Source organism: Crocodylus siamensis, chromosome 3, assembly GCF_052110815.1.
Source record: "Crocodylus siamensis isolate JL-2025a chromosome 3, ASM5211081v1, whole genome shotgun sequence".
Taxonomy (NCBI): Eukaryota; Metazoa; Chordata; order Crocodylia; family Crocodylidae; genus Crocodylus; species Crocodylus siamensis.
Genome location: NC_143397.1, coordinates 223876108 through 224164465, shown reverse-complemented (window position 1 = coordinate 224164465; position 288358 = coordinate 223876108). Strand labels below are relative to the sequence as shown.

At 44.2% G+C, this 288358-nt stretch overlaps 3 protein-coding genes across 12 annotated transcripts; 2 read left to right on the top strand and 1 right to left on the bottom strand.

Annotated features, from left to right (window-relative positions):
* Window positions 1-24934: 24934 nt before the first annotated feature.
* ODF1 (outer dense fiber of sperm tails 1) lies at window positions 24935-29569 on the bottom strand. The gene is made up of 2 exons (XM_090037363.1): window positions 29286-29569; window positions 24935-25247 (listed from the first exon to the last, which is right to left on the bottom strand). Exons 1-2 carry the CDS (start codon window positions 29567-29569, stop codon window positions 24935-24937), a joined length of 597 nt encoding a protein of 198 aa, XP_089893489.1.
* A 53246-nt stretch (window positions 29570-82815) lies between these two features.
* Window positions 82816-226644, top strand: UBR5 (ubiquitin protein ligase E3 component n-recognin 5). Of its 10 annotated transcripts, none has more exons than XM_090040455.1 (61): window positions 82816-83134; window positions 93998-94060; window positions 111637-111681; window positions 112167-112248; window positions 112409-112485; window positions 113269-113388; window positions 120061-120250; window positions 127894-128053; window positions 141750-141899; window positions 143892-144085; window positions 152341-152457; window positions 152543-152653; window positions 153399-153553; window positions 154706-154823; window positions 155601-155785; window positions 160198-160307; window positions 163628-163740; window positions 170982-171125; window positions 171225-171336; window positions 171516-171670; window positions 174039-174236; window positions 175781-175991; window positions 176648-176692; window positions 181516-181642; window positions 183097-183248; window positions 183670-183765; window positions 184211-184334; window positions 185457-185554; window positions 186346-186494; window positions 187205-187296; window positions 188573-188719; window positions 188816-188934; window positions 189023-189149; window positions 189253-189382; window positions 189619-189779; window positions 190555-190794; window positions 192053-192176; window positions 193838-193949; window positions 196563-196694; window positions 197501-197758; window positions 199202-199470; window positions 201414-201625; window positions 202028-202258; window positions 203250-203323; window positions 203648-203820; window positions 203919-204032; window positions 204712-204932; window positions 209533-209653; window positions 209743-209841; window positions 210155-210398; window positions 211070-211181; window positions 212515-212659; window positions 214417-214547; window positions 215833-215893; window positions 216290-216465; window positions 219551-219635; window positions 221246-221401; window positions 221795-221908; window positions 223314-223458; window positions 224298-224383; window positions 226034-226644. In XM_090040455.1, the coding sequence occupies exons 1-61, from the start codon at window positions 83073-83075 to the stop codon at window positions 226244-226246; spliced, it is 8487 nt and encodes a 2828-aa protein (XP_089896581.1). In that variant the 5' UTR covers window positions 82816-83072; the 3' UTR covers window positions 226247-226644. The 10 variants fall into 10 exon arrangements, with proteins under 10 accessions (XP_089896581.1, XP_089896580.1, XP_089896579.1 ...); XM_090040454.1 differs by having other exon boundaries at window positions 143874-144085; window positions 189259-189382; XM_090040453.1 differs by having other exon boundaries at window positions 143874-144085.
* Window positions 226645-237270: 10626 nt separating this feature from the next.
* RRM2B (ribonucleotide reductase regulatory TP53 inducible subunit M2B) lies at window positions 237271-277073 on the top strand. Its single transcript, XM_090040452.1, has 9 exons — window positions 237271-237499; window positions 241000-241155; window positions 247466-247582; window positions 248788-248921; window positions 250592-250686; window positions 263265-263398; window positions 270749-270853; window positions 271783-271896; window positions 273658-277073. The coding sequence occupies exons 1-9, from the start codon at window positions 237446-237448 to the stop codon at window positions 273808-273810; spliced, it is 1062 nt and encodes a 353-aa protein (XP_089896578.1). The 5' UTR covers window positions 237271-237445; the 3' UTR covers window positions 273811-277073.
* The last annotated feature ends 11285 nt before the right edge of the window (window positions 277074-288358 follow it).

Here is a 288358-nt window from a genome sequence, read left to right as displayed (position 1 = left end):
GATGACTAAAAGAGTTACCTTACATTGGATTTTGATAAATTAGCATGGATAATTTCAAGATTCAATTAAGTTTGATTACTGACCTTGTGGGATCTCCAGTGGATGTTTCCCAGATTGAGGTCCCCCATAACAACTTAGTTTTTCTTTTTACACTTTAAGGAGTGTTTTAGAAGCAATTCCTCCAGTTCTATGGATTGATTCAGTAACTTGTAACAGCCCTGTCCCCAGCACTCTTTTCTGAGCTTTGCTCATAAGCTGTCTAAAAATAATTACTGCAGAGGGGAATACTAAATTGGTGAACAAATGCATGAAATATGAATTCACTTTCGTGAAAGTTGCAGTATTACCAGGCCTGAAGCTGATGTTCTTTATTGATCCATAGGATACATATATCATGGGCAGCACAGGCTCCTCTACCTTGGGCTGATATTGGCTTTTCTTTTTGTATAATCAACCAAGATGCCCACATTTTATCTTTTGCTTTGTGATTGCCATTTCATCTATGCCATCATGTTGCAGCTTCTGGTTAAGCTGAGAATCTTAACTAACTAAGTTAGTTTTATATCCAGAACACTCCCGCTTGCACTCCCCACTGCAGCCCGCCTGGGCAGCAACCCACGGACCCCTGCCCCACTGCCTGCCCCCAGCGCCATGCTCACTGCTGGCAGTTTTCAGAAAAATACTTTATTATCCTCACAACAAATGGCTCCCCTCTCCCCAGCACCAGAGCCCCTCCACTACCCACCAATAAAACACCCTCTCCCTATGCAAACTATTTACAAGTAGCTGAAACCCACAAAACATTTGTGATTACATTTTTATTGCAAAAGTGTTTCTTTAAATACAGGATTTTTAGTGATCCTTTAACCAACTACTTTAACAGAATCAAAACTTCTCACCCTTGAAAAGGCTACATAAAGCTGTCCATGTATAAACACAGGCTTAGGAATATAAATACATATTTTGTGAAAAGTCTGACCTTGTCATTTGCTTGTAGTCATGGAATAAGAGGGCTCCTGAACACATGACTAAAGGTCCTTGTACATGTGAGGAAATTGACCCTTGCAGTGTTTTAATTGCCCTTTTTAATTATTTAATTGTGTAACGATTTAGGCATGTAACAGTTTAACTAACAACCTAAAAGTTAAGCGGTCTCTAAGCCATGACTAAACTCCTGCACTAGCTGGTTCTCTTCCACTAAATTTGTAATGCCATTCTTGTCTGTCTCCCTCCCTCCCAACCAGACCTCACCTTGCATGTAACATGCATGCATGCACTGGCACTGGGAGTATGCACTGCGGTGTCAGCTGTTCTGGCCTGTAAAAGCACAGCACATCTGAGGGCAATAGGTCTAGGGTCAAGTAGCAAGGGTGAGCTTACTGGGGAGCTGAGTACACAAATGTAAATCAATCCTCTCAGGGTTTTGTGTATTTCAAGAGTTCTAGCTTAACAAGAAGGACACATGGTTGGCAAAAAACAAAATTGCTGCTTGTAAAGTGCCAGGCAGGGAACTTCAGACCCAAACAGATTTCTGGTCAGTACAATCCCCATTCCTCTTTCCTGGAATAACCCAATATCCCTCTACAAAGCTAAACTGAAGGCTTGTCTTCAGGGAACTTAGTGCAGTGTAAGCCAGGGCATGTTTTTGATGAGCACCTGGGGTACCTACACAATTAATTAGTGTGCAGTAGCTAATGTAAATGTAACCAATTTCCCAGTGGAGAGGGTGTCTCTGACTTGACTGAGAATTAAGTATGGCCAGTAGGTGAGAATTACCCTAGTTTTCAGAAGCTCCACTTAGAGCAGTGATTCTCAACCAGGTGCACTGAGATCCTTTCGAGGATGTCATGCAGTATTAGCACTGGTAGGTGTGCAAACAAGATTCGCAAGATAAGCCCAGAGATTTCAAATGGGAATCTATAATGTTAAAAACATTTGGACCTGTTGTGGGCTTTATGAGTTATCTGGAACAGAGGAATTGTTCTATTACTTTTCTGTAGTCAAAAAAGTAAGTGAAAACTAAGAGCTGATATTTTTCAAGGGGTACCCAAACCTAAAAAGGTTGAGAGCCACTGATTTAGAGGCAGTAAAACAGCTGATTATTCCATCTTTTCCCTTACTCTCCCTCTACCCTGGCAGGCTTCAAAAGATCCATAGCAAGATTTTGTCTAATTTCTGAGCCTAGACTGGGACCAGCACTACAGTCAGCTTTGGACACTAGCATAATATATATTTAATACCACTGTTACCCCATCACGCTGTTACCCATATCACACATGGACAGTAATCTGCTGTTTGACTACCTTCATTTTTATTTTCCAGCAGAAGTGAGAGACTTAGACATAAAGAGTTCCAAGAAAGTATCATGTATGTATTGCTCTTTATTTAATAATTTTGCCTCCTTGGTTTAGCACAAAACATTATTCTTTATTCCTATCTAGGAGGCCACCATGCTGTTATTAGGTCAACTGCACCATGTGTTTAAAATAACAGAACAGAAGCACAAGCTGAACCAGAAGGTCCATAGTTTAAGTGGGCAGATCCCCAGGGCTATTTTTAAATATTAGGGTCAGGGTCAGGTTGCACTGCTGCGTTAACATGAGTGTTAACTGTGTGTGTCAGCTCTGGACTTAGACTGACATCCTGGCTCTGAAGGCACAGTCATCTGGCAATGAGAGCCAAGAACCAAGACAAATGGGAGGAACTGAACGGATACTTAAGACACATCCATGAGAAGTTAGGTCTTTTGTTGTTCAGGGCTCATATTGTAAACCTGACAGAAGAGCTTCCATTTAATCTATAGGCACCTCTTTGCAATAGGACACACTTTCTATGCCAGAGTTTCCCAAACTTCTGATACCTGGGGTGCAGTCTTTCTCTGTATTAAAATCGATAGCACACTTCATTCAGTGGTCTGCAGGCCTGATCCTGCTGCATAGGGATGGCACACCCAGGGCCTCATCCAGTCCACTGTGTTGCCAGCATGCTTAGTAAGTGCGTGGTGGCACACCCTTTGGGAATGCTCTTCTATGACTTTCATTCCCTTTGTCCCAGTAACAGGCTGGTCTGTTCTTATAGAGGGAACAGTCAGTTCTGTTGAGAGCCTAGCTGCAGAGCACTTGGGTAGGCAGCGAGTGTCTTGCTAAACTAAGAGCTTTATATAGCATCCAGAAAAGAAAGCAAGAGAGGAGGAAGCAAATTGTGAATGCAACTGGCTGTTACAAGAAGGGGGTCAGGATGCTTTGCTGGTAACCAGAGCCAAAGGATTCCTCCTTGACTGCCTGGGACAAGGCTGAAGGTTTTTGTTTTGTTTGCTTATTTGTTGGCCTGTTTGTTGCCTAAAGACAGTGTTCCTTGAGAGGATTGGCTAAGGAGCTCCTTGGTGAGTAAAGCCTGCCTGCAGAGGCCAGCAGGCTAGGGACCAAGCTTACAGGCCATTCTTGCATTCTGCCCCACCTCCCCTTCACTTAAGAAGTCAGTGCAATGGCATGGATTTCAAAACCACATCTGGATTAGCATAATCTGGATTGCTATACCTAACCCACTGATTCTGCATATACCAGATGCTTATACATCCCTTTCCAGCCTTTGCCATCCTGTATGCAGTTTGCTGTTTACCTTAGATTTGTTTCTGCAATATTGTTTTCTTTCCTGTGTTCTCCTTCTGTGATAGAGGCATATAACTCTCCCAAGTGAAATTGCTCTGCATGTCCAATTAATTGTCCGGTTCTGCAAAGTTCTAAGTGGGTTCAACTCTCAATGAATTTAGGAAGATTTGAGGGTACTGAGCCCTCAGGACTGGTCCCTGCATATCATTTTTATTTGTTTATGCTCATTTCAATATTGTCTGTAGACCTTGTTGAGTTTTACAGTCAATAATACCTCACAAAATCTGAAAAAATATCTTTAGATATGATATTCTGTATCTTCTATATTTTCACGCTTCTGTTTTATTGCAAGGGACCATTCCATAAAAGAGAATCTTGCTTTTAAGCATTTATCTGTATGTGCTCCTTCTTCCCCATCAGCTCTGAAAATCTTTCATCTGTGACATCATCTCTGCTCATCCATCTGATTGTTTTATATTTATATTTAAATACCTTTAACAATCAGTCATGGGTGAAGGGAAACCCTGACGTCCGATACGAAAAACTGTCTCTTTGATAACTGGGGACCAAATTGTGGCCTTTAGCTACTGGCCTAAGTAGGAGCTGTTGAAAAACTGCAATGGCTTATATGAAGGATTCTACATGTGCACATACCGCTGCAGCCTACCTGCTCGAGGCCCAGGGAGATGAGGGTGTGTGGTCATTGTTCTCACTTTTCTTTGTCTTGTCTCACTGTCCTTTGGGGGAGTATAGAGACTTCTTCCCTCAGTATGCCCAAATGCAAGGATCTCAGTCATGCGTGTATGGAGGACAGCTGTACAAAGCAAGGGAAGCTTGCTGTGGGTGGTAACCCACATGACCAAATGAATCAGCAAGTCCAGCAGGCCCCCAGTGCTTGGCACATTGACAGCCTGTGTACTCCCAGTTGATAGTGTGGTTAGTGTTTTGGAAAAGTCCTTCAGTGTTTCTCTTGTCTAATTAATGCAACTTCTGGCCTAATTGCTCCTCCAAATCCTACAGCCTACATTCGATTAAGTCAGATGTTGTGGATGCTGTTTCTTGTGCCCTGGCACAGGAAAGCTTACTCTGATTTTTTTTTTTTTTTAATTCAAAAAAGAAAAGCAGCTGCTAGGACTTGGGTCTGTGATTGTGTAGGCATCTGGGATGGCTAGCTAGTGTGCTTGATTGCTGTGAACTGGCTAATGCAATAGTGACTATGTGTTAAACTTTGGGTAGGCCTGTAATCTACTATGGATGACCTTGACACATTTGTAGATGGTGGCTGAGCAGGCTTTGATAAGTAAGCAATCCAGCCTTTTTTGCATCTTTTTTTTTTTTTTGGATTAATTAATGCCATTTCTGAGAAACTAAGTAACTTCTTAATTTTGGTGGGATGGCATGTGGAGGGTGGGGTGCTTACCTCCTCATGCAGGCTACAGCAGCACTGACACAGATGCTGTTACCTCAGTCCAAGCTCCCTCAGTACAGTCTGCAATAGTAGTACAGGTTCTCTAGGGGTTGCCATTTTGGTGACCCCTGAATCAACACCTAGAGCCAGTACCCTGGTTGCACCCCCCTCCCAAGTTATGCTACTGTTTGTCAGAGATGGCCATGAGTTACAGGAACGCAGCTGGGGCCTAGACTGCTGCAGGGTTAGTACAGCGTTTCCATCCCCATGTGGTCGGTGCAGTCTGCCACCGTTTCCAGCTTTGTTTGGGTAGTGGTGGTGGAGGTGTTCCCTGACTACTTCTTATTCAAGCTTCTGTCTGGAAGTAAGAGCCTGTGGGGACAAATTAGTTTGGTTAGGAGCCTGATAAGACAAGGGTGCACTTTCTAGTTCATTGTTTCCCCAGGCATGGGGCTGGGCCTTTAGGGGGAGAGGGCACAAAGGACTAGCAGAGAAAGAGCAGTGAAGACCATATAAATGAATGTTTTGAGGAGGTGGAGCAGAGTGCTGTATTTTTCATTACTCTGAGATCTAACCCTCTGCTGAAGAAAAAGGTCTTGACCTCAACTGAAGGAAAAGGTCAGGCTGATGGGTCAGAACCCAGGTCACACTGACTGCCGGGAGACTTTGGACGGCTTTGTTCGCTGAGTTGTCTGAGTAGATTTTGAAACTTCCTGTTATATGAGTCTGTGTGCACATGTGGTGTAAATTTAAAAAAAACCCCTGGTATGTTGGCCTGCCACTTATTTAAAATAGCTGAAAGAGCGATACTCTCAAATATTCTAATCACTTTCATTATTCCTGCTGGTAGTCTTGCTTGCTTCCAGATATTTTGGAAAGAATTACAACTATTTGTACTATCTGGCATTCACCAAGGACACGCACTACAGTAGGCTGTATATCATTTGAGGTGGCGTAAGTATGAAGCGTGTCCTCCTACAGTTACCCTGCACCTCACGTAGGTCTTTTCAAAGTGCCACAGACAGTGATCATCAACCCTAGTGATTTGCCTCACACAGTGGCAGAGTTTATGCTGGAATTTAAAGCAGCAAATAGACTATTAAAGAAAGCAGACACGATGCAAACGCACTTTCTGTTTTGGTTGCAGCTATTGTATTTCACAGTGTAAAAGTCATCCCCATTTTTCTGATCCAAAAAGTTAGAATTTTTGTAGATCCAGTATATAAATTGACCTAACTTTATGGATCAGAAATATGGGATCGACTTATGTTAGCCCTCGAACACCCTCACTGCGGGCTGGGCACCCGGGTGGATCAATGCTGCAGTGCTGCTCGCAGGGGACAGGGCTGGACTTGGCAGGAGCACCAGGCCAAAGGGCTTCTCCATGGTGATGGCAAAGCCTGCAGGCTGCACTCGGGCCAGGCCCTGGCCCCGTGGCCTCCAGTGACGGGGACGCCATCTCGTGGTAGGTGAAGAAGGTCAGGTTGGGTCAAGGCCAGGCCAGGGTTTGGCCAGGGCCAGGGCCAGGGCCAGACTGAGGCAGCAGTGAGGTTCAGGTAAAAAATATTGATATGGTGTATAAGTCAAGGTGAAAATTGAAAGGTAAATATTTTGGCTTCAAACCTCGACTTATACACTATGAAATATGGTAGGTGTCATTCTTTGTTATTTGTCCTGCCCTCGTTTGTATCTCTGAACTGAAAGCTCATTGGGAAAAACATTTTGTTCTTTGCCTTCTGGTTTATACAACATTTCCCATGTTATAAAAATGTTGTATGCATTTATGTGGCCAGTAACTATTTTGGCAAATAAATTCTCTCATAAATAAGGACACGGGTTCACAGGGGTACAATAATGGAAACAGACTTATTTTTGTTTGTTTTCTTGATAAGTTAAGGCTCAGTCCAGTTAGGTGCTGAACTAGATGTCGAAGAAATTGGACCAATTCCTTTATCACAATCTATTGTTTGCTATTTTTTTTTTAATATAATGATTTTCACTTGTGGACATTATTGAAAATAAATTGCCTGGTGTTTATGACTGGATGATACCTAAAAGCAACAGGAAATCCAAATGATAACCTTACAGGCTTAGTGCATTTGAGCTAAATCACCAGCTTGTGATCTACATTGTTTGCCCATTACCTGGAGCAACCGGGGAGGAAGGCTAGCTTGAGGATGCTCATTTTACCTGGTCTCCTAGCTGGCCCACAGAGGAAGCAAACTGTGATAGTCTCACTGGGAGCTTGTAGACGTGCTGTGAGGCTGCTCTGACATGCTGTAATTACAGCGTGTTGGAGCATACTCGATTAATTGAGTCTGCATGGGGCACGGTAATTGCTGAACTCCAGCCAGCCTCTGCATCTCATATATCAGTATCCCTGCACTTCAAAATGGTGGTGGGGGCACTTTTACTAAAGCTCATCGAATAAGCTCATTGAACTTCAGTTCAAATGTCCCTGCCACCATTTTGAAGTGCGGGGACACTTACACAAGATGCTGCTGCGCTTTAATTAAAGCAGGTCTTGGAGTCACTCTAAAGTGTGTCCTCCCACCCCCAAAGCATGTGTAAAAGTGCCCCCAGTGCATAATCCCTGACATGCTGGGGTAACTATGCTGTTGGGAGCATTGCCTGGGAATGAAGTCTTTAGTAAGCTTAATTTTAAAATAAACAGGAGAGCTAATTAAATAACCTAAAAGGGAGAGGGGGAAGAAATTTGAAATATTTAGACTGTGTATTGAGGGAAGGTAAGCAATCTACATTTGAGTCACAAGAGCTATTCACATCCCTTGGTATATGAGGCAGGAAGTCAAGAAGGAAATCACTGTAGCTAAACTACCCAGGGCAAGACTTTTAGTCAAGTGAAAACAGAAATTTTTCAAAAAGTAGAAATGCCTCCCACAGGATACCAGGGACCAGAACATGTCATGATCCTCAATACATGAAACTGAAATTAGAAGGATAGAGAGGGAATGTAAAAAGCAAAATGCAAGTGGTACTAAAACAAAGAAGGAATTCTGTACTTACATGTGAAATGGAAGCCAGGCCATGTGTCAAAATCTGCTTTGTTGCTGAAGAGCAAACACTGCAGACAAAGTCATGGAGAACCAGGCCCAAATTCTGGGTTATTGAAGTTGCAATCTGTAATCAGTTGAAAAAGCTTCTGAGAGGATCAATTTACTCACAATATAAATCAGTACAAGATTATTCATGACTGACAAATGTGATCTAGCTTTACAGGATAGTCACAAACCTTAAAAGCTTTTGGTTCAGAATGCCTGAGCCTGCAAGCTACTGTCTCTTAATTAATACTATTTTATCTAGGGGTGATGAAAGCAAGTTTGGCTCTGAAAGTTTGTCTGCCTGAGGACTATGGATCCAAAGGATTACTCAGTACAATAGTTTAAACTCAGCTTGAGTCACAAAATATGTCAGTTAATATTTTCACCTCTTGGCTTGTAGGGAAAATAATCAAAACCTGTTGTTCCTGACTGGTACTCATGTCTCACCTAACAAAATTCTATCAGTGCAAAGCAACACTGAATTCTCATGCTGTGACATCATGTGCCCGACATTGGCTCCTCCATAAAGCTTGAAAAAAATCCCAAGTCCTTTGCTGTCCAGTATCACAGGAAAAGACAGACCTATGAAGAACAGAGTTGGCCAGTGAGCTTTGGAAGGAGCTGTACTGTGTTTTACTGGACACTTGCTCACACATGGAAAAACCCACAGAGTTTTGTGTAACTCTTTAATCTCAGAGACAGGCAGACCCCTGTCCAGAACTGGGGGAATGAGGCCGAGCAATGAGCTGAACTGGAGAGCTGTGTCAGGTAAAACTGCAGACGTGCAGGTGTAATACCAACCTTTCACACCATAAATTCAATTATTTATTAGAAACAAGTGCTATAGCTCTGCAAAGAATCACCCTGCAATAGAAAAAATTCCTAGATATACATACTCAGCAGCCAGGAGTTATCCTAAAGTGGTATCCTTAAATGGCTTTTCATTACATGTACTTTGTACTATATTTATAAACTCTTCTGATAAGGCAGCAGCGCTCTTGTATCAGAGACATCAGAATGCAGTGACCTTTTTTATTAACAGAGTCAAATCACACAAGCAGAAATCCACTAATGTCAAAAGTCAAAGAAAATATTGCCTGCACAAGAACAGCACTGTTTGGCCTGGAGATTAAATATGCTTTCTAAATCAAATGCTAAAGAATGCATTAAAATTGTTTGTAATGTAAAATACTACCCAGATCTCAAACTTCTTACCTGGTAATATTCCCTTTAGCCTGCCCTGACCTTAATGTCTCTGATACAAGAGCACTTATTGCTTTAACAGAAGAGTTATAAATAAAGTACAAAGTACATGCAATGAAAGGTCATTTAAGGATACCACCTCATGGGGGCTCCTAGTTGACAAGTACATATATCTTGATTTTTTTTGTATTACAGGGTAATTCTTTGGAGAATTATGTAACAGTTGCTTCTATAGGATTTATGTATGATTCATTGGCGCTGGAACTACTTGCATTAGTGAAGACTAGTCAGCTGAATAACTGTTGAATGATCAATTCCATTATAACAACAGTTGATCAACTTAATGGGATCCCAGTCAACCAGATGGGCTCCTATACTGTGGTGGTGCTTGTAGTAGTTGCTATTAGAATAATGCATGACATAGTTTTTATTCACTATTACTGTTACACGAGGAAATACATGTTGTAATTTGTTCCCCCCTAACTACAATGTAAATGTCCCTAAGTACCTGATTAAAACCGAACAAAAAACCTGTTCAGGGACAGACTCATTTTATAAAGACATCTGCCACCTAGTGGTCAAATCACGTCTCTTTCGAAGGATATCTGGGTATATAGACACTTAAATGGAAGTCCAGAGGGTTTGCAAGGGTATGTTCATTTAACAAAAAATTAATCAAGAGGATTTTGATGTGCGCGTGCTCTGCTGGACACAGTCGCGGGGCACGCTGGTCCCCGTCTGGCCACTGGGCGGGGGCGGCCCAGAGCAGGGTGGCCCCCTCTCTCCCCGCTGCGACATCCCGGCCCGGCTCCGTGGAGCCGCGCAGCTGTGCCCAGGCCCCCGCCATCCAGCGCCGGGCCCCGTCGACACTGGCCCCGGGGCACCGCCCGACTGTTGCTGGCTCCTCACCCGCCTGTCCGGCCCTGGGGGCACGACCCGGTGGGGACGTGGCCCGGGAGGCGGCGCAGAACTTCCGTCCCGTGCCTGAGGCTTAGGGCAGTAACGGCCCGGCTGCGCCCCGCAGGAAGCTCCGGTGGTGCTACCACCCCGGGGGGAAGGCCCGGGCCGCCTGCCCCGCAGGGCCCAGCGGCAGCTGGCTCCCCGGCCCCAGGAGCAGAAGCGGAGCCGCAGCCGCTTTTCTGCTCCCGAAGTTCCTGCGGCTGCGAGGAGCCCGGGGGCCCTGAGGAAGCTCCTGGCCAGCCCCGGGGGCAGCACGGCACACCTCCTGAGGCTGCCGGGGGTGGCACGACCTGGCAGGGTCTTGGTCCAGGGCACGGGAAGCTCGGGGAGGCCGCAGGAGCTTTCGGAGGAAAAAAGCAGCTGTGGCTCCACTCCGGCTCCTGGCGCAGCCGCCCTCCCGTCCTGGGGCTGTGAGCTGCTGCTGGTCCGCTGAGCCCCTGCGGGGTGGGAGGGGCTGGGCCATGCCCCCGGGTGGTGGCAATCCCCGGGCCGCCCATGGGGTGGGAGGGGGGCAGCCAGGCCTCTGCTGCGCCAAGCCTCGGGCGCCACCTCCTTGGGCTTCCTGCCTCCCAGGCCACGTCCCCAATGACTCGTGCCACCCCCAGTGGCTCCAGGACACCCGTACTGCCCCCCAAGCCTGACAGGCACTTCCCCAGCAGCCCCCAGCCTCCTGGTGGCAGCAGGGGCTGCCAGAGTGCAAATGTGGTCATGAGGCTTCCTACAGCAAGGGCCTGGCTAGCTCCCCCCTTGCAACCCTTCCTGCAAACCCCACAGCCACAGCCTCCTCCACAGACACAATAACACATCCCACACATACACACATTCACAGCTCCCCACAGAACCTCACATCCATACACACACCCATACCCCCCAACACTGCTGCACACCCCACATGCTATACAAGAGTATACAAGACATTTTGAGCTATTATGCAATGACTTCTACATATAAAGCACAAACACAGGTATCAGGACAAAAATATGCTTTTAATTGAACTAAAATATAATATGGATATTTGATTTTAGTACACAATTTGTTTTTTTTTCTGGTTCTAAGATAGCAAACCCTCTTCTCCAAACGAGTACTTCCAGGGGCAAGGGGAGGGACTTATGGTGGTAAGGGTCAGGGGTGGGACTTCCAGTCCCAAGATGATGACTGGGGGGGGAGCACCTGTTAAGGGGCGGGGTTACCCATGCAGCCTTCAACAGCTTGACAAAACTTGCTAAGCAACCCTCTGCCCCAAGTAATTGCTTACCCCTGGGCTAGAGAGCCATCACTAGGAGGGAAGAAGGTGGGCACATTCAATAAAAATTTCTGTTCTGTATTTGAAAAAAGGATATCATTGTATCATATGAAGATGATGAAATATTTTATAGTCCATTACTAAGCAAACAGGATATAAAAACATATCTACAAGGGGTCTACATTTAAATGAACAGGCCCAAAAGTCCTAAAAGGTCTGGCTAAAGAACTCTCTGACCTACTAATCAACTCGATGTGTCGCAATGACCAAATAAACCAGTCAAATGTTGGGCTGCTCATACCATGCTCCTGCCCGCACCCGTCCTGCACCCACCAGTGGTCCCAACCCCAGCCAGCATGCACAGCTTCCCCATAGGGCGGCTTCTGCTGCTGCTCCAGCCTCCCCAGTTCTGCTTGGTTGCCTTTTGCCTCCAGCATCTCCTCTTCCACCTGCCCCTGCTGGCCTACTCTGGGCTGGGGGAAGCTGCAGTCAAGTGGCTCTTGTCCCAGCACGTGGGGCTTCAGCTCCTGCTCCCAGCTGCCTTCCACTCATTCAGCTGCCTGCAGGTGGCTGCTCATCATGCTGGGTGGGTAGAGTGGGTGGAAAGCCGTCGGGACCTGGAGCTGGAGCCCCATGCGCTGGGAGGAGCTGCCTGGCTGCAGCTTCCCACTCAGTTGGAGTGGTGCAAGCAGAGGCAGGTGGAGGAGGAGCCACTGGATGCAGAGGGAGCAAAGCAGCACCTGGGTGGCTGCAGCAGGAGCAACCCCACCCAGAAGCTGTGCACACTGGTTGGTGCCAGGCCTGGGGCTGGGACCAGGGCCAGGGTGGTGTCATCAGCAGGCACGGGGCAGGTGCAGGCAGGAGTGGGGCACAGGCTGCTCAGGCCAGGCTCAGTCCCACGTGGAGTGCCACAGGGGCAGCCATGGGCCAGATACAATCAATTAGTGGGCTGAATCCTGCCTGTGGACTGTATTTTGCCCACCCCTATCTTGATGTATCCAGTTCAATGATCTCACTCCAGTAACCACTTCTGCTACTGTCTGACGTAGGATACTGGGTTGGATGGACCACTGGTCTGACCCAGTATGTCACTCCCTATATTCTTAATATTAACTTAAGATCTGTCTTAGAATATGAGGGAAATCCCATAAGATAAGGAAAGTACCGATATTATAACAATATGCAAAGAGGACAAGAGGAGTGACCCGGGCAACTATAAGTCCTTGACATTAAATCCAGATAAAATAAGGAGAAAGCTGAAATGCAATTAATAATGAATTAAAAGAGAATATGATTAAAGCCTAGCAGCATGTCTTTTATGGAAAAAATGGTCAGGACAAGCAATGTAATTCTTTGGGGAAATTACAAGTTTGGTTGATAAAGGTAATTGTATGGATATAATGTAATAAACGTCAGCAAGACATTTGCACAACAGTCTGATTAAAACCATTAGTACTAGGTGGTATCAATAAATCACAGGTTAAATAGATTAAGAACTGGCTAGCTGACAGTTCTCAAAAAAATAAAAAGTTGTCAATGGAGAATTGTCATCAAATAGAGGCATTTCTTATGAGGTTCCTCGGCAGAAAAACTCAGTCTGAAGTTACTCAACATTTTCATAAATTATTTGGGAGTAGATGTAATATTATTCCTAATAAAATTTGCAGATGACAGAAAGATAGGCAGAGTAAATAAATACTCATAAGGACATTGCAGTCATATGGAATAGTCTGGAGCACTTGCTGGAAACAATGTGTTTTAACAGACTGTTTGTGAAGTTACACATCTAGGAACAAGGAAGGTATATCTTACATACAGAATAGGATTGTAAAACAATGCTTTCAGATTCAGAATAGTTTGAAAAAAGTTTAGGGTTCATAGTGATAAACAACACAACCTGAGTTCCCAATACACTGCTGTCAGAAAGGGCAAATGCTATCACTGGTTGTATAAGAGGAGGATTAGTGAGGTTATTTTGCCTCTGTGTACAGTGTTGGTTTCACAGTTACTTGAGTGCGGTGCCCAGTTCTGATGTCCATGTTTTGATGTCTTCTAATCAGACTGGATGCCTTTCTGAATAATAAATTGCATTTGGTTAGAGCAGTGGGGGCCAACCTTTTTCACACGTGTGTCACAAGCCCCGCCCTGGCCCTGAGTACCACTCAGATTCCTTTCCCTTACTGAATCTGCTGCTCTGTTTCCTGCTGCCTGCCCTGGGCTCCCTGTCTGATCTTCTGCTTTTGCATTCTGCTCCCTCTCCTGCCATTGTGTTACCTGTCCTCTCAGTCTGCATGCCACCTGCAGAGGCTGCCTGTGCAACTTGTGGCACCTTTGCCACACCTTGGCCACCCCCGGGTTAGAGCATATCAGGTTCAATATGGAGCTATGTGGGAAAAATTTAATGAAATGATATCCAGCTAGGTAATCTAATGATTTCTGCTGCCCTGAGATGCTGAATGAAAAACACCTCTGAAAGTGGAGTCACTTGAAGGTAGGGTGTTTAAATATGGGTTTAGGAGCCTAATTTATTAACCCAAATGTGGCAGGCCCCTGACTTACCTCAGTGCAGCAGCCCTGGTGGCCAGATCACAACTAGCACAGCTACTTGCTTCTCTGCCGGGGAGCCAGGCCCTGATTGGACCATGACCCTGTGGCCATATGGTAAAAAGTGGCTCAGAGACTGGGACTGCAGCAGGAAGTGTCTGGGTGCCGGAACTGGAACCAGATGCGCTCCCTGCCTCTGGGAGCACCCTGCTGTCACTGTCTTTGCCAGATGGTGAGCCAAGGGAACTGGTCCCGTCCCCCCTAAGGCTAAACAGGGCCAAAACAGAGGCACAACCAGGCTCCAGACAGAAGACTGCCCTGAGGGAGCTGGGCACAGCTCCAGTAGCCCACCCAAGGCCAGACCCACTTGTTAGGACTGGGTAACCTGTACTGGAGCAGCAGAGCCAGCCAGCCTGTGCAAGACATGAGCCCGCTACAATTAAGGTTATCTGGGAATGGGAGAGGGTGGCCTGGAGGGCACCCAACAAGGGTGAACCCTGGAGGGACAGCCCAGAATGCTTCAGCCTCCTGGCAGTTCAATCGTGCACCTGAAGTGCACCATCGGGGGACACTGACCACTTCTGGCCATGAGCAGGCCCCAGCAGGGAACACCAGGAGTACTTGGGACACCTGGCCAAGAGGCAGGAAGGAAAAGCCTCTGGGAAAAGGGGTCCAGATTGCAAAAAGGGAATGAAGAGTCAAGGCAGATCCTTAAGCCCTGACATTCAGGAATGAGCAGGGGAGCAATGCTCTGGCCACCAGTCAGTGTGAGCCATGTTGAGTTATGTTGGTTTTTTTTTGTGTTAGCATTTTTTCTCTAAGAGTAACAGGTCATGGCAAGCTCCCATGATGCTGGAGCTTCCTTTCAGTGTATCAAATCACCTGCAGTGACATCAAGGCATAGCCTGGGAACTATGATAAGTTAACACCCAAGTGGAAAGGGGTTTAGGGTGTCCCTGAGCCAGTAAGAACCACTGAGCAACATCACAGAGGTATGGATAACACCCAAAGTTGTAGCACGAGAGTAGGCTCAGGGGCAGTCCACCCCCAGGTGGCAGGGTAAAGGCCTTTCACACCAAGTTTGAAGGCACTGGCTTTACTATTAAAAAAAAAGACAAGTAGTGAGGATAAAGAGCTATTCTTATTATCGGTGCAGTAGGAGTACTTTGAACAACCCAAGTCTGTAATTGTGGGAGTCATTGAAACATACTTTTCTCTTGCTCCCACATAAGTAATCCTGTTAACAGAAGTGGTCCTCACAGAATGAGCCAACTATGTCTTAGTGGATTTCCAGCTTTTATACTTTGTGGGCTGCTTTGAGAGGGAGAGATCCTCTCATTAATTCCCACAGGTTCTCCTGTCCCCTCCCAATGTTTCTCAACATAGTTCACTCTGAGGACAATCAGGAAGTGGTAAGCAGGTCACTGGATGGATGCCGATAGATTTTGGCTTAAGAACCACACTACTAGGACAGCTTGTGTCTATCAAGCTTATACAGATGAAAGTTCCTTAGAATCAGTTCGTATTAATATACCAAGGATGCCTAAAATGCATGATAAATAGAAGTCCTACTGACACTACATCATAATGCTTTCCAAGGGTAAAAATTCCTCATCTAGTTCCCGGGAACAACCTTTCAAGACATCAACTCTGACAAGCTGCTTCCTGGAACCTTGTGATTTTGCTAAAGATCCTTCTAGAACAACGAACCCCGGCTATATCCAACAAGTACAAGGCTGGAAGGATAGACACTGTTGTCAGTGTCACTGTCCAAACCACCTCAAATCAGACCCCCAGAATACATCACTTGGGAAGAGAATTACAAGGGAGTCCTTTGCCTCTTATTAGCCCCTTTCCTACTACTGGACGTATGATAAATACGTAGAAGGAGACTGGGTTGCAGGCTTCACAGTGGGCATGGTGTTCTCTAGCTGATGAACTGGTAATTGTTTACTCATTTTCCTGGTAGCCTACGTTCTCTGGAGAAGCCACCTTTGAATGGTGGAAGTGTTGAACCTTGACCTGCTATGGTCAGATTCTGAGAATTAAGGACTTTGGTTTCCGAACGTTAGTGTCTTGGAGGTAGTATTCCAGGAAGCCAGTTGTAACTGGACAAGGATAGGGAGAAAACTTCCAAACTTAAACTAGCAGCATTGCTGAAGAGGCATGTTGCCAAGGCAGCATTCAGACTTGTGCTACAGACATCAATTGTACACTTGCACTGTGACTATAAAGGAAGTCACTCAACCAGGCACATCTTGTGTGACAACTTTGCAAAGGTTATTAAGCAATGTTTTCAACTGGACTCTTAAAACAGCAGTCTGTAGGCAGAGTAACACTGAATTCTCATTTACCGTCCATCTTACCAATTTAGTTAACATTAGAGGGCCATATTCATTCCTGGTTTATGCCTGTATAAACCAGAATGCATGGGGCCTCCCGTTTGAAAAAATCTACTATGTGGGGAGGTTGAAACAGAAAGAGGATGGTACTGCTTGGGGAAAAGGCTTATCCCTGCAGCCAGGAAGTGCAGTAATTGAACACATTCTTTCTGCAGATGCTCTTATGAAGTTCTAAGTTTAAATTAAAACTTCCTTTTCCAGGTATAACTTTGGAGGGAGGGTGGCAGTGGAAACAAGACTGTCCCTAGAAGTGGCTTCTTGGGATGCAAAGGTGTGACTGGGAAGCACAAACACAAATGGAGTCCTGTTAGTTGAGCCACTAAATCCTCCTGATTGTGTTTGGAATGGTTATAAATAGAATCTAACATTTTGCAGTAGTGACACATGACAGTTAAAAAACCCAAGAGCTATGTGGAATCTGAATGTGAAAATCCCTTGCAAGATGCTTGGCAACTGGTCTAAAAAATTTATTAACATTTTCCTGAAAACACGTATTGATGACTTTCTGCTTCTTCCAATATGAAAATGTTTCACCCACATCTCAGGCTCTTGATTCAGTTCTATCCTCAGGCAGGAAATCCTTTCAAATGTTCTTATGCCTGGTAACTGCTATTCAATACTTGCAGGACCTTGTAACTAAAAGCTCTGTTTTTCCATAATGCCCAATAACGCAACTTTTGTCAAAAGTGAGTTAGGGCAAATCAATGACCTAGCCTGTCCTTATTACTTATTTGGTAATGTGTATACATACATGTTGGCTATTTAAGGACCCTCCCAAGTTCCCTGTCCTCCTCTGTCTTGCTGATAGCAAGTACAAGTTTCCCTTGATTTATGTGGGTTCTTTATATGCAAATTTGCTCTTATGTGATGAGCATATTTAGACCCATAATTCGTTATATGCAAGGTAAATTTGCTCTTATGTGATCAGCATAGACACCTCACCGTCCAAGCAGGTAAGTTTGTGCGGGGAGGGGGAAGGACCATGGACCCACTCACCCCAACCCCAGCTGCAGCAGCCCCAGGAGTGGCCAGCTCCAGCTGCCTACAGCCGCTGGTCTGCACCATGCTGCACTTGGGTTCCACTTGTCCCCACTCACCTCTGCTCCTGGGCTGCACTGTGCCCTGGTGCAGGCAGCTGGTGCCGGCTGCTCCTGGGGCCGCTTCAGCATGGGTTGGGGTGAGTGCCGTGCCCTGCCCCGTGCCACCCAGGGCTCTGCTTGTCTGCACTCATCCTAGCCCGTGCATAAGTGGCCCCAGGAGCAGTTGACACCAGCTGCCTGCCCTATGACACAGCACAGCCAAGGAGCAGAGGTGAGTGGGGACAAGTGGAGCCCAGGCACAGAGGGAACAGGTGAAGCATGGTGCAGACCAGCGGCTGCAGGCAGCTGGCACCGGCCGTTCCCTGGGCCACTGCAGCCAGGGCTGGGGTGAGTGCTGATCTTTTCGCTCTGCTTTGCTGCCTTGTGCAGCCCTGGGAGCAGCACCCCTCCCGCCACCCCTTCCCTAGTCCCAGCCTCACTCTCTCCCTCCCTCACCGCCAGGGGAACCTATCCCTATTTGTTACATTGTAAAGTGCGTTTGCTTTATGCAAATTCAATTTATGCGCCGTTCTCCGGGAACGCATGTACAGGATAAGTCGAGGGAAACCTGTAGAGAGTTTAGCCATGTAGCCTCTTAAAGTTGGGGGAAGCTGCTGAGGCACTCATCGCTGAAGAAACTGGGGCAACTCTTGCCGGTGCTGTAAAAAGCCCTCATTCTTTGACACCTGAATATGGAGAGTCATCTCTGTCCCACAAAGAATAGCAGAATAAGGACTACAGATGAATGAGACACATGAGGGCTCAAGCCCATTGGCAAAAAAAACTAGAGAGGAGCAGAGATAGCATGTGGTGAGGGCTGGGAAGTTGGGGGCATGCTGAGGAGACCTAATGCCTCTCCTCCCCAAAGAAGCTTGTAACATGAGATCATGTGGATGTGTTTATGAAGAAAAGACAGTTGGGGTGCATGGGACGAGAGCCATGTGGCCCACCAAGAAAAGGTTGAAGAGAAAGGGAAGCCTCCTTCACTCAGTGATGGCAGAGTGGGAAGTTTAGTGGGCTGATGCAGTGATTGTGAGGTCAGGGGTAGCACAATGCTCCTTTGGGCAGAGAGAGGGCAGTAGCCCATCAGCATTTTCCTGCTCCTGGCTGGAGTCCATTGGCGAATCCCTCCCAGAAGTTTTGTCTGCCTTACAGGGTCTTGTCATGTGTAAACATGGTTGCAAAGGCTTGAGTTAGCTGACCCTAATGGCAGACAGTGTAGACAAGTTGTGTTTGGCAATGTGCCAGCCAGACAGTCATAGATAAAGCCTGTGGAGGACTCTCAGGGCTTTAGATTCACAAGCCCAACAAAATTCTGGTGTTATCCTTCTCTGGTGGAAACCAGGGTGGAAGACCTGGTGGCAGAAAGTTTGCCCAGAGCTGGGAAATTATGGCACAAATTACTTAAAACCTCTCCTTAGTCAAAGGAGTCCTGATCTATCTGCCATGGCCCGGAAAGGGGGTATAGCTGGCCATACAGGGGAATGTGCCTGTCATCTAGAACACGTACCAGGTTAGTGCATCCCTTCTGAGACCACCTGCAAGAGATACCAAATGGTACCACAGTGCTTCAAGGGAGTTTACTGTCCAGTTGCTTTGTGTTCCCATTTTGTTCTACCAGCTGGATTTCTGACTAGACTATAATGCACCATGCTGAGAGAGGTGCATGATGCACCCTTTCCTCTCACCAAGAATGGAGAAAGTAGTGCTTGATGGAACCATTAGTTTGGTCAGGGATCACAGGCTCCAGAAGAAAAGGGCCTAAGGAATTCAAACCACAGCAGTCATGAGGCATCATGTCTGAGGCCAAGACATGAGCCACAGCTAGGGCAAATGACTATACCTCACAACCTGATTGGTTTCCAGAACCAGCAGACCCAGATAAAAGGAAGCAGCCTAGAGGAGACATGTTGGCTGATCAATGCCTGCAGCTGTGCTTAGTTCCTGGCTGTCTTCAAGCCTTGCCTCCCAGCTGCTAGTATGGTTCCTGCATCTACCTAGTTCTCAGCTCTTGTCCTGATGTCTGACTTCTGACTGTGAGTTTTGGATGTTGGCCCCTAGTTTGGTCTGTGTCTTGGACATTCTGGCTCTTGACTACTGGCTTAGATCCTGACTGTAGTCTCTGTTTCTCCTCTGACTTGGGTGCTTACTCTACCTGCCAATCCCCTGGGTCACCTAGACCTCAGTTGATTACACCCTGGCATCATTTTGAATGTATCACTTTTGCTTGCCTTCTGATGAAAACAATTTTGTCAAGCGGTAGTTTATCCCTAGGGACATCAATAATAAGCATAAAGATGGACAGTACACACTAGCAAACTGAATTATATATATCCTTTTATCCATCATACCCTATAAATGTCTAAATGGACTAGATTAGTTTATTAATGTTATTGTATGAATGGAATGAGTTAGTTTATTAACTTCCCCCCCCCTTTTTGTAGCAAAGCTAAAACAGAGATGATTGAGAAATTCTGGGGAACAGAGGACACAGGAGGTAAAGAATGAACATTGTAAAGGTGGTGTTTTTTCTCAGTAAAGTATTAAAGGAAATCATTACAGAAATGCAATGTTCATTTTTGGCGTCAACATTTCAAATGGAAACAGTTCAGAAAAGAGCTATAAAAATAATTTGAAGTCTGGAAAGGCTGCCTGATGGGGAGGAAGCTCAATCTATTTATCCTATGTAAGAGAAAGTTAAAGGACCACATATATAGTGCGGACATCTTGCACAAGACTCTTTACAGCTCAGTACAGCAAATTACCACACAGTAAGTGTTACGGTCTATACATACAGATGCTTACTGAGCAGTAATTTGCTCTAACTGTGAGTTAATTTGCTACTTGTAAATACAAGCAGCAAATTAACTCCTGAGTAGTTACTGTGCAGTAACACACATATAGACACTGGCCAAAAGCAAATTTGCTCCTGGTCAGCCCCACGACCAGGGGGCCACCCTCAGCCTAGCCCCAGGACCATGGGGCTGGGAGCTTCTCCAGTCCCAGGGCTAGGGCAGCTCTTTGCCTGCCCAGTCCTTGGCCCTAAAAAGGATTCATGGTTGCTGGGGCCCTGGGCCACCTGCAGCCAGCCTCTGGCTGCTGCATTTCACAGAAGAGGTTCCAGGCCAGCTGCAGCAGCCTGCCCAAACCCCAGCGGTGGTCCCCCAGGACTCTGTCACCACACAGCTGCCAGACCCACACTCTTGTGCTGTTGGCACCTGCCAGGCCTAGCAGCACCCTGTGCTATCTGCAGCCAGCCTCTGGCCACTGGGTCCCACTCCAACTGGCCTCAGGCCACCTGCAGCAGCCTGCTTGGACCCTGCTGTTGGTGCCTGGCATACCAATGCCACGTGCCTGCCTGTCCTGTGCCATGCCCCTGGGCTGGGCTCTGCAAGCACCATCCCAGGCCCACCAGTACCAGGACTGCCACATGGAGGCCCAGCAAGCCGCCAAGGGAGTCATGTTGGCATCCTCCCTGATGCTACACATCACCTTCTGGGGCTGGAACTGGTCCCAGGAGAAGACCACAGACCTCATCACACTGTGGGGCAAGGTTGAGGTCCTCAGCCAGTTTGTGTGGAGTGGGTGCTCCAGCACACGTATCTGCAAGGGCCTGTCAGGCTGCATGCGGGAACATAGGCAAGACTGGTTGCCATGCTAGTGCGGCATAAGGTCAATGCTTTGCAGGTACAGTGAGTCACTGATACCAACCACTGGTTGGGGCTGGCCACAAGTCCATGCCATTTATGCAGCAACTGAATGACATCCTTATTCCCTGGGACCCTGGCTTGAGCCATGCTGTGTACTTGAGCATGAGGGGCCTGCCTGAGCCACTGCTGCAGCCTGGCACCCGCAGTGACACATCGCTGGGGAAGGGTACCAGGAGCATGTACCAGTGGGCTCCCTGCTGCTGGCCTCATCTAGCAACACCTGCTCTGCCAGCTCTGCGTGTACAGCCCCATCCAAGAAGCCAGGCTGGCCATAGTACTGCCAGTTCTCAGCAGCTCCAGCTCCCCACTAGAGGGGGCCTCTGCCCAGGCAGCCAGATGCCAGGCCCCTGTGCCCTAGGACACTGCCAGGAGCCACATGCCCTCACCACCAGTGGGGACTGACTCAGACACCAGGCATACCTGCCAATCCATCTGGTATGCCCCACACTGGGGAGAAAGACCCTGCCCTTGCCACTGGCCCTCATCCCTCCACCCTCCTCACCCTGCCAAGCCCAGCTGCACTCCCCTGGCCCCACGTTCCACCCCCTACAGCATGCAGGGAAACAGGAGGGAGTGCAAAGCTTTGTTGAGCAGCCTGGTCCCCCACAGCTGGGTGGCCACAGGCCTCTCACATGTTGAGGAATGCATCAATGCCAACAGTGATGTCCTTGCTTGCAGGGGGCAGGTACATGTAGTGCAGCCTACAGGTGACAGAGGAAGTTGTGGGGCAGGGTGAGCTTGTCTTCTCCACCACTGAAGTTCAGGTTCTATGCCAGATTCACAGGTGTGCCTAGGACACCATGGCAATCATCATTAACAGGGATTAGTAGGTTGGACACCCCTGAGTCCATGCAAACAACTCATAGTACGCCTGGGACACTCTCAGTGTGGGTATGCTCAGGGCACAGAGCCAACGCATGGAGGGTGGGCGTTGGCCCCAGGGCACCTCCCTAGAGAGCGCCCCTTGGGAGAAGGTGGGGGTGCCACCAGCTCTACATTCCAGTCAGCTGGGAGCCCCTTGCCCCACAAGCCTGGGCACCCTGGGCTTGGGAGAAGCACAGGAGACAGGCTGGCCTGCAGAAGGAGAAGAGGGGGACAGTGGGTCTGGAGCTACAGTAGCAGGTGCTACCAGGAGCCAGGCCTGTCCCAGCCTGGGGAGGGGGCAGGGGAGGCAGGCTGCCTGCCAGGGCCAGCAAAGCGAGCAGGGATGTGGGGGTTCAGCTGGCAGCTGCCTGTGCCAGGGTCTGCCTAGCTAACTTTCTGTGGTCTGTGGGCACCTGTGCACACACAACACCTGATCTGGGGCCAGGCAGCACACAGACATGTGTTACTGAGCATCTTGTCTCAGAAATGTTGCAAACCTTTACAAACAGCTTGTAGCAGGGACCTGACCGAGCCCCATACTCACCAGGGTGACAACTACCAGTATGCTTCACTGGTGGCAGGCTCACAGCTGTTCCAGCAGTAAAGCAGTGAACTCACAGGACAACCAGGTGATCCACTGCTTCCCTACCCGCAGGGTGAGGTGAGTGGCTGGTGGGAAACAGGGTCACAGCTGGCCTCTTCCCCAAGCCAGAATGAGAGCTGAAAACCAGCCAGCAAAGCAGGCAGGTGGTGAGAACAGGCAACACCACCTAGGGCCTGGGTACCACAGGTACAGTGAGGGTGCACCAGCATCCCTTCAGGCAGCCGAAGGCACACTCCACCAGTGTGCAGGTTCAGCACAGGTACCAGTAGAAGTGTGCCCATTGGAGGTTCAGGTGGCCAGCGTAGGGCCACAAGAGCCAGGGAAGGAGTGGGTAGGTGGGATTCTCAATGAGATGGGGTGGGACCACAACCACACCCCAGCATGAAGTGTCTGCTCTCTATCGGGGTTGGCAGGGGGGAGTTGCAGAACAGGTGGGTTTTGTGAGCATTACCTGCCCAGCCAGTGTTCACATTGATGAAAGCGCCGTGGTGGTCAATGATGGTCTGGAGTATGATGAAGTGGAAAACCCACCAGCTGAAGTAGGGATAATCACTGTGCGGTGAGCAGGTGACAGGGATGTGGGTCCAGGGCTCCAGCACACCCTGGGCTTCCTCCAGTGGAGACCCCCACCAACACCTGCAGGGGGTTGTGCACCCAGAGCACAGTGTGACCCAGGACATCCTGGATGCTGCCACAGACCTCCAGGACAGACTCCCTGGCAGCCACCTTGCCAACACTGAAGGGATGGCTGATGTAGTGGAGGCTGGCAGGTATGGCCAGCTTAGGCAGGGTGATGGCTAGCTGGGTATCTATGGGGAAGGGTGGCCGCATGGTGGTGCTCTGCTGATCCAGGTGTGTGAAGAGCTGGTTGAAGAGCTCCTGGAAGGTGTCCCTGGTCATGCAAAAGGACTCCAGCCACTGCTTCTCATGCCAGGTGGTCTGGATAATGTACAGGCACCAGTCCTCGCTGGCCTGGCAGGCCCACAGGTGGTGGGATAGAGGCCCAGGAGCTCATGGATGGCACCAATGGTGACATCCAGGTGTATGTCATTAGTATCCATGGTGGAGTCCAGGCAGCAGCACAGGGTCTGAGAGGTAGCAGTGTGTTGGGAGGGGGCTTGGAACAGTGCAGTGAGCCAGGCCAGGCAGCCCTGCCATTCAGCAGGGCCACCAGGGCCAACACTGACTTGTGCCAGGTAACAGTCACCACAGTGGGCCAGCACAGCAAGCAGGGTGGCCAGCAGGAACCCATGGCAGTGGACATTACTCCCAGGGACTCAGGGTGGAACAGCCATAAAGTGAGCAGAGAATTTGGTGACAGCCACAGCATGCTGGCACTGCCTTGCAGGTGGCTATGGGGCAGGAAGGCAGGTGGACAGGGAGCAGGGCTAGCTTTAAAGATGGCCGCCAGCCATAGGCAGGTGCAGCCAGAGCCTCCAGCTCCCCCTTGCTGCTGCAGGGGCCCAGTGCAGGATTGAAGGGGAGCAGGAGCAAACTATTGTCATGAGCAGCAAATCTACTCCCAAATGGTCACATGTGTAGATGCCTACCATGGGTGAGTTTACTCCAAAGTAAATTACTCTGGAGTAAACCCATCCAGGAGCATTTGCACATGTAGACATACCCAGTGAAGAAATAACTGATAATGGATGGCTCTTCTGCAGAAAAGGATATAATGAGATTCAGCTGGAGCTCAGAAGATTTGGAGTAGAAATAAAAGTCAAGAATTAGCCAATAGAAATAGTGCAAGTCATACATAAGCATAAGTAGCCATTGGAGCAATTTACCTATAGACATGGCAGTCTCCTTCACTTGAATCTGTTATGTCAAGACTGGATGTTTTTCTAAAAGATATCTGATAGCTTGAAGTGAAATTATGGTTTGATGTAGGAATTGTTTTTATGGATTATCATGTGTTATCCCTTCCCTTAAAATGTATGCAACTATGAAGCAAAGGCCATGACAATGTCTGGAGTTGCATAGGGTCTTTTATTACTTAACAGGGTGCCATAGTCCAGCATTTCTAAACAAGTTTTTATCATTGTGATCATATAACACTCAAAAGAAACCCTCTCAAATGAAGCTAACAGACTGATATTCACACAGTTTTGCAGTTCTATCTTTGTTCCTAAAGTGGTCAAAACAGATGCCACCAAATATTTAGAGGGTGGAGTCAAAACATGAATTGCTTGTACTATATCCAAGTACTGTGTGACTACTGCTGCTCTGAGTCCACTGAGTTATTTGTCACAGACTTAGAAGGCAAGGATAACACCTGCGGGGAGTTTCAATCTTCACAATGCTGTTGGGTCCTACAGTGTACATCACCTCATCTTCATCCACTCCTGGAGGCAAACTGATCTCCTTAGTAATGTTTTTGTAGTTGTATTCCTTTCCTCTTAGGGTCCTATATTCCTCTTCATGTTCAGCTAGTAATTTAACTTTCCCATCTTTCACCTTTACTGTAACTTCCTCTGGGTCAAAACCTTTAACATCCATCAAAGCTAAAAGCTTATGATCATGGCATGAGCTCAACATCCTATTAATTCTTCTTCGCTCACTACAATAAATAAAAAAACATGAATAAGAATATCATCTTTCAGTTCAAGTGCTTAAAAAAGATTAATGGAATAAACAGCAAGAATAGGAACACATTCATCTGAGGGCAAGGAAGGAAATATAAAATAAGAGAATCTATTCTCATATGTATACTGAAGCATACTACTTGTGTCACCATCAATGAGCGTGCTGTTACCTTTGTGCAGTCTTAGAATGAGGAGGCTCTGAAGGGGAAGAGGTTCATGTCACCTTAGCATATCACTCCCCACCATCAAATGGCTATTTAAAGTGAATTGCATTTTCTACTGAGTACTCTTGTTTCAAATGATCTATGTACAGGTTTGGCAGTGAAAGAAAAGTGGCAGTAAAAAAAAAGGGCCTCCTTGCAATGCTCCTGGATGGAGGGTAACTGGGTCGTTACAACTATTTCTTATTGAAATTATTTCTTACAGCAGGACTGTCCAACTTCTAGGCAGCCATAGGATGTTTAACCCTCAGGTTCCACCAAGGTGAGCCATGGTCACCTGGGGCCACCCACCCCATGGATGCCCTGCACCATGGCACTGTACCCATGACTACACTGCACCCACGACTACACTGCACACCTGCACCACTCCCCACTGCTGTACCCTGTGCCATAACCCCCTTTACCACAGGACCTCAACCTCCCCTGCTGTTTCACTGTGTAACCCTTAGCCTCAACATCAGCTCTTCTCACTACCACAGTGCCCCATCCCTGGGGTGGGGGAAGGAAGCGACAGCCGATGAGGGAAGGGGAGCCCAGAGACTCTGGCTTCTAGTGCCTGGGCAATGAGGAAAGAGGCAGCTGGGCAGGAGCCTTGGACCACAACTTAACTCCTTGCAGAACACATGTAGCCTATGAGTTGGGCCACTAGTTAGGCAGCCCTGTTGTACACTATGAAATAAACTCTAAGCATCTAGAAGAATGACTCTTGTTTGAACCATTTTCAAAATGCTCAGTAGAAGAATCCAGCCTCAACTGTAACAGACAGAATGGGACATAAGCTACCATCTTAAAAAGATATTTGTGATTGAGAGAATACATAAATATTACATACATAGACAGGGCCAATAAAATAGTAGTTTACACCAGGGCCCTGGTAGATGTTATATATATTGTGGGCTATATGTGAGTTTCCTACAACAAATCATAACATACCAAATGTTAAAGGAATTTGTCCCAAGATAAAGATGGGCAATCTACCACAAAAAAATGGTCAATACATTACAAAGAAGTTGCTGTTTGAAAGACAAATTTAACATGTGACTAGGTCTTAGACCCCCATGATCCCACATTGCTTTGCTCTCACTCTCTGACTCCCATGAAAGGAGGGAGAGCAGATGATTCCTTGATAGCCCACCCAACAAACTTTGTGGCACTACAAAAATAATGTGTATCAGGGTCTCTAGTCTCTTCCAACTCCAGGACTGTTAAGAGTGCTTTATGCCTCAAAATGTGTCCAACAACTTTCCCAACTATACAGCTGGTCCAACAGAAGATATCTTTTTTTTTTTCAAAAACCAACCCTTGCCTCTTGTACATTTTCTGGAACATTATGGCTACAACAACACTTCAACCATACTATTTTTACTATGCATGGTTAAGATAACTTTTCAAAACTTTGTGCTAAGTTGAATTATCTTTCTTGCTCCATGAGAACTCATGAGTTCTCTGCTTTCGCCTCCTTGGACATTCTTTCAAGTCACTTAGGAATGGTTGATCTTAGATGAATAAAAGTTGGGGAGAAGGACCATGGTGACTGGAAAGTTATAGCATCAATATGATTATTCTAGACTGACAAGCTGAAACCCTTTTTTTGAGTGACTTTAGATCAAAGCAGCATGAGCAGATACATGATGAAAATGAAGCCAATTTAATAAACAGTGTGGCAAGGCTTAACAATAAAGACCTAATACTCTGGAAAAATGTTTCATTGGAACTATTAGATCAGATCCTGAAGTCCCTTCTCTGTGTTTACTTTGGTAAAACTCCTGTTAACTTCATTGGTTCTTGCTTGAGTAAAGACTTCACAATTTGATGTTATGTACCAAATCCTAATTTTAATTATGGTAAAAATCCAGGATAACTTCACTAGTCAGCTCTATGTCACCCTGTCTTATATACAGCCTGGAAAAGGTTGTGTCTGAGTGGCAGCTACCACAATTGGAAAAGCTGTTACCTTTTAATAAGCTGAGAGTGACCCCTAGGCTATTCTGTATTACTGGGGCTGGTATAAAACTAACCCACAGACTGGGAAGCCCAATGCTAGTTTCAGTTTTATCCCTCTCCTCCAGCCTTCTTGCATCCAGTGGAAATTGAGCACAGTAGAGTTTATGGGACAATAATATGTCCTTAGTGGGTGGATCTAAATGACACATTTTACTGTGAAGTAGTGTAGTTTACTGTGCAGTAAGCATGTGTGTCTACACATGTACATGCTTACTGTGCAGTAAACCTCACTAATTGGGAGTGAATTTGCTACCTGATTGGGAGCAAATCTGTTCACAGTCAGCCAGCCACCAGGGGCAGGAGATTGCTCCACCACCAGACCCAAGGTGAAGGCTGTGTCCCCTTTCCCCGCCAGCAGGGAGCTCCAAGCTCCCTGCTTCAATATCACAAGCAGGGAGCAGGAGCTAGGAGATCCTTATCTCTCAGTGCCAGCTCCATAACCATGGTGCTGGTGCTGGGAGATCCTTATCTCCCAGCCCAGGCTCCGTAGTTGCAGGGCTCAGGCTGGGAGACTCATATATTCATAGATGTTAGGGTCGGAAGGGACCTCGATAGATCATTGAGTCTGACCCCCTGCACAGACAGGAAAGAGTCCTGGGATCAGATGACCGCAGCCAGATGCCCATCCTACCTCCTCTTGAAGACCTCCAGGGTAGGGGAGAGCACCACATCCCCTGGGAGCCCGTTCCAGACCTTGGCCACTCTAACTGTGAAGAAGTTCTTCCTAATGTCCAGTCTAAATCTGCTCTCTCCTAGCTTATGGCCATTATTTCTTGTGACTCCCAGGGGCGCCTTGGTGAGTAGAGTCTGGTAGGGCAGGGGGCTGGGACCTGCTTCACCCCTGCCAGCCCCTGAACTAGAACACAGGAGGAGCCTAAAGCTCCCCCTGGTGGCAGCAGGGGCCCATAGCAGGGCCGCAGGAAGCAGGAGCCATTTGCTGCTTTTAGCAACAAATCTACTCCTGCTTCCCTGCATGTGAGGACACCTGCCCAGGAGCATTTACTCACAAGTAGTTTACTCACAAGCAAACTGATCCCAGATCAAATGCATGTGTAGATTCACCCAGTATGTAATGAAAGTATCAAATTTTAATTAGCAAAATTTAGGCTTCAACTGCAGGCCGAATATTTGACAGAAATTAAGCGAACCATATTAAAATAACTTCTTTAATAAACACTATGAAAGAGATTTGCTCTCTTACTAACTATATTCTGCTTTGCTAAGGATTTCTTACTTACTGATTGCTTTTTTATACTTCTGTAAAAGTAAGTTTTTAACATTTATCAGAGATTCAAGGATTCTACTGATACTAGAATAATTCTGAAGCTTCACTACAAACAGCAAAAATAACACTAAGTAAATCCCTCAACACTTAATAGAGTTAACATGGATTATACTGCTATAACCTGTGGTTAAATATGATCTGTGGTTAAATCTGAGAGTCAGTGGATTCTCCCGGAGTTTGAAACAGCCTTTAAGATATTGAATGTGTTGCTTTTGAGAGTTATTGTTATAAAATCCTGTTTCTTCCCCATCTTTCCCAAGTAGTTGGATGTATGATATTTAACTTACAGGTGTTGCTGGGATAATTCTCACCGTACTTTCTAGACCATGTCCTTACACTGGTTTTCCAACTTTACAGTTCCTACTCATTTCTCAGCTGGTCTCTATTATTCTAGTTATTACACTGCTAATGTTATATTTATCCAAATCCATCCTGACTCAGAATTTAGCTGTCAATTTTTTTCCCCACAGTCCTGTTTAAAGGCTACTCAGCAGCTCAGTTACCTGGCCAGTTCTCGCTCTGCCTCTAGTTTTGCTTTAATAGCCCTTCTCTCCCAAACCGTGAGGCATGATGGTCGACAGTTCCATTCACACAGGCTGTGGGGGTATGGAGGTAATTCACAGAGGCAATGCGGATGTAGGTGTACGCTGCACAGGCAGTGAGGATGTACGTAGGTACACAGGTAACGTGAATGCAGATCCATCAGCCTCAGCTGTCTTCTCATTTCTCTGTCTGCCTTCCTCAGATCTCGCCTGGCATCTTCCAAAAAGCGACTGCACAAAGACATCCTAAAACTTTAAACCATATTAGCATACGAGTACAACTTCTGATTGTTTGCACTCGTGGGGAAAAAATTGTCTTGCAAGCGCTCTGGCCAGAAGTTGCTTTAAAAACAAACTGTAGATGCTTTGGCTGAGTTCCAGCAGGCATTTTATGACATCATCTGCCTGCAAATGTGTCACAATTCTGTAGTTGTCATGGGAACTGCAATCAGTGGTGATTTCCCAGAGAGCTATTAAATGCAAAACACCAGACTGATGGAGCATTCTGGCTGGTATTCTGAGCACACACAAGTTAGGAAATTCAAAGTTATGGATAATTTATGGTTTCCCCAGCAACTGTAACTCCCCATTGCCCATGTATGTTATTTTGTGTTCCTGTGTGTGGTGTCTGTATTTACTATATGCTTTCATAATGTGTGTGCAAAATATCAACATTATATAGATATCAAAGAAATATAAATATGGCTTTATTGATTCTTTTAAGATTTCCATCACAATATTGCATTAGTTTAGTTATAGTTCACAAACTTTTTTTTAGCATGTACGGCAGATGGATGAAAGCTGGATGAGCAGATGCAATTGCTCTGTCCTTAGTAAGGCAAAACTGAAATCTTTCCTCTTTTTTGACTCAATATTGACTCAGGCAAAATTCCCTCTGACTTAACTGTCTTCAGAGGAAGCACTGCTTCAGTAATGAGCAGGTTAAAAATATGTTCCTGGCAGACTATTTTAGTGAAAGCAACTTTGCTGACTTGCATTATTCCTCTTAAAAGTTGTTTCATTGAAGTTAACCTGCTTGATATATTTGCAATTACTTACCATACTACAGTCTTAAAAAGGAAAAGATGTAAACTCAAATGAGATGTACTGTCTATGCTGATATAAGACAATGTTATCACCTATGGATACTTTAGCCTAAACAGTAGGTAGTTGAAGGCTAATGGAAATTACAGTGTGCATATCTTCATGTGCCCATCATTACGGTATTTCAGTATCTGGAAACAAGTCTCTGGTCCTAACTGTCAGTCATACTGCAGCCCTCTGTAATCCAGTATAAAGTCAGGTACCTCCAGGCCCTACAGAATATCTCCATGATGGGTGGATTTATTAGGTAGTATAGGGAAGATATAACAGTTCTATGGCTTAAGAATATTAGCTACTTTGGGGCAGGGGAAGAAGGCATCCACTTTGGCTGGAACTGTGCACAGCTAAGTAGAAATGAAAATAGCCCTGAAGCTGCTCTAACTTAGCCCTGGAATTGAGTAGGACCCAACTGACCTAAATATTGAGGTACAGAGGTCAGGGAGCCATTTCTGTTCCTTCCCTCCAGCCCTGTACTAAGTAAATCTAGATCATAACTGAGAAGTGTAACTCAGGCGGTGCTCCAAGAGCCGCACGAACAGAGCGCGCAAACAGGCGCGGTCTGTAAGAGCGCGCCGGCGTTTGCGCCGGCGGGTGAGCAGGCGGGGCCCAGAGGCTGACCCCTGCTCTGCTAGTAAGGGCAGCAACTCCTGCGATGGTGTCGACACGGAGTTCTGCCTGGGCCCCTGCATGGGGGGCGCGGCCTTCCCGGGGCTTGTCCGAGGCCTCCACCCAGACGGAGCCCTTGGGGGGGCTGCCATCCTCCAACCCCCTGGCCTGCGGGAACTGCCCGGCAAGGTCTGAGGGGGCAGGGACTGGGGACTCCTGCACCTGTCCTGTAGGTATCCACCTTAGGACCCTGGAGGAACGGGTGCGGGAGCTCCTGGAGGAGGTTAGCAGGCTGAGGGGAATCCGTGAGGCAGAGGAGGAAATTGATAGGTATTTTCTTTCTCTGCAGGGTGGTATGACAGAGGAGAGGGCAGCCCGGGATGAGCTCTCCACTGCTGAGTGGCAGACGGTCTCCCGCGCCAGGGCTATTAACCATGTTGCGGCACCAGTTCCTCCTGTCCATCTGGAGAACAGATATGAGGTCCTGGCAGCCCTGGAGGAGGAGGGAGCAGTGGAAGATACCAGGGAGGAGACTTTGCGCACACAATGTCCTGTGCGGGCGGCGGGAGTCAAGAGGCCTAAGAGGAGGAAGCGTCGCGTCATCGTGATTGGTGACTCCATCCTGAGAGGTACGGAGGGCCCCATCTGTCACCAGGATCCCTCAGCACGTGAGGTCTACTGCCTGCCCGGAGCGAAGATTCAGGATGTGAAGGGGATGCTCCAGTCCATCATCCAGCCCACCGATTATTACCCCATGGTCCTTGTCCATGTGGGTACTAACGATGCGGCCAGGAGAGTCCCTGATCGCCTGATGGAGGACTACCATGCTCTGGGAGGTGTGCTGAGGGAGATGGGCGCACAGGCGGTCTTCTCTTCCATCCTGCCAGTGAGCGGTCGAGGCAGACGCCACGAGATGTGCATAGCGGAGACCAACTGGAGGCTACAGGAATGGTGCTTCGAGGCGGGCTTTGGCTTCCTCAGCCATGACCGGCACATCGTGATGAGAGACATGCTGGGATGGGATGGGCTCCACCTTTCCCCTAAAGGTAAGCGTGTGTTCTCTTCCAGGTTGGTGAACCTCCTTCGGCGGGCTTTAAACTAGGCTCGTCGGGGGAGGGGGAAGATGAGGGCGGAGGAGACAATGAACTACCAGGCCCAGCAACAGCCAGCGAGCCCAGACCAATGGTCAAAAGGGAGAAACAGGTAAGTGATGGGGGACAGGGCATTGCTGAGACTAGGGGGTCAGTAGGCACAACCGTTGGAGGCCTCAAATGCCTCTACACGAATGCTCGAAGTATGGGGAAGAAGCAGGAGGAACTCGCCCTCCTCCTAGCTGTCACCAGCCCTGACATAGTAGGGATCACAGAAACGTGGTGGGACTCATCGCATGACTGGGCGGTGAGTGTCAAGGGCTATAGGCTATACAGGAGGGACAGGATAGGAAGGAAAGGTGGAGCAGTAGCACTCTACATCAAGGAGGAATATACTTCCTCGTTAATTAGCAAGGGGGTAGAGGGGGGGCACTCTGAGGTGCTCTGGGTTAGAGTAAAAGGCAGTCCAGGGGAGAGAGACTTAACGGTGGGAGTCTACTATAGACCTCCCAACCAGGGAGAAGAGCTCGACCAGGAATTCTTAGGTCAGCTCACAGAGGCAGTGAGGGCTAAGGATGTGGTCATCATGGGGGACCTGAACTTCCCAGACATCTGCTGGGAGGAGCAGTCAGCCAAGTCTGATCGCTCACGTCGGTTCTTAGCCAGAGTGCAGGACCTCCATCTAACCCAGGAGGTGCACAGCCCCACCAGGAGAGACGCCTTGTTGGACCTGGTGCTGGCCACGGGTGATGACCTGGTGAGGGGGCTGCGGGTGATGGGCCACCTGGGAGACAGTGATCATCGCTTGCTGGAATTCACCATCCAGCGTAAGGTGACAAAGGGCTGCAGCAAGGCAACAGCCCTAGACTTTAGGAGGGCTGACTTCAACAAGCTAAGGAGGATCGTTGGGGAAGCGCTGAGGACCCAGAGGGGAAGGGAATCAGATGTCGAAGGTGAGTGGTTGCTCCTTAAGGAGACGATCCTCCATGCCCAAAGGCAGGTAATCCCAACAAGGGTCAAAGGGAGCAGGAGGGCACATAAACCCCCATGGCTCACTAAGACCATCCGGGAATGTCTCCTTGCTAAAAGGGAGGCATACACCCAATGGAGAGATGGGGTCATCACCAAGAAGGACTATGTTACAGTCGCCCAAGGATGTAGGGGGGCAGTCAGGAGGGCCAAGGCAGAGATGGAGATAGGACTAGCTTCCCGGATTAAGGACAATAAGAAGTCCTTCTTCAAATACATAGGGGGTAAAAAGAGGGTCCCGGGTAATGTGGGGCCCCTGCAGGACACGATGGGCAACTTAGTCATCACGCCAGATGACAAAGCTAACATATTTAACGATTTCTTTGCCTCCGTCTTCCTAAGTAGGGACCAGTCCAGCCACCTCCCTGCTGGGCCCCCCTCGGGCCCCGGGAGAGACATGCCTGGGCCAGGGGTTAGCGAGGAGTTAGTTAGGGTACTTCTGGAGAGGATGGACGTGTTCAAGTCCGCTGGTCCGGACGATCTTCACCCTAGGGTTCTACAGGAACTGGCCGAGGTCATTGCGGGACCCCTGGTGCGACTCTATGAGCACTTGTGGTGCTCTGGTGAGGTGCCGGAGGACTGGAAGAGGGCCAATGTGGTCCCTATCTTCAAAAAGGGAAAAAAAGAGGACCCGGGAAATTACAGGCCAGTTAGTCTTACCTCAATCCCGGGTAAGCTCTTTGAAAAAATTATCCTGGCACACATCCAGGAGGGCCTTGCGGGGGAATGCATGCTCAGGGGCAACCAACATGGGTTCATCAGTGGCAGGTCTTGTCAGACCAACCTGGTGGCCTTTTACGATCAGGTCACCAAATCATTAGACGCAGGGGTTGCTGTGGATGTAGTCTTTCTGGACTTCCGGAAGGCTTTCGACACTGTCTCTCACCCTGTCCTCATCAAAAAGCTGGGAGACTGTGGTGTCGATGCCCACACGGTCAAATGGGTCGCCAACTGGTTGGAGGGCCGCACCCAGAGGGTGGTAGTGGATGGGTTCTTCTCGACCTGGAAGGACGTGGGCAGTGGGGTTCCGCAGGGCTCGGTCCTCGGGCCCGCACTGTTCAACATCTTCATCAGTGACTTGGATGACGGGGTAGAAAGCACCCTGTTCAAGTTTGCTGATGACACTAAGATGTGGGGGGATGTGGGTGCACTAGAAGGGTGCAATAGGATACAAGCTGACCTTGACAGGTTGCAACGGTGGGCGGATGAGAATAGGATGGGGTTTAACACTGATAAGTGCAAGGTGTTGCACATGGGGAGGAAGAACCGGCACCACACTTACAGGTTGGGGAACTCCCCTCTTGCCAGCACGGAGACGGAAAAGGATCTTGGAGTCGTCATTGACTCCACGATGAACATGGGCCGGCAGTGTGGGGAGGCAGTCAAGAAGGCCAACCGTACCCTGTCATGCATCCACAGATGCATCTCGAGCAGGTCCAGGGAGGTGATCCTCCCCCTCTATGCGGCACTGGTCAGGCCGCAGCTGGAGTACTGCGTCCAGTTCTGGGCGCCACACTTCAAGAGGGACGTGGACGATATGGAAAGAGTTCAGAGGAGGGCCACTCATATGATCAGGGGTCAGCAGGGCAGGCCTTATGAGGAGAGGCTACGGGACCTGAACCTGTTTAGCCTCCACAAGAGAAGGTTAAGGGGGGACCTTGTGGCCTGCTACAAACTGGTCAGGGGGGATCAGCAGGTATTGGGTGAGTCCCTGTTCCCCCGTGCGCTGCCAGGAGTGACCAGGAATAACGGTCACAAGCTGGCGGAGGGTAAGTTTAGATTAGATATTAGGAGGCGCTACTTCACAGTCAGGGCGGCTAGGGCCTGGAGCCAGCTTCCAGGGGAAGTGGTTTCATAGTTTCATAGTAGCTAGAGTCGGAAGGGACCTAGGTAGATCATCTAGTCCGACCCCCTGCCTTAGCAGGTGCAGGCTCCTAGCCTGGGGATTTTTAAAAGGAAGTTAGATGAGCACCTTGCCTGGGTCATCTGACCCCGGTGCTCTTTCCTGCCAAGGCAGGGGGTCGGACTAGATGATCTACCTAGGTCCCTTCCGACTCTAGCTACTATGAAACTAAGAGGTACCCCCTCTCCAACTGAAGGGATCAGAGCAGGTGCACAAGCGCTGTGGGAGGTGTAGGAACCCTTCTTCCCCTATAGAGCAGAGCCAGACCACCAATGGGGACTTAACCATTTACCTTTTAATGAGAAAACAGTAGTGGGAATATAACATGTACAAACCAGGGGGTACTGGGGACACTACAATGCCCTGAGGGGGCAGGATTCAATAAAGGTTAGGCATTTACATTTGTTCACATATTCATCCAGTTGACAAAAGACAGGTTTAACAAAATATAGAACACAAAAAGCACAGTAAATAATACTGGTTGGCAAAATATAAAATGCACAAAATACAAAAAATCAAATAACAAGAAATATAGGGCCTAGGTACCTGGAGGGGGGAAAGAAGGAAAACACAATGACCCCCTTCCACTGCAACAAGAATTTCTCACTGTAACTTCATTCACTCTGATTTAATTCAGCTGGGATTTAAACTCAACTCTTCCATGAGGAAGGCAAAAACCCTACCACGCAGCCACCAGCGCTGGTACAGCTCTAAGCTGCTGTGGGGGTTGACCTTCTAGGAGTCCCTGCCTCATGTTGAGCTTCCTGGCTTCTTGCTGGGAACCTCTTTGGTCATTGCTCTGCTTCTTGCTGGAGCTGGGGAGCCTCTCCTGCCAGCTGCACACCGTGCTGCTGAGGGTCCCACTGCTGCCTGCAGGTCCCTCTCCTTCAGGTTCTTCTTGCAGGGGCAACTGCTCCAGCCCTGCTGGCCCAGCTCTTTGAAACTCCTTCCTTGTGATCCATCGCTGGTCTCCTCTGAGTCAGCTGTGCTGCCCCTTTTATCCTCCTCCAGGTGACCCAAGGGGCCAATCAGGGGACAGGGAGGGTGAGTCTCTGGGGCCTGATTGGTGAGGAAAGGGAATCCCAAGCCCTCCAATCATCTTTTACCCTTTCAAAACCCCTGGGTCAAATCATTACCAGATAGCCCGTCACAGAAGCATACCCTTTTTGTAAGGAATTTGTTAAAGATTTTTGATTCCTATTATTTGGAGTTCTAGTATTTTCTGGTTTTTTTCCAGTTTAAAAAAAAATCTTCCAACTGGGGCTGATACTGTGAATAGTTTTGCATTGTATATGTTAACCTTTTGGGTAGTATTGTGTAGCAGGGTCCCCTAATCCCTGCTACTTGAAGGATTGGAAGCCAGCACTGACCTGGCTAAAAAGGTAAAAAGGAGGTGTACACCCAATGGAAGGGAGGGGCCATCACCAGGTAGGACTATATCTCCGTTGCTCAGGATTGTAGGGGGGGCTTTTAGGAAGGCCAAGGCAGAGATGGAACTGGGACTATCCACCCAGATCAAGGACAACAAGAAGTTCTTTTTTAAATATATAGGAGGTAAAAAGAAGGTACTGAGTAACGTGGGGCCTCTGCAGGACACGCGTGGAAATCTGGTGGTCTCACCAGACGACAAAGCCAACCTATTTAAGAATTTCTTTGCCTCCATTTTTCTGAGCAGGGACCAGGTCATCCCCCCACTGGGATCCCCAATGGTTCCAGGGAAGACACAGCCAGGCCTAGGGTGAGAGAGGACCTAGTCAGGGAACTTCTGGTGGGACTGGATGTGTTCAAATCAGCAGGTCTAGATGATCTCCACCCCAGAGTGCTGAGGGAATTAGCAGAGGTCATTGCACTTGTGGTGCTCTGGTGTGGTGCCAGAGGACTGAAAGAGGGCCAATGTGGTCCCCATTTTTAAAAAAGGGAGGAAGGAGGATCCAGGAAATGATAGGCCTGTTTGTTAGTCTTACCTCGGTCCTGAGGAAGCTGTTTGAGAAAATTATCCAGGTGCACTTCTGCAAGGGGCAAGCAGGAGAGTGTATGCTTAGGGGCAACCAACATTGGTTCATTAGAGACAGGTCCTGTCAGACCAACCTGGTGGCCTTCTACAACCAGGTCACAAAATCCTTGGACACAGATGTTGCGGTGGATGTAGTCTTTTTGGACTTCAGGAAGGCCTTCGACACTATCTCTCACCCCATTAAAAAATTAGGAGACTGTGGTGTCAATGCCTACAGAGTCAGATGGGTCACCAACTGGCTGGAGGGCCACACCCAGAGGGTGGTGGTGGACGGGTCATTTTCGACCTGGAGGGATGCAGGCTGTGGGGTCCCCCAGGGCTCGGTCCTCAGGCCCGCATTGTTCATCTTCATCAGCGACTTGGACGAGGGGGTGAAAAGCACCCTGTTCAAATTTGCAGATGACACTAAGATGTGGGGAGGAGTGGGAGAAGGAAGGGACAGGCTGCAATTGGATCTGGACAGGTTATGGGGTGGGCGGATGAGACTAGGATGGGATTCAGCACTGACAAGTGCAAGGTGCTGCACCTGGGGAGGAAGAACCAGCACCATACCTACAGGCTGGGGAACTCCCTTCTCGTCAGTGCAGAGGCAGAAAAGGATCTTGGTGTCATCATTGACTCCAAGATGCACACGGGCCACCAATGTGAGGATGCAGTCAGGAAGGCCAACCATACCTTGTCATGCATCCACAGATGCATCTCAAGCAGGTCCAAGGAAGTGATCCTCCCCCTCTATGCGGCACTGGTCAGGCCGCAGCTGGAGTACTGCGTCCAGTTCTGGGCGCCGCACTTCAGGAGGGAAGTGGACAACATGGAGAGGGTCCAGAGGAGGGCCACTCGCATGATCAGGGGACAGCAGGGCAGGCCCCATGAGGAGAGGCTACGGGACCTGAACCTGTTCAGCCTCCTCCATAAGAGAAGGCTGACAAGGGATCTGGTGGCCATCTATAAACTGGCCAAGGGAGACCAGCAGGCAATGGGAGAGTCCCTGTTCCCCCGAGCACTACTGGGAATAACTAGGAATAACGGCCATAAATTGACAGAGAGTAGATACAGACTAGACATCAGGAGGCGCTACTTCACGGTCAGGGCAGCTAGGATCTGGAACCAACTGCCAAGAGAAGTGGTGCTGGCTCCTACCCTGGGGATCTTCAGGAGGAGGCTAGATGAACACCTTGCTGGGGTCGTTTGACCCCAGTACTCTTTCCTGCCATGGCAGGGGGTCGGACTAGATGATCTGCTTAGGTTCCTTACAACCCTACCAACTATTAAACTATGAAACTGAAGGACTGCAAGTAGGTAAGCAGCAGAGCAAAGGCCAGCTGCAGATCAGCAAGCAGCCAAGGAAAACTACAAGATGCTAAAGTGCAGCAGGGACTGCAGCTCAGTGTTTAAGCTGTATTACCTGAAAGCAGGCTGAGTACTGGCCTATTTAGAAACCTCTGGAAAGGTGAAAGCCATGTGATCATAAGGCCTACTAAAAGCATACTAAAAGCCTGGCTGTTAAACCACAGAAGGTAGTCTGGCTCTAATTCCCATTGAGAGCAGAACTCCTGCTAGTCTGTGTGGCAAGAGGGGGAAAACCCAGGCAACACACAGGTACCTTGAAGCTGCGAAGAGCCAGCAGCTTAAGGGTGAGAGTTTGCGCACAGTGAAAGGGAAAGAGTAAAAGTGGCCTAGCCAGGGTCAGGGACCTGGTGGGCTAGAGCATTAGGAGTGTTAGAGGGCCTGGTGTGCAAAATAATAAGAGTAATATCTGTGAGGTATGGGCATAGTGATGATGGTAGCACAAAGCCACAGTTTTATCCCTTAAGGCAATTGGGGCCAGAGGGGTTGGAGCCCCACAGGTGGAGTTGGTGTCTATAGGTGTAAGAGCCCTGGGCGAAGAGACTGTGCAGCACGGTCAGAGCCCCGATTCAAGTGAGCCAGATTGAACCCAAGGTGAAACAGAACTAGGTGGAGCACCCAGAACTCATCAGCTTTTCTACTTCCTTTTTACCATCAAGGCAAGCAAGTCGGGTGAGAGTGGGCAAGGCATCCACCAGGGGGCATCACGGCTTCCCTCAGGGCTTATCCTGCTACAGTCAGTGTGTTTTAGTATATGTGGGAAGAGGGTTCAGGTGGCCAAGAACAGTCAAAGATGGATGCCAACATCTAAATACCTAACACCGTGTTTGCCATTAAAGTATCTATTTTAGGAACTCATATTTGACAATGTTGGCTTTTGAATGTATTGTTGTTTTCTTTCTCATCTATCTTATTATGTCAATAGTGGAGGCAGCATCAGGTGATCCCTTGCTGTTTTTGAGTAGTACTGCTGTTGCATCACAGGTTTTTTCTTACCACGTCACCAATGAGTAACTCCTTGGTAAGAAGATGTCATTGTGATTTTCATCAACAAAAGAAGACTGTCATTGTTCTTACAAAGAACAAAATGCAGCACATATACAACACCTACTTCAGAGAATATAGAAGCACTTATTTGAAAAGAAGTACTGAAAAGGTAGAGCTCAGTACATTAACTAATGTCTAGTTGCTCAATGAACTAGGGTAACATTTAATTGGAGATGTACTAAAATGACAAATATTGGTGAGTCATAAGCTGATGCCTTTTAAGGACTTTTGAAACTATGATTTTTCTTGTCACATTGTTACAGCAGTTGCTGTTGACAATGGCCTGCATGAGTCTCAATGTAGTGACATTTATGGATTTGCCTGACTCACAGGGAGATGGCACTGGGACAGTGAAAAATAATATAATGCAGAAAAGGTTTACTGCAAAACCTGCTGCCTAATTAACAATGGTCCACATGTATTGGAAAATGCCCGCACAGTGGAATTATCTTGCCACTTATAGCTCAGGGAGTGCCGGAGCATAAGACTATCAGACACTAGAAGTGACATTTAAAATTGAACTCATTACCTGTAAAATAGTTATGTTGAACACATTAAACAGGATGGGGAATGCATAAAGTTTTCTTATTCAAGCTTTTCAATTAGCCAGCTGTCCATCAAGGTGTTTGATAGAAAGTACTGTAAGTATTTCTCAAATGTAGGAAATGATTGAAGGTCCAGGTCCTGGCATTCTTTGTAAAGAAATCATTTCAGTCTTTAATTATCTGAAAGGGGTTCCAAAGAGGATGGAGCCAGACTGTTCTCAGTGGTGGCAGATGACAGAACAAGGAGCAATGGTCTCAAGTTGCGGCAAGGGAAATTTAGGTTCAATATTAGGAAGAACTTTCTCACTAGGGGCTATCCAGGGAGGCTGTGGAATTGACATCCTTAAAAACCTCTAAGACTGGGGTAGACAAAGCCTTGGCTGGGATGGTCTTGCTTTGAGCATGGGGTTGGAGTAGATGACCTCCTGAGGTCCCTTCCAAGCCTAATTTTTCCATGATTCTATTTCATTACCTTGATGACCTAACATGCAAGAATAATTAAGGTTTGATTTCCAAAGATTTTGAACACTTGCAGTTCCTGAACTTGGGCTGTAAGTAGTCAGAACTTCTGAAAATCTGAACCCCCACCCTGTTTATAGCAAACTGTGCTATCACAAGGAATTCATATTTTTCTACTGTTAAGTTGATCAAACCTAGCAAACTGATGGGCAGGATACCATTAGACACAAGTCTGAGAGAGAAGATGTACAGGAGAATTGGTTGTACATCAAAGAGACCATATTAAGGACAGAAGAGCAGGCTATCCTGATGTGAATGAAGAAAAGGAAATGTACTCTTATAATGGATGATATAGTGAAGGCTAAAGTATTTAATTATTTTTTTTTAATTCCAGTCTTCATGAATAAGGTCAATTTTTAGTTGATGAATACACTGAGCAGCAATGATAAGGGTGGAGATACTCAGCCTAGAGTAGCAATTATTTAAGGAAGTTGAATGTTTTTTAGGTCAGGAGGGCTGGATTAAGTTCACTGTACAGTACTCAAGGAATTGGCTGGAGTTATTGTAGAGCCACGGAGAGACCTCACAGAGGTTGGGTGATATCCCGAACAACTGGAAGAGTTGTGTCCATCTTTTTAAAAAGGGAACGACAATCTGGGTAATGACAAACCAATGAGTCTAGCCTTGATATCTGGAAAGATTATGGAACTTCAAAGAATCTATTTCTAAGCACCTAGAGAAGAACAAGACAGGCGAGTAGAGAAGAACAAGGTGATCAGAAATGGCTAACAGGGGTTGTTAGGAGCATGCTTAACCAACTGATTTTTTTTCTCTTATAAAAAGGTGAAAGGATCTGTGGATGGGAAAAGAGAAGTGAATGTAATAAGCCTTGAGGTTTAGCAAGGCTTTTGACAGTCTCCCATGATGTTCCCAGTAGTAAACCAAGAACGTATGGTCTAGATTAATCTAATGCAAGGTGGATACATACCTGGTTGGATCATCATGCTGAAAGTGCAGTCACCAATGGCTCCGTTCCTAGTTGGGTGAGGTTTCAAGGGAGTTACCCAGGAATCTGTCCTGGGTCTGCTGCTATTTAGTATCTTCATTAATGATTTAGAGCAGGGGTGGGCAAAATATGGCCGTGGTCTGGATCTGGCCCGCAAGGCCATTCTGTCTAGCCCACGGGGCCCCTAAGAAATTTAGAAAATTAATATTTATCTGCTCTTGGTTCTTGTCAAAAATGACAGGAACCAAGGGCAGTAAGACCCAGGACAAGCCCAGCGGGCTCCCACAACAGCAGGGCTCACCCAGCCCTGCCCCCCCAGCCCGAAGCCCCAGCAGGGGCTTCTGGCCTGGGAGCATGTGGCTGCCCCAAGCTGAAACCTCAGGTAAGGAGTGGGGAGGACCCCAGGCAAGGAAGGAGCCCAGGGAAAAGTGTCCCTGGGAAAAGCTGAGTGTAGGGGGTAGAAAGCGGCCCCTTGCCTGCTTCGTGACTGGCGCCCCATGCTGCAGCCACTCACAGCCTGTGCCTGCTCCGGATAGCCCCACACAGACTGCGAGTGACTGCAGAAGGGAGCACTGGCTATGGGGCGGGGAAGGGGCTGCTTTCCCCACCCCCCCCTCAGCTTTTCCCTGGGCTCCTTCCCTGCTCCTTCCCAGCACGGAGGAAAGCAGCTCTTCCCCACCATGTGGCCAGCACTCCCTGCTGCAGCTGCTCGCAGCCCACTTGGGCTGTTGGGAGTGGGCACAGGCAGCCCCAGGTGGGCTGTGAGTGGCTGCAGCATGGGGCACCGGCCATGGGGCAGGCAAGGGGTCGCTTTTCCCGCCTGATGCTCAGCACCACCTTGTAACCCAGCCCCACTGTCAGCCTGGGCCCTGTGGTGGCTCCGGCCTTGCCCGTTGGGGTTGTGCATGGTGGCAGCAGTTGTGGCCCCCCCCCACTTGCTGCGCCTGGCAGTTTTTGCCACTGCCGCCTCTGGGCTGCCCAGCACTTGAGCTCTGGGTGGGCAGCAGCAGCCAACACTGCCCAGCGTGGCAAGTGGAGGGTCACAGCTGCTGCTGCCAACTGGCAAGAACGGAGCGGGCACGGAGCTCAGGCTGGCAGCGGGGCAGGGTTACAAGCTGGTGGTGAGCGCAGGGAAAAGCGGCCCCTCGCTCGCCCCGTGGCCAGCATCCTGCACTGTAGCTGCTTGCAGCCTATGTGGGGCTGCCTGTGCCTGCTTCAGACAGCTCCATGTGGGCTGCGAGTACTTGCAGCAAGGAGCGCCAGCCCTGGGGCAGGCGAGGGGCTGCTTTTCACTGTGCTCAGCACCAGCTTCTTCCCTGCCAGCGAGCAAGGGGTTGGGGCTGTGTGCTGCCCCTGCCTGTACTGTGGGGCTGGGGGCACTGGGTGTGAGTGGGTACAGGAGCCAGCAGGAGTACGGCGGGGCCTGAGCAAGGTGGCAGGAGCATGGGGTCCCAGCCGGCAGGGGCTCTATGGAGCCAGGCCAGCTCCCCCACTCCCTGCTGGTGCAGCCCAGCCCAGCTCCACAGACCCCTGCCAGCCTGCACCCTGCTCTGGGCCCCACCGGTGCTGGCCCTGGGACACTGGTCCCAAGATGGTGACCAGGGGACGGGGCACCTGTCAAGGGCTGGGGCACCTGTTAAGGGGCAGGGCTACCCATGCAGCCCTCAACAGCCTGCCAAAACTGGGTAAGCAGCCCTCCACCCAAAATAATTGCCTGCTCCTGATTTAGAGGATGGTATTGAGCATGCACAGGTAGTACATATGTAGAGGACACACAAAGCTAGATGGAATTGTAAATGCTTTGGAGAGTAGAATTAGGATTTAGAATAGCCTTGATTTAAACTGGAGAAATGGCCTGAAATTAACAGAATAGAATTCAGTTGGGATGAATAAAAATTCCTAAACTTGGAACAGAAAAATTGCATCCAGAAATACAGATTGTAGAACAACACTCTAGACAGCGGTGTTGCAGAAGAGGACCTGCGGATTATAATGGACCACAAACTAAATATGAGCCAACAGTGTGTTCTCTTCATTTAAAAAAAACAAACCAGAACACAAACCCAGCCCCCCAGCTCCATAGTCTACTGGGTAATACCAATGGGTTTGTCCTCAGCAAGTCAAGGAAACTGACTTTTCCACCCCATTCAGCACTGGTGTGGTCTAAAGTGCTGTGTCCACCGCACTTCAAAAGACAAATTGGGAAGTCCAGTGGGAGGTTGGAAGACCTGGGATTACTTATTCAGGAGAAGAGAAGACTAATGGGGGAACATGATAAATCTTCAAATACCTGGCTGTAACAAGGATGGTGATGTCCTGTCTCTTGTGGCCACAGAAAACAGTCTAAGAAGCAATGGCGTAGTTGCAGCAGAGGCAATTTAGGTCAGGTATTAGAAAGAACTTTCTAACCAACTATGTGCTTATCCATTGAAATAGATGGCCTGGCAAGACTGTGAATCCTCCACCTTTAGAAGTTAAGAATAGGTTAGACTAACACTTGGCTATGATGGTTTAGATAGTAATATTCCTGCCTTGAGGTCCCTTCCAGCCCTATTCATCTATGATTCTGTGAATACCTATTGAAAAGTCATGGACCATATATACCCACTCTGTCAGGTATGTGATAGACTGTCTTCTTATCTGGATGTTATAATGAAGCAGAGCTTTTTTAAACCTAGAAGACTGAAGCTAGATATTTAATCATGAAATATCAGAACACTTCTGAGTAATCAACCACATCCTGGAATGCATTGACCTTGATGAGCATATTTAGAGATGCCATGAATAACAGATGACAGTTTAATAAGAGTCAGAATTGAAAAATGGAATTGGAGACGGGGGCTGATCATCCATTGCCTTGCCATTTGTATTGTCAGTACCAAGTGGGGCCAAATGCTACTCTTGTTTAGGTAGCTTCTGATGTACCTGTTTGCACAGGTGCAGGTGATAGCACAAGGAAGTGGAGAATTAGGCCACAGCAGTATGTCTACACAATCAAAAGACAACACTAGGGAGATCTTCAGTGAAGCACAGCATCCCTGATCCACCCCCCACCCCCCTGCCCTAGATGGGTGTAAGGTTGCTGCTTTGGTACAGCAGTGGGTGCACCCTCATAATCTTGCCCAACAAAGTGCACCACAAGAAAACAACTTCATCAAATCTGGTTTTGGGGTAGCACATCTAGAGCAGGCATGCCAGACTTCACTGAGGCACTCCTTTGCAAGGTCCTCTGACCATGTAAACATGCCCTCAGTAGACACTGCATTTTAAAAGAAAATGAGTTTTTAAATGATGCACGTGGACTCAGAGAAGTTACCACTTCCATGGGCATTCTACCTCAACAGCAGGGAAACAAGTGGCACATACCTTACCAATCACTGGACAAAGTCAGCAAATTGCTGTTGTGCCAGGTGGAGATGAACCCTCCTCCCACAGTGTACATGCACTGAACACGGTGCGTCCACGGGGCCCGTGGCTCCATGGGTCACAGGACAGAGGGGGAAATCCATAGCCATTGTGTTGAGTGAAAGATAGGTGCTAATCTTTAAAGCAGAAGGGCAATAAAGCAAGACAAGTGGAGAAGGGCTATTAAAACCAGGAAAACAAAATCCTTCCAATCAAAGAAAAACTTCTTTCCCCTTCATTTATTTTGGTCCTCTTGATTTCTCTGTCCCACTTTGTTCATCCAGAGAGACCTTCCTTGTGCAGTGCAGTCCCTGTCAGTGCTTCATCTCCCATGATATCAGGGATGGTGTCCTCTGCCTCTCAGGATTTCTGTCCCCTGCTGCCTCAGAGAAGATCAACTTCAAGAGGATCAGTTCTTTTACATGGCAGGCTGAAATTCAAGCAAGCGTCAATGCTTGGACTAGTGATTTATGTGTTGTTACCCAGATTACAAATAACCTGGTGGGTTGGATACTGAGAAAGGAAGCAGGTCTACAACCCAACCCTTTTTTTGCTTGCACTTCAAAACATAAAAACATTTATCCCAAAGTCTATTTGGCTACCTGTGACAGCACAACATAGATTCTCACCTACACTGGCAGAGGAGACTCAGGAGGTGGGAGAAGGGTGGTAGCACTCAGTTAGCAGCAGGTTTTCTTCAGATTGCTGAGTTCTTCGTCCAGCCTGTACCCAGTAGGGCTGATTCTAATAAATGACCTCTGATAGGTTTCATTTAAATTTCTTTTGGAACTGGACTGAACCAGATGTCTTGTGGACTTAGAATCACAGAAAATTTGCGTTGGGAGGGACTTCAGGAAGTCATCTAGCTGTCCAACCCCCTGCTCAAAACAGGACCATCCCCAACTAGATCATTCCAGCCAAGGCTTTGTCTAGATAGGTCTTAAAAACCTCCAAGGATGGAGATTCTACATCCTCTCTGGGTAACCTGTATCAGTGCTTTTTACTACCTTCCTAGCGAGAGAATTCTTCCTAATATTGAACCTAAATTTCCCTTGCTGCAACTTGAGACCATTGCTCCTTGTTCTGTCATCTGTTCTCACTGGTGGCAGTCTGGCTCCATCCTCTTTGGAACTATCCTTCAGGTAGTTAAAAGATGCTATGAAATCCTCCTTCTGTCTTCTATTCTCCGGACTAAATAAGCCCAGTTCCCTCAGTTAGGGGGCATGTTTCCCAGCCCCCTAACCCTTTTTGTTGCCCTCCACTGGACTCCCTCCCAACTTGTCCACATTCTTTTTGTAGTGAAGGAACCAAAACTGGATGCAGTACTCCAGATGTGGCCACACCAGTGCTATATAGAGGGCCTTCAGTCTGCTAGCAAGCAGGCCAGTATGCCGTTAGCCATCTTTGCAACAGGGGTACACTGTTGGCTCATTCAGCTTATTGTCTACTGTAACTTCCAGGTCTTTTTCTGTAGAGCTTCTGCTTAGCCAGTCAGTCCCCTGTCTGTACCAGACTGACTAGCTGACTTTGCTTACAATCATTTTCTAAACCTCATAAAGCTATATTCTCTCTCCACTGATGGGCAGGTTTGCCAGCCAAACTCCTAGGAATTCAGTTCACATATTTATACATGGCCAGCACAATACCCAGTTTTAGAAAACTGCTTTTCTTAACAAAGGGCAACAACCTTCTCTGACTTACGCTGCCTTTGAAATCAGTTCCTTTGAAAAGACAAAGTGAGAAGGATGAACTTGCTCAGAGGGAGAACATTTTACTGCTCCTCAGTGTGGCTATTCTTTTGTGAGTAACAGCCAAAATGGCATCAAACCAGAAAATCTCACAACAGAAAAGTAAACAGAGGTATCTCACTATGTCTGGGGCAATGGATACTGAGCTACTGAAAAACCTCTCTAAATGGGTATGCTATTGGTTTGGCACAGGCCCCTGTCAAGGACAATATTTATATGGTGCAAGTGTTTCTTGTTTGTGATGTTACTGCAAAATTCCTTCTCTCTTCCCCCCCACCCCACTCTTTTGCACCACATGTGTTTGCCAAGATTTAAAGCATGTGATTACTATTATTATTATTAGAGACCATTATAAACTTCTGCAGGCCTTAGCATAGGCATAAAGAAGAATGTGCTCTACCCTAAACAGCTCACAGTCTTAACTTAAAACAAATCAGAATGTACTACCCCTGGCCTTACGCTCTCCTATTTTAGTCCTTGCATTTAGGAGTGTATTACAAAAATGTGGTGAGCAAGGGAAGAAGTGAGATGCAGTACAGAGGGGTAGACCATGCATGTGGATGCACTGAGACCTGCAGGATTTCCTTCAGCACAAGGGTATCGACCATATGGCCCACAGGCCAGATCCAGCCCATGGAGCCCTGCCATCCAGGCTCCAGCACTGCCCCTGGGTCTGAGCAGACCCACATGGGACACAGCACATGCTGGACTAGCCCTGTAGGCGGGGCCAGGGATATATGCCACACACAGCACTTGCACCAGCCACTCTAAGTGGATGTCACATGGGCAGGTGCATGCAACATGAATACTGGCATGGCGTGAATGGGCACCGAATGCAGCTGAGTATGGCTGGGGCGTGTAGCATGGGTCCTGGACTAACTAGAGTGTGTGCCATGTATGGCATACTTCCCAGTTCTGCAGCTCCCATTCTGACCCCTCTGGGATCTATGCCACATGCAGTGCAAGTCTCAGACTGGCTGGAATGGCACTGGATCTGGTAGGCTGGGGGAGGTGGATGGCAGAGAGGATGGGGTCCATAAGCCAAACTTGGCCCGTGGACTGCTTCTCATCCAGCCCACAGGGCCAGATGAGTTTGAAACCCCTGCTTTAGCATATGTTACTCTTGCTTTCTCATTGGTTTGCAGAACTTCAGTACATTTGAATCTATTCACTTTTTTTCTGAATAACTTTCACACACACATATTGTGCATGTATGTATGTGTGTATGAAAATGATCTCTCTAAAATTATTTCATTAGAAATGCTTACAAATTCCTAAAAAAACCCAACTACTATGAAAAAACAGTTTAGGCTTTTCACAAGTAACATTTGCCTAGACCAGTGGTCTCCAACCTTTTTAAGGTGATTGATCACTTTTTGAAGAAAAGGGCAATCCAGAATCTACTGCTCCCCCCTCCTACACTACCTCCTGCCCAGCAAGTCAGTCAGGGGAGGTGAGGGGAGAGACACAGGCCCCCAAGGTGAGGGAGGGAGTGGGGCAAGGGTGAGTGGGGCCCTGGCCGGGCTGACCCAGGGGAGGACTGGAGCCCAGGCAGCTTGTCCAGGCGTGGGGGGTGAGGGGCTCCCGTTGCTGGATGCACCCTGGTGGAGGCCCAGGGGTCACATGTCCCCCACAACCTGTGTGCAGGGTGAGGCAGCTGCTGCTGTATGCTGGGCTTTGCACCCCAAGCCCTGAGCTGCAGCAGGGATTAGGGTGCAATGCCCAGCATACAGATTGGGGAGACACGTTCCCCCCCAGGGCCTCTGCCGGGCTGCATCCAGCGGCGGGAGCCCCCCCTCTGCACACCTGGATGAGCTGCCCAAGCCCTAACCCTGCCCCGGCCCGGCCGGGGCCTTACTCATTCGGTGGCAGGGGGCACAGAGGGGGATTGTCCCACTCACCCAGCCTGGTCCCGGCGGCAGGGAGCCCAGCCACGTGCATCTTGCTGCTCCTACATCCCGCCGCTCCTCATGTATTCCAGCCGCTTCCAATTGTGGAGCCTCGGATGGTCAATCTCAGTCTAGGGTTGACTGATTACCACTGACCTACACAAACCCTTACAGGTGAGGAAACATCCAATTCAGGGAAAAATTCCTTAATGGACCACAGTTCCCCACACTGCACTCACCACCTTCACTGACAAAGTCTGTTCTTTCCTCTGCATGGTCCGTTATCTCACATATGTGCAGTTTTACGAGACATGCACCATATTCTTTAACGTTGCAATATAATACAAAACCCATGGATGTCTGTGTGTCTTAATTATCAAGGCAGTACTAAATTGAATGATGTGTTATTTTCCCAAGGGGAAATATGATGTTGGCTTTGCAAAAAAATCAAGTGTTAACTAATTTTATATTGAATGGTGGTTTTAGCCTGGAATTTTGTTTTACATTTTTGTCCTCATAAAATCTGTACAGAACTTTGCGTTTCAAGATACACCTATTATTTAAAAGCTTCATTCAAAAACAGCTGATGTGTGAGCCATATACTTCCTGTATGACTGCCTGTATAATTTTCTGGCTTGTATATATTTTTCTTTAAAATTCCAGCAACTTTGGCTCTGCTTGACATCCTCTGCCAAGAGTTCTCTCTTGCATGGTAAGAGCCTGAATCATTTATTTCACAGAGGAAGCTTGATTTGCTAAGTCATCTATGAAGAGAAGAGATCTGGAACAGACCACGCAAAAGGAGCTAAGTCTTTCTGACAGGCTGCAGCCAGCACAAGCCCAGCTTAATGAAGTTGAACGCAAAACTTGTTTCAAAATATCATTGCATCTGTGCAAGCAAAGTGACAGTCTTAAAACAAGCTAATTGTCTAGGTACAAGATGGGTCCAGAGCCATTGAACCTGGGGCTGGGAGTTAACCCCATCTTCTTGCAGAAGCATGAGAGTCTGTTGTCCAGGAGGTGCTGATGGCAGATGTTGCCACTGACAACATCCTCTGCCGTCAGGATCCTCCTGAACAAAAGAAGGAGCATCTCTACAGTCAGAACCTCTCTGGAGCTTTATCAATAGCTGCTGAGGGCATGTGCTTAGCCCATACTTACCCCATCCTCTTCTTACCAGCAGTGTACACTGTTTGTGCTATGCAGGTTCCCTCTCTGTCATGCCCTCCACCCCCTCCCCAGGGCACGTAGGGATGGTTTCAGATGCTTTCCATTCTCATAGTCTCCTTTCCTGGCAGATTTTCCAGACCATTTATCTGGACATGCTGAATCTAATTTACCATAAGGCCGTACCACTCCCAGAAGTCAACACTACCTTCCCACAATAGTACTTTACAGCTATGTCCTGTAATAAGGCCTTCTGATATTACACTGCCATAATCTAACCCAATGAGAATAAATTAAGAACATTGGCTAATGCATAAGTAACTTGCTCCTGTGGATTTAAGCCATGAATAACATTTTTATATTTAAAATATGTAATTGAATTTTCTTAACAGAGGAGGAACTTGTTACATCCACTGTACATTGCTGTAACGTGCATATTTAAAATGAGCTAGAATTCCATTAATTCTTGTCTTATGGTCTTATTCAGTCTAATGGAATCTCAGATCTCTCATTAAGTTATGATTTCAGCTGTTCCACTATGAAAAAATACTTCTCTGTGGCATCTCGGCCCCTGCCAAAATAGCCAATCAATACCTTGCTTGAAGGGGAGGCCAGGCTATCAACTGCCAGACTTGTCAACAATACCAAAGCCATTAAGATCATATGATCCCAGTCAATATAAACCCACTTTACAAATAAAGCACTTCTGTTCATGAACAAAGTGCTGCTTTTTCATCCAGACACAGGAAATGAGAAGAAGAAGCAGGAAATAAATGACATTTGTCCAAAGTCTGAGTTGTTGGATAGCATTGGGTAAGAGCCATAAAAGAACTGGCAGACTGAGGGTCATCCCATGGACTGCGCTTTATACTTTGGAAAGCTGAGAACCAGCACTTGCCAACTATAGAACATATTCATTTTTACCCCTGTCAGTTCTTGATACATGATACCCTGAGATTTTGTAACTCTGATTACCCTCTTCCCTCCCTATTCTTTTTAATATAATATTTTGGCAGTTATGCTCACAAACTGCTAAAATTACATATTAACAATGATAGATGGAAGTCCACTCATTGAAGGGGAATGTTATCACTTATCCAGGTCTGGGCTTGGCCCTAATGCTTTGTATTTTTTAAATATGAGGTTCTAAGACATTTTAACATGGTGGAGAACATTGATTGGTTTTATATGTAAATGGCTTCAGAAATGAAGTGGAAGAACAGAAAAAAAACAATTTCACAGTGACGTTCCATTTAAACATCCATCTCTCCAGTCCTGCCATAGAAAGCCAGTGCAAATGGTTTAAGGCAAAATGAACATTTTCAAGCACTGGTCCTGACCTAGGGATCAAAAGAGAGGCTGAAGAAGGAACATAAATGAACCAACCTAGGAAAAGAAGGAAGAGATGAGAAAGAAGGATATGGCAGAAATAACAGCAGTGGTCTAACAGCAAGCAACACAAGTAAAATGCTTGTAGCCCTCTTACTTTTTGCTATGCAGAATACAGGAAACCTGTTAGGAAGCCATGAATGGGGCTATTTGTTATGGTGATGCTCAACCTTTTGGTCACTGGGCCAGATGAGTAGTGCCTGGTTCAGACCAGCACCAGGGGTGGTCATGGCAAAACCCCAACCGAACCCATGGGGGAAGGAGGTTTAATGGAGTCCCAACCTAGCTTCATAGGGGAGGGCATGTGGTCTGGCCCCGAATCAGTGTAGGGAGGGGGCATGGCTTGGCTTTAATCCAGCTGTGTGGGGGGAAGGAGGTGTGGCTCAGCCCTGACCCACTGCTCAAGACATGGTGTTTCGGGATTTAGCAGCAGGAGAGGGTAGCTATATTAATTGTCACTGCTCCCCCATGGCCAAATTACCCAACCCATCGGGAGCCCCACAGGCCAGATACTATGGCTCCACAGGGTGAATTTGGTGCATGGGCCCAAGGTTGAGCATCCCTGATTTATTACATTGATAGGTTGTAATCATTCACTGCAGTATCTTTGTACCTCACTAGGTTTTGGTTGAGACAGTCACATCTCAAGGAGAGATCACACACCGTGCTCCCCAGCAGGTTTGCCACAGCAAATCATCTTGCAGCAAACAGAGCTGAGAGGAAGAGACCACAGCATAGGCCTGTATTTATCTCAGGTAATTTCTGTGGCAAAGAAATAAGATTTGCTTTTGTGTAAAGAGTTGATCCAACCCCTCCAAGATGACAGTCACAGCAGGCACGCTTGGCCTGGGCCAAGAGGTTTCAGTGCCTTCCAGAAGTAGCCATATATGTGTATATGGCCTACTGTCAAAATGTTTTGCTGTCAGAATCTGAAGGATTCGCTACTCCATCCTCAAGTGGCTTTAAACACAGGAGGGAGACCTGCATGTAAAAATAAGTTTGAAAGAGATCTTCACAGAGCTTTACATAGCTCTTGCGTGCTCAGATGACATCTACCCAGTCACCCAAGATCCATTTTTTGCAGTATTCAGAGAAATGCTGCAATATGATTAAATTCACTAATAATTTTCTGTAAAATAAGGTTAGCATAAGGCCTTTATGTTTTCACAGGTATTTTCTAAAGACTTGAACTTAAAACTGCCCTTCTTTTCTGGCAGTAACCATTCCCAAGTCCTCCAAAAGCACCAATTTGATATCTTTATTTGTATTTCCAATCAACCTTTAAAAATATAAGAGATTAGTGGAGTGAGAAAATATGGCTGAATTCACTCTCACAACTGGGTTGTCAATCTTAAATTAAACTGATCACAGAGTTTTGAACAGTAGCCTTGTACTCATTTTAACTACCATCTACTATGCTAGATTTATATGCTGGGACTTTTATCCAATGGCCATATTACTGTTTCCTTCAGAACTTTTGGCCTTTCTTGCTTCAGTCAGTTGCAGTATACCTGCAAGAAATGGATGAGAAGATGGATTAGATGATATAATAAGTATTTTCCTTTTTTTTATGATTTGTCTGTAATGGTATGCACCTTCCCAAATTTGGATCAGAAGTATGTGCCTGTTTTTGCTTTGATAGGTGTATGACTGGTTTACACTTGGTAGAACCCTAACTTATGAAGACTGACATTGAGCCCTAGCATTCACACTGGAACTAAATTACAGTAGCTAAATTTTGTGAGGTAGGACTTAGTCTGAGTTGCTACAAGGCCCTAAACCCTCTAACCCCACAAACTCATTGATGTCATTACCTGTTTTCCTGCATGCACTTTGCCTCCTTTGGAGGAGATGATCTTAGATGTATTCAGGTGGGTGTGTGGCCTGATCCCTCTTCTGAAGCACCATCTTGTCCTGGAGGAAGGGTGTTATGCAAAAGCCTATACTTTAGACTGTTGAAGGGAACAAGAGCCCGACTCAGCCTGTTACATAAAACTGTGTTTAAAAGTCAGCCAAAGCTAAAGATAAAAAACCTGAAGTAGTCCAAACAAAATGGGCAACTGATACCACCCAAGGACTGTGCTAACAGTGGTAAGCAAAGGAAGCATTGCACCAAAAATCAGTGGATCAAAGTTGTGCCAATTTATCCCTAAAAGGGGGACAAATAGTAGGAAGCTGCACTATTTCATCTATCACTTTTCTTGGAAAGTAATATAATTTGACGGTGATGTCTAGGGTTGCCAACCCTCCTGGATTGTCCAGGAGTCTACCGGAATTGACATTGATCTTCCAGTGACTATTGGAAGCAATGCGGGAGAACAGGTTGAACAGTACAATTAATGACTAGAGGTGCCGGTCCCATATCAGATCGGCACTGATATGAGGAAAATTGACAGTATTGGCAATCAGCTTTTTTCGGCTGATAATGTCACTGATAAATGCCCTGTGCATGAGTGCAGCCAGGAGTGCAGCCTGGCAACGTGGAGAGCAGCCAGTCCAGCTGGTCAGTGTGTTGTAAGGGAAGGGATGTGGGGGTGGAGGGGGAGGGACAGATCAAGGCCCCAGCAGTGAGGGAGGCAGTGGGGCTGGGGCTGGGGCGGGTGCTGCACAGCATGGGATGGAGCCTCAAGTGCCTCATCTGTGGGGTATGGGGAGGGGGTGATAGCTCCTGTTGCTGCATGCACCGAAGGGGGGCATGTGTCCTTGGATCTGTGCATGAGGTGAGGGTGGGCTGAGGCCAGGGGTGGCACTGGGCTCTTTCCATTGGGGGTGGGGCTTGGGCTGAAGCTGCATTCGGGGCAGGTGGTCGTGATGTTGGCAGGAGGCTATGGGGGGAGGCTGCAGGCACCCCAAAATTTGCTGTAGACCCCCTCCCAGTGCCACTGCTGCCCACCCCAAGTGTAGCCCTGGCCCAGCCCACCACTGGAAGGAGCTTGGCACTGCCCTGGCCCCAGCCCACAGCAGCAGCCCACCCTTACCCTGCATACAGTTCAGCATGTAACCGCTAGCCTGGGCTCTAGGCAGCTGCTGCTAGCCACGAAGCCTGGGATGCTCCCAGCAGGCGGCTGGGCAGCTGCAAGTCCTGCTCCAAGCAGACCGGGCTCTGTGGGTGGCAGCAGCTACCCAGAACCTGGACCGGTTGCAGCCAGGAGACAGCAAACATCTGTTCCGGGCTCCAGCATTAGTTCCATACCAGCAGGTGGACACACGCCTCAGAACGGATGGTGGGGATAGGGCCTGAGGCAGCACAGCCCTCCTGCTATCCACTCTGAGGTCCACATGCAGTTGCTGCCACCATGGAGCTGATGCCGGGGCTGTGAAGCCTGGTGCAGCTGTTTGTAGCCTGCGTGCTGTCTGCTGCAGCTGCCCAGAGTCCAGGCTGGCTACAAACAGCTGCGCCAGGCTCCAGAGCCCAGTGATCAGCTTTGTGTTATCAGCGTGGGAGAGACCAGGGTTGTGCTGCCTCAGGCCTGCACCCCCATCCGCTCCAAGGTGCATGTGCACTCACTGGTATAGAGCTAATGCTGGAGCCCGGAGCAGATGTTTGCTGTCTCCTGGCTGCAACCAGTCCAGGCTCTGGGTAGCTGTTGCCAACCATGGAGCCCGGTCTGCTTGCAGCAGGGCTTGCAGCCGCCCAGCCACCTGCTGGGAGCAGCTCGGGCTTTGTGGCTGGCAGCAGCTGCCTAAAGCCCAGGCTGGCGGTGGCGTGCCAAGCAAAATGGCCTTGTGTGCCATGCTCAGTACGTGCCAGGGGTTGCTGACCCCTGGAATAGGATGAGATACCATATTGAAGGCCTTGCTAAAGTCCAAGAAAATGACATCCACCTCTGCTCCTGCATCTAAGCATTTTGTGACCCTGTCACAAAATGAAACCAGATTGTGAGGCATGATCTACCTGCTACAAATCCATGCTGGTTTCCCTGCTGCATTATTTTTCCTGCTGGACTCCAACAGATACAATCCTTCATAATCTTTTCAAAGACCTTTCCAAGGATGGAAGTGAGACTGACTGGCCTATAATTGCTCAGATCCTCCTTCCTCCTCTTCTTGAAAACAGGGACCACATTGGTCATTTTCCAGTCCTGTGGGACCTGGCCCAAGTGCCATGAGCTCTCAAACAGCTATGCCAGTGGTTATGCTGTGACGCTGGCCAGTTCCTTCAGTATCCTCGGATGCAGCTTATCCAGGACTGCTGACTTGAACACATCCAGTCCATCCAAGTGACTCTGCACCAAGTCAGCATCGACAGTTGGTAGGCTGGTGTCCTTCTGATGCCCATCTAAGAATCCATTAGGAGACTTATCTTGAGCCCTGTTCAGGAACACCGAGGCAAAAAAATTCATTGAATAGCTCAGCCTTCTCCCCACTCTCTGTCACTAATTGCTCCTCCTTGTTCAGAACGGGTCCTATGCTGCCCTGAGCCTTCCTTTTACTCCCTACATATCTAAAAAAAACCTTTTTGTTGTCTTTGTGTTGCCAACCTCAGAGCTGTAGTTGCTTTGGCCTTTCTAACTGCCTCCCTGCAAGTGCGGGCCAAGTAGGTATACTCCTCCTTGGTAGCTTCCCCCTGCTTCCACTGCCTATATGCCTTCTTTTTTTGCCCTTAGGCTCCCCTGGATTTCCCTGTTTAGCCAAGGAAGTTTTTTGGCTCCTTTCCCCCTTTTCCCTTGTGCTGGGATAGTCTCCGTCTGTGCCCAAAGGATCGCTTCCTTTAGGAACGACCACCCTCCCCGGACTCCCACCTTGCCAATTCTCTTCTCCTGCAGTGTGTCATTGACTAGACTCTTAAGCACACTGAAGTTAGTTTTCCTAAAGTCAGGCACTTCCACCCTACTAGTTATCTTACCCACCCTACACTGTATGGTGAATTCTATTATTTGGTGGTCACCATCCCAAGGTGACCACAAATCTGTGGCTCCCCTACCAGGTTTGTTTTGACTCTGGGCTGCAGACAGAAGTGCAGCTCCTAGCTATAACTTGGAAAGATTTGTGCAAAGTGTTCTGAGTTGCAACATTATGCCAGACCAAACAGAAGTTCACTGTTGGCTCCAGGAGAGAGGGGAACTTAGCTGGGGCTGGGAGCCTGCAGCCAGGTTCCCAAAGTAATGGCCAGGGCTCTCTGCCAACGCTTGCTGTATTCAGAATGGGAGGGGGAAAGGCAGCAGAGGGAGCTCATTCTTGGGGCTCCCCAGCTGGTACTGAAGGCTGGGGTGGGTGAATTGGAGCCCCCCCACCTCAGGAGGGGGTTCAATACACCTGTCCCACCCTCTAGGAGGGGCTGAAAACCTCCCTGGTTAATCTCCTTCTTCTCCCTTTCCCCCCTCACATTCTGAAAAGAGCAACAGCCTGGGAGCTCTGCAGACACAAGTTACAGAAGATGAAACATTTTGTAGCATCTTCATCTGAATCCCTATGCAACAAGGGGTCATATTTTCACTCAATTAGCCATTTTTGAAGTGGTTTGAAGCATACACTTGTGTTTGGTCACAGTCAGTGCCGTAGCAGCGAAGTTGGGTGCCTGGAGCAAAGCCATCAGCGGTAGCCAGCCCTCACCCCACTCACAGATCCAGAGTGCACACATCCCCTAATGCTTGCCCTGGAGTGGATGCAGTGTTGGGAACCACCCTTCCCCTGTCCCTTCCCCCGCCCCCCAAATGAGCAGCTCGCAGGTCTGTCTGGCACTGTGCGCTGGCTGGGCAGCGCCTGTTGGCACCCCTTTGCTTCAGCTACTGGGGCAGTTGCCCTGCTCACCCCACATCCTGTCCTTGCTATGATACTGGTCACAGCTATAAACTGCTTTTTGTGGCCAGATCAGATGAAAATTGTCACTTCTGTGTGCACCTTAGAAGCTTTAGGAGGGCTGAACTATTATATTCAGCTGGAGGATAGGTCACCACAGCTGGAAAAACCAACAGTGGGAGGAGGGCAGAAGTAGGGTCACGCTGGGGTGTGCAGCTGCCCAGGGTAATTGTGGCCATGTTCTCCCTATGTTGGATGGGAAACAGAAGTTATTATTCCTTCAACTAAGCCAGTGGTTCTCAACATCTTTTAGACTTGAGACACCTTTCAATAGACTGGAGGCAGCCCTCAGGAAATGCCAGCTCTTAGTTTTCACATGTTTTTTTGACTACAGAAAAATCATAGAGCAATTCTTCTGTTACAAGTAACTTAGACTGCAACAGATCAACATGTTTTTGATACTAGGGATTCCTATATGAAATCTCTGGGTTTATCTCATGAATCAGGTATGCACACCTCACAGTGCTAACAGTATGCAGCACCCCATGGCACCGGGCTGAGAATTGCTGCAGTAGGCAGAGCTGGATTAGGCAGGCAGTTTAGGACAGGCTGTTCCTTTCCTATGCTTCTCAGGATAGGGAGAGTGTGGAAGGAGCCCTCAATTACAGCTCCCAGCCTGGCCTGCCTGCTGCCATCTGGAGACAGTAATGCAATTGTTCTTGGTGGCATGTGAAATACTGACCAAGGCTAGATTTATAAAGTTAGAGCAAACGTGCTTGAATCTAGTAACATGTGTCCAGAGTTAGGAATCAAAAGGTTGTTTTCTGGGTAGCACTCATATGCTGGAGGCTGCAAGTGAGAGAGGAACAGTGGAAAAAACCCTGTTCATACCCAATTCACTCTCCCTTTCAGCATCCACCCTCTGCCACTGTGACATAGGATACTGGGCAAGATGGACCTATGGTCTGACCCAGTAAATGGCAGCTTTTTTGTCATGTTCACAAGCCCGTCTAGGGCAACTGGCAGGTCTGTCCATGTACTTTTGATTGTGACAGAAATGCCCTCCCCCCATTTGGATATACCTGTTTACTTGTGTTGCCTTTCTGAAACTTACCAGGTTCCGCAGAGGACAATGTAAATAGGTGTGAATATAGAAATGCTACTGTGGAAAAATATTTTAGGTTTCTATGAGGATTCTAACAGCCACATCTTCTGAAGGTGGGCAGAGGTGAAGGGCCTTCTTAATTCTCATATTAAAGGAATATGAAGATAAGGAATGAAAGTACTACACACTTGTCTGGCTTCTGGGTACTCTTTGCATTTATTCTTCCCTGTCCCTGGACAGACTGCAAGACTGCTACTGAAGTGAGACAAAGTTATCTCAAAAGCCACCTGGTTCCTCTGAGCCACTAAGTATAGGTGTTAGCTTATGGTAAGCAAACACTTTAGTTGAACAAGTCTTTCTGAATGTGGTATTCTACATTTCAGGATATTTTGCCTGCTTATTCACATGGAACTTCATGGCTAGGCACAAACATTCAAAAAGCCAGAGGCAGAATTGATCAAACCTTCATAGATTGGATTGGGAGTGAACAGAACACACGTTTGACCCTTTTGGGGGGGGGGGGGGGCAGGGGGCACACAGATGCCCAGACCAGTCAGAACAGCTGGGGAGTGCAATGCAGCAGGGCCTTCTCCCTCTCTGCTGCCTGGCCTGGCTTGCTAGCACAGCTTCTCTCCTCAGCCCTGCCCCCTGGCAGCTGTCACTGGCAGGGGGGTGGGGAAGCAGAGGCCTCTGCTGCATGGTCTCCCCCAGCTGTTTTAGCTGGGTCTGGGGGGCCTGGGTCTATGTGGCGGGAGCCTCTGCTATCTCCCCGTTTCCCTCTGCCGCTTCCAGCTCCCAGGGGTAGGGCTGTGGAGAAAAGCTGTGCTGGTCAGGTGGGCCAAGCAGCAGGGGATTGGGGAAGTCTCTGCCATGCAGCCCCCCCCCAAGCTGTTCTGGCTCGGGGGGTGCATGGTGGGGAGCCTCTGCTCCTCCCCGCACCACTGCTTGGCCTGGCTGATGGCAGAGGCAGGATGCAGGACTTGGGAGCAGAGGCTTTGCTGCCTCAGCTCTGTGACAGCTTGGGGGCAGGGCCAGTCTGGTGCTCTGCTGGAGTAGATGAGTGCGGTCTGAAGCTAGCCCACCTGCCCTGTGAGGGGGCATTTAGTGAGGGCCCACAAAGCATCCTGGGATGCTGGGGGACTGCAACCTAATGTGAATCGGGAGGGGATCTGATACGGAAGTTCAATTGACCAGTCTAACCTAAACTGATTAAATTTGATACTACTTTCATCCAAGTCTATCTTACATTGGGTTCTGACATTTTGAAACTGGTCTATGTGCACTGAAATTTTGGTCTGTTACATGTCTAGACCAGTTTCCGATCACTTATACCAGTTTATGTGAAATGTCCCAGGGGTGTCATTTCTACTGAATTAATGGGGTTCCTCAGCATCTAGGTTTGACCATTCTGGTTAGTTTAGCTTGTGTGTGTGCGTGTGTGTGTGTGTATTGGCAAAGTTACACTCAAAGAATGGTTTATTTCACAACTCAAACAGTAACTGAGCTTTCTAGATTTAATTTCAGACCTACCAGCCTTTAACAGTATACCTATACAAGTACTACCAGTATTTTGTTCTGCAGTTTCATATGAAACTCTACCAGCATGAACTACTAATGACTTGCCTGGACCAATTTAATATATTTTTTAAAACATACTGGCCAATAGATTTGAACTAGAACATTTAAAAACTCTAAATATATTTTAAGAAAATACCTCTCTATCAGACTTCAGGTAAGACCTTAGAAACTGAAAATGAGATTTTTTTTTCTACTCAAGAATACAGTTTGCATACTTGATGACCACAACTGCACATGTCAAGCAGGTTATGACGCACAAGTGGATAATCATGGCTATTTACAGTTGTCTGATAGACACTGAAATTAGCAATGTCATTGTACACTTATTGTGGTATAAAATCGAGACCCCCGTGTGTTTTCCCCAGCATTATGTCCCTAGTCATTGAGAGGGTTTGGAACAGAACCCCAAAGTTGATCTAAATCCCAGCCTCCTATTCTGTTAAGTGACATTGACTTCCAATATTAAACTGTCTAGAACTAAGGCCTGTACACATTATTTCTGGATTCCCGATACTTTCTTTGCTAATGGAAATGAAGTGATCTACTTACACCTTGTTTTTATCAAATTAGTTAACACACTAACTTTGTAGGGAAAAGAGATTAGTATATTATATCAACTAGCTTTGTTTCTTCCCTTAAGGAATTCTTCCTACATTTTAAATTCATGACAGCAGTATAGTTTCCTCAGCTCAAATTTAAATGATTGATTGAATGTTTTACTTTGACTGTGGTTTTCTGCCTGCTTCTCATATGTATCAAAATTTTTCACTTGCTCCACACTGACTCTTCCCTTCTGGCTTTACGTGTGCTGTTCTGATGTGTCTTTGCTTACCTTCATTTGCATTAGTGTTGCTTCCAGCAGTTTGGCTTCTATCTTTTCTTCACCCTTTTTGATATTTCAGCTGTGCCCAAAAGACCCATCTGAGAGCAGTGTCATGTTTTCTTAACACTATATAAAAAAATAAGAGTTTCTGCCCTAAGAGTTCATACTTGTAACTAGGGTTGTCCAGATTTTTGACAGGTGAGAGCTAGATTGTATTATAGCAGTTCACTCAAGGACTAGATGGGAAGTTTCCTATTCTCTCCCTGGTTGTTCCTGGTGCTCAGAGCCACCTGACCCAAAGGTGCAACCAGAGGGGAGGAAGAAAGGGATATTCCCCTTCTGCCTCCACAGAGACAGCCCATTCCTTGCATCCCCACTACTCCTCATATTCCCAGTCCCCACCCACACTGGCACTGCTAGAGGTCTCACTAGTTTGCTTGAGTCTACATTATGGGTGAGTGCTGAGGCCCCTTGTTTCCCCCAGCAGGTTCGGCCCATCTACGCTGAACTCAAGACCCAGGGACTACAGATTAGTCTCAGCTTGACTGCATGTAGAGCCTAGAGAGGAGGAAGGTAGGCTGGGAGGGCCCTGCTTCTGCATAATATTGTCTGTGCACCTCCCACAGCTTCTCTCTATCATGGATGGCCTAAGCCTACAACAATGTGATGGGCTGGCTGGCAGTGACCTAGCCCAGGGGTTTTGAAAGGGCAAAAGATGATTGGAGGACTTGGGATTCCCTTTCCTCACCAATCAGGCCCCAGAGACTCACCCTCCCTGTCCCCTGATTGGCCCCTTGGGTCACCTGGAGGAGGTAAAAGGGGCAGTGTGGCTGACTCTGGGGAGACCAGTGAGGGGCCATAAGGAAGGAGCTTCAAAGAGCTGGCAAGAGCTGAGCCAGCGGGGTGGGAGCAGTTGCCCCAGAAGAGCCTGAAGGAGCCAGACCTGCAGGAAGCAGTTGGGCCCTCAGCAGTGTGGTGTGCGGCCGGCAAGAGAGGTTCCTCACCAGACTCCAGGATTGCCTATAAGAGGCTGCAGCCAGCAGGAGAGGTTCCCCAGCTCCAGCAAGGATCTGAGCAGTGACCTGAAAGGTTCCCAGCTCTGCTTCCAGCTCCTCCAATCAGAGGCTAGGCAGCTCAACATGAGGCAGGGTCTCCTAGGCAGTCAAGACCCCTAGCAGCTTAGAGCAATAATAATACTGGTGGTGGTATGGCAGAGTTTCTGCCCACCATGTGGGATTCAAGTTCAAGTCCCAGCTTTGGTGACTTGTGGTAAGTGAGCTGAGAAGGAGAAATTCTTCTTGCAGTAGAAAGGGGCCACTGTGTTTTCCCCCTTTCTCTCCCTCCAGGTACCTAGGCCCTATATTCCTTGTTATTTGACATTTTGTATTTTGTGCCATTTATATTTCTAGTAATACCAACCAGTATTGTTTGTTCTGCTGTTTGTGTTTTACATTTTGGTTAATCCTGTCCTTTGTCAACTGGATGAATATGTCTATGATTGTAAGTGTTTAACCTTTGTTGAATCCTGCCCTTTTGGGGCATTGTAGTGTCCCTTATACCCCCTGGTTTATACTGGCTATGTTCCCAGTATTGTTCCCTCATTAAAAGGTATATGATTAAGTCCCCATTGGCTGTCTGGCTCTGCCCTACATCTACAGCACTTGTGCACCTGCTTTGATCCCTTCAATTGGAGAGGAGGTACCTCTTGGAGTACCGCCCGAGTTACAACCCTCACGTTCTGCATACCAAAAGGCTTGCAGAAAGACCCCAGCCAGCTCTGCCTGTGTTAATTCTGCGAAGTAGCACTGATCACCTGAGGGGTGCTGACAGACATGCAGGCCCCACTCTAACTCATGGTGCATTACATAAGTACCATGAGTTAGCATGTCCCACAACCGTCCCTGCCCCCTCTCCAACCCAACCCAACCCAACCCAACCCAACCCAACCCAACAGACATTCACTTGTTGGGTTGGGGGAAAGGGAGGTGGGGATCTAGCACCACTTTGGAGCCAATTAAGCCCAAGAAGACTGCCTTTAGCCTCTCTCCCCTAGGCCTCCCCCCCGCCCTGTCCCACTTCTAGCGCTGTTTGCAGGCAGGGAGGGGGAGTGGGTTGCAGGCTAAAATTTGCTGGGCTTGAGCTGGGATTAGGGCCTGGAGGGGGCCTGCAAGTCAGGGCGCTTCCAATCCACCTGGCCTCCTCCAGTTCATCCAGGCAAACCGATCCCACAGCTTGCTCCCTTTCCCTTTTCCCTTCCTGCAGACAGCATTGGAGGCGCATTACATGGAGGGTCAATCTGTTGTTGGAACAGAAGTTCAGAGCGCCTTCATCTGATTCCTCATTTTATAGATAGACGTTAGGGCTTGAAGGGACCTCGAAGATCATCAAGTCCAGCCCCCTGGTCCAGCAGCAGGAAGTCAGCTAGGGTCAAAGGACCCCAGCAAGATAACCATCCAAGTGTTTCTTGAATAAGTCCAGAGTAGGTGCCTGCACCACATGTGGAGGGAGTCTATTCCAGGTCCTGGGGGCTCAGACAGTAAAGACATTTTTAGGCAGCTACCAGGTCCCCCCCTGAGCCTGTGCTTTTCCAGACTGAAGAATCCCATGGCTCTCAGCCTCTCTTTGATGAGGGTTAATTTGTTGCATAATCAGACACTTTTAAAGGACTCTGCAGCCATGCACGTGTGTCACAGCACAGCTGTAGAGTGCTTTCAGGGGGCCAATCATGAGACAAATGTAACGTCTGTCTGTGCCCCAGGAACAGCACTGTGTGAACACCATTTTACAGCCTCTGGAGCTGGTGCATGAACCCATATCTCATAGTCTCAATGCACTGTCTTAATTAAATTCATATTTTTTTAGGACAGGAGGTTCTTACTTGGGCATATTCTTAGTGAGCTCATCATGATTTTTTTCCTTAGCACCAATCCAGAGGTTCTTGTCCTAAGTTGTCTGTGGGCTTTTTCTGCCTTATGAAGAATATACATTCCTTTGAATGTTTAAGAACAACCACCCAGCTTTACAAATATGAAATTTAAGGCCAGCTCCAGACTCATTATATCCGGGAATATACAAATATAGTGTAACCCTGCTTTTGTGTATGTATACATGTGTTCTAATGATAACAACTCTGTTCCACTGTATGTGTGTTAAAATTTACATACTCTGACCTGGTATGCAGATTCAAAAAGTTAGGGGCCTGCTTGTGTCTCCTTCCTGATTTGTATCCCTAAGAAACTAAATATAAGGGGATGAGGCAAAACTGGCATCACTGGGCCTCCCTCCAGATTTTTGCAGTTGGAAAGAACAAATGGGCTGTGGGACAGTTGTGTGGATGTTGCTGGGGGGAGGGAGCAATGCTGAGTGTGACCCCTTTCTAGTAAAATACAGCTGAAGCCATCTTATTAGTAAGTCTAAGAGTTGAAATCCCTGAGGAAATAGCAAACAGCTTGAGATATGAAAGAGTTGAACTACTTGAGCAGCTGTAGGTTGGTCAGGACCTGAAGAGTTCACATCGCTCACCGACCTGACAAAGAGAACTTGACTTAAATAGGCACATCTAGCCAATATGTAGGTCAATCTTGGCTGCAGGCCTTTTCAAGCAAATCAGTTTCATTTCATAGACATTTGGGCTGGAAGGGACCTTGCAAGATCATCAAGTCCAGCCCCCTGCCCCAGGGGCAGGAAGTCAGTAGGGATCAGAGGATCCCAGCAAGATAAACATCTGAATGTCTCTTAAAGGCGTTCAAAGTAGGTGGTTGAACCACCTCCAGCAGCAGTCTATTCCAAACCTTGGGGGCTCGGACAGTAAAAAAATTCTTCCTTATGTCCAACCAGAAATGGTCACAGGGGAGTTTGTGACCATTTGATCTTGTCATCCCTTGGGGCGTTCTGGTGAACAGTTGTTCCCCCAGATCCTGGTGAACACCCCTAATAAACTTATAGGTGGCCACTAGATCACCCCTGAGCCCACGCTTTTCCAGGCTGAAGTTTCCCATGGCTCTCATCCTCTCATCATAAGGTCTGTTATCCTGACCTCTGATCATACGTGTGGCTCTCCTCTGCACTCTCTCAAGCTTCTCCAAATCTTTTTTGAATTGTGGAGCCCAAAACTGGACACAGTACTCCAGCTGCGGCTTCACCAAAGCTGAGTACAAGGGGAGAATGACATCCCGGATTTGCTTGAGAAGCATCTATGGATGCAAGCCAGCATTTTGCTCGCTTTACTAGCTGCAGCATCACATTGAAGGCTCATGTTCATCTTGTAGTCAATCATGTCCCCCAAGTCCCTTTCATCCATAGTGCTAGCCAGTGTAGCACTGCCAAGCCTATAAGCATGCTGTGGGTTTTTCTTCCCAAGGTGGAGAACCTTGCATTTTTTGGTGTTAAACACCATCAGGTTCTCATCTGCCCATTTCCTGAGCCTGTCAAGGTCAGCCTGGATTGCCCTCCTGTCCTTAGGTGTGGACACTTTACCCCAAAGTTTGGTGTTGTTGACGATTCTGGACAGTCCACTTCTGATACCAATGTCCACATCATTAATGAAGATGTAGAATAGAGTTGGCCCATGGACAGAGCCTTGAATGGGCTTGTAGTCTCCAGTCCACAGTTCAAGCTATTTGGTGAGAAAGCTGGTCTGAATAATGTCCTAGCTATGCTGTGAATACAGTAATCTTGGGGTAGCTAATTTTAACATGGTTGCATATCATGCATGTTATGCCAGAGCTTGATTCGTCTTTGTACAATAAGACTGGTGGCACAATCAGATTCAAGAAATGAATACTAAAGGTATGTTCTTTATCAGGAGCACAGCATGGTTAAATCTTGGTTTACTTTTCCAACAAGGGTATTATTTTTTAAATGATAGCCAGTGGAACTAGACAGGAAAAAAGGTTCTTTAAAAATTTAGGCTTGATCTGTTAAAAAATGGCATTAAAAGTGCAAAATATATTATTCTATTTAGTGTTATTTTTCCTATGCTCCTGTTGCTCAGTGCAGAAAAAGTGAAAGAGTGGTTGTCCTCCACTGCAGCTTCCTTCTATTTACTCCTCCCAGCCTTATCCAGTTGGGTGGTAGAAATCCCTCTCCACTTCTGTTTTTATTTCCCTCCCACAACTTCTAAGGAATCCTTATCAAGACATTTCCCCCCAACATTTCAAAAACTCTTTTTGGAAAAAGCACCTAATGTAATGCCTTTCATAAGAAACTCATTGAAATTTCATGTTGTAACATGTTATTCCTGGTTAAAAGTTTGACTGGCAACCATGAGAACCTGTAAACATTGTAGTTGTTCAGGATGACAAACTTTATTAATCGGATTGCTTTGGTTAAGCTCTGTATCATGTGACAGGAATACAGACCTTATTATGAGGTACCTTGTTTGGAGTGAGGCTCAATCTGTATTGAAGACAGTGTGATAGACTTGGCTAGCTTGGGTGCTGGGATATCTTCCTTAGGTTCCTGCATTCTCATGGGTGCTGTGCTAACCTATGTGTTCGTTGTTAGGCCTTCTGGGGGGCATATCCTATGGTTTTTTGTAGTGCTAAGCCCCTCCAATTCTTCACCTGTGGAGAATGTGCCTGTTTCTGGAAGCATGGGTGAGGGTAGTGGGGAGATAGCAGGACACTGGAGTTAGCACCAACATGAAAATGGAACCTGGGTTCCAACCCACAACCCTGGCCAGGGCAGTTAGGTGTGAAGAAGAGGCTCAAAACCTAACAAGAGTCTGGACAAAGCATGTTGTAGAGACATGCCCTTACAACCTGTGTAGATTGTGACTAACAGGAAAGTTAACTACAGGTGTTGATGTGCACAGTGTAAGGAACAAAACCCCCACGTGGATGCTCTTATTCAGTCATGAAGTGGCCATACATCACTGCAATCTAAAGCAAACTTAAAAAGATTACAAATGTAAAAGGATTACCAGAATGTTACTACTCTATACAGTGAGCTATGCCACTTCCTACCCAAGTGAGACCATACAAATGGGGTAATGTGCTTTACCTATGTACCTTGAATTAATATAGGTGTAGTTAGTTCACTATAACAGTGGTTTTCAACCTGTGGTCCACAGATCCCTGGAGGTCTGTAGACTGTGTTAAGTAAAAGATGTAAAAGAGTGTAAAAGATGACTCTGATCAATGAAAAGTATACTCACACTTGCAATTCAAAGGGGTCTGCACCTCCATTCAGAATATTTTAGGGGTCCACAACTGAAAAAGGTTGACAGCCACTGCATTATAATATTCCAGTACAGAAATATTGCTTAAGAATAAAGACAGCAAACTGGATTGATTCCAGTTTGAGTGTTTTATCTTATAGTAAACCCCAGATCTTATAATAAGGGCTTCTACAGACACGCAGGGAACAGATTTCAGCATTCGAGTCTGCTGGGGCATGGAAATAGACACACTCCGGCAGCCTTCCATGTCATGTGTATCAGCATCCCCATGCATCCCTGGGCTGAAAAAATGGTGGTGGAGTGCTTTGAAATGAAATACGTTCAGTGAGGTTTTTAGTTCAAAGCATCCCACCACCATTTTTTCAGTGTGGCAACTCTAATACACATTACGGCGGCTTGCTAATTAAAGTGCCTGGTGCTGCGTCCCAGAGCACATGTAAAAATGCCCTAAGTACCTGTGAATTATCTGAACTAATGCTTTGCCTGAGAATAGTTGGGGCTAATTCAATTTAAGCCTCATGTATAAACAACTGTGTCACATTTGTTTTGATGGGAATCATATCTCAGACTAATTAGTAACACCATTAAACTAGTTGGTTTTTTTTAGCCTAAAAGACTGAAACCAAGAAAGTTAAAATGCTGCTGGGCTTCAGCAGGGCTGTAAATGCATAATAGATTTGGCTTATGGTCCTCCTTTTACTAGGATAAAAAGGGAGCTAGGCATGATCCTGTTTGAATCTGGTTGTCAGCAAGGTTGTAGCATGGCTGCCCTGATGAGGGTGTTTTTTTGATAACCGAATTATAGTTATGTGGCAGGCAGGTGTTAGGAGAAAAGCATGATCAAACCTTGTTTGAGTAAGATTTTCAGTAGTGTGGACAGGACCTTAACTTCTACCCTTCATTTCAGCAGCAGCTCTTAGAATGATTTGTTTCCCTGAAGCAAAATTTCAGTTTTTAAATAGGTTGTGAGGTATTTCTTGACATTTTAAGGGAGTATGTGCTCTAATTCTAATTCTCTAATTTGGCTTAGGGAGATAAAGAAGCTCAGAACTGGATAAGTTCTATTTCACATAGTTCTGCAGTTAATGCATCTATAAAAAATTGCAGTCTGTTTCTTAGCAACTTCCTTTCATGGGTTCTTTATTAGGATCTGTCTTAAAAAGTGCATTATCAGTATCACATAATATTATTTTTGCTGAAATAGTTGTATAATTCTTAGTTGGCCAGGCAAGTGGGGTGGAAGCAATAGTATTTGACTCATATACTTTTCCCTCGAGAACTAACAAAGACAAAATTCTAAGATGATGCGTGTGGTTGAACCATTTCCTTTAACAAGACGATTGCTCTGTTCCTTAAGTTGCTGTGCATTTGGGGAAAAATTTTAAACCTAAAGTGGGCACAGTTTCTTCTATACGTACCCCTCTCACATGACTGCTCAGAGCCTTTTGCATTTTTAAAGGTACAGATATTGCTTATGCAGGGAATAAGATGGCCCCCTAAATGGCTGCTGTACTATCATAATAAGTAACCACAGGAACTCTTCAGGTCATTAACCCAGACCCCAGTATTTCTTGAACAACCAAACTTCCAACTCATGTCCCTTGCAACAAAACCTGTATGTGTACCAGGCAGGGGAAAAAGTCTTGGGGTTGCCGCACTCTCCTCTAGCGCCCCCTACCGTGCCAAGTTTGCGTTAATGTACTCTCATTCTTGCCTGCCAATGTCTTGATCTTATGAAAGTTAAAGGGAGGTTGCCTCTTGTCCTCCTGGTCACGGTTCCTGCTACCCCGATCCTTGCTTATATAATGGGGTTCCGAACACCCCAGCCTTATGGACTATGTGTGGCTCCAACCACCCCTGTACCACACCCCAAGCCTTGCAGATGTACCAGAAATTGTTTGGTCTATCTCACTCTCTGTGTCTTCTCTGGAGCTCGGGCTCTATGCAGCCCTTGTCTTTCAGCCACACCCCACATGCCCTCTGGCTTTCTGCAGCCTTGTCTCGCAATCACGCCCCACAGGTGCTCTGGCTTTGGTGGCGGACAGGTCGATGTCGACCTGGGAGGGTGTGGGCAGTGGAGTCCCCCAGGGCTTGGTCCTTGGGCCAGTGCTGTTCAACATCTTCATTAGCGACCTGGACGAGGGTGTGGAGAGCACCCTGTTCAAGTTCGCTGATGACACCAAGCTGTGGGGTAGTGAATACACTGGCAGGCAGGGACTGCATCCAGGCAGACCTGGATAGGTTAGAGAAGTGCGCAGACCTGAACAGGATGCGGTTCAACAAGGACAAGTGCAGAGTGCTGCACCTGAGGAGAGGGAACCAGCATTATGGTATAGGTTACGGGCTGACCCTCTCGGCAGCACAGAGGCAGAGAGGGATCTTGGAGTCAGGATTGACTCCAGGATGAATATGAGTCACCAATGCGACGAAGCAATAGGCAGAGCCAGCTGCACCCTGTCATACATCAACAGGGGCATCACTAACAGGTCCAGAGAGGTCTTGCTCCCCCTCTATGCAGCACTGGTCAGGCTGCAGCTGGAGTACTGTGTCCAGTTCTGGGCGCCGCACTTCAAGAGGGACGTGGAGAACTGGGAGAGGGTCCAGAGGAGGCCACTCGTATGGTTGAGGGCCTCTGTGGCCAGCCCTATGAGAGGCTGAGGGACCTGAATCTCTTCAGTCTCTGCAACAGGAGACTGAGGAGGGATCTTGTGGGTGCCTACAACCTTATCAGGGGCCACCAGCAGGGACTTGGGGAAAGTCTGTTCACCAGGGCCCCCCTTGGAGTCACTAGGAACAATGGCCACAAGCTGAGGGAGGATAGGTTTAGGTTAGATATTAGGAAGAACTACTTCACTGTAAGGGTGGCCAGAGCCTGGAATAGACTTCCCAGAGAGGTGGTGCTCTCACCTTCCCTGGAGATCTTCAAGAGGAGACTGGATGGGCACCTGGCTGAGGTCTTGTGACCCCTCCCACCCCGAGCTAGGAGCATGGGGAACAAGCAGGATGAACTAGCGCTCCTGGTTGCACTAAATGACTACGACTTAGTGGGGCTGACGGAAACCTGGTGGGAGCCATCCCACGACTGGGCGGTACATATTGAGGGCTATAGATTGTACAGAAAGGACAGAGTGGGGAAAAGGGGGGGAGGGGTTGCGCTCTATGTTAAGGAGCAATATACATCAACCCTCATCAAGACAGAATCAAAGGATGAGGAAGTAGAAGGACTGTGGGTTAGGCTACATGGGGGGCAAGGAGAAAAGGATTTGGTGGTAGGGGTCTGCTACAGACCCCCACATCAAGGGGAAGAAATAGATTTGGGGCTCCTGAGGCAACTCTCAGAGACCATAAAAGCTAAAGAGGCGGTGGTCATCTACCTGGACATCTGCTGGGAGACACAGACAGCAAAGTCCCACCGCTCACGCAGGTTTCTAACCTGTGTACAGGACCTCCACCTGACACAGGAGGTACATGGTCCCACTAGGGGGAATGCCTTACTGGATCTGGTATTGGCAACGGGGGATGACATAGTAGGGGACCTACAGATCGGTAGCCATCTGGGGGACAGTGATCACCTAAAAGTACAATTCAACATAAGGCGTCGAGTGGGTAAGGTAACCAGTAGGGTGAACGTGCTGGACTTTAGGAAAGCTGATTTCAGCGAACTCAGGCGATTAGTGAAGGATGCACTGCAGAGTAGTAGTTTTGAAATGATGGGAGCCCAAGAAGGGTGGCTGTGCCTTAAGGAAGCTATCCTTCGAGCACAAAGCGAGACGATCCCCGTGCGAGGTAAAAGAGGGAAAGGGGCCAGGAGGCTTCCCTGGCTGACCAGAGAAATCCAGGGCAGACTAAGGGCCAAAAGGGGAGCACATAAAAAGTGGAAACAGGGAGAGATCACCAAAGAGGAATATACCTCTTCTGCTCGTGCTTGTAGGGAGGCAGTTAGACAGGCCATAGCTACCATGGAGCTGAGGATGGCAACCCAAGTAAAAGACAATAAGAAATTGTTTTTTAGCTATATAGGGAGTAAAAGGAAGGCCCAGGGAGGAATAGGACCCCTGCTAAATGGGCAGAAACAATTGGTGACGGACAGAGGGGACAAGGCTGAACTCCTCAACGAGTTCTTCGCCTCAGTGTTCCTAAGCGAGAGGCATGACAAGTCTCTCACTGGGAGTGTAGGGAGGCAGCAGCAAGGCACCAGACTTCCATGCGTGGACCCTGAGGTGGTGCAGGGTCACTTGGAGGAACTGGATGCCTTTAAGTCGGCAGGCCCGGATGAGCTCCATCCGAGGGTACTGAAGGCACTGGCCGACATCATTGCAGAGCCACTGGCGGGAATATTTGAACGCTCGTGGCGCACGGGTCAAGTCCCGGAGGACTGGAAAAGGGCCAATGTGGTTCCCATTTTCAAGAAGGGGAGGAAGGAGGACCCGGGTAACTATAGGCCAGTCAGTCTCACCTCCATCCTTGGCAAAATCTTTGAGAAAATCATCACGGCTCACATTTGTGAGAGCCCGGCAGGACAAATTATGCTGAGGGGAAACCAGCACGGGTTCGTGGCAGGTAGATCGTGCCTGACCAATCTAGTCTCTTTTTATGACCAGGTCACAAAACGCCTCGATGCAGGAGGAGGGGTGGATGTCGTATACTTGGACTTCAGGAAGGCCTTTGATACGGTATCCCACCCCATACTGGTGAACAAGTTAAGGGGCTGTGACTTGGATGACTGCACAGTCCGGTGGGTGGAGAATTGGCTGGAGGGTCGCACCCAGAGAGTTGTGGTGGATGGGTCGGTTTCGACCTGGAAGAGTGTGGGCAGTGGGGTCCCGCAGGGCTCGGTGCTTGGACCGATACTCTTTAATGTCTTCATCAGCGACTTGGACGAGGGGGTGAAATGTACTCTGTCCAAGTTTGCAGATGACACTAAGCTATGGGGCGAAGTGGACACGCCGGAGGGCAGGGAACAGCTGCAAGCAGACCTGGACAGGTTAGACAAGTGGGCAGAAAACAACAGAATGCAGTTCAACAAGGAGAAATGCAAAGTGCTGCATCTAGGGAGGAAAAATGTCCAGCACACCTACAGTCTAGGAAATGACCTGCTGGGTGGCACGGAAGTGGAAAGGGATCTTGGAGTCCTAGTGGACTCCAAGATGAACATGAGTCGGCAGTGTGACGAAACCATCAGAAAAGCCAATGGCACTTTATCGTGCATCAGCAGATGCATGACAAATAGGTCCAAGGAGGTGATACTTCCCCTCTATCGGGCGCTGGTCAGACCGCAGCTGGAGTACTGCGTGCAGTTCTGGGCGCCGCACTTCAAGAAGGATGCGGATAACCTGGAGAGGGTCCAGAGAAGGGCCACTCGTATGGTTAAGGGCCTGCAGGCCAAGCCCTACGAGGAGAGATTAGAGAAACTGGACCTTTTCAGCCTCCGCAAGAGAAGGTTGAGAGGCGACCTGGTGGCTGCCTATAAGTTCGTCAGGGGGGCACAGAAGGGAATTGGTGAGTATTTATTCACCAAGGCGCCCCCGGGGGTTACAAGAAATAATGGCCACAAGCTAGAGGGGAGCAGATTTAGACTGGATATTAGGAGGAACTTCTTCACAGTTCGAGTGGCCAAGGTCTGGAACGGGCTCCCAAGGGAGGTGGTGCTCTCCCCTACCCTGGGGGTCTTCAAGAGAAGGTTGGATGTGTATCTAGCTGGGGTAATGTAGGCCCAGCACTCTTTCCTGCTTATGCAGGGGGTCGGACTCGATGATCTATTGAGGTCCCTTCCGACCCTAGCATCTATGAATCTATGAATCTATGAGCTCCTTCCTGCCCATGGCAGGGGGTCGGACTCAATGATCTGTCTAGGTCCCTTCCTACTCAGTGATTCTATGAGCCTTGTCTCGCAATCACGTCCCACAGGTGCTCTGGCTTTCCACAGCCTTGTCTTGCAGTCATGCCCCACAGGCACTATGGCTTCCGCAGCCTTGTCTTGAAAATGTGCCTGACAGGTGCTCTGGCTTTCTACAGCCTTGTCTCGCAATCGTGCCCCACAGGCACTATGGCTTCCACAGCCTTGTCTCAGAATTGCACTCCACAGGTGCTCTGGCTTTCTGCAGCCCCCCTTCTGGGGCTTCTTGTTGCCCCCTCTCTGGGGCTTTTTGCTGCCCCCTCTCCACGCAGCCGTGGCTTCCCTATGAGGCCTCCTCCATCCCCTTATAAGTCTCACCCAGTCCTCTGGTCATAAATCATCAACGCAAATTCAAGCCCTTTGGCTATAACGTAAACCTAAGCCATCTGACCATAATCACCTTCAAGTCTGTCAGCGGGTTTTTTCATCTCTCACCCAAACAACTGCCTTTGCCTCTTCCTTTTTCTCCCTCCAGCAGAGTTCCTACCTCTAGGGCTGCTGGCAGGCAACTGCCTGCCTGGCTTCAGCCTGGGAGTTATATGGGAGCCAGGCCCTGCCCCTTCCGGTCAGCTGACTCCCACCAGTTACCCTGGCAACCCGCAGCTGGGCTCCTCACTTACTGCTCCACAAGTAGCAGGCATCTCAGTGCCCTGCTACAGTATGGTTTAACCAAAATGAATTCGAATCCCAGGTCAGTGGAATCAATGGAACCCCTGTATGAATACACTTACATTTGGTTTAAGACTGCCCATCAGTTTAACATTTGTCTGTCATTTACATGTATATAGTTCAAGTTGAAATAGATTTAAATGTTTAAACAACAGTTTGTAAGACCTGCTAATATCTGTTTATACTTTTAGATAAACTGGTGTCACTTGGTAGAACAGACCTAAAAAAGCTGGACTTAGGAATACACCAAGAATACAGGAACAGGATTCGATTCATCCAAACTCCTCAATCGATGTCGTATCTTTGAGACAAGTTATTTTCTACAGGAATTTGCCATTTGTGGCTCTTCAGACCTCACAGACTGAAAGGACAGGGGAAGAAAAAAAAACAATAAGGTTTTTTCATATACTGAAGTGTTTTCATTGGAACTGGTCTTTGTCCAGTAAGCTTTCACTTGCAGAGCAATCTTGAAGCAACTGAAAGGCCAGAGTTAACAGGAGACCCTGGGATCTTCATATGCTGAATCTGGTCTAGTTCTTTTCTTCAGCAGGGATGATCTGCACCTAGCTGGACAAACAACATACTCCTGGAGTTCATCACCCCGCCTGTGGTTGCTTTCATAACCAAAGCATCCTTCAAACATAATCTGCTCTGAAACCCCCAAGCTAAACCTCCTTTGCTGCCCCTATTACTTTCTCTCAGTATAAGACATTTGTCCCCATTTGGCAACCCTTGCATCCTGTCTAGAGCTGGAATTATCTGGATCACAGCAATTACTTTGCTTCTCTGGTACAGATCATGGTGTTCCTTGCCTAAAGATGGCATTTGTACCAAAGTAGCTGCCACAGTGGCTAACCACATTTGGAATCTGTTCTCAACACTCCTCTCTAGCTGAGAGTTGTTCCCTGTCTCTTTTATACCTTAGTGGAATAATGAGCCATTTGGACCCATAAACTAGTTTGTTAAATAGCCCTCTCCTCAGAAAGTTAAGACTATGTCTTACGTACTACAATCAGTTTAAAGAGGTCTTGAAGCAGAGTTCTAGCTAACAATGTCAATTGATTTAGAAGTGGTACTGCAGCACTTGCATTCTGAGAACAACTGAATATTTCTCTAATGGCAGTCACTTCAACTGGTTTGGAAACAATCTGTATTAAACTGTGACTGGCTACTAGCCATATGTTTTTTCTTTTCTAGGGCATCCCAGCTGAATGTGCATATTACATATTCTGGACAGGAATACAAGTTCAAATTCTTGACAAATACAGTATAACACCAGGTGACCTTAAAGCTAGTATAAACTAGGTATATGCTCAGCGGTTTGCCTGATATAATCTCAGTGTCTGATTTACTAGACTCCATGAGACTGCAAAGAATTCCAAGTAGTGGTTCTTTTACATAGGAATTCCACAATTAGCTGCAATGATAAAGAGTTAATAGTATGCTGAATGCCTACAATATCTGTATAACGCATGTTTGGCAGGTTTTCTGCATCTTTTTAAAAATTACTTCTGTCTTTTAAAGCAAAATCTAAAGCAGCGCTTTAAAAAATAAGTGGATATTAATATTGCATGTAATAGAATGGCTCAGTTAAATATCAATATATTTATCTTGACTGTTCACTTTAGGATTTAATTTTTTATATTAAGAACCTACCTATGTATTTAAGTATCTTAAATACTGATGCTTATTCAAGGTACATTTTTTGAAAGTCCTGTAAAGTTTTTATAAACAGCACTGACATAGCATTACAGCATCAGAAATGTACTCTTCCTGGCTCTACCCTGATGATGCTCAGTCATGATCTGGAAAATTTTCCAGCTCTGAGTCTGGCTACCTGTCTACTCAGCCTAAATGTCTCTTCAAACTGCTGCAAGTCATACTTTTAAAAAGTATGAAATAAAGCTTAAAAAACACACTAAACACATCTGTCATCAATGAGATTCAGCTCCCCCTAGACTGACATTCTGCTCCCTTGCTGTTATCGACTAATTTACTGTAAATTGCTCAGGGTAGTGACCTGTCATTTTGTCTGAAAACTTATTGTGCTTTAAAAGTGTCACATCTAAAAAACATTAAAGAACACTGAATGCCTGACTTTCCAGCCTGAAAAGTTGGGCAATAGCAAAACTTCATCTCTTCACCTTCAGCATTCCAGTGCAGCTGTTCTCCTTTTCCTACATGCTACTTAGGCAGCACAGCAATAACATAGAGAGCACACGAGAGACAGTCTTCATGCTCTCTTAGCCATGAGGAGCTGTTTTTTAGGAAGTGTCTTGATCAACCCTGGGGATCTGATAAAGCATGTTTGGTCCTTTTGGCACATACAGGCAAGTAAATGGAACTTGCCTACCACAGATGAAATCCTTGTCCAAATGCTAATTAGTCAAGCACATGAGGTATAGAGGCCTATAAGTCTGACAGATTTAGGTATATTTTTAGGAAAATAGAATTTGGTAGGAATGTCCTTTTTGCTAAGTTTCCTGCTTCAAAGCATGGTCATATAACAGATTCTGAACAAAGTGGTTAAAATGTCTTAACATAGGGATTTTCTTCCCCTCTTAGAAATAACTTAACTTAAAAAAAATCAAACACCCATGGAAACTGTCAGCCCAAACAATTAGCTTGGTTATAAGCCACTAAAAATATGCTATAATTTTGACTAGTATTGACATTACCTGTACCCCAATACTTTGAAATGAGCTGTAGTTTATTGGCATCCTTAAACAAACATGCTTATTTTCTTATTAATGTACTGAATTAATAGACATTTGTAATACATGGGTAAAACATCAACATTTGTTGTATTGACTGTAACATTTCACAACTGTTTAGCTGTCTCCTTTTCTTAAGTCAATGCTACTTTGCAATGCAAATATTTCAAAACCATTTTTTAAAATTCTGATTCTTGGATTATTTATTTTTTTCCTTTCTTAAAAATTTACTGGTGTGTAAAGGTAAATTAAAAAAATGGTTCTATATTTACATATTGATGTGTATGTTAGCTTATACTGTGGCAGAACTTTTCATTTGTAAGACCTTGTCTATCAGAACTTTTTCCTCAGTTGAGTCCAAAATATACTGTAGTTTTGCAATGTAATCATTTCCACAACACATTATGATGTCCTGGAAGGATTATGATCTCAGCCTGGGAATAGGCCACAAGAGTAGATTTTTTTTAAAGAACAAAGATCCTTTAATTTCTAGTCTAGTCTCCGTGGTAGTATTGTTTGGTATCTTACGTAAAATGACCTTAGTATTCTCATTTGCTTCCCTGATCTTGTAAAGCCTTATCTGTATGCTCAACTGTACATTGAGGATGATGAGCAGTCCAACTAACCTTTTAAGGTTAAACATATGCATGAGGCTTAGCAAGCTTAGAACCAAAGGACATACATAACAATCAGCAGTCTTTGAAGCCAAAAATAGAATGTTTGGAGGATGAATAACAATCCCAACCCTTCAAACTGGATCTAACAACCAGTAGCTGAAGCACTTTGGCAAGTTGCTATTGAGGTAAGCTCCAGATGTTGCCCACAGGGTACCCATGAACACTGAAAATGTCAGTCTTCAGGTTGTCTTGTTTAAATCTCTTTTCACCAAAGTACTGTGTTATTTTGCCATCAAATATAATCACAGCACAAAAAGAGCTCCACAACTATTCAAAATAGAGAATGAAACTAAATCTGTCATAGTTTATTTCTTTAGGAAAAAAAGAAAGGTCCATTGTATATTGAAAGAATGCTCAATATAGTCTGTTTCTTTGAGGAAAAAAAAGGAAGATCCATTCATATTGCTAATTCTCTATAAAGTCGTAACAATTTAAAACTTTGCTGGGAGGCAGCCAGAGGTGCTTTATGAGAGATTTTTTATTCTTATTAAAATAATGTAAATGCAGGAAGCCCCAAGAATGAATGATTTCAGTTTGTGTAATGATTTCTGATTTGAATAACAACAATTGAATTCTTTTGCCTTTGGTTATGCTTGTGCAACTACATTGTCTTCTATATTGTGGGACACTGTATAAATGGGGGTAGACTTTGGCTGACAATCCTGATTATGGGCACAGCTGCTGTCTCTTCCTGTCACCATTGACTTTTAGACCCCAGATGGAATGTGAAAACAGAACAAAACAAAAATTGCATTGAGCACATTTTTTAGAAGTTGTGGGGATGGCTTAAAGTAGAGGTGAAAAGCATTGTAGGGTGAAGGAGTTTTGGCAGGGCTGCCAGAGGTGAGGGCAACTAGTAAATATCTGGGATGACCCAAATAGCTGCAGCTCCATGAAACACTTCATATAGTATTTGGCAAGGACCATTCTGCCTCCCAGTATGACTGGACAGACACCTTATGCAACCTGGCAGAGACAGCCTTCATCTGGCACCAGTAAAGGAAAAGAAGGATGCAAACCCTGTAGAGAACCAAGAACTAATGACCTTATCAGACCTGAGTGGACACAGCAGAGCTGTGAAGAACCTAAAAGGAATAAGAAAGGGAGCTCAGGTAGCTGCATAGTATATTTTTCTTTTGTGGTGTCCAAACATTTCCTTCCTTGCCCTGGACTCAAATGTCATGCTTGTGTTGCTAGAGAATAAAAGAATTGCCTTTTAAAGAAGCCTCTTTGTTTTAATAACTATCTAGTATTTGGGATGACCTGGCACCAGGCACCAGGATAGAATTTCAGCTATCATAAAGGAGAGAGAGATCAAAAGATCAATTGACCATACCCAAAGAAGTCATCCAGGAACTATCCAGGAACACTAAGAGATGCCTGAGCTACTGCCTGTTTAGCAAAAACCAGGAGCTCTGAGAAGTTTAGTATAAATGTTTTACAAGAGTAATGTAAGTGTTGCAGAAAGCAGGGCTGTGCTTTAGACCAGGGGTGGCTAACCTAGAGTGCAAGTTCCATAAGTGACACAGGCCCCCTGTGTGTGTGGCACATGGCAGATGGGGTATGGGACAGGAAGCACAGGGAGCAGATAAGGCAGGGAGCAGAAAGCAAAGCAGCAATCCAAGCAGGGAGCACAGGGGAGAAGGCAGAACTGCAGATTGGGTATAGGAAGGGGATGGGAATGACACTTCGGGAGGTTGCAGGGCTAATTTGTGGCACTAGGTGGTGGGGACAAATCTTTCCTTGTGGAGAATGTGGCTGAGTGTCTACGAGTACCCCTGTGGATACTTTGACAGTATTTTGTACCTTCTCCTTGATATTTGTAGAAATGGTAGCCTTGATTTCTTCTACAGTAATATGACACCCTGCCATACATTCTGCAATGAGCTCTGCTGGCACCATTGCTTTAAACAGCTTGGGAGCAAATGGGGTAGGGTGATTCCACGCTAGCTGGAGCCTTGCTTTTTCTGGGCCTTTTGTACCCTGAGGCATGTTGTATCAGCCATAATCACCACTACCGAACTGTTCCTACACACTGAACCCCTTCTTCTGCCAGTCCCTCATTGCTTTATGGTAGTGAAACAAGTTGTTATGGAACAAGTCTGGGACGTGTGTGTGTGTGCTTGCTTGTTTTAGCATCTGGAAAAAAATTGGAAGTTGAGACTTTGTGCTTTCTTTTGTCAGCTAGCACTATAAATCTAATATTGTTTCTGAACGTACTTCTGATGATGTGTCAACAAAATAACAGGTCCTAGCAAGGCCAAGTCTACACCTAAAACTTCTGCCAGGATTAGCAACTTTGGTTAGCATGATTATTCTTGTAATATACTTGTACCAGTAAAATGCAGATTGGTATAACGGCATTAAATCCTTTGGCTGGTGTAGCAGGTATAGTTGACATAGTCACTGCTTATTTGTTAGTTTTTTGTATAGGTTAGGCCTAAGAGACAATCCACCACTATAATGTTTTGTATATAGGGACAGTGTGGTATTGCAAGCTGTTTCTTGTGTCCTAGTCTACATCAGTGTTTCTCAACCTTTTAAGTAGCAAGTACCCCTTAACTTCTGAAAATTCTAGATTGTGTGCCATATGTTGGAAGAAGGCCTGTGTATATAAGGCCATGATAAAATAGATGTCTGATCTGGTGTGGGTAGGGTTGCCACCTTTTACACCACAGTTGAGGGGTGCGCAACTCAAGTATGTACCTGCGCTAGAAGTGATGTTGGCCAAAGCTAAGAGGGCTGAACCAAATTATTACTGAGGAATTTAAACCACTGCACAATGCACCAAATTTTTTGCCATAGTTTTGAGAGGAGGAAGGGGCGAGAGAGAGAGAGAGTGGGGATACCCGCGCACCCCCTGCCTGTGTCTTACGTACCACAGGTTGAGAAACTATGGTCTACATCACCAGATTTATTGTCAAAACAGCAACACTGCCCATTTTTTAAAAAAACATAATGTTTGTAATCTATATTCAGTAAATAACACTTATTTTAACTAACAGCTAATCTCTCATATTCTACTGATGTCTTCATTAAGATGCAAAAGCCTAGGGGCTAAGTTGTTCCAGCATCAAAACAGCATACTAGGTTTCATTTTTTTCCCTGAGCAAAGTTATTTTTAAGTGCTGTCATCTATATACATCAGTCTTTCAAGAACCACACAAATGAACCAAAAAACACACAAATTACATATCCTGAAATTAAAATCTATTAAAAATAAGATTCAGTCTGGAAAACTCATTAGAACTTAGAGAAATATGAGACATTCACTACTGCTAATTGGAAATTCCCTTTACGTCTATTGTCCTCCAAAACCATTTCAGAATAGTTTGTAAAACTGTTGCTTTCTGAGATGTTAGAGCACTCAGATCTTGAAACTAGTTGCAATTTTGCCATCATTTAATTTAATAACGTTGGTGGAACCCTAAGCATGAACCAATTGCCGAACTTAATTTTAGTAAAAGAAACGATGGCTCTCGTTTGCACTGATGCAGGTAGGCTGATAACTGAATTTGGGCTTTTGCTGGGTTAGCCAGCATCTGTACACTAGATTGATGGGCCCTCAGAAAAGACATGCTCCTGCAGAAGTTTCCTAGCTCTTCTTTTTCTTTTATATTTTGGGTTACATAGTATGCTAACTTCGTGTGTGTGTGTGTGTGTGTGTGTACAGTGACAATTGCTCTTAATAGAAAGCTGCTCCACTTGTCTGTATATCTGGCAACTTAAATGACCTGGACATTCCAGGAGAGCCTGAGATTCCAACTAATGAAGACTAGAATGCTCCAGATCACAATGGTTTATATATAACACACTTCGAAAGGCACATTAAGAGACGCAGACTCATTGCAGAGCTGCCTGAACATAGTACAATGGAGAATACCAAAGTCTGTTACAAAAACAAGTATTTTAGAACGCTGATTAAGTGAATTAGATGTTGAAATAAATTTAATGAAATCTGAGATACTTGGCTTAAGTGAATTATTAGAACACATAAAAGATCTTGCTGATAAAATGACTAACGTCCCTCACCTTCAGAAAACATAGTTGTACTAATTGATGTGAATTAAGAGATTTCACTGGGCTAAAAGACTGATGTAAAGAAGAAAAGTGAAAAAGTGTTGGTATAGAATCTTCAGAGTAGTGTGGCATACAAACAAACCTTCATTTTACACTGCAGAAAAAAAAGTTAATTTAGTACTATATTTAATCTGGGACCGTGGTCATAAGGGTACAGCATCAATGTAAAACTCCCTATCCTGGATTTTAGTAAAAGGGTCTGTACCTTTATTACAGGTGTACTTATCAGTATTCTTGAGATATTTAAAATGCACACAAAACCAATGTTTGCTATATTTTACTTTTTAAGAAGGAAAGACAGGTTCGGCTATAAGCAGCTGTAGTTCCACCAAAATCAAAGCTTGGCATGCTGTAATCTATGGATTTGTTCAGCTGTTAAACCTGGCAATGTCTTTTTGAAGGACAGACAAGCAACTGGTTATCCATGCCAGAACTGGTAATTTTTCGTACAGCTATGGCTCAAACCAGCCAGTTCCCAGATGCATAAATTCAAGCATATGGTGAAAAATGGCAAAACTTTTTGCATTATACCAGAGCGATCTGGTTCACCAAGCACCTCCATTCATTTTTAGGGAAAACTTCTTGAGCAATACAAATTACTGAAGTGGAGGCATCATCTCTCTTTTACCATGGGCTAATCTGACTACAAAGTTACTGGCTGCAGAAGGGCAAAGAAAGGGAAGGGTGGCAATTTACAGACTAACTCATTCAGAAATAAGCTTTCATAGGCAAGAGTGCATTTCATCATTCATGTCCCTTCTTAAGAAACAGCCTGGTTAGTAGAAGGCCAGGAAAATGAAAGGTACTATTTTAATTCTAAGAAATAATCAGTTCCTCTGCACTCTTCTTTCAGAGAATACTGGCAGCATCTTCTCCCCACCTCTGCATAGTTGAACCCATTTATAGGGAAGGATAAAAGGATTAGTCTATAGCAGTAATAAAATTATTTCGCTTGCCGTGAGAAACTATGGAAGGAAAATATGAGAATTCCAGTGGATTACCAAGGATGCTGTTCATGATGTCATGAATGCTTCCTTCTCGTGTCCTTGTGACAAGGTATCTAGCAGAATTCACGGATTCATCTGACAGGACTGCATTGCAAGTGCTTCTGCTATGGCCTCAAACTTGCGACCTAGACTGTACAATTCAGTTATATCTTAACTTCCTTCATCAGACAGGCTTCATGTTTACCTTTAGAGAAGTGCTGACAGAGTGTTCAGGAAGAGATTTCAGGTGTGTTTTTGACATACTTGATTATTGAAGTCAGACAGTAAACTCATTGCAGTTATCATCCATCTCATGTAAAGTGAAGTGTAAAGTCTAAGTAAATTGTAACTTTATATAAAAACTAGTGTAGTTCTTCCTTTGAGAAATCTCAGCAACAATTCATTATATCGTACAGACTAACGCCTCAATACATCCTGATTTTAAACACACCCTCTACATTAGGATTAGAGACATCTTAATCCCTCAACCTAGAACTTTCTTTCCTAAACGAGCACCTTTTGCTAGGACACGCGAAGAGAGACTATGTGTTTGTGGGAAAACAACACCCGAGTTGCAAGGGACGTTGTTAAGGGGATATTAAACCTTGCATGCTGCAAGGCCTGAAGTACCGTAGGAGCTATGTTGTAGCCAAGACCGTCTGGACATGATGCGAGGGGCAAGGATTTCTTAGGGCAATGTCTTCTATAGGGCCAACACTGCGGCTGGACTAGAGTCGGTGCAATAAAAGAGTCCCCCCAAGAAACCCGTGCCTCTCCTCAACTACTCGGCTCCGGCAATGAGAGGCTGGGATACGACCTCTCCCCCTTACGAGGAGGCCCTGGTCGGCTTCAGAGGCAGATCCGGGGCAGAGCCACAGCACCGCTTTCGTGCTTGACGACTGGAAAAATAGAGTACAGGGCCGCTTCCCTAGGGTTTGAGGCAGGTTTCAGCCTCCTCCCTGCTCCGCACCGAGCTCCTAACGACTCCCAGGCGCTCCCCACCCCTAAAGCCCGCACTGCCCCTTACAGACGCCCGCGCTTCCCCCTGCCGGATCCTGCGCCTCGCCCCGCCCGCCGCCTCCGCGGAGGGGAAAGGACCTCCCCAGCGCGAAACCACGTGGCTTTGGCGTAGCGTGCGTCTGACGCCACCGCGCTCGGCGAAGCCGCTGGCCAATCCGCAGTGCCCTTAGAGAAGCGCCGCCGCTCGGCGTCTGCTGGGCCAATGAGTGCGGGGCTTGCAGTGGGGTCGGCGGGCGTCCCGCCCCTGCCGGGCCCGGCGCGGCGCAGGGCGGGGGAGCAGGGAGGGGGAAGGGGAGGCTGGAAGTTAAGATGGCGGCGCGTGTGTGAGTGCGGTGCGGGCCGAGGCTCTCCCTGGCGCTGCCGCCGCGGCCCGCGCCCCACCGCCACCGCGCCCCACCGCGCCGCGCCCCGCCGCTGAGCGCAGCCCCCGCCCGCGGGCCCGAGCGCGGCGCCGCCCCCGGCCGGGCGCCGAGCTCCTCCCGCCCGCCATTGTGTGGCCGGCCCCTGCCTGCCGCCGGCCGGCCGCGCAGCATGACATCCATCCATTTCGTGGTGCACCCGCTGCCGGGCACCGAGGACCAGCTCAACGATCGGTGAGGCCAAGCCCCGAGGCGCCGCGCGGGACGGGCCCAGCCCGGGGCGAGGGGAGGGGCCGGCCCGGCCCATGCGGGCGGCGGGGCCTGCGGGGCGGAGCGCCCGTCCCGCGGCTGCCGGGGGATTCCCCCCTCCCCCCGCCGTCTGCGCGGCCTTGTCCGGAGCGCCCGGCCCTGCGGCGGAGCAGGTGCGGCCCGAGAGCCGCAGAGGCAGTCCTGGGCCGGGGGGGGAGGGTGGGGGCTTGTAATTGTGGACGTGACCTCCAAGGCCTCTGCCTTCGCTTCCTCCCGCGCAGCTTGGGCCGCGATGGAGCGGCGGGGAGCCGAGGCCCGGCATGCGGCAGCGAGCTGAGGGGGGAGGATGGAGACTCGGCAGGGTTTGGGCCGCGGGGGGGAAGGAGCCTGCTCTGAGTGACCGTGTGTGCGTGCTGGGAGGGGGTGACTTGGGGAGCCTTGCTGTCCCTTCCCCTCCTCACCCGTGGGGTTTCTGCTCTTCCTGCATTTCTCCCTTGCAAAGCTGTCGGGATCCAGTAATGGTTTCCTCTTGCAGAGATTCCCTGGTCGGCTGCTTGTGCTGAGTAACAGTAGCTTTACTTACAGGCTGGGAATTGTTCCCATCTAGCTGCTTCTGGATGTGGATCTACAGATCTTTCTCGCAACTTGAGAACGGGTCTGGGTCTGGGCTGCTTCAGTTCGAGTTTTTCTCCCACTAATTAGAACTGGGCAGAGACACGTACCAGTTCATGGCTGAGATGCCGCCATTCAACTGGCACCTGCAATTCAAGGACTGAATGTTTACAGTAAATAAAGTAGGTCACTGTAAAGATCATATTTCATTCAAACTGCTTCATCACTGTCCTTAAAATGGAGATGAAGTTTTATTTGATAATAAAAGAGACTGTGACCAAAAGCTTGGTAGGTGGGTATCATTTTTGGATGACCTGATGTCACATTTCGTAGGGTGGTGGTGTATGCTTCCCAGAAGAGGAGGACTGACTACTGCTAAGATTGGCCTGCTCCACTAATGCCTTTAAACGTGGCATACAGCTGCTTCCTGTTGAATGAGAAAATTGTGAGGAGTAATACAGCACAGACAGCACTTCCATTCCTTCATCAGGCTATTCTGATTAATGAAAGCCCTTGATTTTTGGAGGGGGTGAAGGGCATGTGTGAGTGCACACACACGTGTGAATGTAATGTTAAGAAATCCATTTGAGAATACTTGATACATAATTTTCACACATTGCTCTGATAAAGAAAAATCTAAAGAGATGTTTCAACTTAACTAGTCTTGCTGATTTATCAGTACTGGATGCGTCCCTTCAGTCCTCATGTTTCATTTTTTTTAATCACAACAGTAGCTGTTAAGATTAGCTCTCTAAAATTTAGTAATTAATGTGTGAAAAACTGGAAGTGTTAAGTAGTGACTTCTGTCAAATCAAATGGCACCTTAATCTGTGCTGTAAATCATAAATATGCATTTCACAAACATAATTTTACTAGAAATCTGTAAAAGTATCAGAGCTTGTCGTCATATTATAAATTCAAAGGGGTTGATAAATAGTGTGCATGTACTCTGGATTTCCAGATCAGTTTTATCTAGGAATACCATTTATCATTCTTGTGTATATGTGTATATCAGTACCTAGACAACATTATGACTAGTTTCACATTACATACAGGGATAAGTATTACTGTAGAGAGATGTACAGTATTCTTCTAGGTTGTCTTTTTCTCTCTTTATTGGCTTCTTGCTCTCCTTTTCTTGCCTAGCATGTTCTCCCTGTTCCTGGTATGGTCATCAGGTTAACTTACTTTCCTGCATCCTGCTGCAGCTTCTAATTGCTACTCAGAAATCTGATTTTAGGGAAACAGAATTCTGTTTTGCTTATTAGTGCTTTGTTTAGCACTGTGTGCATAATAATATTAAATTATGCTGCGCTCATGAAATTCTAAATGTACGAAGAACAGATATTTGCATTTAGTGTGTTGGCCTGTTTTGGATCGTGAGAGATTTATGTGTGTAATACCATTGTGAATCAACATATTGGATAGCTTTGGCTATTAAAATAATGCATTTAACCAGTGTAAATCCTATAGGGCAGGAAGTGTAAAGGATAAAAGGCAGTAACTTTAAAAATCAGCTTTCAGAAAATGTCAGCATCATATAAAATATCTGAAATTTAAGGGTGGAGGTTTGACGGCCCTTTGTATATATGGGCTAATTCCACCTATATAATTAGCCTGTTTTAAAGGAGAATGTTCATGTAAAACCATAAAAAATTAGGATGGGGACTTGGAAATCTTTAGTATCTGAAATTACTTTTAGACCATTCCTTGATGGTGACTCTTGTGCTCTCTCATAGAATTGGAAGTAGTATTAATTGTAGCTTGTCCAGGATATTTGTTAGATTGTAGAAGCTGTTTTCTTTGGAGAAACTTAGTACAAGATACTGTTTTATTTTAGGGACTTGTATTAAGATTCATCTTTTGAAATGGATAGTAGACCTGTTCAGCTTCATTTCAGATTAATGGAAGTAACAAAACTTGAAGAGAAATAGCAAGCTTGTATAAATAGTAGTAGGTCACTTGTTTTTTTTTCTAATCAATTTATATTCTGTAAACTATATAGGAAAAATGAAATTCCAGGTGTGTTTTTCTACAGTTTGATTAAGAAACTAAATTTCTGTAGTGTAATTGTAATTTATGGTTTTCATTAAAAAAATTGAAGGGCACTGCTACAGTGTTAGTAGGAACTTCAGTTATTTTGTTAATAATACACTTATGGCAAATTATATCTCATGTTTCAGGGATTCTCCATTATGTGAAAGGCTGAAGCTCGGGCACTACAAGAATTCAGTTCTGCAGGGGCTCCTGCACTGACTGACAGGTTATATGGGGAGAGACAGGAAACTGGCAAATCCATAAATAAGTACTCATTAGTTTTTTCCTTATGTAATGTTGGGGAAATGGGCGTTATCAGAAGAGTGGCTCCACAGACTTACTGAAACCTCAATTCCACTTGCTATTCTGTGGCTTCAGAAGAGTCATTTGCTTACTTTAGCAGACATCACAGTTCTTCATACATGAATGACAAAATCTGTCCTAGGGGCTTGTTTTCAGTAGAAACAAGGTGCACTTTTGCCAGATTAGGCAGCATCTATACACTAGCATGATGAACTTAATGTAGACAAGGTTAGTTGTAGTTAGATGCTTCTTGGATGTCATGTGATAAAAGCACCTTTTTTCTTCTACTGATTAGCTGCTATTGTTAAAATCTACAAAGAATTAAAAAAAATCTTGGAGTGTTTGCAAATAGGGAAATGGGTGCATAATGAAAGTAGCTGCTGAATTATATTCAAATGAAAATATAGGGAATTATTGTTTAGAATGTTAGCAAACACAGGGAAGTTTTACAAAAATAACTCCAGGAGGGTCATACTTTTCAGTTTTAAGCTACATATATATTTCAAAAGCCAATATCTTATTCCATTGCACTTCCATTTGAAGGAAATATCCAGGCATTTTACTCAGTCTAGCACTGACAAAATTCAAAAGGCAAATGTCTCTGTGAAACATAATGTGTTTGCAGATAAGACTTGGAAACGCCCGTTAAGATTTTGATGGGGAAACCATTTTTTGGTGGAAAAGGTGCTGTTACATTTAAAGTCTGTGTGCTCAAATCAGGGTTATAAGTTAATATTGCAAACTGTCACTGGGACACTGGGCATAGTACATTGTTGTTTTTTGTTGGAAAGAGCTTGTAAGTATTGGGCCTGAAATATGATCATTGAAAACTAAATTTCATATGCGTTAATTTATGGTGAGAGATTTTTTAAACTTCCAAACTTTTAAAATGTTGTAAATTTTAGGATTATTTATTTTTAATAGTCAGCATAATTTGTAATCGCATTCCGTTATTTGTATGTTTCTTGCCTTATGTCTTTTCCAACCAAACAAATTTAAAGTAGTGCAAACTCTTGCACTGATATTTCTACTGAGTTAATCTATCTTGGCTTATTTTAAACTGATTCCTAGCTGAGTTGAGCTAAACTGAAGTTAACCTTGTATAAACTGGAATAATTGTCCTCCTCAGGGCTTTAAAGTAGTACAGAGTTGCACCTTCAGTTGAGTCCATATGATTTTTTGAGGGACAGATGCCTAAATAATATTAATGATGATTTGTTTTAATGGTTAAATTTCTTAAATGTGTAGGAAATCTGAATTTAACTTCTGGAAGTATTGGTGGCAGTGAAATGCCTTCCACACTGACACTATAATTTATTTATTAACTTGAGGAAAACATTGGTAGTCCCCTGTCAAAGTCAGGTCTTGGAATAAGCCCTTCATTTACAAAATTAGTAACATTTCAAAGTCATAATGCTGCTTTAAAAACAACACTTAATTTTCACTAACAGCTAACTCTGTGAAACGTAACCAATAAAAACCAAGAAGACAAATAATAACCCTTTTAAAAAAAAAAAAGAGTCTGATAATTCTACTTTGTATATTTTTTATGCGGCAACCAGTTGGGTGGTAGTGGCTCAAACGGATCCAAGTTTGTTTTTAATTGATAACATAAAGATTCTTTTAACACTTAGAAAACTGTTCTTACTTACAAACACTGGTAAAAGGAAAAAAGTTATATAATTAAAATCCCCCCATTTTTTATTGTGAAAATTTTAGCAGCACTAGGTTTTACCACTTTTTTGTAATTACTTTGAAGATGGGATGGGAGTATTGAAACTCTGTAATGGTCTGTAGGAGGAGTGTTTAGATCTGTGTAGCATGACATGCATTTTGATATCAATTTTTATTGACCGTCTCCTCACCCGTTTGTGATTATACATTTTTGTGGCACCTGCAGCAGTTGCTCCTATATAAGATTACTTAGTATACCTGAATGTGTCCCTTAAAGCAGTTAACAGTAGGAGACAGAAAGGTCCAGTTCTCTGTGAATGTGAGCGCTTTCTAAGGCGCTTGTGGTCTGAAAACAAAAGTTTAAGAATCCTTAGACTATAGAGAGAATTATTGTACCTGTGTCCACCAGTGGCTGGTTAATCCCAGGTATTTCAGAGGAAAGCATGGTAATCCTTATACAGTGAAATCATGGAAAAACATGTTGGTAGAAGTTTCATCCTTCTCCAGGTTGTCATTTTTTTTTGCCTTATGGTTTGCTGTATTAGGCTTTGTATTCTTTCTGTGAAATTCTTTATTTTAGGGGGAGTTTTTGGCTAGATCACTGTCATTTTAAGTCTTACCTGTATTCACTATAGTGTGAAGAGCATCCCCTGTTGTTGAAAAGTGCAGTAAAGTGTGTTTGGGATTACAGAATATAATAAAGTCCAAAATGTATTATGGAAAGGACTTCCATTGAAAGTTAGACTATACACATTTTTATGATGTTTTTGTCTGGGGACATCCTAGATTTCTAGTCTGTTTCATAAATAAGAATGTGTGTTTGATAATCTTGTAGATTTAAATATTGTTACATACTTCTCAAATTTTGTTTCCTTATGTACAAACTTCTGATTGGATATTTATGTAAAAATCCTGAATGCATCTTTTGAGCAGCATCTCATACCTGAGGTCAAAAATGGAAAAAATTACTTGTTAAAACCCATAATACTAGGTGATATACATTTCTCTACTTCTATTCCAGAGTCCTCTTTCAGTTTTTCTCAGCTCTTGCATTTAAACTCTACTTCATGGTGAGCATGTATTTAATGGACTGTGCCTACACTTCTGGGATGTAACTGAGAAAAGCCAGACAATGAATTTAACAAAAGAGCAGTTGGAGCACACAAACTACCCATATCCCTCCTGCTCTTAGATTGCCTATAGCAGTGGTTTTCAACCTGTAGTCTGCAGACCCGTGGATATCCACAGATGATGTCTAAGGGGTCCATGAAAGATGACTGTGATCAATTAAAAGTATGTGAATACCTACACTTGCAGTACACAGGGGTCTGCACCTCCATTCAACACTTTAGCGTTCTGAAATGAAAAAATGGTGAAACCACATTGGCCTATAGACTTGCGCTTCACGCGTGCTAATCTTGTGGGATTATTGGCCCCATAGTAGGAGACTATTGGACATACTTTGGGGATGGAAGTCCAAGTCAGACCTGTCACAATTTTTTTCAGCTTTTGATTGTAAAGGTTTATAAGATTTTGCAGTTTAGTATCAATATGTTTTTAACGTGTTAATTTACTGTAAGAGCGAAAAACCTCACGGTTCCACCTTGATCTCTTATTGTGGTCTATTATGATATGCTTTAGTTGCCATTGGGAATGACTGTATAATAATATATATTGCATACCATACCATATAGTCAGAATTTAGCTCTAGAAACAGATTTTAATGGGTGTGAGCATTTGTTTTTAACCTTTTGTGAAAGACTGTTGAGAGGGCTTATATCCATTGCACAAGAAAATATTTTTTTTCACAAAGATAAAATGTATAACCTCAGAGATTCTACTGAAACAGCATACCTAAGGTACTATCAGCTTTTCAGTTGGTTGAAACTATGACTTCGCAGTTCTTGGTTTAAATGAAATTCTTAGACTGTCCTCTATATTATATAAAATCCATGAAAAAGATTAATGTTCCAAAGTAACCAGATGCTGCTCTTATATATATAATATTAGTGGCTCTACTAAGAACCATATATATAAAATATATATTATTAACCACTAAGAACCATCTCCATAATTTTAAGTTGGCAAATCATTTCCCATGATAACCCCCTACTTCTGCCTTCCATACTTGAGAACTGCCTCCTCAAAAGAGATGCAAACATTGTTTTTAAAACAGTGTTGAACATACCACGCAGTCCTGGAGGAAGTAGGTTATTGGATGTGATTTCATGTAGAATGTACTCTGATACCACAATGATGTGCAGCAACATAAAAACCTCAGGGAGAGAAAAAGATGACTGACAGATTGGGCAGGAGGTGAGTTGATGTAAGCTAAGAAGCAACAGTTAGGCAAAGACTTACAGGCTGTCCTTTAAGGTGTGGTTCAAGTTGTGCATATATTGCTAGCATCTGTCCTGGCACCACATGCCTGTCATTTTAAATGAAGATTCTGTGTGGTGACTACACAGTGTTGAAAGAGTGCACTAAAATCATGGTTACTGGCACTGCATACCAAGTCTCAGCTTTCAAACTTCAGATGTTTTTGACATCGTACTTAGGAACATTGTGCTTCTGATTTAAAAAGTCAGCATTTTGAGCTCTTGCTCGCGCGCGTGCTCGCTCTCTCTCTCTCTCTCATTAGGTTTAAAAAGAATGAAACAGGAGAAAAAAATTCTCTCAGGACTTTTGTTCAAATGTTAATGCAAAAAAGACAAAACATGAAAACTTTAGAAAGTTACAAATGTGTGAGAGCTCTTTGTTCTTCAAAAATATTTTAAATTGGCTTCTTGTAAACTTGTGCAAGAATGTAATACATGTATACTTTGTAATGGTACATCGATTTCTGTTGTAAGGATGTTACCTGTAAGAGCAATTTTTCATGGGGCAAAAGGACTCTGGTACTTATCCATATGCCCTGGTAAGTGAAAAGCTAAACTGCAGTTGTTTAGCTGTCTGTGGAAAAGAATTAAGTTAACTTCTAATTTACCGAGTGGTAAGAACATGCATGTGGGCAGTTACCCACTGGAACAGCTGACTTGCAATAAAGTCCTTTGCTCTTTTAAGCTAAAGTAAATGGTTTATGTTTGTATGCCCTTGTATAACTAAGTGACATAAATATAAGAGATGATGTCTTTGTACATGTTTTAAAGTGCTTCTTACATGTAATGACAAAGTAAAAAAGTGAGGATAAAAGATGCAAGTATCATAGGGAAGCTATTCCCAGTTCCAAAACACAATTAGAATCTGTCGGATTGTTTGTGAATTTTGAGCAAATTTTTTAGTTTTACTTTTTGTATTTTAAAATCTCAGGTTGTGCAAGTACTTAAACCACACAGGGTAGAATTATCTTCATGTAAGATGATACCAAATATTTATAATGCACTGTTTGAAAAATATCGCTTAGGGGTTAAATTTAAATGCTGCTCATCTCCTGCCAAGATTTAAAGGTAGCGCACACTAGGAATGTGTTAGGCTGTCAGGGTGCTGCTTCTAAATACTGTAGGCTAGCCCCATCTTGTGTACTAGCCATTTGTAAGCCAAGTTAACATTGTTCTGAAGTTGCAGTTGGATCTACATATGTGCCAAAGACTGCCTATTTAGATATAACCGCAGACTAGGGCTTAGCTGCCAAGTGAGAAAGTAAAGAACGAAACTGTCACAAGTTAGCATTTTATTCTGTTGCTGCAAGTTCCTGTACTAATGAGTGCCTCCTTCCTTTGGAGTCTTATGATACGTTGTACAGCATTACAGGATTCACATTTTTAGGTAAAGTATCTTAAATGCAAATAGGTTGTACATTTATTAGCATCATGAAACAGTTGCATATTTGATTACAACTATGTGTGTGACATAGTTTGCCTGTTACTTTAGTTTAGTTACCAAACAGTCCACCAACATGATGCCATGAAATGGTTCCAAGCATTTCTTTGAAAAATTAAATTTTAAAATTATCATATTCTCTTGCATATAACCTGTACCTTTTCCCCTGAAAACTAGCCAGGGAAAATTGTGGAATGCGTATTATATAAGAGAAAAAAGGATCCATGTAGGTCTGAAAATTTTGTGGGTGGGAGAAGGGCAGGTTGCAGCAGTGGCAGCATTAACTGCTGTGGCTCTGGGAGTGATGGGAAATAACACTGGTACTGCACCTCACCTGCATCCCTACCTCCAGTGGGGAACTGTGTCCCTTTCCACGTGTGGGGTTGGTTCGTGGAAGGACCAGGTCTGATCTGTCACGTGACCTGGGACCCAGTGTGCTAAGTCCAGGACTCTGTGCTAGCTTTGGAGCCATGTGTGCAGCTTGGGACACTAGGTCTGGGACAGAGTGCTGGTTCTTGGGGTGAATGCAGTGTCAGACCTGGCATGTGGTCGCAGTCCTAGCAGTTGGCCCTGGGTGCGGTATGTTCTCAGGCTGAGGTGCCCCAGGCCCACTGCATGGCTCCAGACCTGCTGTACTGGATTCATCTGGGGGCACTATTTCCTTGGTGCATGGGGCTAGCAGCAGGCTTAGCTCCCTAGCTGTTGCTACTCAGATACTTGATCTATGTAATTTTCTTCATGTTATCTTTTAGAAGATGGTGTGTCTTATCTAGGGGAAAGTTATATGCAATAAAATATGGTATTTCTTTTTTCTTTCATTTTTTTCTTTTTAAGTCTAGTTGTTCCAAGTCAGTTTTCTTACAGAACAAAGTTTCACAATGTTTCCTAGCCCTTCCTTATGGGTTTCTGCACTTCATTTTATAAAACCATTCTAAACTAGCAATGTTTTACTCCCAAATCTATTTTTGCCTGAAAAAAATGCAGACTGCATGAGTAATTCAGTGAGGACATATAACTGCTGTTTGTGTTGTAACAAAATAGATAGCTTGGTATAGCATCATAAGACTATGATTTGAAAGAGAATTTTGAGAAAACAGTTTATTGATTGACACCTCTGAGAGTTGACAAAACTGGCCAATAATTACTGTTTTATGGCTGTTGCCAGTAGGATTTTCTGCCAGTTTTTTTTGTGGCAAAGAAGTATAACTCAGACAAATCTGGAGGCTTACAGTTTTAGGAAACATATTGATTCAAAAAAAACCTTTGTACTGGTTGCTTTGAGTAAAGACCACCAAGCACCACTATGAGCTGCAGGCAAGGATGTGGTGGGTAATTCAAGGCTAGTGTTTGAATCCATAACTTTTTTCCTGGTAACCGCAGGAGTCTTCTCAGGGCACCAGACTTTGAATGGAGGAAAAGCAGTAATAGTCAGAAAGATTCTGTATTATCTCCTACCTTCATTCGCTCAATTGGGACTCTTCCATCTTTTTTTTGTGTGTGTGTGGTGTTGTTGGTAGTAGTTCATCTTAACTGTACACAACCTCATTTTTCCTTCCAGTTTGGCTTCATGCCATCTTCTTCCCTTACAAGTGGTCAGATTTTTTTAAAAATTACTGTATCCTTCAAACTTTTTATTCTTTTCCTATTTCAGCACTTCATTCTGATTAGAGCCTCCCAAAATGTGTTTTTAAACTACATGGAAGTACCTACAGCATTGTCATGTGACAATAATGGTAGAAGAAAAGGAAATATATGAGTAAAGCAGTGGGAGCAATGATAGGTCCAAGTCTTGTTTAGTTTGTATAGCTGCAAAACACAAACCTTCCCTCTCATCCACATTTGCTATTGTCTTGCTGGATTGCACCTTCTATGGGGCCCTTAATCAGTTGCTGGAAACGTCTTAATGATCGTGCAAATGCAATAAAAATATGGTGGCAGCAGGGGTTAACTTTTTATGTGCAAATTTTTCTTTGCAGACTCTACAACAGAGAGCCTAAAAGTAAAAATGAGAGAGAGAAATAGGAAATTATTTCCTTGTTTTTCATAATCTAAATACAGGTATTATAGTTTCTTGCTAGATATAACTTTAGACTATTAATTGAAATAAGGCATTGTTTTATCAGTTTATCATTGTTTTACACATTCTTACAATAAGTCTTCCTAACTTAGCACTGCTTTCTTTTATATTTCAGCTGCATTTATATGCCCTCTAGATGGCACACAGTTATTCATGGGTTTTCCAGTCTTGATTAATCCACCATTTTGTTATCTATGATAGATAAATTTATTTATTTTTATTAACTGTGTCCTAGCTAGCACTTGTAATTGTCTTAGATTTCAAAGACTGTACTTCATGGAGATGAATGTAAATAGCCGTTTACATTTCACTTGTCTACACTGCAGCATTAGGAAGACATCACATGATGGCAGTCTCTTTGAAAACTGGAGTTCCAAATTCAGGCAAAGGTATCTAATTAAAATTATGATTTTTAAGTTTCCCATCAGAATTAACTTTGGTAAGGAAAGTGACTTGCTCTTCTCTCATACCGCTTCTAGTGGTTGAATGTATCGCTGCCTTGTTCATCAAATCATACATGTCATAATTGTTTCTTTAATTCTTTAGTGATTTTAATTTTCTTTTGCAGGACATGCCAATGGGAATTGCTTATAATCTGTGCAAATAAGAAAAAGCTTAGACTTTGCTCACAGTTTCTAAACAACAGAAAATTGCCTTAAGCACTGTAAAACAGTTAGACAATATACAACTGTAAAATAGTTAGGCTTTTGCTATGACTGCTTCTGTTTATTAGTATAATCTTTTCTTTTGATCCTTCTGTATGTGTATCTAGTTCCCAACTTCTTAAACTGACATTGTTTTTCAAGACAAGGGCTGTCTCATTTGCACAGTGCCTACCACAAGGGGCAGGGGTTATGAAGGTGCTCTTGCAAAAAAAAAAAAAGATAATTCTAAGGTTTTTTTATTTTAGGATTTGGGAACTTTGCTCATCTAACGATAAGACTGACTTCTGAGCTTATGGTAGTGTCTAAGAGTATTAAAGATACTATTATTAGATTAACTTATGGCTGTGCATTTTACAAGTAAACTTGATTTAGAAGAACATGTTCTTTTCTCTCATTTTAACAATAAATATCTACATTGTTGGCCTGATTCCCCAGCCCAGAACACACTATATCCAGAATGTGTTCTAGCCCTTCAAGGCACTTTTTAATGGTTGAACCCACATCTTTAGCAACCCCCAAAATAACAGTTCAGCATAAATCTAATACCTACCTTTTCCCCTGACCCTGAGGCTTTCTTGCTAAAGTATTTCTGCTTTTGGCAGTGCCTTCCTAGTCCCATAGAGCATTAGTTTGTTCTCTTCCTCAGACTGAGCTCTTTCAGATTTGGTAGGATTCAGGTTAGGTAGCCCAGCTCCTTCCTAACAGATGTGATTGGACTTAGTATCTGGAATAATTATCTTTTCTTAAAAGGGTTCTGCCATAAATCAGAGTTCTCTTTCATTTGGTCCTTAACAGGACAGATAACTCCATTTGCTTCTGTAAAAGCCCATCCAACCAAATGCATCAAAACTGCTACTCTGGCAGGTCAATGCGAGTTATCTCCTAGCTTGCAAGACGTAGTCTACAAATCTACTGCCAACCAGTTAGTTATTTTTTTAAAAATCCAAAAAACTCTACTGTGTAAAGTTACTCTCTGAAGCTACTTATTTTTATTCTTTTTCAAGAAGGATGGAACCCCCTCCTCACCCCCGTGTACACCCCATCCTGTGCATTAGATTTTACGGAGTATTTATGTTATGTTATTGATGTTGTCTTTGTTCTCTTCCTTCAGCCTTTCGTTGTCTTGTCCATCTGCCCCTCCTTCGTATAACTTTTGTAAAGTTTGTAAGCTTCTTTTGGGTAAGGGGAGTGGTCTCTGTCTGAATCAAGGGTCTTAGGATGTCTAAATAATTAACCCATAGAAGGTCTGCAAGATTTGTGTCGGAATTGGAAAATTTGATCTGATACATAATTTCTGCATGCTGGATAATTTTAAAGTCTGTATGAGGACTGATCTTGGGTTTTGTCATCTCCCACAAACGTTCAGCCTGGGTTACAGGACTTCTTGTGTCAGCAAGCGCACTACTTTATCTTTAGACTAGTGACAACAGCCATGGTCAGTTCCTCAATCCTTCACATCTTGTTACCTACATTCTTATACTACATTCTTATTGCTGACAAGTGCAAGTGTCTTCCATGGGAGGAGAATCTTGTAATGCTTTGTCTTAAACTACTGTCAGGAGCACTGTTAAGTGGTTATTAGTATGGCTCGCTGATACCATTCTTGTGAAAGAAAGGATAGTGCTTTATGGAATATACTTGTTTTGATTACACATCCTTAAAGGAGATGGTTTAAGGTGCTGATCCAAATGGTAACTTGACCTGTTTTACTCTTTAGGAACTTTGTGCAGAAAAGAAGGTGGAATCTAAGTGTAGTTTTAAATTTACCAAAGAGTCTACCAAAAATGAAGGAAATCTTGCAATCTTTTTTAAAGAGTAATGTTGGCTGGTAACTATTACTGCGTAATTTTCTTAGGATGGTAGTACCCAGAGGTTCCTGTTAGGATAAGTGAACTTGTGCTGGGCACTGCACAGGTATAGCGAAGAGTCCCTAGGTCAGAAGGCTTTCAGTAGTTCCTGAAACTCAGAAAGGACCTTTGTAGTAATCTAGTCTTACATGATGTATAATGCAGGCCATAGGATTTCTCAGAGTTGATTACTGCTTGAAGCAGAGTACATTTTGGAGGAAAAGATCATTTTGTTTTAAACATTTGTAGTGATGAAGAATCTATTGCAGCCCTTCCTAAGTTGTTCCTGTGGTTAATTATCCTCATTGTTTTTTCCCTTCTTTTTTCATTTTTTGTAAGAGTATATTGTTTTTAGTCCGACTCTTGAAAGTTGAAATTAGGTAGGCCATCCACCAGACAAAAGCTGTTATCTTTGTCTGCTAGATAAACTAAAAGTAGCCTACTAGTGAGGGCACTCCCCTGGCAGGCAGCAGAACTGGGTTCCAGTCCTGTCTTCCAGAATTATTTTTGTTTTTAACCAATGACCTTTTAATGCAGGAGTGTCAAAGGTATGACCTGTGATGATGGGGCTCTGTTCACGGGTCAGACGGACTCTGGCATGCTGCATGCAACAGATCACCACACTAGACTTATGAGCCTGATTCAGGCCATTTCTGGTTTGTGGTTTTCATGCAGCACATGTGGGGCTGGACCAGTGCTGCACATAGCATGCATGGAGCCAATCTGCAGGCTGCTTGGCCTATGGACTGACGCCAGGCTACTCATCTGGCCCCTGGGACTGAGTGTCTTTGACATCCCTTGTTCAATCCAAAGCACACGCATCCTGGCAGCAGTGGTGCTCCCCTTTCTGCAACCCATTTTCTTGGGTTATAATAGCCATGTACAGGCATTTACATTTCTGCTGGGAGAATTGCTGCTGTCCTAGTAGAAATGGCAGGCAAACAAGTGTCCGTTCAATTACTGCCGCAGGAAATATGGAAATATTTTTCCCTTCAGGAGAAAAATCTTCCAGGTTGACACCTGGAAGATCTCCCTTGTGAGAGAAATTCATTGGCAAGAGTGAAGGCTTGTGTGTTCCTCAGTCCAGTCTGGAAGGGGAGTAGTGAGACAACTGTTCCCCAGCTATTCCCCAGACTTGGCTTTACCGGATTTGAGGAAGGGGCTGGGGGTTTTGCCTGGACTAGTCCTGGAGGGAATGAGACCAGCAAGGCAAAGCCCTCTAACCACTATTCAGACCAGGGTTCCTAGTCTGAGGATCAGGCAGGGAGGTTTGACAGGTTGCTTCCTCTGCTCTAGGCAACCAGGAGCAGATCATAGAAGCAGCTGGTCCTTGCTCCCTTCCTTCTCATACCAGGGTCCCCTCATTGCTTACTCCGTGAGTAACATTTATAGTCCACAGAGCCAGAGATTGCTGCGGGGAGAGCTCTCCCCACCCCATTCCTGATCCCACAGGCTTTAAATTACTGTGTGCATTGCCCAGCTGGGCATCAACAGGATGATTTAAAAGCTGGGGGCTGTCTCTTGGCAACGTGCCCCTTTCCCAGGCCAGAGAGAGGACAGGCTATCAAGTAATGTGTTCCCTGTCACCAGTGGCCCTGGGAGCAGCCTCTTACTGCCTTTTTTTGGCTGGAGAGCTGACCTCTAGCCAGGGGCTGGAATGTATGTATGCTTCTGCTCTGAGGCTGTTTTTCTTTTGGTAAGAATTTAAGACATGTTCGATTGGCAGAAATAAATGCCTGTCTGTGGCCATTGTTTTGTACATGGAACCGTTCAGTATTTCACTACTCCTACAATCTTTGAATCGCCTATGAACTCTGTCAGTTATTGTTTTCTTGCACATATTCAGCGTCAAAAAATTTAGAATGCCATAAGCCAAGGATAAGTCCCCATGAGCCCTTTTTAGAATTGTATATCCTTTGGTAGTGATTCCTATTTTTTGCCATCTAATGTATGCTGAATTGATTTTGACTATAGTGGTTTCTTTAGGGAAAAAAAAGTTCTGCAGTATCAAATCAGGTGCCCTTTAGAAGTTTGTTACATTCAATGTTATTGCATTTAACAACCAAATTTATCTAATTAAAATATCAAATTAGTGTGGCAGCGTCCAGCTTCAATACATTTATGTTGATTGGCATCAATGCTTTTAATGTAGTCTTATATTGTGCATGTCATTATTTTACCTGTGATTGTCGGTCTGATAGACCTGTATTTAGCTGGATTGTCCTGTTTAACCTTTTGAAATACTGGCACAAACTTCAGTTGTCTTCCTCGTGTCCCTAATGTTCAGGTTTGTTAAAAATCAACACTAATGGTCCAGGGAACTCCTTGTCTAGTTCTTGAAAATTTTGATGCAAGTTATTGTGGCAGGCCAGTTACCCCAGTGAAAGCAGGTTGGGATGCCTTAACCCCTAGCCCTCACAACCAGATGGATTACTCCTTTGTAGGGTCTGGAAGGTGGACCCCAAAGAGAGTGTGGGGCCATAGATTCACACCTGTCTGTACATCCCCTGACTGGTTGATGCTGGGGCCAGGACCAGAAGGGTAAAAGAGCCAGGGGCCCACCATGAGGAACGCTGAAGGGCTGTGCTCCTGGGGTTCCGACTGGCCTGGAGGTGGGCCAGGGCCAGTAGAGCCGAAGGTCCCGGGGGGACCACGCCCATAAAGGGGAAGCACTTCAAGGAGCTATGCTGCCCAGGATGAAGGCAGAATAGGCCGCCGGAAGAGAAGAATCCAGGTGGGGTTCAAGTAGTAAGATTCTGGGGCCCAGCAAGGGGCCGGTGATTGTGAGAACTATGCATAGCATTTGCAAGGCTTGGCCTGTGGTGTAGGGGAGAAAAGGAGCTGCAGATAGCACCCCAGCATTGGGGCAAGAAATGGGCAACCTCCTGCTTAATTTTCATTAATTAATTACCAACAAGGTATGGAGGGTGAGAAGGTGGGCGGGTCACAGTGAAGTTGGCTTGGAGTAGGCCCCCCTGTTACAGTCATCTTTACTTGCTGATTTAAACATGTCTGGCTTTAATAGCTTCTCTTTTCTATTCCAGCAGTAATTCAGAAGGATGTTAAAGTTTTATAATCATAATTGCATCATCTGGTCTTCTAGAAAGAAAAATTTAGCATAGGCTTGGCAAGGACACGTTGGGTCACTGAAACTCGTTTCCCTGGTGTTGCCTTTTCTGCTGTATTAGTGATATTTTTTTTTTTCTTGGTTCTAGCTACTAACGTGTTGGGATTCTTTTTGTCCTTTTACATATGTGAGTGGAAGTGCTTTAAATAGTGGAGTGGGGAGATGTCTGCCTGCATGAACTGGGACTTTTGGGATCCTCCTTATTTCATCAAGCTTGTATGAGTTTTCATGGGAACAGAATTTTAGGCCTTGCTTCAATGCATAGAAGTTCAAGAGAAGGGATTAGCTACCTTTCAGGCTGGTTTGGGTCAGGGCATGGTGGACAGGCACTGGGACCCAGCAGCCACAGGCTTTCTCGGCCGTTGCCCAGGAAAATGTCTACTGCTCCTGCTTTTCTCCCACAGTGGCAGGAGAGCACCTACTAGGGCTGTGCGAAACGGCTGTGTTTCAGTTTGGTTTCGGATTCGGTGGTTTTGGAGGACAGTGACTTATTTTGGTGTTTCGGATCGCTGTCCCGTTTTGTTTCGGCGATTTGGCTCTGCCAAATCTCCTTCAAATCTCTTTTGAACAGGCTTCAAGCTTCACATGGCTCTACTGCCCTATGGGGCAGGGTTTTCAGCTAGGGGCTGCAGGGCCTCAGTGGGGAGCAGGGAGCAGTGGTGGCGAGGAGACTCCCTGTGCAGATTCCTGCTCCCTGTGGATGCAGGTTGCGTGGCTGGGAAGTGCTGGTCCCTGCCATGCGATCTGGCTCTGCAAGGAGCAGAGGTCCAGGGCTGCGTGGGACAGGTAATGGTGGGGAGGAAACCCCAGCACAGATCTTTGCTTCCTGCGGAGCCAGAGACCAACACTGCCCTGCTCCATGACCTGACTCCACAGGGAGCAGAGATCTGCACTGGGGTCTCCTTGCCGCTGCTGCCTGCCCTGTGCAGCCACAGGTTGCCAGGGCAGGCAGTGACAGTGAGGAGACCCCCAGTGCTGATCTCTGCTTCCTGCAGAGCTGAGTCCTGTGGCAGAGACTAGCAGGCTTGCTTGTCACTCTGTGCTGCTTCCCTGGCCTGCGACCCAGCATGACAGGGATTAGAGATCCGCACGGGGGTCTCCTTGCCTGCGCAGGGGGCAGCGGCCCTCCCCCCAGATGAGCCACCCACAGCCCTGTCCTGCTACATGCTGGGGCCCTGCAGCCCCCGGCCCCAAGCACTGCCTGGCTGGGCAGTAGAGCTGTTTGAAGCTTGCTGCCTGTTCAAAACAGATTTGGAGGAGATTTGGCTGAAACAAAACAGGACGGTGATCTGAAACACCAGAAACAAATTATCATCATCCTCCGAAACAGAAGCGAAACACAGCTGTTTCGCGCAGCCCTGTCAGTTTCCACTCCCTTGCTAAGTCTCTGTGTAACGTCCTCAGGAAATAGTCTTAGGGCTACCATTCCCATACCGAGAGAATGCTCTCCTGACTACACGTAGGGCCCTAAAGCTCTCCTGACTACACATAGGGCCCTAAAAACTCCAATCCACCACTCCAGTACTTTTACACCCAGCATGAAATGGGTGAAACGAGTGAAGTCAGTCTCCTCTCCCATGGTTCATGCAGCTGAGCATAAATTCAGGTTTATGCACTCCCAACAGCATGCCCCTATGTTAATAGGAGATGAACATAAAAATGAAGGGTAAAATAAAGAGTCTAAATAGCTCAGGGTGGCCAGCGGTGAGGAGACCCCCGGCACGGATCTCTGCTCCCTGTGGAGCTGAGTTGCATGGCAGGGCAGCAGTGTATAGCTGTTTCCCTGCAAGTCTGGCTCTGAAACACTGAAATTTTCTGAAACGTTTCCAAAACGATGCTTCATTTCATTTTGGAGATATTTCTGAGCCTTCTGTTTCAATTCGGATTCGGTGTTTCGGGTGCCGAAACAGCCCCAAACACTTCCAAAACGAAACGGCTATTGAAATTTTTTGCATGCCCCTCAGAAGTGGTTGTGAAGTCTGTGTTGAGGGTGGGTGCTGTTTGTGCTATGCTAGGGCATTTGAGGCAGCCCAGGGAGGCTGATTTAACTTGGACATGCCTTCAGTTCAGTATTACAAAAGTGCTTTTTCATGTTCAACACAGCGTTGCAGCAGGATCCAAAAGTGACTGAAGCTGTATTAGCCCTTTCTGCCAATTTCAGGTTCTAATGGTAGCAGAATTACAATAGCCAACTCCCCTGCTCCAGATTGGAGTATGTATGTCTAAACCATCCCATTACTTGCTTAACTTGTTCTTAAAAACTTCCAGTATGAGTTTGCCTCAAGTGTAACCAGATGCGAATCCTTTTATGGAACTTCTGAATGTTACAGCTGGGGCTCCAGCATCACTTGCTGACTGAAACTGCCACCTGATTCCAGTTCTCTGAGCTGTTGAATTTAGTTTAAAATACCTGCACTTAACAATATGCAGTGTTTTACTTCTTTGCTTGGTGTTTCTGTTTCATTTGAGTGAACTTACTATGGGGTCATCAGAAGCTAGATGAGTTGACCCATTTAAATATGTAGGTTTAAAAGCTGCACAAATAAAAAAATTCAAATCTTACTTGAAAAAAAAGTTCTGTTCATGTAAGTTCATAAATTATTAATTCAGCTATATAAAATATGGGTGTTTGTCTTCATAATTTTTCATGCAAGATATATGTAATAGTATTTGCTATTTTCATTATATTCCCATCTGCTGAATATTTCAATTTATTTTTTAGCTCTTCTAGAAATTGTTGATTTTCAGCAACAAATATGTGAACAAGAGGTTTTTGGGAAGAAGGTGGTATATAAATTCTAACTATACTTAAAATAAGTTCTCAGCTGCAGAGCACTTTTTCTCTTTTGTGTGGTTTTTGTTTTTGGTAGTTTTTCGGGGGGGTTTTTGTTTGTGTTTCTCCTCTTGTAAATCGTCTTTTCTAAGCAGGCAAATATAGAATCTGAGAGTGTGAGATTTCTTTGGCTTTTCAGTCTTGGGCTGTTGCACAGAATGTGTAGGAAGACAAGCATGCTGATCCTAATGTCTGAGCTTTATGCTTCACTAAAATGATTAAGCATTTATTTTCTAAAATCTCAGAGCAGTGGGGAATCCATGCTTTTAATGCATTGGAGGGAAACTCAGATTACCTTTCTGGCCAGTTCATTAGATTATGTAGGTTCTGTTTATGATATGATGGTAGTATCTGGATAACATTGAAGAGTATGATTGGAAGGTAGAAAATTCCCTTTGGCAATTCAGCATGTCAAGCAATCATTTGTTGAGATCTGTCAGGTCTTAATTTTTGGATGCTCAAATTAGATCCCTCACATGCCTTTATTCATTCTAATAAGATGAATGAGAACCAGGTATAAAACAGAATGTTACCTTTATGAATTTCAACATGAGGGAGTGTGGTACAAGGTTTTTTTTAGAAGCTTTAAACTATTTTAAAATGGCTTTTTTAGATATTTCTGTAAAGCAAATACTGGTTTTTATTTTGAAATGGAATTGGTAGGGCATCTCTTACTATGTTAACTGTTCAAATGAGTTAAAATTGACACGACATAGGCCTAACTGGTTTTACATCAATAGAGGCACATTCTGCTGATAAATTTCTCTGGAAGTATAAATATGTTCACAGGAATATATTTTTGATTAATTATCATCTATTTGAAATATTTGACTGTCAGTGGTGAGAAAAACATCAATGTATGCACGTTTCCTAATTTATGTAATCTTAAAGTTAGGAAACTCAGACACATGCATGCCTTTTTCCTTTGCCTCAGCCAGATTTTTCCATGCTTTCTCTGGCAAATCACCTGGCCATACAAGTTTCTAATTCTGCTTAGTCTTGGTAAACTTGTGGGTATTCCAACATGGCACTGAGCGCTTTTAATTAGCCCACATGAAGTGTCAGCATAGTTGGACCTTTAAATCCTTCACAAACATCATGGCCACTTGCTGTAAGAGTAAATTAGGGGTCAGCAGCCTATAGCCCACAAACTCACATACCAGCAGCATTTTGGTGACGGGTTGCATGCATGTTGGGGTCATTGTCTATGAAGGTGGGAGAGAAGTGGTGGCAGCGGCGGCTGGGTTAGAATCTCTGATCTGCTTTGGACAGAGCTCCATTATTTTGGTCTCCTGCTCTGAAAAGGTTACTGACCCCTTGTGTAAATGATAGTGGTAAGTTGTCCTTGTCTTCATGGACTGTCAGTAGAGGGAGTTGAGATTCAGACCTTGTTATTTGGCTTTGCGAGTTTACTGACTGCAGAGGACTGATGGAATTGCAGATGCTGCATGCTCTCTTCCTTGAAATGGAACATGAGGCTCTTCTGTCCCTGGAGTTGACCCCCTTCTACTCTGTCCTCTTCAACTTGTCTAGAATCTTCCCAGCACCTGCGTCTTTATTCCAGTCCTAGTCCCATCCTCCTTGCCATCCTAATTTCCTTCTTCATCTGGGCCTGTTTTTTTCCCCCGCCTGTCCTGCTTGCTTGTCTGATCTGCCCTACATCTTCAGTGGCTACTCTTTGCCTAATCAGGCTAATTTTTCCCCACTCTAGCTCCTTGTGGAAGCTCTTTCCTTGTCCCCCATTAATTCCTAGTTAGTTAGTTTCTGGCCAGTCTTAGATTCCCTTTGTCCTCCCACCTAGTTTTTCTGATCTCAGTTTTCCCCCTGCCAGCTGGGTCCTGTTTTCTTCAGTAGCTTCCAGGAAGATTGCCAGATTCTGTGTCCCAGCTCCAGAGCATGGGGTTTCTAGAGCATTCCCAATAAATTTTTTATTTTGTTCATGAGAAAAGCTGTATGCTTTTCCTTATTATTTTGGAAATGGCTGAAACTTTTTGGCTCTAAATTCCTAAAATGTTTAATTGAGGGGAACACCTCTCATGGAAAATGATTAGTTTAGTGGCATTTTATAAGCAACTGAAAAAAGAATCTAATGGGAAGTGTTGGGCAGACTTAATAATAGGTGGCGATGCTTTCTCATTTTTCTTCCCCTTCCCCCCATAATTAAGCTATAATCAATTATGCTTATCTAAAAGCTTGTAAAGAGTTATATTACTTTAAACTGTCCTTATTTTAAATTAAAACATATGTAGTATCTTTTCTTTGAAATGTGTGTGTTATGAGGCTGTGTAAGTAGGTAGAATTCAGGTTATGGACAGAATCCATCCTCTGAATTTTCTACCTTTTCTTCCAATAAAATCTTAGCATTAATGGACATTAATTTCTTGTGTATCACTTAAGATTTTCTTTCTGCTTGAAATCTATTTCCTTGAGAGTTTAGGGTTGAGATGTGGTGGTTCTGGTGTGAATCAGAAGTTCTTGATTAATTATAAAATAAAATAAAACTCATGTGTTTCTTGTTGTGAAGGTATTTTACTTTTGGGAGGAATCTGTGAACTCTCAGTTTAGGAGAGGATTAATTTTAAAGTGTGATGGCATTAAGTTTCTACCAGAAACTTTTCATTAGTGGATAGAATATATGTGCTCATTTCCAATATTTTCCTTATTGTTGTGCTTTGAGCTGATTGGATGCATCTACATGAGACATTTACTGCAGTTGCCTAATTAGCTCTCCAGTAAATGACTTGACGTCTACATGTGCGGCCCTGTTAGACTGCAGGAAACTAAGTCTGCCACAGCTTAGTGCTTCTAAATACAAGTATTACCTAGCTGCAAAGTTTGTCTTTTTGTTGTTGTTTTTTTTCTTTTTGTGCACAACAGCGCGTGTGTAGACTCTGACCTGGCTGGGTGGGGTAAGAGGGTACTTTGGTATGGGGGCTGTTTGCTGTCTAGCCCCTCACTGAAGTACCTGTGTCCCCCAGCCAGCGCCTCTGCAGCACGTTCAAATGCGGCACCTTGGAACAATAAACTCCAACACGATATGTGTCGGAGTTTATTGTTGTGTATTAATATTCATGTATAGATGTGCCCGGTATCTGCTGTTGTGATATTAGAAGAAACATGGCTGATTTTCAAATATTTTGCATTTTCCTTTTTGTTAGTGCTAGTAAAGTGATTTCAACAAGAAACTATCATGATTTTAAATTTTGCAGTATTTGAAAGTTAGCAGTAGTCCTCCCCCCCAGTAATGTCAGTCTGTGTAACCTCTGATGTAAATCTGCATGCTGACTCTTGCTTTGTTACAGACTAGTCATTGGATCCAACTGCAAAGCCTTGGGCTTCTGAGGGTGGAAACTCCTTCATAAGATTTTGCAAGTTCTCTGTAAAGTAGTTTTATGTAAGACCTCTTTTTGTCTGCAGCTTGGAAGTATTTCTTAAACTGAATTAATATTCAATTGCTGTGAATGCAGTATTAAGTAAGATGGGAAACTTTTTAATCTCATTTGACATTATATGCAGCAGTTAAGCAAATGCCACTTTTTTTGTTTTGTTTCTGTGTGACATGAGCAGCACAGCAGTCATTTAAATGTAGGCTTTCCATTCTGTAGGTATTACCGTACTCCCACTTACCAAGAAGAATGTCATTGAAAAGCTTCTTAGGCTTTCTGCAAATTGCATTAATCGGAACATTTCAGAAATGAAACTTTGGGGATATTTAACTTGCAAGATATACAATGTCCTTACATCTGCTTCTCATATGGTCTTAGGTGCTTTATGCTTATTTCACTCAAGGGTTTCATTCAGTATTATGTAACATTGGTTCCTCTGTAGGTGTGTGTCTTCTATGCAAACAGTTTAATTGGTTTGTTTGCTATGCTTTTCTTTTGAAAATTGCCTCTGCAGATTCATCCCGTATGAATATGCATGATGCTGGCCCATGGGGAAGCAGTTATGCCTGGGAAATAGAACTGTATGAATGCTCACTTGCAGATCTAGAAGCTTGGTTCAGCACTTAAGACTGTAGCTCCAACCATTGTTCACTTCCTTTCTTGTAGTTAGTTGTTTTGATTATGTAATTTGAGTCCTTCATGTTCTTGCATTTGACCTGATGCAAAGGTTATTATAAATTAGACAGCTTCTCATATTGAATTATTTTCTCTAGACTTACATCATTCTGTTAGACACAGTCAAGGTGAAGCTGTGGCCTTTTACAGAACTACTCTGTGATCTTGTTCATGTTCAGGATTGCAGTTTGTTTAGTAACTTCAGATTCTCCATTTTTAGATACTGCTCTATTTGTGAAAATTGAGGTGAGCTGGGTAAAAACACCTTGTCTCTAAGAAAACAAAAATGTTGGTGTCTTGAGTATCCCTGATCTCTTGAGGAGAATGTTGCTTGCCAAAACATACCATGTTCCTCCCACACATTTGTTTCATAAAGACATTTACATTTTTAATCTGGTACTATCCTCATAGAGTTAGTCTTCCTTGGCTTTGGCACCAAAAATTCCTGCTAGTTCTAGGAGACGTGTGGAGCCAAATGACATCAACCCCAAGACTTTGGATCCTCTTGGTTTGAAGTTTCTAGCTGCTTAAAGTCAGAGGAGAGTGTTTGTGAGAGGGAGAGAACATGTCTAACTCCTCTCTGAATTCTCCACCTGTGTAAATTGGGGGGGGGGTGCTCAACCTCTGGTCCATGGGTCAGCTGTGGCCCGTGGAGCCTTGTGGTCTATTGGGCTCCCACTGGGTTGGGAAATTTCCTCATGGAGGAGCAAGGGTCATTAATATGGCCACCCTCTCCCACATCAAATTCCCAAATGCCACGCCCCACATGGCTGGTTGTAGCTAGGCTAGTCCCCTTTCCCCTGAGGGGGTTGTGCCCCTTTCCTTTGCTTCTGGATTGAGGCTGGGTCATTCCCCTTCTCCTTTCTGTCATGGTTGGGGCTAAGCCATGCCCTCTTCCTCGTCTCTCCCCCCTGCCCCATGGGTCTTGGTTGGGACCAGATCATACCCCCTCCCTTGTGGGGTTGGGTTGAGGCTGGGCTTTTCCCCACACCTGTTTGCATAGCTGGATGGTACTCTCCATGCCCACCCTGGCTGCTGGATCAGGGCCACTAGTCAGATCCAGTCTGTGGACAAACAGGGCACTGCCCACTGTGGGGAGGGGGGTGGAGAAAGAGGTTGAGTGCCACTGGTCTAAATGGTGATGTAGGTATTAGGGGTGCACCAATAAAGATTTTGGGGGGGCTGATACCAGTGGCTGATTATTAACAAGCCTTATTAGCCGATATCAGCCAATATGCAGCATGGCAGCTTGGAGAGCAGCATGGTTGGTAAGTCTGTTGAGGGATAAGGGGCAGGGGAGGGAAGATGCATGGGGGGCAGATCGAGGTCCACATAGTGAGGGAGGAGAGGGGCTGGGGCTGGTGTTGGTGTTGCCCAGCTGGGCCAGGACATGGTTAAGATTCAAGGGGACCATGGGGAGAGCGATTTGATGGTGGGGGGTCTACTACAGACCCCCCAACCAAGGGGAGGAGCTGGACCGGGAATTTTCAGGCCAGCTTGCAGTGTCACTTACGGCAAGGGATGTAGTTGTCATGGGTGACTTAAATTACCCAGACATCTGCTGGGAGGAACGGTCACCCAGGACGGTTCCAGGAGGTTCCTAACTGAGATACAGGACCTCCACTTAATCCAGGAGGTGCACGGTCCCACCAAAGGAAACACCCTGTTGGACCTGATCCTGGCCACAGGTGATGACCTGGTAAGGGGCCTCCAGGTCCTTGACCACCTGGGTGATAGTGATCATCACTTGCTGGAATTCACCATCCAGCGCAGGGTGTCAGGGGCCTGCAGCAAGACAGTAGCCGTAGACTTTAGGAGGGCCAACTTCAATGAGTTGAGGAGACTAGTGGGTGAGGCGCTGGGGTCCTTGTGGGCAGGGGAACTCAGTGTCCAGGATGAGTGGTCGTTCCTTAAGGAAATGATACTCAGGGCCCAAGGGGAGTCCATCCCAACAAGAAGCAAGGGGGGCAAGGGTGCCCGAAAGCTCCCCTGGCTCACCAAGGTCATCTGGGAATGCCTACTTACCAAGAAGGCGGTGTACACCCAGTGGAAGGGGGGTTCTATCTCCAAAGAGGAGTATAACTCCTCTGCTCGGGCCTGTAGGGGGGCTGTCAGGAAAGCTAAGGCGGACATAGAGCTAGGACTAGCGTCCAAGATCAAGGATAATAAAAAGTCCTTTTTCAAATACATAGGGAGGATGAAGAAGGCACCGGGTAATGTGGGGCCCCTGCAATGTACGCTGGGTAATCTGGTGGTTGCGCCAGAGGAGAAAGTGGAACTCTTCAACCAATTCTTCACCTCTGTTTTCTTGTGCAGGGACTGGAACTTCACTGCTGTGACAGCAGACGGACTTGAGGGGAATGCCTCCAGACCTCGGGCTGGGGAGGACCGGGTTAGAGAGCTTCTGGAGGGGCTGGATGTGTTCAAGTCAGCTGGTTCAGATGCTCTCCACCCCAGGGTGTTGAGGGAGCTAGCTGGGGTTATTGCAGGGCCCTTGGCACGGCTTTACGAGCGCTCGTGGTGCTCGGGCCAGGTGCTGGATGACTGGAAGATAGCTAACATGGTCCCCATCTTCAAAAAAGGGAAGAGAGAGGACCTGGGCAACTATAGGCCTGTCAGTCTTACCTCAATCCTAGGGAAACTCTTTGAGAAGATCCTCAAGGAGCACATTTGCGATGGGCTGGCTTCGGGGATGATGCTCAAGGGCAACCAGCACAGTTTCATTAGGGGCAGGTCATGTCAGACCAACCTGATTTGCCTTTTATGATCAGGTCACAGAGGCAATTGATGCAGGTGTCGCTGTGGATGTAGCCTTTCTGTACTTCAGCAAGGCCTTTGACACCGTCTCCACCCCATCCTCGTTAAAAAACTAAGGTGACTGTGGCATTGATGCCTACACAGTCAAATGGATTGCAGATTAGCTCAAGGGTCATACTCAGAGGGTGGTGGTGGATGGGTCATATTCAACCTGGGGGGAAGTGGGCAGCGGAGTCCCCCAGGGCTCGGTCCTTGGGCCTGTGCTGTTCAATTTCTTTATTGGCGATTTGGACGACGGGGTGAAATGCAACCTGTTTAAATTTGCTGATGGTACCAAAATTTGGGGTGAGGTGAGCACGCTAGTAGGGAGGGAAAAACTGCAGCAAGACTTAGATAGGTTACAGGGGTGGGCTAGCAAAAACAGGATGAGTTTCAATACTGACAAGTGCAGAGTGCTGCACTTAGGCAGTAGAAACCAGCAGCACACTTATAGAATGGGAAACTCCCTTCTTGAGAGCACGGAAGCAGAAAGGGATCTTGGAGTCATTATTGACTCCAAGATGAACATGGGCCGACAATGCGAGGTCACGGTTGGCAGGGCTAACCAGACCTTGTCATGCATCCACAGGCGCATCTCAAGTAGAGCCAGGGAGGTGATCCTCCCCCTCTTTGCGATGCTGGTCAGGCCACAGCTGGAGTACTGCGTCCAGTTCTGTGCGCCCCATTTCAGGAGGGATGAGGACAACATTGAAAGGATCCAGAGGAGGGCCACCCGCGTGATCTGGGGACAACAGGGCAGACCCTACATTGAAAGACTGCGAGACCTAAACCTGTTCAGCCTTCTCAAGAGAAAGCTATGGGGGGACCTGGTGACTGTCTATAAACTCACTAGGGGGGACCAGAAGGGTTTGGGGGAGACACTGTTTCCCCAGCGCCCCCTGGCATGACAAGGAACAATGGACACAAAGTATTAGAGAGTAGATTTAGATTAGACATCTGCAAGAACTACTTCACAGATAGGGCGGCTAGGATCTGGAACCAGCTTCCTGGGGAAGTGGTGCTGGCTCCTACCCTGGGGATCTTTAAGAAGAGGCTTGATGCCTACCTGGCTGGAGTCATTTGAGTCCAGTCTTTTCTCCTGCCCAGGCAGGGGGTCAGACTTGAAGATCTACAAGGTCCCTTCCGACCCGACTTCTTCTATGATTCTATGGGGCAGAGCCATGAGTGGCTTGTCTGGGGGGTGGTGGGCTCCTGCTGCTGTGCCCACCCCCAGGGCAGGCATGGGGGCCATGTGCCCCTTGAATCTGTGCATGGGGTGAGGGTAGACTGCCACTGGAGTTGGAGGTGGTGCCAGGTTCTTCCTGGCTGGGGGACTGGACAAGGGCTGTAATCGGGGTGGATGGTGGCTCTGGGTGTGGGGGCTACTGTAGCTCTGCTTCCAGCACTACCACCCTGAGTATAGCCCTGGCCCCTCTGCCGGGAAGAGCCTGACACCTCCCCTGGCCCCAGCCTGCAGTGGCAGCTTGCCCTCACCCTGTGCACAGATGGGGGAGGCATGTGACCCTCATGCCTCCCCTGGGGGGATGTGCAGCAACAGCAGTCTTCCCCCCTCCCCCCCCCCCCCCCACCTGCCTCCATGATCCTACCCTACCCAGCTCTAGACCTTTCTTCACTGCAGGGACCTTGATCTTCTTTGCTTCCCCCCACCCCAAGCAAGCTTACCAGCTGGATGCTGCTCTCCAGGTTGCCAGGCTGGCTGCACTCATGCTGTGGCTGGGCGCATCCATGTGGCATTTATCTGCAACATCATCAGCCACACCAGCCAAGAAAGCCGATTGCCAATAATGTCAATTTTCCTGTTGTTGCTGATGTGATATGGAGTGATATATCGATACACCTCTAGTAGGGACCTCAGTCTTTGTAGTCTGAAACTAGTCTCTTCAGATGTAGAGGGGATTGAGGTTGTTGTAGTAATCCTTTTGATGACTTTTTGTTCTTAGGCATCATTTTTCTTTCCTTGCTTCCTGTTTGAAAACTTGCATTCTCTTTTTTTTTTTTTCCTTTTCCATGATCCCACACACTTAAACATCCTGAGAAGTGTTAACTCACCCTTCTGTTAAGGGGGCCTGTCTGCAGTTTGATTGTGGGTACATAGCTGTTCTTTATGATAACTACCCATTGCTCTCCTCCATTGCCCTGTATGTGTCAGCTAGGAAAGTTTTGAGAGCAAGATTGGAGGAATGCCCCTTCATTTTAAGCCACCAAAAAAGTGAGAGATGAGAGCATAGATCCTGCTCCTAGATACCATAGCAATAGGTGGCCATATATAAAAACAACTAAAAGTAGTTTTGAGCCTGATTCCTATACAATTGCTGTCTTGACATGTAATATTTGTATCAGTTTTTAATGCATTGTGGTGAGTCATTTTCATAACGAAACTTCATTGCCTACTGATGTAATGTCCTGGCAGTTGAGTAATGCAGTGTTCATCTTGTGCTCTGATACTTAATTTGACTGAAGAACCAGACAACTGTTTACAGTTCACTTTTGCTGTTATATTGAATTCAAATCATTATAAATGATGTTACAGAACAAACACCGCTTAAGTAAACTTTACATATAAGAGAGGATATTTTTCATACAGTAGCTTCTTTTCTTTTCCTTCCCCTTCTTAGGTTAAGGGAAGTTTCAGAGAAGCTGAACAAATACAATTTAAACAGGTAAGACACACTGGACATTGCTGTAAAACCATCCAGAAAAAGAAATGTATTTTTTCTGGCAGTGATGAGGAGCCAGTATATTGCATTGTAGGTATGAATTTTTAATACTAATATTAACTTTCTCAGAAATGAACCTACCTGTGTTTTCCTCGCTTTGAGGCAGGAAGTGCTAGCCACTGTTATTAAGTACCCACTTCATAAAATGTCTTGAATTTGAAGTAGAGGCCCCATTGTTTATTGTTGACTGAAATAAAGTAATATTCCTCTATCACCATCTTAGGCTTTGTTCTGCAGTTTCTGTATTTACTAACTGAAAATACATCTTAGTTGCTTCAACTAATGTACATTTTTAGTTATTCTTGAATATTTTATATCAGTAACCATCATTGCACATTGCTCCTTCCATATGCCACTTGTTTTTTAATTTATTTTTTCAAATTTTAAAAGTTTAAAAAATGTTATACATGCTCATTTTTTGTTTTCAGCCATCCCCCTTTGAATGTATTGGAACAGGCTACTATTAAACAGTGTGTGGTGGGACCAAATCATGCTGCATTTCTTCTTGAGGTAAATTACTCAACAATCTGTTCAGATAATTTTTTTAAACTGTGTGTTTCAAACTTGTTAACATTGATTGATGAACATTCTTCAACTAAAGACCTGACTTTTCTCTAATTTTGTCTTTCATTTCAATTTTGGACACTTGGCTTTCTTGTTTTAAATGTAGGATGGTAGAGTCTGCAGGATTGGTTTTTCAGTTCAGCCAGACAGACTGGAATTGGGTAAACCCGATAATAATGATGGGTAAGATATATTTTTTTTTTCATTTTATATTAAGCATATATTTTAACTGGATAAATCTGGGTTTTTAAAATAGGTTTGTCTCTGAAATCCATCTTCAAAATTGAAAAAAAGACTCCTAGTGAAAGGGTAGGGATTGTTTTAGGTGTTCTTAGTGCTTGTCGTAATGTAGTCAAACAGTTCAATTTATTCTTGTGTTGAAAGAAATTATGATAAAAACGATGTGGAATCTCTTTAACATAACCAAATGAACATCCTGAAAGGAACTGGCTTAAATGCTTAAGCCCCATATTGCATCTACTCTGACAGTGGTCCCAAATGGAAGGACTTAACTTTCTAGATCTTCATAATCTTCAGCCCAGGTAAGTCCTTGTTGATAGGACTACTATCAAAATAGCTCATTTCTGGGCTTAAAACAATTCTGTGTTTAATATAAAAATTGCAAGCTGTTGGCTTAGGTTTACAGGCACTTGACAGTTACAATCTATACATAGACTTGACATTTAGTGCAGAGGCTACCTCAGATGAGTAATTAGAGTAATACATATTTGCAATTATGCAGTTAAAATTGCTGACATGAATAAGATTTGTTAGGTGTGCTTTCCATTTTTCAGCATACATCTTACTATCTTGCAGTTAGATTAGTTTGTAATATTCCCCAAGGGTGTTGCTTAAGCTGGTATGTTACCAGTCTAAGTCCCTGAGAATTTAGACCTGGGATTCCAGGTTTTGTTCTTAACCCATTTGGGATTGTTTTGTGACTGATTTACCATCTTTTACTTTCAGTTCAAAGTTGAGCAGTGGCTCAGGGGCAGGAAGGACATCCAGGCCAGGCAGGACTAGTGACTCCCCATGGTTTCTGTCTGGTTCTGAAACTCTGGGCAGACTGGCAGGCAACACCCTTGGGTAAGTTTTGATAGGACTGAGGCTGCAATCTGTTTGTACCATATTTGAGTATGTGTGCATACACATATATAAATTGTATACAATATGTTTGAAAAACGTATAAATGCAGCAATTTGTTTAGCTAGGGCACAACAAAAAGTATTGGTTGATTAAAGCAATGGATTTACAAGCAACCAACCAGAGCCTAGGATTTGGAGATATTTTGTGTTCATAACTTAACCACTTCAAAGCATAAAAACAAAACATACATGTTTCAGCTGTTTGTCCTTTTAAAAAAAAAATTCCAATTTTGAATTTTGACAAGTACCTTTTTAGAGGGACACTGTCAATTTAAACACCGCTCATTCGCTGGAAAACCAAGGGTTCTAGTATTGAAGTTTAATTTTAAAAGGAAAGAGATTACAGGGTTGTATATTTGGTAGCTTTCTGTGCGTAGTCAGTTTTATTGGTTTATTTCATATAATCCATTGGTAGGTTTTCTGTTAGTCTGATTCTTTTCTTTTATGCAATAAGAAGGAAGAAACATTTAAATTATAGGGAATTGTGTCTGCAAATCCATGGGAATTGGAAAGAGGACTTGGAGGTGTATTACATAAAATGAGTTATAATTTTAGGGGCTGAGGTGGCACGAGTCCAAAGTTGACAGCCCAGAAGCTGCAAGTTTGAGGCCATAACAGAAGTGCTTAGGGTGCAGCCCTGTCGCATTCTAGCAAATCTGCAAATATTGTTAAGTACCTTGTCATAAGGGCATGAAAAAGGAAAGGAAGTTCTAATTCTTTTATAGTTGAACACATTTCAAATTGATGGTGTCCCTTTAACACAAGTTAGATGCATATATCCATGTGCATTAGTCATCACTGTTTAATTGCAGTGGTCTCTGCATTGCATACTTCAGTAAGGCATGTTGAACAGTGCTACATGTTTTTATTGACTATATCAGTGAAGATTATGAAATTCTGTGCTGTTTGAGTGTGGAAATTTGCAGCATGGCTGAACAGAGAAGAGGCATTTGCTTTTATCCAAAGTGTCAAAGTGGTATTTGTCCCTTATGCTGAAGAAAAAACTAATTTGTAGACAATGTTATATGTGATAGTGACAGATTTACATTGCTGTAATTTTTTTTTTCTGGGGTTGGTTTTAAACCAATCTGGGCAAGCATGTAAAAACTTAGTATTGAAACAATTCCCTTCAAGTTTGTCATGCAGGTTCTGGCTCGGATCACAGGAGATCTGGACTCTGTTTTTATATTGTATTTTATTATGCACAGTCAGTGTGCTTGATGCTGTAAAAATTAGAGAAACGTGATGCTCTAAGGCAGGCATTGGAAATGTTTTTGGGCCTAGTGCCAAAAACCCCCACAGCCTGCACTTGGGAAGATGTTGCTGTGCCAGGGGTAGACAGCGGGGGAGCCGTGAGGGATCCACGTTCCCAAGGCAAGGGCTTTTTGTGGCAGCACAGCCCTGGCCACGTTCCTGCTGTGCGCCCGTAGGCATGTGTGTAGCCACTGGCAGCTATGGAGCCAGGCTGGGGCTCTGGACCTCAGTGCAGCTGTCTGTAGCTTGCCCACCACCTGCTGTGAGCAGCCTGGGCTTTGTGGTGATGGCAGCTGCTGCTGCTTCTCTTCCTCTTAGACCATCCCCTTGTTGCCTTGGCCAGGGCTGGCTGGAGTGGGTGTCCGTGGCTCCCCATCAGCCTTTTGCTGACCCACAGCTCTGTTTCATAGTTTCATAGTAGCTAGAGTTGGAAGGGACCTAGGTAGATCATCTAGTCCGACCCCCTGCCTTGGCAGGAAAGAGCACCGGGGTCAGATGACCCCGGCAAGGTGCTCATCTAACTTCCTTTTAAAAATCCCCAGGCTAGGAGCCTGCACCACTTCCCCTGGAAGCCGGTTCCAGGCCCTAGCCGCCCTGACTGTGAAGTAGCGCCTCCTAATATCTAATCTAAACCTACCCTCCGCCAGCTTGTGACCGTTATTCCTGGTCACTCCTGGCAGCGCACGGGGGAACAGGGACTCCCCCAATACCTGCTGATCCCCCCTGACCAGTTTGTAGCAGGCCACAAGGTCCCCCCTTAACCTTCTCTTGTGGAGGCTAAACAGGTTCAGGTCCCGTAGCCTCTCCTCATAAGGCCTGCCCTGCTGACCCCTGATCATACGAGTGGCCCTCCTCTGGACTCTCTCCATATCGTCCACGTCCCTCTTGAAGTGTGGCACCCAGAACTGGACGCAGTACTCCAGCTGCGGCCTGACCAGTGCCGCATAGAGGGGGAGGATCACCTCCCTGGACCTGCTCGAGATGCATCTGTGGATGCATGACAGGGTATGGTTGGCCTTCTTGACTGCCTCCCCACAGCTGCATAACACATCCGCTGCTCTCACCACTTGTTCTGGGCACTCAGCTCTGAGCACACAGCTCCCCTTCATGAGCTAGTGAGGAGGTGGGAGGTTCATTTATCTCAGGTGGTGGCGGGGAGAATAGCCTGTCCCAGGACTGAGTAGGTTGGGATCTGTCTATTCTGGGTCAGCTGAAGATGACTATTAGCCCCTGCCCATCCTCCCTCATCCCTATCTTCCCTCTGCCAGACAGAGGCTCTTGGAAAATCAGAGGTAACTGATTAAAAAGGAATCAGCAAATGATTAATTTGCCATGAGAGGCAGAAAGAGAGCCCATGGCTCCTTAAGAGGGAAGTGCAGCACAGCACTGGAGAGATTCTGGGCTTCTGTGTCTCCAGTAGTTGCTCTCAGGACAGGCTGCTGAAGACTCAGGAAAGGCTGTTGGCAGGCTGGGGTTGTGCTGCCTCAGGCCCCTTTCCCACCATGTGCTCTGAGGTACACGTGCAGCTGCCATTGGCCCCAGAGCTTGGCTGGGGCTCTGGACTCTGCTGCCTGCCACTGAGCCCACGCTACTCTTAGCAGGGCTTGCAGCCTCCCTGCCACCTGCTGCAAGCAACCTGAAGCCCAGGCTGGCTGTGGCTTTCCAAGCAAAATGGCCTTATGTGCCATGCCCTGGCACGTGTGCCAGGGGTTGCTGACACCTGCTCTAAGGATCTTCAAATGGTTTCCTATCTGACTTCAGAACTGAAAAATCGAAGTATACCAAACTAGTATAGTGAGAGTAGATGGTTGCTGCTGTGCTTGAAAGGGCTTAGTTATAGTCTGGTTTTGAAAACTTCTGATTCTGGAGCATCCAAACCAGAAATGCTGTTGCTGTCCCTGTTCCTTCCAAATCCATACCATCCTCATGGCAAACTAATTTACATGGAATATTAGTATATTTTGAGAATTACTGTATTTGTGTTTCACTAGCAATGGGAGAAGCAGGTTAACAATTTGGACGGTATTTGCCTGTTTTTTAAATTCAAGGTAGTCTCTATCTTGGTGTAAAGGCATGCATGCATTTTAAGGTGAAAAACCATTTTGTTTATATAGAATTGTATGGGAAAACTAGAGAAGGTGAATTGTGTAAGGGTGGCTTTTATGTCATGATTTGTTTGAAGTTCATGGTGTTTCACAAAAAACATTTCTAAAGCAGTAAGGACTGATGCTTAGGTATTGCAGGGAAAATGAATATGGCTCATACAAGGAAAGAACATTTTAAATCACTTGTTGGTACACTGGATGACATGCACAAAGAACATTGAGATTCAGTGATTGGAACCTTCCCCAAGTTTGATATGACCTTGGAACTGATTTGGCTTAATATGTAGCTGGTATAGAAATTTTTGTTTCCCCAAGTGTATTTGGTACTATTTAATATTGAAATAAGGTTTATTTAAAACAGCTGAATTCACTGCAGGTAGAAAAAATATATCTAAAGGACAATATGAACACTATATATAAAATGAACATGATTATAAATTAGTTGTAATTAAATTTAGGGTGAAACAGTATGATTCCTAACCAGTAGAGCAGTCTGGTTCTGGAACGGTCTTCCCATGAGATTAGTGGGGGCAAAACACCCAAGTGGTTTTAATATGGAGCTCAGTAAGTTTCTGAAAGGGATTATATGATATGGTGCATGGATTTTATGTCCCAGGAGGTCCCTTCCAATGTTTTTCTTGTAAGAAAAAAAATTACTTAAACCTTTTAGTAATGCCAACAGTTTACGCTATCATCCATAACTGACAATTTTATATGCTTTGATAATAAATGAGTATAAACTTTGTGAAATCTTGAGGCATACAGCTTTTTATTTTTTTTTTAAAAACCTACATCCTTCTTGCCAACAAAGGTAACAGTGCAAATGAACTGAGTACTCTTCTGTATAGAAAAGAGTTGTGGACTGTGATCTTCAGTAGCTTGTGTCCAGTGTGACATCCTTGCCAATAGGCTGATATTCTAATTCAAAATGTCAAAGTTTTATGTTGCCAAGGGGTTTCTTTTGTCTGTTTTGAACACTTCCTTTCCAGGACAAGAATTCTGGTTTCCCAGGCTTAAGAACAGATCTGGGTGAGCAGTATAATGAAGCCATTATTTTGCTGCCCATTATCTCTTCTATGTGGTCCTTGGGCAGGAGTATGAAAATCTAAATCCAAAACATTTCCCTGTGGTAGGGCCCTGACCCAGGCAACTGCTCAAGTGGTTAAGTAATTGTATTGGGCAGTTGCAAAAAAGGTCCAAGCAAAAGAGAAGCAAGTTAGAAATCACCTTGTGCCATAAAGGAGATTTAATTGCATCTGTTTGTTTAATTAGCTTTCATGGCTACAGATGTTAATAATGGTCTTAAGTTTACCCAGTCCTTTTTCAAAAGGTTACATGTTGCTGTTACTACTTCAGACAGCATAAGCGTTTTTTTAACAACCAGAAGTTTGCTCTAAAATTTGCATTATTTTTCTTCTTGAAAAGAAGTTAAGGCTCTGGTTGAGTTTGACCTTGTTTAAGTGCCACTGTTAAATTGTCATTGATGCTATATCTGATATTAAAGCCTGCATCGGGTAATGTGACAGTTTCTGTGTTAGGCAGAAAAGCTCAGTGCCAGAGGAAAAACTACCTCCACTTGACCATCTTATTCTCCAGAGCCTGCTCTTATTGGAGAATACACTACAGAGTTTGATTTCTGGGAGACTTGGAATACCTGGGTTTACTTTAGGATAGACCCATCTGAAATAAAATAATTGATATCTAAGGTGTTAAAATGCTTGCAGATGTTTAAAAAAACCAAAACAGTGAAGCAGCAACATGTTACTTTGAATTGGCTCCGCAGCATCTGTATAGATCGGGCACTTCAGCAGGGCTTTTTGGCTGATTCAATTGGCTGTTAGATAAAAGCACCAAAAAGCCCCACTAAACAACCTAATTTACACAGATATTGGGTGAGCCAGGTCCAACTAATGTGCTGCCTGTTTTGGGCTTGTGCTGGGCTTTGTATGGGTGTGTGCTCAGTTTTTGTTGTTCCTTTTTTTTAACATCTGCAAGTAGCCGTTAAGGCAGGTGGGATGGTGGATTAAGTTTGGGAGACCTGGTTCTGTTCCTCTCTTGATTTCTACTCATTGGGTATGTCACTTTATATTGGTTACCCCCTAAAACGGAGATGCTTACCCTATCATATAAAATGATATATACTGCCCAAAAAAAGTTTAGATGGGGTATAATGCAGCAGTTCTCATGCCTTCTTGAGTCAGGACACCCTTCCCCAGCTTTTGGATTTGACAGCTTCCACTGTTGTGCTGCCTCCTTGTACCTCAGTGGTTCTCGACAGGGTGCCATCTCTGCCAGAACAGGCAAGTAAAACTTCCCCTTATGCCTGGTGCATGGCCAGACCAGGAAGGGCTGCAGCATGTGTGTGCTCTCCTGACTTATTAGGGTTCCGTAATAAGCTTGAAGCAGTCAGGAGAGGTGGCTTGTGTTGCATCCTTTCCCAGTCCGACTCTGCACAGTGACACTATCCTCTACTCCTTTGTTTCTGGTAGGAGTGTTTGTTGGGGTGGTGGGTAATGAGACATACTGGAAAGGGGCTGCAGAACAAGCTGGCTCTTTTGCCTGCTTTAGGCTTATTATAGAACCCTACTGTGGCAGGAGAGCTTGTACATGCTGCAGCACTTCCTGGCTTGGCTGCAAACCAGGATCATGGAGCACTTTTTTACCTTGCTGTCCTGGTGGTGGCACTGCAACACCCCAGTATGTTCTGTTTGAAATACACATTCATATGTGTGGTGGCCTACAAAGAACTACTGGCTGAATATGCCAACCTCTTCTCATGTGTATTTTCTTAGTAAGAATTCACTTGCAGTAATAGATGATCTTTTTTAATCTGTTGGTATTAGTATTACTTTTAGAAACACCAAGAGCTATAACTAGAAAAGTGAATCGGAAAATAAAACTTCCTATCCCAGAATTCTGGTTTAAATTTACTATGCAGTCCAACCATCTGAATTGGGTAGTAGTACCGTTTTGTACATTGCTCATGCTTTATTATAGGAGGCTACTGCTTAGAGAAGTCATCTGAGGATTCAAGTTGACAAGCTTCTCTGTAACACAGGGAGAGTTAAACTTCTGTTCCCCCTCCCCCCCCCTCCCCCCCAACACACAAAACAACAAAAAACCTCAGACTCAGTTGTGCTTGGTAGAGAAAGATACTTGTGGAATGTTTGTTATCCAGGTAATTTATTCAAGAAATTTTAAAATAGCACCTTAAATACTTACATGCTTTTTAAATATTCTTTTGAATCACTTAGAAGCCGTTGGAGTTCAGGGGTTGGTGGAAGTGGAGGAGGATCCTCTGGTAGATCATCAGCTGGAGCGCGAGATTCCCGAAGGCAGACCCGAGTTATTCGCACAGGACGTGATAGAGGATCTGGACTGCTGGGTAGTCAACCGCAACCAGTGATTCCAGCATCGGTCATTCCAGAGGAACTCATTTCACAGGTATGTCAGGTGTGCAACTTCCTTGTTGCCTCATGCCAGGTTTCTGAGACCTAGAACTGCGGCTAGTGAAAGCCATTTTAGCATTGTCAGGAGAATGTACCATTGGCTTCTCCATAACACTTAGAAAACTGGTCCCATCTAGTTGAATTGCTTTTTGATTTTTCTATCATGATGAAATGAATTAAATGAATAAGAGACTTTTGGAATCAGGAGATTTTGTGGGGGGCTGTGGGAGTTGAAGACACATGCCAGGACTGGAGAGGTGGAAATGATGAATGCACATGTAAGTAGTTTTGTGGAGCTGGACTGCAGATATGAGATGTAGCAAGAGGGAATTTACCTTCCATGGCAAACTTTTCTTGATATAAAAAAAAGTCTGATTAAAGATTTGAAGAAGGTTGCTCCATTTCACCACCAGACAAACTTTTTTTAATATTTATTTAAAAGAAGTGATGTATTTATGTTATGCCAAGATTCCAGTTAATTGCCCATAGGATCATAGGGCTGGAAGGAACCTTGAGGTCTAGTTGAGCCCCTTGCTCAAGGCAGGATCATAGGTTTCATAGACATTGGGGCTGGAAGGGATCCTGGAAGATCAAGTCCAGCTCCCTGCCCCAGGGGCAGGAAGTCAGCTGGGATTAAAAGAATCTCAGCAAGATAGACATCCAAATGTTTCTTAAAGGAGTCCAGAGTAGGTGGTTGCACCACCTCTGGAGGGGCAGTCTGTTCCAGGCCTTGGGGGCTCGGACAAGAAAGAAGTTCTTCCTTATGTACAGCCTGAAATGGTCTTGGAGGAGTTTGTGACTGTTGGACCTTGTCATCACTTGGGGCGTTCTGGTGAAGTGGTGTTCCCCCGGATCCTGATGTTATACCCCTTATATACTTATAGGCAGCTACCAGGTCCCCCCTGAGCCTGTGCTTTTCCAGGCTGAAGAGTCCCATGGCACTCAGCCTCTCGTCATAGAGCCTGTTCTGCCCTCTGATCATGCGTGTGGCTCTCCTCTGGACTCTCAAGCTTTTCCACGTCCTTTTTAAATTGTGGAGCCCAGAATTGGACACAGTACTCCAGCTGCAGCCTCACCAAGGCCAAGTACAGTGGGAGGATGACATTCCGGGATTTGCTTGAGAAGCATCTACGGATGTCAGCCAGAGTTTTGCTCGCTTTACCAGCTGCGACATTGCATTGGTGGCTCATCTTGTGGTCAGTCATGATCCCCAGTTCATCTTGTGGTCACTCATTATCCCCAAGTCCCTTTCAGCTGTGGTGCTAGCAAGTGTAGCACTGCTGAGCCTATAAGCATGCTGCGGGGTTTTTTTTCCCCCAAGGTGGAGTACCTTGTATTTTTTGGTGTTGAACACCGTCAGGTTTTTTTCTACCCATTTCCTGAGCCTGTCCAAGTTGGCCTGGATCATCAGCCTATCCGTGGGTGTGGACGCTTTACCTCAAAGTTTTGGTGTCATCAGTGAACTTGGGCAGTCTGCTTCTGATACCAATGTCTACATCATTAATAAAGAAGTTAAAGAGTATAGGCCCAAGGATGGAGCCTTGGGGGGCCCCACTGGTCATGGTGCATAAGTTGACTACAACTTTTGTATGTGGCCTTGGCAGATCAGGGAAGGGGACAGGCAGCACAGTAGCAGATGGGGCTAGGAACAGAAAGCAGAGCAGTAGGTCAGGCAGCTAGTACTGGGTAGGAAGCAGAAAGCAGGGTAGGCAATCACATGGGACAAGGATTCGAATGGCACTTTGGGAGGGTGTAGGGCTAGTTTGTGGCACTCCTGACAAGGTGGTTGGCTCCCACTGTTAGCTGATCCATTTTAAGCCATAGTACAGGCTGGGCAAGCTGTGTTTAACAGAAATAGCCAATGCATTCAGTCATAGCTCCTCCATAGGGTTTACTTTAGACGGGACTAGTAATTAGGTGGTCAGTTTTAAAACTGATTGAAATGTACCTTCAAAAACATTCCATGGTAGTGTGGACAAACTGTTTTCCAAGGGGGATTAGCGCATGGGTCAAATGCTCTCAATTGAAAGTGTCCTGATTTTTTTTTTTTTTTTTGTCCCAGTATTGAAATTTAGGAGCAGTTAAAGTTCCTCAGCAAATAACCACAGTTGATATCTTACAGGAAGCTTTCTGGTATATGTTCAGTTCAACCTGGGTAGAATATTTAATATCTGGTATTAATAAAGAGCAATATTAATGTAAAGTTTCTCAGTGACTTTCAATAGTAACCAGTAGTATTGCCAACAGTACCTTAATTAGGGGATTGGTACTCCCCTGGTATGGGTGCCAGAGCATAGTGTGCAAGGGCATTTTGCTTGTCATGCCACGGCTGGTTTGGGCTCTGGGCTGCTGCTGTCAGCCATTGAGCCCTGGCTGCTTGCAGCAGGCAGCCAGGAAGCTGCAAGCATCCCAGGCTCTGTGGCTGGCAACAGCTTACCAAAGCCTGGGCCAGCTGCAGCCAGGGGATTGCAAACAGCTCACGGGGGTGTGCTGCGTACACCTCCCAGGCAGATGGTGAGGGAGGGCCTGGGGTTGCACTGCCTCACGCCCTTCCCCTGCTGGGAATGGGCTTTGGAGCACTGGTGTCAGCTCTATGCTGGTGGCAACTGCATGAGTGCCTCAGGGTGCTGGGCGGGGAAGGAGCCTGGCAATGCAACCATGGCCCCTCTCCCACCATCCGCCCAGAGGCATGAGTGCAGCCATTGCCAGCAATGAGGATCAGGCCTTCATGGCTCCCCCTGTGGTCTGCCCCTGGCGTGCCAAGTCGAGGCATGGGTCAGGGTTGGGGTGGTTTTGGCGCTGGCCAAAAACATTGTTGACACCTGCCTTAATCCCGTGGGAGCAGTGGGGTGGAGGCATGTGCACAGCTATAGGTAACTGCTCTGGTTCACATTACTGAGAAGCTGTCAGCATCAAATCACAGAAAATTCCATCTGTGGCTCTCTTACCTTCTGACATAAAAGCCTTCATATGTATGTAGGAAGGCTTCGGTGTTGAAAAGTATGATCATACTTCTGTAGTCACAATAATGATCACTGTCCTGACCACACTATGGCTAAGTACAGACAGTCAAAAAGCTTGAGGCAGAATTGATTCAATCTTCCCAGGTTTCTCTAAACAGCATAGATTGAACTGATAAGGACTGAACTGACATCCCGTTTTCAGTTTGGAAAAGCAGGCAGAAGACTGCACAGACCCAGAAGACGGAGTGTGCTGGATTGTACCTCCCAGGCTGCAGGAGAAGCTGAGGCTAGCCCAGCACATGCCCCAAGCCCGCTGCCTTCTCCTTGCAGGGTGGAGAAGTGTCCATGGTCTGGGTCAGGGTTTGCCTCTTTCTCCTGATGGCCTGGATTGGGCCCAAACCCCTCCTCCCTCCCTCTCCAGCACAACCCCATCCCCACTCATTTCCCCCACTGCCTCCTGATTATCTGTGGCTGCTCACACTATCTTGTTCCTAGGAGTAGGCAGGGAAAGGTTAAATTGCCTGCAGGCCTCTGCTGCTGCTGGCTGGTATCTGGGCCAGAAGAGTTAGACCTATTTAACCCATCCTTGCCTGCTTCCTGGGATAAGACAGCACAGGCAGCCACAGGTAATCAGGGGTAAATGAGTGGGTGTTGGGGGAGGGGGACGACAGGCTGTGGGCTCAATCTGGATCAGCAGGAGTTGGGGGTAGGCCTCATCTTAGCACTGGAATGGGGGCTCCTTCCTTTTCCCCTCCCTCTGTGGGTCAGAAACTGCCAGGCAGCGGTGCTTGGCAGCCAGTCCAGTGCTTCCACAGCTGGCCAGACCTGCTGGGGAAGGTAGAGGGGACCTGGGCTGGCATGGGTGAAACTCCTCCATCCCCAAGCATGGGGCTCCCCCACATGGACAGACCCTAACCCAGGTTGTTGGACCCGGGATACGAGGCAGTGCTTCCCCTCCCACCAGCACCTCACTGACTTGTGATGGCTCAGCTACAGGAGGGGGCAACCTCTGCAGATCACTGGGGGGGGTGGGCTGGGGGGACAGGGCTGGAGGTGGGGCTCTGTCCCATCCTGTCCCTTGCCCCTTATGGGCTGATAGTACAGGTAGGAGGCAGGCTGGGGAGTAGAGGTTTTGCTGCCTCAGCTCTGTGATGGTGCGGGGGTGGAGCCAGCCATAGTTGGCTGGAGCAGGCAGCTTGGGGCAAGGCTAGCCCACCTGCCTGGGGAGGGGAGGTGCAAAGCAGCCTGGGATGCTGGTGGACTGAGTTGACTTGAATCTGGAGAGGATGTGGGACAGAAGTATGATAGACTGGTTTAACCTAAAACAGTTAAGCCTGATCCAGGTTTTCCTTAAACAAGTTTTGGCCATTTTGAAACCAGCTCATGCACTGAATAGGTGCACATAAACCTGTTACAGGTTTAAACCAATTACCAATCTCTTATACCGGTTTATGTGTAATTTCTGTCCCTGCTTAAGAAAACAAAAAGGGTAAACTGGAGTGGGGAAATTATGGGCAACAGATTGAAATTGACCTGGGTCTTGTAAATTTTTACTGTTACCTGGAGACTTAAGATGGCCTAACATCTTTTTTTTTTTTTCTGTAGACCAGGGGTCAAGAGCCTTTGTCCAGTGCCAGCTGGAATTTATAAACCCAGGCCTGGCCGTGAGCTGGAAGTCCCCACTCCCCCAAAACTCCTGCACTTGCCCTCCTGTAGACACCTAATCCTTCTGCAATAAGGGAAGCACAGAAAGATTCTAGAGGAAAAGTTCTCAACTTTTTGCCCGTTTCCCCTTTCTCCTCCCTCACCTCCTGCCCTGCCCCCAATTAAAAGATCTTCTACTGACTTCTTTTCTATTTGTATATTTTTTACACCTGAGTTGAAGCAGAGCTTCTAAAACTCAGTAACCAATGATAAATGTTCTCAGCCTGTTATCATCAGCTTCTGCAACATTTAAACTTTCACATAAAAAAAACATACCTGTAGCACAGGGGTCAGTAATCTATGGCCTGTGGGCTGGATGTCCAGTGTGGCACAGGGGATTTGTGGCCTGGTACTCCTCAGCTTCTATTTTTTCCTTTACTGGAGAGGGGTTGGGTTCCCCTACCTTGTCCAGTCTCCTCTTAAAGACCCCCCCCCCCCCACCCCAACAAGTACCTGGCTGGGGTCATCTGACCCAGCACTCTTTCCTGCCTGGGGTAGGGGGTCGGACTTGATGATCTGCTGAGGTCCCTTTTGATCCTAATAGCTATGAATACATGCAGCTGGCTGGTTGGGAATGGAGAATGCTGAGGGAAGTTGGAAGGTAGAGATGGAATGGAGACTTATAGCTCACGGCTGGATCACAAGCTCCAGCCTGCACTAGCAAAAAATTGCCATCTCCTGTTAAAGAATTATAGGGTAGGAAGAGACCGAGGGTCAAGGGTCATGTCCCTCTTAATGCACATGCATGTGTGCAGTGGGTTTTTTTTCCTATACTCCCAGATTTTTTTTTTAAAGTGTTTGTATTTGCCATAGTGAAACCAGTTAACCAGACGGTAGTAAGTAGAGGTGCAGTGATGCATTGGTCCAATCTTGGATTGGTACTGAGATAAAGAAAAATTGTTTATATTGGATACTGACCCGATGGAGCTGATAATTTGGCCGACAAATGCCTGTGCTGCTTGCAGTTGCACCGCAATATAGAGCAGAGCCAGCAGTGTGGATAGCTGCTTCCAGCTGGTAAGTTGGAAGGGGGTGGGGAGGGAAGGGGTATGGGGGGGGTGCAGATCAGTGGTGAGGGAGGGGGTAGGGGCTGGCACTGCCTAACCGTGGCAGGGTGGGCACGGGACGCAGGTGCAGCTTGTGGGGTGGGGGCAGCTGCTTGCACCCCAGGAGGGTGGGGGTGTGTGTACCCCCAGCTGCAGCCTGCCCTGAACCACATGGATCTGGGGGCACGTGGCCCCCCACCCTCCTTGGGTGCAAGCAATGACGGGAGCTGCTCCCATCCCATGAGCCATACCTCGGTCCTGCACCCCCAGCCCTGGCTGGGTAGTGCCTGCCCCTGCCCCCTCCCTCACCACTGGGGGCATTGATTTGCCCCCTCATGCCCCTTCTCTCCCCCCTTGCCTTCCACCACACCTGACTTACCACATAGAGGCAGTTGTATCGGATTGGTATTGGCCGATATGTCTCCTTAAATATTGGGTATCAGTATCAGCCCCCCAAAATCTCTTTTGGTGGACCCCTAATAGTAAGGTGTTAGAGGTGCACTGATGCATTGCTCTATATTGTATCGGCACCGATAAAAGGAAAATTTACATTATTGGCAATTTGCTTTTTATGGACGACGTGGTCAATAATGCTGTTGATAAATGCAGTCTTTGCAGCTGCAGCAATTGCACAGCCAGCCTGGCAGCTTGGAGAACAGTGTTTGGCTAGTAAGTCTGTTGGGGTGAAGGGGTGAGGGATTGGAAGTGGGGAGGGGAGGCAGATTGAGGTCCTCATAGTGAGGGAGGGAGTAGGGCTGGGGCATGGGATGGAACCACAAGTGGCTCATCTGGGGGGCATGGGGAGGGAGGTGGGGGCAGCTCCTGCCACTGCACACCCGCTCTGGCGCAGGGATAGGGGCGTATGTACCCTGGATCTGTGTGTGGTGTGAGAGTAGTCTGCCGCTGTGTGCTGGGGGCTGTGCTGGGCTCTTCCTGGTGGGAACGTTGGGCCAGGGCTGCACTTGTGGTGCATGGTAGCACTAGGACTGTGGCTACAGGGTAGCTCCCCCTCCCAGTGCTGCTGCCACCCGCCCCAAGTGCAACCTCCGGCCCAGCTTCACTCACTGGGAAGAGCCTGGCACTGCCCATGGCCCCAGTCTGCAGCAGCAGCCCACTCTTACCCTGCACGCAGATCCGAGAGGCATAGGGAGCCTGTGCCAGCCCTGGGGGTGTGTGCAGCAGTGGGAGCCATCCTCCCATGTGGATGAGACATTCATGCCTCTGTCCTGTGCGTTGCTCTGGCTGGGCAGCCCCAGGCCCCGTCCTTCCTCACTGTGGGGGCCTCTACCCCCCCAGTACCCCTTCCCCTCCCTTCCCTCTTCCCGCCCAACAGACTTACTAGCTGGATGTTGCTCTCCAAGCTGCTGGGCTTCATATTGGCAGTTGAATCAGGATTTGCCAATATAACTATAGTATCAGCCCAAAAAAATCTTGATCAGTGCACCCCTAGTAATGTATAGCATCTTCCCTTCACCTTCAAAAGGTGATATTTAGAGAGACAAGAAAGCATCTTTTAAAAGGGAAGATATTTGAAGATCTTAACATTGGGCAAGGTATTTGATAACTAAGAATGACATGCATTATTTCTTGGCTCATTGCATAAGAATTTCTTGGAGTTGCATTATTATTTGCTCATTATCTTCATTCTGATTCTGCCTTACTAATGCAAACTGTTATACATAGGTGGTTGGTGTGGCTTCTAACCTCCACAATCTTGCTTTTCATTGTAGGAACTTGATAATCATTCTAGCAATTTGTGAATCAAAAATTTTGCACCTAGCCTTTTTTATATTGTGCTTGCAATTTGAGGAATAGATAATAATAGGTAACTTCAGAAAGCTTTGTTTTTAAAGAAGTACTTCTTGGGAATGATGGTTAATGACCTGGGAATTTTAAGTAGTGAACTGCATTCTTGATTTTTGCAGGCACAAGTTGTTTTACAAGGAAAGTCCAGAAGTATCATTATACGGGAACTCCAGCGGACAAACCTTGATGTAAATCTTGCTGTAAATAATTTGCTGAGCCGTGATGATGAAGATGGAGATGATGGAGATGACACGGCAAGTGAATCATATCTTCCTGGAGGTTTGTATATTCTAATGTCTTTTCCTGTCTTTAAAATGATGTTAGTTCTGTTGCTTCAAAAAGGCAATCTGAAAATGCAGTTATGTTTTCAGTGTTCATTGTTAAAAGTCAATAGCGTACTCCAGGCTGTAAGAGTTCACGGTGAAGACTGTTCTGGCCAGTAAGAACATTAATTGTAAAAGATGGACCAAACAAGATGAATTAAGAAGTCTAGGAGAGAGAATTGCTTAGAAATCTTAAATTAACTATTGATTCGCTGTTTTTGAGTGGCATGGAAGTGAGTCTTCAGGATATTGAGCTTAAGAACATAAGGATTGCCATTTATTGGGTCAGAACATAAGTCCGTTTTGCCAGTACCCTGTGTCTCGATGGCAGAGAGTGGATGCTGAAAGGGAGAGTGAACTGGGTATAACCAGAATTTTTTCTGCTGTTCCTCTCTCGCTTGTAGCTTCCAGCATTTAAGGTCTAGGAAGTTCTGATTTGGATGCTGTATCCCTAACTCCAGTGCTGAATAGGTACTGATGCCCTGTTCCTCTGTGAATTTATCTTGTCCCATTGACATTACAAATTTATGCATCTGTTCAGTGTAGTAACTGGTAGCTGTTTGCCCATAAAAGCTAATTTTAATGAAAAATAGAATTTAACTTTTAAAATCTGTTTTAACACAGTAACATTGTGAATTTTGTAAAGTAAACTATATATAGCTTTCCATTAAGATGGTTCATGTAAGGGCTAAATAAAATAGGAAAAGTGCCCCTCTGCTCCCCCTCCCTTTTAAAGCATCCTGTGTAACTGGATTTACAGATCCTTCAGCCTTTTCTTTCATTAACTAAGTATTTTGGTAATCTGACTCTTCCTTACCAAATAACCATATTTGAAAACATTTGGTTGTCAAGTCTAATATGCTTTTTTTATTTTAGCTAGGTGCATATTATGAAAATAACACTTCTAAACTCTGAATAATTACTAGTTTGTGTATGATAAAATGACATTTTAATATTTTCCTTTTTAAATGGGATTTTCTGCTCATCTGGTTCACCAGGAAGCTCATGGGCTTCCTTCATCTTTATCTTATCAATCATGTAATTAGATCAAGCGCTTTTCTGCACCAAAAGCTTGTTGCTACTTCTGTATTCAATTGCATCTAGTAAACTTCTCTATTCTGCTTTAAAATCAAAGGCCTTTTGGTTGAACTTGTAGGGAGAGAGATGGACAGAAGTGCCTTAGTTTGCACCTTGCTTTTTAGTAATCAGTAGTTGCACAGTCTGTCTACCAGTTTAGCACCTCACTCATGAGATGCGGTTGGGGAAATGAATTAATTATACTCTTGCCAAACTTATTCACAGAAAACTTCTTGTTCTAAGAAGATCGGGATGCTTTACTTCAGAAGCTGCCATTAGCTTAAACGATAAAGTACCCCGGTGTCTGTATAGACCAGAGTTTCATTCAAACCAATCTAACTGCAAGCTTTCTACATATAGTTAGTTATTCTCTTGATTAAATTAATGCTTCTGATCATAGAGACCATCTGGTAATTTATAGCTCATAGCACTTAAGAGCATTTTCAAAGCACATTGTCTTCTGTTCATATTTCTGCCCTGTCTTTTATCAAGACAAGATACAGTTAGTGATAAGTCTCTATATGTTATGTTTTCAGTAAATACCTAGCAATACTGTTTTATCCATAACTGTGTTTTCCCTAAGTTTTTCCCTTTTGCAAAGATCAAACCTTGTTAGATTACAGCCTCCACACGTAAAGCTACAATCTTCCTTATCATCCTTAAATCCTAGTTTCTAGTTCTTGTTCATAATTTTCAAAGTCTTTGTGGAGGAGTAAAAAATGACAGCTGAAATGATATATTTGGTGTTCCTTGACCCCAGTTTGGATAAAGTTTAATCCAGAACTCTTGGATCTCAAAATACACCTTCCCTGAGTCTTTCATAAACTATTTTACAGCCAAAGTAATAACTAAGGATTACCATACTTCAAGGAGTTTAACTACAGCCAAGCTCTATGTGTAGTCAAAACAATGCCAGAAGTTTAATAGTACTTTCCTAGCTCTACTCTTTGCATATTAAATGTTACCTGCAGACTTAGTTTCTCCCAGCTCTTCAAAGTTACTTATCAGGATAGTGTTTAAGAAGCAGCTGATCAGAATATCTTACCTGTACACCTGTATATTGTGGAAAAAGTGATACTATCTCCATTATGAAGCTCTGCAGAATCAGCCTTTGATTCTAATTTTCACTCGCACAGAGCATTTCCTTACTTTAAGGCTTCTGAACCTTCTTTATTTTCTGAAAATGTTCACCTGTTCTCTTGCCTTTGGATGCTCCTCTATACCTACTGCTGTGTAAGCTTAAAAATGTACAAAAAGTCAAAAATTGCTGTCCAGTCTTCACTGCAAGCATGATTTTAAAGGTTATTTTGAAACATTAAAAGAAGGTAATTTGTTGTTGTCCTTTTTATGATGTTTAATGAATGTTAAGAAGTTGGGTGCTTTTCCTGCTTGATTTTGTTTGTTTGTGTTTTTAACCTTAAAAAGCAGGGCTATTAAAGCTGATTTTCATTTGCATCTTTCATGCATGGAAGCTCTTCAATTTCTATTTTAACCAAGTGTTTGAGTTTAAATATTTGTTAAAATATTAAAATAGGTTAAAATTCTTTCCCTCTTACCATAAACAAGGAATTTTATAGATTGCACAGTGTCATTTCACTAATATTCTATCATCAGTCACCATAATCTAAATCAGGAAAGACTGACTTGAATTTCTATTGTAAACCAATAGTAACAAAAAATGCTTGGCATGTCTTTGAGACATTCTTTGCACATCATAAAAGAGAAGCATGTGCCACCTTATCTTTCGCTTGTAGGTCAACTTTAAGTAAAGTTTCTTTTTTTTATTTTAGAAGAACACTTAATACGCTTGACAACTGTACTCCATAAAAATCTATTAGTGTTTGTTTTGGTGACAATTTGGTGAGACTCATGAATTTACTATAATGCAAACAAATAAAGCAAAATGAGGTAAACAAGACTTTACAGAGGAATGTACCAGTTAATGTAGAGATGACTGAAGATATTCCAGTTCAGCCACCAACTACTATCTCATGGCAAATGAGGTAGTTAGGTCAGAAACTTGCCCTTGCTTTCTGTTCCCCTGACAAACTGCCTTGATTCTCCAGAATTTTAAAAGGTTTCAGCTTAGTTCAGATCTATACTTATTTTTATGTGGCCAGCCGTCCATAACATACATACGCGATTCTTACTGATGTGGAATGCCTTGTTTTTGGGGGGAAAAAAATGTGAAGCACAGATGCAGTGACATTACTGATTGCTTCTGAGATTGGTCCCTAAAAGTTCAGAAGGAGTAATTTTGGAATCTTGGTGGTGCAGCTTTGCCATTTATATTTGTATTGCACCATAATGAATATGAACCAGTTGAGCTGAGAGATGGCTACCTGAGTGGAACATCAAAGCTGGCTCTCTAACAACTATCCCACTAAGGGACTACCAGTTGAGTTTTTAAATGAATTTCAGGATGGATTTAGTCCAGATGTAATAACTAAACAGCACTCATTTGTTAGTATTTCTTTCTTTCTTTTTTTTTTTTTTTTATGGTTGTAAATCCTGGGCCACTTACTGTGCTTCCTGGGTTTGTGGCGGGGAAGGGGGGGAAAAAAGCTTCCTGTTAATAGCCATTAGCTTATTGAAGTTGAATAGATGTGAAGCTCAACCCATCTCATTTAGCACTGAGCAATGTGACAGACATACAGTTATGAGCTAACATTGTTTGTTTGAAAGCATCAGTGCTGAAATCGGGTGGGATTCTTGAGAACAATAGCACCATGACAAATGAAGTACTTTTTGTCTTTTCAGGCTGTATCTATTTGTGTGTCCATAAAACCCAAAAGACACAACTTGGTGGTAGTTGAAGGGTAGTGGATTTGGCTCCTTTGTCAAGAAATCGATGCAACTTGTTTATTAAACTAGTAAAGAATTTTTGGGAGAAAAGGAAGTTTTATAGATAAAAAGACATGAACTTTTAAATCCTGTGTAAAATGGAAGAAAGAGAGAATTGATTTTCCCTTTTATCTGAATGAGCCAAAACTTTGTTAGAACGATTGGTTCTGTTGTGTTGACTTGTAACTTCCTAGGTCCAGAAGAGCAAGTTGGGGAGGAATGTTTAAATTCGTGGAATTCATGTGCCACTTCTGTTCAGGACTCTTCCATACTGGATGAAAAAGCTGAGCTGAGAAAGAAAGCTATTAATTGTGAAATGGATGCTGGAGTGTCTTCTTCAAGAGATCTTCTGTATAGATTAGTTGTGCTGAAAAGGGCTGTCATGATGTTTGCTACACCTGTTTGTATTAACAGTGACAGAAGGAGTTTGATTTATCTTGTTTTCTTTATGGAGAGGTGCCAGTACATGCAGTGAGATTAGGCTGCCCTGGGTTTGTATGGAGGGATATACTACATAAGTTGGGGTTATTTTTTATTCAACACCAGGGGTGTCAAAGTTGAATGAGTTGGTGGGCCATATTCCCTGCCAACAGCCATGGGATTGGCCATAGCTAGGGATTTGATTGTTTGGTCTATGAGGCTTCTCATAGGCTAGATATGGGGTTTTCAGCTAGGGGGTACTTGGGATGGCCTCTGGGGATGCTTGGTAGTAGGTGCCAAATACTTCAGGCATCGCCACCGGCACTTCTGCCAATCAACTGCAAGAGACTCTGTACTCCTCCCCCCCCGGTCACCAATCAGTAGCTGGGGGAATACCCCCCCCCCCCCCCCCCCCCCCCCCCCCCCCCCCCCCCCCCCCCCCCCCCCCCCCCCCTGCTTGTTTGGCCACCAGTGGACTCCTGCCTTTTCAACTGGCCGCCGGGGTACACTGACCAAAAAAGTCTGAAAACCCCTGGGCTAGATGATCCACCTCTACATTTGGGCTGCAGGGATTCGTATTGTTGGAGCCTCTCTGATGCAGACAGTACCCGGGAAGTTTATCACCAGGGATCTGGGTTTTTTCTTTGCTGTGGAAGAATGTGGGATGTGGGAAACTATGGGTTTCCCCTTGCGGGCTGGCAGAGTTCCAGCCTTCAAGAGGTTGCTTGGGGCTGGAGGGAGCAGGACACGGGGAGTGCCACGTGCACACATGCACATGGCCAGCGATATGGCCAGGAAGCGGTGGAGGGCAGCTCCCTGCAGGTCAGTCTCTGTGGTGGGGGAGCAGACTAAGGCAGCCATGGTGAGGGAGGGAGTGGGGCAGGGTTGGTGGGTAGGTCTTGGAGCACTGCCAGGGTGGGAATGTGGGGCCTGGCTAAGGGAGTAGAATAGAGCCACAGGAGGCTTGTTTAAGGGCTGGTAGGGGGTTGGTTTCCTGCTGATGCTCTGCTACTCTGCTCTGGCGGCAGCAGCTGCTGGGTCCCATAGCCTTGGAAGATGGGGGCCTCCTCTGTCAGTGCTCAGGGGACAGGGTGCTGTGGGTTGGCAGTGAGGGGCACCAGTGGGTGTGGGGGGCTGTGGGTTGGCAGTGAGGGGCAATGGCATGGACAGGGCACCAGCATATCAAGGCTGTTTAGTGCCATAAAGCAATGGAGGGGAGTGGGGGGGAACAACCACAGCTGGACCCACATCCTGGTGAGTGAAGGGGGAGCTCTGATTTTTCTGTGATTTAAAAAAAACAAAAATGCTAAAATATATAGGTATTTAGAATTTATTTTATTATAACGATTGAGGCACTTGTAGGCTTTCAAATGGCTTTAAAATGTAAATATATCAATAAAACGTGTTCAACTAGCACGTGTACATGCACGCACTTCATTTTAACTGTGGAAAAACATGGATTTGGGTTTTTTTAATATCAGATAGTTTAGGGTTTTTTTTAGAGAATGTGGGATTTTTTTAAAACGGGGAAGGGGGAGGGGACAGGACCCTGGTTATTACTGCTGTCTCTTGCACTTTTACCCCTTTCCCCGCCATTGTCAACTGTTACCACAGATTTCACTCACCAGCCTCAATTAAAAAAACAGTAGTTTGGTGGCAGCTAAGTTATGGTGGAATGGGGGAGGAGGGGTGGCAACGGAGCAGGGGCCAACAGCATTAACCCCCCGGGTGCTGGCTCAGGCTAACACAAGCCCTGCATCCCAGATTCTGGAGTGGGTCATCCAGCCTGTGGGGCTTTATAAACCAAATGACCCACTTCTGGTGGGCTGGATGCAGCCCAATGGCTGTATGTTCAACACCCTTGGTTTATACCATTCCAGGTGTGTAAATTATAGAACACGTCATCTGCCACTATAAACTGATATGTAGGCAGTCCTCGGCTTACAACTTTTTGCGTTACAATGTTTCGCACTTAAGTTTATAAATTGACACCGTGTTTCAACTTCATGACGTCAGTTTTGACTTTGCAACGCTTGATCCGATGCAACGCCATACCAGCAAACAAGTTTGCTGTGTCACTCATCTCCCTGGAGAACATCTGTTCAAACTTCCTTGGATGCTTTCTTTAAGAAAGCAGACAAGACTCCAGAAAACCATGCAGCCAAGACTCCTGAGAAGACTCCAGCCAAGAGCCCTTCAAAAAGTCCAGCAAAGTCACCTCGAAGGAGTCCTTCCAAAACAATATGATTGCTATTTACAATATAAATACATTAATGTAGCTATATTACTCATCTATAATTGAGTACAAAATCTGGCTTATTTTTGGTGAAAATAGGGTATCGGGCCTTGGTTCAGGAATCAATTTCCCATTTATAACATTGTTTCCTATGGAAAAATGATTTCCAAGTTTCAATGTTTCGACTTGAGATGCAATTTTCAGGAACCAATTGTGTTGCAAGACCGAGGACTGCCTGTACACTACTACTGCATTGATGAAAAATGTGGATTAGAGGATAGGTTGGGGAAGGCTTCCATTAGGAGCTAAAAACAACTGCAACCAGCAAGCAGCATCCCTCTGTTTTACCTAGAATGGTGAACAGACTCAAGTTGCTCAGTTCCCATCTGCTTGTGAAGGGAAGCTTTTTAAACTGCATGTACCTTCAGATTGCAACCTAGATTGAAGAATTAAGGGGTGTTCTGTAATAAGCCAATGATGTAACACCTGAATTGTCTCCCTTACTCTGACATGGATAATCTAAGGGTGTGGACTCATGTTCATTTGGAGTGCTACAAAGCTTCTCAACAAAAACTTAGCACAATGTGAACATCTAGGCATCCTAGAGAGGTGCCTTAAAGGGGCGGTTTTCTGGAAGGATGGGGTGGGAGAGTGGTGAATCTGATAGGGAATCTGCCTCCACAGGAGTCGATCAGTGATGCTCTCTGTAGCTGGCAGCACCCATCTTGGTGGCACCCATGATGGCAATGCTGGGAAGTGTCTCTCCTCTGGCCAGAATGCTAGATCTTGCTGGTGTTTTTGAGCTGCGGGAGTGTGGCTCCTCACCACTGTTCTTGGAGCACCTTCTGCCTCTGCCCCTGTCCCTGCATCAAGAATACCAAGCAGGGGACAGCTGAATGACTAGAGCTCTGCTGACTGCCTGGCTGTGATGGAGCCATGTCCTGGCTGGTTCTAATGGACAAAACCAGTCAGAGCTGCCACATGGCTGGCAGAACTCCAGCCTTGCTGGCAACAGGGTGGGTCCCTGCAGGTGTCCTTGACAGCTCGTGACTTTGCAGGCCATCAGGGAGAAAGTTCTTTAGAGGTCTCTAGGACCCCCAGCATCCCAGTCTTCTGCTGTCAACCCCAAGGTGGAGGGAGAAAGGGAGGGGAAGCAGCTGCTGTACAGGCATTAGATGTAGTGCTACCAAACTTATAAGTTCCTCCTTGAAAGTAGTACTCTTAGCCTGTACAATTTTCAGGGTCTGTATGGGGCTACAAATAGCGTGAATGGCTGTGTTTTTTATGGCACTAAATGCATCTCTGTAATGCTACAAATGCAGCTCATGTCCATGGCCTAACAGAAATGTCATTGGTGAATGTAGGTGACCCTTTCTTACACTGCTGAAATAATAGGTCGCATTTGTCAGGGTTGTTGGACTTGTGTCTTCAGAATGGTGCTTATGACTTATGGCCTGAGGGTTCCTCACTGATGTTTTCACCCTGAAGACTTTAAGCATTGGATTGGTGTCTAGATTGGGTGTCAGCAACCTATAGCCTGTGACATAGAGCCTTTATATTAGGGGTGGGCAAAATACGGCCTGCGGGGCTCGTAAAATTAGTATTTATCTGCCCCGGCTCCTGTCAAAGATGAGGCTGGGGCTTCTGGCCTGGGACCCTGAGGATGTTTGTGGCTGCACCAGTGTTGGAAATTCAGGCAAGAAGGTGGAGGAGGCAGGTGAGAACTGTGGGGATCACCTATGGGCTGGGCTAGCTCTTGCTGAGCTCCATGGTACAGTCATGCAGCTGGGAGCTGGCAGAAAAGTGGGAGTGTGGGGGAGTGGAAGCAAGCAGGAATGCAGGGCCTGCGATGGTGTACCATGGTTAGCACCAGTGGGGCCCAGAGCAAGGTGGTGGGAGTGCAGGGTGTGGGATGGCAGGGGTCTGTGGAGCCAGGCTGGGCTGTATCAGCAGGGAGAGGGGGGAGCTGGCCCAGCTACATAGAGCTCCTGCCGGCTGGGACCCCGTGCTCCTGCTGCCCTACTCTGGGCCCCATCAGCACTGGCTCTGGAACACCAGCACAAGCCCTGCGCTGCTGCCCAGCTGCCACTGGCTCCCACATGCCCACTTACTCCCAGTGCCCCGGCCCTGTGGTACAGGCAAGGAACAGCCCTGACCCTGTGCTCGCCCACAGGAAATGAGCTGGTGCTCAGCACGGGTGGGGGGGGAGCGCCCACCCCCCTCCTCCATGGCTGGTGCTTCATGCTGCAGCCGTTTGCAGCCCATGCAGGGCTGTCCTGTCTCTCCATTGCATCGGTGCCACCCCACGGGGCCGTGGTGGCAATGGAGAGCAGGCACAGGCAGCCCTGCGCAGACTTGGAGAGGCTGCAGCACGGGGCGCTGGCCACGGGGAGGGGGGAAGCTTTTCCCTCCACACTGAGCACCAGCATGTTATCCAGAAGCTGCTGCACGGTGCCACCAGATTGCGTTTGCTGCAGCTGCCTGTCCAGGCCAGGTTCGTGCTAGGTTGTAGTGCAGCTACTTCACCACTGCCTCTGTGCTGGCCAGCACGGCAGCCCACTGAGCAGCACAGAGGCACTGGTGAAGTAGCCGCACCACAGACTAGCACGGTGTGGGCTTCAGGCGGGTGGCCAAAGCAAACACTGCCTGGCGGTGTTGAGCAGGGGGTCCACTTTCCTCATAGAATCATAGAAGTAGGGTCGGAAGGGACCTTGTAGATCTTCAGTCCGACCCGACCGACACTCCCCCCCCGGCCCCAGCCTGGGCAGGAGAAAAGACTGGACTCAGGTAGGCATCAAGCCTCTTCTTAAAGATCCCCAGGGTAGGAGCCAGCACCACTTCCCTAGGAAGTTGGTTCCAGCTCCTGGCCGCCCTAACTGTGAAGTAGTTCTTGTGGAAGTCTAATCTAAATCTACTCTCTAATAATTTGTGTCCATTGTTCCTTGTCATGCCAGGGAGTGCTAGGGGAAACATTGTCTCCCCCAAACCCTTCTGGTCCCCCCTAGTGAGTTTATAGACAGTCACCAGGTCCCCCCTCAGCCTTCTCTTGTGAAGGCTGAACAGGTTTAGGTCCTGCAGTCTTTCAGTGTAGGGTCTGCCCTGTAGTCCCCAGATCATGCGGGTGGCCCTCCTCTGGACCCTTTCAATGTTGTCCACATCCCTCCTGAAATGGGGCGCACAGAACTGGACGCAGTACTCCAGCTGTGGCCTGACCAGCGTTGCATAGAGAGGGAGGATCACCTCCCTGGCTCTACTTGAGATGCGCCTGTGGATGCATGACAAGGTCTGGTTAGCCCTGCCAACCGTGACCGCGCGTTGTCGGCCCATGTTCATCTTGGAATCAACAGTGACTCCCAAGATCCCTTTCTGCCTCTGTGCTCTCAAGAAGGGAGTTTCCCATTCTGTAAGTGTGCTGCTGGTTTCTACTGCCTAAGTGCAGCACCCTGCACTTGTCAGTATTGAAACTCATCCTGTTTATGTCAGCCCACTCCTGAGACCTATCCAGGTCTTGCTGCAGTCTTTCCCTCCCTACTAGCGTGCTCACCTCACCCCAAATTTTGGTATCCTCAGCGAATTTAAACAGGTTGCATTTCACCCTGTCGTCCAAATCGCTAATGAAGAAATTGAACAGCACAGGCCCCAGGACTGAGCCCTGGGGGACTCCACAGCCCACTTCCCCCCAGGTTGAATATGACCCATCCACCACCACCCTCTGATTATGACCCTTCAGCCAATCTGCAATCCATCTGACTGTGTAGGCATCAATGCCACAGTCGTCTTGTTTTTTAATAAGGATGGGGTGGGAGATGGTGTCAAAGGCCTTGCTGAAGTCTAGAAAGACTACATCCACGGTGATACCTGCATCCATTGCCTTTGTGACCTGATCATAAAAGGCAATCAGGTTGTTCTGACGTGGCCTGCCCCTAATGAAATCATGCTGGTTGCCCTTGAGCATCATCCCTGAAGCTGGCCCTCCACACTGAGCAGCAGCTTTTGCCAAGATGCTGCTGCTGCAGCTCAGCCCCAATGGACAAGCCTGGAGCTGGCGTGAGGCCCAGGCTAGCAATGATAGTGGGTTATAAGCTGGTGCTCAGCGCGGGGAGAAAAGCGGGTGGTCCCCCCCCCCAACTCCTTGTGGCTGGCACCCTGTGCTGCAGCTGCTCTGAGCCCGCGCAGGGCTTCTTGTGCCTGTTCTCTGGTGACGTGGAGAAGATTCAGGACAGCTCCTGTGGGGCAGCTCAGCACGGGGTGCTGGCTATGGAAAGGAGGGGGCCACTTCCCCCCCATGCTGAGCATCAGCTCATTCTCTGCTAGCGAGCGTGGGGTTGGGGCTGTGCACTATTTCTTGTCTCTACCACAGGGCTGGGGTGGAGGCACTGGGAGTGAGCGGGCAGGTGGGAGCCAGCAGCAGCCAGGTGGGAGTGTGGGGCCCACGCTGGTGTCTAGTCAGCAGGGACTCTGTGGAGCTGTGCCAGCTCCCCCCTCTCCCTGTTGGTGCAGCGCAGCCCAGCTCCACAAATTCCTGTAAGCCCATACCCTGTGCTCCTACCACCCTGCTCTAGGCCCCACTGGCACTGGTCCTGGGACATTGGTGCAGGCCTGCGCTCCTGCTCACTTCCACTCCCCCTGCTGCTTTCTGCACTCCCCTGCCTGCCCACTCTGCACTACATGGCTCCTATACCCACATCCATATCCACGTATTCCCACAAACACCCATATGCAATCACTTCTGCATATATACCACAAATGCCCACAAATCAGGCCGAAATATATATTTTAAAATTAAATTAAAATATATTATTATGGGTGTTTGATTTTTAGTATGGAACTTGATTCCCCCCCTCCCCCCCCCCGATGACAAACCCTCTTCCCCATCAGAAGATGGAGTACTTCCAGGGGCAGGGGGAGGGACTTCCAGTGGCAAAGGTCAGAGGTTAGGGGTGGGACTGCAGGTCTCAAGGTGGTGACCAGGGGGCAGGCTACCCATGTGGCCCTCAACAGCTTGTGAAAACTTAAGTGGCCCTCTGTCGAAGATAATTGCCCACACCTGCTCTACATCTACTCATGTTTGTTAGGCTACGATGGCATTTGTTCAGTACCGAGGGTGATTGTTGGCTGTGGGAGTTCTTGGTGTGCTGCTGCAGAAATGATGGCAGGGTCTTAGCACCCTCCAACATCTCACCTGGGTGGATCATTCCAGAAAAGGTTGCCTACACCTGGTCTTGATAGGGTATCCTGGAGGAGGGACCTAAGCTGCGTAATGGAAATATACTTTAACGTTTGTTTGTATTCACTTAACCAACACTTGGGTTAGAGAAAAAGGGGCAAAGGAAATAAGTGAGAGAATTTCAGAGGTGGGAAGAATTTTAGAAAGTGAGAGGAAGACAGGTCAAAAGAAATAGGCTAAATGCTTCTTACAGTGCATTTAGTGATTTTTTTTTTTTTTTAAATTTATTTTTTTTAATGCTAGTTAGATCTGGTTTAGCTTAAATAGGTTCTATTCTAATAAAAAATCATATGCCTATTTTTATTCCCTGTTAAGAACATTTAAAAAATTTTAGGCCGTATTTAGCAAACTTTTTGGTAGAGCCAGGTTATAGTCTAAAAATCAGGGTTTACCTCAGAATCTTTGCTCTTCAGCTTTGAACTGCTTCTTGGCTGAACAGCTCATCTCCAGATGAGCCAAGATAAAGTGCTCTTTCAAAACTTAACTTTATATCTAGGGAAGAAGTTGTTTGCCCTTATAGGCTGGGTACTTGCTAGGGCTTTAGGATTTAGATTTTAATATTAATTTCTTTCACATTTTTAATAACATAGTTATTGCTTTAGACAAATGTGCATTTTACAGATTTTAATTACTTGCTTGATATGCTTTACTGTTTGGTCACTTATATCTTGTCTGTATTTCATTATTAAATTTATTATTAGAAATATTTTACCTTTAAGTTTTGTATTTAATTTAGGTAGGACTAGCTCTTGAAACCTTTCTCATTTCCTAGAATATATGTGGGGTCAACAGTAGGCTGTCTATTCTGTTTCAGTTTTTGGGCATCTCTCTTGTTTTCCTTCTCTTAATTCCAGAAGTTGGGAAAGGAGAAGTTCAGAGCTTTTTTATTATTATTAGTTCTCTAAGTCTTTTTAGGTCTAGATTTTCTTTTTGTTTGATTAGAGACTATACATTTGATTATAGGAAGGGGTTGTGACCGAAGCAGCTAGGTGCATTATATAAGGTTGTTTGATATATTGCAATACTTCTATTATAGGATGTGGTGTATGAACTTGGGGTAGATTTCATCACAAAACTTTTGTATCAACTTTGCCAGCTTCTTCGTTAGTGAGCGAATATTATCTAGCTCTTATTAGAGAGAACAAAGTATGATACTAGGGGCTAATAAGGGAAATGTAAATGTCTGTAAGGTCATACTGCTGGATGCAAGTGTTTTAGAGTAGTGGCTAAGATACCTATAGTATTTCAGTAAACTTTTTTATTGTTAGTATTCTTCCAGATACCTCTTTAACCATTTTAATATGGAAAGTGATCCTTATGCCAGATAGCTATTAAAGCTCGCTCTGAGGGTTATAGCTTCTATTTTGTGGACTGAAAAATTGTTTGATTCCATGTGCTGGGCAGCCACATGCTAATATGTGTAGGAACTTTGGAGGGGCCAGCTTTTGCCATCAGTTCTGTCCTCTGCTTATCATAGGCAATTCAGGCAGTTCTGCTCTGTGGGTTTTTAACATTTTTATTAGTTCTTTGCTTTTTCCAAGTGTATAGCAAGGTCTGACTTTCTGGGCGTGGAAAACTTTTGTTTTGGGGTAAGACATGTCTGGGAAATCCGGTTAGACAAGTGATAGAGCAGCTCCTGTAGGGAAAATTTGCTCCACATATTGGTCCAATGTGCTTGACTTTCTGTGAGTGCATAGGAGGCACATCAGTTTGCACTGGTGAATCTGAAGAGCAGAAACTTCTTATAGCTAGGTATTTTCTGTTTCGATATTTATTTGGTGATGGTCTTTCTAGCTGATGATTTTAAGTAGCTGATTATTCACTTAAGACCCTTGTCTCCTCTTATAGAGGATCTTATGTCTCTTCTGGATGCTGACATACATTCTGCTCACCCAAGTGTCATTATTGATGCTGATGCTATGTTTTCAGAAGATATTAGTTACTTTGGTTATCCATCCTTTCGGCGTTCATCACTTTCCAGGCTAGGCTCATCCCGAGGTAATTTTGCACCTTTTTTCTTTGTAATAAGTAGTCTGCTTTGCAAAAGGTAGAGATAGTACACCCTGGGGGTTTAGGCTTTAATTTTTATGCACACCAGTAATACTGTATACATTGTGTCTAACGATTATCAAAATTATTAGTTAATGACTTCTGAATGCAAGCAGGTAAGTTCTGTAAAAGCCATAGTAACATCTTTGAAATTTGATATCTTTTATTCATTGATATACAAAGTATTATAGAAATTTTGCATGAAACAATACGTCTCTAAAAAATCACGTAGGAGAAGTATCTGCTAGTTACCTTATAACCAATTGGGAACGTTAATTCTGCTCTGTAATCCTATTTCATATGACATGCAGCATTCTTCAAGCTAGTTTCTTTGGTTTAGGCTATTATGTACATAGTGTTCTTATTTTCTTACATGTCCATTTTGTCATAGAAAAAGTTTGTGCAGTGAGAGTAGACAGTTTAACTGCAGTCAAGGGAGATGGAAGTTAACCTGTGCATTTCCTTTCCTTTCTTTTCTTTTTTTTCTTTTTTTTTGGAAGCCTTTTTAGAGTTGGATTAGGAATATTTGTTTGTAGACAGTAAATGTTTTGAAAAGTATATTGCATTTTAAGATGCTTAATAGAGTATGGTAGCTACTTCCTTGTAGGTTTTTGAAGATCATCCTACTCAATAAATGCCCACTACATTTACAAACTGTTAATCCAACCTCTGTCATAAGTGCTCATTTAGTACAGCTCTGCCCCTTTTCACAAGTCTGTTTTCTAGTATGTTAACTGTTGAACATAATTGCCTGATATAAATTGAGTCAAGGGTCAGTTTGATGTTAGCAGGTACACTGATATATGAACTTGACCTGTAAGACAAGCTGTTATGTTTGGCTTCTATAAAAACTCATCCCCATTTGCCTAGTATAACAAAAGACCAAAGCCTTGCAGTAATTTATTTGAAGGGATGATACATTAGTGTGATCATTTCATACATGTAATTCCAACGGAATTTTGTGAACATAAATGAGGTACTTAATGGGTTAAATTCATTATGTGCATGTACAAATATTTGGCATCTGACATAAACTCCTTCTAAATCCCTCCTTTTTTTTTCCTTTCCTAAGGTTATTCTATGTAAGACGTTACCACGAATTTTATAATCCTTATTTTCCATGCATAGTTGACTCTTGGAAAGTTAGTTTGATTACCTGATTTAAAAAATTTATCTGCATGAGCGAACTGCAGAGTACTGGCTTTAGACAGTTTGTAGGCCAATTGGAGGGGAAGCATTTTGGTAAGGAACATTTTCCTACGAGGATCCTTTTTAAAACTTGTCTGACTCTTGAAAAGTTTTCATTTGAACTACTCAAAACAATTAGACTTTAATTTATTAAATCCAGTCCTATAAAATATTGTTTTAAACAAAAGGGGTTGGATTATCAAATTTTTACAAAAAATACGATTTTTTAAAGATTGTTTTGTTGTTAACCTTTTCAGGTTGTTGTTTTTGGGAGACTTGTTGTGAAACTCTCTAATAAATACTCCTTTTTGGCTTGCTTAAATGTATCTAACAGGCGTTACGAATATAGATTTTTTTTTTTTTTGAGATATTGATAAACCACCATGCAGTAAAACTGTGCATATTGTACCTTAAAACCTCAAATCAGCATGTTAAACATTTTTTGGCATTTTACTGTTGGTGAAAAATGAAACCTTATGCTTTATAATAACACTTGATGGTCAAAACTACCTCACTTATTTCTAGTACATAATTTTTATATTTTATATTGTTTTGGTAATGTTAAGTACATATGCTTGAAAGGGTTTATATTGAATGTTGCATGTCAGGAATTTTTGTATATAAATATTTTAATTAATGATGAGTAGATTTGCCTACTGTTAGTTGCATCCTGAAGGGTCTTTACTAGAGAGTGGCTTACTTTTATCCCACTGGTGTGACCCAATTGCATACCAGTTCTCCTTCTTCCCTTAGAGAGAGACTCTGAGCTGTTGCGTGAACGTGAGTCCGTTTTACGTTTGCGTGAACGAAGGTGGCTTGATGGAGCCTCATTTGATAATGAAAGGGGCTCTACAAGTAAGGAAGGGGAGCCAAACCTGGATAAGAAGAATACTCCTGTCCAAAGCCCTGTCTCATTAGGAGAAGACTTGCAGTGGTGGCCAGACAAGGTACTGAGAATTTTTTGGCTTGTTTATTCACTTTGTATATTATATGCAAATATATATAATTCCTGGTGAATACTGGATTTTGTATGTGTAATTATTGAAGTAAATTTGTTATATTTTCTTATGCATTTATTTAGTTCTGTTTATACTTCTAATGTTCCTGTCTCAGTAATTGAAGGTTTGTTTGTTCTTACTTTGTCCGTCTGGCATCCTTCCTTCCCCCATCATGGAATATAAGGTTTAGTCTCTCTAGCTGCTTACCTGTAGCACTGACCCCATTTTCCTCCAGCTGCTGAAGCTGAGTCGCATAGATACTCGAGAGTCAGGAAGGTAATAGTTTTTTTCCTAAATAAGTGCATCTTGACCTGACCTGTTATCTGAGCTAGTAACTCTGATCTCTTAAATCAGCAAAATCTGTGCTCTTGGTCCTCTTGCTGACCTGGCAGTAGAATGAAGGCTACCAAGCTCAGTTGGACAAAAAGGTCTGTTTTTAATGGAGCAAAGCATGATTAATAGGAGTCAGAACTTGGACTACCAGACTGTCCTTCTGCTGTCTGCTACAATGTACCCATGCTTTCTGTGGAAGTAAAGTGTTCCCTTTCTGATATGGCCACCACCCCCATTAATTTATTCAATTTCTTCCTTGAGCACTATTTTCTGATATTGATTTCATACAGTGGATTGGCTGAGTCTACAATCTCTTCCTGGGACATCTTAGTTTTTATAGTGTCCATTGCCATAATATTTCAAGATTTCTAGTTGAAAACCACAAAAGATTTAACATAGACTTCATGAACTGTTCTGCTCTTCTTAGATTCAGGGTGGCTTCTTTTGACTGATACCTCTCTCTCAGAAATATTTAAACATATATACACACACATTTCAGCTTCCAGTTAAAGCAAGGAAACGTTATCAAAACAGATTTTTCGGTATATTCCAGAGTGGCCAGAATTTAGATTCTTGCCTCTTGGTTCATTTTATAGCTAATCCTTCTTGATTTGAGAATACTTTGTCTCTTCTCCATTATTTTCCCTTGGGATTTGTTAGCCGTATAGTCGAAGAGTATTCTGTTTGAGCATCTAGCTGCTGAACCTGTGTCCCAACCTACTGATAACCTTCAAAATCTAAAAAAAAAGGCCTTGAATTATAAACAAAGCATTGGCATAGCTGGAGCCAGTGGAAGGGTGCATGGGACATAAGTGACTTATTGCATTGATTCATCCTACTGATGAGATCAGCAACTATGTTTTCATGAGATCAGCAAGTATGTTTTCATATTGTTTCCATCTTCAGTCCTAGCAATAATCTGTGGTGTAAACCACAATGACTATGATAAGCATATGGCTTAAAGTGGTTAGGTTGTCAGTTTGAGAGAAACAAGTGATCTCTTGCAGGTCTGCCTGATAACTTAGTGATGAGTCCAGTAGAACCTGGGACTGTACATTACTTTTAAGTTATGTGGTTAGTGATTCTTTTTTTCCAGAGAGTAAGATCAATCATCTAGTTTCTTACTTTGAATTCTTATCCTGTTTGTTCCCAAAAGATTTATATACAGTTATGGGCACAGGGCACATCAATAGCAAATATTTGTCATGGGCCCCAAAACTGTTCTCCAATCCATATTATTGTCTCCATTGCAGGAGAAATCAAGTGGACTGCTTTCAATATTTAGCTTTGAGGAGTTAGGTTTACTTCATGCTACTGAAGTGAAAAAGGGGAGAAATCTTGTCTGAGATTTCTAAGGCAGATTAGGACTACAGTTTTAGTTTGAATGTTGGAAAATATGCCATTTTTGATGCTGGCATTTATCAGCATTGGCTTACACTAATGTTGCTATTGCTGTATAGTCTGTGTTGATGGCAGCCATATCATAGCAAAACAGTTTTCCTGTATTCTGTTACTTTGTGAGCTTGTTACACTATGGACAAGTGATGACAGGAAAACTGTTCAAATGTTCCCTTCCAGTCTCCAGTATTTTGCTATCCCTTATATTTAATAAAAGAGAATGTTGAACTGTTGGTAAGAAGCTTAATTTCCTATGTTCAAAAGCATAAATCCATTCTTGAGCATATGCATTTTAAGATCTGAGCATATATGCTTAAGAAAATTGCACTTTTTCCAGCTGAAAATGTAGGTAACCAAAGGAAAATCCATTAATGAATAGAGAGCATAAAAATATACCAACTTCTCCCAGAGTGTAGTTGATTCTTGTATACCTAGATCTCTTAAGACAATAGACATTCTTTTTTTTTTCACAGTTTGTACCATTGTCTTTGTTCAGAATGGCTTGTTAAATGGATATTTGATATTATTCCATTAGTTAACCATCCAATAAAAGGAGGCAATGTATTGTTTTACAAAATTTGAAAGTCAAATATATTAAACTATTTGTGATAAAAGCTAAAAATGGTGAATGCATCTTATAAACCATGTTCACAATGACTTATTTGTGTTTTTTCTTTCCTTCCTCTTCCTCATCTTGTTGTGGGTTGGAAATGGGTTAGTCCTTCAGCTGTTGCTTTTCATTGTAAACAGCCTAGATGCAGCTAGATTTCATAGACATTAGGGCTGGAAGGGACCCCAGAGGATCATCGAGTCCAGCGCCCCGCCCAAAGGGCAGGAAGTCAGCTGGGGTCATAGGATCCCAGTAAGATAGGCATCCAATTTACTCTTGAAGGTGTTCAATGTAGGTGCTTGAACCACCTCTGGTGGCAGGCTGTTCCAGACCTTGGGGGGTCGGACAGTAAAGAAATTCTTCCTTATGTCCAGCCTGAAATGGTCTTGTAGTAGTTTATAACTGTTCGACCTCATCCATCCCTTGGGGCGCTCTGGTAAACAAACGCTCCCCCAGATACCGGTGGTCACCCCGGTAAACTTACAGGTGGCCATCAGATCACCCCTGAGCCTGCGCTTTTCCAGGTTAAAGAGCCCCATAGCTCTCAGCCTGTCATTGTAAGGTCTGCTTTCCTGACCTCTGATCATGCATGTGGCTCTTCTCTGGATTCTCTCAAGCTTCTCCACATCCTTTTTGAATTGTGGAGCCCAAAACTAGTGTTTTTTACTTTACAGCTTTCCACTAACGAACAGCAAATGTTCAATGAAGCTTTTGTAGTTAACTTTAATTCTTAAATGTTTTCAGTCTATTGGAAAATAAAAAGAAATCAAGAACTCTGAAATTAAAATTGCCATTAGATAGCTGTATTGGTAGCAAAACTGCACCTAGGACCTCTGTGGAATTCAGACTGTAAGAAAACATGGTCTTAACAGCATATCCAAGGTAACTGTCCACCATATAAAATGGTGAAGCCTAATTGCACTAGTTTATAAGATTAATAATTGAAAGATTACACACTAAACTAGCTAAGGTATTTACTTACAAGCTAATTACTACACCAACCAGTATCAGAATTCATTTAGCATGCAGCATCATAACGGTGTATTGCAATAAGATTTAGCACATTGATTTTTAAATCTTCATCTTGCTCAGGTTAAAGTCAATATGACTTAAATAGTGAAAGAGTAGGTAATTGTTGTTGTTCATAAACCACAGGCTTCAGCTTAGTTTCAGAATTATTGAATAATTGTCTTAAGCATTCTTTAGACTTGTATACTTGCATTATGTGCAGTCATTTTAAAAAAACCCAAACATTTAGAGGGAAAATTTTATACTTAAAATAACAAATATTGAAATTCTGAAAATATTAAATTTTAAGTTGCCTTGTATGAATAATACATTTCTTAATTTTAAAAGGCCTCCAAACAGTTCATTATAATAGTATAGAGCATATGTCTGTAATGAGTACATAAACTGTACCGGATACCAAAAAGGCTTTAATACAGGGATGAGAAACCAGGCGTTAAGAAGTTAATGTTGATCCTAAACTCTGCCTCCATTTTATACAACTTAAAAATGGGATTCTGATTCCTAAAAGTAGTAGAGGGGGTCTGGCCATGTCTTCCAGTAAAAAATGAATGGCAAAATGGTCTGCTCTGCCTTGAAAATCTCCATGAGGGTCTTTTACAGTAGTGTAGCAAGGGGTGTTATCAGCAGTGCATTGACACAGGGTGCCCTTGCACAGAACGTTCAAAAGCACATGGAAGTAGTATTACATAGCAGCATATGGGGGGGTGCTCTGCATATGACCTGAGGCACCAAGATGCAAGCTTGGCTACGGCGCTGGTCCTTTAGATATTTGTCAAACAATACAACAGTACTGTAATTTTTTTGTAGTATATTTGAATTATAGTGATGCCTGCAGGCCACAAGCAGATTTGGGGTCTCATTTGCTATGCAGGTTACAAACATAGTACAAGTACTCTTCACTTAATGTCACCCCGGTTAACGTTGTTTCATTATAATGTTAATGATCTATTAGAGAACACGCTCATTTAAAGTCGCGCAGTGTTTGGTTATCGTTGTTTGGCCACTGCCTGCTAGTAGGTAACTACTGTGACGTAATTGGATTAATTTAACGTTGTTTTGCTTAAAGTCACTTTTTTCAAGAACATAACTATGATGTTAAGTGAGGAGTAGCTGTATGACGGTTCCTGTCTCAGAAAGCTGAGTGTGAAAGACTAAGACATGGAAGCATGCTGAAGTAAGGTTTGGGAGGGAGCCAGGGTGGTGAAAGGAAAATACAGGTTAGGCATAATTCCTGTTTAGCCATGGGAGTGGAAAAACCCAGAAAACACCTGTCCCTTTTGGGGGAGGGGAGGAGGGGTGTTGCATGAAATTGAACCATTTTTTGGAGGCAGTTCAACTGCCCAATCTGTCTGATTTAATGCTAACTTGGCAGTCACTTCGATTAGCAGTCTGCCCAACTTATTAGCTCTCCTGCTGGGAAACCTGAAAGCCCACGGTACCCTGGTTCCTTAGGTGGTCAAGTTGCCAGGCTCCCGGGTGCTGTGCAGCACATTAGCTAGGCTCATGCAGACCCTGGAAGCATCCATCTCGGTCTCTGTAGTAGCTGGGGCTTTCCATGCCCAGGGATGCCAGGCCCACAGACTGCCTCAGAATGACAGACATTCACAGAAGAAAAATTGTTGTTGTTGTTTACTAAATTGGGGGGAAAAAATTACAGAACATTGAAATCCTTCCTGGAATGAACTGCTTTCTCTATACATAGTTTCATAGTTTCTAGGGTCGGAAGGGACCTGAGCAGATCATCAAGTCCGACCCCCTGCCATGGCAAGAAAGAGTACTGGGGTCAAACGACCCCAGCAAGGTGTTTGTCTAGCCTCCTCTTAAAGACCCCCAGGGTAGGAGCCAGCACCACTTCTCTTGGAGGTTGGTTCCAGATCCTAGCCGCCCTGACTGTGAAGTAGCGCCTCCTGATATCTAACCTAAACCTACCCTCTGCCACCTTGTGACTGTTATTCCTGGTCACTTCTGGCAGTGCTCGGGGGAACAGGGACTCCCCCAGTGCCTGCTGGTCCCCTCTGACTAGTTTGTAACAGGCCACAAGATCCCCCCTCAGCCTTCTCTTGTGGAGGCTGAACAGGTTCAGGTCGCGTAGCCTCTCCTCGTAGGGCCTGCAAGTACTATTTTAATACAAAAACAGGGCCATGTTTTTTATTCATTTGTGTAAATAAACCTTTGAACCAGTTAAAAACTAAATAAAACTGTCCACTGCTTCCACTTCAGATGCATGTTCTAGCAAATATTTCTCTCAGCTCTATTAAAAAAGTTGCATTCAGCAGAATCACAAACATGAAGCTTATGTACAGTTGGAGGAAACTAATCTTAAATCAACAGACTATGTTGATATTAATATAAAATCATCTTGGAATGGATATTTAAACCCCTGTTTTAAAAGGTCTAAAAAATTATTGCGGTTGGCATTGAGAGAACCAGTAATGTGAGAATTACCTAGTTCTTTAAATTTTTGTTTCGCATGTGGGAAATTTAATGAAAAAAAACAAATGCAGGTATTGGTACATACAATATTTGTTATGTAGTATAAGCTTCTTATTCTACCCTGTACTATATAATGGCTTCTGTGACCAGGATACAAGTGTACATAAATCCCTCATTGAATGTACATTGACTGTCTCTACACCTTTAAATGAGTTAAAATACTGTACTGATTTTCCATTTAATTGAAATCAGGGATTAGAGTGTATAATATAGGGCCAGTCTATAATACTTAACTTTTACTATTTTATGTATTATATAGCTATTTATAACTGTTATAAAGGGAAATAATTTTTAAGACATAATGTCTGACCTACTTATCTTTATTATTGTTTTGATTAGCTATTTTTCATTAAACAACTATTGTTTTGAGAGAGAGGTTTGACCCTTTCAATTTGCAAATTTCTTTCATATGGAGATGTTAGGCTTGATGCTTCCAAAACATTAAGTCACCTCTTAACAGGAGCTATTCTGAAAATCGATTCCCTGGTTGAATGCTTTTGTTTATTAGAAACTTACTTATTTTTTTGCCTTCAAAACAAACATAAAAATGAACTCCTCTCCCCCTCTTCCTCAAACACCTCTCACCTCCAAAATGACCCTATCTTGATCTATAGCTTCCTTTGTAAAATTTTAGTTTTAAGAAAATTAGTCTGTTTTAAAGTTGAAAAAATATCCAGTCCTGTGAAGGCAGAGGACTATCTAACAAAAAAAAAAAAAAAAATCTACTGCACGCTGCATGAAATCTAAGGAATGAAAGCTTGGATCCTGTACTTAGACCTTCACAGGGAGATCTGCTGCAGAAATTTCCTTTCTAAGACTAGTAGACTGTCAGTGCTTGTAGGGTTGAGGCCTGAAACTTTTTTTTAATTGCTGAATTGTTTTCTTTTTATGTACTTTGGAATTTAAATGCACTATTTTAAAAAAAGTGTGAAGAGTTCTAGCTTAAAAATGGAACTTTTAACTTAAAATTTCTAAAAGAATTTCATATCAGTGCTTCTCCTGAATAAAGATGCCCCCCATTACCAAAACAATGCAATTTTCTAACCCAAGACTTTCTCTTACTGACAATCTGCAGACTTTTACTGACAGCCAAACTTTTTTTTACTGACATGTTTTCACTAATGTTTTGCCTAAAGTAAAGGCAACCCTGCTGCTAGGCCCCACTTAGAAGGGTGGGGTTCAAATTTAGGAGTACAACACTAGAATAGTTTATTTAAAAACAAAAAAAAGTTTTCAGTTTGTAGCATAAAAAAAAAAGTTATTGGATTGACACATCTGCTTGACTGCAGCAGTGGTTTTGCACCATACTGCCCCCACCCCAGGAGTTCCTCGCTCACTGCTCTGATGCCACCAACTGTATTTTGCACCATGCTTCCCTCTGTCCCCAACCCTATTGCCTTTGGCTCTGCTCCCCCTGTCTAGCACAGACTCTAAGGAAGCCAACCCAACCAGAGGTGGGGAAGGATCTACAACAGGGGTGGGTAATTTTGCCCATCCCTGGTCTACAAAGTCCTGATGGAAAGCTTCCAGCTAGGGTGCTGCACTTCTGGAGCACCACGTGCCTCTGCTGTGCTCTCTGTGCTTCATTGAAGCTCTGACTTTCCAGCTTCTTTCTGAGAACCTTCACAAGCAGCCAGAGCTTGACTGCTTTTAGAGATGACTCAAATTTATTTACAGACTCTATGGCTAGGCATTTTTAGCCTGAATTTTTACTAGCTCTCCATAAATTTATAGATAGTTGACAACAGTATGATGCACAAAAATGCACAATGTAAATGAGATTATTTCATTGTTACCTCCCCTTTTTAGCTATTGTTAATGGTAATTTCCTAAAACTTACCATAACTATTTATCTTTTGTACAGAAGTTTTATAGAAGATGGATTTTTCCAAATTGAGTGTGCTTTCCAGGCAGAGTTTAGGTTTTTAATATTTTAAATACCTTCTTTTTGTAGTCCTCTTTTTGTTTTAAAAAACAAAATGAGCATTGTTACCTTCAATTTTTTGTAGCTGCTCAGTTGAAATATTTTCTTATTTGGGTGTCAGTAAAAGACAGTGCTGTTATGCAACTTCAGAAAACAACTTTCTGAAGTAAAACAGGACTTGCTTTTGAAGTAATGAGCACCTACAGGCACTTGATCCATTAGATAACTATCATTACTGAATTAAAATTCAATGACACTGAGATGCAGGGCTGGTGAACTGATGCACACTTTCAGTAACTATTATCTGTGAGTTAATTTTTGCCTGCTTGACACTTGTACACTGTTAAAAATGTTTTGTTACTTAAGGATTTATTGTATAATATTGTTGTTTTAAATGTTCATTTCTTGCATTTGTAGGATGGAACAAAGTTTATATCTATTGGAGCTCTGTATTCTGAGCTTGTGGCAGTTAGCAACAAAGGAGAACTTTATCAGTGGAAGTGGAGTGAATCAGAACCTTACAGAAATGCACAGGTATTGTACATCTTTAAATCTGTCTTTAAAATAATTCTTTTTATATGAAACTATAAAATACTAATGCCTTTTTATATATTCAAAGAATCCTTCACTACATCATCCGCGAGCAATGTTTTTGGGATTAACGAATGAAAAGATAGTCCTCCTGTCTGCAAATAGTATCAGAGCAACTGTAGCAACAGAAAATAATAAGGTATGAGATTTTTCCATTACTATTCACATTTATGAATCAACCTTTTGGGTGTTTCACTTTAATTTTGCTCTGAATAGCAGTTATAGTCTGCAGCTGTAGATAAGCTACAGGAATAGATTTCATTATAAAGATAAAGATTGAATAATAGTCTTTGTTTATTGATTTTACTTTTTTCTATAAACATAAAACATACAAATCAATTTTCAAGTCTACAAGCAAGTTTAAAAAAAAAAAAAAGAGTAATGCCACACTAAGGACTTTTATTAACCAGTGGGAGATTGTCCCACTCATTACATTTTGTGAAACTGCTAAACTTCTCCTTTTGGAATCTGAAAGTAGTCTAAAAACTACCATAGTTGAAGACTAGAAAGAAGTCCACCATTCACATACCATTTGGAGCTACTGTAATAATAGTGTGGGTTTTGGAACCCTTCTGTGATAAGATTGGTTAGCCAAAAGAAGTTTGTTTGAATAACAGTGGGTGAATGTGGATAAATATTCAGATCTGTTAAAATGCTCAAACAGTACTTTCAAACTTTTATAGTTCTAGTCCTGGCCAGAAATTTAGAGACAATTGTTTGAATAGATCAAAGCTTAGTTTTATTTCTGAAAATTTTAATACAGATGAGATGAGGTGATATGGTCCCAAACTGATTTTACTGGTTTTGTCATTCTCAAAGTGCAGGTTGTATGTTTATATTCAGGAAGTAATGCATTGCTGCTTTTTCAATCTCCCCTCTCTTAGGTTGCTACCTGGGTGGATGAAACTTTAAGCTCAGTAGCTTCTAAATTAGAACACACTGCCCAGACTTACTCTGAGCTACAAGGAGAACGGATAGTTTCGTTACACTGTTGTGCTCTTTATACATGTGCACAACTAGAAAACAATTTGTACTGGTGGTAAGTGATATAGGGTGCTGGATACATTCTGAATTTATTCCAAGTGCGTTAACTTAATTCCAGAGGGCTGGCTTTCTTACAATGTCCTTCATTTTAACATAATGTGCCTTGTTTTTCTGTTTTGTAAACTAGAATAGGTTGAGGTTTAATTAGTATTCAAATACTGCATTGAGTGCCGTAGAAAAGCCTACAAAGTGATTAAAGATTTAAGCTTGTGTTACTAACAACTTTGTTAAAAACACTTCTGTCCTTCTCCCTACTCGAGCACTATCATAGGAGTTGTGGACCATGGTTCCTTGGGCCATGCTTATGAGAGGAGAGCATGTGTATACACACACACTCTCTCTCCCTTCCTGTCCCCCTCTCCCTCTCATAAAGACAAGGCCTTAAAGTCTGAAAATTTGGGCTGTTCCACAGTATAGATAGCCTCCAATATTTCCAGGACCTGATGCCCTAGGAGAATATTTGCTGATAGACAATTTATCATGGGTACACTGTCCTTGTAGTCAAAGCTGATCTTGGCATTGAGCAGAGTGTTCAGAACCGCATGCATAAATTACATGATACTTAAGTTCTAAAATATGGTCGTTATTACTCAGTCTCTTGAACGGCAGTTCAATTTGCCTTGCTTTTTGCTAGGGTGGTAAGAATGTAGTGTTTAAAACCATTTTAAATGGTTTCTGTTGATTCTTTTGTGGACCTTGGTACAAAATGTCATTATGATCAGATAGATGTCTTGAAATTGCCCCATTGCTATATCATGGCTGAATGGTTCAAGCTAGCTGAAGTTAACGTTGCTAGCTTTGCAAAACAGCAAGTACTAGTCTTTTTCTCAGCGTGTTTAGCAGAACTGTGAATTGAATTTGAGTCTTGGTTCCCTGTTGTTTTCTGCTTCCTATATAGCCCACATTTCCTCAAATATAAGGATGTGTTCTCAGTACTATCAGTCAATATTGAGGAGTAGGGAACAGCAAGTCATCACTTGTACACTGCTGCAGGTTCCTGAGGAAGAGTTGCATTTTTAATCATTATGGCAGTTCTAGTTGTGAAAAGTTTTGTGGGGGGTTTTTTAAGCTCATGAGCATATGCTACCTCTTTTATAGTTCTTTTAAAAACAAACAAACAAAAAACCCATCAATTATTTTCCTCTAGGGGAGTAGTTCCTTTTAGCCAAAGGAAGAAGATGCTGGAAAAGGCCAGAGCAAAAAATAAAAAACCGAAGTCTAGTGCTGGTATTTCATCAATGCCTAATATCACTGTTGGTACCCAGGTAAGTGCAACCCTTATATTGTGAACTAATTGGAGTATTATGGGGGTGGGGAACACGGGTGGCTCCAAAAAAGACTTGATTTTTATGCCATGACCTCATTTATTCATGTAAGTGGTATTGCCTTGTAGATGGATACAACTTCTATAGCTTATTTGTATAAGCTTATAATTTGTGTAAATATAAACAAATAAGCTCTACCAGAATATATCTGAATCCGCAGGATTATCTGAATCTACTTTGTGGGGGAAGTGGGGTGACTTTGAAAAATTAGCATGCAGTGTATTGTGGACTGTGAAACTATATTCTCAGAGTACATTAGTTTAAAAGTCAGTTAGCCTTAATCCTGCAGATGCTATGTTTTCTGTATTGTATAAGAGTAAGCATTTGCTGGCTTGGGTCTAAGAGTAGCATAAGGACTTGGATGTTTTATGTGACTTATTGGTGTTAGGTAGAATAACAAAACAGACAGCTTCCTAGTCCTTAGTGACTAAAAGTTACAGTTGTACTTTTTGTTAGGAATATTTTCTTTTAGCATTCATTTTTGTGACTGCCTCTTTACATTATTGTATTATCAATACTGTACTGTAGCCACTTTGCCACTGGTAGCTGCCTCTTTCTTTCAGTAAAAATACTTGATATAGCATGCTGTGCTCATTTCCCTCAAGTTTCCTTTTCTACTTGCTAAAGAGGAGGCACATTTTCAGGTTGATGTATGTTTTTTTCCTCACTTAATGCTTTATTTGATCTTACATAGAAATAACTAATTTTTGCCTGTAGGTGTGCTTAAGAAACAATCCTCTTTATCATGCTGGAGCAGTTGCTTTTTCAATTAGTGCTGGAATTCCTAAAGTAGGTGTATTAATGGAATCCGTATGGAATATGAATGACAGTTGTCGGTTCCAACTTCGATCACCAGAGAGCTTGAAAAACATGGAAAAAGCTAGTAAAACTACTGAGACAAAGTAAGTGAACTAAAAGGATTTTTATATGCCTAAGAGGATGAATTTAATAGTTTGGAAAAGTGTAGAGTGATGCGAGCTAAAAAGTATCAGTTAACTCATAGGAGTGTCACTCATGAAAGTTTGTGTTGAGGTTCTCATGAAGTAGGAGTTAAACTCTAAAGAAATTAAAGTCTCCCCAGCTGCTGCAGCATGGTGCTATATGAGTTCTTTGCTGACATCCTGGCTAAGGACAGACACTACACACAAACTGGTTTAAGTAGTTAGAAACTGGTTTACACTTGTAACAGAAGTTCAGTGTGCATAAACCAGTTTCAGAATGTCTGAAACTGGTTGAAGATAAACTTGGTTGAATGTAGTATCAGACTTGAGTGATTTGGGTCAAACCAGTTTATACAGTGTCTGTCCCAGACCCCTTCCTGGTTTGAGTTAAACCAGAGTCCCCCAGCATCCCAGATGCTTTGTACCCCTGGACTGTGCTGTCTGCTCCAGTGCAGGGCTGGCCCCGCCCTCTGCTCCCTAGCTAGAGCTCTGGCAGAGACTGCAGGCACAGCAGCATCTGCCTGACCCTTCCCCTGCCCTACCTCCCCTCGCCACTTGCTGCTCAAGCAGGGATCCTCCCCTCCCATCTCCCACAGAACAGACCCTAGGTATGTGCTGTGTTAGCTGTTCAGAGGTATATGTGTCTCCAGTTTCACTGTGACCAGACAAAGGCAAACACTATAGTGTCTGCTTCTGCCTTTTTGAAGGTAATCAACAGGTCAGCTGACAGTGTCCCTCTGTTCCTTCCTTGGAAAAAGCTGTTTAAGAAGAGCTTGAACTAATGAGAGGGGCTTTTGTTTTCTTGATGGGCTGCTAAACGCTGTGTTACTGGTTCTCTGCTGGCTTTTGCCTGTCAGATTTGCTGCTGACAGTATAAAGAAACAGGGAGAGGGAGATTGAAAAGCTCAGTATCCTCAAGAGATATATGCAGTGCACACCCCCTTTGCCTCAGAGTGCAAGCTGAGAGCTGGGTTCTGGCAGCAAGTGGGGAAAAGTCTGGGACTGGAGGAGGGGTGAGGATTTAAACCTCTCCTGAATCAGTGTGTCCTGCCAGGGCCTGGCCGGGCCCCCCCTTCCCCCGCCCAGCTCAGCCAGCACTGTAGAAGGGAAGGGAGGGCTGCTCTACCCCCCCCCAGCTTCTAGTTTGAGTCACTGCGGGCATGTGCCTGTACTTCAGTCCAGAGGGAATGTTTGTGTACTTGCAAATTGGTTTAACCTAGGCAGGTGAAAGTAACCTGCAAAGATTGAATCAATTCAGGCTCTGGCTTTTTGAATGTCTGTCCCTAGCCCCTGGTGGAAATTACCTGGCAAATAAGTAGTAGGTAAAATGGATTATTTTAGAGGTAATAAATGGGTGACATTGAGTTATTGAATTAAATTGATGGTACATAAAATGGATAAGACTCAAAGGCTCTCCAGGTAACCAAATTTAAAGGAGGAGCTACCAACTGTAGAGATTTAGATTAGTCAGGCAGATGGGCTAAAAACTTTAGTATTAAAATTGACTATTGAAAAAACCCTGAAAATATTGTAAACAGGCTTTCATAGGGCAGATTTGGAGATTCCAGTCTTCTCTGGTACACTGTGTGAACTATCCCACTGACCTATGCAAAAGGAATAGGTGTTAACATCCATGCAGTTGTAGTTGAGCTTTCCTCTAGACAAGCCCTATCAAAGTTGGTTGTGGACTATGATTAGGTAGACATCCTTAATGATATAGCAAAGAGTACCGCTTATAGTCTGTGCCCATTTTTAGATAAAATTTGTCTCAATTCCTGGAGAGGAAACGGTAACCCACTTATATTGGTCATTAGACAGTTGTCACACTTCCTCTTCCTTGTTCACTTTGTCAGATGTTTTTAGTGACATGGTATTTGCTTCTGGTACCATACGATTTTTTTAGACTATGCATACCTATGAAGCTGTGCTGTGGCACAGCCTCAGTGCATTTTACAGTAAAATTTTGTATGTGCTAAATTATGAGAAATTGATTTCCTCTTGGTTCCTGCTGGGATTTTTTGAGGAAAGTTGGCATCTAATAGGTAATTGAGTTAAGTTCTGTTAATAAGCCAAGCTTCCGGTTTGGCTAAACAACTTCCTAAAGTAAATTTTTAAAAAGGGCAGTGAATTTGCAGCACTGTTTTTCTTCTTAAAGTATGTACTTTTCATATGACACATTAATCTCTTTCTTCATGATGGTCAGATTTAGTGATAACCATGGATCCTGGTTTTCTCTATTTTAAAAAATCCTAAATTCTCTGATGAACCTCCCTTCCCCCTCATCTATGTTTTTCTGCAATTTTTAAAGTGAAGTACCACTGCATATACATATATTAACTGAACACAGTGTTTTATTGATAAGTTTTTTAAAACAATTTGGAAGCCTACCAGTCTCTCAATCATTATAATGAAATAAATTGTAAATGCCTGCATATTTTGGCATTTGATTCTGTTTTTATTATTGTGAAAAATCAGAGCTTCCCCTGTCTCTTTCACTGACCCAGGATGTGGGTGCAGCTGTGGCTCTCTTTCCTTGATATATCGGTGCCCTGTCACAGCGCCCCCAGCTCTGCAGGTGCCCCTCACTCCTGCCTGGCTGCCCCCCTGCCTTCAGGTCCCTGGTGTGGGGGTGTAGGCACAGGTGTTGCATCCTGGTTGGGGCTGGGGGGGGAGAGGAGGCATGTGCCCCACCCAAATTTCTGCACCCACAACAGGGTGTGGGGCTGCAGCCAGGCTGGACCAGCTCTGGGCAGGAGCTACCTCAACAGCCCAGCAGGTAGGATTCAGCATGGGAAAATTGTCAATATATTTAAGAATATAGTTAATTTAATTTCTCATATAAGAATGACATTGGGGTGGACTGAAATTGCAGCATATCTGCTTATACATTTAACAGATTGATGTATAGTAGGTTTCTGTAACATTGGCTATTCTATAGCAAAGTTATAACACAATTTGAGAGAGAAATGCCCATTTATAACCCTGTTTTGAGAGGCTGTATTGCTGACCTGAGTGTGTTAAATACATCAATTTATAAACCCTGAAAAATCTCGTACATGTCACCATATGTATAGCTACAGTTTCTATTTCACTGTTGGCTGAATATCATGCAGTTAGATTTATTATGTGGATGGTGCAGTAAATGCAGTTCTCTGTATGCCAGATCAAAGATTAGTAATAAGTATTTTTTTACTAAAGCATGCATAGTAGCTACTCTTGCATCTTGTTAATAATTTTACATTATTACACAACAGATAGAGGGAGTAGGAAAACAGTACAAAACAGGCGATTCCAATTACAATAAGCATCTTGTTGCTAAAATTTTATATTCAGACTAAAATAAAGAGAGGAAAAATTAAAATGGCCAAATGTTGCCTGAGTATGTGAGGGGGTGGTGAAATCTTCAATGTTTATTCAATCTGAATTAAATTTACTTTTAAATCCTGTATTGCGAGTATGCCATAGAAGTCCAGAACTATGAAAGTTTAAGCAGTAGAATTAACTGGTTGAAACTGCTATGCCTACTCCATCATTTTGTAGTGATAGTAAAACTATGCTTGGAAGACTTTTTAAAAAAAAATCTTAATAAGCTGGGAATTTCTCCATTTATGGAACTGATTCATTTGAAAGATCTGTTACATAGCTTTTCCATAGAGAGGGTTGCAGCCATTGTCTGTTATCTGAGTTGCAGATCCTTTTGTAAAATGAATTGCACCACCAGCCTCATAAATGCATATTTGGGGATGTGTTAAAAATTCTGAAATGTGATATTCATGCTCTTCACTGAGAAGTTGCTCAACCAGATCTTAAGTAGAAAACATAGTATTATTTGGATATTAGAGCAGTGGTTCTCAACCTCATTAGAGTCGAGGAACTCATCTGAAAATGCCAGGTCTTGGTTTTTATGATTTTTTTTTATTTTTGACACCAGAAAAATAATGTAGCAATTATTCTTCTTTGAAATATCAGACTTTATATCATGAATTGTGTATGTGTTTGCACCTGTAACAGTTCCAATGTTCCACAGCACCCTTAAAAAGGGATCTCATGGTTACCTTGGCTGAGAATCACTTCATGAGTTATCTGGCTGAGAATCACTGCATGAGTTATCTGGTAGTTACGGTTATGGGATGGGTTGAAAAATAAAAGCATAGTGTTGTAATGGTTAAGACTTCTGCTGTTCTACTCTAGGAATCCTTTCTCTAAAGTGTTTGCAGAATAATTGTTTTTTTCAGTTGTGGCATAAATTACAAAATAAGATGTGCCACTTCTAATTTGGTAAAGCAAGTCCAAGGATGCTGTTTAGCTAAACCAATAGGTGTTACATTTTACTGTTTCTTTTTCATAAACATAATTGCATTTTTAAATCTTAGGCCGGAAAGCAAACAGGAGCCAGTGAAAACTGAAATGGGCCCACCACCGTCCCCAGCGTCTACTTGTAGTGATGCATCCTCAATTGCAAGCAGTGCATCAATGCCATATAGTAAGTTACAGAGACTACACAGTTGTTTAAAAATAATTGAATGTTAGATACTGCAGCTACATAAGATGTGTATCCAATATGTGGAAGTGTTATATCTTTCTAGTATTGAAAGTGTTCTTCACAAGTCCATTAAAAACAATAAATGGTGGAAGTAGATGGATGTCTCTTATGAGTAATAATTACAGAAGTCTTGGAAAATTATAACTTTCTGACGAGATTAAATGAATTCTACCTCTTCCATATGAGCTGTGCAGTTTTCTTAACAAATTACAATAATCTTTAATCTGCTAATGGCAAGAGCTGAGCATTTCCAGTGTTAAATGGAAGCTTGGTTCTGGGTATCGCAGTAAATTGTAGCCCCAGTGGATGTTTTAGGTTGATAGAACAAGATGCGTCATGAGCAGGTCTAAGGAGGTCATCCCTCCCCCTCTATGCGGCACTGGTCAGGCTGCAGCTGGAGTACTGCGTCCAGTTCTGGGCACCGCACTTCAGGAGGGATGTGGACAGCATTGAGAAAGTCCAAAGGAGGGCCACTTGCATGATCAGGGGGGCAGCAGGGCAGGCCCTGTGAGGAGAGGCTACAGGACCTGAACCTGTTTAGCCTCCACAAGAGAAGGCTGAGAGGGGATCTGATGGCTGTCTAGAAACTTATCGGGGGGACCAGTGGGGAATGGGAGAGTCTCTGTTCCCCTGAGCACTACTGAGAGTAACTAGGAATAACAGCCACAAGTTGAATGAGAGTAGGTTCAGGCTAGACATCAGGAGGCACTACTTCACAGTCAGGGCAGCTAGGATCTGGAACTAACTTCCAAGGGAAGTGGTGCTCACTCCTACCCTGGGGGACTTTAAAAGGAGGCTGGATAATCACCTAGCTGGAGTCATTTGACCCTGGAATTCTTTCCTGCCCATAGACCCCCTAGCAGGGGGTCGGACTTGATGATCTGCTCAGGTCGCTTCTGACCCTATCAACTATGAAACCATGATAATTAATGTCTTTTTCACAAGATAAGCATTTTGATAGGAATCCTAGAGTTTAAAGCTATGTTGGCATTTTCATTTATAAATTTGGATTCATGGTTAACACATTTTAAAATAATTTAGCTTGATTCTAGCCTTGAGGTGATTTGTATTTTAAAAAAACTGGCTAAACTCCATTCAGCCACTTCTGATTTATGCAGGAGTGTAGAAACATACTTTATGTCAAAATTAACAGAATTGTATGTATTTTGCACATATAGCTGAACTTGAACATGGGCAAACTTCCAGTTAGATTAGCATTTTACTGAGAAACTTCTCCCATGGATATGTGAATGTACACATGTGAATGTATGCAGGTCTAACCATTTAAAAGTTCAGTACTGCGTGTGTATTGGAGAGCTGTTTTTGTGGCCTATGTCAACAGTTAGTAGATGTTTAAGACTTACTGTACTGGATTAAAACTCGGGGGTGGAGATGGAGGTGCCAGTTTTTGCCTGATCAGGTCACAGAAAGCAGCTTGTAGTTGTGACTGAACACAAATACACAACTGGAGACAGCTTCAGAAATGGCCGATCCGGTCAAAATTTGAACCTTCATTGCATGAAGGGTCAGATGAAGACATTTCAAAACAGAATGTCTTCTGTAACTTGTGTTTTTTGCTGCCTCCCAGCCTCGAGCTGTTTTCAGAATGGGAGGTGTGGGGAAAGGGAACAGAGGGAATTTGTTTTTTTGGAGGCAAGTTGGCCCTTGCGGGGTCCCGTCCCCATTCTGATCTCACAGGCCCCGGACCTGAAGGTGGGGGTAGCAAGCAGCTTGACGCGGAGCCACTGCTCCATCCCACTCTGTGGGGGGCCCCCCCAAAGCATGGGGCTCGGGGTGGTCACCCCGATTTGCTGCCGTCTGCCCCCCCTGACAGCCCTGGGCATCCTGTTCAGCCTTTGTTTGCTCCCCTCCTCCACCAGTTAGAGAAATTCTTACTCTGATACTAAAACTATAAATTAGCCTCATTTTTGGCTCCAATGCTTAAATTTGTACATGTACCTACAATTTGAGAACCATTAATTCATATTAACTTGACCATATTAAAGGCCTTTTTCTCTTAATAATGTAGCTAACCACCTGTTTTTAAAAATAAAGATTTCTATGATAATCTTGTTGCTCTTCCAGGAACACTTTACAAGCCCAGGTACAAAATCAGTTTTCCATCTTTGCCATGGTAACATTGTCACCTATCAAAAATATTATTTATCCCAGGCTAGTGAGGAATTTCTTGCAGGGCTGTCATAAAATGGACTACATTTTTAACATAACTGAATGAAAGATCTTGTACTAAAGTCAGAGTTTTAATTACTTTAGCACAATTATATTAATATTACAAGAACAATTTTTTGTACATTAATACTTAGTGTAATGTATGTATTAAACACACGTGGCTAAGTAAGTTGTTGCTTTAATAGATATTTTTCTCTTTAGTCTTTCATAAAGCTCATGTTTATCTAGTTTTGTTGATCATAGAACAGATTTACTAGTTGGTATTTTTAATACCACACCCATCAAGTATAATTGCTGGATAATATTAGTCAACTCTGAATTTAGGTAGTTTTAAAATTACATGGAGTGAACTTTATTTGATATTTAATTTTAGTATTTAGACACATTTACAGAGGCACATAGGGAGGGCACCAGGGGGAGGGGGGAGGGCATGTGCCCCTGGATCTGCATGGGGTGGGGCAGGCTGCCAGTAAGAGCCCTGCACAGCCCTGGCTGTGCAGGGCTCTTCTTGGCAGGGGCTGGGCTTGGAGTGGGTGCCAGTAGTGCTGGGAGGATGGTGCATCCACCCCAAATTTCACTGCCGCTCCACTCAGTGTTGCTGTCTTCAGCTGCTGGGGCTGCTGGCTCAACGCCCTGCCTTCACTTGCGCTGGGAAGAGCTGAGGCTGCAGCTGGCGGTGGCAGCGCTGGGAGCAGAGCAGGGGTGAAATTTAAGGTGGATGCAGTATCCTCCCAGTGCCACTGGCGCCTACTCCGAGCCCAGCCAGTGCTGAGAAGAGCTTCAGGTGCAGCCTGCCCCGCCCTTCTAGGGTGCAAGCAGTGGCAGGAGCTGCCCTCCCACCCCCCAACGAGCCATGGCTCTGGCTCTGTCTCCCCCTCACCCACCTGGGCAGTGCCTGCCCCTGCCCCCTACCTCACTGCCGGGGGGGGTGTTGATCTCCCCTCCCCTTCCACCACACTGGACTTAACAGGTGGAGGCAGCTGTGTCAGAAATCAGATTGGTATCTGCCGATATGCCTCTTTAATTAATTTCAAGCCTTAATTTTCTTGGTACATGCGCCTTTGTTTCAGAACGAAGACGGTCTACTCCTGCTCCAAAAGAAGAGGAGAAAGTGAACGAAGAACAATGGTCTCTTAGGGAAGTTGTGTTTGTAGAAGATGTTAAGAATGTTCCTGTTGGCAAGGTTTGTTTCGTTTTCATTTTTAACCTTTCCTAGATGAGCTGAATTGTGTCCAACTGGAGTTTTTTTTAGTTGTTCCTTCTTGATATAACTGTTAAATAAAAAATAAACCTTGAATCTGAAGGAAATTTTGTGGGGGGACTTGTGTCATGCTTAACAGGAAAGATGCAAAGACTTAGCATTGCTCAAAGTCTTGCAGTGTAAAGAAATGATACTGTCATAGTCAATCCAGTAAAATCATGGTGGACCAGAAACAGCATTTTGTTTTTAAACTAAGGCCTGAACATTTGCTTAGGCAACTCTGTTGCTGAAATGAGATATTGAAAATTAAATTAAAATCAAAATGACAAGCTTCTGAGTCAACTATATGTTTGCTGGTGAATGGTAATAATTTTATGTAATGTTTTAGTAAATAGCTGTTGTCAGCATCAGGGCATTTCATTCTTTAAATAAAGAAACCAGGTCCCAGAGCTCCTGTCTGGTAGACTTTGAGATGGGATCAAGAACTCCAAGAGGAGGAACATTCTTTGTTCTCTACTCCACTTTGCCTCCTTCACTGCTTTGGTTCTGGCTTTATGAAACTGGTCGGGATGGACAAGTCAGCTGGGCAGGACTTTCAAGCTTACAGGGGAAGTAGCACAATTTCCAATAAACTACAGGGAATTGGGCTACTTCCCACTCTATTTAAGGAAAAAAAAACAACTTGTGCCTGCTAGGGAAGGACCCTGTTACCATAGATTCATAGATGCTAGGGTTGGAAGGGACCTCAGCACACAGAGTTCGACCCCCTGCTATGGCAGGAAAGAGTGCTGGGGTCACATGACCCCGGCCAGATGCCTATCCAGCCTTCTCTTAAAGACCCCAAGGTAGGGGAGAGTACCACCTCCCTTGGAAGCCCATTCCAAATTTCGGCCACTCTTACCATGAAGAAGTTTTTCCTGATATCTAGCCTAAATCTGCTCTCTGTCAGTTTGCGACCATTGTTCCTTGTTATCCCAAGAGGTGGCCTGGTGAACAGAGCATCTGCAATCCCTTGCTGCATCCCCATAATGAATTTGTAGGCAGCCACAAGATCACCTCTCAACCATGTCTTGCGGAGGCTGTGGAGAGATCCAGGTCCCTCAGTCTCTCATAGTTTCATAGTAGCTAGAGTCGGAAGGGACCTAGGTAGATCATCTAGTCCGACCCCCTGCCTTGGCAGGAAAGAGCACCGGGGTCAGATGACCCCGGCAAGGTGCTCATCTAACTTCCTTTTAAAAATCCCTAGGCTAGGAGCCTGCACCACTTCCCCTGGAAGCCGGTTCCAGGCCCTAGCCACCCTGACTGTGAAGTAGCGCCTCCTAATATCTAATCTAAACCTACCCTCCGCCAGCTTGTGACCGTTATTCCTGGTCACTCCTGGCAGCGCACGGGGGAACAGGGACTCCCCCAATACCTGCTGATCCCCCCTGACCAGTTTGTAGCAGGCCACAAGGTCCCCCCTTAACCTTCTCTTGTGGAGGCTAAACAGGTTCAGGTCCCGTAGCCTCTCCTCATAAGGCTTGCCCTGCTGACCCCTGATCATACGAGTGGCCCTCCTCTGGACTCTTTCCATATCGTCCACGTCCCTCTTGAAGTGTGGCACCCAGAACTGGATGCAGTACTCCAGCTGCGGCCTGACCAGTGCCGCATACAGTGCCTCGTAGGGCTTGTCCTGTAAGCCCCTAACCATACGAGTAGCCCTCCTCTGGACCCTCTCCAGTTTATCAACATCCTTCTTGAAGTATGGCACCCAAAACTGGACTCAGTACTCCAACTGTGGTGTGGCCAGTGCCACATAGAGGGGAAGTATCACCTCCTTGGATCTATTTGTCGTGCAACTGCTGATGCATGATAAAGTGCGGTTAGCTTTGATGTTGTCACGCTGACGACTCGTTCATCTTGGAGTCCACTATGACTTCAAGATCCCTTTCTTCTTCTTTGCTGCTGAGAGGGTCACTTCCCAGCCAGTAGGTACGCTGGATATTTTTGTGCCCTAGGTGCAGCACTCTGCATTTGTCCTTGTTGTACTGCAGCCTATTGTGTACTGCCCGTTTTCTAACCTGTCCAGGTCTGCCTGCAATCTTTCCCTACCCTCCGGAGTGTGCACTTCACCCCACAATTTAGTATCATCTGCAAACTTGGACAGAGTACACTTCATGCCCACATCCAAGTTACTGATGAAGATATTGAAGAGTACCGGTCTAAGGACCGAACCCTGTGGGACCCCACTACCCACATCCTTCCAGGTCAATATCCACCCATCTACTACCACTTTCTGGGTGTGACTGCTAAGCCAATTTGCTGCTCACTGGACGGTGTGAACATCTGTGTCACAGACTCTTAATTTATTTATGGGAATGGGATGAGATACCAGTTGGAGTTGACTAGGTTTTGGGTATTCACTTGTCTAATACATCTCAAAATCTGGAGACCTGGGAAGTTGGACCCTCCAAGCATCTTTGAAGGAGGAGGATTCAGTGATGAATTTTCACTGTCTTGTCTGCTGCAGAGGAATTTGAGCAGTTTAGAAGGCAACTGTCAATCCTTTGGTTCATGATGTATACATAAGAGGTCTAGTCAGTGCCTGATGAATGTGTTTGTGGCTGACAGGCCCAATTCGAGAGTGACACAGCTTGTTACAAGTTTTACAGATCTATATGTTGTCTGAGTTGGAGTTCATGCTGCTTTTTTTTTTTTCTTGCTTTGCTTCTATCCCCTGGATCAAAGCTGCTTCATGTTGTGCTGTACCCAGTGCCAGTTGTTCCCTCCAGATTAGATAGGATTCTGTGCACTTCTCCCAGGTTTCTACATTGATGTTGAATGACTTCATATAATTTTTGCCCACATTGTGGGCATAGAGGGCAACCCTGCTTTCTAGAGCCACTTTAAACAGCTCTTAAAACCGTTGCAGGGTGCCATTACAGAGTGTCATTACAATCTAGTGAATAGGAAACTGGGCTGCGAGTTGAGAGACGGGTTCTGTTTCTCTCTTTGCACTGACCTACTGTAGCTCTAGGCAAGCCACTTAATCTCTTTTTCATCTTGCTGTCTTTTCTCTTTATATTGTAATGATCAGAACAGGTGCAGTCTCACTGTTTCTGTGATGGTGCTTCAGTTTTGGAGGACACCAGATGTTATTGCACAGGAATCAGAAATGAGGTTTTATTGCATTTTTACAGACATTTTATTGTGTGCATAATTGGACTAGTATAGCCATCTTGTTTTGTCTCAAGTTTTTGAAATGTAAATGTCCACTAGTTGCTATTAGGAAGGGCCCATCTGTCAGGACTACTAGGAGAAAATTTTTGCCAAAAAGTTTTATACCTAAATTGGTCTAAAAAACTATTGGGTGGCATAATAACATGAAGGGTACTTCTAAAAGTAAAACTATAAATAGAATATTTAAAAAAATAAAGGAAAGAACCTTTTGATCACTTAATGCAGGTTTTGGCAACCTACAGCCTGCAGAACTATTGCTTCAGTGGCATTTAGTGACAAGGAGCCTGATATACCGAGGAACTAGTGAGAGAGCGGATTGGAATAGCAGACTTTCACTGTTGTTTTGCTGATTTCAAAAGACCAAGGGCAATAACATTTTTCTCATTTCCTTTAAGAGACCTGTTTACTAATATTAGTCTCTGAGTTTTCTGCTTTGGCTCTTGGAACCAGCTGTTAGATAAAGAGTAGGAAACTTGGGTTGGAGTTGTCTTATGTTCTTTGGCAACTGCAGTTACTTTTGGTCTGAGTTTTTCCATTAGCACAGTCCAAAGCCTCCCCAAATAGCTTCAGTCCACCAGACTTCACTTGGATTGGGTGAGATATTTCTATAGTCTTGGTTTCTAAAACAAAAGTTTCTTCTGGCTTTGTTTTGGGTGAAGACACAAATTAGATTGACTGTGACAAAGCTTGGTCTGCAGGTTGGATTATATTATTTCTGTAGGTGCAATAAATTTTTAGCTTTGCTTGGATTTTGGAGTATTTGCTTAGATAACCGCCTTAAAAAGTACTCTCACTTAACTTGGTCTGCAAAAGGAACATGGCAGATATGCACCTCATAGACTAACTACCTATGTCTGCCTGTAGTGCACAGAATGAAAATTCAGCCTTTTTCATAGTCTTAATTTGTTGTTCTAGGTGTCTTAATTTATTGTTCCTTTATGCTTGATTTTTTTCGTACATATCTACTAGGAGGGTGAAGGGTAAATCCTTATGTTGAGTGATTTGTGCAATAATGATCTGGGCTGAGCTGTCTACTGGTGAGTAGGTTAGAAGGTAAAAAATGCACTTTGGCTTTCGTTAACCTTACTAAGGCCTTTGACACTGTCAGTTGTGAAGCCCCGTGGAAAGAACTGATCACATTTAATTACTCTGAAAAATACATCAAGGTCTGGAAGCTTCTCAAAGACTGGATGACTGAGACATTCTTTGTAGCAGATCAGAGAAATTCATTTATCATCCAAACTGGGGTCAAGCAAGGATGTCATCACCCCAATTCTGTTCTCCCTTTTTTTTTAATGTCATCCTGGTCTTCATTAACGACTGTCTCCTTTCTGGAATTGCCATTGAATACTGAACAGACGAGGGCTCATCAACATGGACATTTTCATTCAGACCAAAGTATTCAAAACAACCATCCTTGATCTTCAATATGCTGATGACTATGCCATCCTTGTGCACACTGAGGAAAACCTCCAGACTACACTGTACTTCCAGACTGCAGAAGCCTACTGAACTTAGAGTCTCTCTCAATATTGAGAAGACTAAAGTCCTCTATCAACCTGCTCCAGGCCACAGATGTGATCCCACTCCTCAAATTACCATTTAAGGAAAGACTCTGGAGGCCTTTGAGCACTTCTCTTTGCTGTCTACATCTCAGAGATGGTAAGAGATCATCTCCGATCTGGTGCACAAGTGCCTCTGGAAAATTGTTTCAACGTGTTTTTATTGATCTCAATCTCTGGAAAGAAGGCTATAAGCAAGAGATCCTAGTTTTCTCTGTTTAAAACATCAAAATTCTCTGATAAAAATTCAAACTTCTGATTTAAAAAAAACCCTAATCTTTTTTTTCTATGATTAAAATGAAACACCACTAATATGTGTGTGGGTAGGTAGGTATCAGTTGAACGAAATGTTTTATTGATATATTTACAAATTTTAAAGCAATTTGGAAGTCTACTAGTGCCTCAGTCATAATAAAATAAATGTTTTGGTGTTTGATTTGGTTTTTTTTTATCGTGGAAAATCAGGGCTGCCAGCCTGTAACCATGTGGCCCTGCTGGTATTCCTCACTTGTGACCTGCTGCCCCCCAGGCCCCAGCCCTCCAGTGTTATGGGGCAGAGGGGTTGTGGACATAGGCAATGGGTTGGGGGGGTATATGGGGACATGTGCCCCCCAACCACCTCAGATTTCTGCATCCACAGTGGGGCATGGGGCTGCAGCCTGGCTGGACCACCACTGGATAGGAGCCCAGCAGGCAGGACCCATTATGGGAGGGAGCTCTGTACTGCCATAGCTGCCAAGGTAAAGGTACCCTCTGCTCACATGGCAGCAGCAGGGAGAGACAACTCTGTCACCACTGGAAGCTCAGCACCAGCCACACCACCATAGTGGCCAAGGTGAGGTAGTGTGGAGTTGTGCCCCCCACCCCCTTGCTGCTGCCAGGCAGGCAGGGGGCACTTCACCTTGGCAGCCATAGTGGTGGAATGCTTGTGGCTATGACAGCACCAAGCTTCCCTGCTCCACTTCACCGTCCTGTACCAGGTCCCACTTCCTGGGCTGTGGAGGTGGCTCCTGCTAAGTGCTAGTCTGGCCAGGCTTCAGCCCTGTGTCCCACTATAGGCACAGAAATCTGGGGACACATGACCTCCCTTCCTGAATTACTAGCAGGTGTTTCATAGAGTGCAAAGCATTCTGGGAATCAGTTTTACAGAGCAGTAGTGGAGCTTGCTCTTGCTTGGGGGGTAGCAGAGGGGGGGTTGGACTGACTATTTTTTGCTGCTGAATTTAGGGTTTTTTTCCCCTTCTGGACATGGGCTTCAGCAGCAAAAAAAAACCAGGTTGAAAGTCCCTGAGCAGCAGCAAACTTCACTGACACTCTAAAGAGCAACATTCCCCTAACAATTTGCACTCCATGGGACTGCCCAGCTCCTTGCAATCTCTAAATCCTGAACCTGTAATCAAGAACCTACGAGAGACGGGGAGGGGAGTGTGTAAGACAGTTGCTCCAGGCTGACTTTTCCTGTGCTGTGCCTCTACCTTACATTGATCACTTTTCTTCTCTGTGAAGGCAAATCCATGGTCACACCCTTGGGACTTTCTGTATATGAGGATCAACACATCCAGAGATACCTGATTCATCATTAGGGGCTCACTCTTACTTTTTGATGTATAACAGCCAATATTGAGCTGTCAATCGCAAAGCTACCTTGGTGATTGTATTTCAGAAGCTTACCTCTCACCCTTTTTCTGTCTCTCAAATGCCTTATTGAGCTTGTATCTTTCCCAGCTTTCCTAAATAAGTTCTAAATGACCAGTTTCTTTTCATGCACATTTTTTTTTATTTTGACACAGGATATTAAAAATAGCTTTATTTAAAGGACCCTGCACTTACTTCTATTTGTGTTTTGACTTACGGAGTGAGTGAAAAGCAATCTACTTTTTTAAAATAGTGACTTAAGCATACAGATTTGCTTTAGGAAAATATGCTGCTCTATTTTATTGTTGAGAGCTTGCCACTGCTTTTTCCTAGAGCACTGAGCAAGCCTTGAAGTAGGGCTGGAAGGGACCACAAAAGGCCATCTTTCTCTAACCCCTTGCTCAATACAAGATTATCCTCATCTCATCCAAGACAAATTTATCTAACCTGTATTTAAATCTCCTGCACTTAATAAGCAGGAGCCTCAGTTTTAAGAGTAATAATTTCAAACCTTTATGCTGTGGTTAATCGAATTGAATCAAAAAGACTTCTGAGTTTCCTCTCAAAACATTATTGACTTCTCTTTTACCATGAAGAACACAACACCAGCAGATTCTCTCTGTGCCTGAAGAAGGGTGTTTGTCCCTGAAAGCTTGCAAAGAAAAATTTTCCCAACTATTTAGTTGGTTTAATACAAGATTGACCTTTGCCCCCAAAACCTCATCTGCCTGTGGCTTTAGACCAACATGGCTACGACTGACAAGTTCTCAGAACTTTGCATTAATAGTCAGTGCTTTCTGCTTACAGGTGCTAAAAGTGGATGGTGCATATGTTGCTGTGAAATTCCCAGGCACATCCAGCAGTACAAACTGTCAGAGCACTTCGGGTTCAGATCCCGATCCTTCTTCTCTTCTCCAGGATTGTAGACTGCTCCGAATAGATGAGCTCCAGGTATGTTGTGTGGAGCAGAAGGGGAGGGAAACCCAGACTCAAATGTTAGTATGTTTTCTTTGCACTATGTGTTTATTGACATCTAACCTATGTTTTTAGGTAGTAAAGACTGGTGGAACTCCAAAAGTTCCTGATTGTTTCCAAAGGACTCCTAAAAAGCTGTGTATTCCTGAAAAAACAGAAATCCTAGCAGTGAATGTAGATTCAAAAGGTAAGTCACTTTCAAAATATTCCTCATTTTCTCTTTAAAAGCATTTTTCTCTCTTTGCAGAATGCATTTAAAAAAAGTGTAATTGTCCACACTAACTGCATTAGAGGTGCAGTAGTTTGGACTTGTTTAAAGTATGCTTGCACCACAAGCTTTAATATTTTCTTTATTTGTCGCTGAAGGAGTTCATGCTGTCCTCAAGACTGGGAACTGGGTCCGCTATTGCATATTTGACCTCGCTACAGGAAAAGCTGAGCAGGAAAATAATTTCCCCACCAGCAGCATTGCTTTCCTGGGTCAGAATGAGAGAAGTGTTGCCATTTTTACTGCTGGACAGGTTTGTATGTATGTTTGTATGTTTTCAGTAATTTAACTTTTTGCATTGTTGTCCTTTCAGGGCTAATACTGCATATCTCTTTAAGGTTTGCTAGAGCTGGATTTTTAAATGGGAGAGTAGGGAATTTTTGAAGATTGCATTGCTAGTTTCACCCTGGACTACTTTGAGTTTAGGGTAGAACTTGCAAAGTTTTCATTTTAGAGGAAACGGTAACTGTTTCAGTGAAAGCTTCAGTGTTCAGTTTTCTTTTGGAGGAAAATAGATTTTTATCTAACCCCATCAGCCTATCCGGGATCCCAGCTTCTGGAGCACATGGGAGCCTTGAAGGGCTCTGGAGGCTGAGAACACATTTTGTGTAATAACTTTCTGATGTATACCTTATTTTATCACTCCGTTAATTGGATTGAACATGTAACCAGGTCGCTACTTAAAACATGATTAACCAGTTAATCGCATCATAAGTGTAACATCTGTCAGGGCCCTTAGTGTTAGGAGTTAAAGACAGTCTATCCATTCTTTCTCAGTGCTGTTTATTATTTAAAGCTAAATAATATAGCAATTTCACATTTTTTTCTGTGGATTTTGCACTGTTTATGATTTGGTGACACCTAGAGGTGCACTGATACATCGGTCCATATTGTATCAGCACAGATAAAAGGAAAATTGACATTAATTGGCAATCAGCTTTTTCTGGCTGATATAGCCTATAATGTCACCAATAAATGTTGTGAGCATGCATGCACACAGCCAGCCTGGCAGCTTAGAGAGCAGAGTCTGTCTGGGGAGGAGCAAAGGGGCAGATCGAGGCCCCCCACAGTAAGGGAGGGAGTGGGGCAGGCAGGCATTGCCCAGCCGGGCTGAGGTGGAGCAGAGAACAGAGCTGCGAGCAGCTCATACAGGGGTGTTTGTGGGGGTGGCTCCCACCACTGCGTGCACTTCCGGGGGAGGCATTGAGGGCACGTGCCCCTGGATCTGTGTGCACAGCAAGGGTAGGATGCTTCTGCAGCGTGGGGCAGAGCCAGAGTCTTCCGGGTGGAGGGGTGGGCCTGGGCTCTGCTTGGGGTATGTGGCGGTGGCAGTACTGGGGGAGCTATGGGGAATTTTGGGGTGGCTTTAGCCTACCCTGCAGCCCTCCCTCCCATCAGCGCTGCCTGCCCCAGCACAGCCCCAACTCTGCCTCCCCACTGTGAAGAGCCCAGTGCTGTTCTAGGTTGCAGCAGCAGCTTGCTCTTGCCCTGCATGCAGATCTGGGGGGTATGTGCTCCCCATGTGTGCAGCAGAAGGAGCCACTTCCTCCCTGGATGAGCCGCTTGCGGCTGTCCCCTGCCCTGCTGCCCCTCCCCCCCCCACCTGGGCAGCACTTACTGGTGATCCAGCCTCCCTCCCTCACCATGGGGTTCTCCATTTGCCCCCCCTGTGCAGACATACTAGCTGGATGCTGCTCTCCAAGATGCAGGGCTGCATATTGGCAGTTGAATTGGTATCAGCTGATATGGCTTGTTAATAATTGGCCATCAATATTGGCCCAGAATTTTTTTCATCAGTGCACCCCTGGTGATGTCTTGTCTGTAGTATAAAGATAAATTAATATTGAGTCTTGCAGCACATCAGAGTTTAGAATAAGATAGCAGAAATATAATTTTCAGTTATCTCTTTTAGACTCACTGTCTGCTTTACTAAAGATACACAATGGGACCTAAAGATGCATGCATTGGCAGAAGTTCTGAAAATGTGGAGATTTGACGTTTGTCAATTCAAGTTTGTTTTCTATGGGTTTTTTTGTTGGGTTTTCTCACGAAGGTGTAGTGGTATTAGGTCCAGATGTCCTATTAAGATCTAGGCAGACAAGGTTCTTCGGGTAAAACTTTCCTATCCGGGAAAAGCATGCACCAACTGCAGATGTTTCCTCAGCCTGATGAAGGGTATTTATACCAGAAAACTTGGAAAGATTTTTTTCCAATTATTTGAGTTGGTCTAATAAAAGATACTAGTTTTACCTGAAGAAACTTGTCTGCCTATGTCCTTAAACCAACACGGATACAGCCTATACCCCTGCTAAGATCTATGCATGTTTTATTTCAACAAGGATTTTTTACTATATCTATATCAATATCAGTATAGATGCTTGGCATGTTCCAGGCATTCAAGAAGAGGGGATGGGGGCAGATGTCCTCTAGAAAATCTATGGTTATAAAGCTAAAAGATAGGGGTGAAGAATAACACATGGTTTCAGATTTTGAGGTTTCGTCTTGGCAGCTTGGTAGAAATAGGCCTTTAGGAGGGAAAGCATATTACATGATGCCTGAAATACATACTTTACAAAATGTGTTTTTAAAATTTAAGTGGGGTTTTTTCATTTTTTTTGTAGGAGTCTCCTATTATTCTTCGAGATGGAAATGGTACCATCTATCCAATGGCAAAAGATTGCATGGGTGGAATAAGAGATCCTGATTGGCTGGACCTTCCACCTATCAGTAGTCTTGGAATGGGTGTTCATTCTTTAACAAATCTTCCTGCTAACTCTACCATCAAAAAGAAAGCTGCTATTATAATTATGGCTGTTGAGGTAATATACTGTTTTGTATTTGCTTCATTACTAAGTGGCATTTTTGGGACCTTTTTAAAATGTTTAAAGTTTAAAGTAGTTTGGGATTTAGCTCTTAAACTCTGGCTATTTTAAAGAAATACATAAACTGCCAACATTTTTACAAATGTGAAAAGTGTAAACAAATATATTTGGTAAATCAGAAGACTCTTTGCCTTTGAAAATGCCTCTAGCCTATGCTTTTTAAATTTAAATGGCTCACAATTCAAGATGATTAGGGATTAGTACCAAAGTCAAAATAGTGTTTGTAGGTTGTATGCTAAGGGAATGATGCATACTAGTAGCCTTTTACTACCTGAAGGGTGGTTGCAAATAGGATGGAGCTAGACTGTTCTCAGCGGTGGCAGAGGACAGAACAAAGAGAAATGGACTCAAATTGCAGCAATGGAGCTTTTGGCTAGATATTAGGAAAAAAACCTTTCTTACAAGGAGAGTGGTGAAGCACTGGAACAGGTTACCTAGAATGGTGGAATTTCTATTCGTGGAGGTTTTTAAGGCCTAGTTCGACAAGTGCTGGCCAGAATGATCAACTTGGGAATGTTTCTGCTTTGAGCAGGGGGTTGAACTAGATGAGGTCCCTTCTATCCTGAATTTTCTGTGTAGGTGGATAGGTGTGGCAAATGTAAATATTGTATTCATTCATGCATTCAGTGTATATGCTTCACTTTTCTTTTGTATTGGGAACATATTTACTTTCTTAAGACAGCATAGCTTTAACGCTTACTGTAAATGCACTACAGTTTGCCTATAATTTAGAGTAGGACAGGAACTGATAAGGGAGAAATTGTAAAAATAATTTCTTATAAATCTCTAACTTTTAAAATCCTTGAAGCAGGGACTTATACCTGTGTCACTCTAAATAATACTTTATACTTTGGCAATGTGCAGTGCTTGCAATGCCAGATAGCTTGTTACATCCTCTTAAATTGTTAGCTTCATAAAGTTAATGTAGAACCTAAATTTGTATGTATTTGCTGTATTTTCCATGCTGTCACCAGGAGGTTTTACAACTAGCCTGGGATTGGATCTCAATTGGAAATTGTAGAGGAGCCAAAGGTCTTTTAGATATAGGGTGAGACTTACAGGCAGCTTCAACCTCCCCTGTCCCCTAGCTGTTGAGAGAGCTCTGTAAAAGTCAATAAATATCTTGCTCTGTCCTTGAATCCTCCTTTTTTGCTGTTATGTAAAATCATGAGATAAAGATGATATCTCTTGGCCATTGCAGTAGTTAACTATGATGCCAAGTATCAAACTCTTGTGGGTTTGATAGATGTGTGATTTTTATTTCAGCATGCCCTTCTTGAATTTTCTTTTATTATTTAGTTAAAATAGATAAATGAGCTCATAACATAAGGCAGTTCTGGTATGTTTGCCCTTGGCATTTCCTGTGTTAGTTATTAATGAACCATTTAGAGTTTTTAACTGCAGTTTCATTTCTGCAATTGCTTGTGTCTGGTATTTTTGTGTCATTTTATTAACACCTGTCTGTATTTTCCTGAGCACAGAAACAAACCCTAATGCAGCATATTCTCCGATGTGACTATGAGGCCTGCAGGCAATACCTGATGAATCTTGAGCAAGCGGTTGTCTTGGATCAGAATCCGCAAATGCTGCAGACATTCCTCAGCCACAGATGTGATGGAAATCGTAACATTCTGCATGCCTGTGTATCTGTGTGCTTCCCAACAAGTAACAAAGAGACTAAAGAGGAAGAGGGTGAGCTCAACAAACAGTATCATGAGAATCATTTTGAGAAATCCTTTTCATGCAGTGTCAAAAGTACTGAGAATACAGATCAAATTCTTGGAACATAGGTGCCTAATCTGCGCCTAAAATTAAGTGGCCTTTACTTATCAGTGGGGCTGAGTAGATGCACTTTCCTTTAGTATCATATAGATGTTTGTGGGAGCTTAGTTTTCATTAATTGTCCAAATACTGTTTTTAGATGCCAAACTTCAGTTACATAACGACATTTTTTTTTTACAAAGGAAAGGAAGTGCATTGGCTCTTACATCACTTCTTTCTTGGTCTTTTTATGCAAACAGCATAATTTACATTTTCTTTTTCAAGGCTATCAAATACCACTGAACATTAGCAAAGTTGCATTTGGTGTCTTTTTTCCATTGAAAAATGTGTTCTTATGTGACTTACTAAAAAATATGAACACAGGGCTTTCTGTTGAGTCAAGACATTAACACACTTTATAGCTGCTTAAATATTACTACATCAAAAATCTGTTAAAAGAATGTAAATCTGTAAAGTCAAGCACTCAAAAGTTAGGAAATGCCAGAATTAAGATAAGCTATGCATTATGCATATGTTTTCATTATAAAACAGACTGTAATTACACAATCATACTATTTTTTCCACAGGACTACCTCATTCAGTGCACAAGATGGACGGTGCTCACCGAATGGGTAGCTATTCAATATTTCTTTTTCTCCTCCTCATTCAGTGTGTGGCCCCATTCCTTATTTACTGCACACCATCCAAACCCTGCACTGAATAAAAGAATTATTAATCCCCTGGAGGGCTTCTCTGTGGTGCTGTCATTATAATCTTTTGATTCTTTAAAATATTAAAAAAAAAATTCATCTCCACAATGACCTTGTGGTGTGAGGGAGCAATATTAATTCCCATTTACACATGGAGATCAGAGAAACAGATTAAATCTTAAAGTGTTGGCTAATTTTAGGTGTTCAAAATGGGAAGCATGGGGCCTGACTTATTTTTTTGGAGTACTTGACAGTTTACCAGACTTTTATGTACAAAACTCAGTTCTCATTAACATTGGTGGTAGCTCTGAGCACTTAGCACTTCTACAAATCAGACCCCCGATGTCTCTAATCAGGGTCTCAGAGAATAACTAATACAGTTGCCACTTATGAAAAATGTGACGTTCAGCTGAACTCTGTTTGCTTCATGTGTGGCAGAAATAGAATCCAGTTTTGGAGCAGCATTCGGTTGTGCTAACTAGAAGACACTTGTCCCCTCCTTCTTCCCCCCCCCCCCCCCCCCCCCCCCATCGTACCATCCCTCCCCCTGCTCCCCCACCCTCCAGGCTCCTTTCTCAGTATACACTTTCCAACTTCTGCAACAACTGAGGTTGTCCTACAAGCAACCCCTTATTTATCATGCTTTAGGAATGAATAAGGATTGTATCGTGTGTCCTGTGCACTGTTTGGGAAACAGGGGTCTTGCTGAAATGCTGTGTTTAAAGATGGCATCCTAATACATACACACAGGGCAGATGAAATAAGGGTGCACAGGCACTCTTAACCTGGCTTTTCCTAATTTGAGTGCTTGTCTTTGCAACCTTGAGGTTCTTTTAATGTAGTTTGTTTGATTAGATGTCATTTTCCAAGGATTTAAAAAATATTTTAAATTGAAAAAACATTGTCCATCGTATGAAATCTTATTGAAACCCACTTGCTTCCTACAGTATAGGTTATAAGTAGGGATTTTTTGAGATCTTTAGATTTATTGAATAGTCTTCCATCCTGGAAGCAACAAGTTGCTGATAACAGCAAAAGGCTATTACCTTACGTGGACCTGCCTCTAGAAGGTGGTGGTGATATTTACTAGACAGTGAAGGAATGACTCCAGAATAATGGGTTCATTTTAGGTATTGGTAGGGGTGTATAGAAGCAGTTACTCCCATCCATTGGCTTCTTTCTGAGTCTTTTTGCTAATCTCCTTTTAGTCTTAATGATTTTAATTTTGAAAAGTTTTTTAATAACCTATTGAAAATTAGTTTTGATAATGACAAGTCAGACATTCTTACATACAAGTCTTCCTACGTGCATAACCTGTAATAAAAGGATAAATAGAACTATATATAGGTGGCATCAATACTTGAATTTCCTCAACCTGAAAACTGAACCAGTATTGGTTAAATGCTGGTACAGAAGTGCTTATGAAATGCATTTAACTTGGAAAATATAAAACCTGTGTCATGGTAGTCTATGCTTTGAATCAAATCTGCTTTAATAATAAACTCATAAATGACTCAACCTTGAATATTTTAGCCTGTATATTAATGTTCTTTCACTGAATCATTCTGATTCATCAAAAAAAAATTCAGTGAGAACTGAACTGAAGCAGTTTCTCCTAATGCTTGTTTTCTGAGCCTTCTAACATAGATTATTTTATAGGAAAGTAGGATTGTTTTAAAAAGCAGTTGAGGAAATATTGTTCCCCATGTCTGGATAGAAATGCCAGAAGTTAACAGGCTCATTTTCTGGGTGTTTAGTTATCTTAATGCTATTGTTTTTAAAATGCAAACCCTTTCTTGGAAATGTTGAAATGCAAACAAAGATTGTCATTGAAAGGATCATTTTTGATAGGAAACGATAAATTGTTAAGTCTTGTTCAAACTTTCCCTAATGCATGAAGAATTTTCTAATGCAGTATGAAAATATCTCTGTTGAAACTGGTGCACCCACGATACTGATGGTAAGCCACCTGTATCATAATCAAGCAATTTGTCATAGAGTTTGGACCTCAAAAGTTTGAGGGGCCACTGTCCAGCTGTTTCTCTTTAGTAAACTGCTTCCTCTTTAGCAGTCTTCCTGACTTTTTATATCTGTATGGCCAGTAGAGAACCACCTTTGGGAAGTTCATACTATCAATAATATTCATTTCATATTGATATAATTAGTACACACATGTAAGGCAAAATAACAGTAATAATCTGGCACTATTTAAAAATGTAAACTTCCTTTTTTTTTCTAGTATGTGGAAAATATACTCTGCAACCATTTGCTATTGAGAGTTGTTTATCTGGTATTGAGACCTACCCTATATTATATTTATTCAAATATAAAATGACCCTGAATATGAGACAACCTCCCAATAATTAGACTCTCTATATGGAAAAAAATATAATTTATTATAATTTTCCAGGTATAGAATCTAATTATTGGAAGCTTGCCTTGAATTTGCTCCCTTCCCACTGCTACAGCATGGAAAATTTAACCTGGGGGGTAAGAGAGCCTCTGGGCCCCCTTGTCACCCCCCCCAACTTCTTCCCCTGCAGTCCCTTTCCCGCTCCTCTCCTTACTATCAGACCCTGCTCTTCCTAAACACAAGGAGCAAATTTGAAAACAATGACTTTGAAATAAATGTATCTAGTAATTTGCATATAGGCAAAATTGTTACAGGTACCTATAGACTTAGTTAAACTGCATCAATTCTGGATGAACTATTTTGAAATTGCTTCAAGTTGTAGCACAGGTATTGCATAAACACCTTTAAATAGCACTTTTGTACCTACTTATCTATAGTACAAACTGTGTAATATTAGTCCAAAGCCAAAAGGCTTATGATTTAGCATATTGTTCATTGGGCTGTGCCCCAGCAGAGCCAACAGTGTTTTCAAGCCATGATGACCCAACAGTTCCATATGTACATGTATTCCAGATACCTGCCCCCCACTAAGGATTCAAGTGCTAATTAGCCTCTCCCACTCATCCCGCTTCTTGTTATGAGTCCTGGGATGCTTTAAAAATGTATATGCAGATGAGACATAGGGCAGACCTGGTCAGGTTCTACCTCGTGGATAGCTGAACCACACTAATCTGAGCCCCGCAGGTTGAGAGAGGGGGAGATGGAGGGATTCTGGGTAAACTGTTTGGGGCCCAATTTGGTGATGTTTGCCATATATTTAAGGCTGGTGAAGAAACAGGAATCATTGGAAATAGAAGAGGTGCAGCTCAGCTGTTTATGTGAAGAGGGGGTTGAACTGTATTCAGCAGTGTTGTAGTTCACCATGACTTGAAAAAGTGTCAACACTAAGGGGATTGCGCACAGTGAGCATTGCTATAGTTCTCGTACAGATGGGCTATGCTAACCTATTCTTGCGGTAGGTTGCATTAAGTATGTTGTTTCCAGTCTGGATCATGTGTTTTTAGCCATTCTCAGTGTTGGCTGTGTTTAATCAATTTTGGTTGCATTAATGCTGTAAGTGCATTCAAAGAAACGGGCATCTCTGCCTATCACAACTACTGTGATTTGAGCATGAATTGATAAATGGTTGTTCGGATAACTGAGTCTTAAAAATGTGTAGTGTGATAGCTTGAAATGCACTTGAAAGAGAGGGCGCAGGTGTAATGTGCTCCTGCTGATCTACAGTTCTGACAGCACTGAAGCTTCAGGGTGACTGTTAAGGCTTGTTGCACTGGTCCATTATGAAAGTGATTGTGGGAAAAGTCTGAGGTACTAACAGAACCTCAAGGTTAAGCAAAGATGAAAGACATATTACTTCTGCTTAATGTTCACTAAGATCCCAAGGATTTGAGCCACTAACTGTTGACCAGCACCCTCAAATTGTAGCTGAAGCCAATTATGTCAGTTCTCAGTGCTAAAACTCTGCTAGTAAATAATTTTGTCCAAATTGGGCTTCACCCAATCACCCCACATCTGGGTATTGCTTTTGTTATCACACGCTGGCAAGACACAAGTGGCAAATGCCATGTTGAAAGAAGAAAGTGGGATGAGTGCTATTCATAGCACATTGTGAAATCTGCCCCCCCCCCAAAAACAAACAAACAAACAAACAAAAAACCTTAAGGTATTTTCAGCTAACTCTTTCAGATTAGGTGAAGAAGCCTGCACTTTGTGATGCCAAGACACTGAATGCTGATTGTTTTGTTCTAATGTCATCCTCAGTCTCAAAAATTGGAATTTTTTCCCCTCAACTACTTAAGTTGATCTAATAAAAGATACCAGATTCACCCAAAGAACCATGTCTGCCTGTGTCCTTAGACCAACAAGGCTACAAACCTACATCCTCAGTCCCTAGTTTTGTATCTTTGGCATACCTTGTTGATTTAAAATCCTGTTTCAGTAATGCTGTTTAGAAATGTATTTCACAGAAAAATGAGCAGATGTATATGCCAAATCACTTAGTTACTGCCCTACTTTTCACCAAGGCCCTTGTTGCTACAGGTCCTACTGTGAAGATTAAGGTCTGCTAGATACTTTTATGATTGTCCTGGAATTGAAATTTCTCTCTTGAATTCCTTCTCCAAATTTGGGTTTTGGTTGAGTCATGGGAGAATTACAGTTCAAACTTTAAAAAAAAGAAAATTTGCATCTAATCTTCCTGGTAGTATCCCTTCAAATGTAGTGAAAAAGAAAATTGTAGTAATCTTTTTGTCTTAGTGAAATTCCCTATTTGTATTCCTTTCTTATAACTCAGATGAAATTTTGGCACCAAATATTTTCTTAATGTTTTCAGAAGCAGAACGCTCTGAAAGGAACACATTTGCTGAAAGGCTCTCTGCTGTTGAGGCTATTGCAAATGCAATTTCAGTAGTATCAAGTAATGGTCCAGGAAATCGGGCAGGATCATCAAGCAGCAGAAGGTAAACTGGTTTAAAGATGCATTACTCTACTTTTTATATGCTTCACTCACTTAGCATTGTGTATTAATGTAACTCAAGTCTTTGCCATTTGCCCAAGATCAAGCCTAAGCTCTGTCATTAGTTTGAGAAGCGATGTCTAGTTGTTAAAGCACAGGCCTGGCAGTCAAGGAGGCTGCTAGTCTTAGAATTCTAACGGTAGTACGGACTTCTGAGTAAGGGCACATCGTCTATCTGTTTGTCCCTCAGCTTCCTCAGTTGCAAACTGGGACTACCTTGTGAGAAGGTTCAAAGCCAGTAGTTGATTTATGTTTGTAAAGTTCTATAAGAGTCCAGGTATAAAGTGTTATAGAACTATAGAAGATTTTGTTTTGATTTATGTTTTGGACAACTTTCCAGGATAGACAGTGGGCATGTTTTCATTTGTGTGTCTTAAATTGCCTAATACCGAGAGTTCTGTTGCTAATAAATCTGTTATAGTGATGCATTCTGAAAGAACTTGGAGTTTTCTTTATCCAAAGCTTATCACTGCTCTTATGGACAAGAAATAAATGATATCAAGATAGTATTCCTGTGATGTAGCACTTTAGAGGATGGTAAAGAAATTGATAAACTTCCAAGATAATCTGATAGCATCAAAATAAGTGCCTCTTTGCCCTTGTATCTGAATTAGTATTGATTTTGATAGATGTAAAGGTAGAAACTTGTTCTGTCCTAGACAATATTGGGTTGTCCTGTGTTTACTGGAAAATTTATACTATTTTAGTATTCTAGCTTGTTGGCCAAAGCAGAAATGAACTTGAAGCTGTTCTTTGTCATCCATGAGCTGCACTTCTCAGTCCAGTCAACTGTTTGATTTAGGAGAAATAAGGATTAAGCCCTCCTCCTACCTCCTCTGGAAAATTCAGCTGGGACTCCTAACAGGGGTTGGGTTCATACCACTTACCCTAGGCACGCACCACACCCCTGTATTATATTCGTCTGTCCCCATAACCTCCTGAGCGTCCAGATTCAGCTGTGTTGATGCAGGTTTTAATAATAACTATTTGAATTCTATTGTCCCATTGTTCAAAAATATCCTGTGGGTTCATGCTTCCTCATACCTTTCTCCCTCATCTTTCATTAGACTCTCCTCATGTCTTTCTAGTGACGTAAAAGGCCTGAGTGTTTAGCCTACTTCCCTGCCTCCCCTCCCAGCAAGCCTTATTTTATAAAGCTGCTCCACTTGCAGGATCAAGACTTCATAAGAAGAGTGCTATACCAAAATATGAAAAGCTAAAATATGTTCTATTACAATAAAATGGTAGGAAGGAATTAAAAATTAGTTTGACTTCATTCTTTGTGCCAAAGAAAATCATAGGAATAAAAAAAAATAGGTTGCCTTTAACTCTAAATGTTTGCGTAAGTGTATTTTTTTTAAATGAACGTGGGATGGAATTTGTTTAATGTTTGTCTAGTTTGAGACTCAGAGAGATGATGAGAAGATCCTTGCGAGCAGCTGGGTTGGGTAGACATGAAGCCGGTGCTTCATCCAGTGATCACCAAGACCCAGTTTCTCCACCCATAGCTCCACCCAGCTGGGTTCCTGATCCTCCTGCAATGGATCCTGGTAAGATTGCTAATGCATTAGTTGATGCCAGTGTAAAACTTCATAGAAAAAAATGAGGGAGAGAAATCAGTGACTTTTACGGCTCAATTTAAATATGTGCAAAATGCATGTATAGTTGGTAAATACTATTGAAGTGTAGCATTAGTAGTCAGAAGTGTTTTTTAATGAGAGCAAAGATTTAGGATTTAAACCCACTTTTATTAATTAGAGTAAAGTAAACAAACATTTTTCTTTTAAAATGCTGTTGCCAAACTTCCTACAAGTATTTGCTGTAATGTTGGCTAAATTGATGGCTGTCTAGTGATATTACCTTTTGCTAGAAGCAAAATGTGTATAATGTAGCTAAGTACTGCAAGAAGAACATGTTGTTAGGGATGTTTTTATATATTGATGTACATCCTGCTGTTCTGTTTACTGAAAGATGGTGACATTGATTTTATCCTGGCCCCCGCTGTGGGATCTCTTACCACAGCAGCGACTGGCACTGGCCAAGGACCTAGCACCTCTACCATACCAGGTGAGAGCATGCTGTTTCTCTGTATATACTTTAGAAGGAAAACAGTCAACACAAACAAAAGCTGGTACGTCTTTTGTATATGAAGATTCCTTTAAATGAAGAGGGGCTTGAAGCTGCATGTTACCAGTTCATTTGAACTATATTTGTGACTTTACATAAAGCAGAGTTGAAGGAAGACTTCATGTAAAATCTTCTGCTTACCTACACATGATGTACAGGTGAAAATGTACTCTAACAGGATAATATCTAAATTAGAGACAGTAATTTCTTGACAGTTTCACATTCTGAAATTTAGTGACATACATAGTATATTATTGAAATTTGGTATATGCATCATAATAAAGTTGCTGTTTAATCATACCAGTGCTCTTTTTGATGAAAGTACTTGCAGTAAATGACCCACTTAGGGGATTCTGTTACTAGTGCTCTGTTTTTCTAATCATAGGTCCTTCTACTGAGCCATCTGTGGTGGAATCTAAGGATCGGAAAGCAAATGCTCATTTTATACTGAAATTGTTATGTGATAGTGTGGTACTACAACCATATCTTCGAGAACTACTGTCAGCCAAGTAAGAATTTTAAAATTAATTGCCATATTTCTTACCTGAAGATGATACGTCAGCTGGAACTTATTCAAAACAGTCCTTATTAAACTGTTTTTAGTATGTAGGCAAATATTTTCATGTACAAATATGAATATATATTTAGTAGATTTCATAGTGAAGTAGACTTACTGAAAAGAACTTATTAGAGCATAACTTGTGTCCCTCCGTGTGTAAGGTAGCAGAACTGGGATAGTAATTACTCAGATATATAATTATGACCAGTGTAGTTGGAAAGCAGTCTGTCTCATGAATATTCATAATATATCAGTGCAGCAGTATGCTCACTTCTTTGTTCAGGCCATGGTTGTCAAGTAATGGATGCAGCCATGGAAGTCTGGTCTTTTAACCTCAAAATATTCCTGATCACCAGTGTTCTGCAGGAAGTATTGGCACGTATGTTGTGATAATACTGTATTGGAGAGGGTGCAGTAGGACAAAGATGCAAGTCCCAGAGACTCATTCTAGAGAAAAGATTAAATGGACATGAATTTATCTTTGCAGAAGACTCTGAAATTAATTACATTTTCCCAGGTAACAGGATTGGTAAATTACACTATGCTCCTATTGATGAACAACTTTAAAAAAAAAACAAAACAAAAACAAAACAAAAAGCAAGCAGGTGTTTTTGTAAACATGAAATTGGGAATGTATTATAGGCACATTACCCTTTGACTAACAGATGTATACATTAATATGCTACACAGCATTTTGAATGGATCAGGTATTTAAATTCTTGCCTGAAAAAAAGAAATAATGAAATCCTAGGATAGAAAAGTCCCACCCTCCAGCTGAGGTAACTATATTCTGACAAAGGTGTGAATATGGTAAATTAGAAAATTATCAGCAGGTACCCAGTCTCAGTTTCTTTGCTATCTCAACGTTATCTATAATTCTTCTAGTGTTGTCTTGTTATTCAAGAACACATTTTTGCTAATAATTCACACCAGTGTTCAGCAGCTGGTTTTTATCCCGATTAATTGCTGTATGTGCAGATTCAAGGCTGGCATATCTTGTAGCTGTCTTTTACTTGTAATGGGGATAAAAAGAGTTCAGCCTTTTAGACGTGCTTGTTAATTTGTTTCCTAGGGATGCAAGAGGCATGACACCATTTATGTCTGCAGTTAGTGGCAGAGCATACCCTGCTGCAATTACCATTCTGGAAACTGCACAGAAAATTGCTAAAGGTAAATTAGCGTACTGTGCTTGCCATAGTAGGTTGTTTTTTTAATTTTGGTTTAGCATGTGTGCATATATAGTAATTGAATTCATAACTAATACATGTTATTTTGTATGAAATTGCATATGTTTGAGTGAATGATAATTTTGAACTCATACTCCCAAAATGCAGTACATATTACTGTAGGCTGTGGAAAGTGTTACTACCTGAGAAGCCCTGCCAGTTTGTGGTATGTTATGACAGTGTTACTATTACACGTTTGGATTGCAGTAGTTTTGACTTCCTTTACAGTCCTACACGTGAGAATCCTGTTATTTTACAGACAGAAATAAATTAATATTAAGAATGCTGTCAAAGTGCTAAATCATTAACGTTCACAGTTCTGCGGTACTTAAGTTGACCTATCCAACTTCTAAGCCCCTGGGGGTGCTACACATCCCATGTGCCCTTATTAGTGTGCTTCCCCTCTTGCCGGTGCAGTGTGCTGGCAGGGGAAATTTAAGCAGGCACATCATAACTATGTGAAATGACAGGTTACATGGAGTTAATTTTGGAACGTTTTCCTTGAAAGATTATTTTGTACGTAGTGGTCGTTTTTTAATCCTTCAAAATAAATTGTCTAGGATGGCATTCTGAAGCTAGAGCCAACTTCTCGTCTTTGCTACAGAAAGACCTCTAGTAAGATTTGGGAGGGGGAAGCCTTCTAAAAGCATTTATGATTTGTATTGTCTCCGTATGGGTTTTACTGTGGCAGAATTTTTAATTAAGATTTTTTTTTTTTAAACACTTAATTTTTAGCTGAAGTAACTTCAAATGAGAAAGAGGACGATGTGTTTATGGGAATGGTTTGTCCATCTGGCACAAATCCAGATGATTCCCCATTGTATGTTCTGTGCTGTAATGATACCTGCAGCTTTACATGGACTGGTGCAGAGCACATTAATCAAGTAAGTTATGTATTTAGAATGCTAAAACACATTCCCATTAACTATCTACCATCTATCTATACTTTGTATGTATTGACATAGAGCACTGCTAACCTTATCTGTGTGTTGATGGGCTCAGTCAGTTGATTCATTTTAACCATTTGAGTTATGCTATTGTCTGTCTTATCCATTTCTTCTCAACAAGTAAAATATAAAGAATAGCTATTCTGATCAAACCTTTTTTGTGAATACAGTTCTGTCATCTTGACCAGTTTGGACAAGGATTTTGTGCGTAGTATTCTTTATTTTTTTGAGAAGTAGTGACTAGTGACAATCTCACATTCTTAAACTGGCATCTTTTTAGGTGGAATGAATAGATCTGACCTGCTAAAACTGATTCAAGGTGTTGCAATTTTTTTTAATGAACAGGCCCACTTGAATTGGCATTGGAAATCTGCTTTTATTATGTTGATCTCACTGACTGTCTTGATGAGGCTTAACTAGTAGCTTTCTTTTCTTATCTTACATATTTTTGAGAATTGTCCCATTCTGTCCTCATTTAGTTTGGCATGTTAGTTGAATAATTTACTTATATGGAAAAAAAAATATAAGGAACTATGATATACTTATTATATTAAAGTGTATACTAAATCATCATTGATAATAAATCTTCACTTGTACCATGCATAATTTTCCTTTAACTCTTCTGTAAACTATATTTTTCATTCTAGGATATTTTTGAATGCCGAACATGTGGTTTACTGGAATCACTTTGCTGTTGCACGGAGTGTGCAAGGGTTTGTCACAAGGGTCACGACTGCAAGTAAGTGCTTGCTTGTAATCAATTTCTTGAAGTAAAACAGGCCTTAATTGGTTCCTCTTTCTGCTTAGTAGTTGTATCTTATAGATTTGTTTATTGCCTTTCAAAATACCCAAATGTTAAAATTTTTCACTAATTTTCAAATACTTAAACTTCCTCTTCCAGTGTGTCTAAAACTTTAAATAGTCTTTCACTATATAAGTAGTCTTGTTTTTTGTCTTTCCATTCTTCTGTGGAGGAGCAGTTGTACATAGGAGATAAATGGTGTGTTTCATGGCTGCTTCATATGTTTGATCTTTGTGCAAATACAAACTATACTCTTAAAATGGTATTTCTCAACAGGCAGGCTATAGAGGTGCCACAGGTGTGCTGTAAGGACAGATAGAGGGGAGAACCCCATCACCGCCCCCCCAGACATTCCTTTTAGTGTCATGCTGAGATGCCATGCTGATCTTTGAATGTGCTGCTTTGCCAATGGGAAACTGCCTTTGCTGAGAGGCAGCATGCACTAACTAGTCGTGGCACACCCCTGCACCCATGTGCCTCTATTGCTTCTGGTTGTGGATGTTGCACACAGAACTAGCTTGGATAATTTTGTATGGTGCTACCTTGCCCTGATACAGTACTACACTAAAGGAACCGTTATGCTGCATTGCGTTAATCTGATTGCATTGCATCCTACAGTGCATTCTTTGCTATAGTTAAAGCTTTGCTTTGCAATTTAAAGGGTAAGGAACATTGATCTCAAGGATCCAAACAGATCTAACATGCTACCTGTTTAAAATAAAAAAATCAGGCCAGAGAAACAGATAACTACTATTAAAAACCAAAGTAGAAATCCAAAAATATTTCTGCTGAAGATTGATATCAGTTAGAAATGAGAGACCAGGTATTCTGTAGCCACATTAAAGGTACATTGATATCATGCGTGTATAAGGATTTTAAAAAAATCAACTTATACCTCCAAAGATGGTCTCTCCATTTTAAGAGTTCTTGTAATTTTATTTCAATAAGGATTTTGAGTTTAAGTTTGTTTGCATGTGTCCTGAGACTCCTTTGCTCTGTTTTTTTAATGTTAAACGTTATATAGTGAAAGTATTTTGCTAAATTAATAGTAGATAAGGAAAGCACTAAAATGAAGTTTAGGTATTGTAGAAATGCTATTTTTTAATTTTGAAATTAGGGTTTTGCTTATCTACTGTCATTAATAAGCCTGTTCAGAAACTTGTTTTTAAAATTTTACTGAACAGAAGATGTGTAACACTTTCATTTGCTTCAGGCTCAAGCGAACATCCCCAACAGCCTACTGTGATTGCTGGGAGAAATGCAAGTGTAAAACATTAATTGCAGGTCAGAAGTCTGCTCGTCTTGATCTGCTTTACCGATTGCTTACCACTACAAACCTTGTCACCATGCCCAATAGCAGGCAAGTTGGTATTTGGAGTGAAGGTGGTGGAGGTCAGTGGAATTTAAAAACCACCCTGCAACATAGTTTTTCTCACTAATCTATTTTTTATTATAGGGGAGAGCACCTTCTGTTGTTTTTAGTACAAACAGTTGCCAGGCAAACTGTAGAACACTGCCAGTACCGACCACCTAGAATCAGGGAAGATCGTAATCGTAAAACTGCAAATCCTGAAGGTGAGAGCCTTTTCGGCAAAAAGAATGCAAACGTTTCTGGATTTCAGTACTTCTTGCACCCATCACTTCTGTCTGCCTCTTTCCTTAGATTCTGATATGCCTGATCATGATTTAGAGCCTCCACGATTTGCCCAGCTTGCACTGGAACGTGTTTTACAAGACTGGAATGCACTGAAATCTATGATCATGTTTGGCTCTCAGGAGAATAAAGACCCGTGTGTATTTGCAAATTTTGTTTTAGTTACATTTTTTTAAGTGATGATTTTTGAGTTATGTGAACTAATATAAAATGTGTTTCCTTCTCTTGTTTTTTCCAAGTCTTAGTGCAAGCAGTAGGATAGGTCATCTTTTGCCTGAAGAACAAGTGTACCTTAATCAGCAAAGTGGTACGATTCGGCTGGATTGTTTTACGCATTGCCTTATTGTTAAATGCACAGCAGACATTTTGGTAAGCACTGTTCCCCTTTTTATTACCAATGATAACTCTTCTCAATATAAACAAGCTTAAACTCTTTTTTTTTGATTCAGCTTGAAGTAAATGTGTTGGATTTTCCCCTGTTTTACTTCAGTGTGCTTTTATTCTTTTCTTGAATCTTTAATGTAGTCATTGAAAACAAAGTTGTTAAGAATTTCCAGAATTTAGTATAACATATTATGCATTATAGTATGTTACTGTTTCCATAGCTTTTAGATACTTTGCTGGGTACTCTGGTAAAGGAACTACAAAATAAATACACTCCAGGACGCAGAGAAGAAGCTATTGCTGTTACAATGAGATTTCTTCGCTCTGTGGCAAGAGTGTTTGTCATTCTAAGTGTGGAAATGGCTTCGTCCAAAAAGAAAAAGTAAGAATTGTTTTTATTCACTACATGAATGAATGTTTGAGAGTGTGTGTTGATCATTAATTGGGAGGAGGGAGAGGGACCCTAACATTTTTTTGCAGGAGTTGATTCAGAGTTGCTGTAAATAGTCTTTCATCTCTAGATTCAGTTTTAAATTACAGTTCAGCTTTACATGATAAATAGCTGATATTCGTCCCTGTTTGCTTAGAAGATAATTGCGTAATTCAACACAATTGGCAGTTTCTTTCAGTTTTTCAGATTAAAGTGTTAAGTGGTAGATGCCAAGATTGAGATGCATTCTTGTGAAAGTTTATGCTGTTGCTTAGAACATCAGAAATGATTCTGCACCAGAACTTCATTAGCCATACAAATTTATAAATTGTGCATGAAATGCACTGTACCCTATAAAAGGAACCTGATATTTAATCTTGGATTTTTGTTTAAAATTTACATCCTTGAAAACTTGATTATTTTTCTATTAACAATAGTGTGCTTTGCTTTATTTATAATTTTGTACTTCTGACTTTCTGTACAAGGAATAGTTAAACTCTTTTTTTGGCCAATTAAAACATTAAAGCATTTGGTTTTCCACTTACAAGCCACTCCATTTATTATATATGAAGTCTCATGAGAAAATTTATCCTTTAGTTGTACTCAGTGTTCTCTAGTTTGTCAAATTAATTAGTCATTTTGGATTTTTATCCCTTTTTTTTTCCTTTTTCTTTTTTAGAAATGACATTTGACCTTTTTTTTTTCTTTCCACCTTTTTTTTTCCTAGCAACTTTATTCCACAGCCAATTGGCAAATGTAAACGTGTATTCCAAGCTTTATTACCCTATGCTGTGGAGGAATTGTGTAATGTAGCGGAATCCCTAATTATCCCAGTCAGAATGGGTATTGCACGTCCTACAGCACCATTTACTCTTGCAAGCACTAGTATAGATGCCATGCAAGGCAGTGAAGAACTCTTCTCTGTGGAGCCCTTGCCACCAAGACCCTCTTCTGATCAATCTAGCAGGTAAAGTTCGCTGCTTGATCTGTTCTCTTATTGCTTGCAAAAATAGGGTTTTGGAGCTTTCTTTATGGAACCCTTATATGAACTCCATAATATATACTGAGACATAGAATTTTAAATGAAATTGTACGGAATACGATTACTTAGTTACTAAGAATACTTGGTTACCAGTTTAGAGCTGGACAAAATGTCGCATCCATGCGAACAAAATCAGCCTATTACTAAAGCATAACTTGAACACCTGGTGCTATCAGTCTGTGAAGTGTAGAATAGGCTATCTTTGGGATGCAAAAAATATCCAAATTGGAGATTCTGAGGGCAGTTGGGTTTCAGTTGTCTAAAAATTCCACAGATGCTGGAAATCCCAGCATGCCAGAAAGGAAATATCTGACCATGTTGGGAAAACAGTTTTGAAGTCAAGGACCAGTTTTGATTCCTGCTTAAGTTAAGCAAGGAGTAGTGATGTTGAAGCTCAGTTACAAAATTACTTGTCTTGGTGCCTCCCATTTAAGCTTAACAAGTAGAAGCCATAGACAAACATATGCTTGGAGCCATTTTGGAAGGGGAGGGGAAGCTGCTGCACAAAAGTATGCAGGAGCTGTTACATTATAACAGTTACATACATGTGAACAAGCCTGGAATGATGCTTCTATGTTAAGTCTGGGTGGAGCAGGGTTAAAGTTGGAGCAGTTCTGCTACATTTGTATGGTTCCTAGCTTGTGTAGGTGTAACAATTGACAACATAGTAGCTGCTGCATGGTCTGGAGCTAGTGTTCTTCCCACTTTTGGACCCTCTACAAATGTATGTTTGTTCACATTCTAAGAAGCATTAATGTCCAGCAAGATTGGAGCAATGCTGATGGGTGGTCAAAGTCCACAACCTGAAGAGCCCATCATTTTCTTCTTCACTTCCTATTACTATCTTTCCTATTACACAGATGTGCGCACTGATTAATTCTTGGGGGGTTTCTTATGCATGCTTTTGTTGAAAGGTGAACATTTTGTTGAGTGAGAACCATGCTGACAATGAGTGTAATTTTTGAAAATAGTTTTCTCACATGAAATGTGGAAGGGTTGGAGGCGCTGGTCCTACATCGATAGTAAATCTTAAAGAACTAATTTTGTTCATGCATCCTTATTCGTCTGCTAAGTTTAGATTAGCTTTATGGTCAAAAAGAGTAAATTACTATGGCTTTGTTAAAATATTTTACTGTGTAAATTTTTGTTTTGGTGTATACTTCAGTTTCTGTTTTCTTTGTAGTTCCAGTCAGTCTCAATCGTCCTATGTTATTAGAAATCCTCAACAGAGACGGATCGGCCAGTCACAGCCGGTTCGCGGCAGAGATGAAGAGCAAGATGATATTGTGTCAGCAGATGTGGAAGAGGTTATTTTCTTATCCTTTTTCAATTTGATGCATAACATGCATTTTGGTGTTAAATGAAATATAGCACCGCATACATCTCTGAGGCAGCATTTAGTGCCCGAGTCTTTTTAAGATGTTGACATGGTACAGTAAAAGCCCTGTTTTCTGGCATGAGTAGGAATGGGGGTGGGGTTCTGGTAATCTAAAAATGTCGGTTACCTGAGGCACAGGGGTTTTCGGCTGGATGCAGAGCATATGGGGGAGGAAAGGGGTGGTGGCCACATGGAATGGTAGCAGTGCAGGGTGCTGGGTAGCAGTGGTGGCCACTGCATGAGGTATCATTATTCTCTTCCGCCTCCCCCCACCCTGTGTTTGGCCAGCCAGCCAGAAATTCTGGTTAATAGAAATGCCAGTTAGTAAAATGCTAGGTGACAAGGCTTTTACTGTAATCCAGTATAAGAATGCTGCATGTGAATTCCATAGGCTGCAAATGTTACATTGTAACAAAACCCTACCTGAAACTCTGGGGAAAAAAACGATCATTTCAGTAACATCTGAAATGGTTACAGTAGAGTTCATCCTGGACGTGTAAATGGAAATGAACTAACATGTTTGTACGCATGCTTATGGCGTGTCTAATGTCTTGCAATTTGCAAAATCTTAACAAGATTCAGAATATTATTAAACAGCCTTCAGTCCGTTGTGTGCTGTGGTACCAAAGTGTTTACATAGAGTGATAAGGTGGTGTAACAGTCTTAGTGGGTGCACCTACACATGAAATGAATGCTCAGCTATAAATTCTGGAGCTGTTTCAGCTGGAGTCAACTGCTTCCAGGCACAGCGTCTACACATGCCCAGAACTTTGAGTTGGTGTGTAGCAGCCCTGCGCTGGCAGCAGGCTCAAGGGAGGGTCAGCCCTGGGCTCTGGCTGGCAGCATCAATGGGCAGAAAGGCTGGGTGGGGCATGAAGATGCTGAAGTGCAGGGGGTGGCAGCAGTCAGCCCCTATACTTTAGCAGCCTCATGTGCCAGCCACCCCCTGCACCATCTACACATGCATTTCAGCAGGCTAAATGACTCTGCGGTAAGATAGTACTGTTGGGATCCCCAACAATACTATCTTATGGCAGAGTTAGCTAATTTAGTATGCCCTAATATCAGTATGTGTGTAGGTGGTGGGTGGTACTTTTACTTCAGAGTTATTTAGTCAACTGTAGTAAAGTATATGTGTAGATGCACCCAATGTGTAGCTTTGCTACTTGAGATGTTAATCTTGACACAATACCTTGCAGAATCTACCAGGTAGATGGTCAAGATTCTGTAAATTCAGAAAGAATTGGTTACTCCTAGTATTTATGGTCAAATTTTGCTATCAGTATTAGATTCTAATGTCCAGGAAAATCTATTTGGAGGCCTAGACTTTTCTAGGGCATTTACTTTTGGGGCCATAAAATGAGCTGTCATACAACACAGCACCAAAAAAGAATCCTTCTTGTTGATCTTCACTTCTAAAAGTGCAGGTTAATTTTACATAGATGCTATTTTAAGAAACACCATTGTCAAATTAAACTCCGGGGGGAAAAACAGGTAGCTTAGCCTCAAGCAATACTTGGTTCACACCTTCCTTGACGTTTTAAATGCAGTCTAATAAGACATACCATAAAAATACAATGCTCATTTCAGGTTGAGGTGGTAGAGGGGGTAGCTGGAGAAGAGGACCACCATGATGAACAAGAAGAACATGGAGAGGAGAATGCTGAAGCAGAAGGACAGCATGATGAACATGATGAAGATGGTATGATCCTTTTAAGTTTTTTATTCAGCAATTCAACAATCTGGTATATGGGGCCAATGCAGTACCCAGCCCTGTGTGCCAGATTGGGCTCTGGCCCTGCTTGTTAGAGCCATATCATCTAGCCTGTGGGCTTGGCAGTTAAGTGATGGGGAAGTGGTGTCAGTATTGATTGCCACTGTTCTCTTGAAACTGCATTTCTACACTAGTGGGGAGCTATGGAAGAACTTTTCATGGGCAAATGGCTTCATAAATTGAGTGGGTGATCCTCCTCTGTGTCTGAATTGCTTTGTACCTGTCCCTATTAAACAGTATTCTAGCTTAGGTGGACTCCAGATGCATTCGAATGTGACATGACAGGTTTATGAACATAGGGATTTTGTTGTCAGAATATAATTATCTAGGGCTATGGACAAATGTACCTGTAACTGCTTCAGAAGGAGAGGGGAAGCTTGTGCGTGGGGGAGTGCATCAGTTCAGTGAGGACAAGTACAAAGTTCTGCACTTGGGACTGAATGATCCCATGTAGTGGTACAGGTTGGGGACCAACTGGCTAAGCAGCAGCTCTGTAGAAAAGGGCCTGGGGGTTACAGTGGACAGTAAGCTGTATATGAGTCAACAGTGTACCCTTGTTGCAAAGAAGGCTACCAGCATAGTAGGCTGCATTAGTAGGACTATTGCCAATATATTGAGGGAAGTGATTATATTTGGCACTGGTGAGGTCACATCTGGAGTACTGTGTCCAGTGTTGCCTACCTCCCCTCCCCAACAATAGAAAAGATGTGGACAGAGTCCAGCAGAGGGCAGAGAAAATGGTTTAGAGGGCTGGGGAACATAACTTATGAGGAGAGGCTGAGGGGCTTATTTAGTCTAGAGAAAAATGGTGGGAAGGATTTAATAATAGCCTGTTAAAGTCTGAAGGTTGGTTACGAAGAGGTTGGAGCTAGGCTATTCTCAAGGTGACGGTTAACAAAGAGCAATGGTCTCGAGCTGCAGCATGGGAAGTTTAGGTTAGATATTAGGATAAACTTCTGTACTAGGAGGGAAGTAAATCACTGGAGCAGGCTATCCAGAGAGGTTGTGGAATCTCCATCCTAGCAGGTTTTAAACACCTGGCTAGACAAAACCTTGGCTGGATTGATATGGAGATCCTGCTTTGAACAGGGGGTTGGACTGAATGACCTCCTGAGGTTCTTCCAAACATAATTTCCCATGATTCTGTGATTCTAACTTGTGTCTGCATACAAGTTAGTGAAATCACTGTAACTAACTTTTTGAAACAGTTAAAGTTGCAGCAGTTTTGCTATGCTTATCTCTACAGAAGCATGCAGAAATAATAGTTGCGTCACAACTGCTTGTATAGGTATCATTTGACATCAACATGATATACTACTTCTGTCTATACAGCAGTAGGTAACTCCTAGAGCATGTGTGCCAGAGCATGGCACTTCAGGCCAGTTTGTTTGGCATGCCTCAACCAGCCCAGGCTCTGGGCAGCTGCTGCTGGCCATGGAACCCAGGTTGCTCTCAGTAGGCATGGCTGAGAAGTGGCAAACAGCTGCGCTGGGGTCTGGATCTCCGTGTGAGCTTCATGGCAGCTGCATGTGTGCCTTAAGGGCAGTGCAACTCTGGCCCCTCCCCTGCCGTTTTCCTAGAAGTGCACATGTACCCACTGCCAGCAGTGAAGCCAGGCCAGGGCTCTGCAGACCTCGGTGCAGCTGTTTTCAGCCTCCACATTGCCTTCGAGTAGCCCCGACTCTGTGGTGGACAGCAGGGGCCTGCCTAGAGCCCAAGGCAGTTGTGGCAGGTGACTGGGAAGTTGCAAGCCACCTCAGGGAGGTCTGTGGAGCTCCACCCAGCTCATTGGTGACAGTGGCTGCACTTTTGTCTCAGTCACTTCCCTGCTGTGCACCCCAAGGCATGTATGCAACTGCCGCTGGCTACGGAGCTGGGCCAGGGCTCCAGACTTCAGTGTAGCTATTTACAGCCTGCCTGTTGCGAGCAGCCTGTGTTCTGTGGATGCGTGGGTGCCTGGGGTGTGTGGCAGGGAAGGGGCCAGGGCAATGCAACCTTAGCTCCTCCCCCACCATCCGCCATAGGTGCCCATGCTTCCATTGCCAGCATTGAGGATCAGGCCCCTTGTGGCTCCCCTGTTGTCTGCCCATGGCATGCCAGGATGATGGGTGGGTTGAGGTTGGGGTGTGTTTTAGCACTGTAGCTGAAAACATTGCTGACCCGTAGTCTATAACCTGAAGGTTTTGCATGTTCCTCGTATATTCAGCATGCCTATTTTATTACCCAAGACGATGTGGTCTTGTAAACGGACTATTTTAAGCCATGTACAGGGAGTAGACGCTGTGAGTTCAGCTTTAATTGTGGAATCTTTTGGGTTTGAGTAGAGTCCTTAAAACTTGGTTAATGGTTTTTCTGCCAGGATTTGTGAAGCAAGATGATGGTAAGATGCTTAGTGATTACCCTCTCTTCCTTTGTTTGTATAAAAAAACAAAACCTGTTGTAACCCTAAATGCCATGCAGTGTGCTTTCATACGTACTTACAATTTTTAAGCATAAGTTGGTTTAATATTGATTTGGTTGGGGGTTGTATTTTTTTTTTAGGCAGTGACATGGAGCTGGATCTGCTAGCAGCAGCTGAAACAGAAAGTGACAGTGAAAGTAACCACAGCAACCAGGACAATGCTAGTGGACGTAGAAGTGTTGTCACTGCAGCCACTGCTGGATCAGAAGCAGGTGCAACATTTCTTCCCAACTCATATTATTATTCTTTTCATAGTTGTTTAAGATACCAGGATTTGAATGATAAAAGAGTATGTCTAAGTGAATAAATACAGGTTTAAACAAGGACAGGACAGACTACCCATCCCAGAGGTTGACAGAAAATCTTTGAAAACCCACACACTGTCCATTCTTTGTCCTCTATTGCTCTTGGAACTGAACTTGAGAGAGATGAGGTATTTCTCACCACCCACTATTGCCAATTTCTAATGAGGAGGAAGAAGAAAACTCAAACATGCAACAAGCTAAATGATTTTTCCTCCTCTTGTAAGATTGCCCTACTTTTTTTCTTCCTTTATCTACATAGGTAAGCCAGCGTGCAGTCCTTTTGGAGATATAGGCTCTTACACTAGTACAGTTTTTTTTTTTCATAAGATATGATTGCTTAGGAATTGCTGCTTGGGTTAGTTTGAAAATATCTGGGAAAGTTAATCTCAATTTACGATATTTCTTTTCACTATGTAACCTGGACTCTGCATTTACAAAAGTTAGTGGATCATTTTAAGGATTTTTGCAAGTGGTTTTTATCTGCCTTATACATTAGAGTTGAGGCCATGGGCAGTCACTTCTTAAAAGTTCACTTCATAAAACTGTAGCATTGTAGGGGCCATTTGTTAATTGTGTTATGTGAGCAGTTGTACAATATTCTGTAAGTGGTATTTTTAGGAAGAACATTTCAAATGCTTTATTCTGTTTCCTGCAGCCCAACTGTGACTTAATTGTTTGTTGTTTAGTTACTGTAAAGGCTTTTTTGTACTTAGGTGCTAGCAGTGTTCCCGCATTTTTCTCTGAGGATGACTCTCAGTCAAATGACTCCAGTGATTCAGACAGCAGTAGTAGCCAAAGTGATGACATAGAACAGGAGACCTTCATGCTTGATGAGCCTCTAGAGAGAACCACAAATAGCTCCCATGCCAATGGTGCTGCCCAGGCTCCCCGTTCAATGCAGTGGGCTGTACGAAACACCCAGAATCAGAGAACCACTAGTACTGCTCCATCCAGCACGTCCACCCAAGCAGGCAAGTCTGGTCAAAATGAATGTATGAGCATTAGCTAAATTGCATTTTGCTCCTTGTTTTCATTGTTTCTTTTTTAGAATTAAATACAATATTTACCTTGTGATCTTTCCTCATTTTTGCTTAAGAGGAAGTCATAAAGTGATTTATCTGTACTAGTTAAGATCATGGAATAGAATATTTTTATTTGCGGTGGACGTGGTCTTTCTGGACTTTAGGAAGGTCTTTGACACTGTCTCTCATTGCCTTCTCATTAAAAAATTCGGCGACTGGCGTTGATGCCTACACAGTCAGATGGGTCACAAATTGGCTGGAGGGCCACACCTACAGAGTGGTGGTGGACAGGGACCTGGACGGATGTGGGCAGTGGGGTCCCCCAGTGCTCGGTCCTTGGGCCTGCACTGTTCAACATCTTCATCAGCGATTTGGACAAGAGAGTGAAAAGAACCTCGTTCAAATTCGTAGATGACACTAAGATGTGGGGAGAAATGGGCACGCTGGAGAAGAGGGACTGGCTGCAACTAGATCTAGACAGGTTACAGGCGTGGGTGGATGAGAACAGGATGGGATTTAATACTGACCAGTGCAAGGTACTGCACATAGGGAGGAAGAACCAGCAGCATACCTACGGGCTGGGGAACTCCCTTCTAGTCAGCACAGAGGCAGAAAAGGATCTTGGTGTCATTATTGATTCCAAAATGAACATGGGCAGCCAATTTGGGGATGCAGTCAGGAAAGCTAACTACACCTTGTCATGCATCCACAGATGCATCATGAGCGGGTGCAAGGAGGTGATCCTCCCCCTCTATGCAACACTGGTCAGACAGCAGTTGGAGTACTGCATCCAGTTCTGGGTGCTGCACTTCAGGAGGGATGTGGGCAATATGGAGAGGGTCCAGAGGAGGGCCACTCGTATGATCAGGGGGCAGCAGGGCAGGCCCTATGAGGAGAGGCTACAGGACCTGAACCTGTTCAGCCTCCACAAGAGAAAGCTGAGAGGGGATCTGGTGGCCATCTATAAACTGGCCAAGGGAGACCAGCAGGCAATGGGAGAGTCCCTGTTCCCCCCGAGCACTACTGGGAGTAACAGGGAATAATGGCCATAAGATGACAGAGTAGATTTAGGCTAGCTATCAGGAGGCACTACTTCACAGTCAGGGCGGCTAGGATCTAGAACAACTTCCAAGGGAAGTGGTACTCACACCTACCCTGGGGGTCTCCAGAAGGAGGTGAGATAATCACCTAGCCATCTTTCCTGCCCATGGCAGGGGGTCGGACTTGATGATCTGCTCGGGTCCCTTCTGACTCTACCACCTATGAAACTATAAGAAGATACTAGTGTTAAAATGTACTGTCTAGAGTAACTTTCCTGCTGTCAAACAAAAGAATTGGCAAAGTTGGTAAAAAATCAATAATTGTATGTTCTCTCTTTCTCTCTTTCTTTAGCAAGTTCAGCAGGTTTGATTTACATTGATCCATCAAACTTACGTCGGAGTGGTACCATCAGTACAAGTGCTGCAGCAGCAGCTGCAGCTCTTGAAGCTAGCAATGCAAGCAGCTATTTAACTTCTGCAAGCAGTTTAGCAAGGGCATACAGCATTGTAATCCGACAAATCTCTGATTTGATGGGGCTGATCCCCAAATACAATCATCTTGTATACTCCCAGATTCCAGCTGCAGTGAAACTGACTTACCAGGATGCAGTGAACTTGCAGGTATGGTGCAGATAGAACATTTTAGACATGAATGCTGGTTTTAATATGAAAATGGTCTGTGTTTAAAAAAAAAAAAAAAATCTTGTCTTTGCAGTCTACCTATTACTCCTTAAATACGTTTGCAAGGAATTCTCCATATTTCATAGGAGTAGACTCTGCTAAAAGCATTTTAGGTCAGATTTTCACTTAATGTATATTGCTGTTAATGTGTTTACAGCTGCTTCTGTTTAGTATTGGGTGTATTAAATACTAATGAATTATGCCCTCAGTTTTCCTTTCAATATAAGGGAATTTTAACCCCTTTTTAAAAAAGGGATAAATTTGTACAACAAAACTGTGGCAGACTCATCTTATCTTATCTTCAGCAGTACGACTGTCCATGATGCATGTTCAGTACTCTGGTGTCTGAATTACCCCTGTAACATCAGGCTTTTTTTAATGTATGCTTCTTGTGCCTTTCTAAAAAGGTTTGGAAGAGCAAGTGGCTGACAGTTAAGTCATGGCAAGAATAGGCAGTTCAGAAGTTATGATTAGCATGAAGGAATAATTGAGCAAATGCATGGGAAAAACTCTTATGGCTTTCAGGGAGAGGGCTTCAGAAGTATAGGAATTGGGAATAGTAATTTTGAAATGAACAGTTGGAACATTTTGCAATGAACAGAAATTTAATAGTTTGAACTTGATATAAGAGTAAGATTTGAAGTCTGAAAGCTTGAAGATGTGGGGGAAGTTGGATGGAGGGTTTCAGTCAGAGCTAATTCAGGAGCTTAGAAATTTATAGAAAAGAGGTCTTCAACCTCTGAGCTTAAGGTGAAAGGTTAAAAAAACCCCTAAAAACTGATGGGTTAAAGGCGAGTTCATGCCATAAACAGTTAGCTTTGTCCTGGGAATTGTTAAGGGGGAAGCAGCAGAAGGAAGGTTTGAATAGCAAGTTAAAAGTAGAAATAGCTTGGAGTAGGGGAGCAAGAATTGAATAGAGAAGGTTATGAACTTTTTAAAGCAAGATAGAGGATCAGTTGAAGACCAGTGTGTAGTGTATGGTCCTGGGGCTTTTTTCAGAAGTACTCCATGTGATCAGGACAAAGAAATTAAAAGACAGTTAGTAGAACAATGAAACTGCAAGGGATAGCAGGATAGTGAGTAAGGGGAGCTGAAGACAGACCAAGGAGTCAAAAGTAGAGGGAGACTAGGGGAAAGAGATACCGGCATGAGAGTCTCACATACCTCATGCTGGTATCTCTTTCCCCTAGTCTCCCTCTACTTCCTACCCCAAACTAAGACATGCACTTTATTTGGGGAAGGCAAAATGAAGAGATTTTTTTTTTCCAGAATTTTACCTGCCACCATGTGGACTCCAGTAATTGAGTAGTGGCTGTAGGGAGTAGGGCCAAAGTTGACTCGTAAACATTGCTCAATCTGTAGCTGCAGCTTCAGAACTAGTATTTTAACTGTCACAAAAGCCATGCAACTGATAGCATCTTTTGGCTGCTCAGGACCTGGATGTCACTGTTGCTTTTCTATTCCACTTGGTAGAAGTGCAGTCAAAGCCCTCTGCTGCCTGGCTGTGGCACAGATGAATCTCTCCACAGCTGAGTCCCCCTGCTGCTAAACCTCCTGCCACCCAGTACTGCCAAAGACCCCTCTGGTATGAGCCAGATAAAACTGGGCTGTAGGTTGATCATTTGTAGAAGCTACAAGCTTCTTCAGAGTAGGCATGTAGTTGGAGGCAGCAAACAGTGGAGTCGTATCATTGTTGGGATGTTTGTAATGTATTCTTAAGACGCGTTATGTAGACATGGATTCCTGGTAGACATGGTAGCAGTGACTTAAATCAGAATAAGCTATAAATACTTATTAACAGAATCTCATACTTACATTACTCTGCCTTTGTCTTCAGTATTTGTTGTGGTGTCAATAACTTAATAGATCTCATGCTTCCTCAGAATTATGTGGAAGAAAAGCTTATTCCCACCTGGAATTGGATGGTTAGCATCATGGACTCCACTGAAGCTCAGCTGCGTTATGGTTCTGCACTGGCATCAGCTGGAGACCCTGGGCATCCAAACCATCCCCTCCACGCTTCCCAGAATTCAACCCGGAGGGAGAGGATGACAGCACGTGAGGAAGCTAGTTTAAGGACACTTGAGGGAAGAAGGTATGAAATCTGTTCATGTTTACTTATATACTATTCATTTTGGAACTGGAATCTTGATTTACTGTGACATTGTGGACATAGGAGACTTCACATATACATCTTAGGAAATGCTCTTAATCTATTTCTTAACTGGACTGATCTTTGATGAGCCTGAAATTCTTGTTTGGACAGGAGAAGTCATTCTGTTTATCTGTAGTTATCTTAAATTGAAATGTTTTAAAATGGTATGTTTTCATTTTTATATTTCATTGTTCAATGCTGTGATCATCACAGTATCTTGCAATACAGATTGAATGTTTTGCAATCATATTTTATATGTCTAACCATAGTTTTTTAAGGTTTTTGGTACTATAATAGCTAAGCACTGTTTATAGATCAGTGTTGTTTGTTTGTTTTCAATAGACGTGCTACCTTGCTCAGTGCCCGTCAAGGAATGATGTCAGCACGTGGAGATTTCTTAAACTATGCCCTTTCTTTAATGCGTTCTCACAACGATGAGCACTCAGATGTTCTTCCAGTTCTGGATGTCTGCTCCCTGAAGCATGTAGCATATGTTTTTCAGGCCCTTATTTATTGGATTAAAGCAATGAACCAACAGACAACATTGGACACTCCCCAGCTGGAACGGAAAAGGTATCAAAACTGACTGTATAACCACAAAAAAACCCTGTAAGAAAAGCATGACCACTGGATTTTAGTCAGTCTTGCAGATTTCAATTATTTGTTCTGCTCTGGTAGAAATATTTATCAACAGCTATGCCAACCACTGCATCTTGTCCATAGCTGGGTGTACTGTCCATAGTAAGATGTATTTATAGTCACTTAATATACAGCTGTGGGTATCCTTATAACATTTTCCATAAAGCTGTCCTGGAAGCTTATTAGCCAAGACATGTAATCAACTGCTCATATTTGACTAAAATGATACTTTCCTTATTTGTAGGATTTTTCATTATTTTGTGTAATTAACCACAATTAAAGCAATTTGGCAAATCATCTGAACATTATGAATGGCTTATAACAATAGATAGGACCTTGCAACATAATTTATACAGGATTTAGTGCTGTTTAGTGTCAGTACTTGTGGCTTCCTACACATAACATAAAGCATAACAGAGCAGCATAGAATATAGAGATTTGCATAGAGATTTGCAAGAATATAATTTAGATCCAAAACTATAACTAATTATTAGTGGTAAGAATTATCATTAATCTTAAACTCTCTGCCATCCAGATGCTTGTATAGCTTTTTTTTGGTAAAAACTGGTCAGCTTTATTTTCAAATAAAGTACTAATATTAGTTAGAAATGTTGAGATCAGGGTATTTAAAATAGTCACTACTGAAGCTATTGCTTTAGGTAAACTGAAATAGATGTTTTAGTGAAATGGAGGGACTGAATAGTTTAGAAATATCTTCAAATTTTATAAAGTCATTTTCCAGTGCAACACACTGGGGGAACAGGTAAGGTGACCGTCCATGTATTGTAACTTCAGAGAATTTATACGTGCAGGTAAGTGAATTAGGTTTATTAATCCACACTATTGCTTTTACAGTGTTGGTATCAGTATTTTTATTTTCCAAATGATTTTCTTTCAAGACAACTCACTGATTGTTTTCTTAAAGGACTCGGGAGCTCTTGGAATTGGGTCTCGATAATGAAGATTCAGAACATGAAAATGATGATGACACCAATCAAAGTTAGTATACAGCAACAGTAATACAGCAAGACATGCTACTCTGTTTTTTTCCCCTTTAACTAAGTAGGGCTTTGATTTTATATTTTTTCTCCTGATTTTGACACCTGTATACTATATGCATTGGGAGCAGGGGCATAACTTTGGAGTAAATTGACTGCTATTTAAACTGTCACTCGACTACATCTACAGTTCTTCTACTTTCTTATCCTTCCTTCTCCATGTTCTTACCATGTCCACTTTTTGGTCATGTCTCCTGGTCATGGGTACTAATTCTGTTAAGTTTTCTTAGATTTTTAAAAAGATAAAAGCATTTTTTCTATTCAGGTGCAACACTTAATGATAAGGATGATGACTCCCTTCCAGCAGAGACTGGCCAAAACCACCCATTCTTCCGACGGTCAGACTCCATGACATTCCTTGGTTGTATCCCACCCAATCCATTTGAAGTTCCTTTGGCAGAAGCTATCCCTCTGGCAGATCAACCACATCTTCTACAGGTGACATCAGAGACTGTTTGCTGAAAGACATTTGTAGTTTGGGGGTTTTTTTAAACTGAAGTATATTATTTACCCAGAACTTTTTTATTAAATTTCAGCCAAATGCACGAAAAGAGGATCTTTTTGGTCGTCCAAGTCAGGGTCTGTATTCATCCTCTGCCAACAGTGGGAAATGCTTAATGGAAGTGACCGTAGACAGAAACTGCCTTGAGGTATGATTATAAGGATGTTATTGTTCTTCAAGCGTGAAGTTTATTGAAGTTAATAAGTCAGTCTGAAAAACGTAGTGCTTGCTGAAAATGCTTTTTCCCAGGAGAAGCATGAAAGACCAGGTTTTGAAAATGAATAGTGGATCTAAAAGAGCCTGAAAAAAAAAGATTGTTTAAAAAAACAAAATATATTGAACACACATTTTTTCATTGCTGTAAAATATGGGTTTTTAATAGGTGCTTTAATAATCAAATGTGTACTTTGAGATAGTATCCCCAAGGCTACAAGAGGAGCTGCAGATTAATGTGGATGCAGCAGTAAATTAGGATTACTTGGAGAGAGAGAGGGAGAGCAAAATATACCCATGTCCACTGTCCTATTTATATCAGTTGAATCTGTTTAAAAAAGTTTTTCAACTCTGATTTGCATATTCTCTGCTTGTGGTCTGTGGACAAACCAAGCTTACTAATTTATTTTAAAGCAAACCAAAAATGCAACAGGAAGATTGTATCAGATAGCCTTTCTAAAGTTCTATACTGTGTACTTTTTGATAAATTTACTTCTGTCTGTTGAAACACAATGGGGTTCACACTTTTAAAATCACCTCCCCCCAGACATGTCTAATATGAAAAGCATTATGGTCAGCTTTTAAAATGTAATTAAATGTGTCTGCTTGTTTAGGTTCTTCCAACCAAAATGTCATATGCGGCCAATTTAAAAAATGTCATGAGCATGCAAAATCGGCAAAAGAAGGAAGGGGAAGAACAGAATGTGCCAACAGAAGAATCTGAAACGTCAAAACCAGGGCCTTCAGCTCATGATCTTGCAGCACAGTTGAAGAGCAGCTTGTTGGCAGAGATAGGCCTGACAGAGAGTGAGGGGCCACCTCTTACATCTTTCAGGTACTTGAAAAGTGTAAAAAGATATTAGTCTATAAAATACTGTTAACTTGGCATACAACTCTTTCTTGGCATTTCATGTCTTTTAGTAAGAAACTTCTGGAAACAGAGAATGGAAGAGGTGCAGTTTCTGACTTATGCCGGTTTCAAAGTTGGCTGGTTGTCTAATAGTACAGACAGTTAAATTGAGTCGTATTGAGATGGGACTAGATCAGGGGTGGGCAAAATACGGCCCACAAGGCCATTCTATCTGTCCTGCAGGACCCCTAAAAAATTTGGAAAATTAATATTTCTCTGCCCTTGGTTCCTGTCAAAAATGACACGGCTCCGCACTCACCTTTTCCCTGGGCTCCTTCTCTGCATGGAGAAAAATGGCCCATCGCCCAGCCCATGGCTGGCACCCCGCGCTGCAGGCTCTCTCAGCCTGTGCAGGGCTGTCTGGAGCAGGCACAGGTAGCCCCAGGCAGGCTGTGAGTGCTTGCGGCTTGGGGCATTGGGCAGGGAGGGGCTGCTTTCTCTCCATACCTCCCCCCCCCCCCCCCCCCCCCAAAACCTGTAGTGGGGCAGGTTACAAGCTGGTGCTGAGCGTGGGGAAAAGTGGCCCCTCACCCTACTCCCCCCCATGGCCAGCGCCTTGCACTGCAACCTCTTGCAGCCTGCCTGGGGCTGCTTATACCTGCTCCAGACAGCCCTACACAGGCTGCAAGCATCTGTAACATGGGGCGCCGGCCATGGGGTGCGTGAGGGGCCACTTTTCCCCATGTTCAGCACCAGCTTCTTCCCTGCTGGTCAGCAGGGGGTTGGGGCTGTGCGCTGCCCCCTACCTGTACTGTGGGGTGGTGGGCACTGGGTGTGAGTGCGTGGGGAGCCAGTGGGAGCGCAGTCCGCACTGGTGTCCTGGGGCCCAGAGCAGGGTGGCAGGAGCGCGGGGTCCCAGCTGGCAGGGGCTGTATGGAGCCGGGCCAGCTCCCTCCTCTCTGCTGGTGCAGCCCAGCCTGGCTCCACGGATCCCTGCCAGCCTGTGCCCCACTTTGGTTCCCACTGGTGCTGGCCCTGGGACATTGGTCCCAAGATGGTGACCAAGGGGTGGGGCTACCCATGTGGCCCTCGACAGCCTGCCAAAACTGGGTAAGTGGCTGTCCGCTCAAAATGATTGCCCGCCCCAGACTAGACTTTCACATCTTACAAGGTTTGCATAGGGAGTGTTGAGCTGTTGTGGGCTGGGTCAGCGCATTTCTCCCCCACCAATGCAACAGCTCACCAAAACTCCTTAAGTTCTGGGGCACTGATTCTGTGGGCAAGTATGTGCAGGAAGCAGATGCCTCTGGTCACGGAACCAGCACCCATTGCAGGGGTATGCAGGCAGCAGATTGTGGCTCTGCCTGGGCCCTGTGCTGTCACTACCCTGTGATCCTGGGGTCTCCATGGAGCCTGGCTAAGACTTGCATGCTACTGGGGGAATAGGATAGGTCCACAGACAGGTGGAGGGTGGCATCTGCAATCGTGTCCAGGATCTTGGGGTAGGGATAGTGCAGGGCCAAAGCCCACAGCAGAGCCGTGATCCGCTGCCCACATGCCCCGCGGTGGGTACTGGTTCTGTGGGCAAGGGCATGCAGACAGTGGACTGTGGCTCATCCCCAGGCCCTGGGCCTGTGCTGTCACTTCCCCAAGATTCTGGGGTCTTCCTGGCCCCAGATGCTGCTCCCCACCCTCCCACGTTCTGGTCAGTTTCCATGGAGACCCTGGGATCATAAGGTGGTGACAGGACAGGGCAGAACTGTGATCTACATCCCTGCCTACAGAACTGGTGCCTGTCTCAGATGTGCAGGCAGCGGATTGTGGCTCTACCCTTGCCTTAGCACTGTGCTGACATTGTCCTGTGATCCAGCCCCATGATCCCAGCCTCACTTGCCTGTCCTGCTCCTGAACACTGCTCCCTGGTTACCCATAGACCCATCTTATCTACCTGGCTGCTTGGCCTGCCTGTACACGTCCCACCCCTGGCAGTGGGTGTGGGCCATGTGCCTGGGCAGCTGGGCTGTCTTGGGCAGCGGCAGGAGCTGAAAGTTGCTGCTGCTGGGAAGCAAGTCAAGCTGCTGCATTGCCCCAGCCCTGCTGAGTGCCCGGGGTGGTGGGACTGGCTGCATGTGCTGTGGCCCAGGAAGCCCCATGCACCTGAGCCAGTGGGACCAAGGGACCTGCTGCAGGCCAGACAAAATCGCTCAATGGGCCAGATCCAGCCTGCGGGCCATATTTTCCCACCCCTCTGCTAGCGAGACTCCGTGACTTCTTAACTAGCCAGGTTTCAATAGGAAATTTATTTTCTCAGTTGAGGTAGCAGATTTATTTGATGGGCTTGGAGACTGAGCTGTTGTATATCTTTTTAGAAAAATAATAAAGACTTATTTAAAAGGGGGATCAGAGGGCAATTTTATAGCCTGTGTTTTACAGTGGGTCACACTTAATGTTCCTGCCATCCCTGCTGGCTTCATAAACTATAAATAAAGATTGACATGCACAGGAAAAGTGGAGGAGCTGGCTTTCGCAACCTGTGTATTTTGCCACTTGGTTCTCAAAAATCATCACTTAGTATTTTTCATAACCAAAATCACCTTTAAAAATTTGTAAACAAAACCCCCCTTTAAGAAGCATTTTTGTTAAAAATGGTCAGACTTTATACTATCCACAATAATAATTTATTTACTTAAATAAAAGTGCTTGGAACAGCTAAAAGATGCAGCAAGTCTACTCCTACATTTCTTTCCAAATTCCAACGCCTCTCAAGCAAAATTGCTTTATATTGTTTTGTCCTGAAATAGGATGTGGGTGTGCATGCATTGATTTAAAAAAAAAAAAAAAAAATCCGTAACCTACCAGTAAAGATTTCAAAGGTAAATAATTTAGGGATCATTAGCAATGCCAAAAGTTGTGCTAGCACAGTATATTGAGTATTTTTACTCATTCAACTGAATGCATGAAGAGGGGGAAAAGTAGATTTGTATTATTTTAGTGAGGAATAGCTTGTTGTATATCAAAGATTTATTGGAAATGTATTTCTTCCTAAAGAAAACTAATTTTTCAGTCTTGTGATACTGTCATAACGATGCCTTTCATGCATACATAAATTAAGTAAAACCCCTCCCTGTGCAGTTCTGCTTGGTGCAAGAGGAACAAAAGAAGGAATGCATACCACGAGTAGTGTATAGAGCTCCTTTAACTGTACATCTCCAAACTTTCCCAAATTTTTGAGGATTTTTAGAAGTAGAAGGCTTATACAGTAGAGAGAAGGTGGAAAGTGCATAGCTACTGGTATAAATGAATGTACAAAACCGCTGAGGGAAGCTGCAGTAAGGTTATTATGACATTGTAGTTTTGGTCCAGGAAATAAGTGAGAAACCAGGTTTGTTCAGTCATATCTTTATTGAACCAGCAATATAGTTGAGAGAGATTTTAGATAAGCTTTTGGACACAAAGAGAAGCTAAAGACCTTGAGAGGCAAAACCCATGACTGGCAGAGGTAAGAACAGTAAGGGCTAAAAACAAGCATGTTAAGGGGGGGTTGAGGTGTCAGCATGCACCCTCTGACTTCCAGAGCCAGGAGTGGATCCAGAGGGGGTGCAGTGGTGTGGCTGCACTGCACCCCCATTTTGGACTGGACTTTTAAAAATTCCCCAAAGCAAGAAGAGAATCTTCCTTTCTTCTCTGTGCTCATAGGCAGGTCTCTTCTCCCTCTGCCCCTCAACTTGTGGTGCTTTCCACTCTGTCCTGGGTGGGGGCGGAGAATCTTCAGAGCTGCTCCTACTTGCTCCAGCTGGGCTGTGCAGAAGCTGAGCTCACCTAGGGCAGCCACAGTGGAAGCAGCTTCTTGTACCTGTTCCTGGGGAAACTGGGCAGTGTGAAGGAACCCATGCCCTCCCTGTTGCTGCTTCTGCTGCTGTTCCCAGTTAAGCCCAGCCCCACCATGCAGCCCTCCTGGAGCAGACAGGAACAGCCTGCTTCTGAAGCTTCTTCCCCTGCCCCAGGACCCTGGGAAAGCAACAGCTACAGGAGGAGGGAACCAAAGGAGAGGGGAGGAGGCATGCCTCTGTGCATAGTGGGGAGGGCGGGGATACTCATCTGCTTTGGGAACTTTAAAAAGTTCTTAGATGCTCCTGCTGCACAGTCTGCCTACACTGGTGGGTTGAGAGAGAGAGGAGCCTGGGAGTTGGGGTGCACCACAGGTGGCTGTTCCCACACCCCTCCTTTTGCCAGATCCTGGATCCACCCCTGTCCAGAGCCATGCCACCACAGCAGATCCAACAGTTATACTGACAAGCTGTTGCCCTCCTTCCAGACCTGGGTGGTTTGGCTTACAGGAAGCCCTGCAGTCAGATCTAGTGCACAGGGCAAAATAAGTTGGAACAACCTTGTTCTACTGCTAGGCTTTGGTTGAAATTTGGGGTACAAGCAATCTTAAATCTCCAAGTTCTGAGTGATAGAAAATCAGGAAATTAGTTTGAAACAAGTGGTTAAGAAATAGAAATATTAATGTCTAACCAAGGTTAAACAGAATGGTTTTACTTTTAAATTACTAAAAATGCTTTTTTTTGTTTTATTTTGCCAGGCCTCAGTGTAGTTTCATGGGAATGGTTATTTCTCATGATATGTTGCTAGGACGTTGGCGTCTTTCTCTAGAGCTGTTTGGCAGGGTGTTCATGGAAGACGTTGGAGCTGAGCCTGGTTCGGTATGTATCTTCTGGATTAAGAACCACCCATCCTGCGATTCAGTTCTAAAGCTAATCCATGGCTTGCTTTTTGTTTGTTTGTTTTAAAGATCTTGACTGAATTAGGTGGCTTTGAAGTCAAGGAATCAAAATTCCGCAGAGAAATGGAGAAACTTAGAAATCAGCAATCTAGGGATTTAACATTGGAGGTAAATTTTGTGTTTTATTTTATAAAAATGTGGTGTCATTCAGTAAAAAGCTTAACATACAAATACTAATGATTAGCATCTCAGTCATTCTATACAGGAAGTTGCCTTTCAAACTCCATGAGTAAGCATTTGTTACGTTTTGCATGCTGTTGCAAATTACTGTGTACCTTGGTAAAAGGGATTCACAAACAGTATTTCAGGAAACTCTTAATTTGTGTTTAACATCATCTTGAAATGGCATTTAAAACCTGAAATTTAACTTTTGTGTCAGTACCAAGAAGTTAACAAATAATCAAACCTCTGTATTCACCAGGTTGATCGAGACAGGGATCTTTTAATTCAGCAGACGATGAGACAACTCAACAATCATTTTGGTCGTAGATGTGCTACAACTCCCATGGCTGTGCACAGAGTAAAAGTTACGTTTAAGGATGAGCCAGGAGAAGGCAGTGGGGTGGCACGAAGTTTTTATACTGCCATTGCACAAGCTTTTCTGTCTAATGAAAAACTGCCAAATCTAGACTGTATCCAGAATGCCAACAAGGGTACCCATACAAGTAAGTACCATAGACAGAGTACTCAAGCATTCAAGTAACCTTTAGACATATTTGCACATTGGAATAATGCAACCATAACTCTCCAGCTGCTCCTCCTTTCTCAGATTGGCACAGGAATTAAAAATACTAAGTGAAAGTGCATTGAAATGTGGTTATCAAGTTTCTAACATGTTGTGATTTTAGCTATTTTTTTTCCCTGTGCTGCCCTGTAAATATGCCTTAACCATATCTTAGCCTCTCAACTGAAACTACATGAAAGGGTGCTGATATTAAATATATTTGAAGTAGGCACTAATTCACTTAAGTCTAGATTAAAACCGCCAACTTGCTGTACCTAACTGTTGACTAGTATATATTCTTTACTGGCTTTGAACATTACTAGTATCATTTAGATATGAGCAAAAGCCAACATTTGACAGACTTTATATTCTATTGCCAACTTTTGTATTCCATCTTTTTTATCCCAGTGAAGAAATGTGCTGTCAGCATTCTTTTTGGAAACTTAAACTTAGTTTCTGTAAAAATTAAGTTTTGATTCGTAGAGCTGAATGTTTAGTTCTTGAAATTGCTAGGATATTCCAAACGTGAAGACTCACCACTACCTGAATTCAAGAGAAAAAGTCTTATTGTAGAATTGTATTATAAGAAACTTTATTTTACCCCCTTTTCAGGTCTGATGCAGAGATTACGAAACAGAGGGGAGAGAGATCGAGAGAGGGAGCGTGAAAGGGAAATGAGAAGGAGCAGTGGCTTACGAGCTGGTTCTCGAAGAGATAGAGATAGGTAAGTGATTGTTTGGTAATCACATCCTTATCGCCTACTAAATAGGTGAGTACCTTTTTAAAACTACATTCTTTTGTTCATATTGAGGGTATGAATCTTTTCTCTTCCAAGTTAGGTGTATTCAAATGAATGTGTTACTATTTCAGTCACTTCATTGTTGACCATGTTGCATATCACCTCAGTTACTGCAATAGTAACATTTGCTGTGTATCAAAAGAGGAATGTGCCTTAGCACTCGCTGCTACATTATGCCATGTTTAATATATTAATCGTGGCATAAATAGAAAGGATGCTACACCTGCACCCAATTTAAGATGCCATAAAATGGCAAATAAACCAGAAAAATGTTCCACATGATGACTATTTTTACACTTGGTTTTTATGGTGCCTTAAATTTAATGTATGGCGTGGGCTGATGGTTGACTGATAGTCAGTCCTGGGCCTGGAATCACATGGGAGTTTGAAACTGGCCCCTGCGTGGTCCCAGTTTCAGGACTGACAATCAGCTGATTGTTAATCTGTGTCTGAGGTTGTAGTGGGGTGGCAGGGGATGAGGGGTGCAAAGGACTTCCCCCGCTGGGGATTTTTTAAACTTTGTGCCCAGCAGCTTCAGTCCTGGGACTGCACTGCAGATTTGAACCAGCCTTCATGCCAGGCCAGGGCTGACAATTAGTCAATTGACAGCTCCAACCTGGGCAGTCAACTGATTGTCAGCCTCAGCCCCAGATCTCTCTGGGACTGGCTTGAGTTCCCAGTGGGGTTCTGGAGCCAGAGCTGACTGTCAGCTAATTGTTGGCCCTGAAACCACAGGGGTCCACTTTGAGACACTGTGCAGCTTGTGGCTGGAGCCAACAGTTCAGCTGATTGTCAGTCCTTGTCCAACTGCCTGACTATAATCCTGGGCTCTCCCTGCACTGGCAAGTAATAGTGGCATGATTGGGATCTGATTTCTGATCCCAAAATTGTGCCCCCTGCCATACACTAATGGTGTGGTAGGGGACACAAATGTTAGGATTGGGGATCAGATTCCATTTCACCACTAAATGAATGTAAGCCAAAGACCTTAGAAACAATGCCACCTTATGAGAACAGCGAATAGTCCAAATGCTTCCATCAAAGGACTGATAAGAGTTTAGCTCAGGTTCATTCCCAAATCATTCTTTCCAAACAGGTAAGAAAAATGCTAGTTATACAAAGTAGTAAGTGCTGGTTTGGTCTGTCCATAAATGATGCTTTCCGAAAGTGTTATATATTTCCATCACAGCTGAAACCATCTGTATGGGGTCTTACAAAGTAAAATACATTAATATATCAAGTGTTATAACTTTTAAAGGGACTTCAGAAGACAACTTTCCATTGATACAAGACCCTTTAGACCAGCATCAGAAGGGAATCCGAGTGATGATCCAGATCCTCTTCCAGCACATAGACAGGCTCTTGGAGAAAGGCTTTACCCTCGAGTACAAGCAATGCAACCAGTAAGACCATTCTGTTTTCTGTAATTAATAGTTCATTGCACTGGGCATTTTTCATATAAAACTTGTTTTATTATTTGTTTTGTAACTTGCTAAATTAAAATACTTAACCCACAAGGGTGCTTTTATATGTCCATTGTGACTTTTTCTAGTCCTTACAGCTTGCATTTCTGCAGCTTGCATAACTCTCCACGTTCATTTTACCATTTTTTCCCTCATATACCGCATGCCTTGTTTGTGGAAGGCAGAATGCAGAAAAAGTCTTTTCCAAAGTCATGGCAGAGAGCTGAATGTATGAAGTAGGTTGCTGGCCCTCAGCCACCTTACTGGCTGCTTCAGGCAAAAAGTGCTGTGTTTCATAGTTTCTTAGTTGGTAGGCTTGGAAGGGACTTGAGCAGATCATCAAGTCCGACCCCCTGCCATGGGCAGGAAAGAATGCTGAGGTCAAATGACCCCGGCCACGTGTCTGTCTAGCCTCCTTTTGAAGACCTCCCAGGGTAGGAGCAAGCACCACTTCCCTTGGAAGTTGGTTCCAGATCCTAGCTGCCCTGACAGTGAAGTAGTGCCTCCTGATAGCTAGCCTGAATCTACTCTGTCAACTTATGGCTGTTATTTCTTGTTACTCCCAGTAGTGCTAGGGGGAACAGGGACTCTCCCATTGCCTGCTAGTCCCCCTTGGTCAGTTTATAGATGGCCAGCAGATCCCCTCTCAGCCTTCTCTTGTGAAGGCTGAACAGGTTCAGGTCTTGTAGCCTCTCCCCGTAGGGCCTGCCCTGCTGCTCCCTGATCATGTGAGTGGTCGTCCTCTGGACCCTCTCGATGTTGTCCATATCCCTCTTGAAGTGCAGCACCCAGAACTGGACACCAGTATTCCAACTGCGGTCTGACCGGTGTTGCATAGAGGGGGAGGATCACCTCCTTGGACCTGGAGGTGCAATTAGCTTTCCTGACTGCGTCCCCACAGTGGTGGCCTGTGTTCATCTTGGACTCTATAATAAGTCCAAGATCCTTTTCTGTCTCTGTGCTGATGAGAAGGGAGTTCCCCAGCCCATAGGTCTGCTGCTGGTTTTCTCCCTAGGTGCAGTACCCTGCATTGGTCAGTATTGAATCCCATCTTATTCTCATCCACCTGCCCCTGTAACCTGTCCCGATCCAATTGCAGCCTGTCCCTCCCTTCTAGCATGCCCACTTCTCCCCACATCTTAGTGTCATCCGTGAATTTGAACAAGGTGCTTTTCACCCCCTTGTCCAAGTCGCTGATGAAGATGTTGAACAGTGCGGGCCTGAGGACTGAGCCCATTACCCACATCCCTCCAGGTCGAAAATGACCCATCTACCACTACTCTCCAGGCGCAACCCTCCAGCCAATTTGTGACCCATCTGAGTGTTTAGGCATGTTAACCCTTTCAGAGCTGCTGTTGAATTGGCAGTAGATCTTGGCTGCTCAGTCAGACTACTGCCAGTTTAGCACTATCTGTCAAAGGGTTAAAACTGAACTCTTCCTTTCCTGGGTTCTAGCATGGATAGAAGTGGCAGAACATCTCCATGCTTCTATTCCAGCAATATAAAATCTTCTCTAATTAAGACATGCTCCAATTTTGGAGGGATGATCTTTGAGAAAATGATGCACTTGGTATGCAAGTAAATATGGTAAATATTGAGTCTGCTAGGATATAGAGATTTTGGTAAACTATATTTGAATGCCAAAGAATTTCAGGATAGAGGATTTAGTTAATAAGATCTTGAACCCTTGTTTCCAGGCATTTGCAAGTAAAATCACAGGAATGCTGTTGGAGTTGTCCCCTGCCCAGCTGCTGCTGTTACTAGCCAGTGAAGATTCCCTGAGAGCAAGAGTTGATGAGGCCATGGAACTTATTATTGCACATGGAAGGTAAACAAATACCAACAACATTTCAAAGCGTGTTTTGTTTTGGGGTTCAAATAAGAGGAAGGCTGGTCTTGTGACTAAAGCAGTAAGCTGTGACTCAGTAGTGGTCTGTGGGTTTACTTCCTTTAATAATTGCTTTAGACAAGTCACTTAATGTCTGTACCTTCAGTTTTCCATTCAGAAAATGAGAAACGGCTTCCTTTTTCCACACTTAATCCTTTTCTTTTTAGATTGCAAGCTCTTTTGTGGCAAAAGCTAATTTTATAATACACTGGATTCTAAAATGGGACCCAGACTTTAGAGGCTGTACTTTGTGCACCAGAGCCTCATTAAAACAGCTTGTAGTATACATCCTGTGCAGCTATAGCTGCTTTTGAGGAGAACAAGCTGACTAAATTGGTGACTTCTTTTTTTTCTCCAACCAGGGTGCCATGAGATCCTTACGGGGGGTAACTTGGGGTGCCACAGGCTGTCAGTACTGTGAGGTGTGTAAACACGATTTGCCATGCAAACCCAGAGGTTTCAAATTTGAATCCCATAATGTTAAAAACATTCTGACCTGTTGTGGTCTCTCTGAGGTCTTGGCAATGGAAGAATTGTTCTGTTGTTTTTCTGTACAGGCAACCCCTGCTTAACGCTGTTTTGCTTAGCGCTATTTCGCTATAATGCTCATTTTAAATGAATAGCTGATTTCACTTAGTGCTCAGTGAGTTTCGTTATAATGCTCGTGGTTGTCATCTTGGGTCATCAAATATACCTTTGGTTTCACTTAACATTAGTTTATCTTAATGTTCAGTGGCAGTTGCCTGTATTTTTGGGGGGATGGGGGCTAAAATAAAAGGATTCATTTTAATTCTGAATATTATTTGAAAAAAAAACTTTGAAAGGAACAACATTGCCAAATTTTTATTATGCATTTAGACTAATGGTTCTCAGCCTCATTAAGACCTAAAGCACCTGTCAAGAAATACCAGCTTTTAGTTTTCACTCATTTGACTACAGGCCAACCCCCCCACTTAGCACTCTTAATTGGTTCCTGAAAAGCCAAGCGTTAAGCGAAACCGAAAGTATTTGACAACCCAAGATGACAACCGCAAGCATTATAATAAAACTTGCTGAGCACCAAGTGAAACCAGGTATCAATTTAAAATGAGCGTTATAAGTGAAACAGCGTTAAGCGACGGTTGCCTGTATAGTAAATTTCTAGTCCCAGGCAATAAGCCCATAATCTAGTAATGTTAAATTGAATCTTGCCTTGCATTTTTTTCTTTCCCCGCTTCCCCTGCAGGGAAAATGGAGCTGACAGTATCTTGGATCTTGGGTTGCTAGACTCTTCAGATAAGGTTCAGGTAAGAGAACTGTTCTGCATTAGGCTTATATGTGAACTGAAAGGCATCTAAGATCCAGTTTATATTAGCATATATCAAATGCGCAAGTTCCAGAAACATGCTAGTTAGGTTCATTGCCACCTTTTTATCATATACAATTATATTCTTTTTCGATAAAGTGAGCCTTTGCTGACCAGTTGTTTCTTTATCTCTTTACAAGAATTTTTTTCTAAATAATGAAGTAGCTGCTCCAGGACTTCAAATTCTACTGTGACCAAATGCTACTGACCTTCTGAGTTAATGAGATTTGAATCTGGAGGTCCAGTAATGAAGAGAAATCAGTGCTCAGTGGGTAACTAAAATTAGAACAGATATTTAATTGCTGTTCTAAATGTATCTCTTATGCTTTTGTAATAGGAAAATAGAAAGAGACATGGCTCTAGTCGCAGTGTGGTGGACATGGAATTAGATGATACAGATGATGGTGATGATAATGCACCACTTTTCTACCAACCTGGAAAACGAGGTTTTTATACACCAAGGCCTGGAAAAAACACAGAGGCAAGGCTGAATTGTTTCAGAAACATTGGCAGGTACAGTATTTTCCTAGTTTTCATTTTCTTTGGCAGTTTCTATTTTTGACCTTTTGTGTCTTTCCCAAAGACACAAACTGCAGTACATTTCTTTACTAATGGGTTTGTAAGCCTGGTTTGAAACTAGACGAGGAATTTGAATAGTTAATTATAGTAACTGTTTAGTTCCTGTTAAAACTTGTATAATATATTATTATTTAGCTTGACTAATCATTTTAATTTTGAATGCATCAGAATTGTTTCACTACAAGCATTTCAGATCTTAAAACTTAGGAAATCTTTGAAGAAGTTTCAGGTCACTTGAGCCAAAACCTTTATTGTTCTGTTCCCTTTCACCTTTTCTATTTTTCCACGTCAAACAGAAACATCAGCTCAAGGGCTTAAGATGCCTCTGGTGCTAATTGGTATGATGTCACATAGGCACATATCCAGTTGGCCAGACAGTAACTGAGTTGGCTGTAATATTATCTGCATCCATTCATTGCTATGGGTTCTTGGCAAATATAAACCCCAGAATCTTTTCTATTCTTCAATCTTGATTTCATAATCCATTTTAAAGTCTTCTCTGAATGCCTTGAGGCATGCAATTCTCATGTAAACACTTTCTTTGCTGGTTAACACTGTCAGTGATAGCAACACTGTAAAATGCCTTACAGAATAGATTCTCAAACTGTTTCTGTGCTCCTAAAACAACCAGTCAGCTTCAATACTCTGCTCTATGGATACCACCTTTTGGTTTTCAGGTACTGACTTAGAAAGCAAATCTGCCTCTTCAGCGAACTGAGGTTTCTGTGAAGGAGAGCCAGGCTAAAAGATCTCCCCTTTCCTATATTTCTCTCAACCAGGAGTTTGCAATTTGCAAGGAGCAGCAGGCCAAATAAGGCAACTGGATCCAAAAGTGGGCCAGCCACTTGTGACCAAGCCACCTGCTGCTGCCCCAACCATCTCTGCTCTTTGTGGTGGGCTGCTTTTTCTCAGTTTGGCAGCAGAAGAAGTGAGATTTGCAGGAAGGTGATTAGAGAGAGCACAGAGGTGTGGGGCAACAGCAGGTGGCAAAAAAAATTTTGGGAAAAGGAAAGCTGTCTCACTCCCCTTGCAGCAGAAATGTTGCTGATTCCCAGCTCTGCTGGCCAGATTCAATTCCTTGGTTGGCTGGGCTGTAGGTTACTAACCCCAGATCTAGGCAGTTTCTCAAGTGTTCTGTTATACACACCTGCCATCAAGGTGACAGCAGTGCAGTACCCCTAGACATGAAGCCAGTAGTTTGGAAACTTTAGCTAGTACAGGTTTGGGTAACTGGCACAAAGGGTTAATGTGCAGCCCCTGGGCTGTTACCCAGCTGCTGTTCCTTGCATCAGTCTGGCTACAGTAGCAGGTCTCCAGGCTCCCCTCCCTCCTTGCGCTGCTGCTTCCTGTCTTGGCCCCAGGGGATGGGACAGTGCGAGGAGCTAAGGGCACGGAGTGGGAGGATGAGAGCGGGTGGGGGAGAACTCCCAGTACAGTGGGGCATGGGAGAGCATCCATGTGGCAAAGCTGGTATGGCCCACATAGTATGTGGCCCCTGCTGGTGCAACCGCCAGGGCATATGGCTCCCAGAAGCTTAGAAGCTAGACAGCCCTGAACTAGTACCTAACATCGCTGTGCATTCACTCAGCAGTGTAGGTTACCATGAGCCCATCAAAGACTTCCATTCTATGTCTGGCTTGTCTATAGAGCAGGGGTTTTCAACCTTTTTTAAAGAGTGCACCCCTTCTGGGTACACTTCTGGTGGGGGGCGGCCGGACATGGAGTGGGGGCAGCTTGCATGCGGCAGTGGCATGGCCTGCAGAGGGCAGCCACTGCCCTCGCCCCCACCCCCAGACCTGCTTCTGGGAGGTGGCGGTGCTCCATTCCCGCCCACTCGTGCGTACCCCCTAATCCCCTTTGCAACGACAACTCCTGCCACAGAGTATCACATAAAGCCACATGCAACAGAAGGTATTCACATTATTTAATTCCTTATTGGAAGATGCTTCAATATTATGGAAGTGAGAGTAATGAACCAATACTGAAGTCTTCTGTTCTCACCATTTCTTTCAATATAGAGACCTTTTTGTTTTGGGTGTATTTGTGGGCTTGGTAGGATCTTGTTACATTAGTTCAGCTCCATTGAGATTGTGTGCAGCCAAAAGTGACTGGAATGCTCTGTTCCCCCACTTCATTAAAACAAAGCTTATGCCTGGTGTCTGTTTTCCTGACTGACTTACAGATTTCTGTGCCAAAGACCTTGGCCCTTAGGATCTATACTTTGGTAGTGTCAGTGTACCTGGCAGGGAAGAAAGCAATGGTGAGAAGAACATGCAGAGTCATTTTGGAGAAGCTTTTTTCAGTGACTGCATAGTAGTCCATGCCATGGGTTTGCTTGGAGGAGAATAGTCCTCTTAAATTTACTCAGCCTCATGTCATGCTAGCTACAGATTCTCCTATTTCCAAAGAGGATTAAACAGTTGCCTGACTGCAATTATTGTTACTCCTTTGCAGGCCAGTACGTTAAGGGCTCATTCATTCTGAGTGATGGCTGTTTACAAAACCAAACTCTTAATTTTCCTTCCAGATTTATAGGGCATCTATTTTGAATTCTCTGCCCACTTCAAAATATAATTGTTTATCTCCGGACAGGCATCACAGTTTGAATTACCAGCCCTACAGAAACTATATTTGCCCAGCCCTTTCTCTCTGTTTTATTTAGTTATGAATCTCTTGCTTAATCCCTGTCTTTGTTTTTCAAAGTGGCATTGTGTTGCAGTAGGTAGTAGGAGTCCCTTGTTTAATTGCAACTGTTCCCTGAGGGGAAAAAGAAAATAAACAAGCTTTTCAATGTCATGGGCTGAGATGCAGCATGAACCATTTCACAAACATTGGTTTCTTTTGGGAATGTTGGGGGTGGGAAGTTGTATCAGGCTTATAGCCTAAATTCTGGAGTAATTATTTGATTTTTTTTTTCATTCATTTGAAATACTTCAGCAACTTTCTTTAAAACTAAGCACGTTTAAAAATGAGTACAAAAGGGAATGTTGTTTTTAAGAAAAGTATTCTTTATTTTCAGAATCCTGGGATTATGCTTGCTGCAAAATGAACTGTGTCCCATCACACTAAATAGACATGTGATCAAAGTTCTCCTTGGCAGAAAAGTAAGTTGATTATAGAAATTTGAATTTCTTTTAAATGTAAAGCATTTTGTTGTTAGAAATGTGAAGTCTGATTTAAAGCACATCTAGTGGCATTAACTTCATAGACATTATGGGCTAGAAGGGACCTCATGAGATTGATTCCAGCCTCCTTGCCATAGGCAAGAAGTCTGCTGGGGTCAAATGATTAAGGTTGTGCCTGTCAGAAGACAATTCAGTATTTTTTTAATGTAATTAAACTAGCTGTAATATTTTTTTCTACTTTTTAAAACTCAAGGGAGCATACTTGGGTGTGCAGAAATTGACAGAAGGGGTATTTCTAATGTAATATGCTTTCATAAAAAAGGGGGGATAAAAATTGATCTGACTCCTTTCTCTTCTGCTCAGAAAGTTGAAGAACTAGAGCTGTAGCATCAGCTTTCTCTTGTACCATCTGTCAAAACTTAAAAAAAAGAGGGAGAGGGGGAAAAGCTGTGCATTTTGCTTAACATCTTGGATGTTATGTCTAAGGTGTAGACAGTTCATTGTAGGCCAATAATTACCTGTCTTTATCAGGCTACATCACAGTCATTTCTTATCAAATAACTCTTAAATTATATTTGATGCAACAAGTGTTTTGCATTATAAAGTGGAGAGAGGTTATTAGCTGTGTTAGGGAGAAGTTTAGGGCAGTGTGGCACCTTACAGCCTAACTCATTCAGAGGAGCCTAAGATATTGTCTTATGGGTTAGTTTCTAACCCTGCCCTGCTTTCATTTTTAAATAGTGATCAGAGCACTTTGTTTTCAACATGAATGTAATTTTATAAAATTGGGGGGACAAAGGGAGAGAGTGGTGACAAATGGGGGGAGATTGTGGATCCAGAAAGCGCTCCCAAACCAGGCCTATTGCTAAACTAAGGAGGTGTTTTACTTGCTCTGTCAACTGTAAAGTTGGAAGTGTTAAATTTTTTATTTAATGAGATATAGGGCATCTCCAAAAGTAGGCTTTAGCAGAAGAGCAGACAGCTTTGTTTTGCCTGTTAATAAGAGAAGTGGCGAGGGTTTCAGAAGTGGGACAAAAAGGGGGAGATGTCTGCTTGGGAGGGCAGGGTGGAATACAGCTGCTTGGTGCTCTGCCTAAAAGAATTTTACAGCTGCTGGGGGGAAGTAGTCTTGGTCAAAGGTTCAGTGAGCATCCTTTCACTGTTGAGTGGTTGAGGTGGGCTTTTGGGGAAGTCGTGGTAGCTCTTGTGACCTCCTTCTCGAATTCTGTTGAAAAAAACCTCTTCTGCTCCAAATTCTATTTAGAAGAGGTGTTCTGTGAGCTCTGGCTAGGTTGCCAACTCTGTAATTTTTTTTAACATAAGCAAAAGCTCCACATACCCTTCCACATTCTTTGCCCATGCACTTCAGTCTGGTGTTACGTTCCTGCAACTTCAAAGCATGATGAGAACAGAAATGTTTAACTTTCTTTATTCTTCCCAAAACCTTGTGTGGCCCTCTGGGTGGATTTCTGCTAATGTGGATGTTACACAGACCTAGACTTTGTAACACACACACATATATATACACATATATATATATATATGTGTGTAAAATACATGTTTCATATCAAATATTTACTTTATTTTAGGTGAACTGGCACGATTTTGCTTTTTTTGATCCGGTTATGTATGAGAGCTTGCGGCAACTTATCCTCGCCTCCCAGAGTACAGATGCTGATGCTGTGTTTGCAGCAATGGACTTAGCATTTGCAATAGACTTGTGCAAGGAGGAAGGGGGAGGGCAGGTAGGTACAAGCTAAACTTGGCTTTAGTTTTTAATGTTGCTTGCTTGTACCATGCAAATCTTGGGGAGCATTTTGAAAATGACAAGTGATTTGGGAATGAGATCTTTTGAAAGCCAGCGTGACTTATCCTTAAGCCACAGAAGCATTTTTTTAATATTCCGCATCCTAAGCTGTATGTCCTGTTTCATTTCTATTTCACAGAAATGATCCATCTCACTGACTTTACCATCTTACAGTTATTAAATATAGTTTTTGTTTAAGATTTTCATGTGTTATGGTTTGCTATAAGAGTGAAAAATACTGTATTTAGTTATGTAGTCCCAGGCAATTTATTTGCTTCATACAGAAATAGAAGTAACTTGTAATAAGTTACTTTCTATTTTTTTGTCACAGGTTGAGCTTATCTCCAATGGTGTAAATATACCAGTCACTCCTCAGAATGTTTATGAATATGTCCGGAAATATGCAGAACACAGAATGTTGGTCGTAGCAGAGCAACCTTTACACGTAAGTACTTTGTATTGTTTCTGGATATACAGGATTCCTTCCTCTGAAGCTTCTTTCTTCATATGTTCATAGAGTTCATTTTTAAAAAAGTTGTCGGACTTCTAAAAGATACTGATATTTAAATGTGAAACACTTGTTTCTTGTCATACAGCTGCCAGCTTAACTTTATAGAGTCCTGAATACATTGAAAGTATTTTTTCATAGGAGAATTAAGTTCAAAGGAAGAAAGTAATTTAGCTCAGTCAGTAGTTAAAAAACTTGAAGATTTATATGTAAAACATTATTTGTGACTTAAGCTTACATGGCGCACATCCTACTAGGGAAGAGTACTGTTTTTCCTCTGCATTTGGAAATTTTTGTCTTGAAAGTCTCCCGTGTTACTGTGCTTTTCTGTCAGCGTTGGTGTATTTAATCCTTGTAGTTCAGCCAAGTTTTAACAAAATAAACTCCAGAATAAATGCATAATTTTTCCAGAACTTCTGACCATATGTCCGCATTCTAGCACATGCAACTAATAAGACAGAATATTTGTTCTTGCCTTTTATTTGGAGGGAAGGAGTGGGGAGGAACATGACTAAAACCATTATTGTCAAAACTGACGTTAAACTATGTTTTGGTTTTGGAAGCTACTTTTGAAATAAGAAGGGTAGAAATTACTTTCTTGAAAAATGATTCAGAGACCAATGCTTAGCACAGTTTTACTAGGCTGCCAAAGAGGCCAAATGATGTTTGTCTTTATATCATTCTTACTATATTATTTGTGTGTTCACCCTTTTAGTTTTGACACAAGTGAGCAGTTAGTAGCTCTGGAACTCTCATTTTAAAGTTTGAGGCCTAGGCTGCCAGTAATTCCCTAGATAGTCCCCTAAATCTATGTAACCGCCTTTTAAATAAACAGTCTTACTTTAAGAAGTGCTGAGCATTTGGATGCTCCCATTTAAAATATGTAAACTTAGTAATTACACTCTAGAACAAAAAGCAGAACCTGAACTGGTGTGTTGCTTTGATATTTTCTGCTGCTTGGAAAGTTGAGTTCCAAGCTTGTCTATGTAGCAGTGGCATTAGTATTATGTTGAAGTGATTGTCGGTGTACCATATTTAAAGCAATATCAGAATTTAAGCAAGTTGAAGTGGAGTTGCATGAGAGAGCATTTTTTTAAAAAAATGCTATCTTCACAGAGAGAGTTTTAAATTGACATAGCTATGTTGAACAGTTCAGATTCTAGGAAGAAAGCAAGCATTTCTACTTCTGTTGATTTGTAAACTACCAAATTTGACAGAGTATTACTAAAAGAAACTTAACTCTGCTTGCAGATGTCAGCTTCCTGGTACGTAAATTTTTAGTGCTGTATTAGAAGGTAACAGAGAAATGATGGGTATAAAGTGAATCTTGTAACTCTTTCAGGCCATGAGGAAAGGTCTGCTGGATGTACTTCCAAAGAACTCATTAGAAGACTTGACAGCAGAAGACTTCAGGCTTTTGGTAAATGGCTGTGGTGAAGTAAATGTACAAATGCTGATCAGCTTTACATCTTTCAATGACGAGTCAGGTATGATATTTTGTTCACTTAAAATACAGCTGTACAGATTAGTCATTTAGTATGTTCACCTGTTAGTCTGCCCACTGTGTGTTGGGCAAACTTTAACTTTTAAATTTTTTTTAAGTTAAAACTACCCCTGTGCTTTGTCTGTCAGCGAATGAGTTAATGCAGCAGGTTTAAAAGATTTTCAGTGTTGTACCTTATTACTAGGAACCTACCTAAATTGCTCTGGAAGTTAGCAGTGCAGTGGTGCCTTTAATCTCACCTTTTTTCGCAGCATGGCACCCCCCTTCCCCCGTTGAGTGGCTGAGAGGCAATTCATGCTTCAGTTTTTGCTTCTTGGTCACTCAGTTGTGGGAGGGAGGTGGCAAAAAGAGTGAGATTAGAAGTCCTGTGGAACTGTATGCTTGCGCTGCACTGCAAACTAGGATTTAGGTAGGTCTCTACCCATTATTATCACCTACATTTGAAAATCTTTATCTTCAACCGGAAGACTAGAATACACAGCTCTCTCTAGGGTACAGCTTTGCTGTCTCTTGGGTACCATAATCCATCAGGTTAGGAGAGCTTGAGAGTAGCACTTCTTTCCTCCTCAAACCCTGGTCTTGACCATATGTTTAATTAGAAACGTGATTGTGCTCTAATCTTTTAAAGGAATGTTTTAATGATTTATTACTAACGAGATACAGCTATTATACCATAAAGCTGTTCTGGTTCTCTTTGCCCAGATTTTATGGAGAAGAAATGTTGTGCTGAAAGAATTTATTTACTGATACGCATACATAAAAGTGCCTACAGTGTTCAGTATTCCAGTACACAAATGTAAATGTATTTGTTATTTCAAACAGGAGAAAATGCTGAGAAGCTTTTACAGTTCAAGCGTTGGTTTTGGTCCATAGTTGAGAAGATGAGTATGACAGAAAGACAAGATCTAGTAAGTTCCAGTGAAAATTTACAGAAAACCTCATTGCTTCTCTGGAAGTACTGTTTTTAGTATGTGTGTATGTGTATATTATGCAAAGGTTTTCTACATAGGTATGATGACATTTGGGGACCAGTGAGTTAATACACTAGCATTTCAACTGTGGATGCTCAGAAAATGGGTAATGGGGTGTTTGTCAAAATCCAATCCTCCAAAGTCGCACAGTTAAACACACTTTCAATTTTTGTTTGGGTTTCCAAAATGAATTATGGATGGGGTGACTATGGATTAGTAGGTTAAACTGGGATTCAGGAAATCTGGATTTTCTTCCTGGTCATGCTAGTGGTCTGGCAAAATCACTCCACCTGCCTGCACCCTCCTGGCTGTAAGATGGGTTAATGGTACTGGTCAACTTAATGAAGTGCTTCGAAAAGCCATGTATATGAGAGAGTAGGGTTGGCAAGCCAGTCAGTTAACTGGTCAAATTGACTGCATATTTTTGATTGGTGAAATTTTACCAAAAAAAAGTTGCATTGGTTAGCAATATTACCAAAAAAATATAATCCTTTTTTGTAGTTTTCCTAACAGAATTATGAAATCGTCTTTATTATTTTTTTTACATGCTTCTTAATGGAAAATTTGTGACTTTTTCTGTGTATTATTTGGACCTATTGGCAATTTTTAGAAAATAATTTTTGGCCAATGTTTGACCAGTCTATTGACTGAATTTGACTTGACCAGTCAAATTATACCCAAACCTGTCAGAAACATACTATTCGTAACTGCAGTTATTGTAGAGAGATCTATTGTTGTGCAGTATATCAGTCTACTATTTAATACTTTCTCTTGCTGTTACTTCACAAACATGAACAATCTCATTTCATCTGAGTTTCCTTAGAAAGAATAAGCACTAGTGTGAAAAGAAGAAAATCTAAAGCAGGTTTGTTTAGGAATAGAACTAAGGGTGCAATGCAATATTCACTCTGAAAGACATTTCATACTTTAAAAAGAAGGTGAACTAAGATTTTCATGCTTCACCTACTTTAGCAATTGGAATAGAATACAATACTTTTATTATAGTGTTTCTGTCAGTCCAGCTCTGTCTCTTCAGTGGAACCAGGTAAAAGAGCAACTTTCTATGACAAGTAGTAGTTGATTCCAATAAGAGCAACTCTTCCCAAGTATGTTGCTTTGATGAGATACTTGTAGCTGAGATGAGCCAATGAGTTAGAGTAAAATATGTTGGCAGAAGAATGTGTAGTAGAGCCATTGAATTGGTCAGTATGCTATAAGGGAATGTTTCATGATCAGCCATAATATGACAGATGACAGAACAAGGAGTAATGGTCTCAAGTTGCAACAAGAGAGGTTTAGATTGCGTATTAGGAAAAACTTTCTCGCTAGGAGGGTGGTGAAGCACTGGAACAGGTTACCTAGAGATGGTGGAATCGCCATCCTTGAAAGTTTTTAAGGCCCAGCTTGACGAAGCCCTGGCTGGAATGATCTAGCTTGGGATGGTCCTGCTTTTGAGGGGGTTTGACTAGACGATCCCTTTCAACCCTAATTTTCTATGGTTCTGTGATTTTCACCGCTCTGTAGCTTAATGTAAGTTTACATGTGGTTAAACCAGCAAAAGTGATACTCTGCTTTCTGTCCTTTCAGGTTTATTTTTGGACATCAAGCCCATCATTACCTGCCAGTGAGGAGGGATTTCAGCCCATGCCATCAATAACAATAAGGCCACCAGATGATCAACACCTTCCTACAGCAAACACTTGCATTTCTCGCCTTTATGTCCCACTCTATTCCTCTAAGCAGATTTTGAAACAGAAATTGTTACTCGCCATTAAGACCAAGAATTTTGGTTTTGTGTAGAGTAAAAAAAGTGTGTATTGCTGTGTAATATTACTAGCTAAGTTTTGTAGATTTTCCATTTGTCTATAAAAGTTTATGAAAGTTAATGCTGTCATACCCCTGGTGGTACTTTAATGATTAAATGCAAACATTCCTATACTAGATTTGTAATGTAAAGGCCTAAGGAGTGCTAGCAACATTTGACTGTAACAGCGACAGCATGCTAGTCAGTAACTTCTTGGCCTAGCCCCAGCCAAAGATGACAGCAGAACAATATTATTTACACTGTGATTTATCTTTTTGCTGAGGGAAAATATGTAAAATGTTCTGAAAATTCACTGCTGCCTTTGTGGAAAGTGTTTCAGCAAAGGTTCTTGTATAGAGGGAGTAGGGAATTTCAAAATAAAAAATTAAGTATGTTCTGTGTTTTATTTTAACTTTTTTATGGTGTTTAATTTGTGGTTGGCTGCAGTTGTGTATCATGTATATTGAACTTGTAAAAAAAAAAAAAAAGTTCTTGACAGTTCAGATCTAAGAGTTGAAATCATTCACTTTTACTTATGAAACCACTTTCATTGCAATTTTTGTTCTTGTTGCATTGAACTCTGGCACATTAGATATCATCACTAATATTTTGCATGTAATCTGTACCTTTTTAGTGAGGTTTTTTTTTTGTACATGCGATGAGGCCAATGCACAGTATTTCATAGTTCACAATCAACATTTTTGTATCCCTATTTCAGTGAGCAGTCAGTCAGGAGGTTGTTCCACTTCCAGTTCTACCCAGACACTTGTACTACGTTATCTCAACTGTGTAAACTCAGCCTGGGCACTTTCTGGTAACTGTAAAATGTTTATAAGATCATGATTATTGAAGATACATTTTGGAAAATTTTAATGTTCGTGAGCAGCTTAACTACTTTTGTATCTAGCCTTTTTTAAGTATCTTGTTACAGTTTTTTAATAAAGAAATTACAGACAAAATACCAAGTCATATTGAAGAAACAATAGTTTTTATTTATTTAGCCCTTATTTGAGCTAGCAGCATACACAAAACACAGTAGCCCACTTAAAATCTGAATTTTGTGCTTCTGCACTGCAGTAAACAAAATGAAGAGATTCAGCCCACATTTTACAGTTAGCAGAGACTCCTGAATGAAATAAGCCAGGCAACCCCTTCTTTCACAAAAAAACTTGGTTTGAACAGAAAGAGGTTTGTTCCAATAAATTCAGGATTGATTTTAATGGAATAAATCTACAAAGTGCATAGTGGAGGGAACCTACTGTGTGTTCATTCTTTAATAAAATGGTTTATGGTTTTGGGGAGGGTAGTCTTTGAACATACAGTAAGCTAGGGCTTGTTTGTCATTTTCAATTTGTATTGCTTAGTGTGACTGCTTAGGAGTTGTGAGGACATTGGGAAAGTATGGAGCAATCCTGGCCACCTCCCCCTATTGTTATTCTGATACCATAGCTTAGCAGATTGGATTGTTGAAGATGGGGAGCAGGGCACAGCATGGGTTGGCTTTTGAAAGATGCTACTGTTTTTCTCTTCCTCTAACCCTTTGACCATGTTACAAGGATTTTCCCTTTTGAGGAGAGCTATCGAGATTTTGTCAATCTGTCAATGCTGCTTTGTGGCTGAAAAATAGAACCTTCTGCTTCCATAATTAGTCTAGCATCTGTAGGCCTTGATGAGGGCTTGAATCCAAAACTCTGGTCACTCTGGGAGTTTATACACGTGCTCTGGGAGGCAGAGGGAGCTTTAATTAGTGCAGCTCTGAGAGCCGTGCTAATAAAGTGCCCAGAACATCACTTATATCAGTATCCCTTTGCTGAAAAATGATGGCTAGGGCCTTTCAACTAAAACTCACTGAATGAGCTTTAAAGTGCCCTGCAGCCATTTTTCAGTGTGGGGATGCTGATGCATGTGACACTGGAGGCTTCTGGAACGCAGTAATTCCCACACTCCAGCAGACTCGATTAATTGTGGCTGCTCTGGAATTACGGTATGTTGGAACAGGCTCCCTGCATGTGTATAGGAGCCCTGTGTGTGTTGCATTGACTCTGAAATTTTTGATCAGGCTAACTGTTCCAGGCTTGCAAGGTTAAACTGCAGATGCATCAAATGAATCAGTAAAAATATTTCTACATGGATTGTGAAATGTAACCACATCCCCCTAGGAGTAACTCTTGTAGGCAAATACAGAGTTTTTCTAGTGCTTAGATTATTAGGGCTAGGAGTATAGTGTTTGGAATCTGCCACTGTGACCTTCAGGGAATTACTTTGAGCTGAGAGTCTGTCTAAACCCATAAGTTGTACCTCTTTTTTTCCTATCCTAGTTCTGTTAAGTTATACAATCTCAAAAGTGTGGGTGCAGCTATAAAGGTGCTTCACGTTGGTGCACCTATTTCTGTATTTGAAAAAAAGGGGAAGAAAACTATACTGGTATAAGGCACCACTATATACGTCAGTAGCATATTAGGGTCTCACCAGTATAATGATATTGCAGTTTAAAAAACAAAATCAAAACATACCTCTAGCCAAAATACATAAAGTTAGTACAAAAATTGTGTAGAACAGGTCTCGGATCCAGTTTGCAAAAATGACTCCCTACCTGATGAGCTTTATGAGGCTTAATGGTGTAAAACCTTCAACAAAAATCCTCTGATGAAAGGCCATATACATGTAAATTATTGTGTATATATGTATTGTGTGTATATGTATATAAATGTATGTGTATGTATAACATATAAATATATGTTATATGTATATATATTTATGTATATAGCTTAAACAGTTTTTTTTTAAATCCTGTACTGTATAGCTAGGCAGAAACTACACAGGTAGTCTTATACAGTAGTTCACAATATATACACACACGAAGGTATTCTGATGACATGAACAGAAGGAAAAACTAGAATGATGTATGCTGTCGTCATTGACTTGAAATGTGTATGTTGCTTTATAAATTAGCTTTTTTTTCTCTGTATGGTATATTTAAACAATATCAAGGTTTTAATAAGAAAATGTTTATTAAAATCATACACCTCATTTCCCTTTGACTTAAGCCCTTCTGTTAGTTTATTTTTAAGGTGTGGTAGAGAAACAAAAGTAAACCAGGAAGATTTTTATAGCATTTAATTAAAAATGCTTTGTAGTCTACTTTCTCAGATGTTTATTACTGTTGAAATAAGAGGCAAAGTAGTTACCAACAAAATGTGTTGTTAAATATTAACACTAATTATTCTGTATTTTAACTACAGGGAAAACTGGTCCTATGCTGTGCTAACCTGTCAGTCTGGGATTTTAATGATTCCTATAATGAGTCTACTTCAGCTAAGTTTCATGCTTTAGCCCTGGAATTCTAGATTTAAAAAAATGGGCTGGGTGTTCCTCAGCTAGTATTCTTTTCCAGCTGTGTCCTGTTTTGAAATGTCCCTGAAATGTACTTGCTTTTTGCTACATACATTTGAGCTTTCTAGTAATTAAATCCACATTTAGTGAAAGAGCAATGAATTAGAAAAGCAAAACCAAAAAAGTTTCTTGCAAGATATTAGTCAAGCAGCTGTGAGAAACTAAACTTCATTCTTTCCCTTCAGAGGTAGGTGTGGGAGGTAGGTAGGTGTAAGAACATGGTCTGTAATAAATGTTAGGATTTTTGTTTTGATATATTGGCAGTGAACCCATGCAAAGATATTGAGCAGAAAATATTATCATGCCCATATCTTTAATCCTTATTCAAATAGGGAGAAATACAAAAGTCATCAAGTCCATCTTCCTATTGCAGAGCTGTGCCTAGGGTATCTTTTCTACTAGTCTAATTTTAAAGCATGTCTGGTATCTTCTGTAACTAATATTCCAGTGGTCCCCAGTTGTATTGGACATTGGGTAACAGCGTTGATTTGAAAAACATGCTGTGGGCAGCGGCATACTTTATTCTCACTGTCTAATTCAGTTGTAACCTTTCAATTTCCTGTGGCTGTGAGCAATGTCAGTCTAGGGGGCAGTATGTTGCCAATGAGCTTTTTTTTTTTTTTTTTTAAGGATCCTTAGTTTGATATATTCTACGTTTAGGAGGTTTTCCTGTTTTTCTACCTAGATTTTTCTCTTTTGTAAAGTCATCTAATCATAACCTATGTATGGTGTATGTATATCATTATATGTAGTATGAGGCCTTTTTATGCCATTCTCCTTCTGTTCTCTGTTCACAGTTTTGAGTATATTAACTTCTATCTGCCTTTCTTTTGTATTAGTCAAGCTTTGGAGTGACTAGTTTCACTTCCTCAGTCTTTTCTCTGAACACCTTCAATTTTTCTATCTTTTTAGAATGGAATGAAGTACAGGCAAATCCAAATTACCAGCATTCACCCTAACTGGCATTGGTGCATCTCCAAGTCCAGATAACCACATAGAGTTTGAAATGCATCTGAAACTTACTATATGAAGACTTCAGCTGACACTCCTAACCTTTACGTGAAATGTTTGGATCAGTGCTTTGAAGAGAAGACATGAATCCATCCATGATTTAATAGTTGTGCATCCCAGAATTACACTGACCTTTTGGTGCTGACACCATTTGCACAACAGAATTTGACCTACCATTTTCCTGAGGTTTTCTAGCCCCCTATTGGTGTTAACTTGGAAATACAACTAGGAAAATGCTTTTTATTCATAGCCAAACCTGTCTTGGGTTTTTGTCACTGAACTGTAATTCAGTTATGTTGAACTCCCTCCTATTGGTTGAATAACTGAAAAATTACTTACGGCTTTTCAGCTCTTGATAATCTAGCCTGTTGCGAGTGTGTATGGAGAGGAGGGAGTATGCCTCTTAGTCAACAAGATATAGAGCAGGATACCAGGAGAACCTGCGTATGTACCCATTCCTCCCCTCCAACTTCCTGTAACCCATCTATTTGTGTCTGTTTTCTTTTCTGTAAAACTGGCAGACAGTCTTACCTCACAGGTGGTGATATTTAATGTTTTAATTTTTGTAAAGCACTTGGGGAATCTCATGGGAAAATGTAGAACTGCAAAATATTATCATTTCTACATATACGGCTTTTGCCTGCGGTAATCCATAAGTAATGCGACTGTGGTTAGATCTCCTATAAACTGAAAATTTCAGTGAACTAAAAGGTCTGTCAGTTGTCTTGTGCTTGCTGCTGTGCTGGCTACCATAGGTATGTGTTCAGTTTTTGCATACTCAGCTTCTTTCATGTTCAGTGACAAACAAGCAATACAGTAGATATGAACAGTAAGTTGAATAATGTATTCATTTAAGAGGAGTTCTTGAAATACTGTAATTTCTCACAACACACATCTTTCCTTCCAAAGTCATCCCCTCCCTTTCCCCTTCCCCCCACAATTTGGGTGCATGTATTAAACAGGGAAGCTGCTTCCTTTGCTAGAAAAGAAGCATGCCCAGAGAAGCTGCATGTTGTGCGGCTGCCAAGTTGGCAAAATCCTGTGTTAACCTGTAGCTTGTACCTGAAGGGGCAAATGAGCTTGCTCATCCAAGTATCTTGATGAAGCCTGTGATGTAGAAATAACTTTGTTTACAGGTGCACGTATAAAGAACTGTTTACAGTAAAGAAGCATCAGTCTGTTGCTGTCCTTGTAAGGGTCTGGGACCTAAACTTGTGTGACGTAAAGCAAGTTCTCCTGGAGACAGTGACCAGGAAGTACGGCACCCCAGAAGACCGCCTGAGTGAGGCATCTGGCACCAGAAACTTCCTGGGTACTGTTTCCAGGAGAACTTTGTCAGTCATCCATGAGATGATGCTGAAAAAATATTTCTGTGTTACACCTTGTAAAAACAAGGCGCATATTTATTTGGGGATGTATGCAAGAAAATAGGGGAGTAGGTTGCTACCAAGAGCCAACATAATGCATGGCAACAAAAATAATGTAAGCAATGGCTGGAGCTGGTTGACTTTTTAGGGGCAAATAGTAAATTAGTTGAGGAAATAAGTTTTAGGTAGGCTGAAATTTGCGAAGTTGAGGTGAATTTGCAGAACTGTGCGGCTGAAAACTTGCAATGTTTAATTCTATGCTTCAAAAATGAAAGGTTTTGGTTTTTAATTTTAAAATGGCATTTAATTTAAACATTTAGGTTTTAAGTTTTTAAAAAGTGCAAATGATACACCTCTGAAACAAAAAACCCCCCTAGTTTCAGGTCAGATGAAATGTTTTGCATCAAAGTGAAACAATTGTATCATTATTTTGTGAGGGGAAAAAAATCCTATTTTGGGTTGACCCAAACTATACATTTCGTTCCCTAACCCTGTTTTACTACTGAACTGAAAAAAATCACCTCATAGCAATGATTTATGTTTGAACTGGATTATAAGTGACCTATCAAACCATTTAGGGAATTGCTGTCAGGTGCGTTTCTTGTTTGGTTTTGCTCCTTTGGTGGGAAGGGTTGAGGAGTGGTGTCGAAGGTGTGGGGAGGAGAGATTTCAATTCTTATAGTGAAGTTAAAGTTCTCTGCTACAAAAAAAATCTCTTATCAACCCTATTTCAGTAAACAGAAGTTTCTGAAAACTTTACTCCCAAAATCACTAATCTTAAAATCTGTCCATAAAAGATTAATGTTCATGTGTTCTCAGAAGAAATGGATGGTTACTTTAACCATTGTTTTAGATGGAATCTTTCCTTTTTCATGTCCTTGTGAAGAGGTATTTATCAGAATTCACAGATTGTGTTGGAATCTGACAGGCTGCACAGTATTAGGCTGGGAGTGCAAAATGCAATTATCTTTTAACACTGTAATCATTTTTATAGGCAGGCTTAGTCAGGGACTACTGCGCTAGCTTTACTCCAGTTACATGTTAAATAGCAGTGCCTAATGCTTTGCTGCTACGTATATTAAAATGTGTATTAGGTTATGAACAGAATAGCCATGGACCTATAATCTGCTTCCAGGTGGCTGGGAGAAATGTTGTCCTGTTTTGCTTTCTGCTTTTTCACGTGCTTCTTTCAGAGAATGTCGGCTCACTTAAAAGCACTGGAACTGAAATCCTTGGAACTGAAGTCATTTAGCCCCAGAACAGGAATTGCAGTAGTAGTACAAGGTTTGATGCACTGTTAACTGCTAATTTCTGACATTTGTGGGAGGGTGGACAAGGACAACTCTACCTAGAGGATGAAAGTGTAGGTCAGTTGCCATATCCATTCAGTGCTTAGTTCCTTTCCATTTGAAGCATGTGTTGATATACCATCAGTCTTGGTCCCTATAGTGGCACTGGGCTAGTTAGCCTTGTTTACTGTATAAGATGGAGTATTAGACTGAAAGAACGTATACATTACATGTGTAAATTGTCCATTTTACAGTCCCAACAAGATTTCCATGTATCGGTGTTAGAACCATCATATGTGATGCATAAAATATGGCTTGCAAAAGTTAACGTTTTCAAGGTATTGCCTATATAGAAAACACCTGACTATGCTATTATCAACACTTATCTTTCATGGTACGCTTAGGAGAGATGTACCACAATGTTTAAGATAGTATGTGGTGCATTGGCATGTTCCATTAAGTTGCTCTTGCACTCTGGAAAGCGAGCAAACAAGTAGTTGATTGTCAGGATTAATGAAGAGTCTGTGAGTCTTGCCTTTAAGTCTGTTCTCAAAATGTGGGTCACAGACCTTGTTCTTTATGGGCCACAAGAAGAACCCTTGGTGGTGAGGAACTGGGGCTCAGAGGGAGAATTTACCCAGGGAAGGTTCTGTTATGAAGCAGATAATCTCACAGATATTGGCTTAACCACTTGGAAGTGGTTTGCAGAAAAAGCTAACAGCTGTCTTCAGTAGCTGGGCAAAGTCAGATGTATGATATAATATTACCCATTCGACCCATTTACTTCCAGCTGCAAAACACCAGCCCCACTCTCCTAGTAGATAGATGCTTGTTAGATTCCTGCAGTATGTGAAGTGGAGGAGCTTAGGGGCACATGGTTTCAGTCAGAAAACTTATTTTGACATGAATAGGGAGAAAATGGTTCCATGTTTCAGAATAGGTGTATTCTCTAGTGCTGCACTGTCACTTCTGCTCTCGAACACACACGGTCACATGACACATGACATGCTTGAGATGGTGAAGATTTCTATTACCTGGCACCGGAGGCAGGTCAGGAGCATTTTGGCAGCAGTGAGATTGGGGAGCATTTTCTGGCTATTTTCTATCTTGTTCTTGTGCATTGACCCTCCCCCCTGCTTCCAAGATCATCTCTTGTACCTTTTAAAGATTAGCTTAGGCTCAACTCTGTGTTGACTCAGCTCCCTAGGTTGTTTATAAGCTTTAAATTAACATTGCTAGTTGGTTGTTTTTCCCATTGCTGTATCTTATGTTTGAGTGTGTGTGGCAGCCTGGACTTTATCCAGTCATTTTCTTCAGTGTTTGAACTTTGGGTCTGCCTGATTCATGGCCATTTTGGCTAGTTAGAAATGTTACTCAGCACCTCTTCTGTATCATGATGACTGTATATTCTGGCCACACACATCTTTTCAAGGCCTTTGATACCGTTTCCCATGAAATTCTCTCAACCAAATAGGAGAGTACTGGCCTAGACCAGGCTAGTGAGGTAGGTTGGCAACTGGCTCAGCGACCGATCCGTGAGTTGTTGTAATTGGGGTGGCCTCATCCTGGAGGGCTGTCTCCAATGGTGTCCCCCAATGCTTGGGCCTGTGCTCTTTAACATTTTTATCAATGACCTGGATGAGGGAGTGAAAAGCATAATGATTAAGTTTGTGAATGACACCAAGCTGCAGGGACATGCGGGCACATCTGAAGATGGGGCAAGGCTCTGGGACAACCTTGACAGGCTGGTCCTATGGGCTGAATGCAATCAAATGAGGTTCAGTAGGGATGAGTACCAGCTCCTTCATATGGTAAAGGTTCTTCCTACCCAGATCTATAAAATGGGTGGTGGTCCCCACTGGCTGGCATGGCATCCGAAAGGGACCTGGGAGTGACAATTGACCAGAGGATGAATGAGCTGCAAGTGCAATGAAGTGGCCAACTGAGCAAATAGAACTCCAGCGTGCATCAGCTGCTGTGTTGCCGATAGATCCAGAGAGGTGCTCCTCCCCCTCTACTTGGTGTTGGTAAGACCACAGCTGGAGTACTGTCTAGTTCTGGGCACCACACTTCAAGAAGGATATGGATAAGCTCAGATAAGAAAGGGTGCAGAGAAGGGCCACCTGCATGATCAAGGGCCTGGGGAGGAGGTGGGGGATAGGCCCTATGAAGAGAGACTTTGGGATCTGGGTTTATTCAGTCTGAGTAAAAAAAAAACTGAGAGGTGACTTCACCCCTGACATACTTGTAGGCAGCTATGAACACTAGGATCTATGGGGGGAACTCTTCAGAAAGGGAGCCCTTGGGGGAAGACAAGGTCCAATGAGCACAAGCTAGTGAAGGAAAACTTGGCTAGACATAAGGAAAAACTTCTGTCCGGGTAACTAGAATCTGGAACAGACTTCCAGCAGAGGTGGTGCAGTCACCATCCCTGCCGGTGTTCAAAAGGAGGCTGAGTTTGTTTGAGTCCAATTACCTCCTGCTCATGGCAGGGGACCGAACTTGATGATCTTACAGGTCCCTTCTGGTCCTTCTATTCTAAGATTGTCTGTTGAGAAAGTGGGGAGGATTTGTATTGACACATTTGTGCTGGTATAAAAACATTGTGCGCTGACATAATTTCAGCAAAGGCTTTAATGCAAGTTGCAGTTTATACCAGAGCAGCATATACATGTGGGGGGTTCAAATTGGGTCTGCAGAAAACCTGACTGTAGGCAAGTGCAAATTGAAAAGGCAGGGAAAATTTACAGCTTATAGAGGCAAATATTCTGTACCTTGTTACAGATATGCTATGCATGCTGTTATGGCTGTATTGGTTCAAGAAGTCAGTAAACAGAACTACTTGTACCACCTTCCAGCTGTTCTCTAAAGGAATGCTCTATCTCCTCTGCCTTTGGAGCCACTGACTGGCTCTTATGCCATAAGACCTCCCTTCTGCTAGATGCATGTCTAGTGTATCCATGACTGCTGTGTTTAATAGCTCTGAAGTTGGTGTGTCAAGGATATAGCACAGGCTGGATTCAGCCCATGGAGTTGCAGCATCTCACCTCTCATGCAGGCCCTGGGTCTTGATTTGACCTACATACCAGACAAAAGTCAGCCTGCCTCCTTGCATAGGGTGCAGGACCTGCAGTGTATGGTCCCTACATGGGACCAGTCTGGAACCCCTGCCAGCATGCTGGGTCTGCATGTCCTAGAGGGGCTGGTGCGGGTGCTGTGTGCACTGGATCTGGCCCTGGGGAAAGGTGGAAATCTGTGAGCCTATCGGGCTGGCCTTGTGCCGTCAATCTGGCCTCTGGGTCCAGATGAGTTTGACACCCCTGCTGTGAATGTCCTGCTCTCCTAAATTTCTGCTGAGGCAAAATCAGTGCAGATTTTATGCAACTATGTAGCCACCGAGGACCTCTGGGTTGTGCTCAGAAGCATCTTAGGCATCCTTTCCATTGGAAAAAGCCTAGGTCCTGGAGATCGACTGGTGATTGCCTGCATCTGGTGTGCACACAGCAGGTCCGGTGTAAGGGACAGGAAAGGAAGGCAGCTTTCAAACGTAAGTGCCGCTGGCTCAGAGCAATAGCCCGTACCGACCCGAGCTGCGGCAGTAGATGCTAGAGAGAGAGCGTCCAGCCAGAGGCGCTGCAGCCCGGCAGCTGACCCCTGCCCTGGGGGCCGAAGCTGGCCCGTGCCGCTCTCTCCAGGGGTTGGGAACCGGAGCAGCGGCAATTAATGCTGCCGCATTGCCGAGTGCCCTGTGGCAGGTCGCCAGCCCCCCAGTGCCAGGTCCTCTCCCCTCTCCTCACAGCCTGGTGGGCGCGGGGCTAAGTGCTACCGCGTGCCCTGGGCACTGCCCGCCGCGCTCCCTGGCATCGGCTGTGAAGGCGGCGCGTGTGGCGGGGGGCGGGGCAGTCTGCTCTGTCCTGCCCGGCGAGGACCCGCGGCGGCTGCAGGGGCCGGGCTCAGCCTGGCGCGCGGCCACTCCCGCCTCCGGGCTCGGAGGCTGGTTGGGGGCGGGGCTGCGCCGCGCCACCCGGCTCCCGACTCGCAGCCGCCGGCACGCGCTGCGTGAGGCGGGGCGGGGCGGCGCGGGGCAGGCTGGGAGCGGGGCGCTGTCGGCTCCGACCCGAGGCGGCTCCGCGCTATGGGCTCGCGCGGGGGCCCCGCGCCGCTGCCGGAAGCAGACGGGACCGACGGGGTGAGCGCGCGCGGGGGGGCTGGGCCGCGCCGCGCCGCGTCCTGGAGGGGGGCAGCAAGGGGCCTCCCGAGGTCGGGCTGGGGAGCAGAGCTCCGCGGGGCAGCGGCTTGAAGCCGCCCGCTGTCCAGGCCGCCGCGCGGGGGTCGCCCTCACCGGGAGCCCGGCCGGCCCCGAAACCGCCCGCGGGCAGGCTCGGCCGCGCGGCTTGGGTCGTTAGAGGAGGGGTAGGAGCTGGCGGTAATAGCCCGGTTTTGCACAACGAGGGATTCACTGGAGCCCTGATTCGTAGATACCATTTCCTCTTCGCCTTCCCTGGCCCCGTGCACGGCTACGTCAACAGGTAGAAACAGCCGAGTCGCCGCAGCGATTAAGGGGTTAAGAAGAGACGGGGCGGGCACCCTAATGGTGACAGATTGTGGTCATGGATTTCATAGACATTAGGGCTGAAAGGAACCTCGCGAGATCATCGGGTCCAGCCCCCCGCCCACGGGGGAGCAAGTCAGCTGGGGTTAAAGGATCCCAGCAGGATAAGCATCCAAGTGTTTCTTAAAAGTGTCCAGAGTAGGTGCTTGCGCCACATTTGGGGGCTCAGACAGTAAACCTTTTCCTCATGTCCAGCCTGAAATGGTCTTCCAGCAGTTCGTGACCTCATCATCCCTTGGGGTGCCCTGGTGAACAGATGTTCTCCCAGATCCCTTATGTACTTATAGGCTGCCCCCAAGTCCCTCCTGTGCCTTTGCTTCTCCAGGCTGAAGAGTCCCATGCCTCTCCACCTCTTCTCCTAAGGCCTGCCCTCTTGTCCTCTAATCATGTGCATGGCTCTCCTCTGGACTTTAGCTTTTCCATGGCTCCCAGAGCTAGACTGCCCTCCTAGTTCAGGCCCTGGGCATATACAATACAAACTCCGCCCTTTTGGAGTCATGTGGTTCATTTAATTCCCTTCTGAGTCCTGTACATCTCATCTTCCCTTAAAGCAGCAGGAGTCTCCAGCTCCCTACTACATAGAGATAAATGTTTAATGTACAATTTCGTACAATAAAAGTTAAGAGTAGTCACTATATACAAATTACATGATTATGCAGAGTAAAATAATCAAAGATTTTTCATGTACACTGCTTGTGCTCATCTACAAAATAGAAAATAGTTCTGCAAAACACTAGTTGGGCACTGGGTGCTTTTACACTTGCAGTGAAGCCGCTCCAATGGACTGTAATTACAGCAGGTTGGATGAGGAAACACCTTGAAGGGAGGGAGCTCCAAGAAATTCTCCCCTCAGGAAACTGTGGGTACTGGCCTGTTTTTGCTTGTTGATGTAGCCCTGTGAAGTGCCTGGGGAAGGGGATGAGGAATGGTATATGTGGATCAGGGCTCCAGTGAATCCCTTGTGCAAAACCAGATTTATTTGCGAGCTGATCAGGGGCACCTTGTAAGCATCTCTGAGGGCCAGCAAATGGGAACCAGCGCAAATAGCATAGGGTATAATGTCAGGAGAATCAAACTAAAGTTGTGGTCCTCTGGTGTTTCAGCCCAGCTAAATTGTTTTCTTCAATCAGTGTTTATCATACAAATGACTCAATTTACTCTGGAAAACAGCAGGATTTTGTCAAGCAGAGCTAAATATTTTATAAGGAAGGGTATTAGATGGAAAGAAATTAGGCTAACAAAATCCTCTTGAAAGTATTCAGGAGGGATACATTTTTTACAGATTTTCAAATGACCCAAGATGAGTCTATAATAGGGAGATCTCTTACATGATTTTAAAATTCTACAAAGGATATCAAAGCTATTGCTTTCATTTATATGCATAGCTTTTAGCCTGATTTGTTTTATGCACTTAATTATTTTAAAACTTTAGGTTTTATCCCTACTACATTGTCTAAGACAAAATGAGTGCCAAAGCATACCAAGTGCACTCTAAGCTAGTCGTTTACAGCTGGGGTGCCAGTGCATTTGGAAAAGTTACAGAGGGGAACCTTGAGTATGTAATAGTTGAGAAGCATTGCCTTGTTCTGTGCTGGGGTCTGCAGCCTCTCCTCTGGGTGTGCCAAACCTTCCTACTAAGCTGTTAAAAATGTCTTTGAATCTGCATTTAGGGTTGCCTCAGTGAGCTGATTTTTTGTGGAGTTTTTGCCTTGTCATTGAATTATTCATAAAATTTTAGTGTGTTGATTAAGCAATAGCCCTAGAGCATTTTCTCCTGAATTTCTTTTCTTTCTGTATCTGCTGTTACAATAAACATGTCTGTTGTTCTGTGGTACTGGTGTCTTTGAGATTTGATTATTTTTTTCAGGAAAAATAAGTCGCATGTATGGATACAATTGGGTATATAGTCTAATTGCTGGTGTCTTCCAGCTCCCATTCCTAAGCTTTTTCTTCCCACTCGCATACATTTAATCTGGAAATATATTGGTGCTTATGTTGATCGGGGCATCTTTCTGCAGCTGTTCTCAAGTACACTGGAAAATGAGGCCTCTAGAGCAGCTGGAGGGGGGCACTCTGAAATGGTCTCAGTATTGCATTTCTGGGTTTGGATGACCTGAGGTGGAACACACACACGTCTGCAGTCCACTAACTCCTCTTTGGAGTGGCCTGGACATGCAGCACTCCCAGAAAGCAGGTGGGTCCAAGAGCTCTGCAGGGGTGTGTGAATAGGCCGAGGCAGGTGGGGTGACTGCTGCAGTGGCTGTGACTCCAGATGTATGAGTTTCCCAGTGCTTGGTATAAGAAGGGCTATATATGGCAGCATTTAAAGCAAGGTGAAACCTGGTCAAGGGTACCCAAGACTAGTGGAGGGACACACAGATGGATGAACCCAAATGTGAGGCAGTGCACTGTGGTATGACAATGGGGGGGACCACTAAAAGTGGAGCAATTAGGAGTGTATTGGCACAGGCTGAAAGCAAACAAATCCCTGCAAAGTATTGCTTTTTTTTACGAATAGGAATATTTATTTCATCTGAGATGCCAGATTAATTTGTTTTGAACAGCTCATGCATAGACATGTGATCTGTAATGTGGAGATATTCTGAAGTTAATCTTGCATGATCTGGAGTTGAACCGCAAGTAGCTGTGCTAGATGCAGGTTGATACTTGAGATGAAGTGACTTTGCACGTGTCCATGCACGTTGTGTTTGCTGCGGTACATCTGAGCTGTGTGCAAGTGAGTGTAGTTTCCCCAGAGACGGACTTTCTCTTTTGCACTGAACCTCAGACATTTCCTGATAATGTTGCACCTGGTAGGGGGAAAACATCATTAAATTATGCTAGATAGGGCCAAACAAAGAGGCAGAAGATCAAGCTTGGGCATCAAAAGGATGGAGGGAAAGGGAAGGAAACTAAAGATCATGTGGCTATTCTTATTAGGTATATGAAGATCTTGATACAATACAAAGGAATATTTTTAAATCTGTAACCTCTCTGGAAAAAGTAGCAAAAGTAAGTTGATATTTGAGGGATAATGAGAGATAGTATCTTTAAATGATATGATGCTTTTCCTGCAGAGTTCCTCTACAAACACTATTGAAAATGGTTTTAAAGCAAGTGACGAGCCCCTTCTTCGAAAAAATCCTCGTCGATTTGTCATCTTCCCTATCCAGTACCCTGATATATGGAAAATGTACAAACAGGCACAAGCATCCTTCTGGACAGCAGAAGAGGTGAGTGATGCAGCTCAGTGAGAAGCAATAATGTTTGTTCCAGGCTGTGGTACCAACAGATTATGTGTGACCCCAGAAGCATCATTAGGATTTTTTGGGCCTTTATTCACTTGTAAAATGCTTTGAGCTCTATGGATGAAAATACTCTCTTTAAGTGCTACTTGTGTGTTTGTTTTCAGGCAGACAAAAGTAATCAGTTACTGCTGTTATTATAGATACTTACTATGAATTGCATTAAGTACTCCTTCCTGGATAATAAAGTTATGTATGTGACTTTAATTAAATCTTAGAAGTTAAGATAGCTAGTTTTTACTGAAGGTGCTTGATATAGACAACCCTGGCCATGTGGTCTTTTCCAGCTACAAACCAAAGGTTACAGCAATACACACTTCTCAGCTCCCCCCTCTTCTCATGCCCCAGGCCTCCCTTATAGGGTGAGTGACCTGTTCAGACTCTGTGCTCTTTTAATCTTCGATGCAAGTCTTCTTATCTGTAGCCCATTTTTATTGGTGGCTCTTGTGATTTAGGTCTGATTGTTGGGAAATGGATCAAAATATCTGTTTGCTTCAATTGCCAGCTCTGGAAAAAATAATTTCCAGTTTCTATTTGCATGCAACCCAGTCCTCTATTCTTTATATTTCTACTTCTGTGGGTTCAGATTTAGACCCTGAATTGCATGTGAGCTTAAGACCAAAGGTGAAATGGCCTTGTGTCACACTTCTACTTCCATGTCTCACTCTCTTTAGCTCCTTTAGTACATAGGAGACTTGCTGAAATGAATTGGGGAATCTAACTGCAAACTCCCTCCGCCCCCCAGTTTCTGATTGCTTTCGCATCTGGCCTTACTTAACTGCCACTGTAATTTAAAAGCAAAAAGCCCGCCCATGTGAAGGAAGCTGTGGTTTTCTACCCCGGTCAGAATTTGCAATCTGAGCAGAGGGCAGGCACACAATAATACCTGTATGGTAGACAATAAACATCACAGATTTTAAAAAAAAACAACCACCTGAGAACTTGACTGCATCCTAGGTTACAAGCTTCTTACAAAAAATGTCACTTATTGCAAGTATAGTTTAAAGATGCATGGAAACTAGCTCTGATTATTGGCATCTATTCAGGCTTTGAAATCCTGATGCTTTAGTACTGTGTGTGTGTGTGTGTGTGTGTGTGTGTGTGCGTGCGTGCAGGCATTTATTTTCAGCTAAATGTGTATTAGCAATTTCAGACTAAAGCATTACAACAATTGCCAGTGGGATCACAAATCTCACAGTCTCTAACATCCCTAAGCCTGCAATTTCCCTGTGTTGCCCAAAGTAACAGGAAGGCAAAGCTGTATTGTGCCACAGCTGTTCTGCCGTGACTGTTGCCATATCTGCAGTTGCCCTGAAGTGAGAGCCAAACAGGGAGAAATTGACCCAGTTTAATGTTTTTATTTGCCAGGGTAATTGCAGGAACTTAACCACTAAGCAGCCGAGGAGCATTAAGTCCCTGTCCACTGTCATTTGGAGGCATGTAAACAGTTTCTGCATTCCTATGTCTGCTTCTATTCTGTAAGATGAGCATGGGCAATTTAACCCTGCTTCACCTATGGGTAGGCAGTCTCAGTTTAGCTTTCACTGTGGTATAACAGTAAGCAGACAAGTAATCAACCCAGAAAATCCCCAGGTCAGTTATGGTATGCAAACACCAGCTATTGTGTACATGGGGTTACATGAAATAATTTTTAGTGTGAATGGAGATAAATCTGGACAAAGTGTGGGAACTGCAGAGATAGTATTTTATTTGTATAGTAGGACTCAGCAACCTCTGGCTTGTGGGATGGATCTGACTCACAGAGCAGGGACTCTGGTGCTGTAGGAAGACGTGCCAGACAGGTCCTAGTACCTACCTTTCTTGGACCCAGCCTAGGTCATTCCAGCCCCCTGCTGCTGGAAAATATTGCCGATTCCTTTTCTATAGCATTTTCATCCTAAGGTGCTTCATAAACAGATGAAAGATACTAAGTAAAAGCAAATTAAGTTCTAGTTTTCCACCAGTAATATCTTTGTAGACATATTAGCCCTAGTGTTCATGCTGTGACTCTAAGGCTCTGCCAGATGTTAAACTCACACCATGATTAACAGTAAAACACATCTTATGTAGTAACCTGACCACATGTTCATTCAGTTACTGGTACAATAAAACAGGAATGAGCCACAAAGTTATTATATAAAGTGCATGGCATAACTTTGTGACTGGTTTCCATTGTACCTTAAATTGTATGTGTAGCCAGACTGATTAGCTGTTTGGGGCTCCCAGCCTGATGGATGCCTTTGAGCCCTCACCTGGTTTGCTCTGCTGGTTTACTCTGCTTATGATCATCTGACTGGCTTGCTACTTGCTGGCACAGGAGTATTTTGAGATTATAAACCCAGACTGTGTCTCCACCAGCAATATGGTGTGATTTGCATTTTATCCCCAGTCACGCCTCCTGTAGCGTGGCAGGAAGCATGATTGTTGGGATCACAGATCAGATCCCCTCACATCTTTAATTGAATGTCTGCCAGGGGCCTAAATGAGCAGTATCCTCAAACCTGTGGCAGCGCCAATTTAGGTTGGTGATCAGGAAGAACCTTCTGACTGATGGTGGTAAAGCATTGGGACAGGCTACTGAAAGAGGCTGTAGAATCTCTGTCCTTAGAAATTATCAAGACCAAGTTAGACAGACACTTGGCTGGGATGGTTTAGTCAGGGACCATCTTTCCCTGAGTAGGGAGCTGGACTAGCCTCATGAAGTTGTTTTGAGACTTACTTTCCTATTGTCCTATATTTTTTCAAGATTGCAGAAGATAGACTTTTGTGCACAAAGCAAACACTTCTTCTAGTTAAAAATTAAAATCACCTTATGGTACAGTGGCAGAGGCCATTGGACTGCACAGTTACTATGTACTTGATTTAAATTGATTACAAACCCGCTGCAACCAATTCAGGCTGGACATAAGAAAGAACTTCTTCACTGTCTGAGCCCCCAAGTTTTGGAATAGACTGCTGCCGGAGACGGTTCAAGCACGCACTTTGAATGCCTTCAAAACACATTTGGATGCTTATCTTGCTGGGATCCTATGATCCCTGCTGACTTCCTGCCCCTGGGGCAGGGGGCTGGACTCGATGATCCTCCAGGGTCCCTTCCAGCCCAAATGTCTATGAAAGTCTATGAAATGTAAACAAAATCTCTGAATGTTCAGAGGGTTGGTCTGCAATTATACTTGCACCATTTCTTCCTTTTTTACTTTCATAGATTTCATAGATATTCAGGCTGGAAGGACCCTGGAGGATCATCGAGTCCAGCCCCCTGTCCCAGGGGCAGGAACTCAGCTGGGGTCATGGGATTCCAGCAAGATAAGCATCCAAATGTGTCTTCAAGGCATTCAAGGTGGGTGCTTGAACCGCCTCCGGCAGCAGTCTATTCCAGACCTTGGGGGCTTGGACAGTAAAGAAGTTCTTCCTTATGTCCAGCCTGAAACAGTCGTAGAAGAGTTTGTAACCGTTTGATCTCATCATCTCTTGGGGCGCTCTGGTGAACAGATATTCCCCCAGATCCTGGTGAACACCCCTAATAAACTTATAGGTGGCCACTAGATTACCCCAAGCCTGTGCTTTTCCAGGCTGAAGAGTCCCATGGCTCTCAGCCTCTCATCATAAGGTCTGTTATCCTGACCTCTGATCATATGTTTGGCTCTCCTCTAGACTCTCTCAAGCTTCTCCGCATCCTTTTTGAATTGTGGAGCCCAAAACTGGACACAGTACTCCAGCTGCGGCCTCACCAGGGCTGAGTACAAGGGGAGAATGACGTCCCGGGATTTGCTTGAGAAGCATCTATGGATGCAAGCCAGCATTTTGCTCATTTTACTAGCTGCAGCATCACATCGAAGGCTCATGTTCATCTTGTGGTCAGTCATGACCCCCAAGTCCCTTTCATCTGTAGTGCTAAGCAGCTTAGCACTGCCAAGCCTATAAGGATGCTGCAGGTTTTTCCTCCCATGGTGGAGAACCCTGCATTTTTTGGTGTTAAACACCATCAGGTTCTCATCCACCAACTTCATGAGCCTGTCAGGCTCTGTCTGGATCACCCTCCTGTCCTCAGATATGGATGCTTGTTTGGTGTCGTTGGCAAACTTGGTCAGCCTGCTGCTGACATCAATGTCCACATCATTGATGAAGATGTTAAAAAGTAAAGGGCCTAGGACAGAGCCTTGAGGGACCCCACTGGTCACTGGGCATCACGACGATTGACTTCCGTCAACCCACCACCCTCTGGGTCCTGCCGTGGAGCCAATCTCCGAGCCAGCGAATCGTAGTGAGGTCAAGGCCACGATTAGCCAGTTTTGCCAAGAGGTGATCATGGGATACAAGATCAGAGACTTTTTTGAAGTCAAGATATATGACATCAATATCTTCCCCCTGTCTAGGTGATAAGTCACCTGGTTGTAAAAAGAAATGAGATTGGTCAAACAAGACCTACCCGCAACAAACCCATGCTGGGTATCCTTCAGGATATTCCCGTCAGCTAGCTTGTATAGGATGGCCTCTTTGATAATCTTTTCCAAGACCTTGCCCAGGATAGAGGTCAGGCTGATGAGTCTGTAATTTGCTGGATATACTTTCCTACTTTTTTTGAAGATAGGCACCACGTTGGCCCTCTTCCAATCATTGGGCACTTCACCAGAGTGCCAAGAACTCTCAAAGATCCATGCCAGGGACTGAGCTATGATGCTCGCCAGCTCCCTGAGTACCCTTTGGTGTAACCCATCAGGGCCAGCTGACTTGAAGGTATCCAGCCTGTCGAGGTGTTCCTTCACGAGGTCAGCTTTGGTGGGTGGTAAGGAATCTCCCTCACCTGGGCCTCCCTGTCCCTCAGGGAGCGTCCCATGGAACAGGCGAAAAACTGATGCAAAGTACCCATTTAGCAAGTTTGTTTTTTCCTGGGCATCGGTTGTCAGTTGCCCCATCTGGTTTAGCCGGGGTCCAACGTTGCCCTTGCTTTTCTTCTGGCTTCCCACATATCTAAAAAAGGACTTTTTATTGTCCGTGATATTTGTAGCTAGCTGGAGTTCCATCACAGCCTTGGCTTTCCTGGTTTGCTCTCTGCAGGTCCGGACCAGAGCAGAGTATTCCTCCTTGGTGGCAGTTCCAGTCCTCCATCCTTTGTCAGTCTTTCTTTTAAGATGCAGGAGGTCCACTAGTTCCCTGGAGAGCCAAGGGGGCTGCTGTGCCCTTTTGCTGCCTTTCCTTTGGGATGGGATAGACTTTGCTTGCGCATCCAGGATTGCTCCCTTGAGGAGCAACCACTCATCCTAAACTCCCCTCCCCTTTGGGTTGTGGCCCTTCAGGGCCTCACTAACAAGCCTCCTGAGCTTGTCAAAGTCAGCTTTTGTGAAGTTGAGGACTTCTGTATTACTTACTGACTAGCCAGCTTTACGGCGGATTGTGAAGGTGATCAGCTCATGATCCCTGTCATCCAGCTTCCCTTCAATCATTGGGTCGCTGATTAGGTCGTCCTTGATTGCCTGTACCAGGTTAAGCAGCGCTCTACTTTTCGTCGGCCCATAGACTTCCTGCATCAGATAGAGGTCATCCACGCATGAGAGAAAGCTTTGTGACCGCTCAGATTTGGCTGAGCACTCCTCCCACAAGATGTCTGGGTAGTTAAAGTCTCCAATGACAACCATACACTGGGAGCATGTGGCCTCAGCCAGTTCCCTGGCAAACTCCTGGTCAAGGTCTTGACCCTGGGTAGGGGGTCTGTAGTAGACCCCCACCATAGTATCCCCTGTGCCATGTTCCCCATGGATTTTAACCCAGAGGGTCTCAAGTACACCATGGGTGCCAGTGTCTGCTTGCAGGGATGCAAAGCTTTCCTTGATGTAGAGAGCTACGCCCCCACCCCTTTTGTCCACTCAATCCCTCCTGTACAGGGTGTAGCCAGCTATACCCATGATCCAGTCATGGGTGAAGTCCCACCAGGTCTCCGTTATCCCAGTGACATCATAGTTATTTGTGTTTAGCAGGAGGACAAGTTCCTCCTGTTTGTTCCCCAAGCTCCCAGCATTTGTGTATAGGCACGTAAGTGTCTCCTTGGGGGCCCTTGCCCTGCCTACATTTTGTTCCAGGGCTGGGGCAGGGGTGGGCTCCCTTAAGTGCCTTGGCCTGCTGGCTTTGCAAGGGTTGCTTAGCAGGCCAGCAGTGGTAGTAGTTCCCCCACCTCCGATTTTAGGTTATCATCATCACTAAAAGGCAATCGTGTTCTAATTCGTTCTTTTTATCCCATAAGGTTGATTTGTCAAAGGACCTTCCTCACTGGAACAAGTTGAAATCGGAAGAAAAATATTTTATATCACATATCCTGGCATTTTTTGCAGCCAGCGATGGAATTGTAAATGAAAATCTGGTAAGATATCTTTATAGTGGGTCCATTTATAATGTTTTGCCCTTCACATTGACTTGGCATAGTTTTCATTTCTCTTTTGCCTTAGTATAATCAAATGACTCTGAATTAATAGTTGCATTGTATCTGTGACCCATCATCTCATCTTTGCTTTGGTATCTGAGCAACTTGTCCTACTTAGGCCAATGTCTTGATATGATGGTAAGAATTCTCATATTTAGATCCTCTGTTCTGAACCATGGTCATCTGTGTTTCTCATTTAATTGGTAAAATTGCATCATCTGTCCCTAGCACAGCCTTTTTAAAAGACCAGTGGGGCACTTGCTACATATTGTGTTAAGGTTTATAAGCAAGTGGTATTTACCGTTAAAATGCTGCAACTGTTTTTCTAATGCTACAACTGCCACTTCTAGCCCTGCTGAGCTTCTGGAGAGCATGCCTTAAACCATTGTGTATATATAGGACTGAAAATAATCCATTTTGAACCTTGTGTATGTATGACTTGGGAGTATGGACAGGGAATAGATTTTAATATGGTGACCGTGTGAGTGACGTGCTTTAATTCTGTGTGACAGATATTTCATGGCCTTGTCTGCAATGGAGCTTCTGCTGGCAGGGAAGTTGCTGGAGTATTTGACACCCATGTAGCTTCTGTCAGCTCTCCATAGCTGTGCTTCATCAGCTGGGATGGCAGGGTACAAAGTTTACCTCTGGGAAGGCACAGCAGCTGAAGGGACTGTGGTAGACCGCAGATGGTCCAGGCATGTCTACATGTCTTCTGCTAGCTGCTTGGTGGTATCAGAAGCCTTTTTTTGGTCAGAGAGGTAGTGTAACTGCCAGCAGAAAGTTGGGGTCCTGTAGATATGGATACATTCTGCGACAGCACTCTGGTGTGGCCCAGGCCTGTGAACTGTCATGTAATTAAAAGTTGTTGCTGTTTTAGATGTTCTGATTTGTTCCTTGGTGCATAACCATACCAGGTGATAGCATTTTATATAAGGACTACAGAAGCAGATTTATTTAATTTTCTTTTCCACTGCTTCCCAAAGAGCATCACCACAACCTTCCTACCTATTTGCATACACGTGCAATAATTAACTGCACTGTTCCCATTTTTTCTTCAAGGCAAGGGCTTTATTGTTTTCCTCTTAGGCTTAAAATAGTCTCTCATCTAGTACTGAGACCCTAACAGGCATTTTTTTTGGTAGGTGGAACGTTTTAGCCAGGAAGTGCAGATCCCAGAAGCTCGCTGTTTCTATGGTTTTCAGATTCTCATTGAAAATGTTCACTCAGAGATGTACAGTCTGCTAATAGACACTTACATCAAAGATCCTGAGAAACGGTAATTCTATTAATGTTGTCACTGAGCCACTGAACCTAGTACTTCAGTACAAGCTGTGTTGCCCCTGTGCTAGTCATGTACTGTGCAGCAGTATCAGCTAGCCTCTCTTTTGTGCTGACATGACTTTCCCCATGGCCACGCACTTAAACTTTCTGAGCCTATGTTCCTCTTCTGTGGAATTGGAAATAATGATACTTGCCTGCTGACCTCATGGGAATCTCATGAAGGTTAGCTAATGTTTGTCCGGAGTTCTGCATGTGTGGCGTGTAATCTAAATGACAGGTTAAAAATTAGTTAGGCCTGTTGCTGCTTCTGAGTTCTTGTCTCAGTTCAGGGTTGAGCTAAGGTAGATCAGTTCAGTTATTAGTCAGATGTTGCAGTGTAGAGTTATTTGCTAACTGGCTTTACTAAGAAGTTCTGTCATTTCACTTGCATACAACTAGTTTGTTTCCATTGTTCTTCAAAATGTCCTTTTAAAATGACCGGTAGTGAAGCTGAAGGGAGGTAGGGGGGAGCAGCTCGGACAGCATTCACCCTGGAGGAGTGCAAAAGCAGCTGCTGTTGCAATCAGCACAGCAGGAACTGACACTGCCTTGTGCATTGACAGCTGCTTTGGGTGCGGATGTATCCTGCTGTGCTGCAGGGAATGTCAGTAGCCATTTATTCCTGAATCGGGATGATAGTATCAGCTTAGTTTAAATCATCATCAAAGCTGGGGGGTTTTAATGTTGGTCTGTGGCTGGGGGCTGATTCAGTGGGGGTTGGTTATGCATTATTGCACTTGCTGGATGATTTCTCTCATTGCCTTGGGGAAGCCAATGTCTCCTGGAACTCCCTGGCATCTGGGGAAGGGAGAAGTAGCTACAAAGTGGCTTCCAAAGTGACCCTGCACTCTTATGAGGTATTTAGAACAGTTACTGGAGCTAGGCAGGATCAGGGTATGTGTTCTGGGGAAACTGTGTCCCGTGCCTATTTGTAGCCTGCAAAAATAGGCAGCAGGAGGGTTGGACTCCTGGTTACCATTTTGCTCATAGAATAACAGGCAACACAGTGTGGTGAACAGGGAGTGGATTGGTGATCAGGAGACTTGGGTTGTAGTTCTGTCTCTGCCACTGACCTACTGCATGGCCTTATGTAGGTTACTCCCCTTTCTGTGCATCTGCTTCCCCATGTTCCCTTGGGTGTTTAGACAGATATAGTCTTTGGGGTAGGGACTTTCTGTCATTCTGTGTGCACACTGGGGTCCTATACATGAGCAGGGAGGCTGCTTTGATGCGCTGCGCACTGCAATTACAGTGTGTCAGAGCAGGCTCAATTAATTGAGCCATTACTGCACTCCAGCAGCCTCCCTTGTCTCAGGTATCAGCACCCACATGCTTAAAAATGGTAGTGGCGGTGCTTTATCTAAAGCTCGTTCAGTGAGGTTTAGATAAAGTGCCTCTCCTGCCATTTTGAAGTGCAGAGGTGCTGATACACGAAGGGCTCCAGGTGCTTTAATTAAAGCAGCTCTCGGAGCTAGTCTAATTAAAGTGCCCCCTTCATCCCCCCACTCCCGGAACATGCATATAAACGCCCACTGTGCTGAATGCAGTAGCATTCCAGTCTTCCTACCTTAATACAGACCACTGCAAAAGAATCTTCTGATACTTCCTTTTTTTTTGATTTTATAGAGAGTTTTTATTTAATGCGATTGAAACAATGCCATGTGTCAAGAAGAAAGCAGATTGGGCTCTGAGATGGATAGCTGACAGAGACTCCACTTTTGGTATGTAGTTTTTAATGAGGCTGTTCCTTTGCATGTGCCTCAAATAAATGAAGGGAAATGATTTATTTGTATATGGGCTCTAGCACTTGGATGTGGGGCTAAATTTTCTCAAAACGGGGCAGGGAGTTGTAATTGATAACCTGAAAAAAAATCAGGCATGCGCGTGTATCTTAATCCATAAATATTGAGGGGTAGCAGCATCAGGATTCTAGATATGAGATCTGACAGGTGCTTGTGGAATGTTTTCAGGTCACCTGAGGGAGAGCACTTTGTGCTCAAAAGCTTGTCTAAAATCTCTACCAGCCATAGAGTTGATCCAGTAAAAGATATTACCCCCCTCCCAAATAAAATATCTGTGCCTAGTGTATATTTCATGGACAGTTGGAGCTGTAACTTTGCACCAGTGCTGGCCTTGCTATTGGTGGTGGGCCGATTAATATCTCTGTGACACCATTAGGAACTGTTAATAGGGTTCCAGTTGTTACTTTGGAGAGACAGGAAGGGACCCATTTCCTTCACTGCAGGCTGACAGAAGTGCCAGCATGTAGTGGCACTATGTTAATGTGTCTTGCTACAGCTCCAGAGTTGTGAGTTTGAGCCTCACGTTGGATATATACCTAACTGGCCCAACTGTACATGTGTGCTTGGTCATTTGGCCTGAGGAGCCAAAGGTGGCTGGATGTGATGCTAGTTAACATCATTTCCTTGTCCTTGTGTGCTGTTGGGTGCACAAACTGGTGTGTCTGGCTAGCTTGTTATGGACTGGTAGGCTTGGTTGAACCATTGACTTTGAACACAGTGGAAGCAGGTCTGCTCAGGCAGATGACTGACTGATGTTTGTGCCTTATTTGGCTGCTACTCTGAAGCTGCTTGCAGATGTTAAACTCCAACACCCCCGCCTCTCCCTCCCCCCCAATAATGGCACTTTAAACTTGGCTGAACCCAGTGCATGTCCAAAAGAGGCAGCACATTGGATCTGGTTTGCCTGATGTCTGTATGGATTGAGTGCTTTAGTGGGGCTCCTTTGGTACTTTTATCTAAAGCTGATTTAGTCAGCTATTAGATGAAAGCGCCAAAAAACCCACTGAAGTGCCTAATCTATAGAGATACTTGAAGCTGAGTCAAAATAACATGCTGCTGCTTCCAGTAATGCACTTAGGGGTGGGAGTGTTATTTGGGGTTTGGTTTTTTTTCTGGACACACTGTAAAATCCTTCTTGCATAGATATTTTAGCAGCTATAACTTTGTCAGTCAAATTCCCAGCACTCTTGTTTCTGTATACCAAAGGATCCTGTTGTCTTCTGCATTTGGACTGATTGGCAAGCATGGCAGAGAAGATATTTAGCTCAGCTTCCTTACTGCCCTAGTCAAGCTCTCTCTCCCAGACACCAGAGTGCTGTGTTTGGACCACATGCTGGATCTGAGTGCTTTGAACTTCTCTGAGTCATGCTTCCACTACTGTCGCTGGGTTTTCTGGCTCACTGTACACAGAGAATGTAGAAAGGGTAGAATCATAGAAAGTTAGGGTTGGAAGGGACCTCAGGAGGTCATCTAGTCCAACCCCCTGCTCAAAGCAGGGCCATTCCCAACTAGATCTTCCTAGCCAAGGCTTTGTTTAGCTGAGTCTTAAAAACCTCCGAGGACAGAGATTCCATCACCTCTCTGGATAACCTGTTCCAGTAATTTACTACCCTCCTAGTGAGGAAATTATTCCTGATATCTAACCTAAACTTCCCTTGCTGCAACTTGAGACTGGTGCTCCTTGTTCTGTAATCTGCCACCACTTAAATGGTCTAGCTCCATCCCCTTTTGAACCCCTCTTCAGGTAGCTGAAGACTGCTATTAGATCCACTCTATCTTCTCTTCTATAGACTAAATAAATACAGTTCCCTCAGCCTGTCCTCATATGTCATGTCCCCTCACCATTTTTGTTGCCCTCTGTTGGACTCTCTCCAATTTGTCCACATTCTTTTCTGTAGCGGGGTGCCCAAAACTGAACACAGTACTCCAGATGGGGCCTCACCAGTGCTGAGTAGAAGGAAATAATCACTTCCCTGGACCTACTGGCAACACACCTACCAATGCAGTCCAGTATGCTGTTAGCTTTCTTTGCAACAGGGGCACACTGCTGGCTCATACTCAGTCTAAGAAGGGTTGGAAGCAATGGATGGAGGCAGGAGGGAGATCAGGCGGCCAGGTTATAAAGATTACAAAGTCTGTACCAGAATCTGGCTGACTTGGAGGAGTAGATAGAGGGGTTCCATCCCCTGATGCCCAAGTACTGAAGTGTATACTTTCCCAACTGTCAATACACACATCCCTTCAGAAAGGCCACTGGTGTCTCAATGATTCTCAACCAGGGTGCCGTGGCATGCTGGGGTGCTGCAGGGCACCATGCAATATTAGCATAGTTAAGTCCAAAAACCTACACATGATTCACAAGGTAAACTCAGAGATTTCAGATAGGAATCTAGAGTGCCAAAAACATTCTGATCTGTTGTGGGCTCCCTGAGTTCTTTGCAACAGAAGAATTGCTCTGTTATTCTATCCATTGTCAAGATATAGTTTCATAGTTTCTAAGGTCAGAAGGGACCTGAGCAAATCATCTAGTCCGACCCCCTGCCATGGCAGAAAAGAATGCTGGGGTCAAATGACCCCAGCGAGATGTTCATCTAACCTCCTCTTAAACACCCCCAGGGTAGGAGCCTGCACCACTTCTCTTGGAAGCTGGTTCCAGACGCTAGCCGCCCTGACTGTGAAGTAGCACCTCCTGATATCTAACCTAAACCTACCCTCTGCCAACTTGTGACCGTTATTCCTGGTCACTCCTGGCGGTGCTCGGGGAAACAGTGACTTCCCCAATGCCTGCTGATCCCTCCTGACTAGTTTATAACAGGCCACAAGATCCCCCCCTCAGCCTTCTCTTTTGGAGGCTGAACAGGTTCAGGTCCCGCAGCCTGTCCTCATGGGGCCTGCCCTGTTGTCCCCTGATCATACGAGTGGCCCTCCTCTGGACCCTCTCCATGCTGTTGACATCCCTCTTGAAGTGCGGCGCCCAGAATTGGACGCAATACTCCAGCTGCGGCTTGACCAGTGCCGCATAGAGGGGGAGGATCACCTCCTTGAACCTGCTCAAGATGCATCTGTGGATGCATGCCAAGGTGCGGTTGGCCTTCCTGACTGCTTCCCTACACTGTCGGCCCATGTTCATCTTGGAGTCAATGATGACCCCCAGATCCCTTTCCGCCTCCATGCTGATAAGAGGGGAGTTCTCCAACCTGTAGGTATGGTGCCGGTTGTCCCTCCCGAGGTGCATCACCTTGCACTTGTCTGTGTTGAAACCCATCCTATTCTTGTCCGTCCACCCTTGTAACCTGTCGAGGTCTGATTGCAGCCTGTTGCATCCTTCCAATGTGCCCACGTCCCCCCACATCTTAGTGTCATCAGCAAATTTGAACAGGGTGCTTGTTATCCCCTCATCCAAATCGCCGATGAAGATGTTGAACAGTGCGGGCCCGAGGACCGAGCCCTGCGGAACCCCACTGCCCACGTCCTTTCAGGTTGAGAAGGACCCATCCACTACCACCCTCTGGGTGCAGCCCTCCAGCCAGTTGGCGACCCATTTGACTGTGTGGTGTCTACACCACAGCCCCCCAGTTTCTTAATGAGAACGGGGTGAGAGACAGTGTCAAAAGCCTTCCAGAAGTCCAGGAAGATTATATCAGCTGCTACCCCTGCAACTAATGATCTGGTGATCTGATTGTAAAAGGCCGCCATGTTGGTCTGACAGGACCTGCCACTGATGAATCCATGTTGGTTGACCCTAAGCATGTAGTCCCCTGCTGGCCCCTCCTGGATGTGTGCCAGCATAATTTTCTCGAACAGCTTGCCTAGGATCGAGGTGAGACTAACCGGCCTATAGTTTTCCGGGTCCTCCTTCCTGCCTTTTTTGAAGATGGGGACCACGTTGGCCCTCTTCCAGTCCTCCGGTACCTCACCAGAGCACCATGAGTGCTCATAAAGTTGTACCAGGGGACTTGCAATGACCTCGGCCGGTTCCTTTAGAACTCTAGGGTGGAGATCATCCGGACTGGCTGACTTGAATACGTCCAACCCCTCCAGAAGCTCCCTAACTAAATCCTCGCTAACCCATGGCCCAGGTGTGCCTCCCCTGGGGCCCCGAGGGGGGCCCAGCAGGGAGGTGGCTGTTCTGGTCCCTACTTAGGAAGACGAAGGCAAAGAAATCATTAAACATGTTAGCTTTGCCGTCTGGTGTGACGACCAAGTTTCCCGTGGCGTCCTGCAAGGGCCCCACATTACCCGGGACCTTCTTTTTACCCCCTACGTATTTAAAAAAGGACTTCTTATTGTCCTTAATCTGGGAAGCTAGCCCCAGTTCCATCTCTGCCTTGGCCTTCCTAACTACCCCCCTACATCCTCAAACAACTACAGAATAGTCCTCCCTGGTGATGACCCCTTCTTTCCATTGGGTATAAGCCTGCTTTTTAGCAAGGAGACATTCCTGGATGCTTTTGGTGAGCCACGGAGGCTTGTGTGCTCTCCTGCTCCCTTTGATCCTCGTTGGGATTACCTTCCTTTGGGCTTGGAGGATCGTCTCCTTAAGGAGCGACCAGTCTCCTTGGACACCTGGCTCCCCTTCCCCCCTCCCGGGACCTCAGTGCTTTTCCAACTATCCTCCTTAGCTCGTTGAAGTCTGCCCTCCTAAAATCTAGGGCCTCTGCCTTACTGCCTTTGCCACCTTGCGCTGGATGGTGAATTCCAGCAGGCGATGATCACTGTCGCCCAGGTGGTCGAGCACCCGCAGCCCCCTCACCAGGTCATCACCCGTGGCCAGCACTAAGTCCAACAAGGCGTCTCCCCTGGTGGGCTGTGCACCTCCTGGGTTAGATGGAGGTCCTGCACTCTGGCCAAGAACCTACGTGAGCGGTCAGACCTGGCTGACTGCTCTTCCCAGCAGATGTCCAGGAAATTCAGGTCCCCCATGACAACCACATCCTTAGCCTTCGCTACCTCTGTGAGCTGACCCAAGAATTCCTGGTCAAGCTCTTCTCCCTGGTTGGAAGGTCTGTAGTAGACTCCCACCGTTAAGTCCCTTTCCCCTCGATTGCCTTGTACTCTAACCCAAAGCACTTCAGAGTGCCCCTCCCCTGACTCTTTGCTAATTAACGAGGATGTGTATTCCTCCTTAATATAGAGCGCCACGCCCCCACCTCTCTTTCCTATCCTGTTCCTCCTGTACAGCCTATAGCCCTTGACATTGACCGCCCAATCATACGATTCGTCCCACCACATTTCTGTAATCCCCACTATGTCCGGGCTGGTGTCAGCCGGCAGGAGGGTGAGTTCCTCCTGCTTGTTGCCCTTACTACGAGCGTTTGTGTAGAGGCATTTGAGGCCTCCTGTGGGTGTGTGTACTGACCCTCTAGTCCCAGCGTTACCCTGGCCCCTCTCTCTTACCTGTTTGATTGCTTCGCTTGTCGGTCTGGGCTGGGCTGTAGTTGTGGGTGCTGTTTGGTCTGGCAGTCTGATGAGTGAAAGTGAAGAGTGGTATTTTCTGAAGGGTGCTTTGAGTCTCATAATGCGAAATGTCTTGAGTCTAAAAAGCTTGAGATCTATGTTACTGCTAAGTGCTTTCAACTCTCCTTTGATCGTCTTGCAGTGACACCATAAGATTCAGTGCCTGCACTGCTTTCTGTCAGTAAAAAACCCCAGAATTTGGGATTCATTTGTCTAGGCTTATTTAGTTTTAGAAAATGTGCTGCAGGGAATTCCATAGTTGTGGTGTCACAGGGAAGATGGTTTGAAAGGTCTCTCAAGAGAATGGCTAATAATCCCAGAGTGAGGTCTCAGCATCACTTTTATTATGTGCTGTGTGGGGCAAGCTCTTCCCATCTGAGGGTTTTGCACTGATTTTCTTAACCTTTGTAGCACACACACAGATTATTTTGCTCATTTGGTTGTCTTAATTGTTAGAACCCAAAGATCAAGCTTCCCGTTGGGGGGCTTCACGGAGAATTTGTACAAGCTTTCTCTTAATACATTTTGGAGCAATACTATGAGGGATGCTACTGGATGTGTACATTTTTGGTTGCAAGTGAATGTTCCCTTGAGATGAGTGGGAGGAGGAAAGTATAGGTTGCATACATGAAAACATTTAATCATGCCACCATCTTGTGGGGGAGGGGACAAAAAATTATTATGGAAAGTCAAGAAATAGAATAGTGGTCCTAGACCAAGGGGTGGACAAAATGACTGTCAGAGTGACTTGTTTGCCAGCTGCCCCTGCCAGTGTGGCTGAGGCCAGTGTCCATGGAGACCCTAGCCACAGCTGTAATGTGATAGTGCAAGGCTGGGGTTGCCATGGAGACCAGCCCCAGCCACACTGGTAGGGCAGGGCAGGGGGCCGCTCCAGAGCTGCTGGGAACTTGTGGCGGGGGCAGCTTGGTCTGGGGCCAGAGCACACTGTGCGCCCCTGCTGGAGCATGCAGACTGCAGATTGTGGTTCTGCCCTGGCTTCTTGCAGCAGTGACAATGTGGTCCCAAGTTGGGGCAGAGCCGCAATTCATTGCCTGCATGCCCCTGCCCGGAACATGCAGGCAGTAGATCACAACTCTGCCCTGGACCCAGAACAAGCTGACCCCATCACAAGATAGCAGCTCCCTGCTCTGGCTGGCTGTGCTCCTTGCCAGCGTGGCTGGCGCCTCTCTCCATGGCATCCCATTTTTGGTGTTTTTCACTCCACTTGAATGCTTAAAATTTTGTGCAGGTCTTCCTTTCCCTAAGCTTCTCTCTTTTAAGTCTTTGATAATCTTGCTCTTCTCGGGAGCTCTGTGACCTAGCCATATCATATATGTTGTCCCTGCCTGGCTTCTTAGTTTTCACTGTTGAGAAGAGGAGACCTGACTGAAAGGAAGGAGTTGAAAGAACAACTTTTATTCTGCAGCAGACTTAACCTCATGCACAGAAATGCAGTGTAAAAAATATATTTACCATATTTTCGCACATATAGCCCGCACCCATGTATAACCTGCAGAAAATTGTGTTTTTGTAAAATACTCCGTGTATTCCCCGCACCCGTGTATTCCCCACGCCCTGAGACATGGCTGCAAGCGCGGGCTCTGCAGGGGAGGGGAGGGACGAGGAGCTGTGAGCCCCTATCCCCACCACCATCGCCAGCCGCACTCTGCTGGGCACAGCGGCTGGAGCCAGAGCCCTCTGCTCGCAGCTTCTCATCCTTCCCCTCCCCTGCAGAGCCCGCAAGCCCGTCCCGGGCTGCGGGCTCTGGCGGCTGTGCCCAGCAGAGTGCGGGTGGCGGAGAGTGGGGCTCGCAGCTCCTTATCCATCCCCTCCCCTTTCCTCCCCTGCAGAGCCCCACTCCCCACCATCAGCTGCACTCTGTTGGGCATGGCCGCCGAAGCTGGAGCCGAAGCCCACAGCCGGGGACAGGCTATGCTGTTCTAAAGACTCGGCATAGCCCACACCTTTGTATAGCCCGCACCCACCCATCAAGTTTGTAAAAACGTGTATAGCCCGTGGGATATATGCGTGAAAATATGGTACTCAAATCCAAGATAGGGTTTCCCCCCCTTTTATTGTGGGGGGAAGCCCCTTGTCTTGGATTTGAGCACAGGGTGCTGACAGGGGTAGGGAAGTAGGCTGCGGTCAGTTGCAACCACTGCTTGCCCCCTGCTGCCTCTACTTCCCCATACCCACAGTTTCTACTTGCCCTCTGGCTCCAGGTGGCTCTAGCTCTGCTCTAGTCCATGGCATGGAGCATATGGTTGCTTCAATTCTAGCTTGGCCACAGCAGCAGATGAGGTGGCAGCAACTCCATCCCTGTCTCTGGGGCCCAGCTGGAGTTGCTGCCACTGCACCAGCTGCTCTCTGGCCAGGCTGAGACAGGAGTAACCATGTGCTACATGCCCTGGGCTGGAGCAGAGTCAGCGGTGTGAGGGGATCCATAGGCTGAGTTCCCTACCATTTTCCCACTGTCACTGCTTTTCCCACTGCAGCAGTGCAGGAAGCAAATTTAAGATGACCCTGCAATAATTAGATTCTATAAATTATAACAAGTTTGTACATTTTCCATGTATAGAATAATATTGAGGGATCATCTTAAATTCAGAGTCATTTTGGATTCAGGTAATTATGGTAGTTGCTGAAGAAGTCTTTCAAACTGTTTGATTCCTGGGCACCAAAAGCTGTCAGCAGGAAAGGGATGTTTGTACTTTATGGAATAATAGCTTTATGTTTGTTAAAATGCAACATTTATAAATGAGAGTTAGAGAAGGGAAACAATTTTCTGCAACCAAGTTAAGTATCAGTTGTTCTTCTGTGTTGCACTTGAGAAATGTCAGCAGAGATTATGAATCCTTCAGTGCTAGTTGTTCTCAATGTAATTTTTAATGCACCTGCTGCTTACTGGGGATGCCACCAGTCGTGATCTTCATAGGATTTTATTACTAATCCAAATTTGGTCTTTTAAGATTAGTATTGAACATCACCTTTTGAACAAAAAATATTACATGTTGTGTTTCCACTACACTTGCTTTTGAGATTATACTAGAACTCCTGCACTTTTGTGCAGATTTTCTGTGTAAATACCTTTGTACCTCTCAGTTTATAGATTTAAGTGTGTAGCCATAATGCCTTGGGCTGTTTGCTTTTTAAATCTCAGAAGCGAAGCAGGCTGAAAGGCTAGTCAGTGCCTGATCTGCATGGGAGATTTCCAGGCTCACCCAGGACATTGGGAAAGCAGTACTGGTAGCATGTTTTTGGGGGGTTTTGCAATAACCCTGCATGGTGTTAGTGGCTACCACTCACTGAAAGGTGTTCTTGTTTGAGGCACAACACATTCAGATCATTTCATAGTTTCGTAGCTTCTAGGGTTGGAAGGGACCTGAGCAGATCATCAAGTCCGACCCCTTGTCATGGCAGGAAAGAGTACTGGGGTCAAACGACCCCGGCGAGGTGTTCATCTAGCCTGCTCTTAAAGACCCCCAGGGTAGGAGCCAGCACCACTTCTCTTGGAAGTTGGTTCCAGATCCTAGCTGTCCTGACTGTGTAGTAGCGCCTCCTGATAGCTAGCCTAAATCTACCCTCTGCCAGGTTGTGACCGTTATTCCTGGTCACCCCTGGTAGTGCACGGAGGAACAGGGACTTCCCCAATGCCTGCTGGTCCCCTCTGATTAGTTTGTAACAGGCCACTAGATCCCCCCTCAGCCTCCTCTTGTGGAGGCTGAACAGGTTCAGGTCCTGCAGCCTTTCCTCGTAGGGCCTGCCCTGCTGCCTCCTGATCATGTGGGTGGCCCTCCTCTGGACCCTCTCCATGTTGTCCACATCCCTCTTGAAGTGCGGTGCCCAGAACTGGACGTAGTACTCCAGCTGCGGCCTGACCAGTGCCACGTAGAGGGGGAGGATCACCTCTTTGGACCTGCTCAAGATGCATCTGTGGATGCATGCCAAGGTGCAGTTGGTCTTCCTGATTGCATCCCCACACTGCCGGCCCATGTTCATCTTGGAATCAATGATGACTCCAAGATCCTTTTCCGTCTCTGTACTGACGAGAATGGAGTTCCCCAGCCTGTAGGTATGGTGCCGGTTGTTCCTTCCCAGGTGCATCATTTGCACTTGTTGGTGTTGAATCCCATCCTATTCTCATCCGCCCACCTCTGTAAGCTGTCTAGGTCTGATTGCAGCCTATTCCGCCCTTCTAGCATGCCCACATCCCCCCACATCTTAGTGTCATCAGCAAATATGAACGGGGTGCTTTTTCCCCCTCGTCCAAGTTGCTGATGAAGATGTTGAACAGTGCGGGCCCGAGGACCGAGCCATGGGAGACCCCACTGCCCACATCCCTCCAGGTCGAAAATGACCCATCCACCACCACTCTCTGGGTGCAGCCCTCCAGCCAGTTGGCAACCCATTTGACTGTGTGGGTGTCAACACCACAGTCCCCCAGTTTCTTAATGAGAACGGGGTGAGAGACAGTGTCGAAGGCCTTCTGAAAGTCCAGGAAGACTATGTCTACTGCTACCCCTGCATCTAAGGATTTGGTGACCTGGTTGTAGAAGGCCACCAGGTTGGTTTGACAAGACCTGCCTCTAATGAACCCATGATGGTTGCCCCTAAGCATAATCTCCCCTGTTGGCCCCTCGTGGACATGTGCCAGAATAATTCTCTCAAAAAGCTTACCCAGGATCGAGGTAAGACTAACTGGCCTATAGTTTCCCGGGTCCTCCTTCCTCCTTTTTTTGAAGATGGGAACCACATTGGCCCTCTTCCAGTCCTCTGGCACCACACCAGAGCACCACAAGTGCTCATAAAGCCGTGCCAGGGGTCCCGCAATGACCTCAGCCAATTCCCTCAGCACTTGGGTGGAGATCATCCAGACCAGCTGACATGAATACATCCAGTCCCTCCAGAAGTTTCCTAATTAGTTTCTCACTAACCCTTGGCCTAGGTGTGCCTCCCCTGGGGCTTAAGGGGGGCCCAGAGTGGGGGTGACTGTCCCTGCTTAGGAAAATGTAGGCAAAGAAATCATTAAATATGTTGGCTTTGTTGTCTGGTGTGATGACCAAATTTCCTAGTATGTCCTGCAGGGGTCCACGTTACCCGGAATCTTCTTTTTACCCCCTATGTATTTAAAAAAGGACTTCTTGTTGTCCTTGATCCGGGAAGCTAGTCCCAGTTCCATCTCTGCCTTGGTCTTCCTGACTGCTCCCCTGCATCTCTGAGCAACCACAGTATAATCCTTCCTGGTGATGGCCCCTCCCTTCCATTGGGTGTACGCCTCCCTTTTAGCTAGGAGACATTCCTGGGTGTTTTTGGTGAGCCATGGGGGCCTTTGTGCCCTCCTGCGTCTTTTGATCCGTGTTGGGATTACCTCCCTTTGGGCTTAGAGGATTGTCTCCTTAAGGAGTGACCACTCTTCTTGGACTCCTGCTCCCCTCCCCTCTGGGACCTCAGTGCTTCCCCAACTATTCTCCTTAGCTCATTGAAGTCCACCCTCCTGAAATCTAGGGCTGCTGCCTTGCTGCAGGCATTTGCCACCTTGTGCTGGATGATGAATTCCAGCAGGCGATGTTCGCTGTCGCCCAGGTGGTCGAGCACCCGCAGCCCTCTCACCAGGTCGTCTCCCGTGGCCAGCACCAGGTCCAACAAGGCGTCTCCCTTGGTGGGGCTGTGCACCTCCTGGGTTAGATGGGGGTCCTGCATTCTGGCTAGGAACCTATGTGAGCAGTCAGATCTGGCTGACTGCTCTTCCCAGCAGATGTCCCCCATGATGACCACATCCTTTGACCTAACTACCTCTGTGAGCTGACTTAAGAATTCCTGGTCTAGCTCTTCCCCTTGGTTGGGTGGTCTGTAGTAGACACCCACCATTAAATCTCTTCCCCCGCGACTGCTTTGTATTCTAACCCAGAGCACTTCAGAGTGCCCCTCCTCTGATTCTTTGCCAATTGATGAGGATGTGTATTCCTCCTTAATGTAGAGTGCCATGCCCCCACCTTTCCTTCCTGTCCTATCCCTCCTGTACAGCCTATAGCCCTTGATATTCACTGCCCAGTCATGTGTTGGGTCCCACCACATTTCAGTGATCCCCACTATGTCCGGGTTGGTGTCAGCTAGCAGTAGGGTAAGTTCCTCTTGCTTGTTTCCCATACTATGAGCATTTGTGTAGGGGCATTTGAGGCCTCCTGTGGATGTGTGCACTGGCCCTCTACTTTCAGCATTACCCTGGCCCCTGTCGCTTACCTGTGTATATGTTCTGCTCGTCGGCCTAGGCTGGGCTGTACTTATGGGTGTTGCTTGGTTTGGCAGTCTGATGTTTCCTCCGCCCTTGTCTTCCCCTTCCCTCAAAAGCCCGCTGGAGGAGATCTGGCAACCTAGAAGAAAACGCACGCTTACATTTGCAGACACTGAAAATTGTAAGCTGTTTTTCCAGTGTTATGTGTGGAAATGCTGCAGCTTCCTCAGATGGAATATGCAATATGAATGCAAAGTTCTTTTTTAATCTGAGTGAACTGCCTCTTGCCTTGCCCCTGTTAGGCAGTAAAATATTTCCCCCCTTCTACCAGAACTTGAAATGCAGAAGCCAAAGACCTCTAAGAAATCCAGAACTGAATCTTGTCCATATCACAGACCATCTCTCCTTCTCTTGGGAGGAGCAGGTAGTATACCTGATGTCCTGCCTGCTTTGGGTGATTGAAACTGTAGTGAGAATTTAATTAGGATATCCTATCCAGTTAATGTCTGGAAGTAGCAACATGTCTGTGCTTGTGTACTGTATTATTCCTCAGTGGTGGTTGCTGTACTAGGAAGTGTCACCTGAATGTACAATAAGAAAATACGTCTAGGTGAGATGTTGCTCTTACACGGTGTTGCTTTAAATAGGCATTGACTGTGTTTCCTGTTACCTTGTATAGCGTGTATGTGGCTGCATTGCAAGGGTGTGTTAATGTGGATGATTAGTGTGATTTGCTGTCTGGATGTTTTTGTTGCAACAAACAGCACATCTGGACCGTGTCTAACTACAAGTGTGTTGTATTCAACAGGGGAGAGAGTGGTTGCCTTTGCTGCAGTGGAAGGAATTTTCTTCTCAGGATCTTTTGCTGCCATATTTTGGCTGAAGAAGAGAGGCCTGATGCCTGGACTGACTTTCTCCAATGAGCTCATTAGCAGAGACGAGGTAATACATAGAGCATTACACATGTTCTGAGCTTGTTAAGTGTCATAATGTGGCACCAGAAAGTGAATCGCCAGGCCAGCAGGGAGCAGCAGAATTTTACCTGGATGGTGTCCCTTGTTTGTGCTGAGTTATTGCCCTCGTATGCCTCAAGTCCTACCAGTAACTGTCAGGCAGAGGCCCACCTCTGACTGCAGGGATGGAAGGAAGCTGGGGAGGACAGTGGCAAGTGCCAAGGAGAAAGAGGAGAGGAAGGGGAGAAATCATTTAAGCAGGTGAGGAGAGCACATGGCCATGAGGGAAAGGGAATCCAGCAGTGAAGTGGAATGAGTTACTAACTATGACAAAGCTCTTTTGATGCTTTCAGGGTTGGAGAGGTAGGGAGAAAGCACAGGTCTTATTTCTGTATTATTTCTGTGATGCTCAGCCTGTGCATCACAGTGGCTCTGGAGCTGGTCTGCATCCTGGTTAGAGGAGAGTTGGTGGTTCCCCTGCCTCTCCCAACTCTGTCACACATCTATAGCATCCCCTCCACACTTTTAGCCTCTTTGTAGGGTTTTAGTCATTCTTTCATGTGTAGTTTGGTGACAGCACAGGAGAAGCATGTCCTCTGCACAGATGGGCATCCTTCCTTCTACCATAGGCCTAGGAAGCATGGTAATCCTGGAGTCCAGTTGGATATAATGATACTAAGCTGCAGAAGGAGTGAGATCCTGTGTAGAAGAAAGCCCTTTCCAAACTATATTTAAAAGAAGAGTTCAGAGGTGGGAAACAGATTGAAGTTAGTTAGCACTAGATCAGTGGTCACCAACCACTGATAGATTGTGGAGGTTGATTGGGGAGCCCCTAACAACTGATCTCAGTCTGGGGTGGCTAGTCCCCCCAGACTGAGATAGACTGTCAGAGGCTCTGTGATCAGAAGCAGTGTGACATGTGGGGAGTGGCCAAGACGCAATCTGGAAGCGGTTGGATGTACAGGTGGCAGGATGCATGTGGCTTTGCTGAGCCACGCCCCATGGTGCTGTGGGATGATCCCCCTCCACACCCCTTGCCACCAAATGAGTGGGGCCCTGGCCAGGGAGAGTCAGAGCCTGGGTGGCTCATCTAGGTGCATGAGGGGCGGCTGCTGCCGCTGCATGCACCCCGATAGAGGCCCAGGGGGCACATGCTCTCCCCAATCTGTGCATGGGGCCAGGCAGCTGCCGCTGTGTTTTGGGCTTTGCGCCTCGAGCTGCAGCATGGCTTGGGGCACAAAGCCTAATGCACAGCGGCAGCTGCCTGGCTCCACACACATCATGGGGGAGCACGTGGCCCCCAGGCCTCTATTGGGGCTGAGGGTGCAAAGCCCAAAGTGCAGCAGTAGCCACCTGGCCACATGCACAGACTGGGGGGAGCATGTGCCCCCAAGCCTCCGTTGGGGTGTGTGTACCGGTGGGAGCTCTGACCCTTGCTCAGCCTGGGCTGGGCCTCCCTCACCCCTGCCCCACCCCCTCCCTCACTGTGAGGGGCCTCAACCTGGCCCTCCCCCCACACCAGACTGACATGCTGGGCAGGGTGGGGGGAGGGAGCACAGTAGATTCTGGTTTGCCCTTTACTTCAAACAGTGATCTTCACCTTAAAAAGGTTGGAGACCACTGCACTAGGTGGCAATTAAATGGTTAAGGGGAATTGAAGTACCAGTGTGTTCCCCAACAAGAATACTTGACATCCCAGGTAAAGCTGTTCAGCACAGCAGTGGTTCTCAGCCTTTTCAGACTTAAGGGGCCCCCTGTGCATATGCCATCTCTTAATTTTCACTTAAGTAACAGATCTATTTTTCTGTTGCAAAAAACTCAGAAAGACGATAATAAGTCAGAATGCTTTTGACGCTATGGATTCCTATTTGAAATCTGTGGGCTTACCTTGTGAATAGTGATGTTTGTAAACTTAACAGGGCTAAGTAGGGGTGCACTGATAAAGATTTTTTGGGCCAATACCGGTGGTCAGTTATTAATGAACCATATCGGCCGATACCAATCTGATTCCTGATATGCAGCCCAGCAGTTTGGAGAGAAGCATCCAACTGGTAAGTCTGGAGGGGCAGAGAGGCAGATTGAGGCCCCCACAGTGAGGGAGGGAGCGGGGGAGGGGCAGGTGCTGCCCAGCCGTGGCAGGACAGGGTGCAGGACGGAGCCTTGAGTAGCATATCCAGGGGTCATGGGGTGGGGATGTGCAGCTCTGGCGACTGCGTGCACCCTTGGGGGTGGAGGGAGGGGTGCCCTTGGATCTATGTGCGGGGCAAGGGTAGGCTGCCTTTGCAAACTGGGGTCGGGGGGCAGTGCCAGGCTCTTTCTGGCAGGGGAGGGCTGGGTATAGCCCCCACCTGAACCCCTCCTCCCAGCGCCACAACTGCCTGCCCAGTGCCACCCCAGCCCGTAGCAGCAGCCTGTCTTTGCCCCGTGCAGAGATCCAGGGGGTGGGGCACATGCCCCCATGCCTCCCCCAGGGGTGTGCATAGAAGCTGGAACTGGCCCCCCCCGGTGTGAGACAAGCTGCTCGCAACTCAGTCCCGTGCCCCACCCCACCCTGGCTGGGCAGCACCTACTCCAGCCCCGTTCCCTCCCTCACCATGGGGTCCACAATTTGCCCCCACTTCCCTCCCCTCCAACAGACTTACCAGCCAGACACTGCTCTCCAAGTTGCTGGGCTGCACTCTTGGCTCTCTACATGCTGCTGCTGTGCGCACGCACATGGCATTTATCGGTGACATTATCAGCCAAAAAAGACAATTGCCAATAATGTCAATTTTCCTTTTATCGATGCAAGCACAATATGGACCGATGTATTGGTGCACCTCTAGTGCTAACGTTGTGTAGAACTCTTGAAAGGATCTCAGGGTACCCCAGGGTGCTGGGGCACCCTGTCTGAGAATCACTGAGCTACAATCAGCTTCAAAGGGAAAGAAAGAATGAGAGAAGCAAAATCCCAGTTCAGTGTGAACAGAAGAAACTTTATTCCCTGCTAGCATCTCTTGTACACCAGTCAGTGTTGTGACATGCACCTTTCCCTCCTTCACATTCTCTTCTCACCATCCTTTGGAACGCTCCCTGGAAATTGGTGTCTGCTCCCCTGGGATGTGGCCTGTCTACAAGACGCACCACAGTTCATGGTGCTACTAGAAAATGATATGTAATGAAAATCTGAAGGACAGATTTATTTTGTAAACTCAGCATTGTAATACTTGAACCAATTAGAGTTGGTCTGAGAATGGAAATAATTCCTTCATAAGGAAATAGCCACTAATGCACAGTTACTTTAACTTAGAAGACATTTCACATGATAAAAAGCTGAAGGTGTCTACTGAAGTACATAATACAAATGGAAAATAAAGCAAGGGTCAGACCAACCTACAGGCAGCTTTCATGGTTTGTCGAGTTATAAAATATACAGTGTACCACCAAACAGCTTCTAGTCTTTTCTCTTAGTAGGTGTTGTCACATTCCTTTCTGCAGGGAAAACCTGTACTTGGTTCTTCAGCCAATATTTTATGGAAAATTTATTTAAAATTTAATGTGATGTAGGATGTTCCAAATGTAGTAGGTCCAACTGAGGTGCTCCTCAACACCGAAAAAGTAGTTAACCTGTTCAATTTAGAGTGACCTAATTTGAAGAAAGTGTGTTTTTGTTTATATTTTTAATTGTAGTAAGAGTACTGTGCACAAAACATATTTTTACAACAGGAGCAACAGAAAACCAGGGATTAAAATAAAATCCTGTATAGAAAACCACACTCTGGGTTGTTCTGTAATGTATATAATTAAATTGGGGTGGGCAAAAAACAGCCTATGGGCTGGACCTGGCCCATGGAGGGGCTTTGTCCGGCCCGCAGCAAGTCCCTTGGTCCCACCTGGTCCAGGTGCTGCCCAGCCATAGCGTGCCCTGCTGCTCCCTGGGCATGCAGTGGGGCTGGGGCAGTTCTGCAGCTGGACTGCCTTTCTAGGCAACCCAGGTGGCAGTGGCTTCTTCCAGCTGCCACCACTGCTGGCCTCAGTCCTGTGGGGACCCACATGTGCAGGTCTGACCCGGTGTGCTCTGTGCCTGCTCTGGACTCATCCATTCGGGCTGAGCAGCAGGGGTGACTGCCAGGCAGAAACTGTTGCTTGGTGGAGGGGAAAACTGGCTCTTTCCCATAGCTGCTGCCAGGTAGTTCTTGCTGTGGCCGCCCAGAGCCTGTGCCATGCCAGGCTGCCCTGCATCTCCACTTTTGTCACTGCTGCCTCTGAGCTACCCAGTGGGGTAGCTGTGACTGTACAGAGCAGCCACAGGACAGCAGTGACAATGGCAGAGATGCAGAGCTATCTGGCATGGTGTGGGCTCTGGGTGGCTGCAACAAGAACTGCCTGGCAGCAGTGAGAGGGAAGGGACACTTTTTCCCCATGCTGAGCGACAGTTTATGCCCAGCAGCCACAGGCAAGTCCAGAGCAGTCGCGGAGTGTGTAGGGTCAGGGCTGTGTGCGTTGGTCCCTGCCAATACTCCAGGGCAGGGGCCAGTGGCAGCAGCAACCAGAAGGAGCTGCCACCACCTGGGCTGCCTAAAAAGACAATCCAGCCACGGAGCTACCGCAGTCTCACAGTGTGCCCAGGGATTGACAGGATGTGCCATGGCTGGCCAGTGCAGAGCAGGCGCAGGGAGGGCTGTGCGCAGTTGGTGGTGGCTGGGAGGTGCCACAGGGTGAACGGGCTCAGGCTGTTGCAGGGCAGGGGCAGGTGCTGACTGGGTCAAGGGGGTGCATGCAGGGGGCTCCCATGCACAGGCCCCCATACCCTGAAACTCTCCCCTACACACAATCACACACCCCACAAACACTGCACCCACACACACACCCTCCGCCAGACCCCCCCACAAATTGCACACTCCCCCACACACACCCATTCACCTCTGGGGGGAGCCCTGCTCACTGCTACATGCATGCACATGCAGCCACACACCTCCCCAGCCACCTTCCCCCTTCACACATCCCACAGCCCCCTACAAACCCCATACCCGTCCACATAAACACCCATACATCCTTGCAACCCCCCCATGCCCACCCACCCACATCCACACATACCCGCACACCCCACATATACACACATCCACAGCCCCCCACAAATCCCATCCCCACCCACCTAACCACACCCACCCATTCTCCCCACATCCCTCCACACCCCCAATATATAAGAGTAAGACTTAATTTTGAGCTATTATGCAATCACCTCTCTACACAACACAAATGCATGCAAATCAAGACAAAAATATTTTTTAAAAATAAAATCAAAATATGTTATTGTGAACATTTAATTTTTAGTATAGAATTTGATCCCCTCCTCCCCCCCCCCCCCGCCCGGGTTCCAAGACGGCAAATCCCATTCCTAAAAGGTGTACTTCCAGGGGAAAGGAGAGAGACTTCTGCCAGCAGAGGTCAGGGGTTAGGGGCGGGACTTCTGGTGCCAAGATGGTGACTGATTGGAGCAGCTTTCAAGGGGTGGGCCCATCCCTGTGGCCCTTGACAGCTCACCAAAACTTGTTCAGCAGCCCTCCAGCTGAAATAATTGCCCACCTCTGATTTAAATTGTGGGCAACACAAATGGAGTATTATTGGAGAAAGACTCTTTACCCATTTCCTTTTAAGATATAGCTTCACACTTTAAAAAATAACTAACTCCCCAAGCCCTATTTAAATGTCAGCTAAAGCAACCCTGGAATTGCCACAATTAATCAGCCTAGTCCAGTATCTTCTTTAGCAAACAGGTCTGTGACAACTGAATCAAAGGAATAGGCAAGAAGCTTTACAGCAGGCAGTGAAGAAGCAAACTTTCTCAAGGAATGCTGCTTCTTAACCCCCACTCAGCCATGAGTGGCTTATGCCCTGAGCATGAGGATTTTTTAACCCTTCCTAAAACTCTTGGTGGTTTGATTTATTTTAATCCTTGCTATTGGATAGTCTCATGATGCATATTCTATCCAATCTTTTTTTAAGTTTATTGCTGTTAAAATCTTGGTGGTTACCTGGGTTCCAATAGGGAAGTACCTTCATGAAGGAAATATTACTTATTAGTTACTAAAGGAAATTAAAACTGGAAATCAGGCACACATTTGCAAGAGCATTGCAGTGGTTAATCAGCTTCAAACTGCAAAGAGAAATGGTGGATTCTCCATATTGATGATGTCACATCAAGACTGGATGACTTTCTGAATGTTACTTTTAAACCAGATATGAGTTCTGGGGCTCAACCTGAGGTTATACTGTGAAATCCCTGTGCTGTGAATGTCGTTAGACTGGGTGACTGGATGTTTTTTTCTGGCTTTAAGCTCTTCACATGTATGAATTTTGGGCAGTGAGTTCTGTAGGCTAACAGCTTATTGTGTTTGATTGCTGTAAATCTGATATTGGTAATGAGCTTGTTTTTGTTAAACTGGCCTCTTCTTCTGCAAGCTCTGTGAGTAAAAGAGAGGAGGAAAATCTGCCAATTAAACACACTCATGCAGTGCATCACAGAATCACGAGTGTACCCCACTTAAATTCACAGGTGCATACTTTTAATGCATCTGATGTTAATGTAGGTCTGCAGAGGCTTTTTTAACAGGAGTGTAGAACCAAACTTGGTTTTATACAGTATCAAAAACCTGGTTTAATACAGTATCCTTTTAAGATACTCTTGTGGATCTAGTGCCCACAAGAGAAGGCTGAGGGGGGATCTAGTGGCCTGTTACAAACTAGTCAGAGGGGACCAACAGGCATTGGGGGAATTCCTGTTCCCCTGTACACTACCAGGAGTGACTAGAAATAATGGTCACAAGCTGGTGGAGGGTAAATTCAGATTAGACATCAGTAGGTGCTACTTCACAGTCAGGGCGGCTAGGATCTGGAACCAACTTCCAACCAAAGTGGTGCTGGCTCCTATCCTGGGGGTCTTTAAGAGGAGGTTAGATGAACACCTTGCTGGGGTTGTTTGACCCAAGTACTCTTTCCTGCCATGGCAGGGGGTCGGACTTGATGATCTGCTCAGGTCCCTTCCAACCCTACAAACTATGAAGCTATAATAGTAAAGGTATATCTCAAAATATTTAAGTATGCATAAGGTGGAGAGAGTCGCATGCCTTTTCTTTCTCTCAGGAAGACATTTTGCAGTGGCTTTTAAATACTGTTTATGTTTTTGCCCAGTTAACAGTAATACCTTTTAATGGTATGATAAATGCAGTTGTGTCAACAGCACCATAAAGCAGGAAGTTAGAAAGCTTAAGACCTGCAAGAGAGATGGTTATCAGTGCGATTATTAACAAATTACAAGGCAAAGGAAGAAATAATTTTTTTTATTCTTTTACTATTCCAGGGTCTCCATTGTGACTTTGCTTGCCTAATGTTCCACTATTTAGTGAACAGGCCTTCAGAAGAGAGGGTCAAGGAGATCATTGTTAATGCAGTTGAAATTGAGCAGGTAAGACTGGGCAGAGCAATGGCATGGAGAGCAAGAACATTTTCACATGCCAAGACCCGACCGTAGCATCATTAGAATTACAAAAAATGACAGGCTACAATTATGGACTAGTGATCAGTTCTAGCAGCTTTCTCCTGCCACTCTTAATACCCCTTCTTGTCACTGAAATGAAAGGGCAAAGGCAATTCTTGTCGGGACTAGTCAAGTGATGATCAGTAGCTGCTAAAGCTGTTACCTGCACATGCTTGGGCCATATGCTCATCAAGGAAGGGATGTTTTTGTTCTAGTTCCTGTTGCTGTGCAGTTACTGTTGCTTTGGCAGTATGTTTGTGCACCAATGTACTTCATTTCAGTAGCAGTTTAATATTACTCTTATAGACTCCCTTTGTGCTGTGATTTTACCTGGTACTCTTTTTTGGAAAATTAAAAGTGCCCCTGCCCCTCTTAATTGTAGTGACAAATGCTGCTCTAATGGCTTAACTGTTGGTGGGTAGTCCCCACAGTGACACAACCAGTTGACTGTAAGATTATGCTTCATTCCATAATGGATGCATCGGGCTTCTAGGCCTATTTAGTTTTGCGTTCTGACCTACAGGGTCTGATCCAATTCTTAGTGAACTGGATGGCAGATTTTTTTGATCAACCTTATTGATCTATAATGGGCTTACTATCCCATAATGAAAACATCTGTGAAGATGCTGTCTCTTTACAAACAATGTGTGAAGAAAATTTAGGCAAGTGCAAGGAGCTAATGAGAACAGGAGAGACTAGCTGAGTTTTCAGTGATGTAGGTTATTTGAGCAGTAAACAGCCTTGGAGTCTGATTTAATAGGAGCATTGCAAATTGAATTACCATTGATGAGTGTTATTTTCTTTCTTAAGTTGCATTGTCCCTTCTCTAAATGTCACCATTGTATTTTAATTTCCAGGAGTTTTCAACAGAGGCTTTACCAGTAGGTCTGATTGGAATGAACTGCACGTTGATGAAACAATACATTGAATTTGTGGCAGACCGATTACTTGTAGAACTTGGGTTCTCAAAGGTGAGAAACTAGAGAGAAATGGCATATGGTATATGGTATACTGGGTGTCTGGAATGTTGCTGTGTGCGTGGGGGTCAGTCACATTTAATGCTGTAGAGTCATGCTTTCAGCTGTTTATCACAAAAAACAATGTTGGTATTTAATTTTTTAAAGAAGTAAGGGCAATTTCAGCATTTTTTTCTGGCTGTTGTTTCCCTACAGCTACTATATGGATTTTAAACTAGGAATGGCGTGTTGCATTCAGATGTACCAGAACAACATAGATATAATCTAAGTAGGACTAGGATTTTTTTAATATCTTTGTGGAACCAAACATTTATATTAATTGCATGAGGATAATTAAGTCTTCTGGTAACCCAAGAGTAAATCATTTGCTGTAATAAGTGATTACTTTAGGGGAATTTGGGCATTCTTTAAAGTAACAAAAAATGAACAGGTGAGAAATAAGTTGGTGAGGGTTGTTTAGAGATGAGTTATGCTACTTGTACACTGGTGCAGACAGTGTCCGGTAGAAAATCATTCATCAATATACCTTGTCTGTAAATGGTATGTATATGTACAGGTACTCCTCATTTTATGTTGTCCCAGTTAACATCGTTTCATCATTACATAGCTGATCTATTAGAGAACATACTCGTTTAAATTCGTGCAGTGTTTGGTTACAACATTGTTTGGCCACCAGAAAAGCAGTAATCAATGGATTTTACCTTTTACCAGAGGCAAATGTGGATTTCTCATTTTACCAAAGAAACCTGCAGATTTTGCTGTTTTGCAGTGATCTCCATGCAGGCTGGCAGAGTTTCAGCCTTCAGGGAACTGGGAGGGAGCAGGAGGAAGATGGTGAGACAGGGGTGCCATGTGCATGGACATGCATATGGCTCCAGGCAGCCTGCAGGACAATTCCAGCAGCTCAGTGGGAGGGAGAGGGGGATTGAGGCCCCTGTAGGGAGGGAGCTGCTACCCAGCCAGGTGGGGCTTGCAGGGCCCCAGTGGGGAGCAGGATGGGACTGCAGGTGGCTTGTTGTGGGGAGAGGGAGAGCCATCTCCCTGCTGCCTTGCATGTTCCTGGGGGGCAGGGAGGACCTGCACCCCCAGATCTGTGCATGGGGCAGACTGTGGGCACAGGCTTCCACCCTGAGACCTCCCCTGCTCTGCAGGCATAACCCAGTGTGGCTGGGAACAGTGGGGCTACACGAGGTTCTCCTTGCTGCTCCAAGCTCCCCCACCCCCAGCTGCCCAGGCAGTGTGCCTACCACTGCTTTGAGGAACACAGCCCCACGTTGCTGCCCTCACTGCAGCCCCACATGCAATGAGGCACATTGTCGGGGCAGCGTGGGGTGAGCAGTGATGAGGAGATCCCCACATGGCTCCTCTGCTCTCTGCTGTGCCAGGTCATGGGGAAGGGAAGGGAAGCAATGTTAAACAAGTAGCTGTGTATCCCTGGTATATATGATATACATACTGTTTTAATGGGTTAAAAGTGAAGTTTATTACATGGCCTCCTAGAGTGAATGCTGTATGCATATTAACAGGTTTGCTTGGGTTTCATATGACATCTTGTGCTTCCTTCGTGAGTGCCAGTAGCAAGGGTTGGTGGGGTGAAGAGAGAGAAACCAACCCAAGAAATTAGTAAATTCTGGCTTTACTCCTACCAAAAGTGGGAGTAGCTGTAATTGGCTGCTTTGCAGATTATTCCCTGAGGAGGTTGTATATGCGTTGTCATTTTGTGAATTCCAGAATAACAAAATTTGCTTTCCCTAGTTCTTTTACGCAGAAAACCCTTTTGATTTCATGGAGAATATTTCACTGGAAGGAAAGACCAACTTCTTTGAGAAGCGAGTTTCAGAGTATCAGCGCTTTGCTGTAATGGCAGAGACTACAGACAACGTGTTCACTTTGGATGCAGATTTTTAATATCTCTTCAGGGAGAGCATCTGAACAAACTGACAGTGACTTTGCTTCCCAGTCCCCATCTCATTTCTTGTGACGATTTCTGTATTTCTTATCCCTAAGTTGGTGTTGAGTCTTCTGGAATAGTTTTATGTCACCTACTTGTATAAAGTTTATAAATTTACATTTGAACACACTGTAATTTCCTGAGCAGCATGTGTATAATCTATAGAGTAAATGTATTTTCTTTTTTTCATGAAATGTCCTTTTTAAACTTACCTAGCTTTTTAAAGAGATGCTCTTTCTAAGGAGCCTGCTTGATTCCTGGGTAACAAACTGAACAACCTTTCAATTTTTCAAAAATTGACAACCTTTTTTGAGGGGCTGCAGAAGTGATTTACAAGAATAGCTAAACAAAAACAAGGATGCAGCTTGCTATGCTTCACATTACAGTTTTAATCTTAAACCCAATGAGGTAATACCCCATTTTAATATGTTCCATTTTGATAATTTAAAAATGTAAACTAGGAATCTAGATTAGTAGTTCTTCCTGCTGTTTGGCTTCAAAATTATTTAATCAATGAAAGATTTTGGGAATAGGTATGTGTTTAGTGGGTTACAAAATCTGATCTTCGGTAAGAAAATCTATTTAATTTCCTCATTAACTTCGGATCTACGTTAAAAGAGCTTTCTGACTTGAGGTGGAAACCTGGTCTACCCATGGTAACAATAAGCATTCTGGGACACATAGCCTTCATATAAGACATATTTTGAAGATGATGTAAATTGGGTGGCTTGGTAAGTAAGTAAAAAGACAGTGGGGAAGAATGTATGCTCCAGTGTTAAAATGGTAACCTATTTCTGTGTTCAGTGCAAATGCTGCTACTCGTTTGAGTGCCTTAAGAGTAAGCAGACTTACAGTGGCAGTAATCATTGATTGTTTTGGGGTGATAACCAACATCAGAATTGGAAATACTGAATCTGCCTCTTCTTTATTGTGTTTCTCTACTGGGTATTCAGTTTTCTTCTGTAATGTTTTATAACATTACTGGGCATGGCATGTCTTTTGGGTTTTTCACCCTTGACCTACCACAGAAATAATACTTTAACCCTTCCTATAGATACCTCCAATGTTGTGCTGGTAGGTATCTTCAGAATAACTTGTTTAGGTGAAACATTTAAACAATAGAATTTTCGGTATATAGATGGGGAAAAAAAAAGGATACTTTCGACTATCAGTCCCTGTCCAGTGACTGCTGCATAAGCACTGCTGGTGATCTGTAGTATAATGTAGTATGTATGTGTGTATATGTATATATGCTTGTCTGTATATTTTAGTTGTTTATATTAAAGATAATTACTTGTTCAATATAAGAGAAAACTGAAGGATAACTTTGAAATGTCACTTTGTAATATTTGATGTGGAAGAAATAACAGCAATAGTTTAATTTCACTCCATGGATTTAACTTTTTGGTGGACTTTTGTGTTCACTCTTTTGCAAATAGATGGCTTCATTTTCCTGAGGGGTGCTCTATTTTGGAGAATAAAATATAAGAGCAGTTCGTTTAGCACTTTATAAAATTGCTTTTGTATGTTTTCATTCCTGTTGCTCCAAAGCTGCAAGCACTTGAGTTGATTGGCAGAGAAGGACATCAGTAGCTCAGGCAGACTCCTTTCACTGGAAGGTTGGGCACAGCAGTCACTGTCAGTGACAAAGCAGTTACCATCTGAGTTGTGTGAAATCAGTCATGCCAGCCTAGTTTCTGGTGAACAAATGTCCTAATCACAAAAACTGACAACATAATTGTGAGCCCCTGCATTCTTCGCTGCCCTTGTTCAGTCTCAGCCTAGAGGCCATAAGTGTAATTGGCATAGAAAAAAAATTACATGCTCTCCTAGAAATGGGCCTGCTTGGTCTGGTGGGGCATTGAGGGGAACTTTATATGTCTGCCCTATGTACTATACCTATTCTGTGATTTTAAAAAGAGAACTGAGAGTGCTGAATTTAGCTGTGGTTGCAACCATTAACATATCACAGCCTGAATCTGATCTGTTTGGGTTATTCCAACAGCATTTTTTGCTTGGATAGTCACTGACTTAGCATCATGTGAATTTTAAAGCATTGTTCTAAAGTTAAAATTATACATTTAAGTTGCTTGATTTTTAGTACAAAACATGCCCTGGTTTTATGTATGTATTTGCTTGGCTCTCCTGAGTTCACAGAGCCTGTGAGATACCGAAGTCTTGTTATAGTTATCCCTTCCTCCTTGTCCCAGTAGTGTGTAAAACACTTAAAACCGTTTTGCTAAAACTATTTAAAACATGGTCCTAGACATATCAGACAGACTTCAGAAGAAATGGGGAAGGAAATGCCTTTGATTTACCATTTCTTTGTTTTTATTGCAAACCGTGGAATAATTGAAATGAAAAAGGCACAGTAAAACTTGTGTGTCTTCAGCACTCATTCTGTCATAGGAGGAACCTGCGTCTTTCTACACAGCTTGTGTTATGAAGCTACTGATAACACTCCCAGTGTTGTGCAGTCATTCTGTCATGGTAGGGAGGGTTTGCTGTCTGTGGATCTTAGGTCATCCATATTTTAGAGGGACTGCTGCAAAGGTCATGGTCCTCAGAAAAATTCCTCGTAATTATCTTGATATGCCCGAATGAAGTAAAGATCAGAAAGCATCTCGAGGGGGGATGTTGTTAGAAATATTATTAAAAATGCATTATCAATAGCAGATTTAGGAAAAAAAAAAAAAAAACACACAGCTGCTACCCATCCTTGTCTCCTTAATGGGAGAGGGAAAGGGGGGGTGGAAATTGAAGGGAAAAGTCACCAAAAGGCCCTTTGTACTAAGCCATCACTCCCTTTCTGTCCTGCAAATTTACTATCTCTTTGTCACACTAAATCACACTTTCTTTTATGACCCCAAATTCCTAAGGCTAAGATAAGAGCAAATGCCATTTTTTGCCTTTAGGATGAACCTTGAGTAATCCTGAATCCCATCCACGCACGCGTGATAGACTAATGCATATTAAGCCTACCCGCCCCGCATACTTAAGTAGTTAATTATAATGCACATGGGACGTATGAAGCGACATGTTTACATATATGTTTGTATGAACCGGAAATGAGTTGTAAAAATTCCTTCTTCTGCACACGTGGTCAGGAGAGAGGGGATAAAAGCCTGCTAATGATTATGCTCGGGGGCAGAGGGACTTGATCTTTTGTCTTCTCCCTCTGACCCTATTTGCAAATATATACCTTTTGTATTACTAATAAAGTGTGTCTGAAGCTGAAAGTTTTTTTTTCCACCTCCCGAGAAACGAACCACAATTTTTTTCTTCAACACATAGGTGTTGTCCTAAGAGCTGTGTGGAGCTGTGGACACCCACTGTGAGGGCAGGCTGGAGTGGAGTTTTGAAAACAGGTGATACAGTAGCTGCTGCTGCAAACTACTGGAGCCCCAGAATGCCACTGTTACTCCCTGTGTTTTCTGTGGCATCTGTGGCCATGAGGACAATGCAATGGAGCCAGCTGTTCCTTTCTATCCACAGGAGTTTCTTGATTTCTCAGCTATATTGTGTTACCCCTCTGCACAGCCTAGAGGAGGAGCAGGTGTCCACTAGAAGTGAATTTATTTTACTCTTTAAAGCTGCCAAATCATTAAGACCACCAGAGCTGATAAGCGCACAGTAGTTTTGTTAAGTATCTCCTTTTTTTTTTATAAAATGTTTTACTCTGCAAATCTTAGTAACCAGAGTTAGATAAATAACTGAGGAAAGGAACATCCTCAGGAGCCTGCTCCTCGTCTCTCTGGGATTTAGCCTTTGAAATTGTGTATAATGAAATATATTTCCAAAACATGTACGTGCATCTATATAGAACCTGCTTCATGTTAGTGGAAGACCTCTGGGTACACTGAGGGAAGGTGAATTCCTAAGATTAGGCATGAGGCCCTGTTCCAAATGCAGCAGTTGCAGTGCATTCAGTTTTCTGCTTGCATAGGTAGCAAGATGACTGCAGAACCTGGCTGCTCTGCATAGCAGTGCATTACCTATTTGCTTTTGAGGCTCTAACTCTTATTTGTGCCTTTGGTCACTGGGCCCCTGGCCCCTGTCTGATGGGCCCCTAGGGCCCTGTGCCTTCTCTGGCACTGGGCCCTTGGCCCTTGCTTTGCACTATGCCGGATCTGAGCTTAGTACTGACTATAGCCTTGAGCTTGCCCTGGCAGTGCTCAAAGCTATCAGGTGCCCCATGGGTACAAATGGGACTTCCATAAACCTAAGCCCCCAGGCTATAACATAACATAAATGTTGAAAATTGCCCCTTGCCCCTTTAATAGTGTAGGTCTCCACTCAACTGTTACAGCATCCTGGGCTCTTTGTGAGCTCTGATCCCCACTCTTTCTGCAGAAGCAGGAAGCTCCTTCCCCTGGGGCTGCCAGGGAGGACGCTCCCTGCCCCCCCCCTCCCCTCTGGCCAGCCTCAGCTTTGGGCTTATGAGCTCCTGGATCCCTGCCTACATCTGATCAGCAGATTACCAGCAGGTGCCTGCTAATTGCTCCATTAGCCTGTTGCCTGGTGAACCTGCAGCTGTGGTGTCCTGCCTGGCCTGCAGTGCTTTCTGGCTAGGCTGCTTCTTCCCTTAAAGGAACAGATATTACTAATGTTAAACTGAAGCTAAATAATAGTCATGGTTCACATTTAGTGATTTTGTCCTTCCAGTTAAATGGGTTCAATTTAGGCTAAAATTGGTATTTATTCACTTCCACTGTGATGGGTGTAGAGTGGCATAAAAACCCAACTAGCACAAAGGAAGTCTCAGCATATGTTTGCATATAAGGAGGCCTCTGGCTTAGATACTGCAGTACTGATGAGCATGGTATCTCATCTAGCTCATGAGCAGGGATCCTGGTTTTCTCTGTTTAAAATAGCAAATTCTCTAAGTAAAACCGCCCAAGTCTGCATTTTTCCGTGATTAAATTAAATGCCACTATATACGTAAGTATCAGTTGAACGTAATGTTTTATTGATATACTTACAATTTAAAGCAATTTGGAAGCCTACCGGTGCCTCAGTCATGACAATAAAATAAATTCTAAATACCTATATATTTTGGCATTTGATTTTGGTTTTATGGAAAATCAGAACTCCCCCTGCCTCCTTCACTCACCAGGCTGCAGGTCCAGTTGTGGTTGTTCCTCATGTTGCTTTGTGGTGCTGAGCAGCCCTGATATGTGGCTGCCCTGCCCTTATCTAAGCTGTTTCCCCTTACTTCTGAGCCACAGCCCTTTGGCCCTGCTGGTGCTGTTCACAGTTCTCTAAGTTGCATGTGTGCACAATAAAAAATCATGCCGCACATTAACTTTTTAATGCTACTTACACAGTAGCGTATTGACGGGGGGGGGGGGGGGGCAGTAGGGGGCCATGGCCACCAAGAACCAAACTGGGGGTGGTGGCCAGTGCTGTAGCAAGGGGGTGCTGATGCTCGCCCCTGTCACCGGCTTCAGGTCTGGCCACTCGCCACCACCCCAACCTGGCCACAGGCTGCTGCAGGACTGGGGAGGGAGGGCACACTGAGATACAGGTGCACTCCCAGCCAGGATTGCTCACGGATTGCTAAACCTTAGCAGGAACATTGGTGCCCTTTACTCCTAACCCACAGCCCACACCAGTCCTGCTGGTGCCCCTCACTCCCAAACCACAGCCCCCTGGGCTCTGCCAGTGCCTCACTCTCAACCCACAGCTGTCTGGCCCTGCTGGTGCCCCTCATTGCCATCCTGCTAGCCCCCACTTCCAGTGTGTGGGGAGCAGGGTGAGTGTGTACGAAAGGGGTGTATGGGCACAGACAATGTGGGGAGGGTGGGGGGCCACAGGTGATCCATCTGGTGTTGGGGGGGGCATGTGCTGCCTACAGCCACAGCAGGACACGGGGCTGCAAGGCCCAACCAGCTCCAGGCAGCAGCTGCCTCCGCAGCTCAGTAGGTAGGACCCAGCACAGGAGGTTGTTTCAACAGCAGGGGCGATCCCTCACAGTTGAGGGTCAATCACATCTGTGGGTCAAGTAAAGGGTTGTAAATGAGTCCGTTAATGGCTGAGAAGGCTGATCCTACAGCTGCAGACTCTCTGGCAAGTGCCACAGGTGGTGGTTAAAGAGCGAGTCAGACCATAGATGTCTCAGTCCTGTTTCTTTTCCTTCTATTTCTATTATTTTTCTGCCTACAGGGCAAGACAATTTTCCTTAAGGATATTCCTTCTCTTGCAAGGTGTTACCATGTAACCCACTCCCAGGTTAGTTTTTCCTAATTTGTAGTGCCAATGCCTCACTTAGCCTTAAGGCTGTCCTTGAAGTGATTCCTCTAAGCCCTGGGTGTCCTTTGTCCTTGGCTGAGTCGGGACTATGGGAGTTGTTTTGGTAAACATACATTAGGCATGCACACACAGTGCCCTGTCCCCTGCAGCTGATGTTGAATAATCAATGTTTTCATACTGGTGGTGTTAGCATCAGTGAGGACACTGGCATTTGTGCAACAATCCTTCCATTTTATGCCAAGGATATTCCAGAGGTAGCACTGGTAATGGCATTCCAGGCTTTTCAGCTGGTCCTTGTAGGTCACTCAAACTTCATGGCTGTGGAGAAGAGCTGGATTTACCACAGCCTTATATAGTAGAAGCTTTGTTCAAGTCCTGATGTCATGATAATTGAACGCATGATGATTCAGTCTTCCAAAGGTAGAGCTGATATATTGGCTCGTATACCAGACCTCATCATTGACGCTAGCCTTGTTTGAGAAATGGCTGCTGAGGTATGCAAAGTGTTCAACATTCTTCAGTTTCTGTCTGTCAATGAGGATCATTGCTGGGGGAGATAATTGGCCCAGAGCTGGTTGGTGAAGCACCTTTGTTTTTCTGATGTTAAGGGTGAGTCCCAGGCCCTGGTGGCTCTGGATTTAGGCCCCAGATGTCTTGTTCTGGGGGCAGGGAATCCCACCTTCAGACCGATCACGACCTTGCCATTTGATAATAGGCAAATACATTGATACACAGTGATAACAGAAAAGAAACAATACAAACAATCAATACTATATATCTACGAAGTCTAGGGCTGTCATCAGAGTCAAAGCCAGGATGCAGCCTTCACTCTGAGGATCTCTTTTAGGTGTCAGATGTCAGCAGTTTGGAGGTGGGATGCTGAGCCCCGCTCCCTCCCCCTTTAGTGGGGTGGAAGAGATGGGCTGGTGGTGTGCCCTCTGTCCCTGGTGGGATGGGGACAGGGACCCTCTGAGGGAGGAGGACAAAGATGAGGAGGGGCCCAGGCAGAGGGTGGAGAGGAGGGTCCCTTTGTTACTTTCAAGTTTCTGTTTTTGTGTTCTTCTTCCCTCCTGATGACTTCCCATCCGTGGCTATCGCTGATTGTTCTCTTTCTGTGGTTGTCATACTGTCCATGTCTTGTTCTGTCAGCATATTTCAAGTCTATCACGTGCACACTCTTCTTAAAGCAGGACTTTCAGGCCCCCTTCTTTGGCCTTGCATGCTGGTGCCACCTTATTTCATGTTATGGAATAGTATGGTACTTGCCCCCAGTTTCTCAGACTACGTGTGCTTGTTTGTTAGACAGCCTGTCTGCTTCTGAAGGCTGAGAAACTGTGAGACCCAGGCTCTTAGAAATCAATTAACCACTACTGCCCATTCGGAACCATTCTAATATACATATATATACATACACACACATCCCTATATGGCAATTCCCAAAAAACAAACCTTTAAATACCATTCTTAAGCCATCAATAGTATGCGTGAGAAGCAGCTAAGGGCCATTTGTAAGTTTTCCTCCATATGTGCAATGACAGCACAATCATTGGTGTACTGAAGTTCCACAATCAAGGCCAAAGTAACTTTGGTTTTGGCATGGAAGCGGGAGAGTTTGAAAAGGTTCCCACACATCCTGTACCCTATGTTGATGCCATGTGGCAGATGGTCATGGATGAGCTTCTTGATGACTGCAAGAAAGACGGAAAACAAAATTGGTGCGATCACATAGCCCTGCTTGATGCCAGTTCAAATGACAAAGGGCTCTGTAACAGAGCCAATGCATAGGATGGAGGTAGTCATCTGGTCATGAAGCAGTCTTAGGATAGTGATACATTTCCCTGGGCAGTCAAACTTCAATAAGGTCTTCCATAGACCCTCGTGATTATCAGAGTCAAAGGCTTTGGTCAAGTCAATGAAGGCCATATACAGCCTCTGGTGTTGTTCTCAACATTTTTCCTGGATCTGCTGGGCCACAAGGATCATGTCTGCGGTGCCTCTTGAAGGTCTGAAGCTTCACTGAGACTCAGGAAGGATTTTCTCAGCAAGAAGGAGCAGTCAGTTGAGCCGAATTTGAGCAAGGATCTTCCCAGCAATGGAGAGGAGGCCAATACCTTGATAGTTTTTGGAGTCAGACTTAGCTCTCTCTTTAAAAATAGTGACGATTTTGTCATGGCTTAGGTCAGCAGGAATTTTCTCAGTGTTCCAGATTTTGAGAAACAGTGTGTGGAGCTTGTTGGTCATAGTTTCCCCACCAGTTTTGAACAGCTCAGCTGGTATGCCATCAGGGCCAAATGCTTTGTTGTTCTTCATCTGTTACCACCCGCTGGATTTCTTCAGAGGCTGGTGGACTGGCGAGTGTTTCCCTTACTGGATGCGGTGGGATAGATTTGATGGTTTCATCAGTCACCATCAATTTTTGGTTCAGGAGCTTTTGGTAATTGTCCTTCCAACAGTTTTTGATAGACTTGTTGTCTTTGAGGAGTGTACTGCCATTTTCAGATCTAAGTGAGTGAGTCTGCAAGAACTTGGTCCGTACGCAGCCTTGATTGCACTGAAGAAGCCTCACATGTCATGGTTGTAAACAAATTGTTATATTTATTCACCCTCTCTTCCCACCATTTGTTTCTGATTTCTCAAATCTTCCTATGAGCTTTGGCTTTAAGCCATTAAAAACTTCCCTTCTTCTGACTGGATGTAGGATGGTTTTGCCAGTCACAGAAAAATTTACTTTTCTGATTGAGAAGGGTTGAGATCTCAGCGTTGTTTTCATCAAACCAGTCCTCATGGTGTCAGGTGATAAAGCTAAATGATTCCGTGCAAGCCTCATGGATGGTCTCCTTTAGAGCTTGCCAATCTTCTTCATCACAAGTATTATCAATTTCAATTGTAACACTGGGGAATTTCTTGCTAAGACATATTCAGAGGGCTTTGCCATATTTAGGCACCTGAAGGCATTTGGCACTGTCTTTATACTGATTTAGGTTATTTTCAATATTTCAATGCAACCCTAATGGACATGATAGAGCTCACTATGAGATGATTGGTCCAGCAGTCATCAGCTCCTCTCATAACACACACGATATGAATGTCTTTTAGATCACATGCTCTTACAATGACATTGAGAAGGTGCCATGTTGTTTTGTACCTGTCGTTTAGTCTGAAGATAGTGTTAGTAATGAGAAGGTCATGCTCTGTACATTTACTGAGTAAGAGGATGCCATTGGAATTGGCCTTGCCCACTCTTTCCTTCCCAGTGGTGCCTTTCTATACGTTAAAGTCTCAGGCTCTTGCACTGAAATCTCCAAGGAGGATGATCTTATGCTCTTCTGGGATGATAGTCAGTATTTCATCAGGTCCACATAAAACTGTTCTTTCTCTTCTTCCTCAGCATTGAGTATTGGGGCGTATGCACTGATGATGGTAACAAACACATTGTTGGTCAGCCGGAGGTGAAGAGTCATGAGGCGCTTGTTAATGCCAACAGGGAATTCAGTCATTTGGCTGACAGTCTTGTTCTTAATGGCAAGGCACGTGTCGTGTATTTGCCTGTCATTTGCAAGTATCCCTTTCCAGAAGAGCATATAGCCACCCCCTTCTCCCTCAGATGGCCTTTGTCTTCACACCTGGTCTTGCTGTTGTATTGCAAGAGTTCTTGGGTGACAATAGCTGTGTTGTGTTCAGGTGTGTCACTGTTCAGGTCATCTAGTAGGGTTTGTACATTCCAGGATGCAAAGGACATTTTTGTTTTGATTACAATTGAGTGATCCCCCTGGAAGTGGTCATCCAGTTGGGTAAAATAAGGTGGGACAGCCTATGTTGGGGCACATTTTCTAGACTTTTCCCCATGCAGGGTGAGCCATGGGTTCCTAAAAAGGATTGCTCAGTCATGATTACAACTGCTGAATTACCTTCCTGCCATTCCAAGGGTAAAGTGATCAACACACAACCACCACCTGCATGTAGATCTGTGACTAGGGACTCCCGGTAATCACTTTGTCTATCCCCTTTGTTGCGTGTCCATCACCACAGGTCTTTGTAGAGATTATGGGTATTGGTTATTGGTTATTGTGGTAGAAGTTGGATCCAGTGAGAGAAGCCTGCATGTGGCTTGTTTCACATGAGAAGGCTGTTGTGTACTGGCAACTGCACAGATCTTGGTGGCGGAGAAACCTGTGTCCAGTGGCAAGGAGACCCAAGGTGACTGGGATTACTCTTCCAGTGTGGCCTTCATCCATCTTTGCAGCCATTGAAAAGCTGCTTTCTTCATCTGTCTGCTCCACCATTGAGGTCTTTGTTACATTGTGTTGGACTGCTCTTCATCTGATACTTCACCCTTGACTTTACTACCATGGATGGCCCTACCAGGAGGACAAGACTCCTGATGATGTTGCTCTTAGAATCATCAGTACATGCCGACCTTTCCATCCTGTCAAAAAGGCAGTCCATGGAGAGGACTGCAAAGGTGTTTATGTACTTAAAAATATACTTAGAGTTGCCTTGGTACTTTTGAAAATGCTACTAGGTACATACTGCATCTTTAGGCACTTAAATATCTTTAAACATCTGGACATTGGCTATTGCAGAGCTGGGAGTTATTTAAGTAGCTAGACAGGACAGTGTTAAGACAGTGGTTCGCAACCTTTTTAGACTCCAGGCATCCCTCTGAAAATCCAGCTTGTAGTTTTCATTTGATTTTTTACTACAGAAAAATAACAGTGCAATTCTTCTGTTGCCAAGAGCTCAGAAAGACCACATCAGGTCAGAATATTATTAGCACTATGGATTCCTATTTGGAGCCTCTGGGTTTATCTTGTGAATCGTGTTTGCACGCCTAACAGTGCTAACATTTTGTAGCACCCCACAGAACCCTTGAAAGGCTCTCAGGGCACCCCAGGATGCTGGGGCACATAGTTGAGAAACACTGGTACAAAAGCCAGATACATTCACAGTCCCAGCTGCCAAAGGGTTAAGAGCACTACTTTCCAGTGAGGGTCTAATGACAATGACAGCTGTGATCCTGTCTTGACGCAACAACATTTAATGTAACTGGATGAGTTTTGGTTAAAAGGAATTGGTGTAGTGAGCAAAGCCTCTGGTAGCCTCCTCCCAAGTCACCGCCATTCTGTAGATTAAAACTCCACTCCCTGGTAAGATCCACAAGTGTGGCTCCAGACCATAATCCAGTCTGGCTCCCATTGTCCTATGCCTGGATCTCATGCGTGTAGTTTGGCTGGATTGCCTGTTTTTGCTGTTCAAGTGAGTCGGGGCTGCAGGCATACACAGCATCAGTTAGAGGAGTTGCTGCATCTGTACCAGATCACTGAACTGGAATTCAGTTTCACGGCTTGTCTTGCTTTTGCTTGCTGTTGAGCTGTGGGTGTAGCACCCCTACAGTCACTTCACAGTCTCCAGTAGCCTACTGGTGGGAGAAGCTGACTTCAGTCCTCTAGCCCTTCATATGCTCAACCAATGAATAATGCTTGTTTTTTCCATATGGTGGAGCACTTGAGCCAAAAAAATATTCAGGGCTCAGTTGCTCTCTGAGCAGTCTCAGCAGCAGTGCTTGTTCAGGGAGAGGAAATCATTTAATAGATTAATAAGCAGTTGATGCTGGAGTAGTTCAAAGGGCACTAGTTCTTAAGCTGAAATGAGCATCTTAGTGTGACCAAGAGAACTGGGGTCCTTATAACACTGAAGAGTTAATTCCACCTTTGATGAAGTGGGATGAAAAGGAAGTCATGAATCAAAGCAGAACATTAAGCTCTAACAATAAATCATGTTAACCCCTTTTCTATATATTTAGATATTTGGGGAAAGCCTTGGGGAATCCTTTGCTAATGCTAAGTTCATAGAGGAAAGTCTTAGGGTGAAATGAACATTGTGAAGTTGGCACTAAGAAATGCTGTTTCTTGTTAGCTAAGAGCCTTAGGCAGAATTGTTTCCTTCCTGAACTGCCATCACTAGTTGTATCACTGCCCTTTTGCAAGTAATAATTAATTGAACAGTCACAAGTATGGTAAAAAATGATACCAATACCCTGAAAAGAATCAGCATATCAACTAAAATACGCGATTTATTATGTTTAAGGGCTTATTCTGTTCACTAGGCCCATGAGTCACTGGCCACCTCTAATTTTAAAATATTTCCTTTGAAAATGATGTTTGTGTTTCAGCTACTGTATATTGACCAGAGAGAAGAATTCCTTCCAGGCTTGGGAAAAACTCAGGTTTCCAACTACCTGTCCTTCAGGTAAAAGAGAAAGAACAAGTGCAGAGCCAGAGCTCTGCTGATAATGATTCCAGCGATAGAGTCTGCATGCTTTGCTGTTATGTGCCATGACAACAGCTAAAATGGAGTCTCTGCATGTAGAAATTTCAGTACTAAAATGCATACTTACTTTGCTGGGGTCAAGTGCACTGGTCTTAAGCAGGGACACAGAACTACTTAGCTGATTCATTCTGGCAGCTAGACCAGGTAAGCACTATTAACTTTGACCCATGAGTATAAAAGGATTTGAATATTTTAAGACACAAGAAAACTAGACTGGGGGATTTTGCAGGGAGAAATGTTAGGAGCAGGAAGACCTTCAGGTTGCTTTGTTTGTAAGTCTTTACATTTCCTTTAGTTTAAAATAAACCCTGGGAGGTTTCTTTATACTGTATGCAATGGTAAATTTATGCCATATGCAATAATATCTTCAATTTGTATGAGGGAAAAAAAGTCGACATTCAGCATAGTAACGTATAGAAGAGGAAGGCTCTTCTCCAACTTCCATGGCAGTACCAGTAAGATATTATAGTTTAAAGAAAAGCAAATATAAATAAATAACTTTTGCAAATAAAACTTTTACAAAGATGTCATGTGAATAGGAACAGGAATTCCTTGTTATATATCTACCCTTTCAAAAGAAAAAAACCCCAAGATTTACAAGCAATAAAGGGAGAACTCTGATGGTAGACTGCCCTGTAGTAGAGAAACTGAGAGCAAATATCAAGTCTGCATGCAAAACCCAGTTGTCCAGGTGTAGTGCCTCTGAGCCTTACTCTTCTTGAATCTACTTCAAGAGTTACCCAAGGCCTTTGTCCCCAGGGGAGTGCTCTTTCTCTGTATGTAATGTGCATAATTCAATCGACCACAATACTGCACCTAGCATGTTCTGCACTGACAAATCTTCGTTCATCTGCTCTCAATTCTTGTCTTGTTCTAACTGATTTGCTTAATATTAACAGGAAAAAATATCAACAGCTTTTTTCTTTCTGGCCTCAGCAGGGACTCTCCCTGCCATGGCTGTTCTAACAAGGAGGCTCTAGATGGTAGATGCTATAGTTTTTCCCTGCTCACTGTGAGATAAGTAAGTGGTATTTCCATTTTACTGACAGCTCCTCAACAGAGTCAGTGGAGGGTTGACAGAGTCAGATCAGGTTTTGTGCTGGAAGTAACCAGTTATCCTGGATTTTCTGGGATAGTCCTAAACTTTGGGGAAGTTCTCTGAAGTTTCTGAGGACCCCCTGAAACAGGACTTGTGCCCCAAATTTGAGAATTAGGCATGGCTAGTACCATAGCATTTTGTTGCTTCAGCCAAGAGGACTCAGCAAGATGCTGCCTGGCACAGCAGAAACGTGGCTATGCTGTTTCTGGTCTTGGCAGACAGGCTGCTTTCTGAACCATAGATTCCTAGATTGTAAGGAGCTGGAAGGGACCTTGTAAGAACATCGGATCCAGCCCCCCTGCACTAGGCAGGAAAGACAACTGGGGGTCAGGTGACCCCAGCAAGGTGACCATCCAGTCTTCTCTTGAAGATATCCAAGGTAGGTGATTGCACCACCTCTAGAGGGAGTTTATTCCACAGTCTGGACACCCTGACTGAAGAAGTTTGTCCTGCTGTTACGCCTGAAACGGTCTTCTAGGAGTTTGTTGCCATTACTCTCAGATTTCCCCAAGAGTGCCCTGATGAATAGTTGTTCGCCGAGCCCTTGATGTATTCCCCTGATATAGCAGTAAGCTGCTACCACATCCCCTCTCAGCCTTCTTGTCTTTAGGCTGAAGAGACCCAGGCCTTTCCTCGTACGGCTTGTCTTGCAAGTCTCTGTTCATATGGGTGGCTCTTCTCTGGACTCTCTCAAGCTTTTCCATGTCCTTGTTGAAGTGTGGTGCCCAGAACTAGAAGCAGCTTGGCTGCATTTGCACAGTGCTGAACCAGAAGCAGTATGGCTGTGTTCATGTGGGACTGTGCCCAGGCCAGCTAATTATCTC

Bases quoted from the DNA above. Each gene is read 5' to 3' on its own strand.
- ODF1 (XM_090037363.1), bottom strand. From the start codon at position 29,569: ATGTCTTTGTGCAGTCGCTTTTTGGAAGATGCCAGGCGAGATCTGAGG. The intron at 25,248-29,285 runs GTAACTGAGCTG...TATTTATTGTAG, and splicing joins GCAGAGCGAGAACTGGCCAG to TGAGCGAAGAAGAATTAATA.
- RRM2B (XM_090040452.1), top strand. From the start codon at position 237,446: ATGGGCTCGCGCGGGGGCCCCGCGCCGCTGCCGGAAGCAGACGGGACC. The intron at 237,500-240,999 runs GTGAGCGCGCGC...CTTTTCCTGCAG, and splicing joins AAGCAGACGGGACCGACGGG to AGTTCCTCTACAAACACTAT. The intron at 250,687-263,264 runs GTATGTAGTTTT...TGTATTCAACAG, and splicing joins TGACAGAGACTCCACTTTTG to GGGAGAGAGTGGTTGCCTTT.
- UBR5 (XM_090040453.1), top strand. From the start codon at position 83,073: ATGACATCCATCCATTTCGTGGTGCACCCGCTGCCGGGCACCGAGGAC. The intron at 183,766-184,210 runs GTGAGAGCATGC...TTCTAATCATAG, and splicing joins TAGCACCTCTACCATACCAG to GTCCTTCTACTGAGCCATCT. The intron at 186,495-187,204 runs GTAAGTTATGTA...TTTTCATTCTAG, and splicing joins GTGCAGAGCACATTAATCAA to GATATTTTTGAATGCCGAAC.